Below are 288358 nucleotides of genomic sequence, written 5' to 3' on the forward strand. Positions count from 1 at the left end.
ATTTTTAGTTATACTTAGAGGAAGGAATAAGGAAAAGTGTGGCTACTCCATCTTCCCAGAAGCTGAAGTCTAATAGCTTCTTTTTATATAACACATTTTTAGAACACAGCACATTGTACATTTCTAGAGCAGATTTCCCACAGAGCGAATTAAGAGGGTTATGGGATTTCTGTGATATGTGAACATACAGAAGAACAAGGGAGAAATAGGCTTTGCCATCATGAAAGACAGGAAGGCAGAAAGGAAACAGTTGTCTCTAAAATAATAATCTAGTCACTCTTGTGCACTAGCAGAAGAGAGCCAGTGACCTAGTATAGTGTGCAGAAGTACCTGGCTGAGACTCCAACAAAAGCTTCAATTCCTCAGCCTGTCATTCCCAGTGTTGTGCTTTTATTCTGTGAGCATTGACGCTTTCTTTTAATACCTCAGTCAGACATGCATGAGAAGCATAACAGGGGCCTTGCTATCCCACATGATCAGATTTTTTTACCCCCAAACCAAACTGTTTAGTTTGCTTGGCTCTGGAAACCCCCAACCCTAATTCTACTTGTGGCCTAGTCGTGACAATTTTCTTGGTCTCAACAATTCCCAACATTGTGCCATTTTGTCTTTGGCAGTTCCCTGTTACGTTCTAATTGGAGATCAGGCAGATTAGCCTCCTTCCAAGGAAAAGCAAGACGCTCTTAGTCTCCCAGGGAAGGTCTTGTGACTCCAGAAAACCTAAGCTTATGCTCTGAATCCCAGTTACACTCAATAACTAGAGAAGAAAACTTAAGAATATAGGTACAAAGATGTCATGGGTCCCAGGCCCCAAATCTGATGAATAGTACTTAATTCCAAGTCCCATTGTTAATAAGGAAGAATATCAAATGTGTCCCAGCACTCAGGGGAAGTCTTTGGAATAAAGCCAACTGGGTTCACCTTCAAGGAGGGACAGAAAACCTTGGCTGAGGAAATGAGACAGGATTGATATTCTTAGTTTTCAATAGCTCCTCTTAAAAAATAAATCTTCAGTAAGATGTGATCAGTTACCATCTGAAAAAGATCTCTGAGCTGCAACAAGAGAGCAAAGCTTTGTAAAAATGGATCATAGAATAAGCATGGAGGACCCTTTAAAACTGCAAAGAGGAAGAGTGTGGAAAGGAGGTGGAGGAGAAACTGTTTAGCTCATATTTTAACCACAGTCTGCCAAATTTGTCTCCTTAAAGATCTCATTTGGTAAGTTTGAGAAGGCAGTAAAGAGCAGGGTGCCAAGACAGGGAGGAAGTGGTGGCACACACTTGTGGTCCTAGCTACTCAGGAGGCTGAGGTGGGAGGATTACTTGAGCCCAGATTGAGGCTGCAGTGAGCCACGATTGCACCACTGCACTCCAGCCTAGTTGAGAGAGAGCAAGAGCCTGTCTCAAAAAATAAAGAAAGAAATAAAGACAGGGGCAAGGAGAGGGGAAAAGGAAAGTGCCTGGGATCAGACTGCTTGGCTTCCAACAGGAGTTCTGCTAACCAAGTGTCAGGGCTTCTGGATTCTTTATAACCTGCCTCTCAATCTCCTAATTCTATGTTCTCTATCCAAATAGAAGTTCTATTAACTAAGGGAATAGTTGTCTGAATAAAGACTTTGGAATTAAACCTCATAAAGGATTCCCTATTTACTTAGAAATCTCTGCTAAGAAAGATTATTCAACTTCTTGATCTCAAGATTTTTATCTCTCTTGTTTTTCTCTGAATATTGATCATTTTCGTTTGGTCTGGAGTCATGAAAATGTTTAAATCACATGACACAACATTAAGATTTTCAGAGAAAATGGAAAAAAAAGATCTCTTTAAAAGGCAAAGCCTCTATGCTCTCAAACTTGCTGAAAATTCAATCCTTCATGTATTTAACTAAATAAGGAACTTTTCTCAGGATACAAATTGTAAATGTAGGAGATAAAAGACTATAGAAAAGTGTATGATAGGTTTTTTTAATTAGTAAAATTTACTTTTAGAGCAATTTTAGATTCACAGCAAAACTGAGTGGAAAGTACAGAATTTCTGTACACTCCCTTTCCCCACACACTAACAACCCCCGCATTAGCAACATCCGCCACCAGAGTGACTTTTGAATGGATACTCTCATTGTCCCATGCTTCATACCTTTCCTCTCTGTGGGCACTGCAAAGTGTTCATGGGTGTCCTATTCTTGCCCCATCCATGTCAGATACCTGTATTTGAGAACTCTCAGATCTCAGGTCTGAACATCTGAGAGTCACAGTGGGAGGCCAGGGGATGGGAACCACATTTTTATTGTTTCTATTACTTTTTAAGCTTCCAGTAATACTTTCCAGACATCCCAAGAGATTGCCTCCACTTCCTTGGAGTCTCACAGCATCCTGACAGCCACGCAGGAGGTGTTCCGGGTCATCCATGCCTCCTTCTTGTAGAGATGAGTGAACTGAGGCTGAAAGATGGGGAGGGGTTTGCACCAGGTCATGGAGTTGTGGAACCAGGGCTAGAACCCAGTTTTCTTTGACTGCCTGTCCAGCACCTTCTCACTGTGTCATATATCACATAAGCATAGCAGTTGAGGGCAGGAACAGGGCTGTGCTAAGGGCTCTTCAGTTCTCCTACTCCCTCCTCTCAGCCTCCCCTGCTCTGACCATATTGGTTTTAATTTCTCAGAGGTTTTAATCTCTCAGTTCAGCCTAAAGGCTGAAGGTCAGTATCAGGTTCAGTATTGGAAGACCCTCCAGCCCTCTACCCAACCAATGGTAACCTCTGCCTCCTGCTGTCCGATCTCTGTTAACTACTTGCTCCCCAGGGTCCCTCTCCAGCTCTTTCTACTTTGGTTCCTGGCTCAGATGGAGGGGCCCAGAACAAAAAGGGTGAGGCACTGCAGCCTATTAGCTGAGCCTCCTGAGACTCAGCTTCTGGGTCTGATCCCAACACTCAGGTCAATAGTTTGTGGCTATTATGAGTGAAGTGGAGAGTTCTCCATCTTTATCTTGTGGGCTCTGAATGATGGTTGTACTGTTATAGATGTGCATGACTCCAGAATTTTCCCAGAGTACAAGGACCCTAGCTCTGCCTGACACATGGATGTTGAGCCTCCACATTCCCCTCCTCTCCACATTACCCAGGTGAATGCCTCAAGGCACAGTGGAATCCCAGCCTCTGAGCAAGAAATAGAAACTCTGAAGACAGTAAAGCCTGGAACTCTTCTCCGGCTTGCTTTATCAAGCACTGCACATTTGTCTGTCCCTTCAGTTTCAATTTCTTTTTTTTTTCCACTTATTATAAAGGACATTGCAGAGGATGCAGATGAAGAGACACATAGGGTGAGTTACGAAGGAAGGGGTGCAGAATTTCCATGCCCTCCCTGGGCATGCCGCCCTTCAGGAACCTCCACATGTTCAGCTATCCAGAAGCTCACTGAACTTTCTCTTCTTGGGTTTTTATGGAAGCTTCATGACGTCAGCATTCTTTCCTCCAGGGTATAGGGTGGACCCTCTCATGGGAGGGTCTTAAGACCCACAATCAGAAAAGTAGGGGGACATTAGAGGAAAAGGAGGGCAGGAAAAGGTCAGAGGCCTGCCCCTGAGGCCTGACAAACCCAACATTATAACAAAAGATTGCAACAAGGACGATGGGAGTTGTGAGTCAGGAACTGTGGATAAAAACCAATACATATCACAACACCACAGCCTCCCCACACTGATTTTGTGTTTTTTGTTTTTTTGTTTTAATTTGAATAGTTTTTGGGGAACAGGTGGTGTTTAGTTGCATAGATAAGTTATTTGGTGGTGATTTCTGAGATTTTGGTGTATCCATCACCAGAGAAGTGTACACTGTACCCAATGTGTAGTCTTTTATTCCTCATCCCCCTCCCACCCTTCCCCCGAGTCTCCAAAGTCCAATTTATCATTCTTATGCCTTTATGTCCTCATAGCTTAGTTCCCACTTATAAGGGAGAACATACAATGTTTGGTTTTCCATTCCTGAGTTACTTCACTTAGAATAATGGTCTCCAACTCCATCCAGGTTGCTGTGAATGCCATTATTTTGTTCCTTTTCATGGTTGAGTAGTATTCCATGGTGTATATATACCACATTTTCTTTATCCACTCGTTGGTCAACGGTCATTTGGGCTGGTTCCATATTTTTGCGACTGCAAATTGTGCTGCCATAAACATGTGTGTGAAATATATACTACACACAATCATTAATAATTAATCCAGTTCTTCAGATTGTATGAATGTCTCCCAGGATGAGGCCACTCAGGTTTGCAGGCTTCCTCTCAATCGTGTCAGCTTCCAAAAGCAAAAGTGGCCATGGTAAATATAAAGCTTCACTCTTTCAGGCAGCTGGGAAAATTGAGCTAAGAGACAATATCATCTCTTGCTCTGAGACTATTTTGCCTTGTTAATATAAAATTAAATTTTCCTCAGTGACCCATTTATTCATGTCTTTACTCTCAGCTACGATTTCTCCTTCTCTCCTGTAACACCCAAACTTTTTGCCTTTGGAAGGGACACTAGAATCACCACTGTGCTGGTGTAGATTGTAGGGAGCAATACAAATCTATCAAGTAGCTCCTCCTCAGTTCATTCCCATTCAGACAGGGTAAGGTTACATAGGTGCAGAACTAATAAGCTATTTACCACCAGGCAATATAGCTGCATTCACTCCTAACCCCAATATTGCTAGAGGGAGTGAAGGCACAACCTACCCCCATTACGCCCTTAGGAATTTTGACATAAAGTTTAAAAACATAGTTACAGTTTTTTGCTTATAAACCAACGCTGCTGTGGCAACTTGCAGTTGCAGCCCTGGTCTTAGGACCTCAGCATCAGGTAGAGGGGAAAAACTAATTTTTTTTCGAGGTGACAAGGAAGAAAGAAAAAATTATAGTCACTATACCAATGTACTCCTCCCTTGGCAAGAATTGCAACATCATACCAGCATCGTCCCCACTTCCTCTTCCCCAGGTCAACCAGAAAAACAGAGAAAAAAAATCTAGCAGCAACACTCTAGTCCCATTCATGTTGAGTGCGAGCACCCACTTGTGAAGGTGTGTAAGCCAGCCCTTCATGCTTTTATTTCCCCTTGTTTTAGACAATCAATGTTTCAAGTGCCCATTCTACTTTTCTATCAAACTATCACTCCAACATGGATAACTGTCTGCTCATTGTTAGACTTTATGGGCTGTACAGTGAGTTCCTCAGTCTGAAGATACGATAGCCATCCAGACAGTCAAGCAATATCTTCTGTTCTGGTTCTTTTTATGGCACTCTGAGCATTTTCATCTTTCATTGAATAAAACTTACTCCAGAGTCAGTGTCTATTCCTGTCAAGACTCATCTGTAGCCCCACAAGGCTACTAGCATCAGTCTTACTTGCCCACCATGTTCAGGGACTTCCCACCAGAGAATGTGCCTCATAGCCATCAGCAGTCTCTGTCACTCTTGCTGAGAAACAGAATAGTTCTTCCTGGCATTTTGTGCCCGAGAGGTTGCAAAAGGAACATGAATAGATTCAGCCCATCTCTGCACTGCTGTAGTACCCACTCATTTCATGGACCCGGGCAGCCACCTCAAGGGAAAACATGGGGATATCTGCTTGTCGATTCCAGTCACCTTCTGAACCTGAAAGTTCGTTCTTCTTATGGGCATTGACTTGTTCTACATTAATGCACCCCTCACATCTCCATAGGGCTTGCTCCATAAGGGCATCCTTTTAATAGGCCAGGTTTCCGTTGCCCTCTTCCATGAGTATGGCCAAGCTATTGGTAACTGCCAATGAGTCAGTAAAAACTCAAATTCAGGGGCTTCTACCACATTCAATTTGCCCATCACTGTTGGAAAAGCAGCATGCAATTTAGCCCACCAAGCAGATCTGTTTCTACTTTTTTGTCAAAGTAGCGACCCTTCAGACAGGATGGTGTCCATTTACCTTTGAATTACCATTCGCAAACCAAGCAGCTCTTCGTTGGTCAACTGAGAGTGGTTTATTGGGCACTGTAGAATCCAGCAGTTTTTTACACACTTTCAGAGTCAGTCCTAGGGGAAAAGAAACTCCCTGCTGGAGGGTATCTCCTTCTTGCATTCCCTAAGTAGCAAGATCCTCCACAAACCATTTCCATTTTATTATGGAACTCCTCTGGGCACTGCCATCCCCATTAGAATGTTTCTCTGACATCACTCAAGATGGTACGGGTATTTCAGGTGCCATAGGATAGCTTCAGCTAACGTTTCATAGCAAGGCAGTAAATGCTTCTCATGTGGAAATTCTCTAGTCCAGTCTCTCAGTAGGTGTTGCTGGGAAGAGCTCAGAGGCTTTTGCCATAAGCTCCAGGAAATGCTCCACAGAGGGTTATCAAGTGGAGAATTTGTCCCCACCAGCATTCTACGTTCTGCTATGCATTGTGAACGCTTGGGCAATCCCACTGGTTCCCATTAAACAGACCTTACGGTGGCTTTTACCCAGTCCACCAGGCTGGCTATTCTCTCAGGAATAACCTCCTGTGTGTCTACACCACATATTCATCTGCAATTGTTCAATGGTGGTCTGATCCCAGCCCAGCCACATGGGCTGCTTGAAGGGCAGATTTACATGCCTTTCGTTTTATGGTACCTGGTATGGGAAACATTCCCCAATCAGATACAATGTTCATTCCCACAACACAATCAGGTAAAAGAGATGCAACCACTTCGCATGAAGTGTATTCAAATATACCAACTTTCTTTCTTTTTTTTTTCCTTTTTTTTTTTTTTTTTTTTGAGATGGAGTCTTGCTCTGTCGCCCAGGCTGGAGTGCAGTGGCGCGATCTAGGCTCACTGCAAGTTCCGCCTCCCGGGTTCATGCTATTCCCCTGCCTCAGCCTCTAGAGTAGCTGGGACTACAGGCGCCCGCCACCACGCCTAGCTAATTTTTTGTATTTTTAGTAGAGACAGGGTTTCACCGTGTTAGCCAGGATGGTCTCGATCTCCTGACCTCGTGATCTGCCTGCCTCAGCCTCCCAAAGTGCTGGGATTACAGGCTTGAGCCACCATGCCCGGCCGACTCATATATACCAACTTTCATAATCCTGTCAACCCTTACATTTTTATATCCTAGTTTCAGGAACATCTTTTCTCCACGCCCAGACCAATTTACCCTCTCTTGTGCAAAAGGCTTTGAGTCCTAAGCTAACGGGGACTCAAAGGGCTGAGCCAAAGGACCCTGGCCCTTTTGTCCATCTTTCTTGATTGGTGGGCCTGACTATTGCCCTAGGCAGTTTCAAATCAGATTTTTCATTATAATCTCTGTCTTCCAGCTTTTAAAATTTCTCCAAACTGGGAGAAATACACCAAGGTGGTTTGGGGCCCTTTAAAGATGGTGGACAAGATGGGGGTCCCTTTGGTCCACCCAACTTTCAATGTGTTCTAAGTCCTTTGTTCTAACCCATCAATTTCCATTTTATTCATTTCATTTCTGAATAACCATCTAGAGATCTTTATCTAGGATGAGTCCCATGACTCTCCCTTTCTTTTTCTTCTTAGTTTTACCCCATCACTACTTTCTTTATTCACCTTATTTCTTAATAACTGTTTAAAAATTTCCACCTTCCTGGATGAGTTTTTGACTCTCCTTTTTGCCTTTCCCAATTCTCTTGTTAATTAACTTAGTGTTTTTCTTAGCATCTGTAAGACTTGGCAAGCTGAGGCAGCAAATTTGACAAGGCTTCTTGAACTGTTGTTCAGTTCTGCAGGACTCACATCACATGGAGTACCCATGTAGAAGGGGCCCCCTTAACCACAGCATTTACCATGACTTGGGTAATAGACATATTCAGCAGGTGAATATTCCCATCATCACAAAGCCAGTCCCACATGGCTTGCATACAAAGCATATCAGCTGCTTCATCTGGGGTGTTCTACTTGGAATTTCTAGGTGGTGTTGGATAACCCCTCCCTCAGATTAAACAGACCTAAGGTGGCTTTTATCCTGTCCACCAGGCTGGCTGTTCTCTCAAGAATAACCTCCTGTGTGTCTGCATCATATATTCATCTGCAATTGTTTAATGGTGAGCTGTGGGTCTGGCATTAACCGAAACACACTCTTCCACTCTGCAGCATTTAAAACCGAAAATACTGCCCCTACGTTAGTCACTCTCATAATCCATTTTATTATAGCAAAGATTCCACAGGAAGCTAATGTTACCAATCTACAAAACAATTCCTTCATACTGTGTCCTCTGGTTTCAATAGTTACTTGGTTTTGCCCTTCTCTCACATTGACTGCCTTCTTGGTAACCACAGGTCTTAGAGGTACTTTCTGTTGTTCCTGCATAATTCTGCCCTTGGGGGGCATCTTTGAGGCTGGTGGCCTAAGCCCAGATTGAAATCCAACACAGCATTCTCTTTTAATTTCATTTTAGCTGTTACAGATAACAATAACCAAGAGATTGAAGATTTCACTTTTTCATTATTAGTTTGTATTTCCTTATACATCTAGTGAACCAACTCCTGGGAAGTTGGACCATCTCTAAATTCCACTGCTAACTTTTACCTTTAGCAACTGATCTCAACACATTGCAGCTTCATACCATTTTTACCAGAAAGGGGCCTGGATCCAGACCCCAAGAGAGGGTTCTTGGATCTCGCACAAGAAAGAAATCAAGGCGAATCCATAAAGTGAAAGCGAGTTTATTAGAGAAGCAAAGAAATAAAAGAATGGCTACTCGATTGGCAGAGCAGTGGCATGGGCTTCTCAACTAAAGATACTTATAGTTGTTTCTTGATTATATGCTAAAAAAGAGGTAGATTATTCATGAGTTTTCTGGGAAAGGAATGGGCAATCCCTGGAACTGAGGGTTTCTCCTCCTTTTAAACCATATAGGGAAACTTCCTGATGTTGCTGTGGCATTTGTAAGATGTCATGGCACTGGCGGGAGTGTCTTTTGGCATGCTATTGTATTATAACTAGTGAAAAATGGTGTAATAAGCAGTGAGGACAACCAGAGATCACTTTCATTGCTATCTTGGTTTTGGTGGGTTTTGGCTGGCTTCTTTACAACAACCCATTTTATCAGCAAGGTCTTTGTGACTTGTATCTTGTGCTGACCTCCTATGTCATTCTGTGACTAAGAATGCCTAACCTACTGGGAATGCAGCCCAGTAGGTCTCAGTCTTTTTTTACCAGCCTCTATACAATATGGAGTTGCTATGGTTCAAACACCTCTGACATATTTCTCCCCTCCCTTTTACAAGAGAACCCTTAATCCTAAGAGTTATGGAGAGATGAAGATTCATTTTCTGTAACTTCTTCAGGCTGAATGGGGCAATGATATTCCTGTCTAATTATTAGGGTCTCTTGTATTCAGGGTAGAGAGGAACTCATTCAGAAAGCATCAGTATGTCAAGGGGCACTCATAACTCTTGAGCTCTGGCAGAAAGTAATATCAGGAAAATTAATGTGTTCAATTTAAGAGAACATTGATTAAGCTTATCCTGCATTCCTACATATAGAGTACAATAACAATATATTCCACAAGAGTAAAGCTAAATAAGTAATACTATCCCAAGTAAACTAAATAAGAAGGCTTTCCATGAACTGGGCAATTGTTGAAACCAAGCTAATATGGAGTCACTAGATGATTCCAATACCTGCCCAGAATTAGAATACTAATCCAGATTTTTACATTACCCATCTGTCTTGTTTCTTCTGAGCAGCAGCCAGAGATCACTTGTTGGTTCACAAGAATAAGCGGGGTTAGTCTGAATTGCAGGGAAAAAAAAAACCTCAAAAACAACTGACGAGACTAGAATCTAATAACGGCACACCACAGTTTTTGGAACATAATTTTTCTCTCTCCAGTCTCCCATTTTTACTAAAGACAAATCATGGTAAGACCGATATGCTTTTTTCTCACTCATACGTGGGAATTGATCAATGAGAACGCTTGGACACAGGGTGGGGAACATCACACACCGGGGCCTGTTGTGGGGCAGGGGGAGGGAGGAGGGATAGCATTAGGAGATATACCTAATGTAAATGACGAGTTAATGGGTGCAGCACACCAATATGGCACATGTATAAATATGTAACGAACCTGCACGTTGTGCACATGTACCCTAGAACTTAAAGTATATTAAAAAAGACCTATATGCTTTATTATGCTTGGCCTGATTATCTGTATACAGTACAGCAAAAATAATTATTTTTCACATAGGCGTTTTCAGTTGGCTTTGATGGAACTCTGTTTCATAAGGAATCTCAGAAAAGACTTTTTTTTTAAAGCTAAGCCCAGTCATGGGTTTGTACCCTCAAATACCTATGAGTTGGGTAACTTCCTCTCCTCTTGAAGTCCCAAGATAACCTGGGGTTCCTGGGCCTGTCGGAAAGTGACATTCTTTACCTATCACACGTCAGGAACCCTGTACAGGGACTGTGTAGACAAGGTATGAGGCCAGTTTTCCCAAGGGACTTTTATTGGCTCTGTAAGTCAAGTTACACTCCTTAAAGGAAAACACATAATTCCAGTTAAAGCCTTGGTAAAATAACGAGTTTCTCCAATTGCATCCTGTTGCAAAAGAAAACATTCTTATTGCACTTATGCAAATAATTATATTTCCATAAGTTAAGGATATTCACAAATAGTCTTCAAATTCTGGAAAAATCAGGTAGAGAGAAACAAATATGCTCCAAATTTTGCTCATGGGAGTATACTTTATTCAATTGCTAAAAGCTGCCAATAGCTCAAAAGTTCTCTTGACTCTGAAAAACAAAACCAAGGATCTACAATATTTTAAGCAAAAAGTTAAAAAAAAAATACTTCAGCCTTCTACATGTTCAGTCCATGAATATTCATGAACATTCCAGCTCTCCATGAAAGTCCTGGAAGTTTTTCCTCTATTCTAATGTCACAGTCTCCAAAGTTATCAGAAACCTGCATTCAAGAGCACCTGTCAAAGTCCTATAGCTGACTATAAACTATCTTTTGAAGAGAATCCAAACAAGACAATAACTGTCTGTGGATGACAAAAAGTCCTAGGACAGCCATTATTAAAACCACAACTGACTAGAAATTTTGGTTACTTCTGTGGCATAAAACAGTTTTATGTAACAATGATAATTATTAATAACATAGACTAAGTCCTATCAGAATTATAGGAGTTTCCCATAATTTTGGAACACATAGCAGTAACATATTTATGCAATACAACTCAAAGAAAGCCAAACACCATTTCATATTTAACAATGCTTCCTGTATGATTTTTATACCAAATAAGCCAAATGTCATTTTTGGACAGTGACCCCCTAATATCTAAAAGATTAATTGCATCAGAAAAAGTCACAATTTACAATTTGATTTTGGAAAGTTTCTCAAATATCAAATCCTAGGTTACCAAAAGTCACTCATTTAGCTAAAATGGGAGCTCAAAAAAAAATTTTTTTTTGAGTTGGAGTTTCACTCTTGTTGCCCAGGCTGGAGTGCAGTGGCACGATCTCGGCTCACTGCAACCTCCGCCTCCCAGGTTCAAGTGATTCTCCTGCCTCAGCCTCTTGAGTAGCTGGGATTACAGGTGTCTGCCACCATGCCTGGCTAATTTTTGTATTTTTAGTAGAGACAGGTTTCACCATGTTGGCCAGGTTGGTCTTGAACTCCTGATGTCAGGTGATCTGCCTGCCTCGGCCTCCCAAAGTGCTGGGATTACAGGCCTGAGCCACTGCGCCGGGCCACAAAAATTTTTAAAAGACAAAAACGTTTACTCATCAATAGAGGGAAAACTTAACTTTCCAAACAATCTGTCTCTTTCTTTTTTTCTACAGTTTATTCAAAAGGGTAGACAAAAAACTTTCTTTTTTTAAAATATTACATGAAAATCTTGTTCAAGAGAGAGAGCCAAATTTACCCTTGCCTTAGTGCACTATTGATGTCAAACCTAATTCTTAATAAAACCTTATAAACAAATCTATCCAATCTTAATCATTATGACCATAACACTAAGATTCTTATAAACCTTTTCTAATCCTTTACAATTTTTGTGACAGAGCAGACTAGTGTTGTAAGAAAAAACCTGTTGTGCTTTTATTCCAATGTTCAATTTATGAAAAAACTAAATAATACTCCTTTAACTTTTAGCTAATATGTTCATATACAGAATTTCTTTTACAAGATTAATTTTTCACAAACATTCCACAACTTGCCCAAATCTTCAGCTTTTTCCTATCTAACTTAAAACAATCCTTTAACCTTTTAATCTAGGCAAAAAATCCACATTCCCATGGTTTCTTATATAATCTTTACCAAAAACACATTTCACTTTCCTTACACAACTTGCATGTAAAACTGTTTTTATTTCCCAAAGATTACTTAAGTTATGTGAACTAAAAGGCATTACACTTCTTACTTTTCTGACGAAATGTTTGGTTTAAGCACTTATTATTTTTTAAGCCAATTAATTAGAGCTCCTGTATATATAAACATCACATGCACAACACAGATAAATAGAAGAAGATCTACTAGTTGTAAGATTTTTCATTTGCCCGTGTTTCTTAATTGAATTACTGGCTTCAGGGTGGAACAGGGACAGGAAAACAGGCAGTTTCTACAGCCTAATAAGCAGGCACAGCTGGAAGGCAAAACAGATTCCCCTAAAATTAAGGGTCCCATTTTATACCAGATCCTGGATCCCCAAAATGAGAAACACTATGGAAAAAGACAGTACAGTGATTTTACTGTGCATTTCATTGCAAAGCAATCTAAAGCCAATCAGTCCATTCTGTGATTAGCCCATCCCTCATAGGAGTCTTATCTCTGGGTGTGTGGGGGCTGGGGAGACACATCTGCATACCTTCCAGGTGGCCAAGAGCATACTTCTCCAATCCAAACACCAAAGAGTCAAGTATTCGCCCATAACTGCCATTAGCCTTTCCTAAAAGTATATTTCCTACCTAGTTATTATACACAAAGTAGTTTTTGATACCCAAGAGTCAAAACATCAGATAACACAATGTAATGCAAAACAGAACAGAGCCTAAGATTTTGAGAGAGATCTATCCACTTTCAATTACTGATTTCTCTGAGGAAAACAGAGGTTTTTCCCAGTGCTGGATCTGGGGCATCTCCTCTGTTTTTCCCAAGGAGTCCCAGGCTGTTAGAACTTGAATATCCACTTTCAATTAAGTGGACTTTTCACCATAGCACTCTTTTTTTTTTTAAAGTCCTTTTAAATCTCTTACTACCACCTTTAGCCATGCCAAACTGCCAATATTTCTGGCTTTTGAACTTTACCAAAAATAATCTCACAGGTGAAACCCATAAGCCTTAACTATTAAGCTACAACATTGGGAAGTTTCCATTGCACTTCCCAGAAGGAGTCTAGAGCAACCAATTTTGAGTTTGCAAAGGCATAAATTTTGGGAATAACTATGACATGAACCCCCAAATTCCTGCTCCCTGGATGGCAGAGACCAAGAGAAAGTACTGCCACATGGTTACAAGGTCAAGCTCCCAAGGACATTTTTCAACATGTGGTCTCTGGGCAAGATGAAAGAGTGAACAGTTAACCTAACAGAAAAGTTAGAAAAGAGAAAGAAGAGAAAGAGAAACACAATTAGGAAACAGCTGTCCTGGGGTTGTCATAAGAACCAACTCAGATCAAGTATATGAAACTTCTTCAAAAACTACTTCTTGAAATGACACAAATGTATCGCATGTAGTACAGAGGCAACTAGAATTTAAAAATAGGGCTGGCCCTGGAAAGTGATACCGTAAATTAGTGAATAATGAATCAAACACAATGACGGAATAAGGGAGAAAGCCTGGATAGGAGAGGCATGCTTGCCTCAATAGCATGCCTAAAGAAGGAATCGTAGGACAATGGTAAGTTTTATCAGAAATGAAAATTAGAGAAAGGCCACTTTGGGAGGAAAGTGTTGACTGTGCCCTGCTGAGCTCTGCCACAGGGAGGGAGGGGTCTGACCTTTGTAGCCTAGCTGTTTAGTGCTTGTGGCAAAAATATCCACATGGGGGTGACAAAGACTCTCTGTGACCAAACAGTCAAGCTCCCCTGAGCCTTCTTTTTATCTAGGCATTGTCCTTGAACCCTGTCTTTGGCCTGCCTAGTCCAGCTTTAGCAAGAATTCTGCTAAGTTAGTTCAGAGAGAATACCCCACCCTCTGTATTGGATCAAGTTTCTCCTCCCTTATCTTTGACATATAAGTCCTTGACCTGCATTCAGCAAGAATCCCATTAAGCCAGTTTACAAGAATCCCCTCTACCCCGATGTCTCCTCCTAGTGATTTTTCATCATGGACTCCCTCACCCTGCCCACTGGATTCACTGAATCCCTGAATTCAAAGTTGAGCCTGATTGCTCCTCTATTGCCGTAATCTTGACACCTATTACAATGCAAATCTGAACAAGTTTCTACACTTTCCCTGCTTCCCACTACCCCCCAGAACCCTGAGATCCTGCTTCTGCCTCCCACTCTGTATTCAGGCTCAAGTTCACTGATAATGTAGGCTCAATCTTTTTTTTTTTTTTTTTTTTTTGAGGCAGAGTCTCGCTCCCGCTCTTCGCCCAGGCTGGAGTATGATGGCATGATCTCGGCTCACTGCAACCTCTGCCTCCTGGGTTCAAGTGATTCTCCTGCCTCAATCTCTTGAGTAGCTGGGATTACAGGCACCCACCACCATGCCTGGCTAATTTTTGTATTTTTAGTAGAGATGGGGTTTCTCCATGCTGGCCAGGCTGGTCTCAAACTCCTGACCTCAGGTGATCCACCTGCCTTGGCCTTCCAAAGTGCTGGGATTACAGGTGTGAGCCACTGTGCCTGGCCAGGTTCAATCTTCATAAGCACCCTGTGATCTCTGTTTCTGAGCTTTAAAAATAATATCTTTTCCTTGTCTGACAAACATTGTTTTCCTTCTAATTAATATCTTCACCTCTCCCAGGCCCTGCCAGACTTTTAAAATCCAGGTTATATGCCCTTCTTCTGTGATTCCATGGTACCCTGTACCTCTGCTATCCCTGTGCCTATCAATCGATATAATTCATTTTGTCTGTATAATTAACTTTCCCAAATTTTTATTATTAGATCATAAATCAGGAAGAGAAGGTATTTATTTTTATTGTACTGCTGTCACATTGTTTCACATATGGAAAATGTCTAAAACATTGGGAATTACAATTGAACTTGAGATTTGGGTGGGGACACAGATTGAAACCATATCAGACATCTATAAGGGCTTCAATTTTATAGCTGATAGTTTTCTTCATAGAGTCACAGGCAGGGTTACTAAATGTTAAGGATAAATTGAATTAGGTCATTGAACTGGACTACAATCTATTTTGAAGCTGTCTGTTTAGAATCATGCTAGGTTTGCAGTTCTGTTTAAATTCTGTCTTACCTAAGCAAGACAGAACACATAATTTATAATATAAAATAAGGCAGCTCCTGACCAGCTGTTATGTATTTTTACAGAAGAGCTGGCAAATGTAAGCATAAATTGCAGTAAGATATGCAAAATAAGGACTGGATGGCAAGTGGGGGGATGGGTTAGAAGTGCAATAGCCTATGAGAGACACTTCCCTAGAGATATTTCCCATCTTAGTATGTGAAATGTTTATAGGTAGATCCTAATAAGCATAATTTTTCTTAATGGAACTTGGTTCTTAGATTCCATCATGCATCATTTTAAAAAATCAAAGTGGAATCGTCTCAAGATTAAAACAAGTATATTAATTCAACAAGGCTTATTTCATTGTATAGAAAAATATACTGTAGTTCCAGCTACTCAGAAGGCTGCGGCAGGAGGACTGAGACCAGGAGCTGGAAGCTGTAGTGCACTGTGATCAGGCCTGTGAATAGACACTGCACTCCAGCTGGGCAACATGGTAAGACCCTTTCTCTAAAAATGATACATACATATACATATACATGTATACACACACACACCCCAGTATATATATTTTATAATCTGTTGTATTTTCACTTTTTTCTTTTATTATGACTTTCTTAACTAGAGATTTTACATTTCAAGGAAGGAATGGCATGATGAAATCAATAGGATCTGGCTGGTCTTTCTGTTTCTTCATTGTTACCAGATCCTAAATCTTTCCCCTTATCTGGCTCAGGATTCAGGTGTACAGCAGATAATTCCATTCCCATCAAGGTACTGACTGAAGTTAAAAAAAAAAAAAAGTCACCCCTGAAAGCCCACCTGCCTCACATTATGAATTCCTCACTGTTAAACAATACTCCCCATTGTCTTTGCTTCATTCATAGCTCACAGTGTCAAACCTGTTGGAGCCTGGAAGCAGCTGCCCAAACTCACTTAGAAAGAATGAAGAGAAATAAGAAAAAGCGAAAACTGAAGTTAGGAGGAGACTCAACGTATCAAAGTATCGTTCTGTGTTTTTGAGTGTAAGAATACTCAATATTTTTATGGGTGTGAATTTACTTTCTGTTAAAAAATGATAAAACCTACCGTTTATTAGGTACTTTCTCTACATGCTAGAACCCAATATACACATTCAGTTAGGTACTTTCTCTACATGATAGAACTTAATATACAAATTCAGTATACACTGAATATACACATATATACCCAGTTTGATTCTGGACCTCAGCTCTTCAACAAAGCTGAGGTCCAGAATCAAACCGGGATCCCCTCCATTTCTAAAGCCCAAGTTCTTTCATCTAAGATATGCTGCCTCAGAGAAAGCAAAGCCCCAAAGACAATCTCATTTGAGATTTTATCAGCTTGTTTATTTAGTTAAAAAAAGAAAAGGAAGAGGAAAAAAGGAACGCATGTATGAAATGAGTCTGTCCAGGGTATCCAAAGATCACGAGGGGCCAATGTTTGCCATTGGAGGGGCTGTTGCTTCCTCTCCGCCTCCACGCTTCCCTGCGCTGCACCTCTAGGTGAAACTTCAGCGTGCCGCGCGGTGGTGCGAAGGTGAGGGCAGCGCGCAGAGGAAGTAAACGGGGACTACAGGGGACCAGAGACGTGAGATAGTCCTTAAAATACATATCTAATCTGTCCTCGTCATTTTCCACTGCCACCACCCTATTCAACTACTCGGTGATAACCCTGTAATTCTCCAGTCTCCAATCTGTCCTCCCCAAACCCTTCTCCGCAACTCCTCAAGAGGATCATCGGGTGGAGTCCTTCCCCCTTCTGAACCTTCCGTGGCTGCTCACTACTCCGAGGACCAAGTTAAACATCCTTTAGGTTATTTAGCTGCACGTCCTGGCCCCTACTCTGTACACTAGCTTCTACATCTGGCCGTGTACCCACCTGTTCACTGTGCTCCAGCTACCTGGCCCTTTCCTCCTTCAGCTTCTTTGCACAACTTGTCTGTTTTGGCTCCTGCTTTAATCTCAGCTTTGATGCCACTTAGGCCTTTCCTAGCTGATTCCCGCCCTCACCCCTGTTACCCGCCATCTAATTACAGCTCTCTAAATGTGCTTCAACAGCACCTTTCATGTCACTGATTGCAATTTGCATTGAATACTTGCCTGATTATTTTTGTCTGCAAGTGCCACATGGGTTTAGCCCTGCTCCTGACAAGCACACTGCTGAACTGAGTAACTTTTGAATGAATGAATGAATGAGTGAATAAATCAGTGAAGGTCCTACTTGGCACTGTCATCATCCTATCATCAAAATATTTCGAGTCCCTCGGTGTTGCTATCCCTGGCATGCCCATCCCCGCGGGCTGGCAAAACCCTGGAGGGGGCAGCCTCCCAAGGCACCGCCGCGGGCTCAGCCCATCTAGGAATGACTCCCGCACCACGCGGCGAGGGGCGGGTCCGGCGGCGAGGTGTCCTGCTGCCTAGCAGGTTCACGTGTACTGGTGCAGGTGGGGAGGAAGGCAAGGAAGGAGCGCAGCAGGGCGCGCCAGATACGTGGAGGGGAGCGCGGGCGGCGCCTCGCTCGCCTCCGGCTTCGCCGTCGGTCACTGCCTGGGAACGCGACTTCCTCCTCTAGGGGCCGACGTGCGGGGCGGGGCGGGGCCGGGCGGGAGACGCCCCCGCAGGGCTGGGCTGAAAGCCGCCCCAATGGGATTCGGTGCGGGGCAGCGACTGCGCCCCGTCCCGGCGCCGCGCTCGTCCGCAGAGGAGGCGGCCCGGCCCGGGCAGCTGCGGCTCGGGATCCGTCGAGGGGAGGCCGAGCTTGCCAAGCTGGCGCCCAGCGGGGTCATGGTGCCCGGCGCCCGCGGCGGCGGCGCACTGGCGCGGGCTGCCGGGCGGGGCCTCCTGGCTTTGCTGCTCGCGGTCTCCGCCCCGCTCCGGCTGCAGGCGGAGGAGCTGGGTGAGTGGAGCGCGTCCGGCTGGCGGCGGGACCCGAGGCGCCAGGGGCGGGCTGAGGGCTGCGGGGCGGGCCGGGCCGGGCCGAGGGCTACGGGGCGGGCCGGGCCTGGGGGGACGGAGCGCGGGAGGAAGTCGGGCTCGCCGCCTGCCATCCGCGGAGTCCGGCTCTACCCGCGGGGCTGGGGGTGAAGTAGGTTACTGCATTCCTTGTCGCTCCCCCACCAAACTCCTTCCTTCCCCCAAAACCAGAGAATTAACCTGGCGTCTCTGCACTTTCTCTCCGCCGCCCCCCAGCCCATTTCACTTAGTTTCCAGACTTCCTGACTCTGCTGGCCCCGTGAGAAGTGACCTGACCCCGAGGGTCGCCTTAGGGGACAGCCGTGTGCAGGGCCAGTTCTTTCCAGCTGCCTTTTGACAAAGCCGCTCCTCGGCCGGCGCTGGGCCCTGCCCTCCCTGCCGTCGCTCCTCCCGCGCGGAATTGGAATCCCGGCGTGTGCGTTCGGGGCTCGTGCGGAATGGCCGGGGCACGTTTGCCGAGGTTGGCCTTGGACGCTGGCGAGCAGGCGGTGCTGCCACCTCCTCTCGAGTGTCCTGCTGGCGCCGCAAGTTGGAATCGTGTGGCTTCCTGTGTATTTGAGCCGGTAGACTCTCAACCAGGCTGCTTTTTCTCTGGAGCTGGTCTTTGACTTGGAGTTAGACCTAATTAACCCACAACCGAGTTTACCCTCTGCCTGTCCAGCATATTAAAGCAGCAACCCCCTTTACCAGCCCTGGGTGTCCCTATTTCATTCGTCCTCATTAATTAGTGCTTTTTTTTTTTTAATAGCAAGGGCCAGCTTTCTGCCGAGTTGTTTCAGTGTTTCCTCTCCTCCCTTGCTCCTGGCCGTATATGCCTGAGCTTATTTAATGGCGCTGAGTCTATCCGGAGTACTTTGACAGCTCCCCCAACCACCATGCTTTCTGGTGAAACAAGAATCAAAACTAAAACCAATGCCGGCATTTTTTTCACTGAACTATGCCTCCATTCTGAAACATTGATACTCGAGATGGTGGTGGTGGTTCCTAAGTTTATATTACATACCAGTTTGTTTAAAAAAACAAAATCCCCAAAACCCTAAAGTGATTTTGTCTGGTACTGTAGCACAATACTAGGCAGATTGTAAAATTGTAATAAATACGTAAGATTTTGTTAAATGCGTAGGACTTTTATAATGGATGTTTTAAATATTTTTATTTTTTTCTCAACTCACAGTTTGAAGGTGCACCTTTAATACTATACGTCTGTGAGAATCAGTCCAGCAGTATGTTCCTGTACTAATCTGGCCAAAGCTGTCACTTATCTTTCCCAATAAAGATTTAGATTTTGTATGGTCATCCAGGCTGTTAACTGGGCACTTTGTGAGAGCGGTTCTCTAGGAACAAGTGTGATTGCTTAGATTCTTTTTAAAAACCTATTATCATTATTGTTATTTTTGAGACAGTGTCTCACTCTGTCGCCCAGGCTGCAGTGCAGTGGCACGATCTCAGCTCACTGCAGCCTCAACCTCCTGGGCTCAAGCAATCCTCCCACCTCAGCCTCCTGAGTAGCTGACACTACAGGTGCATCCCACCACACCTGGCTAATTTTTGTATATTTTGTAGAGACAGGGTTTAGCCATATTACGCAGGCTGGTTTTGAACTCCTGAGCTCAAGTGATCCACCCACCCCGGCCTCCCAAGGTGCTGGGACTACAGGCATGTGTGGTTGCTTAGATTCTTACTGGGCTTCAAATCTTTATAATTTTATAATGTTAGGGTTGTGATAAAATGCTACCATCTGTGTTATAGGCAATTTCGTATTAGACTTTTATTTATTGTGTGGTTTTAGGAAACAAATGGTATAACTTAACCTGAATGTTTATAAGCCTAATCAATACAATTAATTAATTTTTTGTGTGTCAGAGTCTGGTGACCCCATAAAGCTATACTGGGTCCTTTGTAGGGCAACTGCTTGCCTATCTGGTGTTTTTCTTGAATTAAAGTTTTAAAAAAGTGTCCACCCCTCCCGTTGTTTGCAGCCAGCCAGGTCCAGGCATTGGGGTTTAGTGGCCAGAGCTGGGATTATTTCGGCTCCTTATGCCCTGTTCTTCTGGATCCGTTTAACTAAAGGTACATATTTACATAGATTGTTTCACATAATTTTGACCTTTCATAATAAGACATTAAGTTGATCATTAGTTTTTATTCCACTTGTATAAATTCGTAGGTTTGGATTTAGTCCAAATTTATTACCTTGATATACATTTTTGTAGAATAAAATACCCTTCATTTGTGTAATGAATTTGTGCAACCTAAAACTCCCTGCTTCTCTCTCCACCACAAGATTTGCAAATGGTTATTAGCTAAAGTATTCCCTTGTGATTTAAGTGAAGAATCAAAATGAGCGCTTGATCTCTGAGGAAACTTCCAAGTGTAGATTCAAATCTTGCATACTTAAGAATTGCTTCAAAACCCTCTGCCCAACTCTTAATTTGTTATTTAGAAGGTCTGCTGTTAAATCATCTGTCATTTATTTTGGGTTAGACATAGGATCAGCTGATAGATGATGTTTTAGGTGAGTGGCTTTTTTAAAAATCAGCACAAATTTATTCTGTCACCTTCTGTACCAGTGTGTGCACTCACCCTTCTGTTGTCTCATCTGGACAGCTAGCCTTGTAGACTGTAAGATCCTGAGGGCAGAGACTGGGACTATATAGTCTTTGTCTTCCTAGTATCTGACAAAGGTGCTCAGTGTTCCTTGAGTTGAACTGAACAATCTCTTTGTGTTTAGGATATATTTTCAAATGACTTCCTAACTAATGGAAACCAAGTAATAAAGAGCCTACTGACATTCTTTATAAAGGTGTACATCTGCTGCTTCTACTAATTAATTTTGTTTATCAAGCCCAGCTCTCTTGGCATGCTTATTTCTATATGTAAGGATGCCTTTTAAATGAAAATACAGCAGAAAGAAGGGAACATGCCAGCAGAACAATATGTACAATATCTTTTGGCTCTAGTAGATATAATTTGTAACACTCAGAAACAGTGAGTTATATATTAATATTTCAGAGAAGAAAGAGGTTATGTTAAAAAATTCATTAAACAAATCAAATGGTATGTTTAAAGCAGAATTTGAACTCTGAATAATGTCCCAAACTGTTTTTATTAACTTTTCATGTTACAATTTGAACCCTTTAACCTTGTGGAACTGACACAGACTTGAAAATCATTTTAAAAAACCACAGCTTGGAAATTAGTAAGGCATCTGACATTTATGAGGAATTATGTCTTATTTTTAAGATACATGGGGGCATGAATTTAATTGCAGCATTTAGCAAAGGTTTTAGTTGTGTTAAAGCAGGGAAAAAAAGTTTGTTCTGGGAAATATACCCCATAGTGTTTACACCTATTTCTACATGTGTCTTAAAGCATAAAGTCAACTCTGTACGTATTAGAGCAATTAGTTGTTTTTCTTTATTAAAACAAATCAATAAATGTTAGCTATCTTAGTATTCATTACTGTTTATTACTATTGATTTGACAAATATTGAGGACTCTTTGTTCTGTCTCCTCCACTGCCTCTCTGACTTCATTCCCTGAAATGCTCCCCCATACTCAGGCCTCTCTAGCTGTTTGGTTTTTTTGCTATTTCTCCAAAATGACAAGCACTGTTCTACCTCAGAACCTTTGCACATGCTGTTCTCTGCCTGGAATAGTCTTGCCCCAAATATCCACAAAGCTTGCTCCTCCTTCAGTGTTTGTTTAGATGTTGTCCTCTCAGGGAGAACTTTCCTAAGCACTTGAAACCCTCTCTTCATTCCCAGAACTCCATATTCCCCTTCTTAGCTTTCAGTTTTCTCTAGAGCAGGGATCCCTAAGCCCTGGGCTGCAGACTGGTACCTGTCACTGGCCCGTTAGGAGCCGGGCCACACAGCAGGATGTGAGCAACAGGTAATGGAGCATTACCGCCTGAGTTCGCCTCCTGTCAGATCAGCCGGGCATTAGATTCTCATTGGAGCTTGAACTCTATTGTGAACTGCATGTTTGAGGCATCTAGATTGCCACGCTCCTTATGAGAATCTAATGCCTGATGATCTGAGGTGCAGCAGTTTCATCTAGAAACCATCCCCCTCCAACCCAGCCCCATACACGGAAAAATTGTCCTTCACGAAACCCGTCCCTGTTGCCAAAAAGGTTGGTGACCACTGCTCTGGAGCACTTACCCTCTTCCAACAAAGTGTATAATTTACACTTTAAATTGACTGCCTTCCTCCTACTAGATTATAAGGTCTATGAGTTTTGTGCCTTGAACAGTGGCCATATTGGGAGCTCAATAGGGGATGGGTGCTTAGTGAGGATGGGGTGAGAAGGCAGTGAAAACACAATTCCTGCCCTGTAAGACTCAACCTCACTCTAGTTACGAAATCAAAACTGGCCAGAGGTGGCTCACACCTGTAATCCCAGCACTTTGGGTGGTTGAGGCAGGCGGATCACTTGAGCTCAGGAGTTTGAGACAGCCTGAGCAACATAGCGAAATCCCATCTCTAGCGAAAATACAATAAAACTAGCCAGGTGTCGTGGTGTCCTGTGGTCTCGGCTACTCGGGATGCTGAGGTGGGAGGATCTCTTGAGCCTGGGAGACAGTGGTTGCAGTGAGCTGAGATTGAGCCACTGTACTCCAGCCTGGGCAACAGAGCAAGACCCAGTCTCAAATAAAAAAAGAAAAGAAATTAAAACCTGGACACGGCAAAGTAATGAAATTGTATGTCTAATCCAATGTTGAATGTAAAAGTCTGAAAGTACGTATGTAAAATAGAGAAATTCATTCTGGCATATTAGAAATTTGGCATTGAGGGTGAAGGGAAAAATACAGCCAGAATTTCAGATTTTTTTTTTTTTCATTAGACTGAGGAGTAGTTTTGCCTTTTTCCAAACTGAGGAGTCATGTGGATGTTATCTTCCAGATGTTTATTGTCTGCTTTGTATGTTAAAAAAAATAGTTGTTTGCCTTACTGGGTGAGGGAGACTTAGTTTATGGGAAAAATAAAGCAAACGCATGTGATGACTTCTTACCCGATGTGGAAATAGAGTCGTGACTGTGAGCGCTGGTATGCTGAATCTAGAACCAACTGTCAAACTTGCCTTTCAATGGGAGTTGAAGAGGAGGGGTTTTGTGGGATTGTGGGGTAAGCATTGGAGGATTCCCTAAGATCCATGAAAGCAGAGATGAATCTCAGCCTCTTCTTTCACCGCTAGCACCCAGTACGGTGCCTGGCACATAGCAGGCTCCGGGTAACTACTAGTTCCTGAGTCAGCGCATGAATGCTGTGGTTGAGGTTTGAAAAAATTGAAAGGAGGATAATATTCATGTTATTTTAAACAGAAATTGTATATATGACTATTGTGGAGCGTTAGGAAACACTGTGCAGGTATTTAAGAAAATAACTAGGCCGGGCAGGGCGGCTGACTCCTGTAATCCCAGTACTTTGGGAGGCTGAGGTGGACAGATCACTTGAGTCCAGGAGTTCCAGACCAGCCTGGGCAACATGGCGAAACCCCCGACTCTACAAAAAATACAAAAATTTGCCGGGCGTGGTGGCACATGCCTGTAATCCCAGCTACTAGGGAAGCTGAGGTGGGAGGATCCCTTGAGCCCAGGAGGCAGCTGTTGCAGTGAGCTGTGATGCTGCCACCGTACTCCAGCCTGGGCAACAGAGTGAGACCTTGTCTCAAAAAGAAAATAACTAAATTCAACTCTGAAAAGAACCGGGAATCTCTGAGACCCTTTTACAGGCAACAGCAGGAAAACTGCCATGAGTGAGGGGCCGGCAGTCTTGAGCAAATGATCCACTGATTTAGACCGGGGGTCCCCTATGGTCTGCTAATGCTTATACATTTAGGGTATCAGGGGCCTACTTCACCTCAAACATCATTTGGGGACAGTGTCTAGGCATTTGTGACATCAGCACTGTGTTAAGCCATATTGTCGTGTATGACTTTACTGTTTACTGCCATTTCTACTTGATTTATTAATCTCGTTATTAGCTATTTCCTTAGGAGCTACATGCTGTGTAATAATATACCCAATATTTGCAGAAATGCCTTGTGTCTTGTATATAATTATATATGATTGTATTAGTCTGTTCTGTGTTGCTGTAAGGGAATATCTGAGGCTGGGAAATTTATAAAGAAGATAGGTGTATTTGGCTCAAGTTTCTGCAGGCTGTACAGGCATAGCATAAGCGTCTGCTCAGCCTCTGGTGAGGGCCTCAGGAAGCTTGCGGTCATGACAGAAGGTGAAGGAGAAGCATGTGCATCACATAGTGAGAGACAGAGCAAGAGACATGCTCTTAACCATCCAGCTCTTGTGTGAAGTAGTAGCAAGAACTCACTTATCACCAAGGGGATGGTGCCAAGCCATTCATGAGGGATCTGTCCCTATGATCCAATACCTCTCACCAGGCCCCACCTCCAGCATTGGGGATCATATTCCAACATGAGATCTGGAGGGGACAAAACATCCAAACCATATCAACAATAATTTTAGGCTAGGTAGATTTTTTTGTAGGAAAAGCTGCAAAGGATAATACTGAAATGAGGTAACAGCTTAAGTAGCTCTGTGTTACCCCCATACCACCCCCCTTTTAAAAATAGAGCTGTGCTTGAGCTTTTTTAAAAAACAAAAAAGAGGCCGGGCGCCGTGGCTCATGCCTGTAATCCCAGCACTTTGGGAGGCCGAGGCGGGTGGATCACAAGGTCAGGAGATCAAGACCATCATGGTCTAACTCGGTGAAACCCCGTCTCTACTAAAAATACAAAAAATTAGCCGGGCGTGGTGGCGGGTGCCTGTGGTCCCAGCTACTTGGGAGGCTGAGGCAGGAGAATGGCGTGAACCCGGGAGGCGGAGCTTGCAGTGAGCGGAGATCACGCCCCTGCACTCCAGCCTGGGTGACAGAGCGAGACTCCGTCTCAAAAAAAAAGAATAAATTTCTCTTAGGTTGGAGCTTTCTTCCCTACTTTCCCAATGATCTTCCCTAATGCTTACAACAGAAGCAGAACAGTTGTGAAACAAAGTAGGGTGTCCATAAATAACATTGTCCTGATATATCATAATCATGGAAAATGCTACACATAGAACCATTGAGGACATGTTTTAGTTCTATATATTTTTATGTAAATGCACACACACACACACACACACACACACACACCCCTATAGCAAATACATGTGTGTACACACACATTTACTATTGTTTTTATTAAATATTGTGTAGACACAAAATTATAGACTATAAATAAAGGTATAAAGAACAACAATAAAACTAATACCTGGGTTCCCCCCTCTGCTCCCTAGTCTGTGTATGCTTTTATATTCTGATTTTTTAAATCTGTGTTTCATTGAAAGTTTTTTATTACTTGGAAAAATTCCATATTTATATTTATTTTAGAATTTGCCTTGAAGTAAACCAAAAACTTATTTCTAAGTCATTTATTGCTACTGAGAAATATCTAATAGGAAAGTGGAATTTTTGTCCAGGCCAACTTATAATTGATGTGTCTCGTCAATGTTTTTGTTTTATATTATTCAAATTACTCTCTCTTACTAATGGAGTCAAATAATTTGCCTATACATACTTTATTTGAGAAAAGTACATAAGTTTAAACATACTAAGTATCAGAAAGGTAAGGTGTATTTTTTTAATCCTTCTTTGGTGAGATTCTTAATTTGTATTGAATGGATCAGGCTTGTTCATTATTAGACTATTTGGAGTTTATTGAGACCCAAGTTAGTTTTTATAGTCAGCATCTTCAAACTCAAATTATAACCGCTGTTGTGGCCTTCTTATTCAGTGTTCAACATATTTACATTTACTGAAAAAGAATAGTCTTTGTTTTCTTTCTTCACAAAATTAAAATCCTTGCAAACTAATAATATGTATAGCTCCATTTTTGCATTTGAGCATGTTTAGTGATTGTGCTTAAAGGTTGAGTGTAAATGATTTTTAAGAAGCACGGTATTCTTGAAAAACAAAGGAAAGAAAAACTTTATTTCACTATTATTTCTGACAAAAAACAAGACAAAAGGATATTAAAAGTGTGATGTCCAGTTAAATTTGAATTACCAAGGCATAAAATTTCCTACAGGGAAAATAGATAAACATCTATGTGTTTGTTGCCTAACTTTTAAATGGCTGAGTGGATTTAATTCAGCCTTTTTATTGCTTTTCACAAAAGCAAGTTTACCTCATATTAAAATGTGGTTGATTTCAGCCCAAAAGAGAAAACTGTAGAGGCTTAATGACCCATGGGACCACTGGAACATGAGATTCATATATTTGAATTGCTTCCATTCTGAGGATTTTAGAATGGAGGCTGCTTATTTTGAGAATAAAATGAACCAAGGTTTGCCCCCATTCCGCCCACCATTTTTTTGGGATCCCTGGAAAGCTCCTGCTTTGCCAAGAGACTAAAATAGGAGATGGCCTATTGCAGACAGAAAAATGGCCCTGTACCTACTGTCACTGCCAGCTCAGAAGGGTCTACAAGTCTTTTGAGACTTCAAAATCTATTAATAAACTAAAAATTTATTAAGGATTTCTTGACTTTTTTCCTATTTCATTTGAATCTCTAAATATTTTCTTGCATAGCCACAATGTTATGAGCACACCTAAGAAAACTAATAGTTTTTCTTTAATATCATCTAATACTCAAGTCATATTCAAATTTCCCAAGCTATCCTAAACATGTCTTCTAACCTTTGGTTTGTACAAAGATCCAAACAAGGTCTACATATTAGTTATTATGTCTCTTTAGTCACTTTTAATCTATCACTGACCCCCACCCACATACTTTTTCTTTTCCTGCGAGGAAACCAGGTTCAGTTGTTCTGTGACACAGCTCACGTCCTAAAGTGTACTCACCGCTTCAGAGTAGTTTATCTTTTACTTGGTGCGCTATACCTGTATTTCTGTATAAGCCCGAAATTTGACCTAAAGACTCGATTAGATTCAGACTAAGTGTTTTTGGTAAAAGTACTCAAAGGTGCTATGTACTTCTAATTGTATCACAATAGGACGCATATGTTATTATTGTTGTGATTATTGCTCCACTTTTAGTGATGCTCAGAATCACCAGTGACTTTAGGAAGTGATACATCGATCTCTCCATTATAAAACTGCCGTCTCTCTATGAGTTACAAGTAATCTTTGGAATGTTAGTTTCTGACTCAGTAAAAGTATTTCCCTGTCAACAATTCACTGTATGGTTTAAGCATCCAATCACTGTTGTTGCTTGTCCAGTCTGATTTTTCATATAGACAAATTTTAAACCTCTATCTTCATATGTATTTTGAATCGTTGTATGTTTTTTACATCGAATTTAATCCCAACAATTCTGAGAGCTATTGAGGGAACTGAGATTCAGAGAAATAATTATTTACCCAAGACACATTTACTTTGTGTGCCCAAAGTGGGAACCAGGCACGTATCTTACAATTCTAAATGCCTTGAAATGGTTTCCTGCCCTTTGTCTCCAAGGATACCCATCATATGTTCCTATCCAGGGGAGAAAAAGTTAGAAAAGAAGTCATAGGGGAACACAGTTTGAGGGAGTTACTTATGCAATTAAGCCTGAAATTCATAGTCTTTGGTTTATATTTGAGGTGATCACATTTGCCATAGAAATATTAAGATTTTTTAAAGTCCTTACTGGTAGCTAACCATTGCTTTTATAGCATTGCAATACATCCAGCAGTGCAGAATATGGAATGTGCAAAAGCAGTAAAGTTTTCAGGACTGGACTATGATATGAGTTTTATGAGGTTTATTTTTTCTCTCAACTCTCATGTTTCATACCTTATTAGATGTATGATAAGACACCATATGTCTCCCCAGTGAGATTTGCTATTTTCTTGTCAGTAAACATTGATTGCTTGTTCCGTGGATATGGTGCATAAACCTACGCTTGCACAAAGCTTCCCATCCTATTTCTTTGTTTATTTTCCACAGTATGCTCAAGTAATTCCTGAATTGACACTTTTATCCAGGTTTCAGAAATGCCATTTTGGCTTAACTATAGATCGTGGAACTTATTGTTGCCTGTCCTAGACTTATAAATGAAATCTGGAGTGAAAATAAGTATCAGATACAGATGTGTTCCAATTTTAGGAATAGATACTAAAATTAAACCATACAAAATTTTTATCTTGAGGATTTTCTTTCACTTTAAAAAATATTCATGGCAATATCCCTCTTAATAAGGAGGGCTTTTTCAGTCTGTTGCTACTCAGAATATATCTTACAGGATCCAACAGAACAGTCACTAATAAGAGCTTTTTGGAAATGTAGAATTTCCAGGCCCTGCATTTTGACAAGATCCCCAGGTGATTAGTTTGCATACTGAAGTGTGAGAAGTAGCACTTTAATACACTGACACCTTCTTTTACAAAGCATCTTTCAGGAGCTAAGCAAAGTGAACAACCTTTGTTGGAAGTAAAATAGGCACCTCTCATTAGACCTTTCCCTTAATAGTCTAGTAAAGAGTACTTCGATAATTTAAAAAAGGGGATGATAGAACTTCTCATATCATAATTTTTACAAAAAAACTCCTAATTAAACATGACTTTTTTCTCATGTTAATTTTGAGACAAAAAGAGTATGACTACAAAAAACTAAATATCAGTTATGCTGCTCAGCAGTAATGTGAGATTGGGCAATGTCTTAAATATCGCTACCTCAGTTTTGTCACCTCTAAGATGGGTGACTTAGGCAGTAGTGGCACTAGAGCACATGATTCCATTCCATCGTCTTTGAGGTCAGACTAGCTTCAGGTTAGGGTCTGATCCCAGCCCAGCCACATGGGCTGAGTTATGCTGCATCTCAGAGCCTTGACTCCTTCACACACAGAATAGAGATAATAGGAGGGATGTGTGGTGAAGAAAGGGTTTTGTGGGCTTCAGTTTTGTTGTATAGGAGATGTCCTATCTTATAAGCTACTGGGTATACACTTTGATGTTTGTGAAATTACTCTTTGTATGTGTGTATCTGTATATATATGTGTGTGTGTATATATGTGAAATAATTTGTAATCAATTTTTAAAAACTATCATTATCAGATATGGTTGTCATGAAGGCTAAATAAGGTAATATGAAGTCCTTAGAACACTGTATCTGCTACTTTTTACAATGAATGTTTGGTAAATGCTAGTTTTTAGTAAGGGCCCTTTCATAATTTTATTTTTTTCCTTTCCCAATAACTTTTTGGCTCTCAATTTTTAAAAAACTATTATCTGTGAAAGTGAAAGCTCACATCTATGTGCAAAGGAGAAGTGTTTACAGTTTTAATTTATAAAACTCAGTTTAACTTTGTCTTTACTTGGTAATATTGGATTTTTCTGGACTCCAGAGAGAAAAGTCAATATCAATATTACACTTTATCTGAATATTGGCAGTATGCATATTTAACATGAAACCAAGGTGAGAAAGCTAGCATGTTCCAGCGGCAGGAAAGATTTCTTGACTTATCTTCAGCTGAAGCAGTGGCAGCTTGGATATTACATCAACATCCTGACATTATTAACAAAGGTCAGCAGCCTCTTTTCTCTGACTTCCTTATTCTAAGCATCTATTCAACAGAGATAAAACAGTTGTCTTAGAATTGTTTCGCTGTACAAACAAGTTTTTTTTTTTTCTTAAAAGTCTTCTTTGAAATTAAGAAACTTCTCTTAACCAATGTGTCCAGTTTGTTGTAGATGCCCACAAAGGACTTGTAACTTAATAACAACAGTGAGAAAAGTCTTGCTTTTGAATCAAGTCACATAATATAACTTCAGTATCATTTTTAGAACTCCAGAGGCCAAAGTCCACTTCTCCACGTAAGATCTTCAATCCCAGAAGCCCTATCATGGGATCTCTCTGTGTGTCCCACTTGTGAGAGTCTAACCCAGGAGTTCACCAGTATGTCTCACAGAGCACTACTCCCAGGAGATGCCCCAAGAGGAAAGAGTTTTCTGGGAAATACTGTAAACTGCAACACGCATCAGAGCTTCACTATACACTGTAAGGGCTTTGAGATGTTCTGTGGTAAAGAAAAAGGTGGAATTCTGCAAGCTTACTGACCTTGCAGCTCTTTTGAGGAGGGTGAGGGCATAACCCCCTGGTAAACCACCCAGACTAGTACCACAGTATCTACTTCAGGACATGCTGACATAGCAGTAAGTGGGCATTAGATAAATACTGGGAAATGCATTCTAATTAGACTTTCTCAGCCGATTAAAGCACACACACACAGCCTTATTCATCTTCACCACACCCAGTTATGGTTGGTAATTTTACAGATGAGGAAAATTGATATACACTAAATGGGGGATTTCTTAGGATCATACAGCCAATGGGTGATGGAATTTGGACAAAGTCAGCTAATTCAAAGCAATATTTTTGATACTTTAATAATGTGTAGAATTTTAAGATAAAAATAGTAGCAGTTAACATATTGAATTTTTACTATATGGTTGCCTCTGTGCTTGATACTTTGTTTTTATTAGCATTCTCCCTTTTAATGCTCATGAAATTGGGCACTATTGTTGTCTTTAGATTATGGATGATGGAATTCAGTTTTACCTTAGAGAGGTAAAAAGACTCACCCAAGGCCACAAAGCCAGTGTTAGGCAGGGCTGTGCCAGAATCCAGGTTGTAACCATTATGCTCTGTCACCTCCCAAGTATATGGAAATAATTTATGAATTAGGAAATGATAGGTGTGTCAACTCTCCTCCCCCACATCCACAAGCCTTCTAATAATCTTTTGCTTTTCAGCAGAAGTCTCAAGACTGGAGAGTGACCAAAAACTGCAGTGTTCACTGATTTTATGTATAGCACATTAAAGAATAGCATTGGCTAGATTTTGAGATTTTTTTCCTTTGGCAGCAAATTATGAATCTTTTAAATATCTTAACATGGTAATTATTGATGTCTTTGGACACTGATGGAAGTAATCCCACATTATATAGGGAATCATAGAGGAATCGTAGATAGGATCTCTTTAAATGATTTGATTCATTTTCATACATTCAGACTGATTTATTTTAAGTGACACTTTTAGCTGATAGGAATGTTGAAAGTTTCCACAGAGAGACTTTTGACATATTCCTTGTGTTTCCTTTTATTTTACTTTCAAATGTTTCATCTGCTGAGTCAACAGCATTATCATCCTTATTAGATCACTAGTCATATCATTAGCATCTATTTTATATGTGGTGAGAATAAAGTTGAAAGAGATTGTCAGTTTTATAAAACATGGTCATGTGTTTCTAGTCGATAGCTGTAACTTCTTTCAGCATAGTATTATTATCCATATTCCTTTCAGAAAAACTGAAGATTTTGAATAATTATTTTGTTTTATCATTACAAGTTCTGTTTTGCCTTTGTTCATTCTCACATAGCAACTGAGGCCCTTTTGCTCCTGTTTTTCTTTTGCTTCTGGCGGCCTACAAGGTAAAAAGCTAAGCACAATTGAAGAAGAGCAAAGTTTCTAAGAGAGTAAGGCTGAGAATGGAATTAATGATATCTTGGAAAATCTGTTTGCCCTACCATCAGACAAAACTCTGTAATAATTGCAAGCTCTCCTTTGTGGTTGAAAAGATTGTAGTCATCAAGAGCTCACTTGATCTTAGACATGGGAAGAAATTTTCTCACACCCACACATGGATGATTGTATATGTGTTGAGACCTGTTGTAACTTGAATATTAGAAGAGCAAGGATACAACTAATGAAATCATGTTTTTAGAAATGGTTTTACTTTTGTGATATTTTAGAGCACTCTTTCCCAAGTTGCAGGTTAGGACCCATTAATAGGTAATGAAATCACTTCAGTAGGCACAACCAGTATGCTTTGACAAAAACAAAAATGAAACTGAATAGAATAGGAAATAATCACAGTGCATTACATGTAATAAAATAGTGGTATCATTTAACTTTTGTTCATTGTTTATGCATGTGTATGCATATGTGATTACTTGAGGTGTGATAAAAAAATCTGTGTTCTAACTCTAGGCCATAATAATAATTTTAAAAAAGCTTGAGGTTTCTGTCTTACTCTAAGGACTAGTTAATAATCAATCTAAAAAGTATATGTGATTAGCCGGGCTTGGTGGTACATGCCTGTAATCCCAGCTAATCGGGATGCTGAGGCAGGAGAATTGCTTGAACCTGGGAGGCGGAGGTCAGTAAGCCGAGACTGCGCCACTGCACTCCAGCCTGGGCGACAGAGCAAGACTCCGTCTCAAAAAAAATTTAAAAAAAGTATATTTGCACTGTTCAATTTACTCCACCCAAATCATTTTCCAACAAGTGCAATTCAGTTACAAGTTTTCTTTTAAAGTCTAATCATACTTTCTAGTATTGCAGAACTTAGTCCATACCAGGTATATCTTATTTTGCTTTTCTTTTAGTGGAACATGATTTCTTATCAAAGGGAAATAGTCTTTTAAGGAAGTTATTGTTTTCCTTTTGTAGTGGATGGAATTAAAGTAGACTAAATAAAGGATTGGCTTGTGTATACAAGCATCTAGGATTTGTTCTAAGCTTATTTAGAAAGTAGCTTGTATATCGACAACTCTTGAATAGCTGATGTTAAAAGCTAAAAGGTAGAGACCTATCCATTAATTTCAGGCATTTGGAGAATAGATACTGAGTCCATATCTCTGTAACTCTGTCAAGTTAGTCTCAAGAATTTACTTGTTAATATATCTTTCTTCTCTTGACTGGACTTCTTGAAGTGAGAACTACAGTATACTAAGTTCCTAGTTGTTTGTTTCCTGAATTTTTAATGACAGTCCGTGACTTCTTCCTATCTGTATTATGAGGCTAATGTTGAAAGTAGCCTTTAGTGTTACAAAGAATGTTAGGTGAATTTGGTAGTTTTAATTATATTATTTTTCTCCTTTATATGTATTCATATTATAGAATATTTAGAGGAAAAATGTATAAATAAAATGAAAATCACTTGTAAACTTATACCATAGAAGTAAACACTTTAAATATTACACATCTATGTGTGTACAATATATTCTGTATTAAAGTGTTTTCATGTTAAATATTCTTCTAAAACATGAGTAACTTCCTTAACATCACATTGCTTGGAGATATCAGTTTGGCTGTTCATTTCTAATTTAGATTGTTTCCAAATGTTCAGAATTAAAATCTGTATACTTAAATTCTGTACATAGATCACTTTGGGAGTTCTGAAATATTCATGAATACTTGCACCTTTTTCCAGAATCTAAACTTCATACATCTAGTTTTGTTCTTGTAAATTGTTTTGAGGAAGTGGTGGTCAGTGTCACAAACCAGCTGTGGCTCCAAACAGACACCAGGATTTAGGCCCATTACAGAGAGACCACCCTGGAAATATTCTACAGTTGAGAGGAGCTTTCAGTCTAGAAGAGGAGGAAATGATACTTAGTTTAGTCATCATGTGCTTTGGCAAGAAATTACAGTCGAAAGGAAGGAACAGATAAACATTGTGTGGTGTAGCCACTTTGAAGAGTGGTCAAATTCCCTGTGGCAAAACTTCCTCCTCCCCTCTTCATTCCCCATTCCCCCTATTTTGATGTTAGATAGGTGGCACTTTACTGTGTCACTCCCGGCCTATCCTCCCCACAACACTACTTGGAGTTTAATCATAAGATCGTGGTTTTATTTTTTTCCCTTAAAGATGGATCTTTATTTCTTTTAATTTTTAATATTCTTAGAACTGTGAGCCCTCATCATCCATCTATAGCAACCATCAACATTTCTCCGTATTTTTTCATTTATTCTGCATCACCTCTTTTTTGCCAGGTATTTTAAGGCAAATCCCAGACCTTATGTCATTTCAGCCCTGCATATGTCAGTAGGCATCCCTCAAAAAAATGGCATTTTCTTATGTAGCCTCAATGCCATTATCTCACCTAATAAAATTATAATTATCTGAAATTATTTAATATCTCAATTATCTATTTAAAAGATTTTATAAGGTTGGTTTTTCAAATCAGGATTCAAGCAAGTCTCACTTAATTGCTATGGCACATAAGTGTCTTTTAAATCTAAAATAAACACTTTTTTGTGTGTGCCTCTTCATTTAATTCATTGCTGAAGAAACTGGGTCAACTGTATTTCATAGAGAGCTTTTTTTTGCAGATCTGTTTAATGCTTTAATTAAAAGAATTTTAGGCTAGGTGCAGTGGTGCACACCTGTAATCCCAGCATTTGGGAGGCCAAGGCGGGAAGATCGCTTGAGCCTAGGAGTTCCAGACCAGCCTGGGCGACATAGTGTGGCCCCCATCTCTACCAAAAAAAAAAAAAAAAATCTGCCAGGTGTGGTGGTGTGTGCCTGTAGTTCCAGCTACTTGGGAGGCTGACGTGGGAAGATTGCTTGAGCCTCAGAGGTCGAGGGTGCAGTGAGCTGTGATTGTGCCACTGTATTCCAGCCTGGGTGATGGAATGAGACCGTCTCAAAAAGAAAAAGAAAAAAAAAAGAGAAAAAGCATACAGGATAACAAAATGCAAAGAGTATAAAAAAGTATAAAATAGAAAAAGTAAAAGCCTCCTCACTTCCATCCCCAGCCAGGCAAACTTGATTGACATTATTTTTTCAATTATTTAATTAACCTTTTTATTTTCAGATCATTGTAGATCACATGCAATTGGAAGAACTAATACAGAGAGATATTGTATACATTTTACCTAGTTTCCCTCAATTATAACATCTTTGCAAACTACAATACCATATCACAACCAGGATACTGACATTGATACCTAAGACAAAGAAGATAAACTGATAGATTTTTAAGTAACTTTTGTCTTCTTTGTCAGTGATTGTCAATTAGAGAGAGTCAGGCTATGAGAGGTAGGCTACCTGAGTGTCAGAATGAGGTAATAAGAATAATGCTTCTCCTCATCTCTACTAAAAATACAAAATTAGCTGGGTGTGGTAGCGCATGCCTGTAATCGCAGCTACTCAGGAGGCTGAGGCAGGACAATCGCTTGAACCTGGGAGGCGGAGGTTGCGGTGAGCTGAGATCGCACCACTGCACTCCAGCCTAGGCAACAAAAGCGAAAGTCCGTCTCAAAAATAAATAAATAATACTTGTCTATTGGTTTTCATGTGTACGCATCTGCCTTCTTCAACACATGACATTGTAGGCATTTTCTCTCCCTAGCAGTTTTTCATTTTACCCTTTGGCATCTTTCTACTTAATCCTTTGAAATCACCCAAACTGTGGAAGCACAAGAGAGTGAAAATTCCTGATGTAGTTAATACCCATGGAATAAACTTATTATATTAGTCTTGCCACAGAAAACTCCATAAATAGTCTACTTCCATAGGTTAGAGTGATACTAGAACTTCTGATGACAGTTCGCTTTTTAATAAATTAGGACTCAGCACTTCCTTTGCGATTCAGGTTCTTTGGCAGAACAAAGACTCATGGGGTTTTGTTCTGATAGTTAATGGAAGAGAGAAATTTTCCCAAGGAGGTAGAGATCCCCAGGCAAAGTAACGATGGGAATGTTGACGATTTGAACTTGCCTGCATTGTGCCAGCATTGCTGGGTGAAAGAAGTTTCCTCTTAGGCCTTACAGTGGAAGTGGTCGGAAAGAAATACAATTACAGGGCTGAATAAAAGTGATACCCTGGCCGGGTGCGGTGGCTCACGCCTGTAATCCCAGCACTTTGGGAGGCCGAGGTGGGTGGATCATGAGGTCAGGAGATCGAGACCATCCTGGCTAACACGGTGAAACCCCGTCTCTACTAAAAATACAAAAAAATTAGCCGTACGTAAATGCACCTGTCGTCCCACCTACTCGGGAGGCTGAGGCAGGAGAATCGCTTGAACCCAGGAGGCAGAGGCTGCAGTAAGCCAAGATCCTGCCACTGCACTCCAGCCTGGGCGACAGAGTGAGACTTCGTCTCAAAAAAAACAGTGACACCCTAAGATTTTCTTTTGCTGACACATGTCACTTTAAAAAAATAAAATTTAGAATATGATAGTCACATGTAGGTTGACTCATATAATTGCTCCTTATTTCATATTTAACTGTTTTCTGAAAAAAAAAAAGTTTTTCTCTTCCTCTTTTATGAAAGGAGAATTTCATAGTCCTAAGAAAAGTGACATTTAAATATTTGATCAGGAGATTTTTTGGTGGCTTGGAGAGGTTGTGTTGTGTTTATATTGAGATGCATATTTGTTTGTACTAATTACCCTAGGATTGCTTTATGAGGGTGCTCAAAATAAATGCTTACAAAGGTAGGGCAGGTAACAGAAATGAGTAACAAGGACCTGGTGAAGAACTAGGGTGTTTGGCTCCTTTCAAGGGACAGCCACTGTGTCACTAGCCCTGTGAGAATGCCTGATCATGTGGTTGTCACGTCTTTCAGTTGTCATTGTTGTTGTTGTTGTTGTTGAGACGGAATCTCACTCTTGCCCAGGCTGGAGTTCAGTGGCATGATCTCAGCTCACTGCAACCTCTGCCTCCTGGGTTCAAGCGATTCTCCTGCCTCAGCTTCCCGAGTAGCTGAGATTACAGGCTCGCGCTACCATGCCCAGCTAATTTTTGTATTTTTAGTAGACACAGGGTTTCACCATGTTGGTCAGGCTGGTCTCGAACTCCTGACTTCAGGTGATCCGCTGCCTTGGCCTCCCAAAATGCTGGAATTACAGGCATGAGCCACCACTCCCAGTTTGTCCTTCAGTTTTAAAGAGAAACTATAAATTGGATATTTTATTAAAGCCCTTTAAAGCCGACAAATAATTCAGATTTCAAATCAAAGCCCCGTGCACTGTGTGCTCCTGCACACTATGCTTCTCTCTTGTATCATTTTCATTTAATTCTTGGCAATTTTGTGTTTACCAACTGCCAGGGAGCCCAAGGAATTTAGCCGTCACCTCAAACTTAACCAAACTTACAACCTTTGGGCCCAAACCTGCTCCCTCTCTGGACTCTTTTTGCTGTCTATATTGGCCTCTGTGTTGCAATCATTTCTGGACTGAACAAGGCCTTGGTGTTTTTTCTCCTTTGTTCTTCTCACCATAGTTCCCCCAAACCTGAGTCTGTTGATTTTGTCTCAAGAATTTGCCTGTTTTCTGTTCCCTTCCTTCCTGTTCCAGCTACCCCCATTGCTAGCCTGCCTACTGCTCCTCTGATCCAGATTCTGTCCCCATTCTAGTTCCTGTAGCGTTGTCCAGCCAGGTTGATCATCTTTTTCTAATACCTGTTTCGTTATCTTCCTACTCAAAAAATTCTATGTGTCTTTGTTGCCTACCATGTAAATTTCACTAATTCTGCCTAGATCTCAGGGCTTCATAGTAGTTTTATCTTGGCTGTCTAAAGTTCCCCCCGGCACTTCTTAACCCATTGGTCCATTAAAGCCAACTCTATTTCCCCAATTCAGCCCTCTGTCAGGGGCTGCCAGGAATCTCGTGGGAGTTTCTGGATAATGGGTAGATCCTTTCCCTAGGCCTTGGCTGTTGAGATGATGTAGATTCTGGAGTTTTCAAATCTTTTTCTTTTTTCTTTTTATTTTTTAATAAACCTCTATTACCATTTGGCCCCAACACCTCAAGGCAAGAAGGAAGTGGAATAAAGGAAGACTCCTGAATCCACCTCTAACTGGGGAAGAGGCTGGGAGGGAAGAGGGCTGCTTTGAGGTCCTCAGATTCACAGTATACCCAAGGTGAGGCTTCTCCATCAGAGACTTTGGGATGGAGAGGCCTTCTTTTACTACCTTTGAGAGTTCCTTCTTCAACAGCTTTCTGCTTCTCTCCCTCCAGCTGAGACCAGAAATTTTTGCTTCATTTATGTGAAGCTGTGCTAACCACAGACATTTTGCAATCTGAATGCAGTGTATGCTCATTCTCCTTGCAGCCCACCCAGTTGTGCATGTCCTTGGATAGTTGTGTGATTGACTAAGTCACTTCAATCAACTAGAGCAACTTGTAGGTTAATAGGTGAACTTCCCTATTCAGAAAAGTCTTCAGATAATTTCTTGTTTTGATGAAATGCTGGTAATTCGCTGCAACATTCTTTCTTGCCTCTCTCCTTTGCATTTTGTTTAGACCCCTGATGTATATATAACACATAGCACCTAGAATTATAGTTATTTGAATGTGTGACTATTTGCCATTTTACTCTGAGTTCTATGAGACAGCAAGTGCTGCTTTTGTGTTTCCAGCTTTTAATACCATGTCTGGTTATGAAAAGCACTCAACATAGTAGATCCTTGACATTTTCTGATTGTACATCCCAAGTCTATGAGGAACTTTAGAATCTGTGAGTGTCATTAACTAAGACATACATTTCAAATGATTATTAGGCTCAGTCCCCAGCTAAATGACTTGTAGCTAAACAAAGTTACATCAGCTTAAGCCTCAGATTCTAACAGGAGCATTTTCTGTACATTATCTCATTTAATCAGCACAACCACCTTCTAAAGTGAGTAATATTTTTTCTCCATTGTGAATTATTACATGACATTTGGCTTGGCAAATGCATGCAAGGCCTGCTGAGCAAGTTTGGACGGGTGGAGAGATAGATGATTAGAAAAAATAATGATTAAATGATTTGTTTCCTAAGGGCTTTCCGTTCTAATGTGTGAAATGTTTTGATCAACAAGAAGATAAAACTGGAAAACAAGAGATGAAATAACCTGAAACAATAGATATTGTTTAATAATTCAGTCTTCTTTTTTTGTTTTTTGGTTTTCCTTCTGCCCAAAAACAATAAAATACATAACTTGGAGATTGTATTGGACTCTCAATCCTCAGTAAGAATTAATGACCCCTTCTTCTTTTATTCCCCCCTTCTTTTTCTTTACCAGGTGATGGCTGTGGACACCTAGTGACTTATCAGGATAGTGGCACAATGACATCTAAGAATTATCCCGGGACCTACCCCAATCACACTGTTTGCGAAAAGACAATTACAGTACCAAAGGGGAAAAGACTGATTCTGAGGTTGGGAGATTTGGATATCGAATCCCAGACCTGTGCTTCTGACTATCTTCTCTTCACCAGCTCTTCAGATCAATATGGTAAGAAAAGAGAACTAGGTTTCTCTGAGCATCAAAATTTTTGATATTTGCAGAGAAGGGCAAGTGGTGTGTTAATTAACGCTATATCATGAGAAGATTAGAAGAGAAACTTGCTTCTGTAAATTCTTGGGGGTAACTTAGAAGGATACATTTGCTTCATAAGCTGAAACAGCAAAAGACATCTAAGGAGATGTGAGCCTTGTGTGTGTGTCTCAGAACCTTTGTTAGAGTTTCAGTGCTGCTAGGAAGAGAATTAGAGATACGTGACATTTGGTAAACCATCTATACAGTTCATTATTCATTTGACAAATATTTATTGAATAGAACAGTGACCATGTTTCAGGTACTCTGTCAGGAACTGGGATGTAACAGTGAAAAAACAAAGTTCCTCTATGAAACTTGCATCTGTGGGGAGAGGAAGGCAGAAAATAAGCAAATGCATCTGTAGTATGAGAGATGGTGAGAAAGAAAAGGAATAATGAAAACGAAGGCATCCAAAGGTGATGTAGAGCCTGCGTTTGAGTGTTTTTGTGCCACTTCAAATGGGATGGTAGGGAGGCATCATCAGTAAGTGGACATTTGAGCAGAGACCCAAAACGAGGTAAGGGAATGGACTGTTCCGTTACGACTGAGGTCAGAATTTTCTGGGGAAGAAAACAGCAAGTGCAAAGGTCAGTTTCCTAAATAGCCTTTGAAATTTAGTGTTTTGTGCTTTGAGATGTGCTGTTAGCGCACTGCAACCTGAAATCACAGTAACAATGACCCTTTGATCCTAAGCCCAAGGAAATAGCTCAGGTTGGACAATTTGAAAACGATAACAAAATCTTACATACATTCTTTTGAGTATAGAGATTTTCTGAAATTCTCTGTGCACACAACTTTTAAAATGATATAGGTTTTAGGTAAAATCCTGTCTGCCTGGTAGCTCTACTGATAATTTCTCAAACACACACAGCTTTCTCACCTGTCTTGACCTTTGCACCCAGAGTTGCTTCCTCATTCCTGCTGCCTCTTCCCACAGTTTAGAAGCCCAGATCAGCCCTGAGACGATTCAGAAATCTAAACTAGCTCCCATGGGATAAAAAGATCTAAGATTGTTTTTTAATCCCTAGGAGCATTGATTGTTTTTTAATCCCTAGGAGCATTGTCTATTTAATGATGGTTGAGTTCCTCCGACAAAGTCAAGATGGTAGTTTCCATATAATTGTTGGTAACTTTTTAACTGTAGTTTGACTCAAATGGGCAGGATGACACTTCCAGGGATGCTGAAGGCCCCTGGGAACATTTATTGTTCCATTACCTCTGGTAATCTAATGTGTATTAACTTATGGAGGCATTTGTCAGGGAGTCCCTCATTAGCCAGGAGATTTCTCTCAGATTCTGAGGAGGGGGTAAGTGTCAGAGCTGCAGTGTGAAAAGTGATGCAAAGTGCTGCAGGGCCGGAAGCAGCTTTTCCACACGGGTCTCTTGGGGGAAGCATCTGCCTTGCCTGGAAGATGAGCATTTCATTCCACCTGCTGACATAACAGTGGAGGAATCATTTTGTTGCATAAGACTCTGTCACGTCAGAGGCTGAAGTGACAGCAACTAAGGGAAGCAAATCTTCCCAAAGCAGGATGTGGAGAATGGATGTGGCTTTCCCACACCAGGGAGTTTCCTCCATCATCTTTGAGGTATATTCATAAATATACACAAAGGCAGAAAAGGTCAGGGGCGGTGGCTTATGCCTGTAATCCTAACACTGGGAGGCCTAGGAGGAATGATCGCTTGAGCTCAGGAGTTCAAGCGATACAGCCTGGGCAACACAGTGAGACCCCCATCTCTACATTGTAAGAGAAAAAAGGCAGAAAAGAATGGAATTAGCTACGTATCTCAAGCTAGCTTGCAAGGTGATCATGGTCTGCCTCAGGGTGTTATCCTCCCCATTTCTAGGTTCTTGAGCTTTCAAGCTTAGATGCATCACTAGAAGATGAATAATGAGTTGCAATTCATTCGCAGCAATAAAGCCAATTAATTTTTCTCCTTGAATTTTTTTCTGTATAAATTGAACGTTTGTCTTTTGAAAATAAAATGTATGCTCATCTGTATTATTATTATCATTCATTATTATAGAAATAAACATATTCAGTGCCTATTGTATGCCAGGCACCTGCTTGGCTCTTACATATATTTTCTAGAATCCCCTAATCCACCTTCCAAGGTAAATATTATCAATGCCTTTCCACAGGTGGGGAAACCGAGGCACAGTGTGATTAGGTGAACATGCCCAAGATCCCAAGAGTGTACAATTAGGGGTGAAAGAGAGATTTATATCTGTGTCTCTGTGGCTGCAAGACACCTACTCCCACTGCTGTTGTCTCCTGGTTTCACCATCACCAAAAAAACCACATTGCACTATCATCCTTCCCAGGTGGACTGGCCCATTATTACATTATACAGCAATTTCGTCTAAAACACAAGAAGTAGGTAGTATTTTTGATTGAGGATGTGCTTAAGATAAACTATGTAGTGATGCTCAGAATTTGTGTTGTGGCTACTTTAAAGATTTCCTTTGACCAAAAACACTAACCAGACCTATATTTTAACTTAGTTAAATAAACCCCTGGTCTGTTTGAACATCCTCCAGGAATGCAGAAGGAGGAGGAGACAGAAGTGCTTTGTCTTTCAGTGGCTGGCGCTCAGAGAGTGGACATTCCTGTGCAGCTGTTGCCCAGCTTCCTGGAAGGGTGGAAGGGTGGGAGGCACCTCTGCAAGCTGATGTGGCCACAGGATCTGGCATGGCTGCAGAGGCAAGGCCCTAGTGCCCTTGCAGTGTCCCAAGGATCCAGAGCTATATTGCCTGAACCAGTAAAAGAAGGGAATGTCTGCTGAAATTCAGCAGGGAGAGAATGCATGTTCTGGAATACCACATTTAATTCCAAAATATGGTGGCTTCTAATGATTCTGTGTGTGGCTGAAACAGAAGAATCGTTTTAGTTTATCCTGCCCGATATTTTTTATTAACCAACTAATTGTTAAAACCCACTGCCAAAGGATTTTAAAACTTAAAACTATCAGAATTTGAATGTGGAGTTAATGTTTTGAAAAAGAATAATGTTTTCTGGCATTAATGTTTGCAGTGTCTGCCAAGAGTGGACATACTTGGAATGTGATTACATTAACCATTGTGAATATGCTAAAGTTGTATAGTGTTCATCATTATGCAGTTAATTTTTAATGGTTCCCCACCATGTCAATTTTGTTTTAAATATTTGGTTTATATACTTTGGGTATTTTGGTAATTCACATTCTTGCTAACAAAAATGCATTGTAAACAAGTGTAAACACCCACAACAACTTTCACAGTAATCCAGCAAAATATGCACTTGATCTCACTGTTTCCTAATACAGACAAAATGGGATTATTCTTCTTCTGTTTGTCATATATTATAATTACGGCTGATCTTTCAGATTCAAGAATCCATTAGAAGAATGTACTTGTATGCCTGTGGCTGAATTAAGACACTGAGATATGTGTGCTATTAATATTATCCTGGCCAAAACAAAACAAAAAATCTTTAAGAAGTATCATACTTTTCTTAGTAGATATCATTTTCACTATAGCTAAGGGAATTCTAGGTTTTTGTTTAACAGACCAAAGTAACTGAGACTCCCTTTGAAAAAATGCTAATATCCCTTTTCCAGTCTGTGATCCAATTCAGGATCATAAAGCAGTTACTTGTCCTGACTTCTCAGTCTTCCTTCATCTTTTGAGAATACTGACCAGTTATTTTACAGAATGTCTGTCAGTTGAGTTGGTTTGATGTTTCCTTGTGATTGAATTCAGATTATATATTCTGGGCAGACATAATACTACTACTTTTTAAAGTAATCTTTAAAAGGCTTGCTTATAACAGTTTCTAACATTAGAAATTATGAGGTCATGTGTCCCTTCAAGAATGAGAACTAAATCTGCATTACATTTCTTTGCTTCCCTCTTGACTGTTTGATTAAATGACTCTTCTTTTTTTCTATCAAAACTGCATTGATTTTTAGGTTATTTCAAGCTGAAGTGTCTTCCTGGAGCAGTTCTTTGTTCTTCAAAGAGGCCCATGTAATATGAAACTTTGAAAGGACTCAAATATAAGGTGTTGCCTTTTTGTAGAAGACAATTTTGGAGAAATTTGGACACATAAGATAATAGAAAGTTGATTAAGGTAGCCTACCCAGGCTGTTCTAGGATTGAACACACTTTGAAACCTGGAATTTGGAGATTCAGACAAGTGGTTTATTAAATAACATCTCTTTAAATTTAAACATATTGTGTAAGACATTTAAGATGACTGCCTTGGTCCTGTTCTCAGTTCCCCCCTCCCTCATTTTACATATATGTGGTAAAATAACAGGAGGTTAGTTATATAAAACACTGAAATATCTTACACTCTGAGGAAAAATAGCTGCTGATTCAGGCATTGTGTCACACTAATATACACAAATTTAAAATATTAAATATATAATGTTGTATTTATTTATAACACTGAAGAGGGAAGACTTTGCATTCATACTAAAGATACTACTCTTAACTTTACAGCTCTTTAGTGACCATGTAACCTTGACTTGCCCTCTGGGTAAATTCCATTTCCAGTCTTGCTGACCAGAATGGACTTAGAGATTTGAATTTACTCAGAGGTTTGTTTTTGCCCCCACTGCCTGTAGGGACCTCAGAGGAGGTCATTTCTGTTTTCCTGATCTTTCAATAAGGTTGGGTCCGAGTTTTCCCTTGAAAGGTGACCTCCACACTGGATGGAGTTTGGGGTGGGTCCGGGACTGCCTGAAGAGCTGTTGGAGCAGTCTTGGTAGGAACCAGACGCTGGCCAGTCTTCATAGGCATCTCAGGGTCTCAAAGGAGGTTGTTCTGATGGAGACTTCTAGACGTTACCACCTGGATCAGTGTAGATCAATAAAACCAGGCTGGCCTTGAAAATGGATTGAAATTTTTGTTGCTGCATAGATATTACACGTGTGTTTAAGAGCACAAACTCTGTAATTAGACTCCCTTGCCTCAAATTCCTGCCTACTCACAAGTGTGAGCCACCGCGCCTGGCCCTGACTGCTTATTTCTAAATTGGTTGACCTTGAGCAAATTATTTAAACTTTCTGTGTCTCTATTCCCTCATATTTAAAATGGGCAGGCCAGGTGCGACATCTCATACCTGTAATCTCAGCAGTTTGCGAGGCTGAGGTGGATGAATCACTTGAGCTTAGGAATTTGAGACTAGGTTGGACAACATGGCAACCCCCCATCTCTACAAAAAATACAAAGATTAGCTGGGCATGGTGATACATGCCCGTAGTCCCAGCTACTTGGGAGGTTGAGGCAAGAGGATCACTTGAATTCAGATGGTCAAGGCTACAGTGAGCCATGTCGTGCCACAACACTCCAACCTGAGTGACAGACGGAGACACTGTCTCAAAATAAAATAAAACAAAATGGGCAAAATAATAGTATCTACCACATATAGGTGACTGGCACACTTATATATGACTTTAAAGGATGACACCTGGTACATAGTAAGCACTTAGTCAACGTTAGCCATTATTTTTCCTCCTCCTTCCCTATCCTCTGCCCCTCTACTTTACTCTTCCCCTCCCTCTTCCCAGCCGCCTCTTCTTCTTCCTCCTCCTGAGTTGTCTTGCCTACTGTTAATATTGTTTGTCTAAGATGTGCCCTTGTTCCCCTCGTAATACCCTGAGCACTCTCTGTTCACCAGGCAGAGGCTGAGCTCCAGCAGCACACCCTACCCTACTCCTCCTGGTGGATTCCTGGTAATCCAAGAGTTTGCCCAAATCATGCCAAGCTGGTGGCAAGGGTTCACTGAACCAGAACTAGCTCCATATACAGGTTTTCCCAGCCTCATGAGATGAACAGAGAACACATATTCTCCAAGCCACAGTATATTCAATTTGGTTGTTTTATTTACTTCACTGCCACTGCCAGTCTACGTCTTTGCATCTTTTTCTCCTTGAAGAACCTCTTGATTTTTCTCCTCTCTCTTTTCACCAGTCTCAGTTCCTTCCAGGCCATCTAATGTTGTGTAATTAAAAATAGTTGCAATAATTTCTTTCCTTAGTTCAAAAATTGTTAATTGTGCCCCACTTCTACAGAAACTTGCTAGCTTAGCGTTGATGCATCATCTTGCTTTCTTCTTCACTCTCACTTCTAGCCTCATCTCTGAGTCCTTCATCTCCATGCCATTTCCCAAATGCATCATACGGTTTCATGGCCTAGTACATTTTTACAGTCGTTGATGTTATTCCTTCCATGTCCCCCTCTTTTTCTTCTTTTCCTGCTTTTTCTGTCCCTTCTAACACACACAGACACAGACACACACACAGACACAGACACACACACACACACACACACGTAAAAGTAAACCCTTCAAGTTTCAAATTCAGGGCTGCCTACCCTAGAACCTTCTCTGATGTTCATCAGTTTGTCCCTTTTCTGTGCTCATGTTCTCTTTCTAAAGTTTCAGTAGAGCATCAGTTTCGGGTTGGGATAATTATTTTAGCTTCTCTGTCAGATACGGGATGCCCTGAGCCAGGAATTACGTTTTATTCATGCTCTTTTATTCACCTAATATTTAGCATCGTCTTACAATTGCAGATGTTCAGTCAGTGTTTTAGGACTGAGATTATAAGTAGCTTGATTTTGGCAAACATATTAAAAAATCTGGATTTTTACAAAAGAGAAATTGGAGTGTCATTATTCACACTGTAGGGAAATTTACACTAAGATTCCTCTATAAACATTCCCTCTGCATTTAAAGAAAGCTTTGGTTTACATAAAATTTTAAAACTATGCTTATTATGTGGAAAAGACCATGTAATAATGTGGAAGGTGCCTGTGAGTGAGCATTCAACTATGTGCGATGCACTGGGCTTAGTAAACCTTAGCGTTACTACCTCATTTAACCCTTATAACAGCCCTGTGAGATAGGTCCTGTTACCAACCTTTACACCTAAGGAAACTGAAGCTCAAAGAAGGCCAACTAACATGCTTGTAAGATCACTTAGCGGGACCTGGGATTCAAGTCTGGGCATTTGAGGCCCTGCTCAAATGCCCAGAGGCCCTACTCTTTAGCTCTGCACCATCCGATTCAGTGTTTGTGTTGAAAGCCATCTGTTCCTGTGGCTTGTGCATAAGAAGACCTGAGGTGTAGTTCTTGTTCGTCACTTGCTGGAAGAAATGGAAACTTCTCCAGGCCTCTCCACAGGAGTATCCGGAGAATAAAGTGGGAGTCTGAGAAATCACTTACGTAGAGTTCCAGTATAAGTTGAAAGTTCAAAAAATGTTTTTTAGTCAAAATGCTAAGAGGAGGCATGGTGGCCAGTGATAGAAAGAAACTCTTTACTATAGGATCCTAATGGAAGTTAAATTGGTTGTGTTCTGCATAATGATTTGCACCAGGAAGTTCAAAAATTGTTCTCCTACGTTTTCTGTACCTCCACTTCCAATCACAATATTTTTTTAAGCATTGTCAGTGACTTAGAAGCACAATCATGTGAAGTCAACTGTTAATGTTTATGTTACACTAGGAATGAGAGAAATAGGAATAGTTGGAAATAATGCGAAGTGGTTAGACTCATAATCACAACAGGTTTCTGCATGTCATTTTTTAGAATGATACATATCTGACATATTGCAATAAGATCTAATAATTACAACTTATCTGTTGAAGTTTTTTAAATCCCAAAGAGGGGAAAGCGCAAGATTGACAGTCTCTGTTTTACAAATGGTTTATATGTCTCTCAGACATATTATGAAGTAGAAGGAAAAATTTTTATGGCTTTTAAAGATAAAACAAATAGACTTCAAGGAAATTTCCAGCTCACAGAGAGCTGTTTTGGGCTGCAGACACCCTAGAAGTGCGTCCTCCTCTATGGTTGAGGCTACTTTGGTGGAAATTATTGAGAAGGACTGCTTTTTCTTTGTTTGTTTTATTTTGCCTTTTATGCCAAGATAGAATTCAGAAAGAATCTTGAACATATAAAACGTTATATCAGCCAGAATGCTGTACTCTAGGTATTTTTTTTAACACAACCATAAGCCTCAAGGAGAAAAAGCTATTGGGTTCCTCCTCCTCTTTCCCCATAAATACTTCCCTGGAGACTCACTGTGATTCAGTTTCAGTAATTGCCATCTTTCATTGGGAGAGAAGTAATGGCTTAAGTGGGTTGTGAACTCCCAGCGTTGACACACTTCTTGACCTGGGTCCTGTAGCCCCAAGGAAAGCCACACCTTTGTCTAAGAATCCGCCTGCTTCATTTATCATCTGTCACTGATTTTTGTGTGGGAATGAGAGACCAAAATTCTCCAGGGATACCACTTACTGTTACGTGACTATGGTTTTAATGGCACAGTCCAGGAATATCCCTTTTTTATGCTAATTTCTCTCCTTTTCAAAGAAAATGGCCTTGAAAATTCTGTAATGTTGTACAATGACCCTACTGCAATTAGCAAGCAAGGACAAATCTGCGATTTGACTGCATCAAAAACAAATTGAAAATGGACACAAATCTAATGGTGTTTGCAGCTTCAGCATTTCTGGAGATTGTTTTATCAGCATACCTCTGAGCACAGATCTGGGCCACGAGAAGTACCACTCGCCTGGCAGCCAAATATTCCATGTGGCTGTCTCCACCCACATGTACTCCCAGGGAGGGTCACTTAGGTCAATCAGGCATGTTCTTATCTGTCATAAGAAAGAATTGTGTGCTTCAGATGATGCTCCAGAAGGTTAATGAGGGTTTTTTGGAGGTTTTATGTTGTTGTTGTTGTCGATTTATGACAGACCTTTCAGGAGTTAGGTTTTTATTTGATCTCTCAGTGGTTTTTCCCACTGACAGTATGGTAGTTAAAAAAAAAATCAGAAATAATACTACTAAGGGAAAGAGGTTTCTTTGTTTCTCTAATGACATGCATACTATTTTTCAAACATGTCCCTTCTATATATAAAACAATAACTTAGTTTTATTAGTTTTAAGATCAAAACCTTATATCCATCTGAAGTGACTTGGAACAAACAGTTTTTAACCAAACCATCATTGCCTTGTAATGCCCAGAGTCTTGGGCACACAGTCCAGGAGAATAGAGAAGTACTATACATTGCTGTACAGATTGTCAGATTGCCAGAGAATCAAGAGGATTTCAGACTTGGCTTGTAGCAGACAGTTTATTCTTCCTTATAGGACAGCTTTCTTTTATTCACACATGGAAAGATAAAGGGTTTCCCTTGCAGCTGCTAATGAAATAGTAGCCCGAAACAGGGAATGTGCTGAGAGGAACTGACCTACTGTGCTCAAAGAAGGCAACTCCTACAGTTCCTGGCCCTTTATTCCCTTTGTCCAAGGAATCAGCCCATTGTCTGCTGGAGTCTCATGTCTGGTGCCAAATGCCACAGTGCTGTTCCATTTGGTATCTCTGATAGCTCTTCCCACAATATAGGGCCGCCAGTTACATTCCACAAAAGATAAAAGTTTTTCTTTTTTCCTGATTTTTCTGCCTACTTGATTAACTGCTGCACTCCAGTGTGATGGGAATTTGTGACTGCAAAGTAAGATGGAACCTGCCTTGCAGACAGGGATAGATAGAAGTGAGAGAATAGTAGGAAGTTAGGTGGCAAGTCCAAGTGCTATAAAACACGTAGCACTGCTGGTTCTGAAGCAAACATCCATGCAAAACTGTGCATCCTATTTTTAGGAAGGGGTTGGATTTCAGTCTGACTGAATTGAAGTATTTTTGCCAATCTAAGAACACTGCCTGAGCCCAAGAATATAACCACAATCAAAGTTAGAAGTCACCGCGCTCTCATGTGGGTTTCCAGTGAAATTGTCTTTGTAAACATTTAAATATAGGTGTAGATCCTTTTTAAAAGTCAGGAGACCTTTGGAGAGTACCAACAGTGAAGTATATCACGTGGGCAGGGGTGAGTGGAGAAAGATTTTCTTTCATAAGACAAGAGATTATCCTTAAAGGAGTCTGGCGGAGCACTGAGGACATTGCTTAGGACAGACTCCCAGGGTCTTTCCGTGGTTTCCCATTAATTATTTTTCCCTCTCAATGCTATCATATTTTTCCATTTTTCTTTCTTGCCTTTTAACTCTAGGAATGTAATTATTAACTTCTAGTCTATGAAAGGAATTTTCGTCTGTCAGACCTTGAGACAGGCAATAATTTGGATGTTTTGCCATAGGCAATACTACAGCCAGTATTCAACTCTTATCCCCCACCCTGAATTAAAACTCATTCTTGCTATTCTGATGTTTGTGATTATGATGAAATGATCAAAATAACTCTTCAGACCAGGCGCTGTGGCCCATGTTTGTAATCCCAGCACTTTGAGGAGGCTGAGATGGGAGGATTGCTTAAAGCCAGGAGCTTGAGACCAACCTGGGCAATGTAGTGAGACCTCATCTCTACAAAAAAAATCAAAAAATTAGCTGGACATGGTGGCACACACCTGTAATCCAGCTTCTTGGAAGGCTGAGGTGGAAGGATTGTTTGAGCCCAGGAGGAGCCGTGATCACGCCACTGCACTCCAACATGGGTGACAGAGAAAGACCCTGTCTCAAAAAAAAAAAAAAAAATCCTCTCAATGATGATATTTATATAGAGAGGGTATCTCCTACCCCTCTAGTTACAATTTTGCAGCACAGTAATAAAAATATGAAAGGGATTGATGTCTGTGTGGTAAGGGTAATTAAAGGGGCATGTGTTTACATTTTCCTTCTTTGATCTGCTTCCAGAAATAGTTACATGCCTATCATAACTGGGAGGATGAAACCAAATTAGAGTTTTACTATATTTACATGTTTTTGGTCTAGGAAATCATATATATTGCACAACAACTTAGTATGATGGTATACACTCTCATTTGTGTAAAATATGTATACTTTTTGCAACTTTTCCTTTCAACTGTTTCATAAAATCTAAAAAAAAAAATCTAAGCAAGTTCTCACTGATAATCAATTTAGACTTGCTTACCTTACAGTTTGTGGGTTTTTTTTTTTTTTTTTGAGACGGAGTCTTGTTCTATCACCCAGGCTGAAATGCAGTGGTGGGATCGTGGCTCACTGCAACCTCCACCCCCCAGGTTCAAGCAATTCTCCTGTCTCAGCCTCCCAAGTAGCTGGGATTACAGGCACCCACCACCATGCTCGGCTAATTTTTTTTGTATTTTTAGTAAAGATGGGGTTTCACCATGTTGACCAGGCTAGTCTCGAACTCCTGACCTCCTGACTCCGCTCACCTTGGCCTCCCACAGTGCTGGGATTACAGGCGTGAGCCACCGTGCCTGGCCACCTACAGTTTTCATTAGAACTCATTGGAATGCTATAGAAATTTAAGGAGAGATTACTATCATCATCACCATTTGGGGAGGGGTGTATTACTGGGTTAATATAAAAAAATGTGATTTGAAAATATTCTAACTTATTAAAAGCAACAAGTTACTAGTTACTTCACAATATTCATCCTTAGGTTTACAAAGCAAGTGTCTTCACCCCTCTTATCTGTGCAAAGAACAGAGGAATTTCAAACATATCTAAAACAAACAGAATAAGTTGGAAAAGGCAAGTACAGCAATCTGACTCACCTTAACTTTGCAAAAATGCTTATCATTCTACTTATTTAGTCTGAATTGCCTATCTGCTGTGCTTGTGAGCAAGAGTAAAGTTTATAAAAATCCATATTATTCATTACAGAAATTTTTTTCTTGTTTCTTTACACTTCTCTTCCTGACTTCTCCATAGTATTTAAAAGTGACACGATTAAAAATATTTTATGAATCTCTTAGTTGGATTTGGCTTTTAGAAACTGTTGTAAAAAGAGCATTTCAATTCAATTCAAACTGTTTGTGGGAGGCTGTCACCTGCCAGGTACTATGCAGTCTGTTGGAGATAAAGGGATGGATATAAAAGTTCCTTGCACTATGGAACACAGTCTGAAGAGAAAATAGGTATTACTTATTTTTTAATATATTCATTTTTAACAAGCACTTATATAGCTCTTACTATGTGCTGAGTACTATTCTAAGTAATTTGAAAGTATTGGTCGGGCGCGGTGGCTCACACCTGTAATCCCAGCACTTTCGGAGGCTGAGGCGGGCAGATCACGAGGTCCGGAGATCGAGACTATACTGGCTAACACAGTGAAACCCCATCTCTACTAAAAAAAAAAAAATACAAAAAATTAGCCAGGCGTGGTGGTGGGTGCCTGTAGTCCCAGCTACTCAGGAGGCTGAGACAGGAGAATGGTGTGAACCCAGGAGATGGAGCTTGTAGTGAGCCGAGATCATGCCACTGCACTCCAGCCTGGGGACAGAGCGAGACTCCATCTCAAAAAAAAAAAAAAGAAAGTATTAACTCATGTAAGTAATTACGTATGATGAGTGTTTCTAAAGAGGGAAGTGAACATCTTTTATTTAGATTTCACCATAATTTAGTGATAGGAAATGCTAGAAATTTGGCATGTGAGGGTAAGCATATAGCATTTCTTTCTTATTCTATCACATCTTCAGTATGTGAAACTTGAAACAGAGAGAAATTGGATCCTTTATACCAGAAGGGCAATGCTTAGTTGGGTCACGATCTTCTGACTCTTTAGCATGTGTATTGGTCCATTTTCATGCTGCTGATAAGGACATACCTGAGACTGGGCAATTTACAAAAGGTTTAATTGGACTTACAGTTCCACGTAGCTGGGGAAGCCTCAAATCATGGTGGAAGGCAAAAGGCACGTCTCACCTGGTGGCAGACAGGAGAAAAGAGCTTGTGCAGGGGAACTCCTTTTTTTAAAACCATCAGATCTCATGAGACTTATTCACTATCATGGGAACAGCATGGGAAAGACCTTCCTCCATGATTTAGTTACCTCCCACCGGGTCCCTCCCACAACACGTGGGAATTCAAGATGAGATTTGGGTGGGGACACCCAAACCATTATCATTTCGACCCTGGCCCCTCCCAAGTCTCATGTCCTCATATTTCAAAATCAATCATGCCTTCCCAACAGTCCCCCAAAGTCTTAACTCATTTCAGCATTAACTTAAAAGTCCACAGTCCAAATCTCATCTGAGACAAGGCAAGTCCCTTCTGCCTATGAGCCTGTAAAATCAAAAGCAAGTTAATTACTTCCTAGATACAATGTGGGTACTGGCATTGGGTAAATACAGCCATTCCAAATGGGGAGAAATTAGCCAAACAAAGGGGCTCAGGCCCCATGAAAGTCTGAAATCCAGTGGGGCAGTCAAATCTTAAAGCTCCAAAATGATCTCCTTTGACTCCATGTCTCACATGCAGGTCATGCTGATGCAAGAGGTGAGTTCCCATGCTTGGGCAGCTCCACCCCTGTGGCTTTGCAGGGTACAGCCTCCCTCCCCACTGCTTCCACAGGCTGGTGTTGAGTGTCTGTCGCTTTTTCAGGTGCAATGGATCTACCATTCTGGGGTCTGGTGGCCCCCTTCTCACAGCTACACTGGATGGTACCCCAGTAGGTACTCTGTGTGGGGGCTCTGACCCCACATTTCCCTTCTGCACTACCCAAGCAGAGGTTCTCTATGAGGGCCTCTGCAGCAAACATCTGCCTGGGCATCCAGACATTTCCATACGTCTTCTGAAATCTAGGTGGAGGTTCCCAAACCCCAATTCTTGACTTCCATGCACCTGCAGGCTCAACACCACATGGAAGCTGCCAAAGCTTGGGGCTTGCACCCTCTGAAGTCCTGGCCCGAGTTCTACGTTGTCCCCTTCCAGCCATAGCTGGAGCAGCTGGGACACAAGACACCAAGTTCCTAGGCTGCACACAGCACAGGGATGCTAGTCCTGGCCCAGGAAACCACTTTTTCCTCCTAGGCCTCTGGGTCTGTGATGGGAAGGGTTGCCTTGAAGACCTCTGACATGCCCTGGAGACATTTTCCACATTGTCTTGGGGATTAACATTCAGTTCTTCATTACTTATGTAAATTTCTGCAGCTGGCTTGAATTTCTCCTCAGAAAATGGGATTTTCTTTTCTATCGCACTGTCAGGCTGCAAATTTTCTGAACTTTTATGCTCTGCTTCCCTTATAAAACTGAATGCCTTTAACAGTACCCAAGTTACCTCGTGAATGCTTTCCTATTTAGAAATGTTTTCCACGTGATACCCTAAATCATCTCTCTCAAGTTCAAAGTTCCACAAATCTCTAAGGCAAGGGCAAAATGCCACCAGTCTCTTTGCTCAAACATAACAAGAGTCACCTTTGCTCCAGTTCCCAACCAGTTCTTCATTTCCATCTGAGACCACCTCAGCGTGGACATTATTGTCCATATCGCTATCAGCATTTTGGGCAAAACCATTCAACAAACCTCTAGGAAGTTCCAAACTTTCCCACATTTTCCTGTCTTCTTAGCCCTCCAAACTGTTCCAACCTCTGCCTGTTACCCAGTTCCAAAGTCACTTCCACATCTTCGGGTATCTTTTCAGCAGCACCCCACTCTACTGGCACCAACTTAACTGTATTAGTCCGTTTTCATGCTGCTGATAAGGACATACCTGAGACTGGGCAATTTACAAGAGAAAGGTTTAATTGGACTTACAGTCCCACATGGCTAGGAAAGCCTCAAATCATGGTAGAAGGCAAAAGACATGTCTCATATGGTGGCAGACAAAAGAAATGAGCTCGTGCAGGGGAACTCCTTTTTTAAAAAACCATCAGATCTCATGAGACTTATTCACTGTCATGAGAACAGCACGGGAAACACCTTCCCCCATGATTCAGTTACCTCCCACCAGGTCCCTCCCACAACACATGGGAATTCAAGATGAGATTTAGGTGGGGACACAGCAAAACCATATCAAGCAGTTTTGTCCCTATTGGTTCTGGTTAATATAACCCGGTTTTATTCGTATTGACTTGGAGCAGTCTTTTTCTTTTATTCTTCTTCCTTCATCATGATTGTTGTTGCCGCTGACTATTTCCATACTGTTTTTGAGAAAAGTTAATAAATAATACCTCTCTTCAAAATTTGCTTGCTAATCTCTATTTCATAGAGATTGTCTTGCGTATGTTACTTTCGAAATGACAAGTTAAAAGCTAAACTTCAGTTTGAGTAGTCTTAGGAAGAGTTTTCGTTATTTTAAGCTCCAAATGTAATTTTGCCCTTTGAAAGTTCATTGAGATCCCTATTGCTTTTCAAGCAACTTATTTTGGAAACAATGTTATACCCTTAATTGTATAATTTTGTACTATAATATTTCAAAATGCTTTAGAAATTATTCTGCTTTTATGTACATTTTATAAATCAAAATGAATTTTGGGGATTAACCAGAAGTTACTGTAAAGGAAAATCAGTGTGTATGCTGCATGTGAATGCTGCATGTGAATAAAATTCTTACCATGCTTTGCAAAGTCTTTTAACTTTAAAACTTCCCCGAAAAAATGATTTTTTTAGTTTATTTGAGCAAATTTAGGAGGCCCCTAGAATAACATTTTTGTAATAAAATTTTCTTTACTACCTAATGTGTTTGACCTTTGTCTTCTTTTTACAAAAAACAAAACCTATCTCTTGGGTTGCTCACAGTTAACTAGTTCCAGCCTATTGCTTGTCTAGAGTAAGCCACTTTCCCCCTTGGCTTAGTTCACAATCAGTCAGAAATTATCAGTCTGAGCGTCAAGCTAAATTTCAGTTGGTAAAGATTATAATCATACATATGTATTGTCTAGTAAATTTGGCCTTTCAAGGAAAAAAATGCCATATACCAGTCATTTGTGCTGGTATAAATTTTGAAATGTGCCACAAGTGTGCTTTGTTTTTAGGTCCATACTGTGGAAGTATGACTGTTCCCAAAGAACTCTTGTTGAACACAAGTGAAGTAACCGTCCGCTTTGAGAGTGGATCCCACATTTCTGGCCGGGGTTTTTTGCTGACCTATGCGAGCAGCGACCATCCAGGTATAACGGAAGAATCAACACAAATCTCTAAATGTTATCTGTCTAAGAATTCCTCTTGCCACTTATCCCCATCCCTGGACATAATTGTGGACTCAGATGCAGAATTAAGATATGAGGGAGAAGAGGAACATGGTATCTTTGTAAATGGTTAGGTCTGAACTGAATCATATTGCAGCACAGGTGTGTCCAATCTTTTGGCTTCCCTGGGCCACATTAGAAGAAGAATTGTCTTGGGGCCACACATAAAATACACTAACAATAGCTGATGAGCTAAAAAAAATTTGCAAAAAATTTTTATAATTATGTTTTACGAAACTTTAGGAATTTGTGTTGGGCTGCATCCAAGGCCATCCTGGGCTGCATGTGGCCCAAGGGGCATGGGTTGGACAAGCTTATTAGCATGTTAGATTGATCAGTTGACTTATATGGGATAGGATTCATCTCATTTTTCCTAAAAACCTTGGATAACACACTTTTGTGTTCCCCTCCTGACCCTTCGAAGTCTTCACTATTCTCTGGAGCCCTCCCCCATCCTCCTCCCTAGCTCAGGGGCAACGCTTTTCACCAGTGAGCCCCTCCGCAACACACGCCAGTACACCAGCACGGGAGGCATGCACAGTGTGTGTAGGATGAGGAAGTCAGTGTCACACAGTGTAATAACTTTAAAGCTGAAAACTTGTATGGGAGAGAAGGGAAGGGAAACACGAACACTGATGAGAGAGAGAAGCACGGGCTCCTGTCCTGGGCTCTTGTGCTTCAGAGTAATTCTGTGCAGCCCATACCAAATCTGCCTATGGTCATAGAGGTTTCTGCTGTCAGTCCTCTCTGGCAGAAAAGCTCTGGGAGTGAGGTGCGCCATTCATTTTCCTCTTAGCCAATCAGCTCTGACTAATCACAGCAGATGCCTGCATTGCCAGTGTTCACCATATATTGCTCCCAAAGAACTATTACAGTAAGTGTGGAATATTTTGGAAACCATACTATGTTGATCTAAATGCATCAAGGTCCACTGTATCTTAGCCTCTATTGCTGAATATTAGTTTGGTTCTGTAAATTACTCCAGAGAGCACCTTCTTTTTTAAAATGCTTTGTCCTGGTTGATGAAAGCTTATATGCTGTAGGTTTTCTTGGTAAAGATGTGCTTCTCTGTCACCAGATGCCACTGGCTAAATTGTTGAATTAAAATGTTTGTGGGAACCTTCTCTGTGAACTGTGTTGGGCTTTTGAAATTATTTTCTTCCTGCCAGGGGACATTATACACATGGTCTTCATAGGCATATAGTGGATAGCAACTAAAGAGTATTGTTTTTTTCTGTTAACTACAGATTCTGCTATCATTTACTAGGTGATTGTGTTGAAAAACTGTCATTGGTGGCAGAAAAAAGAAACGAAAGGAACTCATTAAATACTGGAGACAGTGATTCTCAGTGTTTATTTTTAAAAGGAAAATTCTGATAACTACATAGTGAATAAATGCTTTTTAAAAACTCTTTTATTTTAAAAGAAAGCTTTGCAGCATGAGTGTCCTAGTTTTTATTCATTCTATTAATTGCAATTATCTTTATTTATGACAGATTTAATAACATGTTTGGAACGAGCTAGCCATTATTTGAAGACAGAATACAGGTAAGTATAGGTATCCTAACTGTGTTGCAGTCGTGTATTGCTGAACATTTTGTTTTCTTTCACGTTAAACCAGATACGTTTGTACTTAAAGCTCTTTTTACCATTCATGTTGTAACTAATGAGGAATATTTGAAATAGTTTGTTATATAGCAGGAAGTCAGCAAACCTTTTCTGTCAAGGGGTAGATAATAAATATTTCAGGTTTTCCAGGCCATACAATCTCTGTTGCATTTATTCATATAATCTCTGTTGCTGTTGTAGCAAAAAAGCAACCATAGACACCATGTATACACTAACAGACATGCTGTGTTTCAATAAAACTGTATTTACCAAAACATCAGTAGGGCGGATTTGGCTCACAGGCCATAGTTTGCTGACCCCTGAGTTCCACTATAGGGCCAATGAATCATTACCGAGTCTAGACTGTATTTTTTTTCCTGGCTGGTATTTGGGAGTGACCTTTAAAATTCTTTCATTTGGGAGGAGGTGCATTTTGTCTTTACCACTAGAGAAAAACCTACTGCAAATAAGATGAAAATTTTCAACCCAGCTTTAGCTGGAAAAACTACTTAGTCACTTTGATGTACATTTGCTCATCTATCAAGTAAAACAGTCTAAAGCAGAATTTCTTAGCCTTGGCACTATTGATATTTTGGTCAGATAATTCTTTATATTGCAGGGCTGTCCTGTGCGTCGTTAGATACTTAGCAGCATCCCTGGCCTCTATGTCCTAGATGTCAGTTGTGATAACCAAGAATGTCTCCAGACATTGCCAAATGTCTCATGGTGGGCAGAATCGCCCCCAGTGGAGAGCCACTAGTCTAGAGATCATTGTCAACAACACTAACAAAAACTATGACTGTTTTTTTTTTTCTCTTTTTATGAAAGAGTGTCTTGCTCTTTTGCCCAGGCTGGAGTGCAGTGGTATAATTATAGCTCACTACAGCCTCAAACTCCAGGGCTCAAAGTATGCTCCTGCCTCAGCCTCCCAAGTAGCTGGGACGACAGGTGTGCACCATCATACCTGGCTAATTTTTAAATTTTTTTAGAAATGGGTGTCTTTCTATATTGTCCAAGCTGATCTCTAACTTCTGGACTCAGCTTCCCAAAGTGCTGGGATTACAAGTGTGAATCATGGCACCCAGCTATGACTCTCTAGAGTGCTTTCCTAGTGCTCGATATAGCTGTCTGCACTTAGCACAGAGTAAGTAGCTCTTGTGACCATTTCAACATGTCTGCAAGGAAGGTTCTGTTACATCCTAAAAACCAAAGTACAAACCAATTAAGACTTGCTGAGGGCTACACACCTCGTAAGTGTAGCCTGGGAGTCAGACTTAAGAGCCTGTGGTCCTATCTCAGACATTTGGACATTCTAATGAATGAGATTATTTTATGTGCAGAAACAACTCTAGTGTTAACTAATATTATGTCTAATAGGGGGAAAAATGAAAATGAGTGATAATTAAATATTGGTTTTAAAGTTACTGTTCATCCAATATACACATATGCCAGTATTATCTATTATAGCTATACCTCTACAGTCCCAGTTGGTGATAGGGCCTCTGGACATCAAATGGTCATTTCCTGTTCTCCTAAAGAAAGGGAATATATCCAAGCTTACAGGGTGGCATTATGGTGCCAGATTATCTCAGCTTTAGCCCAGCCATTTTGTAGTGTTTAGATTAAAGATAAGGCCTGGTGACTGATACAGGTCCACAAGCCCTCATCCATAATTATGAAGTATAGAAAGTTTTGAAAGCCTTTTGTAACTCATTTGGTGGTGATTCTTGATTAATGTGACCTTAAATTCGTTTGACAGCAAAATTGGACTAGATTAACATGTCTTTACATATGTTATTTAATATGATTATTAAGGCATTTGACACAAGTATTTTAATGTTTTTTATTAATGTGTGCAGACCCCACCAGCGTATTACATCATATACATCATTAGAACTGTTTTACTTTTCTAGAATCCAAGAAATTCTGAATTCTGAAATACAGCTGATTCTAAGGGAATTGGCTCTAGGGAATTGTTACCCTGTAATGGGAATTCCCATTATTTTTATTTCTTAATTCCGCGAGTACTGCTGCAATGCAGGGACTCCAAAAGGTCAATGGGAAAAAATTATGGAATATTTATTTGGATAGTTTTGATAATTAGTTGTTACATATATAATTTGCCAAGGCAGCAGGAGGACACTGAGAGGAAATGAAATAAAAACAACTTCTATTCTGGAATCTGTTTGGGCTGGTACACTCTTTTTAAACAAACCAAGTAAACATTATGTAAAGTGGTGTCTATATAGAAGTAAGGGCACATGGCATGCATCTTCAAAGCTGACAACATTTTTATAATACTTTGGCTTCCTTTTTGTGTGTTTTTTATAGATGTTTATAGCTGTCTTCATATCTTGTTGATATGTTGACACTTGAAGGGACTAGAGATGAAGAAACAATCTAAGAGAGATTATATGCAATATCAGGGTCCCACTGCTAGCTAGGTAGTGCTGGAGCCTGTGTCACTCTGCTCCTAACACTGACACCCTTCAGCTGCACCACATACTATGACATGTTTCTGGAAAGTTTCTTGAAAAATGACTGTTAAGTAAATTGAATCCTAATTTTTTTTTTTTTTTTGAGACGGAGTTTTGCTCTTGGTCCCCAGGCTGGAGTACAGTGGCGCAATCTGGTCTCACTGCAAACTCCGCCTCCCAGGTTCAAGTGATTCCCTCCTGCCTCAGCCTCCCAAGCAGCTGGGATTACAGGCGTCTGCCACCACACCGGGCTAATTTTTTTGTATTTTTAGTAGAGATGGGGTTTCACCATGTTGGCCAGTCTGATCTCAAACTCCAGACCTCAGGTTATCCACCCGCCTTGGCCTCCCAAAGTGCTGAGATTACAGGCGTGAGCCACTGTGTCCGGCCTTGGAATCCTAATTTTAAAATATATCCTTTTTTTCTGATTGCAAAAGTATTTCATAACTAATGTAGGCCAGACCATCTAATACGGTAGCCACTAGCCACGGGTACCTAATGAGCACTTGAACTGTGGTGAGTGCAAATTGAGGGGTGTTGTATAAAATGCACCCCAGATTTTGGAAGTTAAATCAAAAAAAGAGAAAATATCTTATTGGTATTTATTTCTGTTTATTACATTTAGAAATGATAAAATTTGAACATGCTGGATTAAATAGAATATATTATTAATTTTGCATATTTCTTTTTACTTTTTAAAAATGTGACTACTCGAATATTTAAATTTGTATATGTGGCTCCCATTATATTTCTATCAGACAGTGCTAATATTATGGCAATATTACAGTATGTATAACACGGAAAGTGAAAGTTCCTCACAATCCTACTCCCAGAGAGAATCTAGGGATATTCTTCTTTGTCTTTTTTATCCATAGAAAACAAAATTGTTACATATTTTAAACATTTCTTATAGAAACAAGATTATACTATATATAATGTTTAGAAATGTTCCTGTTTCTGAAAAATATTTATTGGAAGTCTTAGAATCAAGTAAAGTGCATTAGGGAAGCTCATTGTTTAATAGACTTTATGGTGAATCCTTATATAAAACTAATAATTATTGTATAAAAGTTGCCTTCAGATGAACATTATAGATCAATCTGTATTTTCACAAATCAGGTTTCTAATTTGCCATTAAAGCAAGATATTATATGGAGGGCAGAAAATACTTTAAAAATTTAAGTACAGTTTAATTTTTTTGGTTGTGTAATTTAATAAAATATAAATTATTTATTTTTCTTTTTCCAGCAAATTCTGCCCAGCTGGTTGTAGAGACGTAGCAGGAGACATTTCTGGGAATATGGTAGATGGATATAGAGATGTAAGTAATTGAGGGTAATGGCAGAGAATGAATTAAAAGGAGTAAGTGCTTTACTCTGCCTAAATTAATTACTGAGTAAAGTCAAATGAGATATAAAACTCTAGATAGATGCATGAGTCTCTCTCCTCTGAGAATAAATGAAATAAGTATAAAAACCAAGGTTACCCATGCATTCATTCCTATTAGCATTTCCAGCTAAGCTTACTATAAATGAAATGAAAAAACTTTGCCATCTCAGAGTATTATTCCATCCACTTTTTGTAAGAGGTTATAGATTTGCATCCTTTTTGTTATGGTTTATTTCTTTAACATTCCAACTGGTTCCTGTAATAGAGCAAAGGACATGAATATTCGTATCATAGAATAGTGACATTGTGTCTGGGGCCAGTGAAGCCATCCACCCTGCTCTTATTCGCCTTTCTCTTTGCAAACCAAGTTCTTATGTCCAGTAAGACTACCTGGGTTATGTAGTAATACATTGTTCCTGCATGTTGTATCTCAGATACATAATCCTCCACTTGTTTCTATTTACAGAAATCTAGTATCTGATTTTTTAAAAATTTACATTGCTATTTGAAGTAGTTGGGTTTATAGCCTAGCTTTTGGAAAGTGCCTGAGTTATTAGAAATCTATAGCAAAAACCTATTGTTGTGAAACTGTTCTTAAAGTTATTAACGTGTATTTTTATGCCTGTGGGAAAATAACCTTTATCTACTTGTTCTAGGTGATTGATAAATCCTCTGTGGCATAGGGAAAAAGTTTGACTGTGATTTTCTCTTTTAGCACATTCTGATTCTGGGAACAGCAGATTTTGTTATTTTGCCTTTCGTTCCCCTTTTCTGTTTTTTTATTTACAAGATTGACACTGGATACTCATTTGACCTATAAATTGACTCTTAAAATGTTTTACACTATTTCAGTTTGAAGATTTACTTGGCTCAGGCAATTCTTAAATGACTACAGGGAATTAAGAGAAATAAAAAGTTGACATTTTTTCCCAGCAATAGAAAGTTTTTATTTATCATTTTCCTGTTCTATGCAAGAAATGTAAGAATTATGTACAATAAGAGAAATAGCATAGTTTTTTCTTAATGTAGATATTTATCTTACCTCCTCCTGACAGAGCTATATTTTTTAGCATAACAGGTAAATGGTTTCCTGCATGGTAGATGGGAGTACATGATCCCTAAGTGCTGGCAAACAGGTTTCCTATTTGACCCACTAACTGATTTTGCACTATTTGCTTTTAGAATGATTTTATCTGCAAGGAAATTTTGTGTTTTGAAAGCTACTCTCTTCAAAGAACTCGGATTAGTGCCTTTTTTGTGTATGTCAATGTCATGGATGTATTAGATATTTATTGCTGCATAATAATATTACCATAAACTTAGAGGCTTAAAGTGGCACATATTTATTATCTCATTTTCTGTGGGTTAGGAGACTGGACATGGTTTAGCTGGGTTCTCTGCTTCAGGGTCTTATAAAGGTGCAACAAAGGTGTCAGCTGGGGCTGCAATCTCATTGGAGGCTCAGCTGGGGAAGGATCTGCTTCTAAGCTCATGTGGTGTTGACAGCATTCAGTTACTTGTGTGTTATTGGATTGAGGGCCTCGGTTTCTTCCTGGATTTTGGCTGGAGGCCATCCTCAGTTCTTGCCATGTGGACCTTCCCAACGTGGCCACTTGCATCCTCAAAGCAAACAAGGGAGAGTCTTTGAGCAAAGGGATCTCCTAGCAAGATAGATTACACTCTTATATAATGTTATCATGGGAGTGGTATCCCATCACTTTTGCCGTATTCTTATAGACTTAGAAGAAAATCTCAGCCCCCACCCACACTCAGGGGGATTCAGAGGGATTCCACAAGAGGGGATACAGGGAGCAGGGATCATGGGGGTTATCTTAGAGTCTGCCTCCACAGTGCCTTCATCTTGGGAAATGCGTTCAGTTGTAGCAAGTCTTTTCAGAAGAATCTTTGCAAAACCAAAGCATATCCTATAGGTCAGGATAACAGAATATGTAAAATAAATAACTAGAGGAGCTGTTGAAGAAGGAGGTACCCTGTCTCAGGGAAGAATATGTTGTCTTACAGAGCTATTATAGAAAAGGCATTGGTTTATTCTGTGTTGCTCCAAAAGGCAGAACTGGGATCAGTGGATAAAAGTTACAGGGATGCCAATTTCAGCTGCATATAAGGAATAATTGAACAATGCAAAATGGGATAGGCTGTCTCGAGAAACAGTGATTTCCTAGTCACTGAAAATGTCAGGTGTAGATGTTAAAACCATTTGTCAGGGATAGACTGTCTTTGTGTGGGAAAGGTGCTGTAGAGTGGAGATGGGGGTGGTCTGTCAGGAGGTGTGAGGGGGGAACTTTAAAGTCCTTTTTGAATTTTTGAGATTCTGTAATTCTGTCTCCTACTGACAAATTAAGGCATCCAAATTGGTGTATGTTTCCAATGCCAGTGAAGGAATATGGGCTTCTCTTAAGATCTGCCTCACCTGCCCCCAGAACAGTTTTTCTCTTGGCACCTTCTCCCCAGCCTGCTAACTAAACCATCTGTTTTTAAGCAGAACATATCACTTAATTAATTTGTTTCAGCAATTCTCCTCTCCCCAAAATGTTCAAGAAGTACTGTAAAATAGAGACAGTAAACATGTAGTGCGCTGCAGTTTAGGAGGAGAAGGGGAGAAACTGGGCCTCTTGTACACACCCAGAAAAAGCCAGAAGGAATACATTATAATGGCAAGTGATTATCTCTGGGTAATGACAATATGAGTGATTTTTTTTCATTATTTCCAGCATTTCTATAAAGAATGCACATTTTGTGAAGAAAACATTATTGACATGGTAATTAGGAGGACTGTAACAGCACAGAAATAATTCATATGATGGAAAGGGGAATATATTTGATAATTTAACATTTTGCTATCATTCCACCAACATTTTTAAGCATGTGTTTTATTCTACCTTACTGGTTTTGGTTCATGTTTTATTAAATGCAACCTAAAATGTTTACTTTTTTGTTACACTTCCTTTTAAAACATTGCCAACACTGTTTTAGTACAAGTTGATTTTTCCTAAAGGAAGAGTTAAGAAAATTCTGGGATGATTTGATAGTTGCTTGAAAGTTGTTTAGCCTTAGTTCACACTAATCTGTTTGGCCATCATTTATGGCTTAGTGAACTTCAGAAATGTTTATTGTAGATAATGCCATCCACCTGCAATTGCCTGAGGCATGAAGGTATTCTCTTCAGCTGGCCATTGCATTCCCTTTCCTAAAGAATTATTACATTTACATTATTCTGTTTAAGTATATTTTGTTTAAGATAATTTACTAATTAAAACCATTTGTCAGGGATAGCCGAACCTCTTAGAATCAAGTAAAATGCATTAGGGAAGCTCGTTGTTTTTTGTTTGTTTTTTGAGACAGAGTCTCGTTCTGTCACCCAGGCTGGAGTGCAGTGGTGTGATCTTGGCTCACTGCAAGCTCCACTTCCTGGGTTCACGCCATTCTCCTGCCTCAGCCTCATGAGTAGCTGGGACTACAGACGCCTGCCACCATGCCCGGCTAATTTTTTGTATTTTTAGTAGAGACGGGGTTTCACTGTGTTAGCCAGGATGGTCTCGACCTCCTGACCTTGTATCCACCTGCCTTGGCCTCCCAAAGTGCTGGGATTACAGGTGTGAGCCACTGTGCCCAGCCAGGAAGCTCATTGTTTAATAGACTTTATGGTGAATCCTTATATGAAACAAATAATTATTGTGTAAAAGTTGCCTTCAGATGAACATTGTAGATCAATCTATATTTTCACAAATCAGGTTTCTAATTTGCCGTTAAAGCAAGATATTATACGGAGGACAGAAAGTATTTAAGTACAGTTTAGTATTTTTGGTTGTGTAATTTAATAAAATATAAATTATTTATTTTTCTTTTTCCAGCAAATTCTGCCCAGCTGGTTGTAGAGACGTTCTGCTCTACAGAGCAGAATGTACATAGGCTAGGTACATATGCTAGGTAATATGTACCCATGTACATGGGTTAAGTAATATGGCTTTCCAATATTTACATTTCAGTGAGACTTAGACTTCAAAATAGCTAGAAAATAAAAGTATAAATTGTACCATCTGTTCAAAAGGGAATTTTCAAAAATCAGGTTCAATAAATGTGAATTTTAAAAATCAGTACCAAAAAAGTGACAAATAAACATCAATTTCCTTTAAGTTGGATGGATGAGGGAGTGACTATTTTAAAGAAAATAATCCTGGAAAATGCTGGTAATTTTATCATAATAATATGATAGTGAGACTTGATGGCTAGTCTTTTGGAGATGTATCCTATAGCCTACAATTAATATTAAAAGAAATGGCAAAACCCACAATTACTTTTGCATCAACCTATTATGGAAAGCCATAGCTGCAATTAAATAAAAATTTTATAAAAAAGGTATTCACCATTGAATTCCTTCAATACTGGGTACTGTGAGAAACGAGAATATTTGTTGGCCAATGATGCTGTTAGATCCTGTTGCTCGTTGGCCTGTGAACCTGTCATCTTACAGCCAAGGAGGCCCTGGGACATGCCAAGTCCAGTGAGAGCTCTCAATAGGCAGGGTTCCTAGTATGAAGACCGGGGATCCCAAGGACAGTGGGAATAGCTGCTCAGCAGACCACTGAACTGATCTGGTTTTCATTCTGGGGTTTAGCGAGGGAGACAGGCCTGCATGGGTCCTATAATATAAACGGTGTACTGGGTACCCTTTAGAATCACAAGGTGACAGACCTTCAGAAAAGACACTAGACCAGCAGTCCCGAACCTTTTTGGCAACAGGGACCACTTTTGTGAAAGACAGTTTTTCCACAGACGGGGTGGGGGATGGTTTCAGGATGAAAGTGTTCCACCTCAGATCACCAGGAATTAGATTCTCATAAGGAGCACACAGCCTAGATTCCTCACATGCGCAGTTGTCAGTAGGATTTGCACCCCTGTGAGAATCTAATGCCTTTGCTGATCTGACAAGAGGTAGAGCTCAGGCGGTAATGTGTGCTTGCCCACTCCTCACCTCCTGCTGTGTGGCCCGGTTCCTAACAGGCCACTGACCAGTACCAGTCCACAGCCTGGGGGCTTGGGGACCCATGCACTAGACAACATCCAGTCCAGGCTTGTCATTGTCCAGAGGAATGGGAAGCCAGGTCAAGAGCAGTGGAATGACTTGCATATACTTTGTGGAGTTAGAGGCAAAGCCAGGATGACAAGATAAATTGCTAAATTTAAATTCAGGACTTTTCCTCTTCAACTGGCTCCTCTGTTTTGTTTGGACCCAGGAGTCCAAACTGATGATAAGAAAGCTTTTTAATGAAAGAAAATTCAGGAACAATATACAGAAAATTCAGGAAAGATGAAAAAGCAACCTGCATTCTTATTAAAGAGTACGATCTTTACGATCTTTTTCTCTTCTAATTTTAATTCTTTTTTTCCTCCAAGATTAGGGAGGGTAGTATTTGCATCTGTTTCAGTATTCTCATTTTTTTTCTTTCTGTGGTGAAATCTTTCCTCTCTTTTGTTAGGATAGCAGTTATTGCAAAACTGACTCACTTTGCCAAACCTAATCTAGTTTGGGAAATATGAACTCTCTAAATTGAATATCACAAAATTCTCAACTTTATTGCAACTATATTGCAAAATATGATTTGTCTCATTAGTCCTTATACTGTTGTAACTTAAGTCTAAGGGAACTTTTCCATTGTAAATAAGGTAAGCAGCATTGTCATTAACAAAAAGAGAAATTCTTGAGTCCAGTTACTGAGATAAATTTCATGAGCTGCCTTTCTATGTTGGCATTAATAGTCATGAAGAAGTGGAGCATAGCTAAGGTTTATTTAGGAAATTATGTTTCTTATCCCCTCACTCCTGGGTCTGAGTGCCTTAACACTCTTCCACAGAGGTCTACACTTGGGGACCCACAGGCCTGGGCACCCCATAGAAAGTTCTAGTCGTTTCTGTAGCGCCACTTCCTGACAGAGCCGATTCCAATCCCACAACCGCCTGTAAATCAGAGCCAGTCTGCTGTTCCTGCTGCATCTGTCAGAACAGCCAGCAGCCTGCTGAGACCTCACACTGAACATCGCAGGGCTGAGCTGGCACTGGCTTTTTGATGCCTCCTGAGGGGATTCAGGAAGTGAGATGGAGGCTGTCAGCCCTGAGTTGCTCATCATCCCTCTAGGAACTTCGTTAAGCTTTCTGTTCCATTTAATGTTCTGTGGCTGTCATTACCATTGTGGTTTTGGTACCTTGATAAATCTCTAATTTAAAAATGAACATGTGGAATTGAAAGTTCAGCTTCTTAAATGATAACTTGGCATGTGTGTCTAATAGCCTAAGTATAAGAAACTGGATCTGTTATCGATTTCTGCTTAACAAGCCACTCCAAAACTTAGTGGCTTAAAGTAGCAGCCATTTTATTTACTGATGAGTTTGAGGGTGAGCAATTTGCCTCCACCCACACTGGATTGGATTAGTAAGCTCCCTTAGCCTGGAATCACTCTTGTGGCTGCCATCATATGGCAGGTTAACTGGGGCTCAAGAGTCTAAGGTGGCTTCACTCACATGTGTAGCAGTTAGCTAGGCCCTGTTATCTGCAGCAGAACAAAGCAAGTCACATGGTCCAGAGTCAGTGAGGGAGGTGACAACTCCAGGGCATGGCCATTGGAAGGCTTTATTCATTGGGGCCACTACTATAAATTACCACAGAAACAAAATAGAAAACTCCAACTATATTTTAACTGTGTTCTTTTAAGTTCTGCATAATGATGTTGCTGTGTTTCAGACCTCTTTATTGTGCAAAGCTGCCATCCATGCAGGAATAATTGCTGATGAACTAGGTGGCCAGATCAGTGTGCTTCAGCGCAAAGGGATCAGTCGATATGAAGGGATTCTGGCCAATGGTGTTCTTTCGAGGGAGTAAGTATTTTTTTTCAGTATCGTTTGTTCTGAGTAGAAGGTAACCCTGAAGGATAATTAACCAGCTCACAACTTTGAAAAGACAGCAGGGATGTGATAGCAAGGGTTTGTCAACTGGAAAAATATGCATGAGTGCTTAGAGCAGCATTTCTGGTCTCTGCATGGATGATAAATGTAGCAATCAGAAAGCTCACTGGTTATGCTGACATGTAAATTAAAATGGCACACTCTGAAGCCCTGGGGCAGAGGAGTGTTTTTACTCTCAGGTGCTTTTGTGGGAGAAAATAAAGGCTTAATCCTTTTTGGGTTTTTACAGCTTCTATAAGTTACTGGTTGTCTCCAATGTTATCATCATCTGAAACCCTTACAGAACCACTGAGCTCCCTAGAACACTCCTAGAGACAGTTGTTTAGTGATGAGTTTGGGAAGTGAAGAAAGATGGCCTTTGTTAACACTGTTTAAAAAGATGGCCTTTGTTAACGTTATATTCTTCGTTTGTTTTTATCCTGTGCTCTTTTAGCTTCATGAGAAAAAAAATGTGTTAAGTGCTTTAAATGGTTCAACTTAATCTTTTCATATTTTCAGATTTCCTCAGCCATTAGAAGGTGTAAAACTAGAGCTGTGTAGAACTCAGTGTCAGCCTACCCTGTGGTCCAGACGTCCACACATATAAACAGGCAGTTCAGAATGGCCAAGTGGGAGACACTCCTGGAGTGGAAACCTAGTGAGAGAAAAGTGCTCCTTGAGCCACTGTATTTCTCTCTCTCATTCTCTCCTTCTGCCTTCTGCAACTGTTTTTTGGACAGGTTTTCATATGGCCTGGGTTCCAAGAATAAGGCACAAGACAGAGGTTTTAGGCGTTTTGGGATCCAGAAGTGGGGGAAAAAATGTCAGGACCTATATATTCTATCACTCATTAATCTGTATGACATTCTCCCCCTGCCCTTGCTATTTTGTCCTAGCCCCCTCTTGCATCAGAAGGAACATGGTCGTATTTTGCTGTTCCATTTTCACAATGGATGATGGGCCATCTTATCTTGGATAGGTTCTCAAGTTAGTCGGCATAGATATGGTGACTCTGATGTTATTTTGATAATTGTTTAGTAGTATTTTCCTTCCCCCTCCTACTTTTTATTTAAGTGTATTTTAGTTAGCAATGTCATAGGTCAAATAGGTATCCTGACCACAAGTTATAACATTGCTTTTATTGGAAAATGTGTCTTAAGTTCTGAAGAACCGACTTACGAACTCACATATAAACTTTGGGACTAACACCCATTTTATGATTGAGGTTGTTGGCCCATGTTCATAGGCAGTGGCATTTAGAAGCAGTAACTGAAGTTAAGGGAGATTACAGGGTTAGAGTCAAGACTGAGGAGCAATGTTAGAGAGGGGTGGTGGTGGCCATCAGCACACCATGCTCACGGCCAGGAGGCTGGCTGGTGGGTGTCTGTGGAGAAAAGGCAGAGCCTCTCACTGGCAATTCTGAGTTCAGGGGTCGGGGTGAGAGTAACTAGAGAAGATGTTCCAACATAACTCTTTCACAAGCAATGCAAGTAGTACTGTACGTAATCCACAAAAGACTTCCATCCACCAAGGACAGCAGTGCATGCCGTGCACTTGGACATGCAGGCTTACCTCATGATATTTGTGTTCTCTGCCTACCATAACCCTCCCATTTACTTTCCCCTTCTGGATAGATTTTTAGCTATGAGAGGACACAAAGTATTCTTTTCATATTGCCTGAACATTCAAAGACAAATTAGTCTCTAAATTTGTGCCAAGGTTTAAGATCCAAAGGTTTAGTAACAGTATGCTATTAGAAATTAAAATCTTCACTCAATAAAATTATACATATATACACACACATATATATAACATTTTTCACATAAATATTTGCCACATACTTTTCAGAACATTAAATTTTATTTTAAAGTTTACATCCTGATTTATAGTAAAAGTGATCACTTATGCACAGTAAACCTTTAAATGCCAACTTGAACTTGACTTTTGAGAATGTATTCCTTTTTATGTTTTTTGATGGTTTCTTCTGTTGATACGAGGGTGCTACTTCAGGAAGATAACAGGCTCTAGCCTGAATTTGTCAGGTGCTACCACCTCCAAACAGGGACAAAGAACTTCCCTTTGGCTCTCAATCTGTTTTTTGGAATCGTTTGTCTGTATTTGTATATCTTTGAATGCCCCTTTTGTAGGAAAACAGGATAACAAAAAGTTTAACTTGGATTTTATCTTACTTTTGAACAAACATTATTAAAACTATTTAATAAATTAGACTTTACGTTCTCAGTTAACTTCTGCTACATCAACTGGACTTAATACATACATATATAATATATTTTATATAATTTGAAAAGTATATATTATATATTTTATATAATTTGACGTTAAACTTCCATGCAAAAAGTAGAGTACACAAATGTAAACCATTAGTGAATTAGAAAGGGTTTTGCTTCATATTCCATATAATTATTTGTACTAATTGTCTCATTTTTATTTTGGGGGGAGTAGATAGAAAGTTCAGAATTATATCAAGATCTCTTATTTCTAGATCTGTGATTTTGCACTGAGCAAATAGTTAACTGTATGTTCACACAGCCTCTTCCACTCATTTAGATTTGAAATCTTCAGGGAGCAGTTGTTTTCATCTGTGTTGTTTTACTCCTGGGGAAACACTGTACATGCGGTCATTGAACTTATGTTCCCACACATGATTGTTTGGCATTCAGGAAAAACCAGAGAAGGAAGTATTGCAGCTGAGGAAGAAGGAGTCCCTAAAGTAAATATCCAGGGGTCTTCTGGGATTCATCTCCGGTCAGGTCATTTCCTTGATTTGAAGAGACCAGAATGGTATCAGGAAGAGAGACTGACCTCATACAGAGGACGATGGTGCTAACCATCAGAAGTGAAAACCTTCTTTCTGTTTCCATCAGATTAATCTTGATTGCTTCTGTAGCCCTCTGGGAAGCCTCCTTATTCCTGTAATCTGATTGAATTCATTCACTCTAATGTGTGAATGCTTCAGAACCCTAACCTCCCTAGGGTGTTTTTAGTTTTAAAAGAGTAGGCTTATTAACCTATAGAATTCTTTAAGTGGTCTGTATTTAATTCGTTCAATGGAATGAAATGGAAAAACATTTTCCAGTTGATAACGGAGGAAAGCCAGGCAGAGAGCTGTTAGAAGTAGAGCTTTTCCTGGTTTCTTCTCAGGATTAACTCCAAAGGTATCCTTTCCATACTTTTTGGTCAACAACAAAATTAATGTTTCATGGCAAGTGAGCTTAGTTTCTTAGGGTCGCCGCAGCATTATTTAGGCTTATTTGAGCCACATTTCAAATGTAACAGCGTAGGAACGTTAGAGAAAATGGAAAAAGAGACAAAAGAGAGGCTCCACATAAATCTTAATACAATTTTAATATGATTAGCGCCTTTCTTTAAGTGTCAGGAGAGTTCTCATCCAAGCTTTTTTGCTAACTGTGAACTTAGGCAAGTCCCAGGACCCAAGTGGGTCTGAGTTTTCTCATGTAAGTAATGATTGGTGCCTGCATTATATTCAGTGCAGAGATTATAGAAGAACCTAGATGTGGAATACCAGGGTTTATGGAGTCTGCCAAGCATAGACAATGTGAAAGAGAAAATCTATTCTAGAGAGTTTTACTACCCATTACTTCTAAAAAGAGCTTTTGATGGGAAGGTACTTAGACTCTTGGCCAGAGTACTTTGGGGTTCTTTGTGGATTTCATGTTTTAGTACTCTCTGTGTCCATTATTCCCATCTATAATTCAGAATTAAACATTTAAAATAATAAGCAGCACTCTGAGATTGTAAAATAGTTGTAAAAAGTTGGACACAACAGGGGCATCTACCTTTTGGTGTTTACCTCTAGTATCTAATACTGTGCACATAAAGCTAATGTTGAGGCCCCCAGATTTTCCATTCGTTCTCTGTATTTTTCATACCACTGACTTTGTGAGGGATTATTTTAAAGGTTGATCTGGTCTTCAAAGGTAGATAAGGACATTCCTGTGGCCTTAGGAATGTCTTCTGCACTGAAGGAGACAACTGCAGAATGAGGCTGATGCAATCATTTCTCCTGTGATAGTGATAGAAGCGGCAGTAAGGCCAGCTCACTGACATGCTGTGTGTTTTCTCCAGCTGTACCTTGTCATCCAGAAGCAGGAGCTGGTTCAAGACTTGGTGCTGGTTGCTACAGTAGGTAGGAGTGTGGCCGTGGAGAGAGAGACAGGGCAGAGACTGTCCCCAGAGTAACACTGCTGAAACATCCTCAGTGAGAGTCACGAGATCTGTGGGGAAGGCAGATGGAAATGAGTGGGACACTTTAAGGTGACTGCTGAAACAAAGGGAGATTTCAGGGCAGTAATCCTTTCTGTCTTCATCATCTTGCAATAATTAATTGAGATGTAAGGTTATTCCTGAGGCTGTATATCTACACATTCCTTTCCAATAAATTCAGCATGGTGGAAATAGCACAGGATTCTGATTCAAAAGCAGCATCTCAGAGTCCTAGCCCCTTTCCTAGCCCCTTGTCACTTATATGAATTTAGGAAAGTTGCTTACCTTCCGTGGGCCTAAGTTTCCTGTTCTATAAAATACCAGTGATGAAGATAATAGCAGTAGGTTTGCAGGGGTGTTGTGAGGATCATGTAAGGAAGCACAGGTGGGAAAGTTCTGTGAGCCCTGGGATGTAGCTATATTAGTCACTAAGATGTAGGTGAGCAACTTACCTTCTCATGTTTGTCTTTATTGTTTCAGTGGTTCCCTGTCAGACAAGCGATTTCTGTTTACCTCCAATGGTAAGGATCATGCTTTCCTTAAGAATTTGATATTTTCGGTGGCTCACGCCTATAATCCCAGCACTTTGGGAGGCCGAGGCAGGCGGATCATGAGGTCAGGAGATCGAGACCATCCTGGCTAACACAGTGAAACCCCGTCTCTACTAAAAATACAAAAAATTAGCCGGGCCTGGTGGGGGGCGCCTGTAGTCCCAGCTTCTCGGGAGGCTGAGGCAGGAGAATGGCGTGAACCCGGGAGGCGGAGCTTGCAGTGAGCTGAGATTGCGCCACTGCACTCCAGCCTGGGTAACAGAGCGAGACTCCATCTCAAAAAAAAAAAAAAGAATTTGATATTTTAAAAGTCTTCAGTAGTAGTTTATTCCTCCATACCCTTCAGATTATGTAGTTTAAAAGGTTGTTTTTTTTTTTTTTCCTTTTTTCTCAGGTTACATAGCACCTTTTTTTTTTTTTTTTTTTTTTTTTTTTAAGGAGGCAGAGTCTCATTATGTTGCCCAGGCTGATCTCAAACTCCTGGGCTTAAGCGATCCTCTTACTTCAGCCACCCTCACCAAATCTTCTTGACTTAACCATCCACAGGACAATAAGCCTAATTAACATTAAGCAGAAAATATGTTTCTTTATAATCTAAACTCTCAAACTTTTGCCAAAAAGAATAAAAAGTGAAATATTTATTTTAAAATAAATCCCTTTATCTTAGATTTTAAGAGAAAAAGCTTTCAAATATTGCAATTGGTTTGTTATTATTTTGAATAAAGTTACTGAAAATGAGTATATAAAATAAAGGCTTTTGAGCTTCTCCATCATGGAATGTATTCTATGTAAATATTCTCCCTTAGCATAAACCGTTTCAAGGAAAACACTACAAATATTTCTTCTTTGCCTTTATTGCTGCCTTCACATTGGTATATTGGGCATGGTATAGTTAAGGTCCTTTGGATGAATATTGGGTACAACTTACTGATGTTCAGACGACTTAGACACATCTGCTTTTCAAGTATGTGGAAAAAATGGGGTTCCCATCTGATTCTAAATCTTTTAAAGTGAGAAGGAACACATCATTTTAAACCTTTAACACAGATTGCATTTTGTTGAAATCAGGATGAATATAGAAGGTTAGAAAATAAAATCTACAGTGGGGACGAAGAGGTGTCACTTATAAAGGATGTGACTTGGAGGTCTATTAAAAAGAAAAGCAATAACAGTTTCAAGGCATGGTAGTACAAATGAGTGAAATGCAAGTCTGGACCGTTTAAAAGCTGGTAATTAAACACTTTATTCCATATCAGAATAAAAGTCAACTAGTTGAATATTTCTAGGTGAGATGTGGTACTACTTTTTTTTTTGCTGTTATTTTATGTCTGTATCTAAAATATCTTACTGCACTCTTTTTTCAGGTTGCAGCAGATCCTTGAGTTTTGAACCTGACGGGCAAATCAGAGCTTCTTCCTCATGGCAGTCGGTCAATGAGAGTGGAGACCAAGTTCACTGGTCTCCTGGCCAAGCCCGACTTCAGGACCAAGGCCCATCATGGGCTTCGGGCGACAGTAGCAACAACCACAAACCACGAGAGTGGCTGGAGATCGATTTGGGGGAGAAAAAGAAAATAACAGGTGCAGAAAATAACACAAGTGCCAAGTGCAGGAGTAGTTTCATGACTGTAAATGACTCGTAGTTGAAAATACGCTTATTGTTTACATAGGTGCTTCTCTACCTACCTCCAAGTTCTTGAAATATTTGAAAATGTAACAAATCTTTACATTCTTTCTGTGAAAAGAATCTGTATGCAAGTTGTAAATATGGATATATGGATTAGAGAGATAATTCTTCAATGGTGAAATCTTTATATGGTGTATTGTCAGTGTGAAAACATTAATCTGTGAAGAGATTTTTAAATGCAACTAATATAAGTTGGCCTGTGAGATGATCTGAGGTTTCAAATGAGGGAGAAAAAAATGAAACTTGAAATTATAATAGATGTTATATTTAACAAACTTTTAAAAATAGCCTGTAAATATTATTTTCTTACAAGGAATTAGGACCACAGGATCTACACAGTCGAACTTCAACTTTTATGTTAAGAGTTTTGTGATGAACTTCAAAAACAATAATTCTAAGTGGAAGACCTATAAAGGAATTGTGAATAATGAAGAAAAGGTAAGAGGTAACCCTAGAGGCAAGAGAACTGAGTAGGAGAACAGGCCTCTATATATTTTCATCAATGTGTTTACATTAAATATCTCATTAATAAAAGACAGTGAGGCCAAGCATGGTGGTTCATGCCTGTAATCCCCAAGCTTTGGGAAGCCAAGGCAGGAGGATCATTTGAGACCATCCTGGGCAACATAGCAAGACCCCACCACTACAAAAAAAAATTTTTAATTACCCAAATGTGGTGGTGCACACTTGTAGTCCTAGATACTTGGAAGGCTGAGGCAGGAAGATCACTTGAGCCCAGGAGTTCAAGGTTACAGTGAATTATGGTTGTGCTATTGTACTACAGCCTGGGCAACAGAGTAAAATCCTGTCTCTAAAATAAAATAAAACTTTTAAAAAGATGATGATGGGCTGGTCGCGCTGGCTCACGCATATAATCTCAGCACTTTGGGAGGCTAAGGCAGGCGGATCACCCGAGGTCAGGAGTTCAAGACCAGCCTGGCCAACATAGTGAAACCCCATCTCTACTAAAAATACAAAAATTAGCCAGGCGTGGTGGCTGGTGCCTATAATCCCAGCTACTTGGGAGGCTGAGGCAGGAGAATCATTTGAACCTGGGAGGCGGAGGTTGTAGTGAGCCGAGATTGCACCATTGCACTCCAGCCTGGGCGACAAGAGCGAGATTCCATCTCAAAAAAAAGAAAAAGAAAAAAAGAAAGATGGGGCTTTCTTGGCATCCAAATCCAAGAATAAGAAATGTGTCAATAAAAACCTTGAGAGATCTTTGTGATTTAATTCTTTTCTACTTCAGGAATGAAATACTTGTGATTTTCTTGGGAAGTGAAAATTGGCCATTTAAAATGGCTGCTTCAGTATAAGTATGGTAGATGTTTGAGTTGGACATTTGTCTTGGGATCCTGTTAGTGACAATGAGAATTCGGAAGGAAATGGCAAAAGTGAGAGAGCTGAAGCCTTGTGCTCTTGAGGTTGCTTGTCTATAGCACCAGTTGAATGTAGGAATATTAAGGTCAAATAATACAACAAGGCAATTTTAGCTTCTTTATCCAAAATGAAATTTAAATCAGTAAACAGTTGAGCAGCACCACCTTAGTTAGATAAATTGGCCCTTGTTTGCAAAGCCTCGTATCTTCAATATCAAGAGTGTCTAGAAAAATGCAACCGACATAGAATCCTTGCCTTGGTTTCATATAACCAGGTATAAGTGGGATGATAAACACCTAAAAACTCACTAATAGAATCTTAAGGTAAACATAATTTCCTTCTATAGGTGTTTCAGGGTAACTCTAACTTTCGGGACCCAGTGCAAAACAATTTCATCCCTCCCATCGTGGCCAGATATGTGCGGGTTGTCCCCCAGACATGGCACCAGAGGATAGCCTTGAAGGTGGAGCTCATTGGTTGCCAGATTACACAAGGTAGGGCTCAGGGCAAGCCAGTGAGTTACTCAAGTTTGGTCATATTTTTTTTCGCCTATCATTGTTACTCATGTGGTTTTCCCGACATCCCTCCTCTCTCAGGTAATGATTCATTGGTGTGGCGCAAGACAAGTCAAAGCACCAGTGTTTCAACTAAGAAAGAAGATGAGACAATCACAAGGCCCATCCCCTCGGAAGAAACATCCACAGGTAGAGCCGTGATTGTCTGTGGTTTCATAAGGAGCATAACTGGTAACCCACCCAATATCAGTAACTTCAACAAAATTTCTTTTTCTCTGTCATATAAACATTGGAGGTGGATGATCCAGTGGTATTGGCACATATGTAAAATGATGTATGTTTACAGCTTTTCATTGCAGTATTATAAATAGAAAAAGATTAGGAATGAACTTATGTGCCCTTCAAACACTAGGTACATATTTTGTGGAAAAATAAAACATTAGCACATCCATGCAGTGGAACACTCTGCAGCCATACAAAAAAAAAATGGAAATATAGAAATTGGTAATATAGAAAGCTGTCTGAGATATAGTGGCAACTTAAAAAAAATAAGCAAAATATAGAACTATCTAAGTAGCACGCCACCCTTTCTGCAAAAAGGAGAAACAAAGAATAAATATTCATTCCAGTATCTCTAGAAAAATTTCAAGAAAACATAATGCGGCTTTCTGTGAAGGAGGAACAGAGGTAGGAGGGACACATTCCATTCCATACTTTTGTATACGGTTTGCATTTTGAACATATAAGTATATAATCTATTCAAATAACATTAAAAGTACATTTTTTCAGAATATAAAATAATTTGCATATCAATTTTATAAGAATTTGGAAAGATTAGAAAAACACAAATAAGAAAACAAAAATTAGTCATAAATCAGTATCCGTAGATAATCACCAAATCTCACTGTTTCTAGTCAACTATATTTATGTTTCTAACTTTAAGACAAAAATGGTAGCATATCATATTATTCTGTTCTGTAGCATATATTTTTCATTTAACATTGTATTATGAGCATTTTCCAATGTTATTGGAAGGTTGAAAACCCCAATTATTAATGTCTTTATAGTATTTTTTCACATGGATAAACCATTATTTACTTGACCATTCCCCTGCTGTTGGATGCTTTAAGTTATTTGATTTTCCCCAAATTTTCACTCTTAAAAATAACACCGCTACCGGGCACATTGGCTCATGCCTGTAATCCTAGCACTTTGGGAGGCCGAGGCGGGCGGATTGCCTGAGCTCAGGAGTCCGAGACCAGCCCGGGCAACATGGTGAAACCCCGTCTCTAATAAAATACAAAAAATTAGCTGGGCGTGGCAGCATGCGCCTGTAGTCCCAGCTACTCGGGAGGCTGAGGCAGGAGAATTGCTTGAACCCAGAAGGCGAAGGTTGCCCAAGCCGAGATCACACCACTGCACTCCAGCCTGGGTGACAGAGCGAGACTCCATCTCTTAAAAAAAAAAAAAAAGAAAAAGAAGTAATAATAACACTTCTGTTACTTATACACAAATTTGGTTTTCATCTAAATCCCTTTTCCCCTTCTTCATGAATTGCATTTTTCCACTCTTAAGCATCCCTTTATTTTCTTCCCAGGGATCACAGAAGAGAAAGATGAAGAGCAAATATTTTTCCTTTACTTTGTGTATTTTCTACAAACTTGGGGCCTGCCTTGGTGGCTGTCAAAGTGTCCTTTTTTTAGAGCAGAAAGAGTTGCAGGAAAACATGATGTGGTGTTTCATGCAACATAGTGGAAATGCAGTTTTAGGTCATCAGGCTGCACTTCCTCTCAGTCCGCAGCCCCAGAGCTCTGTAACGAGGATCCCAGTTTTCCAGACTATTGTTATGGTACAGGTCCAAACCCGCCTGCCATCTGGGGAAATGTGTTGCTTGAGCCAAAGTAGGAGCTCCACACTGTGCTTAAATCATTTACCTGTCTAAATAGTTCTCACCTGAGGGGTGGGGGAGGGGTTAAACTCTCCCCTCATTTCAGATTTTTGGAGTTTAATATGGGCCAAGCAACAAGCCCAGTGTGCCTGTTAGTCCCTGAGGAACATTGGAAACTGTCTCTGGGGGGCTGGGGGAGAAATTTTACTTTCCCAAACTTTAGCCAGGATTTTGAATCCTTTCTTTTTGCTTTCCAATATCAGTAAATGCCTAACATGTATTCATTTTCCCCCTATATTAAATGCTTAAAGACTTTTCAATTCCATGTTCAGTTTTAAATCATGAAAAGTGGTTGTTGGTCATTTATGTTGTAACGTGATGGCTTTCCGTCTTCTTTAGGAATAAACATTACAACGGTGGCTATTCCATTGGTGCTCCTTGTTGTCCTGGTGTTTGCTGGAATGGGGATCTTTGCAGCCTTTAGAAAGTATGGTGACTTTACATGTTTAAATTTCTTCTCTAATTATGCGAACAATAAAAAACCAAAAAGTTTATTCTTCAGAAATGCATATGTACAAAAGCAGCATGGCTTCTTTCAAAATAAAATGTTAACTTATATTTTACAAACAAGTTAGATAAAAGTAGAAATGATCGAGTATTACTTTATTAATCTTTTTTTATAGACAGGGTCTCCCTGTGTCTCCCAGGCTGGAGTGCAGTGGTGAGATTGCTCAAACTCCTGGGCTCAAGCAAACCCCCTGCCTCAACCTCCTGAGTAGTTAGGATTACAAGCATGTGCCACCATGCCCAGCTAATTTTTTTATGTTTTGTAGAGATGGGATCTTGCTTTCTCACCCAGGCTGGTCTCAAACTTCTGGTCTCATTTGATCCTCCCAAAGCACTGGGATTATAGGCATGAGCCACCGCACCCCACCATGTATTACTTTATAAGCAGTTCTTGTCATTTAGAGACCTTTGGTAAAGACTTAACCTTTGAGTATTGTTGAAGTATCCTGAAATTGATATATTGCTTTAGAAGTATCTGTGCTTCTCCTCCCTGAAGAGTAAAAGGAATATTAAATAGGCTGCTTGGGGTATCACCAAGCTGCCCCGTAACTCAGCCTCCCCAAGCCTGTTTCCTTATGTATAAAATATAGTTTACCCAGATGAATTCTGAATCTCTTCCAGAACCCTGAGATCCATGTTTATTTTGACAAATGTTAGATGTTGGATCTAAACAAAAAATGGAAAGTATTCTGAAGTTTTCTCTTCTTATATTTTAAGCAACTTCAGAATCTATAATGTGTATATTAGTACAAATAGAATGAAGAATAGTTTCTGCCATCATGAGAGAAGGTACAAAAGTCTCTGGTTCAGGTAGATATTCATAAGTTAAAGCATGCCTTAGTGTAATGTGCTTGTATGAAATGCTTCTAAAGACACCCACAGTTTTGGACTGGAGTATAGTAGAGATGAAGTGAGACCATGTGGTCATGAGGAATTGCTTCAGGATGACTGCATGAGCTAGTGATAAACTTAATAAGGCACTGATTTCTAATATGCAAAATAAGATTAGTATATATTCTTCTAGTGAAATCTTGTGACCTTTCTTATAAATGAGATAAATTTATAGATAATTCTACATATTTGTATGATTTTCTAAAGCACATGGCAGCTGCCATCTCATTTAATTCTCACATCAACCCTATGAGGTAAGTACTATTATGATCCTTATGTTATATAGGGAGAGAGAGGCAGATACATTGGCTTATAAATATTCAGTAGGACTTTTTGTCTTGATAGGAAGAAGAAGAAAGGAAGTCCGTATGGATCAGCAGAGGCTCAGAAAACAGGTTGGTTGAAAACTCTATCTACAATTTTATCTGTCTTTGAGGAAGGGACAGGATCTGCTGATTGAAAGCATAAGGAGGCCAGTGGCCCACATTTATTTGGTTAAAAGACATAAGCCCTGTAGCCTTTAAAGTAGCATATCTATAAGGAAGAAATTTATTGTGTTCTGTCTCTTTATTTTAATGGCCACTTTACTTTTGTTCAATGTCATCCCCTATCATTTGTCAACATCCTTTTTTCTTGGCCACTGGAGTTTAGGCCACGACACTGTCTGCCATCAAGGAGGTATGACAAAAGCCTTATCAGTGAACTGAAGTAGGCCCGTGTTGTTAGCATCTGCAGGCCTGTGCTGTACTTTCCACCCTGAGAAAGTGAGAAAAAGACCAGGCAGGGCTGGTGTGCAGGTTTCAGATAATCCTGCACACCAGCCCCGTCTGGTCTTTTTCTCACTTTCCCAGACACAGGTGCCCAAGCAATGAGTTAGCCATGGTCCAGAGAGAGAGGGCAGTGGGGCAGGACCCCTGAGAAAGCTCAGGGACCATTTGAGACTCCACCTCCCCAGGGTCTAAACACCAGCTGCAGTGTCTCCTCTGCCTCACAGATGCCATGCCAGTGCAGATTGTCGGAGACCATACCCAGATGATCTCACAAAGGGAGAATCTGGGACCTGATGAGGGCAAAATACCTTTTAAAGGCACAGCGGAAAGCATGGTTAGAGTAGTGTTTGCTGTTGTGGTTAATGACCTTGGCATGCTGTTCTTAGCACACACACCTGAGGAGGACATTGATCACTGTCAGCTGTCAGGAGGCAGCCTGACCTCTGACTCATCAAGGAACATGTTCTGGAGGACGCGCATTACATTTCTGACATATTCATTTGGTTTATGTTACCTTTATTCCAGACTGTTGGAAGCAGATTAAATATCCCTTTGCCAGACATCAGTCAGCTGAGTTTACCATCAGCTATGATAATGAGAAGGAGATGACACAAAAGTTAGATCTCATCACAAGTGATATGGCAGGTAAGTGTCATATTTCTAGGACTGTGCTATTAGATTGGAGGTGCTGCTTGTGGGGGAGGGAGACAGGAGAGAAATAAGGCAAAATCCTTTTCTATTTAGATAGGGTCCAGTAAATCTGAAATGTGTTTTTTCTGCATTCTGCACAGAATTACAAACTGACACTGAGATATTACTTAAAAGCCCTATTCAGCCAGTCTTTTCACCTGCAGGGGATATAGTGACATCCATAGTGATAGCCCTGATGTACTACTTGTATCTGGAAGCCCTGAATCTATTTTTGTTACCAAAGCTTTGATTAAGGCACTGGTACAGAGGGGCTGAAAGGAGGAATTAAATACAGTTCCTGCCCTGAGGAAGGTGAGATAGGAAATAAAGGAACTCTCTCAGTATGAGAAGGGCCTCAGTGTCCCTGACAAGCCACATCAAGAGTCGAGCTTCCCAAACCATCTATGGGGAAATGCTTTTTGTTTCTTTTTTTAAAATTTCTACTCCATCATGAATGAATACACTGTAAAATGCAATATAAAATACTAGTAATAAGGAAATTTTAAAGATACAAAATACAAAGCTCTAATTTTTTATTATTAGATTCAACAGACATAAAATTAAGAGTAATAAAGAGTAACTAAGAGTAGTTTCTTGACACTTAGTCTCAATTTCTGCACCTGTCTCTATGGCACTGCTAAAAACAGCTCTCAGATACATAGGACTCTGTGGGGCATGCTCTGAGTAGCACTGCGCTCTGGCTTCTCCCTCCTCACGTGCAGCCTGAGGACCTGCAGTATAGGCATCACCTGGGGGCTTGTTAGAAAGGGAGGCCATAGAACTAGAAGCTCCCAGGTGACGCCTGTGCACATCAGTGACTGGGAGTTGTCAGCCTAAGGGTTGGTTGAGTCACTTTGTGGACAAGGAGAGCATCCTCTGCAACCAAAATCCATCCTCTTGTTCCTTGGAAGTGACATGAAGGGAGAACCTAATTTCTGTTGTCTTATGCCTTTCATTCTCCTTCAGCTTCTAATTCAGTCTCTCCTCCCTCCTCCCTGAATGATCCTCAGGCTCCTTAAATGTGCAATGACCCGGGTTCTGTCTCACCCCCACTCACCACAGTCTCTCCCCTAAACAGTCCCACACCCTCCCCAACTTCCAGCAGTGCCCTTCCCTGCATGTTTGTCCATGCTGCTTCTCACACCCAGACTTCCCTCTCAGTCCCCAGTCCATAATTCTCAGCAGCCTGCTGGACACCTCCACCTGCAGATGTCACCCGTTCCTCAGCAACCACAATCGAATCCATTGTTCCTAACCCTCACCACAGATGCTCTGTGCATTCCTTGTCTAATGGCTTCTCGACTGCACATCCCAGCCTCAAAGAGTCCTTGCCTCCCGGCTTTCCTCACACCCCACCTCTCATTGGTAACAAATTCCTGATTCCTGTCCCAAAGGGTCACTTTTCCTCTTTCCTAGTTTGTGACTTCTATGTGCATTTCTCTTTGCTTTTTTACCTCTCACTTTTTGATCTTTTCCTCTTGGGTCAACCTCCACAGTTACCTCTGAAAGTGCCAGTCTTTCGTTTCCCATAGAATTAAACCAGACTTCCTAGCAAGACAATCAATGCTTTTCCATGCTCTAACGCGTGGCTAACAGCATATACTCAGGATGTGCGTTCGAATCCTACTCCATCGCCCCATTGTGTGACCTAGGAAAAGTTAGTCTCTCTCTGCCTTGGTTTCCCATTTGTAAAATGGAGTAACAGTTCCTACCTCGGGATTTTTTTGAAGATTATTAACATCTTGCTATTGGAATAGCGCCTGGCAAAGAGTAGGAGCTCTATAAATGGGAGCTCCTGGCATCATCCTCACTGTCACCACTAGGCCCTGACCTGTTGCTTTGGTCCTCATATCCTATTAAACAAACTACTCTGTGTCCCTCATACTCTGGCCATATCAACTCTATTTTCGAGGCTGTTTTTTTCTCCATTTCCACACTGTGTGACTTCCACCTCCATAGCTTCTCCAGAGCCAGTTTCAGAGCCACTTCCTCCCTGAAGTATGTCCCCATGCCCCAGGACGTCGTCGTCGCCCCCATCTCTGAGAAGACCCTGCGAAGCTTCCTGAGCAGGCGGTGCGGTTGTGTACTGCCTGCGGGTGGCTTCTGTGGCTTTCACATCAGGGTTTTCCGCAGTGCCTGGGACACCTGAGGGCACCCGGGGGGAAAGTCAGTCACCACGACCTGAAGCAGAGTATCCCCGTCTGCCACTGACAGGCCGGCCCGTGTGTGGTGCCCGCTAGCTGCCATCTGTCTTGTGGTTTCAGATTACCAGCAGCCCCTCATGATTGGCACCGGGACAGTCACGAGGAAGGGCTCCACCTTCCGGCCCATGGACACGGATGCCGAGGAGGCAGGGGTGAGCACCGATGCCGGCGGCCACTATGACTGCCCGCAGCGGGCCGGCCGCCACGAGTACGCGCTGCCCCTGGCGCCCCCGGAGCCCGAGTACGCCACGCCCATCGTGGAGCGGCACGTGCTGCGCGCCCACACGTTCTCTGCGCAGAGCGGCTACCGCGTCCCAGGGCCCCAGCCCGGCCACAAACACTCCCTCTCCTCGGGCGGCTTCTCCCCCGTAGCGGGTGTGGGCGCCCAGGACGGAGACTATCAAAGGCCACACAGCGCACAGCCTGCGGACAGGGGCTACGACCGGCCCAAAGCTGTCAGCGCCCTCGCCACCGAAAGCGGGCACCCTGACTCTCAGAAGCCCCCAACGCATCCCGGGACGAGTGACAGCTATTCTGCCCCCAGAGACTGCCTCACACCCCTCAACCAGACGGCCATGACTGCCCTTTTGTGAACACAATGTGAAAGAAGCCTGCTGTGGTACTGAGCGTCGGGCTGTCACAAGGCACTGGAAGAAGGGAGCCTGCTGGTCCAGAGTGTGCGTGTGTATCGGTGTGTGTGTACACTTGCATGTGTGTGTGTGATCCAGTAGGATCCTAGAGACAACCTGTCATACTGTTTACAAAATTGTGCAGCTGGTTTCGTGCTGACCCTTAGGGTGCGTCTGTTGGGTTTTGTTGGGCTAGAAAAATGAAAATTTTCAGATGGCGTTTTCATTCCTCTGACTGATATTGAGCTGCTTTGGTGTTAAAGGTGTAATGTGTACAGAGTTGTATTTAACAATAATAAAAGTAACTTAAGTTTGCTCTATCAGATTTTAGTTCTGCACAGAGGTTAAGTGGGAAAATGCAGCTGTTGCAAAATGTATATAAATAGTATGTTCATTTTTTTCAGTATATTATCTGATACTGTGTTAGCAGCAGGTCTGCTTAAACCTAGTCTTGTTGTTATTGAGTCATTTCCTCTCCTTTGATAACTAGAACTGAAAGCATTTTTAACATTCTTCTCCTGGAAGAAATGAATTACTTGAAGCATGAAAAGCACACCAGGGTGGTTGTTTATTTAGCAATTATGACTGTAGATTTAAAAACAAGCAAAGAAACAACACCTCAGCAGCTGCCCGTTTCCTTAGTCTCCACTTCAGAGGGGGATGCGAAGAGGTCGGCCCAGCTCCGGTGACCATGAAGGTGGCACAGGAATTACAGTGTGAATGGCTGTGTCAGATGTTTTCGTACCTCAGATTAAAAATATTGCTGAGGTCAGACGCCACAATTTTCATGACTTTCTTCAGAAGTAGCACATTTTCGTGACTTCCGCTGTCCTCTGAAAAACAAAGTTATTTGGAACATGTTCATGCAAAAGTGATTCTGACCAAGTCTAAATCGAGCTTTTCTACTGACATGAAACTGTTGGAAACTGATCTCATTTTATAAGAAATGATTTTCCCCTCAAGGAGGCGTCTGTAATTCCAGAACAGTCCAGACATCAGCTGTACCTCATGCTCAGTAGTTTTTATTTGAGTTTCTTTTGTGAGTTAACTATGGGAGATTTAACCTCTTTTGCCAAAGAGGGAAGTGTGTGTGTTTTTTTAATAGAAAATATGGACCAAAAATTTTTTTCCCTGAAGAATGTATTATAACCCTATTTGTGTGGTTATTACATCCTGTGAAATGTATATATGTTAAAATAATGGGGGTGCTGGAAGGTCATGGCAGACTAGCTGCTGGTTAGTGTGGAGGGGAAATGGTTTACTTTGTAGAGTTTACATGGTTTTATGCGCACACTAATTGTAATAAACTATGCCAAACCAAACTGCCCCTGACTCTCACTAGTCAGCCCTGCTCGCTGGGGTGTTAGAGGCACTCAAGGTTCAGCTTCTGTAAAAAGGCAGGTGCCACAGTGGAAAGAGAAAGAGCTTGGTGCCAGATTAGGCCAGACCCCAATCTACCACAGAAGAGAAGTCTGGCTGCTTCTATAATGATGAGACTCGGTTTCCTCATGTTTGAAAATGGTGTTGTCGTGCTTTCTTCCTCCAAAACTTACTGATAAAAATTAGTTGGAACATTTATCAAAGTGTTGTCTATAGTAGGTCCTTTTTTCTAATGTAAGCCTTCAGTGGGCTGTTTACAGAATTTTAATATTGGAATATTAGACCATAAGCATAGGCCTAGATCTACAGCCCTTCTTTACAATAGAGCTGTCTTCATCTATCACAGTTCTTCTGCGGCACTAGTGATCTAATCATGACCAGTGGGAGAACAGGACTTTTTTTTTTGGATCATCACTTCCTCAGGGTAGACTCTGTAGAACAGGTTGGGTGAGTGGAAAGGTCTGATAAACCCTACACAGCTAAACCTAAACTAGAGGATAAGGGCAGAAAAATTTTACATCTTTCTTTTTTGGTGTTTTGCAATATCAGCATATATGATAAGGCGTGAATGAGACAATTCTAATTGTCTGACTTATGTTATCAAATCCTACTGGGAGGCAAAGATTGTATTCTGCCACTTCTTAAATTTGCGGTTGAAACACATTTGCTATGACAAGCAAGACTACACTTACACAGGCTCCTGAAGCTTTGCTCTGGGTTTTATTATTGTTATTTAAATGTTCATTAACGTTTACAGTCAGCCTAGAAAATAGAAAGGATGTGAGAGATTGTTTTGTGTTTATTTTATACTGCTTTGGATTCTTAACATGAAATCACATTTGTAGGCACAACTGTATATACCATGAATAGCTATGAGACCTTTCCCCACTCTGACCAGTCACAGCAGTCCAAGTGTGGCCACCGGGTTGACCTCACTATTCCTAAAATGCTTATCTTGCATTCATGCACGTACCAAATAGTTATTGAGGTTCTGAGAGCAGTGTTTACCCTGTACTTTCTTGAGTTGAAAGAGAATGCCTAGTCTCTCCCCCAGATCTGAGAGCAGTTGAATCCCTCCAATGAGAAGCTAGGGTGAATACAAACACCCCAACCTGCAAGTATTTCCTGCCCAAAACACAGCCCATGCAGTCACCCCATGCCACATTGCACACCCACCCACACTGCTGTGTTCACATCCCACTACAGATCCCCTGTCTCCCACTGATCTTGCTCCCAGCCTCTCCTTGTTCTGGGATAAATTCCCCTAGGGGCTTTAAAGGTTTTTATTTTGTCTTTGGTATTCTGCAATTTTACTACTATGTATTGAGCTATGAATTTGTTTCTGTTCACATTGCTCAGGACTTGTGCCTCTTGAATCTTAGCATTTATCAACTATGAAAATGATCAGCCCTTTTTTTTGGTTGTTTTCTTTATTTTCTCCTGGAAATCCTATTGGATGCTCATTAGAGCTTCTCATCCTATCTTTGATTCTGATACCTGAGTATTTCCATTTATTTATTTATTTATTTATTTATTTATTTTTAGACAGAGTCTGGCTCTGTCACCCAGGCTGGACTGCAGTGGCACTGTCTCAGCTCACTGCAAACTCCGCCTCCCAGGTTCATGCCATTCTGCTGCCTCAGCCTCCCGAGTAGCTAGGACTACAGGCGCCCACCACGAGGCCCAGCTAATTTTTTGTATTTTTAGTAGAGACGGGGTTTCACCGTGTTAGCCAGGATCGTCTGGATCTCCTGACCTCGTGATCCGCCATCCTCGGCCTCCCAAAGTGCTGGGATTACAGGCGTGAGCCACCGCGCCCGGCTTCCCTTTATTTCTTAAGACATTAGCTAGGCCTTGTGAAGAATTCTGATTTATTTGGTCTGACATTCCTAGGAATTCATAATAGACAGGTTTTCTTCTTATTTAGTCCGCCGTCTTGCTGGAATGATGCCTCCCCAACAGGTACAAGAAAGCATATTTATTAAAATATCAGGCCAGGCACGGTGTATCACACATCCCAGCACTTTAAGAGTCTGAGGCAGGTTGATAGCTTGAGCCCAGAAGTTTGGGGCCAACCTGGGCAATGTAGTGAGACCTCCTCTCTACAAAAAAAAAATTAAATTAGCCAGTTGTAGTGGTGCAAGCCTGTAGTCCTAGTTACTGGGGAGGCGGGAGGATCACTTGAGCCCAGACGGTGGAGGTTGCAGTAAGCCAAGATCACGCCACGGCACTCCAGCCTGGGCAACAGAGCAAGACCATGTTTTTGTTGTTGTTGTTGTTTTTTAAAAAGAGAAAATAGCACAGGTTTAGAACCATACAGAACTTGGGTTTAACTGGAGATTTAATCTTTGTAACTATGTGATTACAGGCATATTACTGGTGCTTTCTAAATCTACTTCTTTATTCCCAGAATGGAAATTATTATAAAAGGGCTGTTGTGCAGACTATATTATAGTGTTTTGTATACATTAGATGATCGATCAATATTAGCTCATTTTCTCTCTGCCCAATCTGAAGTCATCCAACACCATTTGCCTTAGAGTCCTTTTTATTTTTCAAGAGGAGGCTGCCTGTCCTCCCAACAAATGCACTTAACTGTGGCACACACCCTCCTCCCAACAGACTACTTCCACATCCTTTTTTACTTTTTCACCACCATTCAAAGCTCTCCCTTTTTTTCTCACCTAGCTCTACCACCTTTTTCTTTTTGCTGTGACACCTAATATCTTCCAGGCCACTTTTTTCCATTCATTGAGGACATTCACCTAATTCTAGGTCTTCTTCATTCCTCCTTTGTAATCATGCTAGAGAATGAAGTGCCCAACATGGTCATTTTTATGGTTTCTTGACTTCCACTCTAGTAACCTGCTTTCCATTTAAACCACTCCCACACATGTCCACATTCTTGTCATCAGCAAGAACCCCAGCACTGTAAACCTAATCTCCAGCAATTCTCTATCAGCTCAAAACCCCCTGAGTTCTTCAGCTTTCCACCTACTTAGTCACTGATCTCATTTAGATACCAAACCCCTAGATCCCATCATTTTCCTCTAGTTGTTAATCCTTTTGGGTTGCATTTCCTTCCCTATCCATCATCGAACTGGTTTGTCTCAGCATTTTCACTCCATTTTCTTTCCAGGAGCCCCGAACCATGAGACCCCAACAACATAATTCCCCTTGAGAATACCATCTCTCCATCTTCATCACAGCAGCAGGGGAACATTGCAGAACTATTCACACTGTGGCTGTTACAAAAGCTCGGTTTCCAGTTTACTGGGGGCCCATCACTCCTCAACGCTTTTATTTATCTTTGATCCCTTTTTCCGTACCCCTTAGCAATTATTCCAAAGCAGTGCCACTTTTCACACTCTCCCTTACTCTGATCTTGCCACTTCCTTCACCTAAAAATAAAAGTCGTTAAAATCAGAACTAACTTCCTGCTGATTCCTCTTCTCACAAAACCTGTATCCACTTCATTCCTTTCCTCCTTCCTTCCTGTGTCAATGGAAAAAGTGTTAGAAACCTTCATCTGTGATCTTAAATCCCACTGCCTTCCCCTTATCTCTTTGCTCCTATTATCCCTTTTTCCTTTATCTTCTTCTTCCTTTCATTGGAGGTCTCCCCCTCAGCCTTTAAACTTCCTCAAATCTCTCCCAAGTATAAAGAATTCTCCCTTAATATACTAAGCCCTTCTAATTACCTATTGTCTTTCTTCGAACAGTGATCTCTTCTTGGAATTTTTGTCTGCCTTATTTCCATTCATTCTTTTTCTAATGTAGTTTTTAGTCAGTTATATAGGTACACAAAACGTAGTATCCCTTTCCATTTGTTCAAGCCCCTTTTGCATCCTTTCAGGGGATTTTAAAGGGTGCTCACATAAGTACTGCACATTTTTTGTTTAATTTGTACTTAGGTGTTTTTTTTGTTGTTGCTGCCATTGTAAATTGTCCCCACCTCCTCTTTTATGTATCAAGAACTAGTATGGCCTAGTGGTAAAAAGCATGGATTCTGGGGCTTAGACTCCCTGGGCTCAAATTCTGCCTTAGTTGTGACCAAGAAGGACTTACTTTCTATGACTCCATTTCCTTATTTCTAAATGGAGATAATAATGGTATATACCTTATAGGGTTGTGGTGAAGATTACAAGGATTAATGTACATAAAACCCTTACAACAGTGTCTGACCCATGATAAGTGCCACGTGGTGTTAGCTATTATATGCAGCCTTCCTGTTCGATTTCTGTGACTAATTTGTATGCTGCTCCTTTACTAAATGTCCTTATTATTCCTAGTAGCTTTTAGTTGATTCTCTTAGGTTTTTCTGGAATTTGATCACGTTTGCAAATAGTGCTAGTGCTATCTCCTTTCCAATATTTATGTGTACATTTAATTCTATTGGCAATACTTCCAGTACCATATTAAATACTTCTAGTAGCTCCCACCTTAGCATGATGCTGGCTTTTAGGCAGAGATAGATTTATTATGTTGAGGTAAACTTTATTATGTTAAGAAAGCATCTATTTATTCCTTTTTTTCCCCCTCACAAGGAATGTGCTTAATTTTGAGCAAAGTCTTTTCAGCATCTATGGAAAATATGATTTTCCTCCATAGGACTCCTCCCTAGAGCCAGTCAGATGATTAATTACATAATTAGATGTCCCAATGTTAAACATCTGGTTATAGATATGAATCCATTACTGTATTAAATTTGCATGGATAGGATTTTACTTAGGATTTTTACATTAATATTCATTTGTGGGCCAGGTGCAGTGGCTCATGCCTGTAATCCCAGCACTTTGGGAGGCTGAGGCGGGCGGATCATGAGGTCAAGAGATCGAGACTGTCCTGGCCAACATGGTGAAACCCTGTCTCTACTAAAAATATAAAAATTGGCCGGGAGTGGTGGCTTGTGCCTGTAGTCCCAGCTACTCGGCAGGCTGAGGCAGGAGAATCGCTTGAACCTGGGAGGCGGAGGTTGCAGTGAGCCGAGATCGAGTCACTGCACTCCAGCCTGGCAACAGAGCGAGACTCAGTTGCAAAAAAAAAAAAAAAATCTTTTGTGAATCAGGGCTTTTCTTTCTTTGTGGCAATCTTGATCAGATATTATTAGCTTGACAGAAACAATTTAGAATTTTTCTTCCCTTTTTTGGTTCTCTTGCTAGGCATTAGAATTAGCTGTTGTTTGAACGTTTAGTAGCATTGCCCTGTGAAATCATGTATTTTGGTAATTTGTGGGGAGAGCACTTTGACAATTCCTTCAATTTTTCCTATGGAAATTGGTTTGTTTAGATTTTAAAACTTCCTTGGGAACAGTTTTGGTAAATTACATTTTCCTAGAAAAGTTTTCAAATTTATTCCTATAGAATTGAACAAAGTAGTCCATTATTATCCTTTTAGTTTTCTCTTTTATGGGTATTTCTCTCTTATTTCTTGTTTTGTATATTTGCATTTACTCCCTTTTTTCATGACTAGTTTAGTCAGCAGTTTGCCTTTTTCCTCTGAAAAATCAGGGTTTTTTTTTGTAGTTCTCCTGTTTCAGAAGCCAACAACCCATTTGTTACTGCCTTAGGCAGAGGTTAAAAATGCCCTCAACCATGGTGAACATGACAGTAGAGGGCACCTAGTGAGCATGACACATCCTCAAATGTCACAAAAGGACACAAATATCCTTGTTGCAGTATTGCTTCCTAAAGAATATGGGGACAGTATGCACACAAGCAAGAAATAACTTATTCCGTATTTGGTGGGGGCAGGGGAATGCTATAGTCTTGACGATCTAGAATTCTACTATGTAACTCTAGGAGTTCTCTCATTCTATAGTCACTCCACTACAGCCAAACAGTTTCTTGTGAAATTCAAACCCAGCACAATCATCATTTTTAGAAATCAAAACTGTATCAAGCCAAGGGTCCATCAAACCGTGCACCTTTTAAGAAAACTTTAGAAAAATTCTACTGCAGTTGGCAAGCATGGAAAAAATAAAAATAATTGTTGGAATAGGAGGACTGAAAGCTGACAATTTTATCTATATTTCCCCTTTCCTTCTTTGTGGCCTATTAAAGTAGAATTAAGAGAGGGATTTGAGTCTTGGCTCAGACACTTAACTAGCTGTGTGACCCTGGAAAAATCAGCCTTCAATTTATTGATCTTCACAGGAGTATTTTATTTGATGAGTTTCAAAAAGCCTTACACCGCTAATAAAAGTAAAATTAATAATGCATCTGGAATCTGCTGCCCCCTGCTGGCAATTTACCAAATTGCAAATTCTACCTTTCCAACGCATAGACTCCAAGTTTTAGTGTCGGCCTATATTTTATCTAATTTTCCTTGTTATAGTCCATTACCTATCTTCCTTTTTTAAAATATATTTTTATCTTTATAGGTTTAGGGGGTAGAAGTGCAGGTTTTGTACATGCATATATTGCGTAGTGGTGGAGTTTGGGCTTTTAGTGTAACCATCACCTGAATACTGAACATTATACCCAATAGGTAATTTTTCAACCCTCACCCACCTCCCACCTTCCTATCTTCTGTAGTCTCCAACGTCTATTATTCCACTCTATATATGTCCATGTGTACCCTTTATTTAGCTCCCACTTATAAGTGAGAACATGTGGTAGTAAACTTTGTTTCTGAGTTAGTTCACTTAAGATAATGGTCTTCAGTTCCATCCATGTTGCTGCAAGACATGATTTCATTCCTTTTTTCATGGCTGAATAGTATTCAATGGTATATATTTACCACATTTTCTTTATCCAGTCATCCATTGATGGACACTTAGGTTGATTCCATACATATCTTTGCTATTGTGAATAGTGCTGTGATAAACATACGAGTGCCAGTATCTTTTCAATATAATTTCTTTCTTTCTTTGGGTATATGCCCAGTAGTGGGGTTGCTGGATCAAATGGTAGTTCTATTTTTAGTTCTTTGAGAAATCTCTATACTGTTTTCCGTAAAGGTTGTACTAATTTACATTCCCACCAACGGTGTAAGTGCTCCCTTTACTCTGTAGCCTCCCCAACATCTGTTTCTTGACTTTTTAATAATGGCCATTCTGATTGGTGTAAGATGATATCTCATTGTGGTTTTAATTTGCATTTCTCTGATTAGTGATGTTGAACTTTTTTTTTCATGTTTATCATCCACTTGTATGTTTTCTTTTGAAAAATCTCTGTTTTTTGCTCACTTTTTATCTTCTTACTTAGACGCCAGAGGTATTTCTTTTACAACCAAATGCCCTCTTAAAACTTTAAATCAAGCTTGTTGTTCAAATCTTCCTTCTTTCCTAATTTGCCTGAAAGTTTTGTTGCAATCTCCCACTATGATGATAGATTTAACATTGTAGTAAATTGGTTCTTTAAGAATTTAAGTAACCTTTATCCCTAATGGTTTTTTTCTTAAAGTCTGTTTTTAAAAAATATAACTGTATCCATGTTCTTTTGGAGAAAATATGCCCAGTGTATATTCTTTCTCCTTTCACTTTCAAATTTTTTATGTCCTTATGTTTTAGGTATGTTCCTTTTAAACAACATATTGCTGGATTTTTTCCAATTTAAATAAAATGTTTTCTAATTTCAGTTCTTTCTTTTAATAAGTTTACACCCTGATCAAGCACTCTCAAAAGTCAATTCCAGACTGGGCACGGTGGCCAGTCTAATCCCAGCACTTTGGGAGGCGGATGGATCACCTGAGGTCAGAAAGTTCAAGACCAGCCTGGCCAACATGGTGAAACCCCGTCTCTACTAAAAATACAAAAATTAGCCAGGCGTGGTGGCACGCACCTGTAATCCCAGCTACTTGTGAGGCTGAGGCAGAGGAATCACTTAAACCCAGGAGATGGAAGTTGCAGTGAGCCAAGATTGCACCATTGCACTCCAGCCTGGGCAACAAGAGTGAAACTCCGTCTCAAAAAAAATAAAAATAAAAAATATAAAATTCAGTTCTAGGAGTACTCCTTTGGTTTTTGCCAGAATGTGCTAGCTAATTCTTACACTTTTTGTGTAGTTTCTTTTCTCCTTTATCAGGCCCAGCACATCTCCCATCCTGGCTTTACTAGGATTTAGCCCTAGTTACAGGCCTGGCAGCAGACTAGGTAGGGGCAGGTATTGCCTTAGGGATGTGGTTAGTAGCAGCCTCTGTAACATCTTGGAGCATAGACAAGGTACAAGGTCTTATTAGAGAAGCGTGGGCTTCTTCTTAAGACCAACAGTCCAGTAGAGATTGCAAAGTCTCTCAGGTGCAGCCATCCAGATCTCCCCATGGTTCTAGGTTTTCCTCACCAGGGCCTTGACTTTCACAAAATAGAAGAGGTTTCGCTGAACATTCAAGTGTCTGAAACTCAGCAACTCTTAACACTTAGGTGTTCAGCCTGAAGCTCAGCTGTTTCAATCCCTCCATTGTAGGAGGTAAGGCCTCCTTGGGAGCTGCCCCCCTCCATCCATTTCTGTAGGTCATTAATACAATCCTGCTGTAACCGGCCAACTCTGCTATTCTTGTAGATGTTGTTCTCCCACATTTTTCAAATGTCTGCATCACTGACCCTCCTGGAGAGTTCCCCTCTCCATAAGCTGGATTTTTTCCAATTTAATAATTTTTTCCAATTTAAATAAAATGTTTTCCAATTTCAGTCCCAAGTCTCCAAAACTCTCCCCAAGTTGAGTGGTTTGCTAGGACTCATCAGACTAAGCAAAGCTTTATTCACAATTATGATTTATTACAGAGAATATAAAGCAAAATGAGGAAAGGGAAAAGGCATATGGGCACAGTCCCAAGAAAATCAGGTACAAGCTCCAAGATTCATTTCCCAATGGAGTCACACAGGACATGCTTAATTCCTCTAGCAATAATGTGTAACAATACATCAAGTGTTGTCCACCTAGGAAGCTTGCCTGACTGAACCTAGGAGTCAAGGTTTTAGGGAAGTCAGTGTAGGTACCCTCTGCCTAGCATGTACCAAAATTCTAGATTCCCAGAGGAAAGTAAGTGTTCAACAAAAATCCTACTGTTTGTACAAACACTTCAGGCACAGTAAACCGCACTTACCAGCAAGGGGATAATGGGAATACTCCTGATATCCAAATTGCTGGACGCTAGCCAAGGTCCAACCTTGCAAGCAGACCTAAAGACAACAGGTTCAGGCCTGTTCTGTTAACTCTTTTCTGCACACCATTTGTGAAATAGCCACTGAGCCATGATTTTGTGCCAACGACTAGATAAACTATACTCACCAACCAGATGTCACTGTCTTTACCCTTTGGGTGGGTTCCTAATGCCCATCTTATTACCTGTTTCCTCAAATCTCACTCATGGTCACTTGTGTTAATCTAGCCTCTCTAAGAAGCAGACGCCAACACCAAAAAGGGATCTGCTGTGCAACAGATTTATTAACGGCAATGCCAGTGAGGAAAAATAGGTAGGAAGCTGGAGTTGATTGGAGGCTGGAAGGCAATGAGATCACAATGGAGTTAAGACCCAAGGTGAATGAAAGGAGGAAGGAAGGTTGGGTGAAAGCAACTTGGACTACAATGTAATCCTAAGGGAGTTTGGCAAGACCATCGTGGAGTGCTCCAGCTAAAGTTGAGGAGTCATCATATAATATCCCTGTCATAATCAGTCACTGACTGGCAGCAGCATGGAGGAGCATAGCCTCACCATGTACACAGGGATGGATTTCAGACCACAGCAGCTGGACCTTCAGTAAGCTATGCTCCCTCCTGCACGAGAACTGACAGATGCATTCTCATGGCTGCTGCCGTGGTGATTATAGCTCTCAAATCACACCTGAAAAAGGTTCATTATTGAACAAATATTCAGCACCAACAGTGCACGGTAATTTGCAATACTTTTAAAGTGTTTCTTTAAGGTTAGTTATAAAACCACCTAAAATAAAATACTGATTAACAATGAAAATACAAGTTCTCTTTAAAATTTCATAAACTGACCAAAAAAAAATTCATAAATTGACCAATATCCTATGGGGTTGTATTCTGGGGAAAAGACTTCTTTTCAAATCACTTGGTGAATTGGGAGCTTAAATCAACACACGGAAAGCATATATGTATTAGCACTAAATCAAGGTTAGTCAGTGACAAAAATGTATTTCTAATGTTCATAACATTTCTAAATGTTCATAACTCAAGTAATTCATTTACAAGTATTTTCCAAAAATTATTTTACATATAACTTAGGAACTTCTAAATCATATATACTTAGATGTCAAAATGGAAGAATACCCTTTTAAATAGTATCTTAAAAACAGGATTGATTTTCTAACTTTCATCAATGTTTTCCTCATAGATAACAACAGCTGGCAATATTTATAACACAAAATTAAGCCAAGTCCTTTGCACAGACTTTATGACATGTTGGTACAAATAATAGAACTACTAGAAATAAATAACAAGCCAAAATATTTAACGTCAAGGAAACAAAATGTTTATTTAAAAAAATGAGATCAATATCATTTTAATGTAGAAGATGCCATCTTTATTTACAGGCTAATAAAAAAATATTAAACTCAACTAGATATAATACATTATCATAAATGCAATAGATTTGAGGCCAACCATAAGTGTAAGACTGGATAGATGGAATAGGGATTACATAATCAGGATGTCAAATACTGTGCATCTTACACATGAATCACATGAAACCTTTTTGTTTCTAAACATGAAAACAGCATAAGTCCACTGCAGTGGGGAAAAAAACAGCACCACAGACAAGCTGTGCTAACTTTCGATAGCTGTTGACTTGTAATTATCAAGACTCACAAAATTTTCGTCTTTCTCAAATTTATTTTAACAATAGTCTCACCACCAAAATGTTGCTTTTCCATCATATTCATAACAGAGATACTGTAGAAGAGAATTTTAGAGGTTAAGTGTAAATATATACACGCACACATACAACCCTCACATTTTATTAAAACGTTTTCTCAACCATTCTGTTTGTGTATACATGTGTGTATTTCTCCTTCTGTCCCCTTCTCGATGAAATGGCTTTGCAACAGTTCCCTCCTTACTTGTTTGGTTTTGTCCTAGAAGTTTCAGGGACATATGAATTTCTTTCCTATAAATGTGAAAATATTAAAATTGGTTCTCAGTCCTTTGGAACTAATAACTAATTCTTAGTTCATCCCCAAAAACCATACATTCTAAAATGAACTTTTAACTAGTTACTTTCTAACACCGGACAGGAAGCTCACAGTAGCATCTGAGCAACGGTGCTCTCCCGTAGGCTTATAAACCACAGTGAAGCAGGAATGAAAAGGAAACTGACCTGTGGAGTTTTAAACTACCTGGAAACTTTTCATTCTATTTATCAGTCCTTAAAAGGAATTTATATCATGACAATCTCACACAATTCTTCAAATTACACAGTGACCTCATAAAAATTCCAACTTGAAGTTTTAAAAAACCACCTCTTCATACACTTATTCGGTAGTTCTTGAAAATCAAAGGGTTATAGCTTACATTTCCTAAGGATTCAGTCATAGCAGATAAAGGATGTTCTCTGAAAAAAATGCCATGGCCATTCCATCCCAGGCTGTGTTTTAAGAAGATAAGAATAACATGGTTTCATGTCACAGCAAAAAGGTTTTCGGGTCTGCTACAATGGACAATTTTTTTGACTAAATAAATACGGTGGCTAAAATCCAGTTTGCAGATCTCATGTCATGCATGGAAGGTATGTGTTTGGCATAGGGGATTCATAAAGAAAAAACAAGTTGTTTTTTTTCTTTTAAGAGGCCTACCCTGTCAAGAGCAAACAATAACATGTAACTTGCTTATTCATTTGTACAATTAAATACTAGCTTTTGCTCAGAGACAATGCTATAAAGTATTTTAATGTCAGTAACAATATACACTACGAAGTGCACTTCCATTACAAATTAACATGGTGATATACAGATGAACACCACCACCCAAAACAAACCATAAATGAGCAACAGTTAAAACATTAAATTTATAAATAGCAAAACCACAAAATAAAGTATATACATTTTATAGATTTACCCTTGAACAAATATATAGTGTATCTGGGAAAGCCAAAAAAAATGTGTTTTATCACATAACATCTGAATACCAGAAATGAAGATACTGATAATATTCTAAAAGCCTTGTAGGCTTTCTCCCACTTAATATTCCTTTAACTGTACGTCCTTTAAAACAGTGATATTAGCAAAGCTATCACCTCTTTAATGCAATGTTGTGACTTTGCCTAGCAGGTTACAATGACCTGCAGAATATTAAATCAGAGAGGAGGCACTCCATGTTTAATCATGGGACAACAGACCTAACAAATTTATAAACCTGCATATGAAGAGAGCTTTAGTCAAACATAAACTGACATGAAAACCCAACCAAAACAATTACTGTATCAAAATGTCTTTATCTCATCTTGCCCACCTTTTAGATGACTGGAAATCATTTACTTAGAAAGAAAACTGCCGTTTGATTTGAATGTACTGTGTTTCATGACATAGTAATAAATCTGAACTTTTACTACCAGAAAAATTTGTCTTTAAGTGCCAGGACTATCACAAGACAAACTTTATGAACAACTCAAAATGTATAAAACTGTCTTTTGTGGACCCCAGAAAACAAGCATTTGAGGCTCAACATGAATGGGTAAATGCTCCAGTACTGCGCACACAGATCAACATAATTGAGAACAGATGTTTTACACTCATCTGCATTTCTTTTAAAAAACAAAAAAAGTAAAATGTTTAGTAACTTTTGAGAATCTATTTCTAGTGCAGCATTGATTGATAAAAGACTGCTTAAAGAAAACTATTTTGTACTGCATTGAATAAAGCTGAAATGCAAACTCATTACAATAAATGATCATTAATAATTGGTTTAGATTTTAGGATGCACAATAAATTTTTTTAAGTCTAAAGCCTTTCAGTTACAAAAATTAAGTCAAGCCTATATTTCTACAATTCATTGAGTCAAGCTCTGTCTTCTGAAATACCACAGTTAACATTCTAGAATATAAAATATGAATTCACTTACTCTCTGTATTTTAAAGGGTACTCCTTATAAAATTCCAGTTAGCACTGTCCTCCTACTAAAGGGAAAAGGAACCAAGTAAAACAGTAGGGTTTCATTTGGTACTTAAGAGCCCAGTAATACCCCTTTGGGAAACACATGCTTTGGTGCTTACAAGTTCAAGAAAATCAAAATTGCTTTACATGCAATAGCTAATTATGGTCTACCACAGAAAACAGGGTGTTTTATGCATTGAGAATTGTTCACATGAAGCCCTGAGGTACCCGCCTTTCATTTAGGCAACAAACAGCCTCCCCTGATTTTGTAGTCTTTGTCACCATCTTCCCCAGTGCCCCAAATTCAGAATAGTCTGATTAACAATCTTGTCTGGAGATATGGTCAATTTAATAAGATTTTTTATGATACAGAGTGTGCAGATCATCTAATTTTGAAGCACCGTCATCTAGCGGAGTTTCACTTGCAGTGCCCAGGTCTCCATTTTCATGTGTGTCAGTTACTGCCTTCTTATTAAATCCTGAAAGAAAGGAGAAAAAAAAAGCAGACACTTTCTGGTTTAAAAAGTTGGTTTTGGTCAGGTGCAGTGGCTCATACCTGTAATCCCAGCACTTTGAGAGGCCAAGGTGGGTGGATAACCTGAGGTTAGGGGTTCGAGACCAGCCTGGACAATGTGGTGAAACCCCGTCTCTATTAAAAATACAAAAATTCGCCGGGCATGGTGGCACATGCCTGTAATCCCAGCTATTTGGGAGACTGAGGAAGGAGAATCACTTGAAGCCAGGAAGTGGAGGTTGCAGTGAGCTGAGATCGTACCACCGCACTCTAGCCTGGGTGACAGAGTGAAACTCTGTCTCGATTAAAAAAATTAAAAAAAAAAAAAAAGTTAGTTGTATAAGTTTATTGAGTGAAAAACAAAGGAATGCCCAAGTAATTAACATTAGTAATCTGAGGCAAAAATAATGCCTTATATTAATCAAATCAGTAATTCCTAACAGGGGAATTCTTCCCTCTTATGGCAGGTATCAAATATTGTACAGATTTAAAAATACTATATTGGGCTTATGTAAAAATTGTATTAAGTTTCCTATCAAGTTTTCCTTTCCTTTTTTTTTTTTCTTTTTTTTTTCTGAGACAGGGTCTCACTCTATTGCCCAGGCTGGATTGCAGTGGCATGATTACGGCTCACTGCTGCCTTGACCTCCTAGGCTCAAGCAATCCTTCCACCTCAGCCTCCTGAGTAGCTGGAGCTACAAGCATGTGCCACCATGTCCAGCTATATTTTAAAAATTTTTTTGAAGAGACAGGGTTCACTATGTTGCCCAGGTTGGTAACTCCTGGCCTCAAGCGATCCTCCTGCCTTGGCCTCCCAAAGTGCTTGAATTACAGGCATGAGCCACCATCAAGCTGTCTGTAAGACTTAGAAGTAATACATATAATTGTAAAATTCAGTCAATTCTACTTATATAAATATCTACTGAACTGTGAATTATATTTTTATTTTTCATTGTTGCTTTCATATTACATTAACTTCAGTTAACTGAGGCATATACTAGTTAATTGCTTAAAATGTAATTTGTTGGCAAGATGATGTCTAGCTAAAACTTAAAACGAATTCTGATCATCTATAAAATAAATAATAGGCTTATAAATAAATAAGTGTTGACTATATCACCTATTTAGGTGATATATATATCTATAAAGTATAGACGTGTGAAACAATAACCAATAGATACATTTTTTTAAGTGAGTCAGTTAAAAGATATATACACACAAATTTTTAGTTGAGTCACATTTTAAGTGTCTGCAATTTGCATATGTGACAGAGAAGACTTCTAGCCTCAGTTACAAAAAAAAGGAAGAGACAGGCTTTCTAATCCCGACAGAAAACAGCAAGTGTGAAATACAATGAAACCATATGGAGAGCAGCCCAACAATTAAGGTTTTGACATACTGCCACAATAGTTTTGCTCAAGATGCACAGTGAAAACAGTAACTGCTACTGCTATCTTTGTGCAGACAGTTTACAACACACAAGTTTATCAAAAGTGCAACAGTTTATCAGTTCACCATAAAACTCCATGCCAGGAGTTCAACATTTTGGTCTCAGGAGGCCTTTATACTAAGCATTGAGGACTCCAAGAAGCTTCTGTTTATGTGGATTATAGCTACTGATGTTTCCCATATTAGTAGGTAAAATTGAAAAATCTAAAAAAAAATTCATTTCTTTGTTAAAAATGACAATAAATCCAGAAGGTTAATATAAATAACATTTGTCTAATGACAAATAACTCTATGTTCCAAACAAAAAAATTCTAGTTAGAAGAGTAGCATTATTTTACAATTTTACAAATCTCTTCAATGGCTTTGTAGATGATAGCTGTATTTTCATATATCTGCTTCCATTCAATCTATTACAAGTATATGAAGAAAGTTCAGCCTCACACAGATATGTAGTTGCTAAATGGAAGAGTATTTTAACAGCCTTTTCAGATAACTGTCAGTATTGTTCTCTGATATTATACAAAAATTTGACAATGTGGAATTTGAAACCTTATCAGTGAACTTTTCACACTCTGTTATATTAAAATCCATTTGCCTATCTTGCATTTTGAATGGATCTTTTCCCATGCAAAATTTTATAACTTCATTTACTGGTGATTTGAAAAATATTGGACCATGAAGTTATGTAGCAATTCCAAAAGTTGACACATTTCACTTTACTGTATCAAAAAATCACATTCATTAATATCATCATCAATCTCATCAGAAAAGCTTAAGTGTTAGGAAGCTGTCAAGCTCATGGTGATCAACGTATGTTTTACAAAGTTCTAACTTTCACTTGAGAGCTCACATTTTATCACTGGCAATAAATATTATCAGTTGTCTTTCCTGAAGTGATGGACTTTGTTCATTTTTAAGAAAATGGCTTCCAAATAGTCCGAAAATCCATACTTTGTTAGTCATTCATTCAAGTAAAAATTGTCTTCCATGAAGAAAAATGGCTAGTTCAGTCACTTATGTACTTTCCCTTGAAACCAGCATCTTTGTTCAGTGTGCAGAGTAAGTGCTTTATGCATACTTCCCATCTCATCACAAAGAATATTAAAAAGACAGGTACTCAAAGGTCAATATTTAAAAATTAACTGTTACTGCCATTTCATCAAAGATATTTTTAAGCAAAATTGGTATCTTCTTCTTTTACTATGAATGGATGGCAAGGAAGAAAACAATGATTACTAGTACAGTTACTAGTATTAGCAACACTGCCTTGATTAGTGCTAAGGCACCAGCAGTTTTACCCCAATTGCTTTTGCATCAACCAGATACCATCAGTGCAAATATCAACATAGCAAAAAAAGACAAATGATGTCTTAGTATTATTATGAAAAGCTTTGACCTCATGAACTCTGCTAAAATATCTCAGAGACCCTCAGAGATCCACAGATCACAATTTGAGGACCACTGCTCTATGTAAAAGGAAGTGCTAGAGTTTTTCCTTAAAATATGTCTAAATGATAGCAAAGGAACTAAACCAAACATCCCCAAGATAATATAAGTTGATTCTAATAGCAATCATAAGGTGACAGTATACTTCATACTTATTCATAATTAGCTTAAAATTCATTGTGAGAGATGAATTTGCATCAAGACAGACAGACAATGTAGTCTACAAGATAGATCTACTCAAAATAGTATATTGGTCTTTGTTTCAGAGTCTAGAAAAAATTTTATTTATTTTTCAAGGATCACTTGCAGTAGAGTAACTGGTAATGTACTTGTCTTAACAGTCCAAGATGAATATAGAAGAACATATATGGTAAATAAACTGTTAGCATAGTATACAATAAAACAATAAACAAGGGAAAGCTCTTCATTCCTTTGATTTCCTCACAAAACAGTTTTACTGAAGAAATTCTGAGGCCTTCACATTTTAAACATTTAATAATAATGAATATGTTAATAATAATTTTTAGAGTGATTTTTACCTTGTAATACTTTGATTTCCCCACTTGTGTCTTTGCAACTAGCACCAGGGTTACCACCTCCTTCTAACTCATCAAGGTACAAACGGTAACGATGTCCACTCTCATCTTCATACTCTACGTTTTCATCATCAGAATCCACTTCAGGAGCCACATAAACTACTTCAAATTCAATCTCTCCTCTCTAAAACAGGAAATGAAAATGAGAAAGTCAAGTTATTGTAATTGTAATTTAAAAAGGATTTCCAAATTCTTTGTGGGAAGGCTTAGGGGTAGAGAGATCTAAGAGATAGCTGATTTCCAGAAAATAAATAATAAAATTCTAGAATCTAAAGAGGTAGTGAGGCCATCATGTCTGATCAGCCTCGTGAATCCTCTCTACAGTTCCTTTAAACATTATAGTAGCTCTTTCTACTGACCATAGTCTTTTTGCTAATAGATCTAAAATTTAAGAGGATGCTTAATTATTAAATTTATAGAATTTTGGAACAAGTATTCAGTTTTAAAGTTATTTGCTACTTTGTACTGCACACAGCAATTCAGCAAATACATCTAAATAGTCAGATATTAAATAAGGATATCATACAAACCTTTCCTTAACTAATTCAAGAAACCCCTAGAAAATGATTTTTGTACACTGCCATAAGGACATCATATAAATCTTTTCTTAACTAATTCAAGAAACTCCTACAAAATGATTTTTTGTTTCTTATTCAATAGGTCTTGAGTAAGAACTTACACTGAGTACCAGACACAGACATAGTGTTAATCAAGGTATTCTGTCTCGTACTAATAGTAATTACTATATTTATATATTTACTATAAATTATAGCCTTCAATCCCCAGAATAATCCTATTATAGTCTCTTTTACATGAACGAGAAAGCTGAGTGAGTCCTGCAGAAAGCAGATAACTTTCCCTACATAATGAACAAGAATAAAGAAAAACAAAAGTTTGACTCTGAAGTCCTTAATCTTTATATTATGCTAGACTAACTGTGTAATATTTGTACTGTCATTCTTTAACAATGAAACATTCAAGTAAAAAGTTACAGATCATGCCAGGCACAGTGGCTTACACCTGTAATCCCAGCACTTTGGGAGGCTGAGGCAGGTGGATCGCTTGAGCTCAGGAATTCTAGACCAGCCTGGGCAACATGGCAAAACCCATCTCTACAAAAAAAAAAAAAAAAAAAAAAATTAGCTGGCCATGGTGGCAGGCATCTGTAGTCTTAGCTACTCAGGGGGCTGAGGTCGGAGGATCTGTTTGAGCCTGGGAGGTTGAGGCTGCAGTGGTCCGTAATTGTGCCACTGCACTCCAGCCTGGGTGACAAAGTGAGATCCTGGCTCCAAAAAAGAAAAAAATGTTACAGATCGTTTTATGTTAAAAGAAAAATTTCCAAGCTATAATTGTCATTTAATAAGAGACTCCAACCACTACATATAAGTGTGGTGTTGGCAATTCTGAAAACTATGGCTTGCCTTTGCTCAAAAGAAAACACGGCATTTTTGACTGCTACTCACTAAGTTAGTCTCTTTGGTGCTCTTCTTTCCCAGCAGTTTAAGGTTATACCTCAGAATTTTAATATGTGCTTAGTTAGCATTTCCTTAAAACTTATGGCTGCCCATTGATAGCTCCTTCACCAGTTATCCCACTCTTTTGCTACTGGATGACAGTCAAGATGGATTGATAAAACACTAACTTAAGAGAATAGCGTAGCATTCTTAGATCTCTCTTGTCAGCTAATGCTTTAAAAATACCATTTTGCAGAAAGAGACAGATGATGCAGTGGTCTTCAGCAAAGTTTTAGATGACAGAATTAGATCTGTGAGTAGCTGTCATGGAGACACAGATTTCAGGCTTAATATGAGAAAAAGCTTTCTAAAAATCAGTACTGTATTACAATGGAATGGACTGGTTGATATCAGCAAGTCTTCCCTGTAATGTAATTATTGAAGTAGTGATGTTGCAAAGATTTATGCATCATATAGAATTGAACCAATGAACAATATTCACTTTCAACTCTGAGATGCAATTCTACAGAGGCATACCACACTGATAATCCAAGAAACATCTCAATGTACTACCAATGCCTCTAATTCCCTCAACTCTATTCTTGAAAGAAATAAAATAAAACAACATTTTAAGTACAACTGTATGACAAATATGACTCCTGAGTATGAATCTCAATTCTATAATTTATTTGCTTGGCAACTTTGAGTAAATCCTTTCATCGCTAAGAACTTTAGTTTACTCATTTTAAGAGAGTTGGGCTAGATAGTTTCTATGTGTGATTTCAATTTTAATATTCCATGACTAAAATCAATCTACTTCTAGCACTGTCTTTTCTGTAATACCTTATATATAGTGTTCTAGGCATTAAGGATGTTGTTTTTTCAGTCTCAGGTCCTGTTCTGAGTACTTTATATGTATTAACATACTTAATCCTCACAGCTTTCTTTCAATCCCTCCCACACAGGTGAGGACACTGAGGGACAGAGGACTTAAGTAACTTGCTCAAAGTTATGAAGTAAACAAAATGGAATGGTCCATTTTCAGTAAATCTGACTGAATGTCAGCTATAAAAGCATTAAATCAAAGGAAACAAGAACTATGTGTAAACACTTTACTACTTTAGAAACTTCGTAGGGAAGTATACAGTGTTCAATAGATTCATAACCAATTGATAGATCCAGTTCTAATTACATGAAGGGAATTTACCTGCTGAGAAAGAATAGTTACAGCTTCTTTATGCTTTGTGTCCCTTAGGTTAACTCCGTTGACTGCCAAAATAGCATCCCCAACGTGCAGCCCTCCGCATCTATCAGCAGGTTGCCCCGGATGGATCTCAGAGATGAGGATTGGAACACCATGTTCTTTCCCACCCTAACAACAACAAAGGGCAGTAAATTAAAGTACTCTTTGTAAGGTACAGTTACCGATTAATCTAGAGATAAAATATTTTCTTAAAAATATATTTCATTAAACACCTATGCTGTCTCTATAAATGCTGGGTAAAATTTTATTTGCTACTTAAGTAATGGTAAAAATTATCAGAGTATTGAACAGAAATTGGCTAAATTCTTAAATTAAAAAAAACTTATGTGTTAGTACTCCATAGCACCATTACATTTTATCAAGTCTAAATCACTACGAATGACAAGACCAATTATTTTAGGTGCCACAAAAATAATTTTAAGATTATAAGATAAATTTCAATTTCAGAGAAGTTAAAATATGAAAATATATGCAATGTAGAATTGAAAAAATGCAGTATTTGGTACCTATCACTCTCTAGCTTATATCATTGTTGCGTGTGTGTAGGGGTGTGTGTGTGTGTCTTATTTGTCCTGCTAAAATGTATGCTCTTTGAAGGCAGCACATAAAAAAAAAAAAGGTAAGTATTCAAGAAATATAGATTAGATGAGCTTTTTATTATAAGAAACATTTCTACATTAAGCAATACTAAAAAAACAAATGATCTTGCTCAGTGCCTAAGTATTACCAAATGAAAATTAAAGCCACCTTATTCATTAAAGCACTGAGATGACAACAAAATGACTCCTAAAGGCATCGAATTTAAAAAAAAGAATATATAACATTTGGACCCAAGAGCCAGTGAAATCTGACAGCTAATAAATGAGGCAAGAGAAAGATACACGTACTCCGAGAGAGAACAATACAATCTGAAGCCATTTAACATAGAAGAAAACAGCCACGTCTATTCCCAAGGGCTCCTAGAGGCATCACAGTATATGGCACAGAACTATTAAGTGAATCATAATAAAAATGTTAAACTATGCTTACTAAAGGTACACTTAATAGTTGCTAGGAATATTTATTTCTTAAAAAAATATTTACACAAAAGCAAACATTTATCCCCATGGGGATAAATTTTAGTTATTTAAAAAATATATCCAGAATATTCTGTTCCCCAGTGATGTCCAACAAAGGAGCATGATTATACTAGATAACTGTAGAAAATGATACTGGAAGTACTACTTCTTACTGTAATTGAAATGCCAAGGCCTTCATGATCTTCCTTAAGGAGGAGAACTTTTCTAATTGGACCAACACCTTGGCTTTTCTTTAGGGAATCTTGATCCTTATTGGGAGGAAAAAAGAAGAAAAAGTAGTATCATTTAAATAGCATACCAAATAGAGTAAACTCATACTATATAACTTGCTTTTAGAAATCTGTATTAACTTCCTGGAATGGATAAACAGTATAGGGTTAAGAAAGTAACAGATAAAATGGAAAAATGAAAATAGCTATTCTGTTGATGCAAAATTTATAGATGATATTCTCACCCTTTTGCCAATAATGTTTAAAATATTGATACATCTCTTTTTAAATTGTAGGGCATTATAAAAGAAATGATTTCCAGGAATTAATTGAGGAACAAATATCCTCAAAAAATAAAAGTGTCTATCTTCACTGGATATCTTTAAGATATACATTCATTTTAGCTGAGTTGTAGAGTTGAAAAACAAATTTCCAATTGGACCATTAATTACTTATACATTCCTTGGTGCTCTGGAGTCTACCTCTTAAATAAAGGGCCTTGATCCACTAATAATCTTTTCTCTGGTACCCTTACTCTTTCTGTCTCTACTAAGCTGTTTTCCTACTCAGCAGATAAATGAATCACAAGCCTCTTCCAGTTTTAAAATACTGATCATGTGCAAATGCAAAACAAAACAAAAAACCTTTCAATCCTTCACTATCTTCCTTAGCAACTACCATCCTCCCCCTTTCCTTAACCTCTACACGAAGTTCATCCTCATCATATCTACTTCCTTGCCACTCACATTCAGTCCTCTGGTCTCTGTAATTAGAGTTTTGCCCCTACATGCACAACTGGAATTTTCTTTTCTGTGGTCACCAGTAATCAATATTGTTACACACAATTAACACTTTTTGTCACTATCCTACTTCAAACTTGCAGAAAGTTGATACTGTTCATCAACCCCTCCTTGAAACCCACTCTCTCTGTTAGTTTTTATTACACTACTTTCCTAGATGGCCTGTATCTGACAGCTCCATCCCAGGCTCCTTCCTTTAGTGATCCTTTTCCTTCTCCCACTCCATAAGTTTCTATCCTTGGCCTCCTATTCTTTTTACTACATATATACTTTATATATACATATATACTTGGAACAGGCTTAATGAGTTCCAAGGTTTCAAGTATAATAGAAGGATAGTTTCCCTAATATTTCTTCAAAACAGATTTCTCTTCTGAAATCCAGAGTCATATGTCCAGTTGGATGTATCTTGGATACCCCATTGTCACCTCAAACACTACTTGTCTAAAACTGATCTCATCATCTTTTCCCCAAATCCTTCCTTTTCTTCTATTTCCCTTCCCAGTGAATGCCAGATCTCACTCAGTTGCTCAAACTAAAAGCCCAGACTCTTCTTTTTCACTATTTAACCAAAAGCAGTTAGTCACCAATCAAGCCCTCCTGATTATAATCCTCTCAAATCTATCCTTCTTCTCAAATGCCACTTCTCCTGACCTCATCACTTTCTCCTTGGATGACCATAGTATCTTTCTAATATATCTCCTTGACTCCAACTTGGTCCTCTTCACTATACCAAAATAACTATTAAAAAATGTAAATTTTATGAAGTCTGCCATTTTATTTAAAACTTCCATGATTATCAGGTTAAAGTTAAAATTCCTCTATTTAGTATAAAATAATTTCTATAATCCAGCCACTACCTAAAACCCCAACCTCATATTTAGCTAATTTAACAAGCATGCTTTTATCACTCAGACACATCTGATACAAACTACTTTGTCTTCCTCCTAACCGCTCCATTTCCCAAATCTACTGGACCTAGAAGTTAATGGGAACCACCAGTGCCCTAGAAAACAATGGCATAAGTGCTTATCGCTATCCCCACTTCTCTTCCACCAACTCTATTTACATACCAATTCTTCTTACAAAAATCTTTGCAGAGCCAACAAACTATTTTACTATTTAAGGCCATACATTATCTGGTACTAAGATATGTGAACCCTTGGGAGACATGCTTTCATATATTAAGGTCTATATTATCAAGCAGCTGTTATGATAAAATTCAATAAAGATTTATCCAGATAGAAGCTTTTATATAATGGTGGCTACAGAAGCAGACAACTGGCTACAGATCTCAAATTCTATCTTAATCCAAGACCAAACAGGTGTAAATGTTAGTTCAGAATCTACATTTGGATTCAGTTACTAAAAGTTCCCTTAAAGAACTACCCCAAAATATCTGCCAAATTATCAATATGACCACACACTCTAAGCTAAGATTAAAACAAATTCAAGCATGCCCAATCATGATCCAGGAAAAACTGGAAATATGATCCAACATTATAGCAATATGCATTTGCTAACAATGGCTCACTGTCTGCAGCACTCTCAGGGCATTAGTAAGTCTGTGAAGAGCTACTAAAATTTCTATGGGTGTTGAAACTTCATCTACTTTGAATAAGTTGAATCCCATTTTCACTTTTAAATAAAGGTTTCAAACAATACTAGAATAAAGGAAAGAATGGAAAGCAACTGTGATTAAAGAAAGAAAGAAGAGGCTGGGTGGGAAGCAGCAGCAAAGCAAACATACATGGCCTGGTGGTGCTTGCATTGGTCGTTTCAAGTCATTACGTCCTCTGCAGGCTCGGATCACAGTTTTGTGACGATGCAAATGTATTTCAGCTTCTAATTGGTTCCAAAGCTTATCATGAGCAGGTCCCTTCATATCTCGTCCTAGCAATTGTATCTGTTGGACCCTTCATATTGGGAAAAGAGTACATTGATTTTTCATTATATTCACTACAGTGAGAATTCAGGAAAATTAGTGAACATAAGTAGCTTTTGCATGAATCTCAAATTAGTGATAAAACTAATACTCACGAACTTCTTGATGTCTCTCAGATATAAAAAAAATATGAAAACTCTGAAAAGAACAGGTATCCTCAAGGGAAAAACCAGTAAAAAAAATTTTTAAAGGAATTAATGTGAACTCCTTTAGTCATATACTTAATTCAAATAAATCTAAAAAAAAATTTATGAGATTAATGTCAATCTATGTCTTGCATGCAAAGTCACTGAACTCAGATACTATTAAATGTTAGCTTTTAGATGAGATAAATGGACAAAAATATTTCTTCTAATTAGAGTTTCTTTTCACAAAATGATTACTTTAAATGTGGTTAAAAGTTACTAGAACCAGCCAGGGCAACAAGGCAAAACCTTAACAATTAACCAGGCATGGTGGCATGCCTGTGGTCTCAGCTACTTGGAAGGCTGAGGTGGGAGGATCACTTGAGCCTGAAAGGTGGACGCTGCAGTGAGCCAACGTTGCACCACTGCACTCCATCCTGAGCGACAGAGTGAGACCCCATCTCACAAAATTTAAAAAAAAAAAAAAGTTACTAGAAAATTTGTACTTCAAGATGATATAAATTATTTTTTCTTTGTTCCATGTTTTTAATGTGACATTAAAAGAATATGCACAAAATGATTTAGTACTAATAAGTCACCAAAGTTTGTTAATAATTTACTTAATAAATACAGCAGAATTCTGTGTATGATTATGATAAAATCATTGTCATTAACTAAATACCAACACGTTTTTTTGAAGGGCAAGAAAGACTGGGTTTCAGTGATCATAAAAAGAATTCCTTATGGAAGTTCTGCTATGCATGTGAATATCGGCTGTACTGGTCTCAAGGCACAAAATAGTTGAAAAGTGCTGCTCTACAGAGTTGTTAGCATTTCACAGTAAGATACTATCAGTGTTTGTGTGTGTAAACTAAACATATTTAGTATGGATAACTAGATCTGCGATACATAATGCTGTCAGTATTAATTTAACAACAGTAAGTTAAAACCAACTGTAAAATAATTCTGAGGAAAAAGATTAATGCTTCATTTACCATAAGAAAAAAGAGTAGGCCAGGTGCGGTGGCTCACACCTGTAATCCCAGCACTTTGGGAGGCCAAGGTGGATGGATCACAAGGTCAGGAGTTTGAGACCAGCCTGGCCAACATGGTGAAACCCCATCTCTACTAAAAATACAAAATTTAGCTGGCCGTGGTGGCAGGCACCTGTAATCCCAGCTACTCAGGAGGCTGAGGTAGGAGAATCGCTTGAACCCAGGAGGCAGAGGTTGCAGTGAGCAGAGATCATGCCACTGCACTCCAGCCTGGGCAACAGAGCAAGACTCCATCTCAAAAAAATAAAAAATAAAAAAAGAAAGAAGTAAGAGTCAACCTCATTAAATATCCAATTTGTCACTTAAGAGTACAATAATACCCATTTTTTACACACCTTCCTGCCAGTTCCTTATCCAAGTACTTGGCAGCTAGTCTCGCCCCATATACTTCAGCCTGGAGAACAGCTATATGTCTACGAAGGGCTTCATTCTCTTTTCTCAACAATTTCACTTCAGCTTCAAGTTGTGCTTCTTTCATTTTTTCTTTTTTGTTTGCCTCAAGCTCTCTTTCCTATGTAATTTTTAAAAGCATATAATTTAATGAAAATAAAAACTCTTTAGCACTAGACCATGTTCCTGAAAATGCACAAAAGCCTACAGTTCAACAATGTATCATCTCTATAAAATGGAACACAAAGATCTGGATGTAGTTCTTTTGAACTAGTACCATAACATCTTGGAACTACTTCTAGATAAAATAATTGCACGCCATGGGTTACCCTGATATGGAGTATAGTAAGAAAAGTAGTCTACTCTAAGCTCATGTTATCACATATTAGTAAAAGTGGCTTCAATGGATAGTTGAATCTGCTATTTACTTCTAAAACCCTTTTGAGAGTTAAATAAGGACCCCAATAGACATTTTAACTGTTATTTATAGATCAAAAAAACCACGTAAACACTGAAAACTTGCATTTATCCTGAGCAGAACTGCTTTTACAGAATCCACAAATCCTATGAAAACATGGTTACATTTGTTCACAATATGTGGAAGACATTATTCCCTATACCCCCTTTGTCCCTTTTGTGAGGACGTAAATAAAAACCTACCTTAGCACCAGAGAAATTGTTTCTCTTGAGGAAATGATGAATAGTATTGTTTCTATTGTATGGGCACTGATTATTTTACATAATTATTTCCCTTTTTATTCTGGATATTGAGAAGCTAAGAAACAAATTTAAGCAAATTTTCAGCAATTCATGGAATATATTTTGGTACTAATTTAATGTGCCTCCTTTGGTCTACTGTTTTGAACAACATCAAAATAGATATATTTGAATACTAGTCAATAAATACGATAATCCTAAAAAAAATATATTTACATATACACACACACATACAAGCTAAAATTAATGACAACTACTAAATGCTAGATATATTTATCACTTCTTTGATTAAAAATATTTGTTATATATATGACAAACAGATGAAAGATTAGCAGACTCAATTTCTGGGAAAAAAAAGATTAGAACGTAATTTCTAGATACTGGTTTTAAAGGATTCGAAAAACTCAATCTAGAATCCTCCTTTTAACATAATTTTGGAATTATTAAACTCTTATTTCAGAACCTATGTCCTAAAAGGGCAAGTATCTGTTTCAAAAGAAACCAGTTTGGAGATACAAACAAAAATCTTTCTTATGACATGTTAAAGTTGATGCAACTTTTGAAAGAGCACTCCTAGACCAAGATTTCTTTGGCTTATGGGCTAAATAAACTTTATGTTGATGATTACCTACTTTCAATTACTTTAATGAGCTATTTATACTACATTAATGAAATGTGGGAGACATACTAAGCTACCACTCACTGGGGTTTTAATGATTCAAATCCCTAATGAATCTGACAAACTCTTGGGCCCGAAATTAACAGAGGTAAGCAAGAATAAGATGAAGGAAACTGAAGTTAACCATTTCTAGATTTCCAGAAAAAAATTTTCTTGGTTCTTAGTTAACCTGTTTGTTACTAGGTAACACCCAAGATGTTCATTTTACATTTAGATACCAAAGATTATATCTTCAAAAGAGGTAAAGCCATAAGACAAATTGGAACTTGATTAGGTTGGGGTAATGAGAAAAATATTAAAAATGTATTGTTATTTTCTAAAATAACTTCTGCTAAAGCATTTCAAAATTCAATTGTTTCAAAGGCCATACGATTATTCTCAAGACTCTTGAAAAGTTGTAACGCAGTAGATGAAGAAGAAACCAACATGCACATTCTTTTCTGGAAATAATTTCAAACAGAAACTTAAGGGGGTTAAAAACTAAGCCTGCTTGATATATCTTCAATACCCTGAAGTGGGAAAACCAATTGCTCTTTGAAGTAGAGGTATGAGCAAGCTACAAGGCTCAAAAATTGTCAAAAATTGACAGGCTCTGCAAATAATGGCTATAAATCACTAACAAAAGAAAAATGTTTAACAACATGCAGTGAGAAAAGAGCAATGGGCCATCCACTGAACTTTTCAGGTACTGGAACATTAAAAAATTGCCATTATTAATGCTATTTTCAAATACAATGAGTGACAACATATAATATGCAAATAAAACACTAAGAACACTTCAGCGTGACATATTAAAGCAAAACAGAAACAATATACTTACCAGCTCCTCCACAGAGGGGCCAGACTTCAGATATAAGAAAAAAGTTTTATAATTAGAAAAAGATCAAACAAATGATTTTATTTAGTGGTATAGTCATTATAAGGAAAAATCCCACATGTTGGATATCATTTGGGTAAAGTTCATTAGAACAAATATATTTGCAATCTATAAACAATAGTAACTGTAATAGCATTAGATTAAAACTTTTTGTTTTATCAAAATTAGTCAACATAACTGGTACAGTGTTCTTTTCATCATACTCTTTCAAATTCTAATGTTAAAACTTCAGGTAAATTCTTTTCTAGAGAAAATTTAGATTGTTTCTGAATGTTAATGTCAAATAGCTCGAAGAAGCAGTTATGAGCTTTTATTTCAGTTAAATAAAACCCTTCTAACACAGATTCACAGAGTTAGAAAACTTAAGAGTTTAACTTAAAATTATTTTCATGAATTTTAACACATCAGTACTAGGAACTAATTAACCAAATGAAATTAACTGAAAACAAATAAAACTTATAAATGTATTACTCTCATTATATCATCAACATCATTTCATGTCCTGCCTCTGCCAAGCAATAGCTGTCTTATTTATTGCTGTGTCCCATATAGGAACAAAATATCTGCTATCTCTTACACACTCAAAACATATGTGGTACACAGTGGCAGGAAAAATGCTTACAATATATTAAGAGCAAAAGAAAAGAATGTGCTACTGGTTGGTACCCAATTCCATTTCTTACTTCTTCCTTATTAACAGACTCCAGTTTTACTGGAAGTGGCCATATGGCCAATAGGAGACTGACATGCAGCTGGGGATGGTCAATGAAATGCTGGCAAAAATTACTGAGAAAGATTTAATAATAAGTTCTTTAAAGAAGGCTAACATCATGGAGAAGCATCTTTTTGCCCTTTCCTTAGATTAATCCTTCTTCCTGCCTGAAATGCAGACATGAAGAAATCCTGAGGATGGAAACCATAAGCTAAAAATGGCAGAGCACAGTGATGGAAGGAATCTGGATCTCTAATATTTGTGGAGCTGCCGTATCAACTCTAGACTGCCGGTCTCAGATTTCATTTCAGAGAAAAATAAGTACTGTTCAAGAATAATCCCAATGTTACTTGGGATTTCTGTTATATGCAACTGAATTTAATCCAACTGATACAGTAGGGCAAAAAAAAATCTTATATGTTATAATCACAAATATCTTTTAAACATATTTATACATATATTTTAAATAGGAAAAATTCTATCAGTTGATTGTTGATATCACTGATTATCTATAGGTGATGAGATTGTAGATTATCATAATGATCATAAACTTTATATTTCTTATATTTTCTAAATTTCCCACAATAAGCACATATATTTTATAATTTAAAAGTCTCATTCAAAATTGTCCTGTACACCCTGTAAAATACATGCAAGGGCATGTCACTCTCTAAACTACTTACCAATTTTGCCTTAATGGTACCAGAGTCAGCACTTTGACCAGTTTTAGCATGAAGCTGCAGCTGAATAGAGTGCAGCTGTAAAAGCTGATCATGTACTTCTTTCTCCAAAACAACTTTCTCTGCTTGGGTTTCTGTCAGTTCAGATTTCAGATCCACCAACTGTGCCTTATAAAGAAAACAATAGAAGAAATTAAGGATGCTTAATTTTCTTTCTTTTGACTAATAATTGTTATTCAAGAATGACAACAGAGAGACTACCTTTGAAATAAATACACAAACATTAGAATAATATTATCCAAGATACAAGACATCCATCTAAACTGACAGAAAATCAATAGTATAAGTCAGATATTTCGGTAGCAAGAGAAATCCACTATAAGCTGTATCTTCTAATAACACAGAATGCTACTTCCATTTTACTTTGCTTACTTTAAGAAACCTTTTTACTGTTTCACCTTTATCTTCAAAGCTTATGAAAACACAAAACTATGAGGTGGTTCACCATGTGGTAGAGACAATGTGTGCTGTGGTGGATCACTAACATTAACAGTATTAGAGAAGATGTCAGTAAGTGAGTTGTGTTCTGTCTTCAATCCAACGAATACTAGCCCAAATCATCCCAATCATTATCTAGTAAAGTTATTTTAGGTGCTAAGGTATCAACTTCTGAGACTATGGTAAGCCTAAAGATCAGAGTTAACTGTAAGTCTTCAGCTTTAGCATAGCAGAGCAACTCATCAGGACCACTTACCAATTCAGTCTGAAGTTTTCATTTTTGTACAATTGATACATTGTTTTACAATTGTGCACAGGATGTGTCCCTTGTGTTTTTGGTTTTCCCAGCTAGCCAGTAGATTAAAGATCAAGACATGCCTTTGTTTCCTATTCAACTCAACATAATTTTGCTAAGCATCTAAGGGCCCAGAACTATGCCAGCACAATGAGAAAAAAAATTGTAGATAATATTTTTAAAAATCATAGATCATAATTTATGCCCTTGACAAGCTTTCATATCAACTGGGTTGATAAATACACATGTGGACCAACTAAAATAATGTGGCAAGTTATATACAGAGAGAGAACTGACCCAGTCCCAAGGAATTCAAACTAAAGGAAGGCTTAAAGAAGGGAAGTAAGAAAAAGATTCATACTGAAAGTGAGTTTAGAAGGGCTTTGAAGGAAAACAACAACATGGACAAAATAGAAGCAGTAATGAAATATAGACATGGGAAGACTAGCAAAGGCAAAGTGGCAGAGAGACTAAAAGCCTCTCTGAGCATAGATAGGGATCAGATAATTGGGATATGTCTCTATATCCCAACTGCACCAACCAGTGCCTAGTGCATAAAAGATGCTCAAATTTAAGTATCTGTAAAGTTGAAATAAATTCTAATACTAGCCCTGTGATTCTCAATAAAACATTCTGTCTCAAGTTCCCTCAGTTTAAAACAGTGATAATATCCATGGCTTTGACTATTCTCATAAGATTATTAATCTTATATACAAAAGAACTTATTAGACTAGGAAAATGTTATTATCGAGGAGACTAAACTACCTCAAGGGATGGTATACTGACAGACTGGATATGACCCGATAGGAGAAATGAAGCTGAATACAATGAATGGCTTTGGATGATAAACTAAAACTGATATTCAATCTAACAGGAAATCATTCTATGCCCTAAGTGACATTTTTTGTTTTTATTTTTAATAACACCTTTATTGAGATATAATTCAATATCATAAAATTCACTCTTTTAAAGTAAATAATATAGTGGTTTTTAGTATATTCATGAAGTTGTACAACCATAGTTACTACATAATTTTGAAGCATTTTCTCTCAATGGCATTTTAGCAACACTATTAAGGAAATGAAGACAAGGACACAGTAGCAACGTCCTATTTGTAGCTTATCAAATGACATGTTATCATGGTAACTTTGTAAATGAAAATAAAGGATTTTACAATGCTGAAAAGAAATCGTTAGCAATACTTAGTTACAGTGTATCTAGTACAGTGGATGTGCAATGGAAGATTAGGTCAAGAATAATGCAAGTATTTCCAGTTTTGAGAATAATGAAGCCATTGATGGAAACAGTAAGATTAGGATGACAGCTTATATAGACATGAGAGAAAGAAAAAGATAAATTTAAGTTTTAGGCATGCTGATTTTGTGTCAACCATGATATAATCAACAGGAAATATTCCACAGAATGTAGGAAATAAAGAAAATAAATAAGTGAAAAGGTAGGATCTGGATTAACACTAGGAGCACAGAGATGTGAATTCATATCCTATGAGTTACAGGGAGAACAGAGTATCAAGGTCTGGGATGGCCCAAGAGGTAGAAGAAAAGAAGTAGCATGCTATAAATTAACCAAGATGTGGCATAATATAAATAGTGGGCTGCCTCTTGCTTTTTTACTTCCTGGAGATCACTCCCTATTAATAAAACTTCTTCATTCCTTTTTTTTAAATAACTTTTTAATTCATATATAAACATATCAGGGAAGTACACAAGTAACACATTACAAAAAATACCTATTTAACTATCACTCAGATCTTGAAAAAAAAAAAAAGGGCAGTGCTAGCACCCCAGGATCCTTCTTTTGACCCGCTCCAATCACTACCTCCACCTTCATCCACAAAGGTAACCATCAGAGTATACACTGACTTCTAACACCATAAATAGTTTTGCCTATTTTTGAATGTTTGAGTATGCTTATAAGATTTGTTCATAGCTTGTTTTGCATAGCTGCACTTCATTTTCAGCAATATTGTATTCACTAAATAAATATATAACATTACTATTTTTCATTCATTCTACTTTCCCTCAACTTAATTCTACTTCTCATTCTATTTCATTCTACTTTGGATGGGCATTTGTGTTGTTTTGAATTTCTGACTATTAAAATGATGTTGCTATGAATCTATCTTTTGATACATATTGCATATATTTCTCTTGAGTATATATCTAGGAGGGAAGCTTCTGGGTTACAGAGTATGTACGTTAGACTTCAGGAGAAAAGGTCACTTTTCCAAGTGATTGTAGCAACTGACATACCCACCATGTATAAGAACTTTGAGAGCATCATATCCTTGCCTTCACTTGGCATTGTCAGTATTTTTCATTTTAGCAATTCTGGTAGGGATGCAGTGGTATATTGTTGTGGTTTTAATTAAAATTTCCTCATTGCTAATAAGGTTTAACTGCCTTTTCATATGTTTATTGACCATTTGAATACCCTCTTTTGTGAAGTACCTGTGTTAGTCTCTTGCCTATTTTTCTAGAGAGTTGTCCATATTTTTCTTGGTGGTTTGTAAGTTCTCTCTCTCTCTCTCACTCTCTCCCTCCCTCCCTCTGCCTCCCCCCCTACACACACACACACACACACACACACACACACACACATTGATAGAGGCAGGAGGCAGAGAAATTCTAGGCAGATGGGGGTGTGTCCTCGGCAAAACCCCATCTTCAAGCCTAAAAGCTGAAGCCCAAAGTGAGAACTTCCATCCCTGTGTGCCCACTCTCTCCCGACTGGTTCTTTCTGAAAAAGGTCTTTTTACCAATCAAATGTTGTTTTTTCTAAAACTACCTATGGCCTGCCCTGCCCCCCATCCTGTGCCAGTAAAGACCCCAGACTCAGCCAGTAGAGAGGAGAAGCAGCTGGACTTCGGGCACAGGCATCATGACTTCAGAGATGGTAGCTGGACATCGGAGAGAGGCAACTTGACTTCAGGGGAGAGTGACATGCCCTTCCCATCCCCTTTCCAGCTCCCCTCTCTGCTGAGAGCCACTTTCATCACTCAATAAAATTCTCTGCATTCACCATCCTTCAATTCATGGATGAAGGATGGTCAATGCAGAGAATTTTATTGAGTGAATGAAAGTGGCTCTCAGCATGAATTCACATTACCTCATTCTTCGTGGGCACCAGACAAGAATTCGGGACCCACCAAGTGCAGGTACCCAAAAAGGCTATCACACTGGCCCTCTGCCCTTACTGGTGGAGGGCAGCTGCCCCCAAAAAGGCAAAAGGTGCAGTGAGCTGATAATACACTTCTGTCCAGCAGAGCTAAGAGAACCTTGTAACATGCCCTCTGGAGCCTTGGGATCGCAGGCACCCAGACCTGGATGCTGCCACAGGGCCTGCATGGAGTTTGCTCCTGCAGGTACTAAAGCAGCTGGCCAGTTCCTACACCTGCTTGCCTACACACTCCCTCCCATGAGGGGTGGAGTGCAGCAGACCCAAGTGAACCAAGTTTGCTCCTGCCAGTGCCAAAGCAGCCAGCCAGTTCTCATACTCGTTTGCTCGTGTGCTCCCACCTGCCAGGAGTTGAGCAGGGTGGGCTGAGTAAACAGGGCACCCCTGTCGTGAGTACCATGAAGGTGTCAAGAAAATATCCTGCATCAATATGAACTCCTTTATTGGGTGTGAGTTACAAATACCTTCTCCCATCCTGTGGCTTCTTTTCACTTTATAAATGTGTATTTCAATGAACAGAGTGCTTAATTTTAATGCAGCTCATTACGTTAATAGTTTCCTCCCCAACACTAAATGCTTTTTTGGCATGAGTTCTACCTTATCTGGTATCAAGTTTGCAACTCCTGTCTCATTTTGTTTGCAATTTACTCAGTATAATTTTGTCTGATCTTTTGTTTTTAGCCTTTCATCCTATTTGTCATGTTATATTTGTATATAACATAATACACATGTAAAGTCGTCATCGCTCTCTTTGGTGGCTTTAAAAATGTACCTTTTTTTAATCTTCTGGAAGCTCTGTATCTTTGCTCTAATGATTACTGTGACATTATATCCTAATTTCCTCTTTTGACTGTATTTTAAGGTATTATCTTTAAGGTATTATCCCTTCTATGAGAACTCATGAAATTAGCTAGTTGACATCTCACTTCCCTCACTCTTCTCAAACATTTAACAAAGTGTTATCCTTCTATTCCCAGCTAATAACTATGAGTGATCATCAAGCTTATTTCACATTTTCAGAATACTCTTCTCCCATTTTGAGAATTGAAAACAAAATCTATATTGCAGCACATATAGCATTCAATATTATTCCATCATCTTTAACTCCAATAGTCTTTGTTCTGCTATTAAATATATTCTATTCTCAGTACCAGACCTTTAATCAAAGCTACTCCAATGATTTCAGCTCATTCCCAGGAATAGATTTATCAGAAAGGTTTCTTTGGATTAGTGGGAAAACAACCACAACCTCAAAGTGTTTTTCCTATTCTCTCATTCCACAATAATCATCACAGAAACTTCTGTGACCAAATGTGGGGGATTTCACCCCACCAACAAACAAGCAATCAATTTTGCAGCAGACATCAGTTGGGTGTCCTCCAATTCAATTTTGACACTATCTACCTGGAGATACTGTCAGATCCCACAGATTGAGGGCTCTGTCCTACAAGACTGCCCCATTCTTTTCAGACACTAGTTGCAAGTCTATGCTTCCAGAACTTCTGACTGAATGGCTTCAAGTTGGGGTTCCCACATTTCCCTTTTTAGGTTCAATTAGTTTGCTGCAGCAGCTCACAGAACTCATGGAAGCACATTTACCATTTTATTATGAAGGATGTTACAAAGGATACTGATAAAGAGATGCACAGAATAAGGACTGGGGTAAGGGACACAGAGCCTCCATGCCTTCCCTGGGGGCACCAGCCTCCATGAACTTCCATGTGTTCATCTATCCAGAAGCTCTCCTAACCCTGTCCTTTTAGGTTTTTATGGAGGCTTCACTACACAGGTGATATAGTTTGGATGCCCGTCCCCTCCAAATCTCATGTTGAAATGTGATTCCCAATGTTAGAGATGGGGCCTGGTGAGAAGTGACTGGATGGATCATGGGGCAAATTCCTCATGAATGGTTTAGCACCATCCCCTTGGTGGTAACTGAATTCTCACTCAGTTCATACGAGATCTGGTTGTTGGAAAGTCTGTGACCTCCCCCACCTTACTCTTGCTTCTTTACTTGCATGTGATCCATCTGCTCCTGCCTTCGCCTTCCACTATGACTGTAGGCTCACTGAGGACCTCACCAGAAGATGCTGGCATCATGCTGCCTGTACAGCCTGCAGAACTGTGAGTCAACTAAAATTTTTATAAATTATCCCCATTTGATATTTCTTTATAGTGACACAAAAACAAATTAACATAAGAGGCATAACTGGTTTAAATACTGGCTACTGGTGATCAACTTAATTCTAAGCCTCCTTCACTCTCTGGAGGTCAGGCACCAAAATCAAAGTAATTTTTTTATTCACAGTTTCCTATTAATCCACTTGCCTAAACTTTAATCCTCTACCTGTATTATTTTCTAAGAATACACAACAACTACACAATTTTCATTTTAAATATAAGCAGGTTTTTATTTTTTTAACTGTCTTATGGATAAATACTCCAATTATTTTACCTTAAGCACCCCTCAAAAGCCTCATGTTTTGAAGGAGGAGCAAACTAAGCCAAGAAATTTGTGAACATCAAGTTGCACAGCATGAAAATTGGATGCAGCTCAATCATTACTTTTAGCATGCCATAGAGCTCTTTTGATAAAGTTTTAGAAGGTCCAAGCTAACAACCTAAAACATCTTTATTTTACACATGAAGAAACTGAGACCTAAGAGATTATGTGAGATGCCCCAAATTACAAATTGCATGGTATTAAAACTCAGACCTCCTCCTGACATCCTTTGTAATTCTGGCAATAATAGAAAAAATGGGGAAGATGTAGTCCATGAGCTCCAAATGACAGCATATTCCCCAAATATCAGAACTAGACAAAGCTTTAACTAAACAGCAGATTCTGAACCCCATACACACACCCCATACCCATACACATGCACAAAGACAGGCACTGGTACTTGTGAGCATACACAGGTATGAATACACAGACACACCTGTAGGCATGCAAACAGGAACAGATGCAGGTACAGATATGCAAGCAAACAAAGCACACATTCCCCAAGTTGTTTAGGAATTATGAAGAAAATAGTTGACTCCACATGGCAATTTAACTATAATGAACTATAGCACAAAAAGCTGCTGATAAAGGTGTAAATATTATGTCACATCTACCTATAATTGCTTCTACACCTTTTGTTTTAAAGTTTGTGTACAAAAAGTAATCACTTCACCTTTTAAATATCTGTATTCTCTTTATGTTTTAAAATGTTAATTTAGGATGAAAGTACAGATTGGAATGTAAATCTCTAGCAATTATACCATTTAGTGTCAATATCCCAAATTTATCATAGACATCCATCTACTTTTCAAAAGGCTTTAAACCTCATATAGTCAAAAAAACAAAAATGTAAAAAATAAAAATCATATAGAGATGGCAGGATAACACTATAAAAAATACTAATGTATTAGTTATTGAGTACTATATTAAATTTAATATAGTAAATTGAGCTTCCAATTAATAAGAGAATCTTTACAGATTATGCAAATCCCCTTTTCTCATTAGAGGAGGCAATTCCATTTTATCTGGCAAAACTGTCTTTTTTCCTGGAACTAAACTTTTAAAAGAATGCATCACAGAGATTCTTTTTTTTTTTTTTTTTTTTTTTGAGATGGAGTCTCGCTGTGTCACCCAAGCTGGAGTGCAGTGGCGTGATCTTGGCTCACTGCAAGCTCCACCTCCCAGGTTCACGCCATTCTCTTGCCTCAGCCTCCCAAGTTAGCTGGGACTACAGGTGCCCACCACCACTCCCAGCTAATTTTTTGTATTTTTAGTAGAGACGGGGTTTCACTGTGTTAGCCAGGATGGTCTCGATCTCCTGACCTCGTGATCCGCCCGCCTCAGCCTCCCAAAGTGCTAGGAACAGAGATTCTTACATAAAAGATCCTAAGCTACCTGACAGACAACAGAGGCAGAACCATTCTTCATAAGACCTTTTCTCTTGTGACAAAAGTCAAGAAGAAAATGTAACTAATGAAAGCCATTTTGATCCATTCCTTTTCTTGTACACCTTCAAAATATCATTTAACTCATTCACTTTATTATAAAAAATCTCCCTCTATTTTTTCTTTCTTCTATGTGCCTGAGGTGGTCAAAATCACAGAAATCTAATGAGTCTTACTCTAAAACACAAGACTATGACCAAACAGAAAATATATTCAAAGGTCAAATTGAAAATCTCTGCCATCCCTCAAGATAGGAAATAATACTCCTCCTTACTTCAGGTCAGCTCTTGAAGCAGTTATCTGGTCTATGAAAGTTCTGTGAGAAAGCTGTATCTGTTCACTCTATTTTTTTTCCATCCAACCATAATGACCACTAAGTTCATCTGCCATTAGTTCTCCCCCAAAAAATAACATTCTACAGTCTAGACAAGCAAATGTAATCCTCATAATATACTCTGAGAGACGCACTTTTTATCCAGATATGACAACTGAAGTACATAGAGGTTAGGTAACTTCACCATGGTCATTAAAAAGCCAGTAAACCAGGCATACATAACTACTAGAGAAGCTAAGGCAGGAGGATCACTTGAGCCCAGAGTTTGAGGCCAGTCTGGGCAACACAGCAAAACCCCCATTTCTTAAAAAAACCAACCCCCCAAACAGTAATAAATAAATAAATAAATTTATATATATATATAAAACTACAAATTGTAATGAGCTGTATGAAAGAAACTAAGAGAATTAGCAGAGTGGAAGTGTATGGCTATTCTTCTGGGAAGAGTTTTGATTATTACTAAAGCAGCAGGTCCCAAGGTCTATGGGACATTTTCAGGGGATCTGAAAGGTCAAAACTATTTTCATTATAATAAAACATTATTTGTCTTTTTCACTATGTTGACATACTGAAGGTACAAAAGTAATGATGAGTAAAATGTTGGGATTTTAGTACAAGTCAATGCAGTGGCACCAAGCTCCATCAGTAGTCATTGTAGTCTTTGCTGCTATGCACTTGTAGTTTTTGTCACTGTTGATGTTTTGTTTTACTTTTTTTTTTTTGAGACAAGGTCTCACTGTGTTGTCCAAGCTGGGCTGCAGTGGCATGATCACAGCTCACTGGGGACTTGGAACTCCTGAGTAGAAATAATCCTCCCACCTCAGCCTCCTGGGTAGCTAGGACTACATAAGCACATGGTCATTTTTAAATTTTTTTGTATTTTTTGTATTTATTTAAAAATAGGTCTCACTATGTTGCTCAGGCTAGTCTTGAACTCCTAGTCTAAAGTGATGCTCTCACCTTGGCCTCTGTATTAGTCTTCACTGCTATAAAGAAATACCTGGGACTGGGTAATTTATAAATATTATTATTATAAACAAAAGAGGTTTAAATGCCTCACGGTTCCACAAGCTGTACAGAAAGCATGGCTGGGGAGGCCTCAGCAAACTTTTTTTTTTTGAGACATTGTCTCACTCTGTCACCCAGGCCAGGCTGGAGTGTAGTGGCATGATCTTGGCTCACTGCAACCTCCACGTCCCAGGTTCAAGAGATTCTCCTGCCTCAGCCTCCTGAGTAGCTGGGATTACCACTGCCCGCCACCACGCCCAGCTAATTTTTGTATTTTTAGTAGAGATGGGGTTTCACCATGTTGGCCAGACTGGTTTTGAACTCCTGACCTCAAGTGATCTGCCCGCCTCAGCCTCCCAAAGTGCAAGGATTACAGGCGTGAGTTATCCTCTATTAAGCCAGGAATTTAAAGGTTTGAAAAAATATAAAACAATGCTATTCTTCTAAAACATTTTTTGGTTTTAGAAAATATAATTACATTTTAATTTAAAATCATTTATATTAACATGTAATGAGTTTATTGTAGTTATTTTTAAATGATGTAATAAAGTTTTCTCAGTTTAATTTCTAATACAATAAATTCTACATTTATACTTTTTTTATATTTTATATTTTTATATATTTATACATATAACCCACATTAAAAAAAAAAAGAGCTCTTTGGGGTTCTCAAAATTTGTAAGAATGCAAAGGACTCCAGAAACCAAAAAGTCTGAGAACCTTGACTTAGACCTTCTGAAAAAAGGCTCATGTGGCTCCACCATATAGAGTAGGGGTAGGCAATCTTTTGGCTTCCCTGGGCCACACTGGGAGAATTGTCTTGGGCCACGCACAAAATACACTAACACTAATGATAGCTGTGAGCTAAAATTAAAAAGAAAAAACAAATCACGCAAAAAAATCTCATAATGTTTTAAGAAAGTGTACGAATTTGTGTTGGGCTGCATCCAAAGCTGTTCTGGGCCACATGCAGCCCACAGGCTGCGGGTTAGACAAGCTTGAGATAGAGTAAGAGGAAAGAATGGTAAGATACATCATAGGAGGGATACCCAAATGTCAGATCATGCAGAGCCTGTCTGCCAAAATTAAGAGCTTGAATTTTATTCAAAAAGCAATTGATGAATTTATGTTTTCTTATTTTTTATTTATTTATTTTGTTGAGATGGAGTTTCACTCTTGTTGCCCAGGCTGGAGTGCAATGGTGCAATCTCGGCTCACTGCAACCTCCACCTCCCGGGTTCAAGTGATTCTCCTGCCTCAGCCTCCCCAGGAGCTGGGATTACAGGCATGTACCACCATTCCTGGCAAATATTTTATTTTTAGTAGAGATGGGGTTTCACCATGTTGGTCAGGCTGGTCTTGAACTCTTGACCTCAGGTGATAACGCCCACCTCAGCTTCCCAAAGTGTTGGGATTACAGGCGTGAGCCACTGCGCCCAGCCCTAATGTTTTTTTTTTAAAAGGCAGCTATGTGTAATATGAGAGACAACATGAATGAACTGAGTTGGGGGATGTGAAATGGAAACCAGTTGATAAATCTGACAAGTAATTTGCCGTAAACCTCAAATGAAGATCCAATCAATAAAAAATGTTTCCATTTTAATTTCAAAGCACTCAGTTGCTCCATGATCAAACTGGAGATGGGGTGGGGAGGAGAATCAACCTACTCAATATTTTAGGAATATCACAAGTACTAAATCCATACTCAATATTCTTATTTCATGATGTTTAAAGTTATTTTCAATCAGTTTCAATTTTTTCCCAAAATAAGATACCATGAAATATTAACTCACAAATTATATGCTTGTGAATTACATACCAGAGGAATAAATGAACCTGAAGATCAGTCTTTCAGCAATGGAGCAGGCACTGTATACATGAATATAGAGTCAACAAGACAGATACCATCCTAGCTCTCATGAAGCTTATATTACAGAATGATTGTGGGTAATCTTTGAAGATTTATAGCAGAACACCAGATGCGTTTCAAAAAATTCATTCATTCAAATAAACATTGAGTACTCACTGTGTACCACAATCTGGGGACAAAAAGATGAATAAGACATGGATTCTAGAAGTTTTCTATTAGGAAAAGATAAGAATGTATTTCCAGGCTGGGCATGGTGGCTCACAACTTAATCCCAGCACTTTGGGAGCCCAAGGCGGGTGGATTGCTTGAGCTTAGGAGATCGAGACCAGCCTGGGCAACATAGTGAGACCCTGTCTCTACAAAAATTACCAAGAATTAGCTGGGCGTGGTGGTATATGGCTGTAGTCCCAGCTACTCAGGAGGCTGAGGTCAGAGGATCACTTGAGCCCGGGAGGTCGAGGCTGCAGTAAGCCATGATCGTGTCACTACACTCCAGCCTGGGCAACAGAGTGGGACCCTGTCTCAAAAAAAAAAAAAAAAAAAAAAGATAAAAAGATTACATTTCCAATTGTGATGCAACGTGTGGTAAGCACTATTTGAAAGACGTGTGATGTACCAATTCAAAAAGAGGTAAGGGGAGGTAGTCAGAAAGAAGTTCTCTGAGCTTTGAATGGAGATCTGCTAATACAGGGAGTGGAAAGGGAAAGGTGAGATATGAAAACACCTGACAGGTGAAACAGGGAATAACTAGATCAAAATGATTGGTATTTAACACATCAGTTCCAAATTTTGTTTTGTTTTGTTTTGTTTTGTTTTGTTTTTTGAGAAGGAGTCTCACGCCGTTGCCCAGGCTGGAGTGCAGTGGCATGATCCCAGCTCAATGCAACCTCCACCTCCCAGGTTCAAGCGATTCTCCTGCCTCAGCCTCCCGAGTAGCTGGGATTACAGGCATGCGCCACCACACCCAGCTAATTTTGTATATTTAGTAGAGATGGGGTTTCCCCATGTTAGCCAGGCTGATCTCAAACTCCTGACCTCAGGTGATCTGCCCACCTCAGTCTCCCAAAGTGCTGGGATTACAGGCGTGAACCACCACACCCGGCCCCAAATGTCCAATTTTAAAAAGGGGCCAAATACCAATTCTGTAATCCTTATATAAACCAATCTGATATCTATACCAAAGGAAGTACTCAGCAATGTGGTTTGGGAGCATGGAAGCAAAGAATACAAAAAACAAACAAAAAGCTCCTAGAAACCAAAATAAGTTCACAAAAAGATAATGCTGCCTTCTAAATCAGCTTCACAAAGCATTTGATGGTTCAAACTATTTCCCCTAAAACATGGTTCTGACCTTCAAACAGCTTACATTCTAGAGGTAGAAAGATGTGGTAAACGCTAATTATAGTACAATGTAACAAATCTAAAAGTACAAATAAGTTCAAGGGCTTAGGGCAGCCTCTGCCTATAAAGAGCAGAGAGGAGTGGAGTAAGGAAAGCCCTCTCTGAGACAATGACGTAAGTGGAGTCTTGAAAGATGAGTGTGTGTTTGATACTGTAGACAAAGGGTATAGAGAAGGCATTATACACCAAAGCCTATGTGAAAGTACAGGTGCCATAAAAGAGCAAGGCCTATTTACAGAACTGCAAATAGATCAGTTTTATTGAGGCAAAAGCAGCTAAGAAGGGGTGATAAGAGATAAGGAGAGACAGACAGGCACACTGATCACCGGGCCAAAGAATTTGAATTTTAGAGAGATACAGAAAGAAGAATGACAGAATTAGGTTTGTCTTTTTAAATACAAACCACTAGTATGAATCACTCTAGAATGATCAGGCAACCAAAGGATGGTTTGGAAGGAATAATGATTAGGAGACTATGTTAGGAACACCCGAGAAGAATAAGGACCTTAATTATGCAAAATATCCTAATCTTATCTCATTATCTTTCCCAGACCTGCTCCTCCTTTTCCTGTATTCCTTACTTCAGTAAATAGTAATGTATAAACTTCCTAGGGCTGTTACAAAAAATTAGCACAAGGCTGGGCACGGTGGCTCACGCCTGTAATCCCAGCACTTTGGGAGGCCAAGGCGGGAGGATCACTTGAAGTCAGGAGTTCGAGACGAACCTGGCCAACATGGTGAAACCTTGTCTCTACTAAAAATATAAAAATTAGCCGGGCATGGTGGCTGGCGCCTGCAATCCCAGCTGCTCAGGAGGCTGAGGCAGGAGAATTGCTTGAACCCAGGAGGCAGAGGTTGCAGTGAGCCGAGATTGTGCCACTGCACTCCAGCATGGGCAACAGAGTGAGACTCTGTCAAAAAAAAAAAATTACCACAAACGTGGTGGCTTAAAACAACAACATAAGTTTATTCTTTCACATTTCAGGATGCCCCAAGTTTGAAATAAGGTATGACAGGGCTGGCTCTTTCTGGAGATCCTGTGCCTCTCTCCCAGCTTTTGGTGCTGTTGGCAATCACTGGCATCCCTTGGCTTGTAGATACATCACTCCAATCTCTGCTTCTATCATCACATAGCCTTCTTCTCTGTGTCTGTGTGTGGCCTTTTCTGTCTCCTATCAGCACACTTTCATTGGATTTAGGGCCCCCTCTAATCCACTATAATCTTACCTCCATCTTTACATAATTACACCTGCAAAGACCCTCTTTCTAAATAAGGTCACATTCTGAGGTTTTGGGGGTGGATATGAATTTTGGAGGGATACGATTCAACCCACTACAGATACTGATCAATCATTTCCCAAACAGAAATGCAGTGTTATCCTTAACCCTTTCTCTTATCTCCTGCATCTACATAATTATCAAATCCTGTCAATTCTCCTTCCTTAGTCTTCAATTTATCTCCTTTTCATCAGCCCCATTACCACTTTCACTTCAATAACACACTTGTCTGTATAACAAACTCCTTTGCTATAACATTGAATAAACCTAGTTATTACTCTCATTACTGTGCCTGTACCTAAACAGATATGCATTGCTAGAGAAAATCACACAACAGTACAGACCGGTTGCACCATAATTTATGATAACTAACCCCAAGCCATTCCTCAACAATGCCTGGCAGTCCTGTTTCTCTGGCCAATTGGCTCTCCCACTCTTCCATTACTATCTCAAACCTCTTCTACTAGCCTCATGCTCTTACTCTCACCTACTTTTAGCAACTGACGTGGGCTCCTATTTTACAGAAAAAAAAAAGCCATCAGACAGAAACTTCCACAACCTCCTACTGTCTGCTCCCATTCTCTCCCTCTTCTAAGTAGCTGTTATTACAAAATCTTACTAATATTAACTACCCCACTCTTTTTCTATATTTGGCTTTTCTCTCAAGTAGATGCTTCTCACAGACTTATGTTTTATTTGTTTTTATTTAAAAACAAAATGAAAACAAAACCTCCCTTGTACCCTACAATCTCACTTCTTGCTATCTATTCAGCCACACTCACTCTTTCTGTCTGCTTCTCTCTCCACCTCCTCCATCCCCCATCAGACATAATGTGTTTGTGCAGAGACTGATTTCTCTAGCTCCGTAGCCTCAGGCCTCTTACTTAATCCCTGTAAAGTTGGAGTAACTATACTAATAAACCTGTTTCCAGGACTGTTGTGAGAATTGGATGAATCAGTCTATGTAAAAGACTCAGAAGAGAGGTTGGCCCATGGTAACTGATCAATAAAGTTGGCAATATTGTTATTGCTAATAATATAACACATTCATCTATCTATTCAGGCAACCAGCTGCACAAGATTGTCACTTGGATTTATCCTGAACTCCCTCATCCCTCTGTTCCAATCCATCTCTAGGTTTTTTTTATTTTTACCTCTCCAGTTTCTCTTGTTCTGAATACCTTCTCCTACCTCTATTATCTTACTCCACACTATCATAATCTCACATAAACAGAAACCTTCTAAACAATTTTCTGCATTCATTCATGTCATTCTCTGCAATTTTCTCCATACCATAGTCAGAGTGAACTATTCTAACTTCATATCTGAGGCTACGAACTGGTTTAAAAGACTTCCCACGATTATGATAAAGCCCCAAATATTTTTGCATGGCCATAAAGTCATGTAGAAATAGTCCCTCTCTGTCTGTTCAAACTTATCTTGTGCCTTGCTTCTTTTGCCCTCTTCTCTTGTTACACATACCAACTATCTCTCGAATCTTCAAATGCACTATGCGCTTGCCCACCACAGGTGCTTTTCACTTCCCATTCCCTCTACGGCAATGTTGAATGGCATTCCTATTTCTCTTAGCTTAATTCATTCCTATTTACACATAATTCCTTTATGTCTTAGCTCAATAACTTCCTCAGGGAAGCCTTCTCTGACATCCCAAAATAGGGTCTCATTTACTCTTATGTACCTTTCATAGTATTCATCAAAGTTGCAATTTCTCATTTACATGATTATTCTCCCAACAAATTCCTCCAATATAATCCAAACTCCATAAAAGCCATGACTACATCCCTTTTTTGCTCTCCATTGTATCCTAAGTGCCCAATACAGCATCTGGCACATAATTCGTGTTCATAAGTGCGTACTGGATCAATATTAAACTTAAGCTTCAATGTTGCAAAACAGCCTATTTAAAAACAGGACAGATTTAAAGCAGCAAAGGGACAAGCATATCACCAGTTCATTATCAATGTGGCTCTAGATCAAAGTTAAAAGTTTCTCTACTGTTGGCTATGAATAATAAATCACTTCAAAGAGATACTAACAGAGCAATTGCTGAGGGAAAGGAGGATGTGAAAGAAGGTGTATTGTTGTGCTGTTACTTTAAAAAAGGAGTAACAGGCAGAACACTCTTTCAAGGCAGAGGTGAATTTTTTAAAGTATTGGTTCACAATCTTTATTCTATTCCAACACACCTACTACTGCTAGTATTACTATTCCTACTGTAAACCTAAAAGGAAAAGGCTGAGGCACAAAATATACTTTAGTTTACCTGAGCCAAAATGAGGACAGCTACTCAACACATATTTCCCAGATGCCTGGGGAGTGCTCTGGCACCTGAGTTACAAGCAGATTTTAAAGGGAAAAAGGAACAAGGCAGATACAAAGTTGCTTGATAAGAATTCTCATTGGTTTACAATCACTGATTAGTGACTGGCTATTCATTGTTGCACTATAAGGTATGACTTATGGTGTCCAGCATATGGTATTTTATGGCTACTTGGCGTCAGTTAGTCTAAATCCTACATAGAAGGTGGCTTCCAGAGATAACTGCTTAGGTCAAAAGGGAGTGCCATAACTGCGGTTTCATTCCAATGCCTCTCTAGGCCTCACAATGGAAAGGAACTCAGTTGTGTTTTGTTTTGTTTGTTTGGGTTTTGTTTTGTTTTTTCAATAGGTTTCTGGGGAACAGGTGGGGTTTGGTTATGTGAATAAGTTATTTAGTGGTGATTTCTGAGATTCTGGTGCACCCATCACCTGAGCAGTGTACACTGTATCCAATGTGTCATCTTTTATCCCTCATCCCCTTCCCACCCTTTACTCCAGATCCCCAAAGTCCATTGTATCATTCATATGCCTTTGCATCCTCCTAGCTTAGCTCCCATGTATGAGTGAGAACATACATTTTGTTTTCCACTCCTGAGTTACTTCATTTAGATAATGGTCTCCAATCAATTCCACCCAGGTTGCTGCAAGTGCCACTATTTCATTCCTTTTTATGGCTGAGTAATATTCCAGGTGTCTGTATATATACACACCACATTTTTTTAATCCACTTATTGATTGATGGGTATTTGGGCTGGTTCCATATTTTTGCAATTATGAGTTGTGCTAGTATAAACATGTTTGCAAGTATCTTTTTCATATAATGACTTCTTTTCCTCTGGGTAAATACCCAGGAGTGGGGTTGCTGGATCAAATGGTAGATCTACTTTTAGTTCTTTGAGGAATCTCCACACTGTTTTTCATAGTGGTTGGTGGTTTACATTCCCACCAACAGTGTAAAAGTGTTCCCTTTTCACCACATCCGTGCCAACATCTATTTTTTTTTATTTTTTTGATTATAGCCATTCTTGCAGGAGTAAGGTAGTATTGCATTGTGGTTTTGATTTGCATTCCTCTGATCATTAGTGTTGTTGAGCATTTTTTCATGTTTGTTGGCCATTTGTGTATCTTCTTTAGAGAATTATCTATTCATGTCCCTAGCCCTCTTTTTGATGGGATTGTTTGTTTTTTTCTTGATTTGTTTTGAGTTCCTTGTAGAGTCTGGATATTAGTCCTTTGTCGGATGTACAGTTGTGAAGATTTTCTCCCACTCTGTGGGTTGTCTGTTTACTCTGATTATTTCTTTTGCTGTGCACAAAGTTTTTAGTTTAATTAAGTCCCATCTATTTATCTTTGTTTTTGTTGTGTTTGCTTTTGGGTTCTTAGTCATGAAGTCTTTGCCTAAGCCAATATCTAAAAGGGTTTTTCCAATGTTATCTTCTAGAATTTTTATGGTTTCAGGTCTTAGATTTAAGTCTTTGATCCATCTTGAGTTGATTTTTATATACGGTAAGAGAGGAGGATCCAGTTTCATTTTTCTACATGTGGCTTGCCAATTGTCCCAGCACCATTTGTTGAATAGGGTGTCCTTTCCTCACTTTATGTTTTTGTTTGCTTTGTCAAAGATCAGTTGACTGTAAGTATTTGGCTTTATTTCTGGGTTCTCTATTCTGTTGCATTTGTCTATATGTCTGTTTTTATACCAGTATCATGCTGTTTTGGTGACTTTGGCCTTATAGTATAAAGTCAGGTAACCTAATGCCTCCAGGTTTGTTCTTTTTGCTTAGTCTTGCTTTGGCTATGTGGGCTTTTTTTGGTTCCATATGAATTTTAGGATTGTTTTTTCTAGTTCTGTGAAGAATGATGGTGGTATTTTGATGGGAATTGCATTGCATTTGTAGATTGCTTTTGGTGGTATGGTCATTTTCACAATATTGATTCTACCCATTCATGAGCATGGGATGTGTTTCCATTTGTTTGTATCACCTATGATTTCTTTCAGCAGTGTTTTATAGTTTTCTTTGTATAGGTCTTTCATCTCCTTGGTTAAGTATATTCCAAAATATTTTAATTTTTTTGCAAGTCTTATAAAAGTGGCTGATTCTTGATTTGATTCTCAGTTTGGTCACTGTTGGTATATAGGAGGGCTACTCACTTGTGTACATTAATTTTGTATCCTGAAATTTTGCTGAATTCATTTACCAGTTCTAGGAGCTTTATGGATGAATCCTTAGGGCTTTGTAGGTATACTATCATGTCATCAGCAAACAGCAACAGTCTGACTTCCTCTTTAACCATTTGGATGTCCTTTATTTCTTTCTCTTGTCTGATTGCTCTGGCTAGGACTTCTAGTACTACATTGAATAGAAGTGGTGAAGGGGGGCACATTCTTCAGATAAAAAGTTTCTCTTTTTTCTTCCACAGTGCCACTACTATTCCAATCAATGCCTATGATTCTAGCATAGCCATGATCAAGTGGCTCATGACAGCAAAAACTCACAAGCATGTGGAAAGTGTGAGAGATGTGAGCAATTTGAAATGGCACCACCTCAAAATACACTGATATTCTCTGCTATTCCATTCTCCTCAGATATGACTCTTCCCAAATATTGCTATGGCAAAAAGCAGTCACATGGATATCATTTGTATTTAATTTTAAGATGTAATCTATGTTCTCAAAAAACTAAAAATAGAACATATACACTAGGGATATATGCCCCCTAAAAAGGAAATCAGTATCTTGAACAATATGTGCACTCCCATGTTTATTGCAACACTATTCACAATAGCCAAGATACGGAAGCAATCTATATTTCCACAACAGATGAAAAGATTAAAAAAAAAAAAGTGGTATATATACACAAAGGAATACTACTTAGCCATAAAAAAGAATGAAATCCTGCATTGAAGACCACATGGATGAGCTTGGAGGACATTAAGTAAAAATAAGCAAGGCACAGAAAGATACATAATGCATGTTCTCACTCAAATGTAGAAGCTAAAAAAATTGATTTACCAGGCATGGTGGCCCATACCTGTAATACCAGCATTTCGAGAGGTTGAGGCAGGAGGATCTCTTGAGCCCATGAGTTCAAGACCAGCCTAAGCAACATAGTAAAACCCCATCTCTACTAAAAAAAAAAAAAAATAAAATAGAAAAATTAGCTGAGTATAGTAGCTCATGCCTGTAGTCCAAGCTACTTGGGAGGCTGAAGCAGAGGGATCAACTGAGCTGGGAGTTGGAGGCCACAGTGAGCTATGATTGCACCACTGCACTCCAGCCTGGGTAACAGAGTGAGGCCCTGTCTCAAAAAAAGAAAAAAAAAAGTTGACCTCATAGAAGTAGAGAATACAACAGTGGTTACTGTTAAGTTGGGAAGGGTGAGGCGGGTAGGAAGATGTTGGTTAACACAGCGGTCACCAATGTTTTTGGCATCAGGGACTGGTTTTGTGGAAGACAATTTTTCCACAGGACAGCGTGGGGATGGTTTCAACAAAAGACATTAGACTCTCACAAGAAGCTGGCAACCCAGATACCTCGCATGTGCAGTTCACAACAGGAACAGGATTTGTGCTACTATGAGAATCTATATGAGAATCTAGTGCCACCACTGATTTGACAGGAGCCAGAGGTCAGGCTGTAATGCTCTCTTGCCCACTGCTCACCTCCTGCTGTTCAGCCAGTTCCTAAGAAGCCACGGACCAGTACTGGTCCACAGCCCGGGGTAACAAAATTATGGCTAAATAAGAGGAAAAAGTTCTAGTATTCTATAGCACCATAAGATGATTACAGTTAATAGTAGCTTAATGTATATTTTCAAACAGCTAGAAGAGCAGGTTTTGAATTGTTTCTAACATGAATAATGTTTGAGGTGACAGATATGCTAATTACCCTAATTTCATCATTATTATGTGTATCCAAATACCACACTGTGCCCCCTAAAAAGATGCGACTATTATGTCAATTAAAAATAAAAAAGAATAGCCCTAATAGCCTATTCAAGTAAAAAAGTAACCTATGATTTTTTTGCAGCAAAATTTAATATTTTAATAATAAATATAGTGTTTAATGTTAACTACATTATAAATTACCCAAATTGGAGGTATCTGTTTCTTCATTATATAAAAATATTTTATTACAGTAATATGATTAAAGGTATTAACCTCTGAAACCACTGAATGTCACGTTTGTCATATTAAACCATAAGTGGTTTCAAATATGTCTTAATGTCCATATAATTAAAACAATAGAACAAATTCAATCCTTTTCCTAAAAAGTAAAAAAGGGCAAGAAAATATGGAAATTGTTTCAAGCTTTCAAACAATATATGGAGCAACCACTGAAATTCTGTAGATGGAACAGCAGCAAGTCTACTTTGAAAGGCACTGCTGACAATGAACTTCTTTCCACAGCAATACACAATTGATTCCATAAAAACGGCAGAAGCTGCTAAACGTGTACAGATTAACATCAAAGACAAACAAGTTGACTGTAACTGAAAAAACACAAACAAATGAACAAACAAACCAAAATCATTAGGATTTTTCCCCTCCCCATTTTCCTATGATCTTTAAATCAACAGTTTCAAGCATAAAAAATATGCTCACATTGTGATATGCTAGCATTTCCTATTTTGAGAAACAATGCAACCTCCTAAACCAGGACATAAAGTCAGAATGTGTGATTTTAATTTCTGAAAAAAGAACATGCATAATTTATTACAATTCTGAATACTCATCTAAAATATTTAAAGACAAAAAAAATGGAGCACAGCCTCCTACTGAGAAAATTATCCTTCCTCCCAATTTCAATTTTTATATCTGACATCAAATCCCTGTTTAAAGTTTCCTTAGGTCATTTTAAAAATAAATAAAATATTGTTTCATTTTTAAAAAGTTGTTAATGCCCAGTTGATACTGCAGTTGTAAATGATATGAAATTTCTCGTGTGATGTTTTAGTCCACTTTCTGTTTCTTATAACAGAATACCAGAAACTAGGTAATTTATAAAGAAAAGGAATGTATTTCTTACAGTTATGGAGACAGAGAAGTCCAAGGTCGAGGGGCCAGATCTCGAGAAGTCGAGAGCCTTCTTGCTGGCAGGGGATCTGTGCAGAGTATGGAGGCAGCATAGGGTGTCACATGGCAAGGAGGCTGAGCATGCTAACATGCTTACTCAGGTCTTTCTTCCTCTTCTTATAAACCACCAGTTCTACACTCCTATGATAACTCATTCATCCATTTATCCAATAACAAATCAATCTATAAGTGGATTAATCCATTCATAAGAACAGAGTACTCATGATCCAGTCTCCTCTTAAAGGCCCCACATTGGAGATTCAATACTGTCACATTGAGGATTAAGTTTCCCATACACGAAATTTGGGGGACACATTCGAATTATACCATGTGGTAAAGGCTACTCTTGATCTTTGTTGTTTAAAGCTAGAGAACTAATGGCCAGGCACAGTAGCTCATGTCTGTAATCAAAGCACTTTGGGAGGCCAAGGCAGGAGGATCACCTGAGGCCAGGAATTCAAGACCAAACTGGGCAACAAAGCACTCCATCTCTTTTTTGAAAAAAATATAATAAGATAAAATAAGATGAAATAAAGTTAAAGTACTATTTCTAGAAAACATTAAATGCAATTTCACTATCTGAGAAAAATAGCTTTCTTGTGGAAATTACTACCAATAAAGAAATCAAGAGATGTTTTCATTTACCTACAGTAAGAAGTGATTACCTTCATATTAGCACTTTCTAATCTTTTCAAAAAGGATAGAAGAAATTAACAGTTCTCGCAGTGGAGAAGAGCCACAATTCTTGGATATGTAAATCTATGTTAATCAAAGATTAATTATGCCACATATTTCATGGCTAATAGGAGAGAAAGAATGCTGACCACTAGGCAAGGAGAGGATGTTTAACTGACATTCATATTGATATAGATATAATGGGCACTGTCAATGACAACGAGTAATGATGATTTCTTAGGAAAGCATGTTCAGAGTTTTGCACATCACTGATTATCCCATTTTTATCTATTACACTTTTTGAAAAGAAAGACCCATTCTCTTAAATTGCCTAGTTAGAAAGTACTCTTTATGCAATAATGTTAATCTATCTTGATTTCTAAATATTTTAATAATGTCCTTTTTAAATTTTCTGCACAATATGATATTTTTGTTTTTTTGAACCACAGCCACTCCACCCTCACCCACACCCAGGATCAGAGATTAAAGCAAATGATTCTTTACACTCTCTCAAAAATAAATCCAGACTTTGGAAAATTACACAGTAATGTACAAGCATATAAAAACTCAAGGTCAGAAGTAATTTCAATAATTGCAGGGAGCTCTCTGGAGGTATCTGCCTGTAATTTAACAACCAACTATGGATGTAAACCGAGACAGTGATACTATCGTTATGCACCACGAAATTTTCCTAAGAGCTTTGATCAGATTCCCCTAAATAGTTTATGCATGTCTCTGTATGCAATCATAGGCGCTGACCTGGAATAATTAAAATGAAAATAATCAGTGCTGTATCTGTCTTAACATATACAAATTCGGTTTATCAATGTGAAAGCAGATCTGCAAAACTCAGTTGTCAAAAGGTGGCCTACGGTATTTTCATGACAGAGAATCTTTGTTAGGTTTGTTAATGTAACATGTGCAATGGAGGCTGGTGTATGTAATTAGTTTCCTCCTCAGAGAGATACTAGGAAGGTGGACGACAGTACCCCGGGAACTCACACGTCGGTCTAGGGCCCTTTTTGTCCCCCACCCTCACCTCACTCCTCAGACATGCACTCTCCCATCACATTTGAAGCCCCGGTGGGCAGTTTTCTAGGGTCGTTTCACTGGAGCGTTAAATGGCATCTGACGCCACCGGGCAGCCTGGGGTTGGATGCCATAGCCGCCAGCACCCACGGCTCACCTCCAGCTTGTGGTTGATTTGAGACACAGACTGGGCTTTGTGGCAAAGCTGTGCAAAGCAGGAGCTCAGGCTGGTCATCTTCTGTCGCCCCTCATAAGTGATGTCCGCTTGGTCTGGATCGATCTCTCCCAGGAGCAGATCCACATCCACAAAAGCTTTGTCGAACTCCTTCTCCAGCACCTCCAGCCACCGGAACATGGATACCCCGCCAGGGGCCCCCACGGAGCAGGAGGCGCCCCCTGGGCCCCCTCCGGCTGCTGCTGGGCATGGACCGCCCGCCGACATGGCGCCGTCAAGGGCCTCTCCCGACTGCTGAAGACCCTCGCCGCCCCCCGCGCACGAAGGGAACTGCTGGGACTGAGGGGACCCCCGCGCGCGCGGGCACACTCCGTCACCTCCCTTCACCTCGCGCCGTTAACGCCAGCAGCACAGTCACAGAACCGCAGGAGTAACGAGGCTGAAGCTGAGGCGGCAACGGCGGCGACACACGGAAGACTCAGTCAGTCCCACCTCCCAGCCTGCCCCCGCTGCGCATGCGTAGCGAAGAGCTGGGCGGACGCAGCCACGAGGGACAAAATAGGCGGGGACAGGATGCGATCTTGGCCTATGAAAGGCCTCAGCTTGGGAGCGGCCTGTCAGCGGCCATATTAACAACTGGCAAACTACGGCTTGAATCCCTGAGAAACGGAGGCGCGTGGTTTCTGCACCCTGGTTGGAAAGGCCCGAGGATGAGAAAGGTGTCCACGTCGCAGAAAGGAAGGATTTCCGCCGGTTTGACTTAACAGTTGGCGGGAGCCGTTCCAAAATCCTCCCAGAAAGTTGCTGCGGTGGCATCTAGGGTCAGGGAGGGGAGAGCAAGGAAGGGCGGTGTGAGCATGCGCAATAGCCACGTTTTTACCTTCTCGATTCCAGTTCCTGGATAGGATGGAGTGGGTGTACACACTGGCTGTTCTTGGTAAACCAGACCCCAAATTCCAGGTGTGGACTGCCTAAAGCTGCGCATTGAAGCGGCTGACCAGATTTTGCGGAATTAATAGAAGACTTTTTGTCTTGTGATTAAGAGTCAGGTAGACCTGGATTCAATTCTTACCCTCTGTCACATACTACCTGTGTCGCCTTTCATGTATTAACCTCGAAACCAAGTTTCCAAATTTTACTTAACTCAGTTGTAAGGTAAAACGCTTAGCGTCACTTCTTGGCACACGGTATTCCTCTTAATACACCATAGGTCACACATTTCAAAAGCAACTACAGTAGTGCTTCACTTAAGATGGGGATATGTTCTTAGGAATGTGTCCTTAGGTTAATCATCCCTTAGGGAACATCCTAGAGTGTATTTAAACACAAACCTAGATAGTATAGCCTACTACACACCCAGGCTATATGATGTAGCCTATTGCTCTTAGGCTGTAAACCTGTACAGCATGTTGCCATTCTGGATACGGTAGGCGATTATAACACAGTGGTAACTATTTGTGTACTTAAACATATCTAAACATAGAAAAGGTACAGTCATATACTCTTATAGGATCACCATAGTTTATGCGATCCATTCATTGCTGAAGCCTTGTTATTTGGCACATAACTGTACTTTAAAAGGTGTATTTATTTGAAAACTGGTAGTGTCCTCACACGTGACATTTCAGAAAATCAAAATTGTGAATTCATATATTTACAAATATATTGAATGCAGAGCTCTGTTGCGACATTGAAGACACAAAAATGAATGAGACATGACCCTTACTCAAGATAGGCTAGTGAGGCTACTACCCCTCAACTATAACTTTAACTTGAATTTTTCAGTGCCTTTAAAAGTATCCAGCAACTCCTCTCTTTACATTCTGCCTACTTCCAGTTCAAGGGTAGACAGTCCTAGAAAGGGAAAGAGAAACCTGTGTGATTAGAGTAGGCTGGTGGAAACTCCTGCATTACCTAGAAGCATATTTAGCTGAGTGCAGTCTGCTGTTATCTGTTCTTGGGGCAGACCCTTACGGTTAATCACAACCCAAAGCCTGCATTGTGTGCCCTTCGCTGATGCAAGGCAACTGAGGAGCAAGAAATCACAATTTTATTATTGCAGTCTTTGTACTGCATGGCAGACTGGTTAGCATGAAGCAATAAAGTCCTTTGGCTTGAGCAAACTTAGCTAATCAAAATGGATCATGAGATCCTGACCTTAGACTTAAGTAGGGACCTTCATACAGGTTTTAGTACACAATAAATAATGTAAAACTAAAATTTACATCTTTCCCCATTCCCTTCCAAAATTAGCTTTATTTTCATCTACAATATTTGCAAAAACATTGCTACAGCTATCAAGCTCCCAGCCACTTTATCTACACATAATACAGTTAGCAATGCATTTTCAGGAACGCGAAGTAAATAATTTAAAATTAGCAGGGCAGGGGGAGAATACATCGAACCACAATTATAATAGCTTTCAATTATTGAGTCCTTACTATGTGTTAGGCATTATGCTATTTTCTTTAATTCTTTGATCCTTACAAAATCCTATGAGGTAGGTATGATCACGTCTTTTATTGTTGTTGTTGAGACAGGATCTTGCTCTGTCGCCCATGCTGCAGTGCAGTGGCACGATCACAGCTCACTGCAGCCTCACTTTGTTGACCAGGCTGGTCTGGAACTCCTGGACTCAAACAATCCTCCTGCTTAGGCCTCCAAAAGTGCTGGGATTACAGGTGTGAGCCACCACACCCAGTAATCACTTTTTAACAGCTAAAGTCACAGACAGCTTAAGTGTCTTGGTAAGGTCACAAAACTAGAAAGAGATTGAGGTAGTATATCAATCTAGGTGTCTTTTTCTCCTAAGTTGTTGCTGTTAACCATGTAATACAGAAGAATGAAGGAATCTATTTCTTCTTGTAAAAGTTAGCAGTATAATAAACTAGCAAGTAAGTTCCAAAAGTTCTTTTTAATTTCTTCCTAGTTAGAAACCATATACAAATCTATTAACATATAAGAACCATTACCAAAAATTGTAATAACTCATTTTCTATTACTTGTAACTCTAATTTATATGAACCACACTTGAGTATAAATTTCATTTCTTTAAAAAATCAACTTCCAGCTACATTGTGTGGGTGCAGCTGAGTGACATTTTAAGTGTTTATATGTTTCCAGTGCTCTAATGGTTTGTGGGTACCCCCATTTTCGAGATTGCAGAACCCAGCTTCGTATCTATTACCTTTACAACTTCAACAAGTCATAGACTCATCTGTGTCTCAGACGAGTTTCATGTCATGTTGTCCCTTCTCATTACTGTAGTATGTAGACATAATCTTTTGCCCACCTGGATTGAGGTTATGCAAATCTGCAAGTCACAGCAGAACATGGATGTGAAAAGGAGGGCTTATCATCGGGGCTTGATGTTCAAGTGCTGCCATCTGTTGTCGGTGTACTCTATCTACACTTACTGCCTTATCCTTACCTACTCTGGAATTGGAGATTGCATGTAATGTCAATACTTGAGCGATTTGTTTTTCCACAGATATTAAAGTCTTGATACTTCTATTTGCAGTTGGATTGGCAGAAGCTTCCAATAACTGTTTTATGAATCATGCTTATGTGATTTTTAAAAAATATAACTTAAATGTGACACTCTTGTTTTAGGAACTTATCCCTACAGAGTTTTGTCACAAGGCATTACTAAAAATAAATTGGTTGGAGACTGAGGAAATTGGGGAAAGAGAGATGATGCTAAGGGTTTCTTTGATAGGTACTGGTAATTAACTGCGGGGTCAGTGTATAGTTTAAATATTTATGGAGCATCATTGATTGCAAGGGCACTGTAATAAAAGGGTGTATAAGACCCACCTTGGACTGGAGAGGGAGATTATCACTTATTGAACTCTACTGTGTTCCAGGCCCTGTACCTAACTTCACGTGTTTCATTTAGTTTCCAGTAACCCTACCAAGAGAAGGGGTTAAGTATATGCTGTTAGTGGCTATAACAAGTTGTATGTATGGTGAATGAAGAAAGTAAAAATCCACTAGCATTTTATTTAATCAATGTAGGAAAGGTTTGGAGTGTTGTATTCATACATATTATTTATATTTATTGAATTTATTATTCATATTACCAACAGTTTTGAAAATTTCAGATACATATGCTAAAGAAGTAAGTTTAGGAATCCAAAGGGATTTATTAGCCTTATTCTCCTGATTATTTCCCTTATATAAACAAAGGGATCTGGGTGTGGCGGTGTGCACCTGTAGTCACAACTACTTGAGAGGCTGAGGTGGGAGGATTTCTTGAATCTAGGAGTTTGAGACCCTCCTGGGCAACATAATGAGATCATGTCTCAAAAACAAACAAAAAACAGGACAACTGTTTGCTCTCTTGTTTTTAAAACTTGAGAATTTTGGTACAGTGATTTAGAATTAGCTCAGACACCTCCTCTTCCAGGAAGCCTTCCTTCTTTCTCCTCATATGATGCTATGGGCTCCATCCCCAATTAGTTTCCTGTAAATATCTTTTACCGCATTTATCATATTATTTTGGAGCTTGTTAGACTGTGAGTTCCTTGGCAACAATAACTGTATCTTACTTATCTTTGTATCCCAGGTCCTAACACAGGACCTAGAATGTGGTAGGAATGCTATAACTATTTGTGTGATAACTTCAATAATTAAGGTATTCGATCATTCTACCTAGGAAACTAACAGTCACTTCACTTTTCAAGACATACTTGTGATACATGCTAGAGAGCATAGCTAAATATTAATATATTTTTATATTGCCTCAGAGATTAGGATATCTATAAATTACATATTAGTCTTTCTTTTCCAAACCTAAAGTTTTATTTTACAATGATCTGGCTTATTTGACTAATAAATCCATTATAATTTAGGCTTCAAGGATTCTTTTGCTTATTCCATTGTTAAAATTTACTAGATACTATGTTTTGTATAGTATATTCAACCTAAAACCAAAACATAATAAATTTTACACTATCAAAGACAGACTATAACTGCTTTTCCCCTTTTCCCCGATGTACATTCTTCATCTACCACTTCCCACAGCTCCAGGTTTGCTTCAGCCTTGTCTGAAACCACCATTTATCAACAGTAGTATCAGAGTTTCCTACTCATGTTTTCTTCTTCTTTTGTCCACTGTGAAGTCACTGTTTATTTCTCAAGTGTCAGACTGTATGGATCAAACATAGACTTTCCTTCATCACCTTCTGTTTTTTTTTTTATAAATTAGTCTACTAAGGGCCTCCGAAACAGTTGTATTCCAAATACCCTTCAACAATAATTATTTTTTCGAGTTTTGACTGAAAAGTATAAGTTATCTAATTAGAAATTTCAGCTGGGTGCCATGGCTCATGCCTGTAATCCCAGCACTTTGGGAGGTCGAGGCAGGCAGATCACCTGAGGTCAGGAGTTCGAGACCACCCTAGGCAACGTGGTGAAACCCCGTCTCTACTAAAAATACAAAAGTGAGCCAGGCGTGGTGGCACTCACCTGTAATCCCAGCTACTCAGGAGGCTGAGGCATGAGAATCACTTGAACCTGGGAGGCAGAGGTTGCAGGGAGCCGAGATTGCACCATTGCACTCCAGCCTGGGCAATGAGAGCGAAACTCCGTCTCAAAAAAAAGAAAAAAAAAAGGAAAAAGAAAAAGAAACTAAAAGTCAGAAAAGTGTAGTGAAACTATTACACAAAAAGCTCTATCACAACAATTGCTGGAGATAGTATTTGTTTTGTCCCCAGATGATTGTAACTCACTCAGAATTTGTTTGGCTTTTGTGGCCATGGTGAGCAGAGGGAGTTAGGATGAAAAGACTTCTATAGTGAAAATTTGTCACTACATGTGGGATACTCTCCATATTTGAGCTCCCTTCCTCTAGGGAATTTCCCATTTTATGTTACTTGGTGAGAGAGAGAATTCTTCTTCCATAATAAGCTGAAAATGTCAGATGATCACTTTCCTGACTCTGTGACAGGTAGAGCACAGGGCTGTGACCTAGACTCAGCTAACTAGAATTATCCACCTGAAATTTTTAACATGGAGATAGTGAGGCAGGATTGGGAGCATTCCTTTTGGTAGGGATTGGAGAGGGAGTGAAGATAGCAGTTTCAGCAGCAGCCATGCTAGTGTTGGTGTTGTGCTAGATTCAGGTTTGTGGTAGAGGCTGGTGCACTCGTGTTCTGTAGTGGCAGCAGGAATGGTGTCCTCACTCAACTGAGGTGCAATTTTGCAATTTTGCTTGTGATTCTGACTATGCAGCCTTCCTTTATTCTTGGCCATTTCCAATTCACATTCTCCAGGCATTCTTATACTTCATTGTGCTACCCAATTTTCTTTCAGTAATTCTTTTTCTGCTTTAATTGGCCAGAATTTGTTTCTGTTGCTTGCAATCCATAACTTAAACTGATACGCCAACTATCATTTGTTGAGATCCTACTTTTTGCCCATCAACTTGATAAACTTTAGTTTGCTTCATCTATTCCTTTCTCTAAAGTGGAAATTATTTCCCCCATTTTATCTTGTAGAAGAACAAACATGAGGCTTAGAGAAGTTAAGTAGTAGAAGAATTTAATTTTCTGTGTTACTTTCAACGTATGCTCTTTATGCAACGTGCTTCAGAAGGAGAAAATATATTTAAAAAGAATCATATACATAATTTGTTTAATCTTTAAAATGTCTTTTATCAGAGACAGGGGTTTTCAATTTTTTTTTTTTTTTTTTTTTTTTTTTTTTTGAGACGGAGTCTCACTGTCCTCCAGGCTGGAGTGCAGTGGCGCCATCTCGGCTCACTGCAAGCTCCGCCTCCCGGGTTCACGCCATTCTCCTGCCTCAGCCTCCCGAGTAGCTGGGACTACAGGCGCCCGCCAACACGCCCGGCTAATTTTTCGCATTTTTAGTAGAGACGGGGTTTCACAGTGTTAGCCGGGATGGTCTCGATCTCCTGACCTCGTGATCCGCCTGCCTCGGCGTCCCAAAGTGCTGGGATTACAGGCGTGAGCCACCGCGCCCGGCCAGGGGTTTTCATTTTTTAGAAGTCTTCTGTTTAGCTCCTGGCCAATCGGTTTTATTGCAGGAATAATGAGCTGATGCTTGTAATTCCAGATCAGGGAAAATTTGAGTTAGTTCGTTTCCTTTTTGGAATTCAGTTTCCTGTGTACAATGGAAAAATGTGGTGTTGATTAGATTATCTCTAAAGTTCCTTCCAGTGCTGACATCCTATGAAAGTAATAAAAATGATCCACACATCAAAAACAAAGTTAAATACTCCTTTTTTTTTTTTTTTTTTTTTGAGACTGAGTCTCACTGTGTCACCCAGGCTGGAGTGTAGTGGCACAATCTCGACTCACTGCAACTTCTGCCTCCCGGGTTCAAGCGATTCTCCTTGCCTCAGCCTCCTGAGTAGCTGGGATTACAGGTGTGCGCCACCAGGCTCGGCTAATTGTATTTTTAGCAGAGACAGGGCTTCGCCATGTTGGCCAGACTGGTCTCAAAATCCTGATGGCAGGTAATCTGCCTGCCTCGGCCTCCCCAAGTGCTGGGATTACAGGCGTGAGTACCTGGCGCTGCCAAATTCTCCTCCTAACTACAACAGAAGTTTCCGCATATTTATTTATCCTGGTATGATATGCCTTCTATGGTCATTACTCTCAAAATACTACATGCAAGATATTAGGTAACTTCAGAGTTTAGGCCAATTATTTCTTGCCCTTTGCTTTTAATAAATCAGGGAAGGCCAGTATCCATCTCATAGAGGTACACATTTGTTATGTACAGCAGCATTTTTAATGACGGCACTATGGACAGTTTGGACTCCATAATTCTTCATTGTGGGGGCTATCCTGTGCATTGTAGCCCCCACAGTGAAGCAGCATCCCTGGCCATTACCCACTAGAGGCCGATAACACTGCCCCTCTCCCCCGTATTTTGATGATAATCAAAAATAATGTTTCCAGTGGAGAACATGGTGGCACCCCTGTAGTCTCAGTTGCTCTGAAGGAGTGAAGTTGGGGAGGTGGAGGTTGCAGTGAGACAAGATTACATCACTGCATTGCAGCCTGGGTAACACAGAGTCTATCTCAAATAAAACAAAATAGAAAAGTTTCCAGAGAGAGAGGGAAAATAAGGATAAAGAAAGCAAGAGAGGGATATCCCAGCTACTTGGGAGGCTGAAGCATGAGAATGGCTTGAACCAGGGAGGCAGAGGTTGCAGTGAGCCAAGATTGTGTCACTGCACTCCAGTCTGGGCAAATAGAGTGAGACTCCATCTCAAAAAAAGAAAACTAAAAAAAATAAAATGAGAGGGAGTATCCAGCCTAGAGAATCTGAACAAACAATCTACTCCAATCCAAATTCAAATACAAAGCATATTTCTTGAGATTGCTATCTTTCTTGTGTTGAAAGACTAAAGCTAGATTCTGAGCTCTATTTTGAACACAGTTGCTGGGTGTGTCGTTGAGTTGCCATACTTGAGAGGCACCCTTGTTCCTTCACTTGGTTCCCTCTTACCCAAAGGAGTCAAGTAATAACAATCATGTAAGGTGTTGTTAAAATCTTTGGAAAAAAGTACTGCATGCTTCACACTTAGCCTTAAGCTCCAGAGATAAAAACACGAGAGCTTTATACTTGTGGTCCTTAGTCAATGTGTGAAAACTCCAAAAGTCGGCAGAAAGTGAACTAGAAGCTGAGCAATGGTGGCAGCTCCTGTATTCCTCCTAGCATAATAAAGATGAGACAGGCTTGCCATCTCTAGAAGAGGAACAACAAAACATGTATGTCCTTCAAGCATAAAGGCTGTACCTTTGTTTTATATTTTCTCTGCAGTCTGTAAGTATCAACAAGACTTTGCCTGCTATCAAAAAAAAAAAAATTGACTTTTCAGCTTAACCTAAATAAATAGGTATGTTCTGGGAAAAGACAGATCTTTTATTCTTCAAAACATTCTGAAGCTTTTTATGATCAAAGTTATTTACATTTATAATGCTAAAATCAAAAAACAACTTAAAACTCCACTAGTTAGAAAGTAGTTAAATTATAGACAGTACTTTTGATGGACTATTATTTAGACATTTAAGTTTTTATTTATAGAAACTGAAATAATATGCAAAAATATAATAGTGAAAAGAATAAAATGTAAAGTTATGAGTATGTTTACAAACATGAGAAAATAAAACTTCACAGTGTAAAATATTATAAATAATGCTAGAATTGCAGTAAAGGTATAGAAATGCCATGAAAAAGAAGAAAAAAATTATATAGTGTAATTTCAAGGCTCAAAGAAAAAGGAATCCTATGGTCACCAACAAAGGATGAAGAATGGAACTCATCACTGTGCTGCATAACAGAAAAATTTGCTGTTATCAATGGCAGATGAGAGGACAGGATTTTGCAGGCATTTTATTTCAAGTAACTGGATATGTATTTACCTTTATAGTAATGCAGAAACATGTGCAATAAGTATTACTCTTTGTCTTTTCAAAGCCTAAGCATAGAAAAGAAGAAACTGGAAATGTGATGTTTGACTTTGGGATGTGACTCAAGGTGACAATTCTTCCCTCCTTGCTGTTTTTTTTTTTTTTTTTTTTTTTTTTTTTCCAAATTTTCTTTCATTGAGCATTACTTTGATTGCTAGAAATTCTAAAAATCAAAAAGAAATTCTATTACTCAACAAAAGAAACAACAAAGTGTTCTGAAAGTCAGAATAGTTACCAAAATCTCTTTACCATTCCTTATCTGTGATAGTTAAAGAAAACAGAGGAAAAACAATTATTAAAAAGAATACAAGTCTTTGGAGAAAAGCACACAGAAATCCTTACTCTGGAAATAAAATAAATTGATTATTTGATCAAAGAAACTTTTAGCTTCCGTGAAAGGAAAATATCCTGGGCCCCCAAAATCACTAAACTAAAGGTAAAAGCCAAGCTGAGAACTACTTAGGGCAAACCTGCCTCCCATTCTATTCAAAGTCACCCCTCTGCTCACTAAGATAAATGCCTATCTGATTGCCTCCTTCGGAGAGGATAATCAGAAACTCAAAAGAATGCAACCATTTGTCTCTTATCTACCTATGACCTGGAAGCCCCCTCCCTGCTTCAAGTTGTCCCACCTTTCCAGACCAAACCAATGTTCATCTTACATATGTCGATTGATGGCTCATATCTTCCTAAAATGTATAAAACCAAACTGTGCTCTAACCACCTTAGGCACATGTCATCAGGACCTCCTGAGGCTGCGTCATGGGCGTGTGTCCTCAACCTTGGCAAAATAAACTTTCTAAATTAACTGAGACCTGTCTCAGAATTTGGGGGTTCACATTTTGGTAACCAAGGAGGGATTCTGAGTGTAGGTGTCCCTCACCTTTGACAAATCTCCTATGGGTGCTTGGTACCAGCTTCAGCAATCTTTATGACTCAAACCAATAGAACAATTTGCTGAGGCCTGGAAGCATCCCCTCCAGAGAATCCCTGATCTCCCAAAATTTGGTTGAGAACTAGTTTATTTTGCTGTACAACTTTTTTTTTTTTTTGGAGTTTTACTTGTTTCCAACACAAGGAAGGCAAGTTTTTCTGCTTCCACTACGATGGTAGGCAGTGTTATATATAAAGTTTTGGTGCCGCAAAAGAAATAGCACTCGAATGTAAAATTTTCGTTTAATTCTCAGCAAGGCAAGGTACTTCTATAGAAGGGTGCACCCTTACAGTTGGAGCAATGGTGAGCGCACACCTGGACAAGGGAGGGGAAGGGGTTCTTATCCCTGATGCACGTGGCCCCTGCTGTTGTGTCGTTCCCCTATTGGCTAGGGTTAGACAGCACTGGCTAAGCTAATTCTGATTGGCTGGCTAATTTAAAGAGAATGAGGGAGTGAGTGCTTTGGTGGGAGTCAGGGCAGAGCTGGTAGCAGGTAATTGGAATGAGTTAGGGTGGAGCAGGTGATTGGAATGAGTTAGGGTGGAGCAGGTGATCAAAATGAGTCAGGGTGGAGTAGGTAATCGAAAAATGTTGCTTTACAAGGAAGTTAAATTTAAAAGTAGAAGGCAAAGAATTGAACATACTGACATATTAATTATTTGAAAAGAAATTTAGAACTCATATCTAACAGCAGGTAACTCCTTTGGGGAGTTTGAGCTTGCTTCCAACGGGAAGAAGAAGTTTTCTTTCCCTGCTTCTAGGAAGGTAGAGAGCAGTCTTCAGCTTGAGACCCAATCCTAGATAAGTAAGTGAATTGTGGTTTGTCTTGGCTAAAGTTAAGATTAACAACCAGCTGGTCTTAATTTCTCCTTACCATTAGAGCGCTCAGTAACTATATAAGTTGTGTGATCATTTGTTTTGCTTAACTTTTTTATTTGCTGCTGTTTGTTTCTATTTTTGTTGTTGTTTTGGTCTTTTTACCACTGGGTTTGATCAGCTCTATCTGACCTGATTAAATCTGAAGGAAGTTCCAAATTACAGGGAACGAGGCCTCTGAAGTGGCTAAATTCCTACCAAAAAAAAAAAAAAAAAATGGTGGTGTGGTCGGGGGGGAAAAATGGCCAGCAAAAGGGGAAAAAAAAGAGGAAAGATTTTTCATTTTGACTACGAAGGGGCTTTATTTACATAACAAGGCCACCTTTTACTAGCCAGATCAAGCTGAAAGAGCAATGGCTATACTTCTGAAATTGCAGCAATTTTTCCTAGTTGAAATACGGTAATGACATTTTAAAAGATTTTTTTAAAGCAACTCAGTGGTTAAAAGTCAGCTTAATTAAAAGCTAACATCCAAGATGTGTGTGTGTGTGTGTGTGTGCATATGTGTGTGCCCGTATTTAAAAGGCCTTCATGTTTTTGTTTTTGTTTTTCTCCTAAAACCATGTCTCTTTTTGAGCAAAAGTTGTTTTTTTCTTCCTCAGTTGACTGAATTCTGTTTTCTTCATTTACTTCTGCTGTCTCTCCTTTCTCTTGCACCCTCTGCTGCATAAGGGACTTAAAATAGTTTATAATAGCCTGGGGCTCCTTAAAGAAAATGAAGGCACCAGACTCCCTTTTGGGGAGAAACCTGTTTTTCCTTATGGGGAATCTATTTAATTACAGGGATATATTCTCCTCCAGGGGCGGTCTCCAGTCCTCTCTCAGGAGGGATCGCGCTCTTCTGCCTCATTGCAGTGGCTTCAGGGATGAGAAATTGAGACCCACCCAGTGTGACAAATAAACCTGGACTCTCAGCAACGCAGAGAAAAAAAAAGAAACTGGCCAGCAACCTAGCCACATATGTCTCAGTTCTTAAACTGCTTAATTTTATATTGTGTTAACTGCTTTTTTATTTTTGACTAAAATCATTACCACAAGAGAAGTTACTCTTGGGTTTTAAAGGAAGAGTGTGGTTTAGACACTTAAAAGTGTCTTTAAAAATTTTTTTTCAAGTGTAAAAGCATCACATGGTCTAACCTCACAATAATTTTCCCTTTTTGAAGATTTACAATTCAGTATGGGCTCTGCCCAGAGCTTGGAGATCCATAGATAGTCCCTATTTAAATAAGATTGGTCTCCTTATACAATCCTATGATAGATTTCTATAATTTTATGTTTGATTTTGCATCCACCTTTAATCTTCCTACAGCACCACCAAACTTACTCTTTCTGTACCTTATGATGTAAATTTTGCTATTTGAATTTCACTTGAGTTTTTTACTTTAACATGCAAATTTAAGGCTATTTAACTGACTACTGCCTAGGGTTGTGAAACAGGTTATCAAGAATACAAAAGTCTCAGATAGGGAAAAATAAAAGGTTTTTATAAATCTATAAAATGTACTTCTATCGGCATGCCTAATACATTTAGGTATTTATGCATTGCCAACACAATATTTCACTACTGATATAAAAGAGGTCTAATTAATTGGCTTAAGAAAATAAAAACACTTGAATCAGATCCTTTATCAGGAAAAAAGAAAAGACTAGTCAAATGCTTTCTTATTTACATAAGCAAAATCTTTAGTAAATAAGCTAGCTTTAAAATTATTGGTAAAGTAATATTAGAAATGTCTGAAGAATTGCCAGCATACATATTTGTTGCATTTATTAATCAAGCAATTTCATACTTATCCCTGCCAAATACTACAAGGTGTCAAAATTGGGCATAGAGGTTACGAAACTATAAACCCGGCCCAAGACAGAATGATCTTTGCTTGTGTAATTTTTAATAAATAAGACATTGATATTGGTTTAATAAAGATAGCTACATCTTGAATTTAGTAAGATTACCATAACTTCTAATCTTGCAGCTTTAGCTGGTCTAGTCCACAGATGTAAAAAGTAAAGCAGAGGTTCCTCTTCAAAGACTTTCCTCCCCATTTAATTAGGAATAAATAGTAACTTCTCTTAGAAGCAAAATTTATTCAAAGACCTGTGCTAACATTCTTAAATATCTGCTAGCTGTGATAAAGAAATCAATGCACTTTATGCTCTTAGCTCCCACAATTTAGCCTAAATATTTGCCCTGACATACTTATACTGGTCCAAGCAAGCATTAGGTCATAGCATATTCCTCTTCCTTATTTGAAGCTGTTTTTACCTTTCTCAGCATTCCACAAGTTACTTCTTCCTTCCTTTGTTCCCCTCTACCTTTGCCTCTTTTAAAAAGTTCTAAGTTGCTAACCAGTCGGGACAAATACAGAATGTAAGGTCCCATTCCAGCCAGTGGAAACTGGACACAGCAGTAGGATGGACATGTCAGGTTATAAATAACCCTGTCTCCTTTGTTCGGTGTGCTCTCATGGCAAAACTGCTGGTGAGTGTATCATTTCTACAGAAAGTATAAAAATGGCCTTGCTGAGTAAATTAAATTTATGTTCAAGTGCTATTTCTTTATGGCACTGGGGAACAAGCATTTCAAACAATTCGGTGGCAATCCATATGGGGATGTATTCTTCTCCAGGGGCGGTCTCCAGTCCTCTCTCCTGAGGGAGTGTGCTCTTCTGCCTCACTGCGGTGGCCTCAGGGATGAGAAATTGAGACCCACCCAGTGTGACGAATAAACTCGGACTCTCAGCAACGCAGAGAAAAGAAAAGAAAGAAACTGGCCAGCAAGGTAGCCACATACCGTGGTGACAACTCCATGCACAGACCAAGGAAGGAGAAGCCGCAGGGGCCAGTAAAGTATTTCCTTGGTGGTCGGGACTAAGGAAAAAGCCACAGGACTGTAAAGCATTCCTTGGTTAGGACATACCAAGGAGAGAGAAACCACAGGGGCGGTAAGCATTCCTTAGTTGGGACTAGGGAAAGAAAGCCGCAGCAGGGCCGTGAAGTATTCCTTAGTCGGGATGTCTTGCAGGTTAAAAAGAGGTGAGAAATACCCATGGGGGCGGGGCTTGAACCTCAGAAAGAGGTGAGAAATCCCCATGGGGGGGCTGAACTTCAGAAACAGGTGAGAAATCCCCATGAGGTGGGCAGGATGGGGGAGTTAAACCTCAGAAAAAAGTGAGAAATCCCCATGGTGGGGGGCGCTGAACCTCAGAAACAGGTGAGGAATCCCAATGTGGGGGGTTGAACCTCAGAAAGAGGTGAGAAAGCCACGTGGAGGGGTTGAACCTCAGAAAGAGGTGAGAAATCCCCATGAGGGGGGGTTGAACCTCAGAAAGAGGTGAGAAATCCCCATGAGGGGGGATGGAACCTCAGAAAGAGGTGAGAAGTCCCCATGAGGGGGGGTTGAACCTCAGAAGGAGGTGAGACATCCCCATGGCAGGGAGTTGAGCCTCAGAAAGAGGTCAGAAGTCCCCATGAGGGGGAGTTGAGCCTCAGAAAGAGGTGAGAAATCGCCATGGTGGGGGTTGAACCTCAGAAAGAGGTGAGAAATCCCCATGGGGGGGGTTGAACCTCAGAAAGAGGTGAGAAATCCCCATGACGGGCATTTGAAACTCAGAAAGACGTGAGAAATCCCCACGAGGGGGTTTGAGCCTCAGAAAGAGGTGAGAAATCCCCACGGGGGGGGGGGGGGGGTTGAGCCTCAGAAAGAGGTGAGAAATCCCCATGGGGGGGTGTTGAGCCTCAGAAAGAGGTGAGAAATCCCCATGGGGGGTGGGGGTTGAGCCTCAGAAAGAGGTGAGAAATCCCCATGAGGGGCTTTGAACCTCAGAAAGAGGTGAGAAATCCCCATGGGAAGGGGGGGTTGAAGCTCAGAAAGAGGTGAGAAATCCCCATGAGGGGCTTTGAACCTCAGAAAGAGGTGAGAAATCCCCACGAGAGGGTTTGAACCTTAGAAAGAGGTGAGAAATCCCCATGGGGGGGGTTGAACATAAGAAAGAGGTGAGAAATCCCCATGAGTGGGGTTGAACCTCACACAAACCTCCCGTAGTAAGAAAAATATTCAGAACCCCCTTTTCTTTCCCTTTAGGGGAAGAAACAGTAGCTCCACTCCCGCTGGTCCCTCCCCTAGGGGAAGGGGAAAGAGAGGGGAAAACAGCAGCACAGGTCACTGGCAAAGACAAAGGAAAGACCAGCAGAGAGGAAAAAGAAACTAGGAGAGGAATTCAGAGAGAAAGAAAGCAAAAACAGCAAGCACAGCACCAAACAGCAAGGCAGGCATGCCAAGAGTTAGGTCCCACTCCCCAGCCTGGCTCTATGTGAAAAAGAGGGCAGGGACCAGTGCCAGGGGGAGAGCAGAGGAGGTGAAAGGGGCATAATTCTTGCAATTTGTGGCAGGCATCTGCCAAGCCTCTGGGCTGGTGACTGCCCGGGGCCCGGACTGCAGCTGCGCAAATCCCACCCACCCCGAGAAACTAAGTAAGAAGAAAGGAAAAAAGCAAAAAGGGGAATTGGGAGAAAAAAAAATAGGAGAAATAGATGGCAGCATGTGCACAGGGGTGGGGCCCATGCTGTGGCCTGGCCCCGCTGGTGGCAGGAGTGGGAGAACTCGGGAGGGGAAAGGGAAACGGGATGACACAGAGAGAGAGGAAAATAGAGTGCAAATGATAGAGAAATCAAGGGAAAGAGTAAGAAAGAGAGAAACTGGAGGAGACAGAAATCAAAGGAAGACACAGAGGGTGAAACTAGGAAAAGAAATAATGTAAAAGGAAGGCAGAAAGTTAAGACATGTTGAAGATTGTCTGTGAAAGTCATAAGAAATGCTATAAAAGGGAATTTATGCAAGAAATATTGTATAATTTAAATAATTAGGCCTCTTGGATGTAAAATTATTTTTAAAAACCCAGATTATGTACAAGGTATGTAAGAAAGATAAAATATACTTTTAATAACAGGATTATAAGGAGGCATAAGAATATGGATTTTTACCTACATTAAAAGGTTTAAAAAATTTTGTTTTAAAGGTTTAAACAAGTTTTAAAATGTTAATTGTAAAGGAAATTCTTTGTGTAAACATATTGGCTAAAGCTAAAGGGGTATCATCCAGTTTTTCTGTGAACTGGACATTAACATAAAAGCACAGTAAATTTTTCTTAAAGCACTAACCTGCTCTTTAACAAAAATTATAAAAAGTTAAAAAGAGTCTATAAAAGTCTTACCTTATAGTCAGACATTAAAAGTGGAAATAATGACAATAAGATTTTATAAAAATTAAGTTTCACATTAATAGCACATTAATATAAAGGTAAAATTTAACTTATCTGGTATAAAATCATACAAAAAACATTGTCAAATATAAAGTGGTGTTTAGCTTTCCTTCTTTCTTTTTTTTTTTTTTTGAGACAGAATCTTACTCTGTCGTCCAGACTGGAGTGCAGTGGTGTGATCTCGGCTCACTGCAAGCTCCACCTCCTGGGTTCCCACCATTCTCCTGCCTTAGCCTCCTGAGTAGCTGGAACTACAGGTGCCTGCCACCATGCCTGGCTTTTTTTTTTTTTTTTTTTTTTTTATTAGAGATGGGGTTTCACTGTGTTAGCCAGTATGGTCTTGATATCCTGACCTCGTGATCCGCCCGCCTCAGCCTCCCAAAGTGCTGGGATTACAGGTGTGGGCCACCGCACCCAGCCTGGTGTTTAGCTTTCTTAAGTCCCAAAAGGCAGCCAGGTAAGTCACAAGGCCCCTCAACCCCAAGGCCACAGTGTGCAGGGGCGGTGAAGGCCACAAGAAGGCCAAGACATTAAAAGGGAGCAGGGCTGCAGCATGCCCTGGGTGGTGCTGAGCAGGAATGGAGTGGGAGGCATCACCATGGGGCCTCAAGCCCCAGGATATGCAGCAGAAATTATATACTTAATTTATCTTCCACTTTCCCTTCCCTTGGAACTAAAAGTCTTTTAGTACAGGTACCACCCCTAGAAATCCAGCACACAAGCACCAGCCTGAAAACCAAGTCCTTATCAAAACATAGAAAAACCTCAAGCCACCCTGGGAAGAACCCTATTTTATGCTGTTAACCACTGAGACTGCCGTCCACACAGCCAAGAGAAAAATGGACCCAACATACTCAAGTCAAGAAAACATCCTCCTCTCAGAATCATGCATTACTGTACTAGGATCAGGCCCTAAGTTAAAGAAAGCTTAACTTTCATATACCTTCTATATTGCTTCCTTTCCTTTCCTTATTCTGTCACTAGTTCCTTTGTTATTAATATAACTAAGTCTGACACACCTTAGACCATTGCCTTTAATGCTTGCTCTGTCATACCTTGTGGAAATGTAAAAGATCAATAACAGCTAGCCTTTTTACACAAATATTTATGTCCCAGCCCTCTAATTGACACAGTTTCCCCTAGCACTCATTGTTGTAATGACCTAAAGCCAAGATGCTGATTTTCTGCTCCTACGGCCTGGCAACCTTGTAGTAAATGGGACTCCATCCTTTAAACTACTCAGGAGCAAAGTTGGACTTCCACGAAAAAGATTTGTGCAGATCTAAAACCCCTCATCTATTTCACTAAAACGGCTACCCCTTGTGACTGTCAGCCGTATCAGTGTAACCCTGTCCTTCTCTGTATCACCACCTCTACCTTAACTAACTCTAGACCTGCCCTTAGTCACTTCTATGGTATGGGGATTGACATAAATGGAAAAGACCCCCTAGGTATTTTTAAAATATGCATTATTCCCCCATCTTCCCTTCTTCAGTAGCCTCAGTTCTAGATCCCACACCGGGTGCTCCTACATCTAATAAAACTAGGGTGCCTATTGTAAAAATAATAGAGCTAAGAGAGACCTTAGCCATCAAGACAAAATATCAAGATGCAAATGCCTGGTTGGAATGGATTAAATACTCTGTTCACACTTTAAATAAAAGCGATTATTACGCTTGTACGCATGGTAGGCCAGAGGCCCAGATTATCCCCTTTCCACTCAGATGGTCTCCTCGTCAACCAGATATGGACTGTATGGTGGGTCTTTTTCAGAATCCCACTGCTTGGGATAATCCATCATGCTGAGCTCTCTCTGCAATTTCCTGAAATTCAACACCCTGCAGGTCAGCCCCTGAGGGCAATCCAGCTTCCACCTCTAAATGCCAAGTTTACTTCATGCATCTCATGGGAGGGGGAAAATTTGGTGTTCCTTGGAAGCATAAAAGGATGCAAGGAGCTCAAGCCTTTCCAAGAGCTTGCCCATCCATCCATGCTTAGCCATCCCCAAGCAAATGTATGGTGGTACTGTGGAGGACCTTTACTGGACACCTTGCCAAATAATTGGAGGAGTACTTGGGCTCTAATCCAATTGGCTATCCCCTTCACCCTGGCATTTCATCAATCTGAAAAGGTAAAAACAAAACACTGCAGGCCAAAGGAAACTCCTTATGAATCCTTTAATCCTCAGGTTTACATGAATGCTATTAAGGTCCTGTGAGAATGCCAAATAAGTTTAAAGCACAAAATCAAATAGCTGCAGAATTTAAATCCACGTTGTTCCGGTAGGTAAATAAAAAAAAATTAGACTACATAAACTATATCTATTACAATCAGCAATGATTCATAAATTACACTGGGGATGCCATCAAAGAGATAGCTAAGCAATTAGGACCTAGAAATCAGATGGCCTAGAAAAATAGAATAGCTTTAAATATAACATTAGCAAAAAAAGTTGTTTGTGTCATAATTAAAACTCAATGTTGTACCTTTGTTCCTAATAATACTGCCCCGACGGAACTATGACAAAAGCGCTACAAGGATTAACAGCCCTATCTGATAAACTTGCCAAAAAGTCTAAAATAAATAACCCTTTTTCTAAAATGATGAAACATTGGTTCAGTGGATAAAATAAAATTTTAACATCAATTCTCACCTTGTTTGTTCTTGTTATTGGTGTACTTATTCTTGTAGGCTGTTATATTATTCACTGCCTTCAAAGTTTTATACAAAAACTTGTCTCTACCACTCTTACAGAGTTAACTCCTAACTCTCCTCCACCCTATTTGGAAAAATTACTTCTCTTAGAAGGACAAACAAAGCAATTAAGTCAAAACATATTAAAGAAGTTTGAAGAGGAATTATAAAATAAAAAGGGGGAATTGTAAAAAGTAAATAGAGGTTCCTCTTCAAAGACTTTCCTCCCCATTTAATTAGGAATAAATAGTAACTTCTCGGTTAGACGCAAAATGTATTCAAAGACCTGTGCTAACATTCTTAAATATCTGCTAGCCATGATAAAGAAATCAATACACTTTATGTTCTTAGCTCCCACAATTTAGCCTAAATATTTGCCCTAGCATGCTTATACTGGTCCAAGCAAGCATTAGGTCACAGCCTATTCCTCTTCCTTATTTGAAGGTGTTTTTACCTTTCTCAGTATTCCACAAGTTACTTCCTCCTTCCTTTGTTCTCATCTACCTTTACTTCTTTTAAAAAGTTCTAAGTTGCTAGCCAATCAGGACAAATACAGAATGTAAGGTCCCGTTCTAGCCAGTGGAAACTGGACAGAGTGGTAGGGTGGACACGTCAGGTTATAAATAACCCTGTCTCCTTTGTTCCTTGTGCTGTCTTGGCAAAACTGCTAGCGAGTGTATCCTTTCTACAGAAAGTATAAAAATGGCCTTGCTGAGTAAATTAAATTTATGTTCAAGTGCTATTTCTTTACAGCACCGGGGAACAAGCATTTCAAACAATTGTAAGGTTTGTTTTGGGAAAAAACTGTTATTGTGTTTGTTTCAAAGCTGAACTGTAAACTAAGTTTCTCCTGTTAAAGCGAACTAAATATGGCCTGAGAAGGGACTCTGTACTTCTATATATGAGGCCATGTGGACGAACTGCAACCTAGTTTAATAGGTAGACAATATTGAAAACCTAACTTAGGAGTATGTGCCTGTAACAATAGCTGAGTCTTAGCCAGTCCCAGTAGCCATACTTCAACAATTCATACAGTGCTGAGTATTCAAACTGTGTTCAAATAAGGCAAATGCCAACCTGTAACCAATCCAGCCATTCTGTACCTCACTTCTGATTTCTGTATGTCATTTCCCATTTTTGTCTATAAATCTTCCACCATGTTGCTGTGCTGGAGTCTCTAAATCTGCTGTGATTCTGGGGGCTGCCTGATCCATGAATCTCTCATTGCTCAATTAAACTCCTTTAAATTTATTTTGGCTGAAGTTTTTCTGTTATCAGACGGTATCAGAAGTGGGATCCAAAGTAGAGCTTCTAGCAAGCCCTAGGAGCATTGAGTGAACAAACAAGGTACCTGCAGGACCCACTTTTGTCCATTAATCTCTCAGAGCAGCTGGGGATGATGGGTAAGCTCCCTCTCTCTCAGATTTCAGAGCTCCATGGATTTGTGCTTTTTGCCCTCTGAGTTTCTTCAAGCAACTTTCTGATCCAAACTGGGTTTAAGTCACAACAGAATCTGGGCTGGGTCCAGGAATGGATTTGATCCAGGAATTAACTGGCTTGGATTAAGTTAGAGGCTCCATATATCTGACTTGGTCAGAAAGGAACTGGTATTAAGCAGTAATATTGCAGGGGTTATAAAATTTGGCTTTTGAAAATTCATGGGGATTTTTGTGTTCTACCCCTTTGTTTCCTTTTGCTTGCATGCTTAGGAAAAATCATTGGCTAAGTCAATCAAGAGAACCTGAGATTAAAGCCAATATTTTAGGTAAAAATGGGATCCTTAATTTCTGGAAAACTGAGTTCTTTCTAGCTTATACATTATGCCCAGAAGGCAGTGAAGTCTTACAGAAACGGCAAAATCTTACTAAAGGTAACTTACTGTAGAACATTCCAAATGAACAACAATTCATTGAAGTACATTTGAAAATGAGGGCTCTCAGTAAAGTCCCTTTTGGCTAAGAATGGGTTTGGCACTATGGCATGTTAACCGCTATTCCCTTTGGATTAATCTGTCTTACACTTTTTTCTGACAGATATGGGTGACAGGATAAGGCATTTACAGGACCATGGGATATGGGGAGCTTTTTCCTCCCCAAAAGGGGAAACTTGAGACCTGATGGGACTGCTGGAAAAGATCCCTTTGCTACTGACAAGTGGCTGCCTGAACTTTTCAGTGTCACTGCAGTGGGTAGGTCTTTATCTGGCCTCCTTGAGCTATTCACCTTCCCCACCCTGCCACAGGCAATACTTTTCTCTCTCTACTTTTCCTTTCCTATCTTTTCTGTTACACAGGGCAACCATCTTGCCCAGAAACCACGTGTTGAAATTCCTAGTCAGAGGTTGGATTAAAGATGATGGGGGTCTCATCTGAGGGCAAATTTAAGCCTTGACAGTTTGATATTGGGAGTTAAGCAGAGTGGCTAATGTCTACGTTTCATCACACATATTTTGCTCTGGGCAGAACAAAAAAAAGATAATTTTCCTTTTTTATGCGGCTTGGCCCCTAGGTTGATGGTGCAGCAAGCTAGGTCACTAGGGCTGCTTAGGGAAGCCTAGTATGCTGGCAAAAGTGTTAGAATTCCTAGGTAGTCAGATTTCTGGCTTTTCTCCCTCTTTTTCTCTGTGCAAACTGGTTAAATGAGGGGTAAAAAGATACTGCTTATCTCCTCTGTAAAGTTTTGATTAATATGAAAAAATTCTGAGGCTGGTCTTAAGCTGTAGTGAATCTGGTGTGCTTTGTGTGTCTTTCTCTATTGTTCTGTAATAAAGAGTGGTACCTTAGGATAAAATGCGTGCCTAAAACCCCATAAGCCTGATGTTCAAGATGGCCCAGCAAAATGTTCAGTTATGTACTTGGGAGATTGAACTTGTAACCATGTGGCCGTGCTTTCTCTTTTCACAATGGTGGCCTGAGTTCAGGGTTCAATCCCTAGCTTAGGGGATGAGCCTTTCTGGTTGATATTTGGGTGAACTTGGCCATTTTTTGATTCTCTTCCCCTCCACCAGTTGTCTTGAATTTTCCTTTCTCAAAGCACCTGTGAGGTTACTTTTGGTAAAGTTTAAAAGCCAGAAATATCAGCTGTTTGGCCTGGCTAAAGTTAGGTAATAAGAAATTTTAAAAGGATTTTGTTAAAGAGTGCTATGGTTAAAAGTCAGCTTAATTAAAAGTGAATATTGAAGCTCTAAGAGCCTGGGACTCCTTGGGAAAAACAGAAGACACCAGAGACCCTTTCCTGGCCCTGTTCTTTCAAGGACTCCACCCTAAAGCCAGTAATCCAATTAAGAAACTTTAAAACTGGCAAATGAAAAGTCTTACAACTGCTGTAGTAATCTTCTTCTGTCTGTGTAGTTATATATGTGTTGTGTGTGTAATGTTTATATATAAGAGCTCTAATTAACTGGCTTAAATCAAAGTGCTTATATAAAATATTTGGAAGAAAAAAACTGTAATGACTTTTAGTTCATGTAACTTTAGTAATCTTTGGGAAATAAACACAGCTTTAAAGATTATTAATAAAATAAATACATTTAGTCTAAATCATGCAGGTCAGATATTAGGTTTGCTTAATGCTTTAAGGCCATAAACTGCTTTGACTTTTGGAAATTACTCAATTTCTTTTGGAGGCATTAAATTCTAAATAAGGCCTGGGGATATGTGATATTAGCCTTACCCCCTAGCTATGCAAAGACAGTTATAAAGAAAAATGTTTTATATAAGAAATAATATTGTATGGTAAATTCATGTCCTAAAGTAAAATGATGGTTGTTTAAAAGGAGGGATGTTTAGGACAAGTCAGAAAGTCCAAGTATGTCATAGATGTTCTATTTAAGTTGCAAAGGGATTTGTAAAGGAAAATTTATGCACCAAAAGTGAAAGTTGCTAAGAATTACCATTATAACATGTAATTAAGACTACTAAAAAAATAGGTTTACATGCAAGGTGTGTGAGGAGAATGAAATGTGTTTTTGGTAAGAGACTAGAAGAAGGCAGGGAATGTACAATTTTGTCTAGAGAGTTAAAGGACTATTTTAAATTAAATAAGATAAAGCTAAAGGTCTAAATGAGTTTTGGAAGGTTTGTAAAAATGAACCTTGTAAAAGAAATGATATGTGTGAACATATTAACTAAATTTAAAGGAGCACTATGCGGTTTTTCCATAAATTGAACATTGAATAAAAGCAAAACATGGTTTTCTTAAAGCACTAATCTGCTGTTTAACAAAAATTTGTAAAGAGTTATAAAAGGTTCATAAAAATCTTGCCTTATGGTCAAACTGATTAAGCTTGGATAGATTTATCTATGACCTTTTATTAAAAATTGGTGCTGATATTAATAGCAACTAATGCAAGGGTGAAATTTGGCCTTCTCACTTGAACAAGATTTTCATGTAATATTAAAAGATAATAAAAAATATTTGTTTGCCTTTTCTTTTTTTTTTTTGAGATGGAGTCTCGCTCTGTCACCCAGGTTGGAGTGCAGTAGCGTGATCTCGGCTCACTGCAAGCTCTGCCTCCCAGGTTCACGCCATTCTCCTGCCTCAGCCTCCCAAGTAGCTGGGACTACAGGCACCTGACACCATGCCCAGCTAATTTTTTGTATTTTTATTGGAGAAGGGGTTTCACCGTGTTAGCCAGGATGGTCTCGGTCTCCTGACCTTGTGATCTGCCCGCCTCGGCCTCCCAGAGTGCTGGGATTACAGGTTGTTTGCCTTTTAAATACACTAACAAAAAAAGAAAAAGAAGAAAAAGAAGGGAAAGACAAAGACAGATTGTTTGGAAAGCTAAGTCTTCCCTCCATTAATGACTAAAGGTTTTGACTTCTTAAAAAATTTTGAGTCATCATTTTGGCTAAATGAATAACTTGGGGTGACCTGGAATTCTAGTTAATAATATCAAGTGTTTTAAACCTTTAACATATTTAATAGGCTTCCCAAAATCAAATTTTAGCTTCAAAATAGTCTTCTTTGGGTTCTGTTTTTTTGTAGCCTGATGCTAACGTTTTCTTAAAGATCTCAAGGACATGTTTTCTTCTAGCATAATATTCTGTGCAGTACAGAAGGTCTTTTCTTTTCCTTTTAGTAACTGGCCTAACGAATTTTACATTTTACCAAAATAATTCCTATGCTATGATTATTGAGTTAGGTTTGCTTAGGAAAAACTGAGATTTAAAAAAAATTAATTAAGGTTATTAGATTCTTGAATCTTCCTGTCATCTCAGACCTGGTAGAAGATGCCAATCAAAATTAACTGCATTAAAGCCTCATCTTTAATTAACTGCATTAAAGCCTCAAAATTATCTGCGTTCCTGAAACACAGGGTCAGAAATTAAAGTTATTCAACTCCTCAAGGCCCAGGGACAATCATGGAAGAGGGGGGCATGTGAGATTGTAAGGGCCAATTTTGAGAGATAAAATAAGTTATTTCTCTATAAACTAATCATTAATGTCAAAGGCACACTGATGCAAGACCAGCATATGAGCCCCCATGTCAGATTAACAAGGTTTTCATAAAACATTAGATGACTCCTTAATAAAGGTTACAAAGGTTATAAAGACTTATGGAAGTTATAAATTAAAATCAAGATGAAATTTTATAGATTGTTTATAAAATTTTGGAAAACAAATTTAATTGGCTTCATGCTGTTTTATTAGGGCTTATTGTTTGGAAAATTAGTCTCTCTCAAAGAATGAATGTTTTTGCCTTTTTTTTAAAAAAATCCTTGAGTTATCACTTTGGTTAAATGAATGACTTATTTTACAATGACCTGTAATCCTATTTTGTAATATCGAGTGTTTTAAACCTTTGGTAATTGACAAACTTTCCAAAATCAAATTATAAATTTTGTATCTTTCTGACCTAATTAATCCTTTAAGATGTTATTAATAAGTTCCCTAAACTCCAAAAATAACATATTTCATTTATTTGGTATAAAAATTACACAGGAAGCATTGTCAAATATAAAATGGTGTTTGATTTTCTTTGGGTTGTATTTGATGACATATTTGGCTTATTTGGTATAAAAATTATACAGGAAGCATTGTCAAATATAAAATGGTGTTTGATTTTCTTTGGGCTGTATTTGTATAACTATGTTATTCGTATGTATTCTAAAATTATGAGAATTTCTATAATTTTGATGTGACTTAATGTATGTTATCAGTAATAATTATAATTGTTATGTTAAATTATTGTGTGCCACAAGAGGTAACAAATTTCCTTGTCAATTGTGTCTTTGAGTATGGCTGCCCTGAAACTTTTTGCCATCCATGGACAATTACTGTCTTGTTTTGGTCCTCTTTAGAAGATGGTTTTATAGTCCTCTATAAACTCTAACAGGTGCTCTTGAATGCAGGTTTCTGATAACTTTCAAGATTGTGACATCAGAATAGAGGAAAACTTTCAGGACCCATGGAGAGCTGAAATGTTCATGAATATCAAGCAGAATAGGAATTAACTTCATGGACTAAACTAGTAGAAGGCTGAAGTAATCTTTTTAAGTTTTGCTTAAAACATTGGTGATCCTTTGTTTTGCTTTTCAGAGTCAACAACTTGTAAGCTATTTACAAATTTTAACAATTGAATAAAGTATACTCCTATGAACAAAATTTGGAGCATATTTTTTTCTCTCTACCTTATTTCTACAGAATATGGAAACTATTTGTGAGGATTCTTATCTTGTGACAATACAATTAGTAGCATAAGTGCAATAAGAATCTGTTTTCATTTGTAACAGGACACAGTTGGAGAACTGGTTATTTTACCAAGGCTTTTACTGGAATGGTGTGTTTTCCATTTAGGAATCAAACTTATTGAGCCAATAAAACTCCTTGGAAAAACTGTCTGCTTACCTTTGTCTACACAGTTCCTGTACAGGGTTCCTGACCTGTGGTAAGTAAGGAATGTACTTTCTGACAAGTCCAGGACCCCAGGTTTATCTTGGAACCTCAAGAGGAGAGGAATTCACCCAACTCATAGGTATTTAATGGTATAAATACATGACTGGGCTTGGCTTATTCCTTCTATGGAATAAAGTTCCATCAAGACCAATTTAAGAGCCTATGTAGGCCAGGCATGGTGGCTCATGCCCTTAACCCCAGCACTTTGGGAGGGTGAGGTGGGTGGATCACTTGAGGTCAGGAGTTTAACACCAGCCTGGCCAACATGGTGAAACCCTGTCTTTACTAAAAATACAAAAAAAAATTAGCCAGGTGTAATCCCAGCTACTTAGGAAGCTGAGGCAGGAGAATCACTTGAACCCAGGAAATGGAGGCTGTGGTGAGCCAAGATCACACCACTGCACTCCAGCCTGGGTGACAGTGTGAGACTGCATTTCAAAAGAAAAAAAAGTTATGTACAAATTAATTATTCTTGCTGCACTGTATACAAATAATTAGGCCAAATATAATAAAGCAAATTAGTCCTACTATGGTTTCTCTTTAGTAAAAATGGGAAACGGGAGAGAGAAAAATTAGGTTCCAAAAACTGTAGTACACCTGTTGTTAGATTCTAGTCTTGCCTAATGCTTTTCAATTTTTATTATTTTCTACAGTTTGGATCAAATTCTAATTTTTCTTGGCTAGAAGACTTTAAAATAATGTTTTCATTTTTTTACCTTTTTTCCCATTTTTCCTAATTCAGAGTCACTGACAACTAAGCTGTGCTTTCATAAAGCCCTGCAAACTGAAGCTAGACAGCTTAAACTTCAGAAGAAAATAACAGCTGCCTTAATATTTGTAGGCCCCTTCCAGATGGAAGGCCCCTTCCAGATGGAAAATTCTATGGCTCTCTAATTTTCCCTTTACTATTCACTGCTTCTCCCTCAAAGATCCAAATCCTAAGACAAAGAAATGCCTCTCTGTGAGCCAGGTGCAGAGAGGCAGCAGGTGAGTGTACCTTACCTTCAAACAGAGACACCATCCCTTTAATTTGGTTAAGAAATGTTCATATGAGTGTCCCATAAACACATAGAGTTTTGAATATGTGGCATGGTATTTAGATCCTGGCTCAATAAACACAGTTGTCTTGTCTCCATCTGTTTGCTTTCCTCTTCTAACCCTGTAGTGTCTAACACCAGATAGCAAGTCTGACACCATTAAGTGTAAATGTTCAAGCAAGACACCTGGTTAAAGGGTAAGCTACTTAAATATTTGCTCTGAGGACTTGACATGCTTATTGAGCAGAAGGTGAACTAATCCTAGTAATGATTATACAATGGTACTTTGTAGCCAATAAGATAAAATTATGCCCCTTATTAAATTCAGTTATTGGATGAGTCAATTTGTCATTGGTTTAGTTTCACTGAATAGCAGCATTGCCACTTCCCTGACTTTAAGCTAGGTAATTATTTCTTGGAAGGACTGTTCACAACAGAAACGTAATAAAAGACAGGATTGTTTTGTTAAGGAAAAGGAAAGCTCTTTTTGTTGATGAAAGTTCTGACCAATGATACTTCTCTTTTAAAAATACTTAGGTCTTAAGTGACCATGTCTCACTTGCATAGGTTTTAAGTGACCATATCTCACTTGCATTTGGTAAATACAATGTACATTCTATTTATTGGGTTTGAATTTACAGAATCATTCAATATCTTCCAAAACTTCGGTAGAGTGTTGGGTTGCATACTCAATTCCTGCCATCCTCATTCTCAATGAATAGCTGGCCTCCCATTTTATTGACAAATCATGACAAAACTTGATCTCCCTCAGTCCCTGCTCACTGTGTACAAATTTGTCTCCATCCACTTTTGCAAACTCTTTTCTCCGGAGAGGACATGTCTCTCCTTGTATTCAAGGCCCTTGATTCTATCCTTCACACTTCTCTCCAGACCTTGCTCTCTAACTTTCTGCACCCCCATATATTCAGCTGCTCTTTCTTTACTAGCTGCTCTTTACCTGCCTTGGCCTCCAGAGTGCTGGGATTACAGGCTTGAGCTATTACACCTGACTTAATTTATCTATTTTTCTTTTGTCACTCATGCATTTGGTGTCATATCTAAGCCAGCTTTACCTAATCCAAGTTCATGAAAATGTAATGCCTATATTTTATTCTAAGATTTTTACAGTTTTAGTTTGTACATTTAGGTCTATGATCCATTTTGAGTTAATTTTTGGGTATGGCATAAGAAAGGAATTCAGCTTTATTCTTTTGTTCCCCTCTGTCCTGTTCTGTTGCTATTCACTAACTTGGACTTCAGTCTCAAGCCATGATGAACTGCTTAACTGTGTTGAGTGAAAGACACAACGAATAGCTGATTACATGTGATACCAAATGGACAATATGCTAGGTGACCCAAGTCATTTCTATTTAGAGGATTGTAGTTTTGGTTCGTACTTTGTGTCCACATGTGTAAAAAATCATTAAGTTTACTTCACTATTGCCATTCAAATGGATAAGCCAAAGTGATATATTCTCTTCAGAGGTAGAAGACAAATGGGAATGTAGTTATGGTAGCAGTCAGTTAAAATGATAGTACTTTACATCTTTTGTGGAAGACAAGAAGCTTCTTCAAATTCTTCCTAAGAAATACATAAACAATACATAAACTGAATGGGGGGATAATGGGTTATTTTATATTCTCTCTACATTTTCCAGAATTTAAAAATTGTTTGTAGAGAAAAAATGTTGTTTGATGATCAGGAAAAAAATCCAACATTGTTTTACAAACTCATTCCTGGCTTGTTTCACACAGGTCTGAAACCATCGCTTTGTGTGTATGTCAGTTTCGTTGTACATTGGATCTATCAGGAGCCAGAAAAGGGTGTGTTCCCTTTACTACTTGGAGCAGGGTCTGCCTAGGATTGAAACCAGAAACAAAGCCTTTCCTGGAGAAGCTAGCAGGAGCTATCCTGTGCTCTACTTCATTTTACTGGCCTTGCTTTTTAAGCAATATTGGAAAAGCTGCCAGTAGCCCCAAGGTTAGCTCTAGGGCAAAAGCATCTCTTTCCACATATCTTGTGTGAAGCCCTGCTTAAGCCATGGAAATGGAAAAATGGGTCTGGCATAATTTTTTTCCCTTTGTCAGCTCTGCAAACCCAACTGAAAAGTTGAAAGTCAGCAGGAGTCTTCCTCATTGTTATGTGGCACCATAATTCTATTTTCTTCAGCTAAAGGATGTTATAGCTGTAAGGCTAAAAATATATGCACTGGGGTAAGATAAACCTGGGTTAGTAGCCCAACTTTTCCACTAGAAAAGGATATACTTGGACAGGTTATTCCACTTTCTTGAGCCTTAGTTTCCCTCTCTGAAAATGGAATAATTATGCTTATACATAGGGCTTTGTAAAAATTAAATATAGTAAATATTTCTAAAATTGTAGCCATTTTAATTAATAATTAAATGTAATCTCTATTGACCCTGACCAAAAAAAAAAAGAAGAAAATGCTTTCTATGCTTAATAATAGTGATTTAAGAATATGAAGTCTATTTAGCTCAGTCTGTATACTTCATAAATAGAAATCAAGACAAATTGAAGCTTTGACACCATCCCTTGTCCATTCCCAAAATAAATTGCCCATTCTGATCCATGTCATCTCTGAGACTTACTGCATAGTTAGTAATCATTTTTTGTTTATTGTCACTCAGATATAAGTTGAAATATAATACCCAGTTCTTTTTGGCGGATCTCAACAGTCCAAGACATAAAGATATATGTCTAGAGACATTTCTGACTTTATATAAAAGATAAGCCTACAAAAAGGCATTTCAGAATGAAGTGTAAAGAACACTGAGTCTTCAGCAGGTTATTTAACTTCTTGGGCCTGAAATTCTTTATTCCTGAAATGGGAGATTTAGATTAGTTAATCCCTAAAATCTCTGCTTTTTTAAAGCTCTGTGATTTGTGTCTAGATCTTGAGCCTCTTTTGAAAAACATTAATTACAGGCCAAATGCAATAGAAAATGCTTTAGAAAATGGTGTAGCTAAGGAAGAAAGGGGTTTGCAGTTCAATAGACCTTGCTGAAATTCTGAATTCTTTCACATTCTAGTTCTCCTAGTCTCCTCATCTAGAAGCCAGTGTTGATAATAGTAAAGTTGCTGGGTTATTAGGGGATTGGTGATATATAAAAAAGCACGTGGCACTCTTAGATACTCAATTAATGCAAGAATAAAATCTCTATCATTATTGGGACTAGGACTATTCAATATAACTGATAAATCATTAAGAAAATATAAAATGTTAGCAGCAATATGTAACCCAAGGCAACTGCCGAAACCATTATGATTAAAAATATTCATTTATGGAAATTTTAACTGGAGAGTCTCCTAATGGAGTAACATATTAGAGATGTTTAAAAATACACGATAATTCACATCACATATCCTCCAAGAATATAAGTACCTATAATAAATATATGATACAAAATAAACTCACTTTGAAGGTGTTAATCATGTACTGGTATGTACTGGTATTATAAAAGTGCTCAACTGCATAATTAAGTCAAATATTTAAAAACTGTGGATAGTAAGACACGTGAAATTGTATACTGAAAATTGCAGCTTCATTGAATTCTAAGGCAGATTGAAAATTTTTTGAAGATTTATCAACCCGAAGAAAACATGGAACAATTCCTTTTTCTGCTTAAACATAACCTTACTCGTAGCACCAAATAAAGATCATTACATCATTCAGAAAAAGACATGGGTATTAAGCTCAGAGGTTGACAGGCATGTAGAGAGACAGGAGAATTTACAAAACACGAAGAAAGTATATCAGTTTTGGGAAATATCTAAATTCTAGAGGAAGGGTGGCATTAGGTCTGGAATATATGCATGAATGAACTCTTTGCTCTGCAGAGACGGAGGGAGATAACATGTATACATTTGTCTCTTTATGAAGTTTTTTCATTGGTGAAGTGAAAATTGGGTATAGAAAACAGGTAGGCTCATTTTCCAAAATACAATATAGTTGAAAGTGTTTTCAGTTAAGTGCATCCTAGTGATAACAGACTGGGACACTTACATTTTTGTAATTTTTAATGCCTTTTTAAAACGTGTGATTCATAATGTTAAACAATGCAAAATGTAGCTAGTGAAAATCCTTTGTAATCTTACCCTCTAGATTTAGAAACTACTAACAATTTGGTGAAAGATTTCCAGATTGTTTCAATTTATGGCTAATATGAGATGATACAACAAAGAACATCCTAGTGCATGAATCATTTTGCAATTTGTTAAGTATCTCTGCCTATAAGTAAATTTGCTGGGTCAGAGAATATGCAGTAAAAGTTGGCCAATAATATGTCTCTATCAATGATGTGTGAAAGTGCTTAGAATATTTTTCATACCTTACACTGATGTTATCAATCATAAATAAAAATATTCAGGATCTGAGTTTCAACCGTTTTCCAAGATATAATTTAAAATAGAATCTGAAGGAAAATCTGAAGTATTATTAGTATTGTAATGACAGTGTACCTGGTATTTCTTAAACAATATTCATTTATTGCTTTTTCTTCCCCTTCCCTGCCTCCACATTTTTTGTAGCTGTCTGACTTCACCTGAATGTAGGCTTTAGAAGATTCTATTCTGCTGGCCAGTGGAACAGAGTCAGTAGAAAATGACACCCTCAAAACTCTGAGTACTTTGAAGACCTTAGAACTCTGGAAAAATAAGTTGAGTCCCTAGTGCTCTCCCAGCCAGTCTTGAAGTGTTAAAACTAAATGATAACTCAATAAATGTCCTACATGGATCAGATTTTGAAGGACTTAAGAAATTAAAATTCCTCAAACTTAAAAACAACCTGATCTCTTCCCTCTCTCCCAGCACTTTCTCCTCCCTTGTCAGTTTGCAAAGTTTGATGTTGGATGGTAACAACGTGGAGGCCATAGCTGGACCCCTGATACTTCCCCATCTGACACATATGAGCCTGGAGAATAATAAGCTACATCTTATACAATAGCTTCTTCACTCTTCTATAGTCTTTGCAATTTCTCAGTTTCAGTGGTAACTTTCTGACTAAAGTTCCTATCAATCTACCCAAATCCTTGCTATCTTTAAAGATGGAAAGAAACCACCTCAGAATAGTAAGGTTTTGAGACACAAGACACTTGGAGAATCTTTCCCATCTTTACCTGTCAGAAAACTTACTCTCTTCCATCAATGGGGCACAGTTCCTTACCAATTTAACTGCTCTTGAGCTGTCCCAAAACCAGCTCCAAATATTGCCCTTCAGACTACCAGTAAAGCTACAAAAACTTGATTGTAGCAATAATCTGATTCAGAGAGTAACAGCACAAGACTTCCAGGACCTCCAAGACTTGAAACATTTGATTCTGGACAACAACAATGCGAGTTTCTTCGAAGCTGGAGCCCTGCAGAGGTGTTCTCAGCTCTCCAACCTGGCGCTGGAGCAGAATCTGCTGTTGTCCATACCCCTAAGGTGAGTGAGTGTTTTCATTTATTGTAGCTACCATAAAAATTTTCTGAAGATTTGGACAATTCAGCACATTATATAAGCAAGAGACTTAGAGCAAACGTGAATTATCTGATCAAGGCTACACAAGGATTCAGGGATACAAGTTTTAAACAGAGGTGTGGAATCTCCAGCCCTCAAACTCACTACTGCACTAACTTTATCTATCTTGTCTATGGGACAATGTGACCAGAACTGGTTCCTTCCAGTGAGTTCTTGGTCTCGCTGGCTTCAAGAATAAAGCCGCAGACCCTCACAGTGAGCGTTACAGCTCTTAAAGATGGTGCGTCTGGAGTTTGTTCCTTCAGATGTTCAGATGTGTCCGGAGTTTCTTCCTTCTTGTGGGTTCGTGGTCTTGCTGACTTCAAGAGTGAAGCTGCAGACCTTCGCAGTGAGTGTTACAGCTCATAAAAGTAGCGTGGACCCAAAGAGTGAGCAGCAGCAAGATTTACTGCAAGCGAAAGAACAAAGCTTCCACAGCAAGGAAAGAGACGCAACCGGGTTGCTGCTGCTGGCTAAGGTGGCCAGCTTTTATTTCCTTATTTGGTCCCACCCACGTCCTGCTGATTGGTCCATTTTACAAAGTGCTGATTGGTCCATTTTACAGAGTGCTGATTGGTGCACTTACAAACCTTTAGCTAGACACAGAGTGCTAATTGGTGCGTTTTTACAGAGTGCTGATTGGTGCATTTACAAACCTTTAGCTAGACACAGAGTTTTGACTGGTGGGTTTACAATCCTTTAGCTAGACAGAAAAGTTCTCCAAGTCCCCACCAGACCCAGAAGCCCAGCCAGCTTCACCTTTCAACAAGACACCAACAGGTGATATCTCTATTAGCAAACATAATATGAAGACACTGTAAAGATTGTGTCTCAGTTTCATACTGTGTATTGCCTGGATAATCAACAGTCAGTAGGCCTGAGCTTAGCTATTAGCAAAACAAGGACACCAGGAAAAAATAAGGGGGAAAATATAGTAAGATATTTATAATTTAAAATGCATTGAAGTAGTAGTTATTGGGGGAAAATTAAAACTTTACAATGTAATATTGTATTTATTTTGAATTACTTGTTGGGGAGCCTCATATTCTTTTCAGTGCTGTGACCTTTAAAGAGCTTAAGCTGGCTTTGGTTATTTCTCTGTGTGTCTGTCTGTATGAGTGGGTGAGTCCACCAGGTTGGTCTTACCTTCTGGTTTTGGTTATCTCTTCAGTTTTCTCTCTCTCTCTCTGTCTCCCTCTCTCTCTCTCTCTCTCTCTCTCTCTCACACACACACACACACACACAAGCACGCCCTCACACTCAGACAATTTCTGTTCCTGAATATCCCTCTGTTTATACCCAACCTGCTGCACCTGTTCCCCCTAACTACTCATAATTTATAATTAATGCAACATGTGTTTGTATTAGTTGATCCTATTTCTTTAAACTTTATTTTATGTTCCACATTTTAAAGTAGATAAATTTTTAAAATGTAGGATGAATCACTATTATTCTCTTTAAAATGATACTATGTTTGTCTACCAGTGGATTCTTTTTTTCCTTTCAGCACTTTATTGAAAAAATAAAAGGCTTCTTGCCCTGGCTATTAGCATTATCAAATTTCTCATAATTAATATACTAACTTGTGGTTTCTGTAGAATCCTGTGGTATTCTATTTACCTAATTTTATTGTGTTTTATAATATATATATTTTTAAGACAGGGTCTCACTCTGTCACCCAGGCTGGAGTGCAGTGGGGTGATGATGGTTCACTGCAGCCTCAACCTCCTGAGTTAACGCAGCCCTCTCCCCTCAGCCTCCTGAGTAGTTGAGACTACAGGCATACACCATGTCTGGCTAATTAAAATAATTTTTTTTTAGAGATGAGTTCTTGCTACTGCCCAGGCTGGTCTCAAACTCCTGGGAGCAAGTGATCCTCCCACCTCAGCCTCTCAAAGTGCTGGGATTATAGGCATGAGCCCCTAATTATAGTCCCAGCCTATAATAAGTTTTTATCAATAAAAAAGGGAAAATTATCTTTGATATGTAGAGATGTTCTTTTTTCTAGTTGAAAAGGGGATTTTTAAATTATATAGTATGGTAACTGTACTCAGTGTAAAACATCAAAAAGTGATGTTTCCAAGAGAAATCAGTATTTCAAAATATATATTGAAGGTGATTTCAAAGTAAGTGATTTCTTTTACTGCATAAGCATAAATATACAATTGCTTTAATTTAATCAATATCTTTTGAGCACTTACCATGTGCCAGGTATTTTACCAGACACTTGGGATACATCAATGTAATAAAAGAGATAAAACTTCCTATTGTATACAGTTTAAAATCTAGCAGGGGAAGACTGATAACAAACATAATACATAAGTAAAATATATGATATTCAAACTATATTAGCTATTATAGCTTACAACAAAAAAAGGCATGATTATCAGGTTCAAGAGTGTAGTGGGTGAGGTGGCTGGTTGCAATTTTAAATAAGGTAAGAAAGGTAACCCTCATGAAAACATAACTTTTGAGCAAAGACTGGAAGAAGGTGAGGGATTTAGCTGCGAAGCTATTTGGGAGAAAGTTTTCTAGACAGGAGAACAGCCAATTCAAAGGCCCTAAGGCGAAAACACACTTGTGGTGTCTCAAGATTCTACTACTTTTTATTTAAATAACTTCTTGACTATGTTACAAGCCTTATTATTTATTTATTTATTTATTTATTTATTTATTTATTTATTTATTTATTTATTTTGAGATGGAGTCTCGCTCTGTCGCCCAGGCTGGAGTGCAGTGGCTCGATCTCGGCTGGCTGCAAGTTCCGCCTCCTGCGTTCACACCATTCTCCTGCCTCAGCCTCCCGAGTAGCTGGGACTACAGGCGCCTGCCACCACACCTGGCTAATTTTGTTTTTGTATTTTTAGTAGATACAGGGTTTCACCGTGTTAGCCAGGATGGTTTCCATCTCCTGACCTCGTGATCCTCCCGCCTTGGCCTTCCAAAGTGCAGGAATTATAGGCGTAAGCCACCGCGCCTGGCCACAAGCCTTATTTTTTAATTACTGACTGCCCCAACTCCAAGGGAAAAAAAATAGTGTATAAAATAAAAACTCATACAACAGGTTAGACAGTAACTATATAATGTAATAGATGTGACAGCAGGCTATGACAGCCATGGGCAATATTGTGAACTTGGTGGGTTTTTCTACTCAAGTGACTTTTAGAAAGAATTTTGTTGAGTAATCCTGCTAAGTTTTAAGAGTGGAAAAAGTAGCTTAATTATTTACTCTTGTCAGAGTATTTGTGTTTTAACAAGTGACTACAGAAAGCACATTGTTTTACCCAACGGAATGTATAGTGGAATTGCAAGCATGAGCTAGCCATAGGTCTCAAATCTGGCTTCACATTAGAATTATATGGAGAAATATTTTTAAAAAGCATACTTATACCTAGGCCTCACTTCAAACCAATTAAATCAGATGCCCCTGGACTCAGGCATCACTACTTTTGAAAACCTCCCCAGATGAATTTAATGTGCAGCTAGGATCAAGAGCTACTTTGCAAGGACAATGGGGCCAGTAACATGAGGTAGGAGTGGGCTTTTCCTGTGATGCTTAAATTAAGCAACACAACTGTCTGCTCTGTCAAAGTACTTGGACAGCTGTGATAGCAAAGTTCTTTGCTTTGAAATACCCCTATCAACACTGCCTCCACTCCTCAGCTCTTTTTTGTTTTGATTGAGAAGTGGGAAAGACCCAGTAAGTTTTCCCTGTGGTTTTCCTCTCACTAAAAGTTAAAACATGGTTGAGCACAGTAGTTCATGCCTGTAATCCCAGCACTTTGGGAGGCTGAGGCAGGCAGATCACTTCAGTCCAGGAGTTCAAAACTAGCCTGGGCAACATAGTGAGATCCCATCTCTACAAAAGTTTTTAAAAAAATTAGTTGGATGTGGTGGTGCATGCCTGTGGTCCCAGCTACACAGGAGGCTGAGGTAGGAGAATTGCTTGAGCCCTGGAGGTTGAGGCTGCAGTGAGCCATGATTGTGCCTCTGCACTCCAGCCTGGGTGAAAAAGCAAGACCCTGTCTCAAAAAACAAACAAAAAAAAAGTTAAAACTTGAAACATCATAATATCTATTCCTTATATTTTAATTTAAAAATTTTTACTTATGGCCTTTAAACATTACAACTTTTAAAAATTTGCATACTTCTTCTTCATACACAGTATCTATAATATACAATTCAGTTTTCTACAAGTAAACTATTAACACAGGCAACCTGCTTCTATCACCAACGATATTTCGGCATATCTTTTCTTTTGCCTACCATCCTCCATTCTACATTTCATCAAGAAAATAGTAGTATATGGTTTTAGGTACACATATATTCAAAGACCTACTACATTTGCCTCATTACACTAATTGAGATAGAAAATAATACCTAACATTTATTAATTGCTTACTAAAATCAGCAGTGAACTTAGAAACATACAATAATTCTGTGAAGGTAGGTACACTGGTTTACCTAATAATTTACAGACTAGGGTGTTATGGCTTAGAGGTATTCAGAAACTTCATAGTCATATTCATAGTTTAAATTCATAGTCAGAATTTAAACACAGTAGTTTTAACTCCAGAGCCAGGGAAGTTTAGCCACTGCATAGTCCTGCCTCTAGGATTTACTCTACTGTCAATAAAATAACTATACTACTTCAAATGCCCAGGAACTGGACTTCAATTGTTGCTGCTTCATATTTCATCAATTGCAGCTTAGTGAATAAATATAAATTAATTATCTCTTTTTATCCACTCTTCAGATAATTGAAATCTAGAATGGCTTCTTACAACCTAATGCACATAGCATTTTATCTTACACCCAACTGCTATCTACTGCAAAATGGGCTGTGACCCTTTTTACTCTAAAAAGCAATAGCTACCCAAAGAACATGATAGCATTTCTAGAAAACTGTTTATTTTAAAATCAGAGCTACTTTAAAATATAAGTCAGACTTATAAAGACAAATTATATCAAAGCAATAAGTGGCTGTCAGAAAGTCACAAAACCAGGATAAATAGTGATTTCTCTTACAATGTCATTTTGGTGATGACTTCCATACAAACAAGACAGGAAAAAAAAAAGGCAAGCTAAGAACAGGCACAATTTTTGGATACATATCCAAGAACTGGATAATTGTATTTGTTTCCTAGAAAACTTGACTTGCTCATTTTCATTCTCTTAACATTGGTTATGGGACTTCTGTGTACTGAATGGTTCATCTGTAGGGTGGAAAATTAGGATCTTTAAGAAGCAAAATGACTTACCTAAAACCACACAGTGGTAAACAGAATGGCTTAAGTTAGAACACAAGTCTTAATACATTGGGACTTTTTGACACCTGTTTACTCTAGTGGATCTTTCCCAGTTAGGCTTCATTGTCTTCTGCAATGGGAACAAAGTCTTGCTTACTACTACACAATCCAACAATAATCTATTTTTCCTTGGCAGGGGGGAACCTATACATAAGAGATTTTCTGTATACCACTTAGAAATTCACCTTAGATAAGCTGATGTGTGCACAAAATTATATTTTCTTGGACATTAACTTTGAATTGAATTTAATTATCAAACTGTTAGAAGGCATAAAGTGATTTTCCCTGGTAAATTAACCTACTTTATTAGGTAAAATTTATTCTATCTAGGAAGAAGACACTTTAAATGATTGAGTATTTTTACTCAAAAAGCGTAAATACTTATGTGTACATACTACTGTATAGGATATGATTACAAATATAAAATGACAAATTTAGTTTAAAAAAGAAAACCTCGAAGGCAAAATGTAGGCTAAGTGCTAAAAACCCAAAATACTGACCTTTTGGGATAAAATACATGTAATAACAATACTATAACAAGCAAAAGATAATATTGGCATAGAATATGGCTAAACCTATTTGTTTTCTCTTTTTGATATAACACTTCTATAACTGGGACTGCCACAATAAACTACACTGAATACTAAAATTCATGAATATATATCCAGTATGTTCACTTTGTATGAAAATAGCATTCAGGTGGTATTTCAATTTGAAGGGCTTTTTTTCCCTATTAAACTTTCAGATGTTTTGTATTTCATAAAAAGGAAAGCACTTACTACAAAGTTTCTGTGTAGGAAAAAGATTTTCACGTTCACCATTGTGATTGTTTCCTATTTTTAAATCAACAGGCATGAGCATGACATTTTTCAAATTGACATTCACAGTTTTAAAAAACCTGTATTTTCTTCCTGATTATAAAGCAATAGCTGTTCAAGTTTGAAAACTTAATATGCTGAAAAATTAAAAAATCATCCAGAATTGTTCAACCAGAGCCTTTGTCTAGACAAAAGCACATAATTTGTTTTTACATATTTGGGATCATTCAATTTTGTATTCTACTTTTTCCACTTAACATAATGTTTTTTTTCTCTCTCTCTTCTCCTTTTCTGTTTTTTTTCCCAAGTATCACTATGGACCCATGGATTTTAATTTATTTGGTATGTTTTGATCACTTACAGTTGCTAGTCTCTTTTGGTGCCCAAATTGTCACAAATATGGCTAGTGGGAGCCCCTCCAAGGTAGTTCCTCTGTTCATGAGACATGACTCCATTAATCTTTTTTTTTTTTTTTTTTAGTTGTGGTAAAATACACATAAGGTAAAATTTATCATCTTTAAGTGTACATTTCAGTGATGTTAAGTGTGGTCACATTCTTGTGCAACCAACCTACAGAAGTTTTCATCTTACAAAACTACAACTCTATACCTATTACAAAACTCTCCGTATTCCCCTCCTTCTAGCCCCTGACAACCACCATTCTACTTTCTAACTTTAGGTTTCTATGAATGTGACTATTCTAGATATTTCACATAAGTGGACTCATATAGTATTTGTCTTTGTGATTGGCTTCTTTCATGTAGCATAATATAATATCCTCAAGGTTTATGTATGCTGTAGCATGTGTCAAAATTTCCTTCCTTTTTAAGGGTGAATAATACTCCATTGTATGTATAGACCACATTTGGTTTATTTATTTGTCTATAAATGGACACTTGGGTTGCTTATACCTTTGGCTATTGTGAAGAATGCTGCTATGAACATGGAGGTACAAATATCTCTTCAAGACTTTAAGTTCTTTTGGATATATAGCCAGAAGTGGAATTGCTAAACTATATGCTAATTCTATTTTTAGTTTTTTAAAAATAAAAAATTATTATTTTCACAGCAGCTGCACCATTTTACATTCCCACCAACAGTGCAAAAGGCTTCTAATTTCCCCACATCCTTGCCAATACTTTTTATTTCCATTATTTTGACAGTAGTCATCCCAATGGGTGTTCCATTAATCCTTAAAAATTTTATCACATTCTGGCTGAGAAACTCTGCGGGTTTTTTTTCCCTAGACACAGAATCAGTCATTTCTCCAAGAAGCTCTGGTTCTTTCCAGTAAAGATTGGAATTCAGCAGCTAAGATCTGTGTGCTTGGTGTGCTCATGTCATTGGGGTAGCATTGCTACTAGAATATAATATTGTTTCTAGGTCCTTTCAGCAAACAAGAGCTAGAAAATATATTTTTTAAAATTATGAATTCACATTGACATTTTCAATTCATATTTAACATCAGAGAGGGTTTTCTTTATTTTATTTTATATTTTTATCTTTTTCTCTTACAATGAAAGTATAGTTTCCTAATGACATGAATATATTTACTTATTTGTTTTGCCAGATAATATTCATAAAAAATTTCAAAATTTCATTATTAAAATTAGTATTAACAATAAACATACTAAGAGAAATTTCGAGATCTTTTTGTCCTTGGAATCTAAGGCTTAAATATATCCACTAAGGTTGTTCAGTCAGAGTACTTTTTCTTTTCTCTGTACGACTATGTTACAAATATAAACATTGGATTAATTAATTAGATATGCTTGTTCCTGTTTGTTTTCAGTTTTAGGACTTGATTTTGTTTTTGTGAACATGTAAAACATTAACATGGTTGAAAAGTTAAAATCACATGGAACCAACCACTCCCTATATGTAACCATTTTTATTGATTTCTGGTTTATCATTCTCCTTCAGTTGCCCCAAATAAGTAAACGTGTATATGTAATTCTTATTTCTCCTTTTCTTACACAAAAACTAGTGTACTATATATACTGCTCTGTTTCTTGCTTTTTTTCTCTTTAACAATACTTTCTGGAAATCACTTCATGGTAATTCATAGAGACCAGCCTCTTTTTTTATTATTTTATTTTTTTTAAGGCTGCATAGTAGTTCTTTACTAATGTACTGGGTTGCTTCCAATCTTTTGCTGTTATAAATAATATCATAATAAATGCCACACATACTGTTTATATTTGTAAAGTCATATCTTCAGGGTGTATTCCTAGAAGTGAGATTGCTGGTCTAAAGGATAAATATGTATTTTTTTTGTTAGGTTTTGCTAAATTTTTCTCCATACGGGCTGTGCCATTTTAGACTCCCATGAGCAATATATGAGAATATCTGTTTCTTCACAGCTTTGTTCGCAGACCAGATTGCTAAAGCTTAGAATTTTTACCAATCTGTTAAGTGTTAAGTGGCATCTCTGTGTAGCTTTAATTTAATTTCTCTGTTCTGCATAAAGTTGAAGAGTTGGGGGCCCTTTGCTTTGCTTTTTATGTGAACTTCCATTTGTTTTTTGCCCATTTTTCTGTTTTATTTTATAATCTTTTCTTCTCAATTTTAAGGGCTTTTTGTATATTAAGGAGATTCTTTGTTTGATATAAAGTGCAGACATCATGCTTATCCCCAGTTTATCATTTGTCTTTTGACTTTGCCTGTCTTTTGCTATACACAATTTCTTTTAAAATTCTTTTTAATGTTGATGCTTTATCAATTTTTTATAGCTTCTAGATTTTTTTAGTCATAGTTACAAAAGCTTTTTCGTATAACTGTTATTTAAAAAATTATTTTAAAACATCAGGCCAGGTGCGGTGACTCACACCTGTAATCCCAGCACTTTGGGAGGCTGAGGTCGGTGGATTGTTTGAGTCCAGGAGTTCCAGACTAGCCTGGGCCACATGATGAAACCCTGTCTCTACCAAAAATAGAAAAAATTAGCCAGGTGTGGTGGTGTGTGCCTGTGGTCCCAGCTACTCAGGAGGCTGAGGTGGGAGGATCACTTGAGCTGGTGAGCCAGAGGTTGCAGTGAGCCGAGATCTCACCACTGCACTCCAGCCTGGGCCACAGAGACAGACCCTGTATTAAAAAAAAAAAATCAAAACCCATGATTTTTGTAACCACATAATAGTCCATCATCTCAGAATTTAAAATCATTGAGCATTAGTCTTTTTTTTGCTGTTATAAATATCAAATATGTGACAAACATCTTTGTCAATATTTACTTTTTCTATTATTTCCTAGGTCAAAAGGCATGATATTAATTAAATTTGATACATATTACTAAATTGTTTCCTAAACGGTACCAATTTACACTTCTACCAACAGTATTTACTATACCTACAGCAGCAGTGTTTTAAAATTAAAGCCATGTTTTAATTTGCTATATTAAAATATTGCGTTTTTTCATTTGCCTTTTATATTCATGAAGAGCAACACTTTTTCATACTTTTATTTGACATTTTTACTGCTTCTGTAAATTATTGATTAATGGCCTTTGCCACCTTAGAAATGGGGAACTTAGTGTTTTTCTTATCAATTTGTTTGAGTGATCTCATTTCACAAGAAAAAAAACTAAAGATTTTATGAATAGGAGCCAGAAAAATCAGAGGGTTAGAACATAAGATCTATGAGAAAAAGTTAAAGATCCATAGACTAACACTGAGATTTGTGCTTATAATTAATTTTCTCAAATAAATCTTGTTTCCTAGCTTGAGAAGAGACAGAGCTGTACGAAAAGGCAATGCTGCTCAGTTACTGTTGCCCTGACAGTTGTGGAATGATGGGCATGGCCTCCTCTCACATCCTGTTTCCATGCTTTGCAGGCTCCCAGGGACCTTAACCAGGCTGGACCTAAAAAGCAATGTCATCCAGAATATTGCTGAACGGGAGATCAAGGACCTCAAGCAGCTTCATGTTCTAAACCTGAGGAACAATAAGATCTCTGCCTTAGACCTAAAAGCCTTAGAGGGTCTGCCTCACCTCAGGCACCTGTACCTGGATGGAAATCCCTGGAATTGCACCTTCAGTCTCTTAAAAGCGAGAGAAGTCCTGATGGCCAAGGGCACAGATGTAAGGGGAGGACAATGTGCAGCACCAACTGAACAGCATGGGGAGAGCTGGATGTCTTCCAAGGAGATCATGAGGCAATGTAAGCATCACTTTCATCTGACCGAGAAAAGTAAAGAGACCAAAAAGAAATCAAAACCTGAAGACCCCTCCAGCATCAGAATCAACATGGATGATGGATGATTATAACTATGAAACAGATTAAGTATGAACTTTGCTCACAGTTTAGAAAGTGTTTCTTAATGTTCAATCTCTTAAGTAGAAATGTGCTATACACTTAGATATGCAAGACTCTCTTTTGTAGTGGTTCTCATTTTTGTTTGAAGAATGTCTTAAGAATGAGGGTTAAGATGAGATGGGGGAAGAAAACAGAAAAGAACAATGGTAAGAAGATGTAAGATTCCTTCCATTTTAAACGTAATTTGTGTGGCTAGCAAGATGGCTGAATAGGAAGAGCTCCAGTCTGCAGCTCCCAGAGAGATCAATATAGAAGGTGGGTGATTTCTGCATTTCCAACCAAGGTACCTGGCTTATCTCATTGGGACTGGTTAGACACTGGATGTAGCCCACAGAGGACAAGCCAAAGGAGGGTGGGGCATCACCTCACCAAGGAAGTACAAAGGGTTAGGGAAATCCCTCCCCAAGCCAAGGGAAGCCATGAGGGACTGTGCCATGAAAGACAGTGCATTCTGGCCCAGATGTTATGCTCTTCCCACAGTCTTCGCAACCTGCAGACCGGGAGATTCCCTCAGGAATCCCTACACCACCAGGGCCCTGGGGTTCAAGCACAAAACTGGGCAGCTGTTTGGACAGACACTGAGCTAGCTGCAGGAGTTTCTTTTTTTTTTTTTCATACACCAGTGGCTCCTGGAACTCCAGTGAGACAGAACCATTTGCTTCCCTGGAAAGGGGGCTGAAGCCAGGGAGCCAAGTGGTCTAGCTCAGCTGATCCCACCCCTACAAAACCCAGCAAGCTAAGATTCACTGGCTTGAAATTATCACTTGCTGGCACAGCAGTCTGAAATCGACCTGGGACACTGGACCTTGGTTGGGGGAGGGGCGTCCCCCATTACTGAGGCTTGAGAAGGTGGTTTTCACCTCACGGTGTAAACAAAGCTGCCAGGGAAATTCAAAGTGGCAAAGTTGCTGTAGCCAGACTGCCTCTCTAGATTCCTCCTCTCTGGGGAGGGGATCTCTGAAAGAAAGGCAGCAGCCCCAGTCAGGGACTTATAGATAAAACTCACATCTCCCTGGGACAAAGCATGTGGGGGAAGAGGCAGCTATGGGTGCAGCTTCAGCAGACTAAAACGTTCCTGCCTGCCATCTCTGAAGAGAGCAGCAGATCTCCCAGCACAGTGCTCAAGTTCTGCTATGGGACAGACTGTCTCCCCAAGTGGGTCCCTGACCCCATGCTTCCTGACTGGGAGACACCTCCCAGCAGGGAGAGCTCTGGCCGGCATCTGGCGGGTGCCCCTCTGGGATGAAGCTACCAGAGGAAGGAACAGCCAGCAATCTTTGCTGTTCTGCAGTCCCTGCTGGTGATACCCAGGCAAACAGCGTCTGGAGTGGACCTCTAGCAAACTCCAGCAGACCTGCAGCAGAGAAGCCTGACCATTAGAAGGAAAACTAACAAACAAAAAGGAATAGCATCAACATCAACAAAAAGGAGGTACACAAAAACCCTATCAGAATGTCAACAACATCAAAGAACAAAGGTAGATAAATCCATGAAGATGAAGAAAAACCAGTGCAAAAAGCCTGCAAACTCCAAAAACCAGAATGCCTCTTCTCCTCCAAAGGATCCCAACTCCTTGCCAACAAGGAAACAAAACTGGATGGAGAATGAGTTGGATGGATTGACAGAAGTAAGCCTCAGAAGGTGGGTAATAACAAACTCCTCCAAGCTAAAGGAGCATGTTCTAACCGAATGCAAGGAAGCTAAGAACCTTGAAAAAAGGTTAGAGGAATTGCTAATTAGAATAACCAGCTTAGAGAAGAACATAAATGACCTGATGGAGCTGAAAACACAGCACAAGAACTTCATGAAGCATACACAGTATCAATAGCTGAATCGATCAAGTGGAAGAAAGAATATCAGAGATTGAAGATCAACTTAATGAAATGAAGCATGAAGACAACATTAGAGAAAAAAGAATGAAAAGGAATGAACAAAATCTTCAAGAAATATGGGACTATGTGAAAAGACCAAACCTACAATTGATTGATATACATGAAAGTGATGGGGAGAATGGAACCAAGTTGGAAAACACACTTCAGCATATTATCTAGGAGAACTACCCAAACCTAGCAAGACAGGTCAACATTCAAATTCAGGAAACATAAAGAACACCACTAAGATACTCCTTGAGAAGAGCAACCCCAAGACACAGAATCATCAGATTCACCAAGGTTGAAATGAAGGAAAAAATGTTAAGGGCAGCCAGAGATAAAAATAGGGTTACCTACAAAGGGAAGCCCATCAGACTAAGAGTGGATCTCTCTGCAGAAACCCTACAAGTCAGAAAAGGGTGAAGACCAATATTCAACATCGTTAAAGAATTTTCAACCCAGAATTTCATATCCAGCCAAACTAAGCTTCATAAGTGAAGGAGAAATAAAATCCTTTACAGACAAGCAAATCCTGAGGGATTTTGTCACCACTAGGCCTACCTTACAAGAGCTCCTGAAGGAAGCACTAAATATTGAAAGGAACAACCAGTACCAGCCACTGCAAAAACATACCAAATTGTAAAGACCATCAACACTATGAAGAAACTGGATCAAAAATGGGGAAAATAACCAGCTAGCATCATAATGTCATGATCAAATTCACACATAATAATATTATCCTCAAATGGAGATGGGCTAAATGCCCCAATTAAAAGGCACAGACTGGCAAACTGGATAAAGAGTCAAGACCTATCAGTGTGCTGTATTCCGGAGACCCATCTCACATGCAAAGACACACATAGGCTCAAAATAAAGGGATGGAGGAATATTCACCAAGCAAATGGAAACAACAACAACAACAAAAAGCAGAGGTTGCAATGCCAGTCTCTGAGAAAAGAGACTTTTAACCAACAAAGATCAAAAAAGACAAGGGCATTACATAATGGTAAATGGATCAATGCACCCAATACAGGAGCACACAGATTCATAAAGCAAGTTCTTAGAGACCTACAAAGAGACTTAGACTCCTATACAATAATAGTGGGAGACTTTAACACACCACTGTCAATATTAGATAGCTCAACAACACAGAAAATTAACAAGGATATTCAGGACTTGAACTCAGCTCTGGACCAAGTGGACCTAATAGACATCTGCTGAACTCTCCACCCCAAATCAATGCGAAAATATACATTCTCCTCAGCACCACATTGCACTTATTCTAAAATTGACCACATAATTGGAAGTAAAACATTCCTCAGCAAATGCAAATGAACAGAAATCATAACAAACAGTCCCTCAGACTACAGTGCAATCAAATTAGAACTCAGGAGTAAGAAACTCACTCAAAACTGCAGAACTACATGGAAACTGAAAAACTTGGTCCTGAATGACTACTGGTAAATAATGAAATTAAGGCAGAAATAAATAAGTTCTTTGAAACCAATCAGAACAAAGACACAACGTACCAGAATCTCTGGGACACAGATAAAGAAGTGTTTAAAGGAAAATTTATAGCACTAATGCCCACAGGAGAAAGCAGGAAAGATCTAAAATTGACACCCTACAATTAAAAGAACTACAGAAGCAAGAGCAAACAAAATCAAAAGCTAGCAGAAGAGAAGACATAACTAAGATCAGAGCAGAACTGAAGGAGATAGAGACACAAAAAACTCTTCAAAAAATCAATGAATCCAGGGGCTGGTTTTTTGAAAAGATTAACAAACTAGACCGCTAGCCAGACTAATAAAGAAGAAAAGAGAGAAGAATCAAATAGATACGATAAAAAATGATAAAGGGGATATCACCAATGATCCCAAAGAAATACAAACTACCATCAGAAAATACTATAAACACCTCTACACAAATACTCTAGAAAATCTAGAAGAAATTGATACATTTCTGGACACATACACCCTCCCAAGTCTAAACTGGAAGAAGTCAAATCCTTGAATAGATCAATAACAAGTTTGGAAATTGAGGCAGTAGTTAATAGCTTACCAACCAAAAAAGCCCAGGAACAGACAGATTTACAGCCAAATTTTACCAGAGATACAAAGAGGAGCTGATACCATTCCTTCTGAAACTATTCCAAACAACAGAAAAAGCGGGACTCCTCCCTAACTCATTTTATGAGGCCAGCATCATCCTGATACCATAACCTGGCAGAAACACAACAAAAGAAAATTTCAGCCAATATCCCTGATGAACATCGATGCAAAAATTCTCAATAAAATACTGGCAAACCGAATGCAGCAGCACATCAAAAAGCTTATCCACCACAATCAAGTCAGCTTCATCCCTGGGACGCAAGACTGGTTCAACATATGCAAATCAATAAATGTAATCCATCACAAAAACAGAACCAATGACAAAAACCATGTTTATCTCAATAGATGCAGAAAAGGTCTTCGATAAAATTCAACATCCCTTCATGCTAAAAACTCTCAATAAAGTAGGTATTGATGGAATGTATCTCAAAATAATAAGAGCTATTTATGACAAACCACAGTGAATATCATACTGAATGGACAAAAATTGGAAGCATTCCCTTTGAAAACCTGCACAAGACAAGGATGTCCTTTCTCACCACTCCTATTCAACATAGTATTGGAAGTTCTGGCCAGCACAATCAGGCAAGAGAAAGAAATGAAGGGTATTCAAATAGGAAGAGAGGAAGTCAAATTGTCTCTGTTTGCAGATGACATGATTGTGTATTTAGAAAACCCCATCATCTCAGTCCAAAATCTCCTTAAACTGATAAAAGAAATTCAGCAAAGTCTGAGGATATAAAATCAATGTGCAAAAATCACAAGCATCCCTACACACTAATAATAGACAAACAGAGAACCAAATCATGAGCGAACTCCCATTCACAATTGCTACAAAGAGAATAAAATACCTAGGAATACATCTTACAAGGGATGTGATGGACCTCTTCAAGGAGGACCACAAACCACTGCTCAAGGAAATAAGACAGGACACAAACAAATGGAAAAACATTCCATGCTCATGGATAGGAAGAATCAATATCATAAAAATGGCCATACTGCCCAAAGTAATTTACAGATTCAATGCTATCCCCATCAGGCTACCATTCACTTTCTTCACAGAATTAGAAAAAACTACTTTAAATTTCATGTGGAATGAAAAAAGAGCCCGTATAGCCAAGACAATCCTAAGTAAAAAGAACAAAGCTGGAGGCAGCATGCTACCTGACTTCAAACTATACTACAAGGTTCCAGTAACAAAAACAGCATGGTACTGGTACTCAAAACAGTTATACAGAATAATGGAAGAGAACAGAGGCCTCAGAAATACCACCACACATCTACAACCATCTGATCTTTGACAAACCTGACAAAAACAAGCAATGGGGAAAGAATTCCCTATTTAATAAATGGTGTTGGGAAAATTGGCCAGCCATATACAGAAAACTGAAACTGGACCCCTTCCTTACAACTTATACAAAAATTAACTGAAGATGGATTAAAGACTTAAACTTAAGACTTAAAACCATAAAAACCTTAGAAGAAAACCTAGGCACAACCCTTCAGAACACAGGTATAGGCAAAGACTTCATGTCTAAAACATCAAAAGCAATGGAAACAAAAGCCAAAATTGACAAATAGGGTATAATTAAACTAACGAACTTCTGCCCAGCAAAATAAACTTCATCAGAGAACAGGCAATCTACAGAATGGGAGAACATTTTTGCAATCTATCCATTTCACAAAGGGCTAATATCCAGAATCTACAAAGAACTTAAACAAATTTATCAGAAAAAAAGGAAACAGCCCTGTCAAAAAGTGGGCAAAGGATATGAACAGACACTTCTCAAAAGAAGACATTTATGCGGCCAATAATCATATGAAAAAAAAGCTCATCATCACTGGTCATTAGAGAAATGCACATCAAAACCGCCATGAGGTACTATCTCATGCCAGTTAGAATGGTGATCATTAAAAAGGAAACAACAGATGCTGGAGAGGATGTGGAGAAATAGGAACACTTTTACACTGTTGCTGTGAGTGTAAATTAATTCAACCTTTGTGGAAGACAGTGTGGCAATTCCTGAAGGATCTAGAATCAGAAATACCATTTGACCTAGCAATCCCATTACTGGGTATATACCCAAAGGATTATAAATCATTCTACTATAAAGACACATGCACACAAATATTTATTGCAGCACTATTCACAATATCGGAGACTTGGAACCAACCCAAATGCCCATCAATGATAGACTAGATAAAGAAAATGTGGCACATGTACACCATGGGATACTATGCAGCCGTAAAAAAGGATGAGTTCATGTCCTTCACAGGGACATGGGTAAAGCTGGAAACCATCATTTTCAGCAAACTAACACAGGAACAGAAAACCAAACACCACATGTTCTCACTCATAAGTGGGAACTGAACAATGAGAACACATGGACACAGGGAGGGGGACATTACACACTGGGGCCTATCGATGGGTGGGGGGCAAGGGAAGGGATAGTATTAGGAGAAATATCTAATGTAGGTGATGGGTTGATGGGTGCAGTAAATCACCATGGCACATGTATACCTATGTAACCTGCACGTTCTGCACATGTATCCCAGAACTTAAAGTATAATACAAAATAAATATATCAAAATAAATTATGAAAAAAAGAGAAAAAAAGTAATTTGTGCTTGATAGTGAAACCTAGGTGTATTAGTGAGGGTTCTCTAAAGGGACAGGACTAATAGGATATATGTATATATAAAGAGGAGTTTATTAAGGATTATTGACTCACAGGATCACAAGGTAAAGTCCCATGATAGGCTGTCTGCAAGCTGATGAGCAAGGAAGCCAGTCTGAGCCCCAAAACCTCAAAAGTAGGGAAGCCGACAGTGCAGCCTTCAGTCTATGGCCAAAGTCCTGAGAGCCCCTGGCAAACCACTAGTGTAAGTCCAAGAGTCCAAAAGCTGAAGAGCCTGGAGTTCTGACGTTCAAGGGCAGGAAGCGTCCAGCACAGGAGAAAGATGAAGGCTGGAAGACTCAGCAAGTCTGCGCTTTCCACTTTCCTCTGCCTGCTTTATTCTAGCTGTGCTGGCAGCTGACTAGATGGTGCCCACCCAGATTGAAGTTAGGTCTGCCTCTCCCAGTCCACTGACTCAAATGTTAATTTCCTTTGGCAACACCCTCACAGACACACCCAGGAACAATACTTTGCATCCCTCAATCCAATCAAGTTGATGTTTAATATTAACCATCACACTTGGCAAATCATAATGCTAAATAGAATCATCATATGGATAACTTCCTGGAAATAGAGTAGCTGATTTTATCAAATATGAAAAATAATTTTTGTATGTGATGCTGGTGCTATTGGCATACACTACAGGCTTTTGGTTGCAAGCAATAAAAACAGACTAACTGACTTAAGCATGAAAGAAGTTATTGAAAGGACTTGGGATAGCTCACAGAATCAAAGGAAAAGATGAGGATCTTGAAAGGACAGGGATCAAAGCTGCTCCAGGGCCCCAGGCAGAAATACATCATGGAAGAGACCCTCAGTTTCTTCAGGGCTCTCCTCTTGGCAGAATGCAGCGCCTCCGACTATTTTCATTGTTAGCTCCCTCCTCTCAACATTCATATCCTCAGAGGGGAAGATTAATGGGCTTAGTTTGAGTCACGTTTGCCAGGCTAAGGAACAGTAGGTCTTGTTTGACAGTCTTACCCAGACCAAAATGAAACCAGAAAGGGAAATGCAAACAGGCACCTTCAATCCTACAGATACCCCTACAATGGCCTTCCTGAAGAGTTGTGCTCCGAGTTCTATGCAGTTCTCACTGAGGTGACCACAATCCCCATCCTGCCTTTCTTTTGATTAAATATATGCTTTTGAGAGTTGCCTGTTTGGGAATGGCCAAAGAATAATTTTGTTCTGTGAATCCACTTGTGAATACAGTCTATTTGCAAATAAATCTGAAACTCTATCCAAATTAGCTCCTATAAGATTTATCTGTTGCAGTACTTTACATTTTTCTGTTAAAATATCCCCAGTGAGAAAGTAAATAATAGAGAATGAATGGATAAGCAAAGATGTCCACCAGAAGCCAAACCTTTTTTCAGAATGTCATGTTTTAACTTACCATTTTATTCACATTTTGCAGTACTTACTTTATATTTTCCTCTCTCAAAATCTTTATAAAATTGACCCTCTTGGTGGGGCGTGGTGGCTCAGGCCGGTAATCCCAGCATTTTGGGAGGCCGAGGCGGGCGAATCACGAGGTCAGGAGATCGAGACCACAGTGAAACCCCATCTCTACTAAAAATACAAAAAATTAGCTGGGTGTGGTGGCTGGTACCTGTAGTCATAGCTACTTAGGAGGCTGAGGCAGGAGAATGGTGTGAACCCAGGAGGCGGAGCTTGCAGTGAGCCGAGATCGCCCCACTGCACTCCAGCCTGGGCAATAGAGCGAGACTCTGTCTCAAAAAACAAAACAAAACAAAAAACAAACAAAAAAATTGACCCTCTTGCAGAAAAGCCCTATTTGTATTGGGGTTTTTCTTTCTCCTTGGCACACTGACATGTATCCCAAGTATATAAAGCACAGAAGTATAGAAATAAGGGAACTCTTACATGATTTTTCTTACTATTGTGTGGGACTTCAACTCTTATGTGCTAGACCTACAGTTCTTTCTAAGGAAGACTAATAATGCATGATGAGTAATAATTTATACCCACTGACATTGCCTGGATATTTATCATTAGAATTCCCGAGCTGTGAGGGCCTTGAGAAGGAATCTAGCCTTTTACAGATAAAGGAGCTCAGGCTCATAGGGGTGAAGTAACTGTCATATTCACACCTACAGGAAGAGGCAGAGCTAGAACTTGATTGTACCTGAGTTTTCTTACTTCCATCCAGCACTCTTCTGACTACAGCATTTGCAGCAATATAAGATTCACTCAGTACATTCTACTCACAAACAGTATCTAGAATAGTCATATGTCCAATAAAGTATCTGCAGTCATCTGTTCTGGTGGCCATAACTAAATGCCATAGACTGGGTGCTTAAACAACAAATTAATTTTGTCACAGTTCTGGAGGTTGGAATTCCAAGATTAAGGTGCTGTCAGGGTTGGTTTCCGGTGAGGCCTCCCCTCCCAGTCTCTTATCTGTGCACGCAGGGAAAAAGAGAGAGCATGCAGTGCATTTTGGTTTCTCTTCTTCTTATAAGGACACCCAGATTAGGGCCTCACCCTTATAACATTATTTAGCTTTATTTACCCTCCTAAAGGCCCCATCTCCATGTACATTCACACTGGGGGTTAGGGCTTCAACATATGGATTTTGGAGGGACCCAATTTACTTAATAATATAATTTATCTATATCTATCTATCCATCCATCCATTCATCTGTTCTTCATTGAGTTGATTAATTACTTCACTAGAAAAGAGAACAAAAGATGGGGAGAAGGATAAAGTAGAAAAGGATAAGCAAATTTTTTAAAGCCTAATTATCACCCACTTATACTTAAGTAGAATATTTTTTTCTAATTAGATAATTACCTATCAATCTTGGAAAGCAGCTGGAGACCAGGATTGGGATGCAGGGCTGGTGACATTTAGAAGGAAGAATGAAATACAGAATATGAGATGTTGTACCAAGGCCCTGGATGGTAGGTGTAGGTTGAGTGTCACTTGAGTTGGAGAAGGGAGAGTCATTTTGGGCATTGAGAAAAGGGACTACTTGGGGGTAGATAGGTAAAGGGAAGATAAACTTCCAAAGACTAGTTTTTCTTGATACCTTTCAGTGTTTGTTTCTTCATCTGTAAATTAAGGATTATAGTAATATCTCCTAGAGTTAATTTTCTTGAATAAAACTTATATAAAAAAGGACATTTTTTTCTATCTGCTCCCCATAATTTGCAAATCTGCTCCTCTCTCCCAATGGAGACATTGCTCAATATCCCAGATGCCAATCATATGGTCACATGTAAGTGGTACCCCCCAGGGTTATGCAGTGGACAGCATGTGTCTATGCTGAAGTCCCTTGTCTTTTCTCCATGGACCCCAAACATTGCAAATTACAGTTGCTTAGCCCTGCCAAGAGTCAGAACTGAGCCATTGCCTGGTCATATACCTCCTATGGGCTGCTCCCTTGGTAATACAAATTCTGGTTAGAGCCTTTAAGTTGGCCCCTGTAAGGGCTTGCTTGTTCTTAGATGGATTAATCTCCCATTCAGCCTTGGGTTAGTGGGTGACAATGTCATCCCAGTTTGGAACCTAAGAAGCAAGAGCTGAAATAAATGAAAAGGAGCTAGTGCTTTTTTCTGGCATACATACAGTCTCACTGGAAATTACTGCTTTGATCAGAGCTGATATTTTCACTAAACAGCTTTCTTAGTATCTACTCAGAATTGCTCAAAATATCAAGTTTAAAGGGTTTCTTTGGACACTTTAAAAATTTCTGCTATGCAGCATATACGACAGCAGGAAATGCTGTAGACTTATCTACCTCTGATGTGGGCTTTCTGCTAATGCCTTTGCAAAGGGGCTCAAAAGTCTTCTCCAAATCTGCTTGGTTGCACCTGTGAGTCTCCTCCCTTACTTCAGAGAGAGGATGTTCATGGATGTCTTAGCTGTAGAAGGGTAAGTTAACTTCAAGGCTGATGGTCAGAAAACTCTCCTTCCTTACACGGAATTGTTTTTTCTCTATAGGTGTTTCCTATCTCCCCTCAGCAAATAATGCTCTGGTGTTGAGGCTACAGCTGAAGAGTCTGGTCTTATTATAAAATAGCCATTAACGTAGGGGAAAGGAGGTTAGAAGGGTCTGATGGCATTTAGCTCTTTCATGATTTTTATCTGTAGGTTATATGAGTTTCACCAACACTAAGAAACTGAATAATAACAATTTTTTTTTGAGACGGAGTCTTGCACTGTTGTCCAAGCTGGAGTGCAGTGGTGCGATCTCGTCTCACTGCAATCTCCGCCTCCTGGATTCAAGTGATTCTCTAGACTCAGCCTCCCAGTTAGCTAGTATTACAGGTGCTCACCACCATGCCCAGCTAATTTTTTGTATTTTTAGTAGAGATGGGGTTTCACCACATTGGCCAGGCTGGTCTCAAACTCTTGACCTAGTGATTTGCCTTCCTCCACCTCCCAAAGTGCTGGGATTACAGAATAATAATTTTCTAAAGCTCTCTTCATCATGCATCATGGCTCAGTTATGTCACCCATCATTTAGTTAATTTGATATTTTGCTCTTAGCTAAATTTGCTTAGCCAAATATGCACACAAATGAAATAACTGCCGTCTTTACAAGTCACCCAGAAACTCAATGTTTTTGCATCACATACCATAATTGATGGGGAATTAAATTGGATTCTTGCTGGCATATCAGTCTGAAGCCCCAGGGAATGGTAAAAGTGCCCATGTTTGTGAGAATAAACCTTGTGGAACTGGTGTCATTCCAGTTAATAAAAATGGATTATCTTAATGGTTTGATTCAGGGGTCTTACTAGCATAGTCTCAGCCCTAGGATTGCCTTCATTCTAGGTGGTATCTGTTTTTGACAGGACAGAGGTGGTGTAATGGATTTCCCCATCTTTTTCTAAAACAAGATATTGTTTTAACATTCTCTATGGGTTTCCACAAAACACGGTTTTTAAGAATCCAATATAAAGGATTTTATTTAATACCTATTTTCAACATTCAAAACAGTCACTGACAATTGCCTTCAGAGTGGGAGTGTTCTTAACCCAATCAATCTCCATATTAGAAAAACACTTAGTATATAGTCCTTTTGCTCAATCTATTCTCTTCCACACCACACAACCCCACAACTGCCACAACCTCCCTCACCCTGGATTAAATCACTGTTATTCAGGCCTATAGTACTAATTTTTTACTTAGAATTTATCAACCACTTTTTTTTCCCCTCAATTCCCAATGTCACTGAAAATTGTCTGAATAGGCAATAAATTTCTGTGTATTGTATGAAAAGTAGCTCATGATTCACCTGGAAATGTAATGAAATTCCAAACTGGGATCCCTGTGTTGGTTATGTGTTTTTTGTTTTATTTTTTGTTTGTTCGTTCATTTTTAAGAGACAGGATCTTGCTCTGTCACCCAGGCTAGAGTGCAGTGGCATGATCTTGGCTCACTGCAGCCTTGAACTCCTGGGTGTCAGGCCTCTGAGCCCAAGCTAAGCCATCATATCCCCTGTGACCTGCACGTATACATCCAGATGGCCTGAAGCAAGTGAAGATCCACAAAAGAAGTGAAAATAGCCTTAACTGATGACATTCCACCATTGCTATTTGTTTCTGCCCCACCCTAACTGATCAATGTACTTTGTAATCTCCCCCACCCTTAAGAAGGTTCTCTGTGGCTGGGCGTGGTGGCTCACGCCTGTAATCCCAGCACTTTGGGAGGCCGAGGCAGGCAGATCATGAGGTCAGGAGATCAGGACCATCCTGGCTAACACGGTGAAACCCCATCTCTACTAAAAATGCGAAAAATTAGCCAGGCGTGGTGGCGGGCGCCTGTAGTCCCAGCTACTCGGGAGGCTGAGGCAGGAGAATGGCATGAACCTGGGAGGTGGAGCTTGCAGTGAGCCAAGATCGTGCCACTGCACTCCAGCCTGGGCGACAGAGCGAGACTCCATCTCAAAAAAAAAAAAAAAAAAGAAGGTTCTTTGTAATTCTCCCAACCCTTGAGAATGTACTTTGCGAGATCCACCCCCTGCCTGCAAAACATTGCTCCTAACTCCACTGCCTATCCCAAAACCTGTAAGAACTAATGATAATCCCACCACCCTTTGCTGACTCTCTTTTTGGACTCAGCCCACATGCACCCAGGTGAAATAAATAGCCTTGTTGCTCACACAAAGCCTGTTTGGTGGTCTCTTCACATGGATGTGTGAGACACTGGGTTTAAACTATTCTCCTGATTCAGTCTCCCAAGTAGCTGGGATTACAAACTCTCAGCACCTTACCCAGCCAATTTATTTTTATTTTTATTTTTTTGTAGAAATAGGAGCTTGCTAGGTTGCCTAGGCTGGTCCTGAACTTTTGGCCTTAAGAGATCCTCCCACCTCAGTCTCACAAAGTGCTGGGATTACAGGTGTGAGCCACCGTGCTCAGCCTATTTTCAATTGTAATTAATCCCAACCGATAATTTTACAAAGATTACTTCCTCCAAATGTTGTATTGACTCACACTCAAACTCTTAACAGCAGCGTTGTGGGTCCCTTTTTATGGGCAGTCATCAGCATCTATGCGCAGTCTTTACTTTTTGCCAATCCGATGGGTGAAAATAATGGTATCTCATTAATTCATTTTTTACTTTCCTGACAACTAGTAAGATAAAAAGGTTTTTATATATTTGTTAGCCTTTGCATCTCCTCTTCTGTTAATTACCTATTCATATACTTTGACCATTAAGCAATCGAGCTCTTCATCTTTTCTAAAAATAAATTTGTAAGGTTTATTTTTATGGTAGGGATATTATCTTTATTTTGTCAGATATATTACTAGCATTTTATCCCAAAATATTTTCCAAAATGGCTTGCATTATGATGTCTTTCATCTTACAGAAAAAGTTATCCTGGCTGGGCGAGGTGGCTCACACCTGTAATCCCAGCACTTTGGGAGGCCAAAGCGTGTGGATCACCTGAGGTCAGGAGTTCAAGACCAGCCTGCCCAACATTGTGAAACCCCCTCTCTACTAAAAATACAAAAAATTAGTCGGGTGTGGTAGCGAGTGTCTCACATGTCCGTGTGAAGAGATCACCAAACAGGCTTTCTGTGAGCAACATGGCTGTTTATTTCACCTGAGTGCAGGCGGGCTGAGTCCGAAAAAGGAGTCAGCAAAGGGTGGTGGGATTATCATTGGTTCTTATAGGTTTTGGGATAGGCAGTGGAGTTAAGAGCAATGTTTTGGGGGCAGGCGGTGGATCTCACAAAGTACATTCTCAAGGGTGGGGAGAATTACAAAGAAACTTCTTAAGGGTCGGAGAGATTATAAAGAACATTGATCAGTTAGGGTAGGGCAGAAACAAATCACAATGGTGGAATGTCATCAGTTAAGGATATTTTCACTTCTGTGGATCTTCAGTTGCTTCAGGCCATCTGGATGTATACGCGCAGGTCACTGGGGATATGATGGCTTAGCTTGGGCTCAGAGGCCTGACATTCTTGTCTTCTTATATTAATAAGAAAAATAAAACAAAATAGTGGTAAAGTGTTGGGGTGGTGAAAATTTTTGGGGGTGGTATGGAGAGATAATGGGCGATGTTTCTCTGGGCTGCTTCGAGCGGGATTGGGGTGGCGTGGGAACCTACAGTGGAAGAGAGTTAACTGAAGAAGGATTTTGGGGTAAGGGGTGACATTGTGGGGCTGTTAGGAGCATTTGTAGTATAGAATTATTGGTGATGGCCTGGATGCGGTTTTGTATGAATTGAGAAACTAAATGAAAGACACAAGGTCTGAATAAGAGAAGGAGAAAAACAAGTATTAAAGGACTAAGAACTGGGGGGACTCAGGACATCTAATTAGAGAGTCCAAGGGCGTCCAAGGGGGGTTAGCGTAATTACTTGCTTGGTTGGCAAGTTTTTGGGGTCTATCCTTGAGTTTTTTAATGTTGTCATATACCAGGCCAGATTGATTTATGTAAAACCAACACCCTTCATTTAAAAATATACAGAGTCCCCCCCCCCTTTTTTTTAAGCAGTGAGTAAGTCAGGGCCTTGGTGATTTTGGAGGAAAGAGAAATGCAAAGCCAGCAACTGTTTGTTAAAGAAGGATTAGAAATGGCTAGGAGAGAGTGAGATTGATAGTGTGGTGGAGATAGCTGGGGAGAGGTAGAGGATGGCATAAGAACGGGAATGAGAATAAGAGTAAATATAAAAGTAAAGAACAGGACTTCATCAGGGTGCAAGTACTAGAGGGTACCTTGCCACTGAAGATCTTCTATCCACATAAAGAGAGACTTAAGGGTGGCAGTTGAGGTAAAACCAGGCGCCATTAAATACCAAGAGCCTGAGAAACTGCTTGGGTGATTTGACTAATAAAGGCTGGTCTGTTATTAGACTGTATAGAGGTGGGAAGGCCAAACTGAGGAATTATATCTGACAGAAGGGAAGAAATGACTGCAGTGGCCTTCTCAGACCCTGTGGGAAAGGCCTCTTCCCATCCAGTGAAAGTGTCTACCCAGACCAAGAGTTATTTTAGTTTTCTGACTCGGGGCATGTGAGTAAAGTCAATTTGCCAGTGCTGGGCAGGGGCAAATCCCCGAGCTTGACCCGAGCTTGATGTGTAGGGAAGGGAGGGGGCCTGAACAATCCCTGAGGGGTAGTAGAATAGCAGATGGAACACTGAGAGGTGATTTCTTTGAGGATAGATTTCCAGGATGGAAAGGAAATGAGAGGTTCTAAGAGACAGGCTAGCGGCTTGTAACCTACATGGAAGAGGTTATGAAATGATGACAGAATAGAATGGATCTGTGAGGTTGGAAGGAGATATTTCCCTTGGTTAAGAACCATTTGCCTTGTGTGGAAAGAGATTGATAGGTGGAAGTTTCAGCAGGGGAGTAGGTGGGAGTGACCGATGAGAAGGAGAAAAACTGGCCATGAGGGACAGAAGTTGGAATTCTAGCTGCTTCATTAGCTACCTTATCAGCATAAGCATTGCCCTGAGCGATGGGTTCTGATGCCTTTTGGTGGCCCTTGCAGTATATGACTCCAGCTTCTTTTGCAAGTAAAGCAGCCTTGAGAAGAGCTTTTATTAAAGAGGCATTAATGATGGAGGACCCTTGCGTAGTAAGGAAACCTCTTTCAGCCCATATAACAGCATGGTGGTGCAGGATATGGGGTCAGTATAAATATTGACGTGTAGTCCCTTTGCAAGAGTGAGGGCCCGAGTTAAGGCAATGAGTTCGGCTTGCTGAGAGGTAGTGGAGGCGGGCAGAGCAGTATCCTCAATGATAGATGTGGAAGATACTATAGCATAGCCTGCCTTTGCTGATTAGTGGCAATTAGGCCTGGTGGAACTGCCATCAATATACCAAGTGTGATCAGGGTGAGGAACAGAAAAGAAGGAAATATGGGGAAACGGAGTGAATGCCAACTGTATCAGAGAGATACAGTCATGGGGGTCAGGTGTGGTATCAGGAATAATGTGGGAGGCCAGATTGAAGTCCGGGCCAGGAACAGTGGTAACTGTGGGAGACTCAGCAAAGAGTGAATACAGCTGAAGGAGCTGGGGAACAGAAAATATATGCATCAGGTGTGAGGAAGAAAATAGATTTTGGAAGTTATGAGAGCTGTAGACAGTGAGTTGAGCATAGTTTGTGATTTTGAGGGCCTCTAAAAGTATTAGGGCAGTGGCAGCTGCTGCATGGAGACATGATAGCCAGCCTAAAACAATAAGGTCAAGTTGTTTGGACAAAAAGGCTACAGGGCGTGGTCCCAGTCCTTGTGTAAGAATTCCGACTGCACAGCCCTGCACTTCGGCTGTGTGTAATGAAAAGGGTTAGGATGAGTCAGGGAGAGCTAGTGTGGGGGCAGTCTCTAAAGCTGTCTTCAAGGAATGGAAAGAGGAGTGGGGAAAGGATTTAGGATCTATGGGGTCAGCTAGGTTTCCTTTTGTGAGTTTATATAATGGTTTTGTTAGGATGGCAAAACCAGGTATCCAAAGGCGAAAGTATCCAACCATGCCTAGGAAGGAAAGGAGTTGTTGTTTTGTAGAAGGTGTTGGGGTTTGAGAGATCAGTCGGACACAATCTGCAGGGAGAGCCCGTGTGTTTTCATGAAGAATTATGCCAAGGTAGGTAACAGATGGAGAAGAAATTTGAGCTTTGGAGGGGGATACTGGATATCCTTTGGAGAATAAATGTTGAAGGAGCAGGAGGGTGTCTTGTTGAGAAGATTCAAAGGAGGGGCTACAAAGTAGAAGGTCATCAAATATATTGAATAAGGTGAGAAGCAGAGAGGTGGAAAGAAAGTAAATCATGGGAAAGAGTTTGGATGAAGTAATGAGGGCTGTCCCTGAAGCCTTGCGGCAGCACAGCCCAGGTAAGCTGCTGGGACTGATGGGTGTCAGGGTCAGTCCAGGTAAAAGCAAAGAGAGGCTGGGATGAGAGGTGCAGGGGAATAGTGAAAAAAGCATCTTTAAGATCAAGAACGGAAGAGTGAGTTGTGGAAGAAGGCATTGAGGACAAAAGAGTGTAAGGGTTGGGCACTACAAGGTGGATACACAAAACAATTTGGTTGATAAGGCGCAGATCCTGAACTAACCTGTAAGACTTGTCTGGTTTTTGGACAGGTAAAATGGGGGAATTGTAAGGAGAGTTTATAGGTTTTAGAAGCCCATGCTGTAACAGGCAAGTGATAACAGGCTTTAATCCTTTTAAAGTGTGCTGTGGGATGGGATATTGGCGTTGAGCGGGGTAAGGGTGATTGGGTTTTAATGAGATGGTAAGGGGTGCATGATCGGTCGCCAAGGAGGGAGTAGAGGTGTCCTATACTTGTGGATTTAAGGTGGGGAGATACAAGGAGAGGATGTGAAGGAGGCTTTGAAATGGGGGAAAAGGTGGCAATGAGGTATGGCTGTAGCCCAGGAATAGTGAGAGGAGCAGATAATTTAGTTAAAATGTCTCAACCTAATAAGGGAGTTGGGCAGATGGGGATAACTAAAAAGGAGTGTATAAAAGAATATTGTCCAAGTTGGCACCAGAGTTGGGGAGTTTTAAGAGGTTTAGAAGCCTGGCCGTCAATACTCACAACAGTTATGGAGGCAAGGGAAACAGGCCCTTGAAAATAAGGTAATGTGGAGTGAGTAGCCTCCGTATTGATTAAGAAGGGGATGGACTTACCCTTCACTGTGAGAGTTACCCGAAGCTCAGCGTCCGTGATGGTCCAAGGGGCTTCCGAGGCGATCAGGCAGTGTCAGTCTTCAGCTGCTAAGCCGAGGAGATCTGGGAAGGAGTCGATCAGAGCCTTGGGCCAGTTGGACAGTCCAATTTCTAGTGGGGTCCTGCACAGATGGGACATGGCTTAGGAGGAATCCCGGGCTGTGGGCATTCCATGGCCCAGTGGCCAGATTTCCGGCACTTGAAGTAAGATCCTGGAGGGGGATGTTCTGGAGGAACCCCTGGCAGCTGCGGTTCAGGTGTTTGGAGTTCTTGTGGCTGGAGATGTGGCTGGGGCTTGTCTCACAGTGGAGGCAAGGAACTGTAACTCAGAAATACATTGCTACTTTACTGCCTCTACTCTGTTACTGTACACCTGGAAGGCGAGGTTAATTAAGTCCTGTTGTGGGGTTTGAGGGCCAGAATCTAATTTTTGGAGCTTTTTCTAACGTTGGGAGCAGATTGGGTAATAAAATGCATATTGAGACTAAGACGGCCTTCTGACCTTTCAGGGTCTAGGGCTGTAAAGCGTCTCAGGGTTGCTGCCAAACGGGCCATGAACTGGGCTGGGTTTTTATATTTGATGAAAAAGAGCCTAAATGCTAACTGATTTGGGAGAGGTTGGATAAAGAAAAAGGAGCATTAACCTAGACTATGCCTTTAGCTCTAGCCACCTTTTTAAGAGGAAATTGCTGGGCAGGTGGGGGAGGGCTAGTTATGGAACGAAACTGTAAGCCGGACCAGGTGTGAGGAGGGGAGGTGATAAAAGGATTATAGGGTCGGGGAGCAGAGGCTGAGGAAGAATTGGGACCTGGCTCGGCCTGGTGAGGAGCAGCCTGGGGAGAAGGGGAGAGGTCAGATGAGTCCGTAGAAAAGAAGGATTCAAAGGACTCAGAGCTTGGAGTGGAGACTGAAGGAACAGACAGGAGAGAAAGAAGAAAGATTTGGGATGAGTCTCACTGGGAGCAGAGACTAGGGAGGGACCAATGTGTAAAATAATGCCTGGATGTCAGGCACTTCCGACCATTTGCCCATTTTTCAACAAAAATTATCTAGATCTTGCAGGATAGACAAATCCAAAGTGTCATTCTCTGGCCACTTGGAACTATTGTCGAGTTTGTATTGGGGTCAAGCAGTATTGCAGAAGAAAATAAGACACTTAGATTTTAGGTCAGGTGAGAGTTGAAGAGGTTTTAAGTTCTTGAGAACACAGACTAAGGGAGAAGAAGGAGGAATGGAGGGTGGAAGGTTGCCCATAGTGAAGGAGGCAAGTTTAAAGAGAAGGGTAGAGACATGGAGAAGGGGGGTGGAGAGCAGCCCTGGGCTGCAACGTGGGTGAGCAGCCAAAGCAGGTGTCCCCACAATTGACTTGTCACCAAGGGAACGTGGGTGAATGATCAAGGTAGGCATCCCCGTGGAGATCAGACACCAATGGAACATGAGTGAATAATCAGAGAGGCATCCCGCAATGATTAAACACCATGGGAAGGCTGCCTTCCCGAGTCCGTGACTGGCGCCAGAGTTTTGGGTCCACGGATAAAATGTGTCTCCTTTGTCTCTACCAGAAAATGAAAGGAATTGAAATTAAGAGAAGGGAGAGATTGAAGGGTGGCGCCAAGATTGAAAGGAGAAAGAGGTTGAGGGATAGTGAGAGAGGTTGGAGAAGAGAGTAAAAAGAGGCTGCTTACCTGATTTAAAATCGGTGAGATGTTCCTTGGGCTGGTTGGTCTGAGGACCTGAGGTCGTAGGTGGATCTCTTCACGGAGTGAGGGTGAGGACAGGGGACTGGTCTCCAAAAGGAGTCCCACTGACCCGGGTCTTTGGCACCAAATGTTTCATGTGTCCGTGTGAAGAGATCACCAAACAGGCTTTCTGTGAGCAACATGGCTGTTTATTTCAACTGGGTGCTGGTGGGCTGAGTCTGAAAAAGGAGTCAGCAAAGGGTGGTGGGATTATCATTGGTTCTTATAGGTTTTGGGATAGGTGGTGGAGTTAAGAGCAATGTTTTGGGGGCAGGGGTGGATCTCACAAAGTACATTCTCAAGGGTGGGGAGAATTACAAAGAAACTTCTTAAGGGTGGGGGAGATTATAAAGAACATTGATCAGTTAGGGTGAGACAGAAACAAATCACAATGGTGGAATGTCATCAGTTAAGCTATTTTCACTTCTGTGGATCTTCAGTTGCTTCAGGCCATCTGGATGTATACGTGCAGGTCACTGGGGATATGATGGCTTAGCTTGGGCTCAGAGGCCTGACAGCGTGTGCCTGTAATCCCAGCTACTTGGGAGGCTGAGGCAGGAGAATCGCTTGAACCTGGGTGGTGGAGGTTGCAGTGAGCTGAGATCGCACCACTGCACTCCAGCCTGGGCAACAAGAGTGAAACTCCATCTCAAAGAAAAAAAAAAAGTTATCCTGTAGCAGGATGAGCCACAGACAAAACTCTTCAGACACCGAGTTAAAGAAGGGGGTGTTTATTCAGCTGGTAGCATTGGCAAGACTTCTGTCTCAACAGCCGAGCTCCCAGAGTGAGCAATTACTGTCCCTTATAAGGGCTCACAACTCTAAGGGGGTCCACGTGAGAGGGTTGTGATCGATTGAGCAAGCAGCGGGTATGTGACTGGGGGCTGCATGCACCAGTAATCAGATCGGAACAGAATAGGACAGGGATTTTCACAATGCTTTTCCATACAATGTCTGGAATCTATAGATAACATAACCAGTTAGGGGTCGATCTTTAACTACCAGGCCCAGGGCGCAGTGCTGGGCTGTCTGCCTATGGATTTCATTTCTGCCTTTTAGTTTTTACTTCTTCTTTCTTTGGAGGCAAAAATTGGGCATAAGACAATATGAGGGGTGGTCTCCTCCCTTAATCCTTCAGATAATCAAATTAGTCAATCTTTTATACATAGAGCACATACTATAAATACATAGATACATACAGTAAAATATATTTGTGTGTTTATATACATTTAGTGTGTATTTATGTGTGTTTATGTAGATCTGAGTTTCTAACCTATCTCATTTGCCTTTTCTCTGAATAACTTCTTTTAACATTCTTTGTAAGGCAAACCTACTAGAAACAAACACCCTCAATTTTTGTCTGTCTGAGAAAGTTTTCTTTTTCCTTCACTTTTGAAGTATAATTTTGCAGGGTACAGAGTTCTAGGTTGGTGTAATATATATATATATATACACTAAATGTATATACATGCACATATGTATCAATGTGTATATATAAGAATATATGTATATATGTGACCAATGTTTCAGTATTCTATGTCACTTAGAAGTTATTGATGCAACTTATATCAATTAGTCAATTAACTAACCTGATTTCATATTATTCCAGGTCTTAAAGTTAATTAAAGATTTTGGAAATTCTATTTAAGATGATACATTACAGATCATAATTAATGTTGATATAAAAAGTTTCTCAGAATTTATATAGTTCTAAACTGTTGAGTTTATAATTTTATATTTTTCCTAATTTAAAACATTATATGGGAGTAAATGTATCTGATCAGTAACTCAGTGCAAAAATTCAGGAAGTTTATACTGACTAGTTTCTTTATGTGAAGATAAATCCAGGGAATGAACTTAGAAATTTTTTTAAAAACCCAAACTATCAAGCCAGTGTGATTTACCTAAGGATTTTGGATTGTTAAATAAAAATGCTTGTGACCTAGTAGTTTTTGTCAAAAAGGGATTTCACCCCCTAAAAAACTAGCACATATTAATAGTTTCTTATTATCTGGGAGTTCTAGGGATATTAGATGTATATAATACTTTTTAGCCTCTAAAGCTAATAAGAATAAAGTTCCTTTTACTGAAGAGACTTTATAATCTAAATCAGGTGTTGGCAAACTTTTTATGGGTACAACCCAATATATATATATTTTAGACTTTGTAGGCCTTGAGTTCTCTGTTGTTACTACTCAACTCTGCCATAAACTGCTGTATTCATAAATGAATGGATGTGGCTGTGTTCCAATAAAACTTTACAAAAACAAGTACCTTACAACCACATTACCAATAGTAGATATACAGCAGTTCCTTTTACCCAGCACATCATGTCTGGCTATCAACAAAAAATTGCAAGGCATGCTAACATGCAAAAAATACAGTTTGAAAAAGAGCATGAATCAGAATCAGACCGAGATATAGCACAGATGTTGAAATTATCAGACCAGGAATTTAAAACAACTGTGATTAATATCCTAAGGACTCTAATGGAGAAAGTAGACAGCATGCAAAAATAGATAGGCAATGTAAGCAGAGATGGAAATTCTAAGAAAGAGTCAAAAAGAAATGTTAGAGATCAAAATTACTGTAACAGAAATGAAGAATACCTTTGATGGGCTCATTAGTAGACTGCGCACAGTTGAGGAAAAATATCTCTGAGCTTGAGGGTATACCACTAGAAATTCCAAAACAGAAAAGCAAAGACAGAAAAGATTAAGGAGAAAAATAAACAGGATATCTAAGAACTGTTGGGACAACTAAAAATTGTGTAACTATGTTAAGTGGAGATTCCAGAAAAAGAAGAAAGAGAAAAAGAAAAAAAAACATTTGAAGCAGTAACAACTGAGAATTTCCCCCAAAGTAACATCAGATACCAAACTTCAGGGTCAGGAAGCTCATAGAATACCAAGCAGGATAAATGCCCCCAAAACTACACCTAGGCATATCATATTCAAACTTCAAAAAGTCAAAGATAAGGAAAAAGTCTTGAAAGAAGTCGGAGAGAAAAAACACCTATGAAGGAGGAAATATAAGAATTACATCCAGCTTCTCAGAAACTATGCAAACAAGAAAAGAGTAAAGTGAAATATATTAGTGTTGAAAGAAAAAAACCCCACCAATCTAGAACTCTGTAGCCTGCAAAATTATACTTCAAAAGTGAAGGAAAAAGAAAACTTTCTCAGACAAAAATTGAGGGTGTTTGTTGCCCGCAGATTTGCTTTATAAGAAATGTTAAAAAGAAGTTCTTCAGAGAGAAGGCAAATGAGATAGGTTAGAAGCTCAGATCTAAATAAAGCAACAAAGAGCAATAAAGAATAAATAAGTGAAGGTAAAATAAATGAATTTATTTTTCTAATTCTTAATTGATCTAACAGATAACAGTGTGTTCAGAATGGTAACTTCAACAATGTATTCAATTATGTGAACATATATATTTGATTATGTATGCATAGATATTATATATGTATGCATATGTATAAGTGAAATGAATGATAGGAATTATAAAAGGAAATTGGAAGAAGGAATTAGGATTATTTTGTTATTATAAGGTACTTGTACTACCCATGAAGAAGTATAGTGTTATTTGAAAGTGGACTTGGATTATTTATAAATATATATTGCAAAGTCTAGGGCAACCACTAAAAACAGTAAAAAAAAAAAAAAGAGGTATGACTGGTATGCTAAGAGAGTATATGGAATCATATAAAAGGCTCAATTTAAACCATAAGAGACAGAAAAAAAGTGGAAGACACAAATAGAAACAAAAAACAAGTACAGCAAATAGAAAAAAGTAACAAATACAGTAAATATTAATTCAGCTATATCAATAATCACTTTAAACATTAATGGTCTAAATATACTAATTAAAAATCAGATAATTTGTTCCTCATTTGGGTCAGTTAAAAAAAAAACAGAGATTGTCAAAGTGAATCTAAAAACAAGATCCAACGATATGCTTTCCATAAGACCCCCACTTTAAATGTAAATATACATAAATTAAAAGTAAAAAGATGGATAAAGATATACCAGGCTAACACTAACCAAAAGAAAGCAAGAGTAGCTATATTAATTTCAGACAGAGGAGACTTCTGAGCAAGGAAACTTGTCAGTAATAAAGAGAAGCACTGTATAATGATAAGGTCAATTCTTCAAGAAGATAGAAAAATCCTTATTATGTATGTTATGTACCTAACAAAGGAATTGTTTTGTTGTTTCAGGAGAGGAGAGGGAAGAACAAAGGGTACTTTGTCTTGCAACTTGGACACCAGCTTAGCCACAGTAGAATAGAGCATTAGGCAGACTCATGAGGCTCCATTCCAGGCCCTAGCTCCCAGATGACATTTCTAGATATACCCTGGGCCAGAGGGAACCTGCTTCCTAGAAGGAAAGGATACAGTGCTGGCAGAATTTATTACCTGTTGACTAAAGAGACCTTGGGGCCTGAGTCAATTAAATTTATGTCCTTTATAAACTACCCAGTCTCAGGCATGTCTTTATTAGCAGTGTGAGAACAGACTAAGAGAGTAAATTGGCACTGAGAGTGGGATGCTGCTGTAAAGATACCCAAAAATGTGAAACCGACTTTGGAACTGGGTAACAGACAGAGGATGGAACAGTTTGGAGGGCTCAGAAGAGGACAGGAAGATGTGGGAAAATTTGGAACTTCCTAGAGGCTTGTTGAATGGCTTTGACCCAAATGCTGACAGTGACATGGATAATAAAGTCCAGGCTGAGGTGGTCTCAAATGGAGATGAGGAGTTTGTTGGGAGCTGGACATGTGGCATTTTGCCCCTGCCCTAGAGATCTGTGGAACTATGAACTTGGGAAACACGATTTAGGGTATCTGGTAGAAGAAATTTCTAAGTGGCAAAGTGTTCAAGAGGAAGCTGAGCCTGAAAGTTCGAAACGTTTGCAGCCCGACAATGCAGTAGAAAAGAAAAACCCATTTTCTGGGGAGAAATTCAAGCTGGCTGCAGAAATTTGCATAAGTAACGAGAAGCCAAATGCTAATGACCCAGACAAGGTGTCGGGGTGGAAGTGTCTCCAGGGCATGTCAGAGAACTTCACAGCAGCCCCTCCCATCACAGGCCAGGAGGCTTAGGAGGGAAAAATAATTTCCTAGTCCTGGTCCAGGTCCAGGGCCCCTCTGCTGTGTGCAACCTCTGGACTTGGTGCTCCATGTCCCAGCCATTCCAGCCCATGGCTAAAAGGGGCCAAGGTAAGAGGCTGTTACTTCAGAGGGTACAAGCCCCAAGCCTTGGGAGCTTCCACGTGGTGTTGGTACTGCAGTGTGCAGAAAACAAGAATTGAGGTTTGGGGACCTCAGCCTAGATTTTAGAGGATGTATGGAAATGCCTGAAAGTCCAGGCAGAGGTGTGCTGCAGGGGCAGGGCCCTTATGTAGAACCTTTGCTAGGGCAGTGTGAAAGGGAAATGTGGGGTTGGAGCCCCCATACAGAGTTCCCACTGGGCACTGCCTGGTGGATATGTGAGAAGAGGGCCATTGTCCTCCAGACCACAGAATGGTAGATCCACTGACAGCTTGCACCAGGCATCTGGAAAAGCTGCAGATACTCAACACCAGTCCATGAAAGCAGCCAGGAGCAGGCCTGTACCCTGCAAAGCCACAGAGGCGGAGCTGCCCAAGGCCATGGGAGCCAACCTCTTGCATCAGTATGGCCTGGATATGAAACATGGAGTCAAAGGTGATCATTTTGGAACTTTAAGGTTTAACAACTGTTCTATTAGATTTCGGTCTTGCATAGGGCCTGTAGCCCCTTTGTTTTGGCCAATTTCTCCCATTTGGAATGGGTGTAGGTACCCATTGCCTGTACCCCTACTGTATCTAGAAGTAATTAACTTGTTTTTGATCTTACAGGCTCATAGGCGGAAGGGGCCTTGTCTCAGATGAGACTTGGGGCTGTGGACTTTTGAGTTAATGCTGAAATGAGTTAAGACTTTGGGAGACTATTGGGAAGGCATGATTGGTTTTCAAATGTGAGGACATGAGACTTGAGAGGGGCTGGGGTGGAATGATATGGTTTGGCTGTGTACCCACCCAAATCTCACCTTATACTGTAATAATCCTCATGTGTCAAGAGCAGGGCTAGGTAAAAATAATTAGATTATGGGAATGATTTCCCCCATAATGTTCTTTTGGTAGTGATTAAGTCTCACAACATCTGTGTTTATAAATGGGAGTTCCCCAGCGCAAGCTCTCTTGCCTGCCACCATTTAAGACGTGACTTTGCTCCTCATTCACCTTGTGCCATGATTATGAGGCTTCCCCAGCCATGTGGAACTGTGAGTCAACTAAACCACTTTCCTTTATAAATTACCTGGTCTCAGGTATGTCTTTATTAGCAGTGTGAGAACAGACTTATACAACTACCAAAGGCACAAAAAATGTGAAAAAAAATTGGTAAGTTTGATTCTATTAAAATTTAAACTTCTGTTCTGCAAAAGATACTGCCAAGAGAATGAGAAGACCAGCCACAGACTGGGAGAAAATACTTGCAAAAGACATATCTGATAAAGGACTATTATCCAAAATGTACAAAGAACTCTTAAAACTCAACAATGAGAAAACAAACGACCTCATTTTAAAATGGGGTTTTAACAGAAATGAACAGACACCTCAACAAAGAAGATGGACAGATGGCAAATAAGCATACAGAAAGATACCAACATCATAAATCATTAGGGAATTGCAAATTCAAACAATGAAATACTGCTATACGCCTATTAGAACAGCCAAAATTCAAAACACTACAACTGAAATCCAAAACACTAACAACACAAAATGCTGGCAAGGATGTGGAACAATATGAACTCATTTGTTGCTGGTGGAAATGCAAAATAGTATAGACACTTTGGAAGACATTTTGGCAGTTTCTTGCAAAACTGAACACACTCTCGCTGTATGATTCAGCAATTGTGGTCCTTGGTATTTTTTTTCTTTTTTTTTCAGAGATGGGGTCTCACTCTGTCACCGAGGCAGGAATCCAGTGGTGTGATCTCAGCTCACTGCAACCTCAACCTCCCGGGCTCAAGCAATCCTCCCACCTCAGCCTCCCAAGTAGCTGGGACCACAGGCACATGCCACCATGCCCAGCTAATTTTTTGTATTTTTGGTAGAGTCAGGTTTTCACCATGTTGCCCAGGCTGGTCTCAAATTCCTGAGCTCAAGCGCTCAGTCTGCTTTGGCCTCCCAAAGTGCTGGGATTATAGGAGTCAGCCATGCCTGGCCTTCTCCTTGGTACTTATCCAAATAAGTTGAAAACCTATATCTACACAAAACCTGCACATTGATATTTATAGCAGTTTTATTTATAATTGCTAAAACTTGGAAGCCACCAAGTTGTCCTTCAGTAGGTGAACAGATAAATTCTGTGGTACATCAGCAATGGAATGTGGTACATCCAGCAATGGGATATTATTCAGCACTAAAAAGAAATGAGGTATGAAATCATGAAAAGACATGGACAAGCTTAAATGCATATTAGTAAGTGACATAAGGCAATAAGAAAAGGCTACATACTGTGTGATTCCAACTGTGTAACATTCTGGAAAAGGTAAAACTATGGAGACAGTAAAAGTAGCAGTGGTCGTAAGGATTAAGATAATGTAAAGCATTTTGTAAACTGAAAAGTAAATGAAATACCATCCCCATAGTGTTTTGGGCTTAAGAGTCTGAGGCTGGATAACTCTTTCTGTATTTTCCTGTGCTTCATAAAATTTTGGGGTGGAAGGTTAAATGGTATTTAAGAAATCCAAACATTATATTCAGAACCCCTAAGTTCCTAAATGTGCCACATTTACTGCTTTTTTGAAATGACAAAAGAAGAAAATCTTTAGAAGAGAGAGAACTCCATAAACTTAAGATTCCAAGTATGTCCAGAGCAAGACATCCAGTGTGGCTTTCCTGTTATTCCAGAATTGTGGCTGAGAACAAAAGGCACTGAGTCCACCTCCTTCTAAGAACAGTGAAGCAGCCTGAAGTTGACAGCAACCACCAGATGCAAAGCAGGTTCACTGTGCACTGGTTACCGGTTCAGCCCACTGCATTTTGGACTGCACTTTTCCTATATCCAGTGTCCAGTGACGCAGAACACTCACACACAAGTTACACGAAGTGGGTTTATTACTTACAGACAGGCAGCAAGGGACAACAGAAGCATGTCATAATGACCATATCTCCCAAGGCCGAGGAAAACTTCTTAGGGAGGATGGCGTCTCATCTGCTCGTGCACTGCTTGCACCGCAACTAAGGGACCCCAGAAAGCAGTCTGCTCTCAGTTTTTACTACAGGGCAATGGGATGTGCTGGGCTAGTACTAGTTGAAGGACATCCTATTTCTAGAAGAGACTGGAACAGAGCCTGGGCTGTTCTGGTCAGTTCCTCCTTGTCTATAGTATATTGCATTCCAACACATTCTACAGTTATTCTCGAGAACTACAAGTGAGAAAAGGGGAAGAACTGTGTTGGTTCAAGGCCCCCAGAGAACTGTTCTGTATGAGACCCTCCATCCCTAGCCTACTGACAGCTGACAGAGAAGAAAAGTGGGTACCGCCGCCCCACCACTCTTTAGGAGGCTGAACATCCTGGGAGCTAGGGGACCTGCTACTAGGAGGAAACTCTAGGAGGAAAGCAAGCAAATGTCTGGGGAGAGACGCCAGGATCTGCATGTGAGTGTGTCAGATGGACATGTGGCTAGAATCCTTTTGCTTAAGTTTGCAATTCAAAGAAATACAGGGGCCGGACGCAGTGGCTCACGCCTGTAATCCCAGCACTTTGGGAGGCCAAGGCGGGCGGATCACCTGAGGTCAGGAGTTCAAGACCAACATGGTGAAACCCCGCCTCTACTAAAAACACACAAAAAATTAGCCGGGCGTAGTGGCGGGCACCTGTAGTCCCAGCTATTCGGGAGGCTGAGGCAGGAGAACGGCGTGAACCCGGGAGGCGGAGCCTGCAGTGAGCTGAGATCGCACCACTGCCCTCCAGCCTGGGCGACTGAGCGAGACTCCGTTTCAAAAAAAAAGGAAAAAAGAAATACAGAAGATAGAGCCTGTTTGTGCCTGCACACCTGAGAGCAGGCCACGGGAACATGAGATTGATGTCTTTAATCTTGTCAGAACGGATAGACATTGGGGCAAAGAAATGAGTACGGTAGAGAAATGTGGCAACATAGTCGGCATGGGGGGTGGGGTGGGGTCTGCAGAATACGTGGCCAAATCTCAATGGGACACTGGTGTCTAGGGAGCTTCCTTAACAAGCATCATGTAGCTGCATAAACTACAGCAATGGGCAGTGAGGAAGAAGACTGTAGGCTTCCCTGATCATGGCCTTTCGCCTCTCCTTCTTTGTCCATCATCAGAGGAGCTACCGCAGAGGAGACCTGGAGAGAAAGAAGTGTGTGAAGGGTGTGCCTGGTGCCCAGCCCTCAGTTCTTCAGGCTGCACTGCCAAAGGGAGGAAAATTGCACTGCGAAAGGGAGATGGACATGAGATTCAACTTTTAAAGTAAAGTTAAATGAGTCTTAGAAACCAAAATGAGACTAGTTGAAAAAGTGACAATGTTAGAAAAATTAAGTCACATAGCCAAGACGTGAACAGATGTTTCCCAGGGGGAAAAAGAGGCTTTAGCGAACAAAGAATAGGTAGGTATTACAAAAACGCAACTGTTTACACACACACACGTGTGTAAATATGTGTGTATACGTGTGTATGTGTACAGTTGCATTTTTGTAATACCTCCCTAATCTTTATATATATACTTATATAAATATAAATGCAAATAATATAAATATTATTGTTGCACACACACATATATATGATGATAGAGGATGTAGCATGTAGGATAAACCTTGAGAAATGGGTTGGAATGTCGGCAATACCAAGTCGGGAATCAGGAATTCAGGAGAAGAGCTTGAACAAAAAGGGCAAAGACAGTACAGACTTACCGCGGGGAAGTACAAAACCATTCTAGAGGACCACGTCGAAGTCCACATGGACAGAAACATTAGGGTGTTAAAGGGGATGATAAGGCTTGGATGGGCAGTTTGCTTCAAATAGTGGCGGTCATTGAAGTCAGGCACAATTTCTATTTTTTTTCCCCACTGTAAACCTAACCCACGGCGGTTGGTCAAAGTCTTGCCGAATAAAAAAAAAAAAAAAAAAAAAGAATTAAGTGACTGGACTGCCAAGCTGTAGAGCCTCTATTAAGCAATGTACAGCCAGGAAAGGATACCTTAGATGAGAATGACATGGGTAGAGGGGTGTTTCAGGAACATGGCTAAAGAGCCTCGCTCCCAGCCTCAGCCGGGAGGCTGAATAAAGGACAGTAGCAGGATCACTCCAGCCTTTGAGGACACTTTTGGAAACCCTGGTGGATTCCCAGCATCAACACTTACTGAGGGCTGCTTTCCATCCCTAGGTTCTTTCCGGCATTTGTAATTTCCAATCCACTTAGGACACTTCTACTCCTCAGAAACCGTTTCTGTCGGGGCCGTGAGAGGAGACAGTATAAGACTTCCTGGACCCAAGGGACGCCGGGTCCCCTGGAAGCGCCCATCGCATTGAAGACCACGTGTGCCTTGCTGGGGTCCCATTCAGACAAGTCCCGGGTCGTTCGCTCATCGCCCTCCACGCGACCAGGGGGCGCCCGCGGTATCGGCCCGGCTAGTTCGCAGGCGTGCGCCTTCCCTCACTGCGCCGGAACGGGCCACGTTCTCGGACCCAGAAGCCGCGTCAGAATTCCACGCTGGCCAATCGGAACTGTCCATGTACTACTGGGGGCGGGGCTGCCAAGGGAGGAGGAAGATGGCGGCGGGGGCGAGGTGAGGTGTTGGCAGTGGAAAGGGGTTCGGGCTCGGGGGGCGGGGGGACGCGGAGCGATGGCCCGCGCCGGCCGCAGGGGCGGATAAAAAGCCGTCGCGCTGCGGGAGTGGGCGGGAGGGAGAGGGGGTGTCTGAGGGCCACAAGAGTATGACGGGGCTGTACGAGCTGGTGTGGCGGGTGCTGCACGCGCTGCTCTGTCTGCACCGCACGCTCACCTCCTGGCTCCGCGTTCGGTTCGGCACCTGGAACTGGATCTGGCGGCGCTGCTGCCGCGCCGCCTCTGCCGCGGTCCTAGCGCCGCTCGGCTTCACGCTCCGCAAGCCCCCGGCAGTCGGCAGGAACCGCCGTCACCACCGGCACCCGCGCGGGGGGTCGTGCCTGGCAGCCGCACACCACCGGATGCGCTGGCGCGCGGACGGTCGTTCCTTGGAGAAGCTGCCTGTGCATATGGGCCTGGTGATCACCGAGGTGGAGCAGGAACCCAGCTTCTCGGACATCGCGAGCCTCGTGGTGTGGTGTATGGCCGTGGGCATCTCCTACATTAGCGTCTACGACCACCAAGGTGAGGCCCGGTGCGGTGGTGGGGGGTGGCCGAGGCGTCTTGGACCGCTAGACCGCTGGTCTGGCGGGTGGTGCCCATGGCACGAGTTGCCGCGGCCTCTCTGCAAATCACAGCGCTAGCGCTTTCGAGGAAGGGAGATCAGCTTTATTGAACACCTACTAATTCTCTGGATTTGACTCAGTAGCTTTTTAACATTTTAAAAATATCCCTTGGCCGGGCGCGGTGGCTCATGCCTGTAATCCCAGCACTTTGGGAGGCCGAGGCGGACGGATCACCTGAGGTCGGGAGTTCGAGACCAGCCTGACTAACATGGAGAAACCCCGTTTCTACTAAAAATACAAGTTTAGTCGGGCGTGGTGGCATATGCCTGTAATCCCAGCTACTAGGGAGGCTGAGGCAGGAGAATCGCTGGAACCCGGGAGGCGGAGGTTGTGGTGAGCCGAGATCGCGCCACTGCACTCCAGCCTGGGCAACAAGAGCGAAACTCTGTCTCAAATAAGTAAATAAATAAATAAAAATAAATAAAAAATCTCTTATTCGTTATAATACTGCAGTAATGTAGATGGTATTTGTATACCCTTGCCAAGGTTTAAAAACATTAACTGATTTGCCCAAGGCCACAAGATCGTAATGGGGCCACAAAGATCGGAATGAGGATATTGGAATTTTAGCCATTCTGTGCTTTTTCACAATCTTTGCCTTTGGTTACACCACACTGTTTCTTTAAGAGAGCTTCCAGGCGCTGTTCTTAAGTCGCAGTGAGGCTATAGAGGACTTAGGCATGGGCTGTGTGATAGGTACTGCAAATGGGAGCGGTGGGGGTCAGGTGGTATTTGAACTGGGTTTATGAAAAATATGTGAGAGATTGGATAGGCAGAAAAGAAAATGGTCCCTTTCTGTCTTGGAAGGCTGGGATGGTTTGTGATCCTTCATCATCAGTGCCCAACACAGTACTTGATAGAATTGTCCTCTCATATGTTTTGATTGAGGGAATGAATTTCACCATAGGGAGTTTTTGTAAGTACAAAAATTCAGTACTTATTGGGTAGCTACAAACCTAAAGCACTGTGCTAGGCATATTCCTTGGAATCTTGCATTTAATTCCATGGACTCTCAGGCTTGTTAGGAGGTAGGCACACACTCACATATTTGACATGGTTAATAACAAGAAGTGTTGAGAGTAAAATTACTATTGTGAGAAGAGAGGAGAGAAATTGTGAATGAAGGAACTTGAGAAGTTCATGCAGTGGAGGTGGGATTTAAGCAGGACCTTGAAGAATAGGTAGGAGATAAGTTGAGGAATACTCAGGTTTGGGATGTCAGGTTTGATTTTCAATCAGATCTTGAAAGCATTGGAATTTCTTTAAAGATGTGAGAAGAATGATTTAAGAGTATTGGTATGAAGGGAAGAAAACAAAAGTTTTATTCTCTGTTCAATAAATTACCTGTGTGCTCTAGAGAGGCATACATCTTTGTCAGATTGGTAAATTTAAGTGCAGGGTTTTGTCAGAAAGGGAAGGCATAGGCCAGACAGTAACGCTTACAGGCTGATCTCTGATTGCCCTATCATCTTTCCTGCAGCCCGCAAGGAACATGATGACGCAGTAGCCTGTCATCACCAAATGATGATTTGCCCTATAGGGTAAAGTTTGATATATTCAGAGACTGACATTTATGGAACTTGCTAAAGAACTCAGCAGACCAATAGAAATCATGAGACTGTTAGGAGATGACACAATCCATGCCTAAACCAATGCAACCAGTTTTGCTTGGGGAAAAAAATAGGTGAAGCAAAAGTGGACATAAAGGCATTAAGCAACGTGGTGGATTGATGTACAGCCAGGTGATTCTTTTAAAGCAAGTATCTTTATCTTCCAGTAGGGAAGGAAAATGTATAGCTAAATTGTTTGACTTGATGACCGTGCCTACTAGTACAGACTATAATGTTGCCACATTTCCTTGTTTCTGCAAGTCCTGTGTTTAAATTGCTGATGTGATTCAGAAGTATCCTGTGTCATAGTTGCTAAAAGAAAAATGATTAGTAATTAAAAGGAAGAAGTAAGCTAAGCCAAGTTTTGGCTGAGAACTGAAAGGCACCTTAAGGAGCATTTTCAGTGAAAGGGCTTACAGGATTTTGTATCTTAACTGTAAAATCAGTTTTTTTGTTTGTTTTTTTTAAAAGAATAAGAAATATTCCTGAAATAAGAGACCTTCAATTAGTCCATTCTTGGTTTTGATTCGTTCATACATTCATTTACAGGTGACAGTTGGGGTCTGTTAAGTACCAGATACTCTTCCAGACATGGGAATGCAGCAGTGTACTCATGGAACTTAGATTTCAGTGGGAGTCTGACAAATAATATACGTGGGTAAATATGTGGTAATGTAAGTGCAATGAGGAAAAGTAAAGCAGAGAAGGGAAGATAGGAATGTTGAAAGTCAGTGGTGTAGGAAGGGGTACAGTTTTAAATAGGGAGGCCAAGGAGAGGCTCTTTGAATATAGACTTGAAAATATAGGCCATGTGGATATGTAAGAATCACTCAGAGGGAGTATAGACATGTAAGCTTTATTTAGTGTTTCTTTTTCAGTGGTTTTTTTTTTTTTTTTTTTTTGAGACGGAGTCTCGCTCTGTCACCCAGGCTGGAGTGCAGTGGTGTAATCTAGGCTCACTGCAACCTCCGTCTCCCAGATTCAAGTTCTCCTGTCTCAGCCTCCCCAAGTAGCTGGGACTACAGGTGATGCGCGCCACCCCGCCCTGCTAATTTTTGTATTTTCAGTAGAGACAGGGTTTTGCCATATTGGCCAGGCTGGTCTCAAACTCCTGACCTCAGGTGATCTGCCTGCCTCAGCCTCCCAAAGTGCTGGGATTACAGGTGTGAGCCACTGCGCCCGGCCATATTCAGTGTTTCTAAATAAATGTCTATTTAAGCTTATTTCTAGATAGATATTTAACTATGAAAAATCCTATTGACATACTCGTAAATGCCACTGGGATACAAGAAGTACAAGAAATGGTGTCTCTTAAAGAGTTTCCACTCAAGTAAGGATGTCCATTAAAAATTAACACAAGCTAATATAGAAATGCTAAGTGAATGGCAGATACTTTAAGGAGCGAAAAATGGAAAATTTCCCGGGTTACCTCCATATTTGTCTGGTAAGGAAGGGAGCAACACCTGAGCTGGACCTAGTCAAAAAGATAGAATTGGGATTGGCGTGAACAGTGTTCTCTGTGTGTGTGAATGGGGATTTCCCTAATGGCAGCATTCTCATTAGACTAGGTTCAGTAATAGCATTGAGTAGAGTGTTGGGAGCAGTGAATTTATGTAATGAACAGTTGGGAAATGAGGTAGGATGAAGGCTTGGACAGCTATTCTGGTTACCTACTGCTTTGTAGAAATCTACCCAAAGCATAGTGTTTTAAAACAACAATTTATATATTGACTTAGTTCAGTTGGGCAGTTTTTCCTTTGGGTCACTCATAGCTTTCATTCAGATAGAGTCTGGGACCCAAAGGTTTCTCCTTATGTCTGGTGCCTGGTTTTTGATGGCTGAAATAGATGGGGCAGGTTGGTCATCTGGCTTCACATGGTCTGGAGGTTGACTTCAGGGTAACCAGTTAACTAACTTCCCCCAGAACAAATGTTTCCAGAGACTTGGCCAAAGGCTGAAGCTGAAAGATGTCTTAGGACCTAACCTAGGAAATCATGCAGTGTTATTTTTGCTATGTTCTCTTGGTCAGAGAAGTCTCACATCTGTTCTGCATCAAGAAAGTGGAGAAATGGACTTCACCTCTCAATGAGAAAATGGCTTGTGTAGAAAGGTTGGGTGAGGATTTGAAGGGAGATGGACGGGCAGCCACTTTGAAGACAAGCTTACCACCTTACATTTTATTCTGTCCTACACCCCTTTGCTCTCAAATTTGTACTTAAATTCGTTCTAATTATGGTTGGATCTAGATAACAACATTTAATCCTTAGACTAAAAGATCTATTATATTGACCTTAATTTGACTGCCAGCAAACTGATCTTTTTGTTTTTCACTACCTGCAATATTTCTTGATTATAATAGAGTCTGCAAGTAATTCTTTCATCTTTCAAAAATTCAGGTTGTTCTCTCAGGACAGTGATCAGGAATTTTTTGAGTTCAGAATTCTAGCGAGATTTGGCTGTTCTGTCTATATGATTATAATTTAAGAAATGACCATAACTGGGATGGTACAAGAACCAGGGGTTGGGGTAAATGGATTTTATTGTTCTAGCCTTAGCAGTGTTGTTTGCCTGTGTCTCACATGCAGGTACACTTGGCTCCAAGTTATCTGGATATGTATTGTTATCTTAAGTGATGGAACTTGTTCTTATTTCCTGGCTTTATTGTGCCTTGCTGGGAACCTTGCTGTTGATTGGTATTTTTCAAAACCTGTCTGTGGACCATCTGTGAATTAGTCATTGGGGATGCTTATAAAAAATGCAGATTCAACACACTTAGTAATCAAACTTAATGAGGGAACTGGGACCTGGGCGTCTCTGTTTTTATCAAGCTACCTGTATGATACTTCTGCACACTGAAGTTTAACCCTAACACAGATCAAAGGATACTCTGCTACTTGCCTTACATTAGATTATTTATATTTCATGTTCCTTTTCATGATTGAGGATAATTTGGGGTAAGCCTTAGGATTATTTGCTGTAAATTGGAATGATCCAGAATAAGGCATTGCCTTCTGTGTGAGAATTCAACAGTAAGACAACAAATTTTTTTTGTGTGCTGCTCTTTCTAGTGCTATTTCCTTAGTTTATTTAAATCGAAGCTAGGTTGCTTTTGAAATGGTTTTTGGGTACAGGTTTCTCACAGTAACATTTTAAAAGTCTGCCCAGTGTATCCTATCTTTTCAACCTGTTTCTCAATGCTTTGCATACCTTTTGCTATGTCTGTATTTAGGTATTTAATGTTCCAGTTTCCTGGAACTCCCTCTTCTCCTTTTTCTGGCAAATGGCTGTATGCCTACCAAGAGGCTATTGTTCATCTTTTCCGAGTCAATCCTAAATATCACCTTGTATATTTTTGCCTTTCTTGACTATTCACTCCGTTCCCTATCTTACTATATCTCTGAATCTCCTCAGAACTTCAAACATCTCTAAAGGTACTTCTGTTCTCTGCTTTGTGTAGTCATATTTGTATGTATATGTGCATAAACTTTCTTACTAGATTATAAGCTCCACAGATGCTATCCATCCTTCTCATTTTTGCTTTTCTTACAGAGTGTATCTTGGTGTTATGCATGTAATGAATAGTTAATATGTGTTCCTTGAATTCAAAGAAGGGCCGCATTTCCTGTAGATAAGAATAATGAACTGAGTTGCACTCTCTGCTTCCCAACACAATACCCAGAAGCCTTAAAGTAATGGAGGAAAATGAACATAGTTTACCCTAGTTTACTTAGTTGGCACAGTGACACAGATGCTATTGAGAAGTATGATTTTCTTAAGTTTATTCTCCTTATGTTGAAATACAGAGGTGCCGGAAATGTTGAAAGTCTAAATATAAATGTGATTACATTTGACATACTGAATAGTACAACCTAGTGTTTATCTTCCCTCATGTGGAAACTCATGTAAGGGAGCATTCTATTCTTAATCTCTACCTTTGTGTAGTTGACTTTTTGTACAGTTTCACATTTATCTTAACATCCTGAAATGTCCTCTTCACCTTTTTCTGGCAAAGGGCTAGCTACCTGTCAAAAGACTGTTGATTCTTTTCTTTTTTGACATGGAGTCTGGCTCTGTCGCCCAGGCTGGAGTGCAGTGGTGCGATCTCGGCTCACTGCGACCTCTGCCTCCGGGGTTCAAGCTATTCTCCTGCCTCAGCCTCCTGAGTAACTGGGATTACAGGCATATGCCACCATGCCCACCTAATTTTTTGTATTTTTAGTAGAGATGGGGTTTCACCATGTTGGCCAGGCTGGTCTTGAACTCCTGGCCTCAAGATCCACCTGCCTCAGCCTCCCAAAGTGCTGGGATTACAGGTGTGAGCCACCGTGCCCAGCTTGTTGATTCTTGTAAGTTCATCCTAACTATCATCTCTGAAGTAGCCTCTCTCGACTGTTCCATCCCCAGTCTTACTCTGTCTTTGAAAAATTCTATCCTGCTTTTGTTAACTTTTTAAATGACTTTATTCTCTATGTACCCTTTTGTTTAACTATAGTACTGGATCTGTGTATTAAAGTAAACCTTTGCTGAGTGTGGTGGCTCATGCCTGTAATCCCAGCAGTTTAGGAGGCTGACATGGGAGGATTGCTTGAGCCCAGGAGTTTAAGACCAGCCTGGGGAATATAGTGAGACCCGCATCTCTGAAAAATAAAAATAGAAAATGAGCTAGACATGGTGTGTGCCTGTAGTCCCAACTACTCAGGAGGCTGAGGTGGGAGGATTACTTGAGTCCTGGAGGTTGGGGCTACAGTGAACCATGGTTGCACCACTGTACTCTAGCCGGGGTGAGACCCTGCCTCAATCAATCAATCAATAAATCAAACCTGTATCTTAAGCGTAATAATTATCCTTTGTTGAACTTTTAGTCTGTACTGGATACTATAGAAAAGTGCCTTAAGTCATTAGCAGTTTTACAGATAAACTGAGATTTAAAAAGCCAGGTTCCAAATCTAGTAAGGAGCAGATCTAGAATTTGAACCAGATTTTTATTCTAGAGCTTTTGTGCTTAACCGTTACATTATTTTGATTTCCACTGGTAAAAGAATGTGACGACAGTAGTCACTTTTAGTACTGTTTCTGATTCTTTTGGGTCATCTTCAAGCTTTGGTAAACAGGCACTTATCTACAGGTTATAGAAATTATTTGTAAAAGATATTTAAAGACTAATAGAGATTTCTTCATCCCACTAGTGTACATGTTCATCCTTTGAGTTATAGGACACATTTTTTAAAAAACCAGCTAAAAATTTAATGTTATGGTGCTCCAGCTTTGTGTTGAGCTGTTAGTTTGTCAGGTGAGCAGATTCTGTAAATATATTCTCATTTTAAAAATGTCCAACAAGATGCCGAAAAAACCCACATGGATTGTTCATTTTACATATCTCTTGTGCTGACAAGCTAGGACTTAAATCTAGCCCTCATTTTGTTATATACTTTGTCACCATTACACATACCTGTTCTCTTACTACAGCACTGCAGTATAATTTTCTACAGTATAATTGTTGTTCTGTGAGGTGTCCTGAAGGGCTCTCTCCTGAAATAAAATAGCTTAATGGCCTATGTATTTTGTTATGATTTATTTTCTTATGACTACTTCAGTCATGTAAAATTTTAATGGTAGATTTTTTTCATTTTAAATAATTGCTCCATAAATATATGTTTTCTTCTCTGAAGATTGCTCTCTAGTCGTTTTATAATTGAGTTGTTAGAGGTAACTTAGGTGACTAGTTTAAAAAGAAAAAGAGGTAGGCCAATTTTTAGAACAGGCATTTATTTATAAATAGAGATTACTTTAATTCCATAACCAGTGAAGTGCTTAATAATGAGGAGAGATTGTTTCAATGCTTATCTCATTTTTTTCTCTTGTTTGTTCTTGTAAGTACTTGCTATTATTTCTTAAAAAGTCTGTTTCTGTAGAAGGGAATAAATAATCACAGTAAAAATTCCAGTTTCAGATTTAAAAGAGATAGTAAATGTATTTTAAAAGTCTCATTTTATAGACTTGATTATACATTTCACATACCTTTTAAAATAATCAGTATTTGAGGAATGCAGATAAGATTTGCTGATGGAATACTTGTCTAATTAAACTCCTTGTGACTTGGTTCCCTTAATTTAAAAAAAGTATGCATGTCATGACTTTATTATTCAGTTAATGTGTAAGACTGAATACAGTATGTAACCTAGTAGGTAGATTAGGCAAATTAACTTCTACTCTACTCTGTTTTCTTCTAATCCATATGTGTGGCTTCTCCTCTGTTGTACTTCCAAATGTTGTGGTGTCCTAGAGTTTGGAGCTGTATGTATGCCTTTGTCTTTCTGTTACTCACTTTGTTGCAACTACTCAACTCTGCTAGTGTAGTCAAAAATGGCCATAAGCAAATGTGGCTGTTTTCCATAGCAGTAGTTTGCTGACCCCTGTCCTGCAGATAATCTCCCCAATCCCATGGATTTAAATGTCACGTGTGTGCTGACACACAGGTTTGGGCTGGAAATACAGTCCTGATATCTCCCATAATTCCAGACTTCTATATCTAACTCCTTGTCTAAAATAATTTATTAGGTCAATCCTATGCCTTGTATGTCTAAAACAGTACTTTTTGAGACCTAATCCTTGTTTTAGTCTCCATTGCAGCCATCCAAGTTTAAATTACCATTGTTCTTTCACCTGGATTACTGTAGTAGCCTCCTAATTGATCTCCATTTTTCTATCCTGGTCCCTGTATAATCCATTCTTCACCTACCAGCGAGGTGATCTTTTTTTGATGGCATCATTTGGACTGAATAAAACCCTCCAACAGCTTCTCGTTGTAGTTGGAATGCTTTCGAAATTCATTACCAAGGCCCACAGGCCCCTTCATGTTACGGCCACTGCTGACATTTCTGGTGTCCATATGATACTCTACTTTCCTCGAATGTGATGAGAAACCTGACTGCTGAGAGAATATGCAATAGAGTGATTCCTATAATAGCAATCACCTGGGGAAGTATTGATTTTTATATTTTAAGAACTGAAAAAAACAGCAAAAAACTTTTTGTTTAATACAGTTGTTAAAATAATCATGAGACTAGCACCAAGGAAGGATACATATTACACAAGTAAAAAAAGCAGGATACAAATTGCATAATCATATACACTAGGATTACATATGCATGTGGACAAAGACTAGAAAATATTGAGAAGTCGAAATAGTTGTGTTACAATGGTAAGGTTAGGGACATTCCAGTAGTTATGGGGAAGGTTAGGGAACATTCCCTTATTATCTAAACATTGAACATCTTATTTTTTAAGACTAGAATTTAAAACAAATGTTTCTTAGAATCTAAAATGAAGTCTTCATTTGGCCCCCAAAATGCATACCTGCTGTTTATTAAGAAATAACAAAAGCATGGTAGTCTTTCTGAGGTATAACTTTGCTAGAATAATATTCTTCTTTCACGGAAGTTGAAGATTTTGTGGTTTTACTTTTATTTTTTTCAACTTTTATTGTAGATTCAAAGGATATGTGTGCAGTTTCCTTACTTTGGAAATTGAAGATTTTCTCGTGTGTGTTTTGTCATAATGGCTATTTGATATATCTTTTCTTTCTTTCTTTTTTTTTTTAGAGACAGGGTCTTACTTTGTTGCCCAGGCTGGAGTGCAGTGGTGCGATCATAGTTAACTGCAGCCTTGAACTCCTGGGCAGCCTCCTGAGTAGGTTGTACTACAGGCACAAGCCACCATGCCTGGCTAATTCTTTTATAAAGACAGGGTCTTGCTACATTGCTCAGGCTGGTGTCAAATTCCTGACCTCAAGTGATCCTCCCATCTCAGCCTCCCAAAGTGTTTGGGATTATAGGCATGAGCCACCATGCCCAGCCCATTTAACTTTTTTCTTTATATTTCATATAGTTTACATTTGGGAAATTGAGAGTACGTGAAATATAATTTTAAAGCAACAAAACATAAAGTAAAAATCTTTAAGTCATTATTGCAAAAACTTATTTTAGATTCCCAAGTCACTCCTAAAGAATTCAAATATCTGTTTGCCCTGTGAAACCTCCTTAAAAGCCTTTTTAAAAAGAGCTCTGGAGTCAGGAGAATCACTTGAACCCAGGAGGTGGAGGTTGCAGTGAGCCGAGATCGCGCCATTGCACTCCAGCCTGGGTGAGAGAGTGATACTCCGTCTCATTAAAAAAAAAAAAAAGGGCTGGGCGCCGTGGCTCACGCCTGTAATCCCAGCACTTTGGGAGGCTGAGGCGGGCGGATCATGAGATCAGGAGATCGAGACCATCCTGGCTAACACGGTGAAACCCCGTCTCTACTAAAAATACAAAAAATTAGCCGGGCGTGGTGGTGGGCGCCTATAGTCCCAGCTACTCGAGAGGCTGAGGCAGGAGAATGGCGTGAACCCAGGAGAAGAGCTTGCAGTGAGCCGAGATCGCGCCACTGCACTCCAGCCTGGGCAACAGAGCAAGATTCCGTCTAAAAAAAAAAAGCTCTAGTCCTAGTTTTTTCGAAAAATACTACTCATTTATTAAAAGATAGGTTGTATTTATTTTATAAAATTCAACTTTTTTGGAGGAATTCAAAATTTAGTTGTATAGTGGAGTTTAGTATTGTTCCTTTATCAGAGTTAGAAATAGTAACTGAACTGAATAATTTGAGGGATACCTGGATTTCAGGCCAAATTCTTAGATGCTTGGCCAAAGACAATTGCTTGACCTTTATGGATCTTTTTCCTCACCTGTAAAAGGTTGGAATAAAGTGATTCTTGAGGTGCAATACTATATAATTCTGTAAAATACTGTTTTCTTAAAAATTTGAGTATTTTCAAGTGTTTTCCCTTAATCAGTTATTTCTGAATGAATATGGCCTTAGCTTCCTTTTACATAAAATAACTTTTGTAATAGTTTCTTTATCATTTTGGCTTTAGTTTGGATCCTAGAAGGGAAACAGGATGAATTATAATATGAGAAAAAGAATCTGTACATATACTATGATATTACTAGAGGAATTGCCTGTTTTAGTCAAAGCCAACCTTATGTCTTGTATTTCTTGTGTATCATGTGAAGTGTGTATGTGTGTGTGTGTGTGTGTGTGTGTGTGTGTGTGTGTGTGTGTGTGTAGACATTGAATCCTGAAGAAAACTGTAAGCTGATAATATTGCTTGTGAATAAGTATGATCAGATTTCTGGGTGGGGGTCAAGTTATGAGTTATTAGGAATCATCTTGCCCATAGTGTCTTATCTACACTCTTAGCAATTCTCAGAAACCATACCTTTAAATTTTACTTCTGCATCCAAATCAGCCAAGAAAGATTCTGTTCCAATAACTGTATGAAAGTCTTTATAAGAGACATTTTGTAACTGTGTCTCTCTGTAATATTCTTTCCTTTTAGTGGAACTTCTGCCTGTGTGCAATAAGGAAGTGTCTGCTTTTATTGTGGGATGTTCCTGGAAACTTAAGAAAAATTCCATTCAGTGACATGTTCCTTTATGTTTCATTATTGTTAAGCAGCACTTTGTACATTGGTAATTCAGTTGATTAAATAAACATTGAACTGCTATATGGAAAATATGGGAAAAGAGATGAGTAAGACACATTCACAAATAAGACTACAGTTGAGGGGAGGGTGGAGAGATTTAAGCTATAATAAAAAGTAGAATATTCGTTTATTAACAAGTTTAAATGAGTGTATGTGGAGGGGTTGAGAGTGAGGGTAAGTCAGAGGAGGAATGGGGCACATCTGGCTGGGGAATTGGGAAAGGCCTCTTGAAGGTAAATGACATTTCAGCTGGCCTGTGAAGAATTAGGAGAATTTAACAGGCATGGGCTTGGGGAAGTGGCATAAAGGATGGAGGTTGGAGTCACTCCATGTGTTTTTGAGGAACATAGGCAATTCTAATTTGTGGGGATAAAGTATTACTGGGAAATGGAAAACTTCATTTGATTTCTGTTCAACAAGCATGGAAGCATAGGCTGGAATGTTAATGTTGGGCTGAGCAGTTCGTTCTTAATACACTAGGCATTTTAGGAAACATTTAAGATACTGAAGTTGGAATGTGCCAGGATTGAATAAGCTGGTGGTGAAGCTAGCAGTACTTAATAGAAGGGGGCAGGAACACCCACAGAAGTTGCTTATAATATTATAAGGAAGTAGGCTGGGCCGGTTGCTCATGCCTGTAATCCCAATACTTTTTGAGGCCCGAGGAGGAAGGATCACTTGAGGGCCAGGAGTTAGAGACCAGCCTGGTCAACAAAGCAAAACCCTGTCTCTACAAAAATAAAAAATAAAAAAATTAGCTGGGCACAGTGATATGCACCTGTAGTCCCAGCTACTCAGGAGGCTGAGGCAGGGGAATCACAAGCCTAGAGGCTGGAGGCTGCAGTCAGCTATGATAGCCCCACTGCACTCAGCCTGGATGACAGGGTGAGACCCTGTTTCTTAAAAATATGTGTGTGTATATATAATAAAGAACAGCACAATGGCTTGGAGCAGTGTGGGCAATGGACAGAAAGGAATATGGATATAGGAAACATTGCTGTAAAAGAGTATATGGGCTTAGCATAATTAGTAGGGCTTTGGGGGTTGATAATGGGAGAGTAGAGAGAATGCCTGGGTGACTGGGCAGATACTGATGGCTTTTTTAGAAATAGAGCGTCAAGAAGGAGGACTTTTTTTTTTTTTAAATTATAAACCACTTTATAGCAATTACAATTTTAAATCACCTGCTGTCCTACTACCCCTATACATTTACTGTTCTCATTTTGCTTGTCCTCTTCCAGTCTTGTTCTTAAGTGCAAGTAAGTTATACACTTAAAGTCCTGCTCCTTTTAATTTATTTTCTACCCTTGATGTCATATAAGTGTTCCGAGAGCTAGCTTTATTAGATAAGCCGCCAAGGTTTGGCTTTGTTCACTCTCGGATGCCTACAGAACTTCAAGGTAGAGTTAGATGTTTGAATGAACTAGAAATGTTAGGAACCAAATGATCCTGTTTCTACTTAAAATTTTAATGTTTTGTTCATCATGGATAGTTTGGCATTTTAATTTTTAAAGATACTGCATTGTTATTCATTATCTTAATTACTGAGTTTTTTTGGCACCCCCTTAAATTTTTGCACCCCAAATTTTACCTCACTTATTTTTGTCTGGGCTTTCTTTGTTTTCAAGACTGGTGAGTGACTAGAATCAGAAAAGAAGGACCACATGGACAGAAAGAGAGGGCTGAGACGGGAACCCTGAGGAATAATCTTTATTTAGGGTGAAAAGAAGAAGAGGATTCAGTGGAAAGTGAGAATGGGCCATTCAAGGAGCCAGGTTACGTGTTGAATCAGGAAGAGAACATTGAGACAAGTTGGGATAAAGATAGAATTTTGAGAAGGAAGCATGGTGGTCATTAATGGTAATGCTTCAGAGAAGCTGAGGAGGGAAGAATTAAGATTGAGGAGAGGTAGTGAATATTCTGGTGATAAGGTTGTCATCCATTGCTTTGAAGAGGGCAAGAGTTCCTGAAAAGATTTACCATTTTAATCTGGAGGCTAAGGTAAATATGAACAAACTGGTGAGAACTGAAGGCTAGGTTTTTAAAAAGAGTATCAAAGGAGGGGATTGGTGTGATGTGAATAGACAAAGCAGGCTTTCCTAGTATTACCCGACACTATTAAAATGAATAAATCTTAGTTTTTATGGGAAAGGGAGTCATTTACCATTTGATTTTTAATAAACTTGTATGTTCTGGCTGGAGTGTTATGGAGATTTTACATTTTTTTTTGTTTTGTTTTTTGTTTTTTTTTGTCTGTTTTAAAGAAAGAGTCTTTCTCTGTTGCTCAAGTGGAGTGTAGTGGCATGATCATAGCTCACTGCAGCCTTGAACTCCTGGACTCAAGCGATCCTCCCACCTCGGCCTCCTGAATAGCTGGGACTAAGAGCGTGTGCCACCACGTCCAGCTAATTAAAAAACATTTTTTTTGTAGAGACAAGGTCTTGCTATGTTGCCCAGGCTAGCCTCTAGTTCCTGGCCTCAAGTGTTCCTCCTGCCTTGGCCTCCCAAAGTGCTGGGATTACAGGTGAGAGCCACTGGCACCCAGCCCATTGTTAAATTAAGAAATTTTTGAAGTTTATATGACTTCCACAATTTATACATATAATACAGACCAAAGTGTGGTCTAACTTGTATAGATAGTTGGAAATCTTGTAAAATTTATAAGCTGGCATCATATATTTTATATGCTGTTTTGGAATATATGCTTTTTATATACATGTGAATTTTATGATTGATATGGGGATATAATGATTATATCCTACACTTCTGCATTACTCCACAGGTATTACTGTTCTAAAGATTGCCATTCAAATAGCTCCTGATATTAATCACCTTCCTTTAAAAATTTTGCTAATATTTAGTGATATATTTTTTGCTTAATCTTGTTCTAGATATGGCTGTTTCAAAATGTTCACTTTTATATTTCCACGCTTAGAGTCTTATGATTGTGGGCTTTCATAATTATTGTGGGCATTCATACGTAGTGCCATCTTAGCCTTCTACTTTTCTCTATATATACCTAATTATATTTGAAATCTTACTAATCGTTATTCTTGTGTATATGGCTGTCCCACGTTAAGGAGGCTGACTCCCAAGTGTATATATATCTATGTCTCAGTTTCTGAGCTCCCATATTCTTTCAGCAGACATTTATTTATTGTTTGCTCTGTGCCAGGCACTGTGGTTGGCCCTGGTGAGCAAAACAGATAAGATCCCTACTCACATTGGTGCTTATATGACCTCTTTTGAACTCCTTCTGTGTCATCTCTCTTAATCACTTCTATAGTAATCCTCACCTAAATTTTCTATCATCGGCTGTCTAAAACCGAACTCATCCTTTCCTTCAAACAAGTTCTCTTTGTGGAATTTTCAACTTTTAAAAATGTTATCGGCTGGGTGTGGTGGCTCACACCTGTAATCCCAGCACTTTGGGAGGCCGAGGTGGGCGGATCACGAGGTCCGGAGGTCAAGACCATCCTGGCTAACACGGTGAAACCCCATCTCTCCTAAAAAAATACAAAAAATTAGCCGGGCATGGTGGCGCATGCCTGTAGTCCCAGCTACTCAGGAGAATCGCATGAACCCAGGAGGCGGAGGTTGCAGTGAGCCGAGATCATGCCTCTGCACTCCAGTCTGAGTGACAGAGTGAGAGTCTGTCTCAAAAAAAAAAAAAAAAAAAAAAGATTATCATTTTCTGCTACCTAGGATAAAAGCCATGGAATTTTCTACATTCACTTCTAAGTCAGTCATGTACCATATTCTCTCAATTCTTCCTTTGTGGTAAATCCTTTTTCCCCTCATCGCCTCGACAAATTATGTATGGACTAATACAGTAGTCTGCTGCTTGCCCTTCTATATGCTGTTGCCAGATTAATTCTTCTAAATATGCACATTTTTATGTATTTCCATATTGCTCAGAAATTGTTGCTTATCCATTTGATAGGCAGAATGAGATAAAAACTAGGACTATCCTCTTACCAATTTTTTCATATCCTTTGCATCAGCAGCATTGGTCTGTTTTTTTAACATTCCGAACTCATGCTTTTTCTTAAGCATTTTTTCCCACCTGATATCTTCTCTAGTTTTTTCTGGTTTAACCTTCAGAGTTCATCTCAGCTCAAATCTTATTTTATAAAGCCTTCCTCACCAAAGGAGACTTTTGTAACTACTGTTACACATATACTTCTGGCTTGGCATTTGTATACAGTATATTCAGCAGGTTCTGTGCCATAGATATAGATATATATATATATATATATATATATATAGTTCAAAATATATATTCAAAAGTGATATAATTTTGATTGTTTAATTATATATTGATTTAATATATTTATATTATATATATTTAATATTTATTGATTTATATATTTAATTATATATTGATTGATATAATTTTAATTGATTGTTCAGAATACTCACCAGAATTTGCAAATAGTAATGACAAAGATGATCAAGGTAAGCATGAGTGTATAATTGAACATGTAACATATGAAGATGTGTGTTTTGTGTTTCATGGCAATTTCTGTTACTCTGTCATTTATTCATCACGTTGCTCTGTTACTCTTTAATGTCAACATCTTTAATCATCAGATTTAGACTTTCCCATCTTAATCTTGGTAAAAAGTGAATACATGGTAAGGATTTTATTAAACCAGGCAAATTTTTAAACTAGTTCCACAGAGAATCCATAGAATGGACACATTTGTAGGGATATTGAAATGAATATATAAATAGAGGTACAACTGGTTGTTCTATGGGGTGAGGAAAGAAATTGAATCTTTGCTGGACAAGAAAGTTGGAAATTCTACAAAGAGAACTGGTTTGATGGAAAAGATTTAAGCAGCTTTATATGTATATATTTATTATATATATGTGTATATATTAGCCTGTGTTCTCTCTCCCAGTTATTTTGTTAAACTACTTTAAAGTCATGCCTGACTGAGAGTGCAGAGTAGGAACATTTGATAAAGATTAAAAAGGCAATGGCTACTAGAAAGCTGCCTCTGCAAATTGTCAAAGACTTGTTCCTTTTTTTTTAGTCAGAGCTCTTACTAGTTTTACATTAAATGTATGTCACATAGTTCCTTTGTCTTTCTCATCTTTCTCAATAACATGACAGTAGTTAACAGTGTTAACTTTTCCCTGCATAGAGGACCATACATTGTTCTTTGTATTTTATTTCTGTGCTTTGTTTTAAATTTACTAAATTGTTTTTCTGTTCTCTTTTTACGTAATCCTTATTACTTCCTCTTATGATTTAAAAAACTAATCAAATTGAGGCAAGATTATTTAATACAAGTAGTAAATCTGCAGAAAAGGTACATTAGACTGTGAGTGAGGAACATAACAGGCTCTAGACCACTGCTGCAGTTTATAATTTCTTGGAGAAGAACCTTAAAGAGTTTAGGCCTCAGTTTCTGAATCCATAAAGATTTTAAGTAAGTGATCTCTTAAAATTCCTAAGTCTAAATTTCTGTCATATTCACATGCCACTACTTAAGTAGTTACCTCTGTTCTTTTTTTTGCTGGAAGCCAGACTCTTGTATTAACAAAGTTTTGTTGTCATGTTTTCCTTTTAGATTCTAGTTTAGGACTAGTCATTACAGCTTTGTTTGACATTCGTTTAGTTCTGGATCTAGTGTTGTTTTCATAGCAAGCATTCACTTGAAGAGGAAAAATTAACCTAGTTGTGTTTTACTTGCCTTTTTCTTTTTTAAAGGTATTTTCAAAAGAAATAATTCCAGATTGATGGATGAAATTTTAAAACAACAGCAAGAACTTCTGGGCCTAGATTGTTCAAAATACTCACCAGAATTTGCAAATAGTAATGACAAAGATGATCAAGGTAAGCATGAGTGTATAATTGAACATGTAACATATGAAGATGTGTGTTTTGTGTTTCATGGCAATTTCTGTTACTCTGTCATTTATTCATTCACGTTGCTCTGTTACTCTTTATTGTCAACATCTTTAATCATCAGATTTAGACTTTCTCGTCTTAATCTTGGTAAAAAGTGAACACATGATAAGGATTTTATTTAACCAGGCAAATTTTTTAACTGGTTCCACAGAGAATCCATAGAATGGACACATTTGTAGAGATATTGAAATGAATATATAAATAGAGGTACAACTGGTTGTTCTATGGAGTGAGGAAAGAAATTGAATCTTTGCTGGACAAGAAAGAATTTGCATGTCTATAGATAAGAATTTTGCAGTGTTATCTGAGAATCCCATCAATTGTAAGATAGCTCCTATAAAAGTAGAATTGATAAAGGTATGTATGCTATAGGCAATGCATATTCCACTCTAACAGTTTTTTCTTAGTCTTTATTTTTTCTTTTATTCTGTGTTACTGCTAACGATATCGCAATTATACAGGAAATTTTAGATGCGTGAAAATTTGTTAGCTAGCCTATAAAGTTTCTGTTTTCTAGAGGATGTAGTCACAATGTATAGTCATTCTGAACACTTTGAAAAGAAGGCAGTGTATAAATATATACATGGATGTGATTTGGGATATATGGATCCTTTCAGAGGAGAATAGCTAAGTATGTTTTGATATTGAAATTGAAGGGCTTAAAAAATTCTTGTTTACTGTAAGAACTGTATGTTTATTTTGGTTTAACCTTGTATTTCTTAAAACTGCTTTTGAAATATACCTGGAAGAGAGTGTTTTTAAAATACATTGTTTGTTTTTTCTTCCAGTTTTAAATTGCCATTTGGCAGTGAAGGTGCTGTCTCCGGAAGATGGAAAAGCAGATATTGTAAGAGCTGCTCAGGACTTTTGCCAGTTAGTAGCCCAGAAGCAAAAGAGACCCACAGATTTGGATGTAGATACGTTAGCCAGTTTACTTAGTAAGTTTTTTTATATATATATACATATATATGTATATGTATGTGTGTGTGTTTAGTTTTGTCACACGAGGATACAGTATGAAAGAAAATATTTTTGTTTCTTTCACACCATAAAGCCTGATTCTTTTGTTGTTAATACCTGTTAAATTTCTGAAATTTAAAGACCTATGTAAAAATGGTTTCGAGACAATGAAATTTGTAGCCACTCACTCGCATGAGGATTTAATGGTAAAGGAGATGACCTTTGAGGATCTTTTTTGTAGTGATGAATATTCTTGAAAATAGGACTTCTGCTTGTTAGCCTTCCTCTCCCTCTTCCCCTTTCTTTTTAGTTTGAACTTTCCCTTAACTTTGAACTTAATCTTTTTATGAGGTGATCCCAGGAATATAATCTTACTGTTACCATGATTCCTTTTTAATTATTCTTTCTATTATGCTATACCAAATATACAACTGTATTTGTCATGTTATACCAAATATAACTTTTTTTCTTCAGCTGTTTAAATAAGCCTTTGGTTTGCATATTCTGTCTAGAGAATTCCCTCTAGGACCTTTTTGCCATAATGTCATGGTTCTTCTTGCTTACTAGCATTAGCCTTGATCCTTTTGAAGAAAGACAATCTCTCTAGTAAATTCATGTTCATTAATAGCTTCTATAGGCATACAGTTTTAGACATTCATTCATTTTTTATTACTTAGACTATCCATTTACTTATTAATCGTGCATTTTCAGGCTGGATGGGGTGGCTCACACTTGTAATCCCAGCACTTTGGGAGGCTGAGGCAGGTGGATCGCTTGAGCGCAGGAGTTTGAGACCAACCTGCGCAACATAGCAAAACCCCATCTCTACAAAAAATAAAAAATTAGCCAGGCATGGTGGCTCACGCCTGTGGTCCCAGCTACTCAGAAGGCTGAAGCAGGAGTATAGTTTGAGTTCAAGAGGCAGAGGTTGCAGTGAGCCAAGATCGCATCAGTACACTCTAGCCTGGGTGACGGAGTGAGACCCTGTCTCAAAAAAAAAAAAAAAAAAAAAAAAAAAAGAAAAAGAAATGCATTTTCTATCTTAACTTATTTACTTAACTCTCCATTCTTTGTTTCTTCCACTTTGACATGTGTCCGTCACAGAGCAAAGTCCATCTCCCACTTCTTGGTTTCGCTAACTTCCTACTTTTGTTGACTACTTGCTTCTTACCCTACCCTGTCATTGCCTAATTATATTCAGGCTCAGTGAGTAGTAGACCATTATGGGGCCTCTCTGCTCAGATGTTACTGGGATGTTGACTGTTTCCTGCACCCTATGAGACCCTAATAAGAGAGTAATTTCATAAGGACATTCTAAAAGTTGATGGAGATCCAAAGATGACCTTCAGGTAGTCCATGGGAAAGCGCTAATGTTTATTAAGCCCAGTTGTTGCCTTCAGGCATTGTAAGCTTAGGATAAATGAAAATGTACACAATTCTTAACTTATTAATTTGACAGAGGCAAGCATTCTGAATACCATCACCATCAAAAGTTCCTTTGTGACTGCATTTAGTCCCCACTCCTGCCCCCTAAACCAGCAACCACTGGTCTGGTTTCTGACTATACTTTCGCTTTTTCTATAAATTTTATATAAAAGGAGTCATACAATATATAGTCTTTTATGTCTTGCTTTGTTTACTTACCATATTTTTGAGGTTCATCTATGTAAAATGCATTAGTTATTCATTGTTTTTTATTGGTGAGTAGTATTTTCTAGATATACCACGTTTTGCTTATGCATTCATCGGTTAATGCACATGTGGTTTGTTTCCAGTTTTTGAATAATGCTGTATGACTGTTTGTGTACAAGTTTTTGTGTGGATGTTTGTGTGTTTTCAAGAATTCAGAAAGTCAGAATTCTATCAGATAAATTTAACAAAGAGAGTGAAATAATTAAAAAGAATCAAGCAGAAATTCTGGAGTTGAAAATGCAGTTGACATACTGAAAATGCATCAGAGTCTCTTAATAGCAGAATTGATCAAGCAGAAGAAAGTTACAAGCTTGAAGATAAGCTATTTACAAATACAGAGAGGAGACAAAAGAATGAAACACACCTACAAAATCTAGGAAAAAGCCTCTTGAGGGCAAATCTGAGTTATTGGCCTTAAAGAGGAGATACAGAGAGAGAACGAGATGGGTTACAAAGTTTATTTAAACCTAGAGAACTTCCCAAACCTAGAGAAAAATATCAGCATTCAACTACAGGAAGATTATAGAACACCAAGCAGATTTAACCGAAAGATGACTACTTCAAGGCATTTAATAATCAAACTATGAAAGGTCAAGGATTTAAAAAAAAAATGGATCCTAAAAGCAACAAGAGAAAAGAAACAACATACAATAGAGGTTCAACATATCTGGCAGCAGACTTTTCAGTAGAAACCTTACAGGCTGGGAGAGAGTGGCATAACATATTTTAAAAAGTGGTGAAAGAAAGAAACTTTTACCCTAGAATAATAGTATGCCCAGTGAAAATATCCTTCAAACACGAAGAAGAAATAGACTTTCCCAGACAAACAAAAGCTAAGAGATTTTATCAGCACCACACTTTCCCTGCAAGAAATGCTAAGGGGAATTGTTTAATCAGAAAGGAAAAGATGTTAATGAGCAATAAATCATCTGAAGGTACAACTCTCACTGGTAATAGTAAGTACACAGAATGTTACAGAACTGTAACTGTGGTGTATAAAACTGTCAAGTAAAAAGACTAAAAGATGACCCAGTCAATAATAATAACTAAAACAACTTTTCAAGACATAGACAGTACAATAAGATACAAATAAAAACAACAGAAAGTTTTAAAATGGGGAGATGAATGTAAAGTATACAGTTTTTATTAGTTTTCATTTTGTTTATTTGTTTATGCAAGCAGTGTGGTAATCAGCTTAAAATAATGGGTTATGACAGATAGTATTTGCAAGCCTCATGGTAACCTCCAATCAAAAAACATACAAGAGATACACAAAAAAATAAAAAGCAAGAAATTAAGTCATACCACCAGAGAAAATCACCTTTCCTAAAAGGAGGACAGGAAGGAAGTAAAGAAGGAAGAGAAGACCACAAAACAACCAGAAAACAAATAACAAAATGGCAGGAGTAAGTCCTTATCGATAATAACATTGAATGTAAGTAGACTAAACTCTTCAAAAGACATACAGTGGGCGGATGGATAAAAAATAAGACCCAATGATCTGTTGCCTACCAGAAACACACTTCACCTATAAAGACACACAGACTGAAAATAAAGGGATGGAAAAAGATATTTTATGCCAACGGAAACCCAAAAAGAGCAGGAGTTACTATACTTATATCAGACAAAAGATATTTCAAGACAAAAACTCTAAGAAGAGACCAAGAAGTCCACTATCTAGTGATAAAGGGGTCATTTTAGCAAGAGGATATGACAGTTGTAAATACATATGCACCCAACATTGGAGAACCCAGATATATAAAGCCAATATTAATAGAGCTAAAGAAAGAGAGAGAGAGAGACCCCAATACAATAATAGCTGGAGACTTCAACACCCCACTTTCAACACTAGACAGATAGAGACAGAAAATCAACAAGAAACATTGAACTTAATCTGCACTGTAGACCAAATGGATCTAATAGATATTTACAAAACATTTTATCCAATGGCTGCAGAATATACATTCTCCTTGTCAGCACATGAAACATTCGCAAGAAGAGACCATATGTTGGGCCACAAAACAAGTCTAAAACATTCACAAACATTGAAATAATATCAAGCATCTTCTCTGACCACAATGGAATAAAACTAGAAATCAATAAGAGGAATTTTGGAAACTATACAAACACCTGGAAACTAATCAGTATGCTCCTGGATTACCAGTGGGTCAATGAAAAAATTAAGAAGGAAATTGAAAAATTTACTGAAACAAGTGGTAATAAAAATACAACATACCAAAACCTATGGGATGCAGCAAAGCAGTACTAACAGGAAAGTTTAAAAGATCAGAGCAGAAATGAATGAATTTGAAATGAAAAAGTCTATACAAAAGATAAAAAATTTGGTGGTGTTTTAGAAAAGATAAAATTGAGAAATCTTTAGTTAGACCAAGGAAAAAAACCAGAAGACCCAAATAAATAAAATCAGAGATGGAAAGGAGATACTGCAACTGATGCTACAGAAATTCAAAGGATCATTAGTGGCTGCTATGAGTAACTATATGCCAATAAATTGGAAAATCTAGAAGAAATAGATAAATTCCTAGACCTACAACCCACCAAGATTGAACCATGAAGAAATCCAAATCCTGAAGAGACCAATAATAAGTGATGAGGTTGAAGCTGAAGTAATGAAAAGTCTTAGAGCAGTGGAAAGCTCATGACTTGATGGCTTCATTGCTGGATTCTACCAAACATTTAAAGAAGAACTAATACCAATTCTACTCAAACTATTCTGCACAATAGAAAGGAGGGAATGCTTACAGATTCATTTTGTGAAGCTAGTATTACCATGTTACCCAAACCAGACAAAGACACATCAAAAAAAGAAAATTACAAGCCAGTACCACTGATAAATGTTCATGAAGAAATCCTCCACAAAATAATGGCAAACCAAATTCAACAATATATTAAAAAGACGATGACCAAGTGGGATTTATCCCAGGGATGCAAGGATGGTTGAACATACACAAATCAATGAATATGATATATTGACAGTATGAAAGATAAAAATCATGATCATTTCAATTGATACTGAAGAAGCATTTGATAAAATTAAACACTTGCATGATAAAAACCCTAAAAAATCTGGGTATAGAAGGAACACGCTACAACATAATAAAAGCCATATATGATGGACCCATAGCTACTATCTTTCTGAATGGGGAAAAACTGAAAGCCTTTCCTCCAATAACTGGAACACAAGGATGCCACTTTCACCACTGTTATTTAGCATAGCACTGGCGGTCCTAGCTAGAGCAATTAGACCAGAAAAAGAAGGAAAAGGCATCCAGATTGGAAAGGAAGAAGTCCTTCTTTGCAGATGATCTGATCTCAAATTTGGAAAGACCTAAAGATTCCACCGGACAACAATTAGAACAGATAAACACATTCAGTAAAGTTGCAGGATACAAAACCAATGTACAAAAATCAGGAGCATTTCTATATGTCAATAGTGAACAATCTGAAAAAGAAACCAAGAAAGTAATCACATTTATAATAGATACAAATAAAATTAAATATCTAGGAATTAACCAAAGAAGTGAAAGATCTCTACAATGAATACTATGAAACATTGATGAGAGAAATTAAGGAGGACAGCCAAAAAATGTAAGCCTATTTCCTGTTCATGGATTGGAAGAAGAATCAATATTGTTAAAACGTCCATAGTACCCAAAGCAATCTGCAGTCAATGCAAAATATCAATGCAGTCTATCAAAATATCAGTGACATTCTTCACAGAACTAGAAAAAACAATCCGAAAATTTATATGGAATCACAAAAAGACCCAGAATAGCCAAAGCTATTCTAAGCAAAAAGAACAAAACTGGAGGAATCACGTTACCTGACTTCCAGTTATACTACAGAGCTATACTTATAGTTACCAAAACAGCATGGTACTGGCATAAAAACAGACACAGAGAATAGACAATCTAGAGACAATCTAGAGACAAATGCATACATCTCCAGTGAACTCATTTTTTGACAAAGGTGCCCAGAACATACAATGGGAAAAACCAGTATCTTCAGTAAATGGTACAGGGAAAACTGGATATCCGCATGGAAAATAATGAAACTAGAACCCTATCTCTTGCCATATACAAAAATCAAATCAAAATGCATAAAAGACTTAAATCTAAGATCTCAAACTAAGCAACTACTACAGGAAAACACTGGGGAAGCTCTCTAGGACATTGAACTGGGCCAAACCCTACAAGCACAGGCAACCAGAGCAAAAATGAACAAATGAGATCACATCAAGTTAAAAAGCTCCTGCACAGCAAAGGAAACAATCAGCAAAGTGAAAAGACAACACAGAATGGGAGAAAATATTTGCAAACTACTCATCTGACAAGGGATTAATAACTAGAATACATAAGGAGCTTAAGCAAATCTACAGGAAAAAGATCTAATCTGATTTTTTAAATAGGCAAAAGATCTGAATAGATATTTCTCAAAAGAATACATACAGATAGCAAATAGGTATATGCAAAGATGCTCAATATCACTGATCATTGGAGAAATACAAATTAGACCTACAATAACATATTATTGTAAAATGGCTTTTTTCTAAACAGGTAATAACAAATGCTAACGAGGATGTGGAGAAAGGGAATCCTTGTACACTGTTGGTGGGAATGTAATTGGTACAACCAGTGTGGAGAACAGTTTGGAGGTTTCTCTAAAAACTAAACATTGAGCTACCACATGATCCAGTAATCCCACTGCTAGGTACATACCAAAAAGAAAAGAATATGAACTCCTATGTTTATTGCAGCACTGTTCACAATAGCCAAGATTTGGAAGCAACTGAAGTGTCCATCAGCAGATGAATCGATAAAGAAAATGTACATATGGACCACAGAGTAGTATTCAGCCATAAAAAGAACAAGATCCTGTCATTTGCAGCAACACGGATGAAACTGGAGGCCATTATGTTAAATGAAATAAGCCTGTCACAGAAAGACAAACATCACATGTTCTCACCTGTGGGAGCTAAAAATTAAAACAATTGAACTCATGGAGATAGAGAGTAGAGGATGGTTGCTAGAGGCTGGGAAAGATAATGGGGGAGTGAGCCAGCAGGGAAGTGAGGCTGGCTACTGTGTACAAAAAAAAAAATTGAATAAGATTTTTTTTTTTTTCAAAGTTGTTGTGTCTATTCAGGGTCCTTTGCATTTTTCTACAAATTTTGGGATTGGCTTTCTAATTTAAAAAAACTCTGCTGGGGTTTTGATATGGATTGAATTGAATCTATAGCTCAATTTGGGGAAAGTTGCCTTCTTAACAATATTGAGTCTTCCAGTTCATGATCATAGTATATTTCTCCATTTATTTGGGTTCTAATTTTCTTTTTTTTTTTTTTTTTGAGATGGAGTCTCGCTCTGTCGCCCAGGCTGGAGTGCAGTGGTGTGATCTCAGCTCACTGCAGACTCTGCCTCCCGGGTTTACGCCATTCTCCTGCCTCAGCCTCCCGAGTAGCTGGGACTACAGGCGCCCGCCACCGCGCCTGGCTAATTTTTTGCATTTTTAGTAGAGATGAGGTTTCACTGTGTTAGCCAGGATGGTCCCGATCTCCTGACCTCGTGATCCACCTGCCTCGGCCTCCCAAAGTGCTGGGATTACAGGCGTGAGCCACCACGCCCGGCCGGGTTCTAATTTTCTTAAATAATATTTTGCAGTTTCGGGGTATAGAATTTCTACTTCTTTTGTTAAATTTACTCCTAGGTATTCTTTTTGATGCTGTTGTTAATGGAATTATGTTCTTAATTTTCAGGTTGTTTGTTAATACTTAGAAATACACTTGTTTCTTAATATTGATTTTATATCCTGCAACCTTCCTAAGATACAAGTTCACCTAATCTAGTAGCTCTTTTTGTAGAGACTTAGGATTTTCTAAATACACGATCATGTTGTCTATAAATAAAGATTACTCCTGCTGTCTCTGCTCAGGTTTTTTTTTATTTAATTTTTTAGTCTGGCTTATGTCTACATAGCTTAGTGGTAAGCCAATGATTTCCACATTGGTTATGCTTAGATACCTTAAATTTGTAAGGCTTCCATGATTTCTGGTATTGGAAACTGAATTTAAAGTTGCCACCAGTTCTCAAGTTTCCTTGGCTTTTGATTTTCACTGGACTTTCTTCCTGCCCTGTCCCCTACCCTGCTTCCCCTCCTAGTATGTATGTTATTTCCCAGTCGGCCATGGATATGTGAGAGTTTATCTGAGCCCTTATTTCCTGGATCTCACTGTTAAATTTCTTGCCATTGTATTAACTGGGGCTACAACCTCAGGCAAGTAAAGCTGTGGGTTTTCCTATTTGTTCTCTTTTGAATTTCCCACCTTTAACTGTCAAACCATGGATTTTCATTGTTCCTTTTCCTTCTTGCCTACACCCTCCAGTTCCAGATTGAGTCCGTATCTTTTGGCAGCAAGTAGCAAATCATCTAATTTTTGCTGTCAGAGCTATACTGGTAAAATGTAAGTTCTCTCCAGTTGATTGGGGTGGGCATTGGGAGCAGTCCCAGGCAAGAAGGCCATAGACCTTTGCCATTCTTACTGAAAGCTCTAGCTTTTTTTTTGTTGTTTTCTTTAAGAATAATTGTCCGCCTTTGGTCAGTATCTAGTGTTCTTGAATGGTTGGTTTTGTCCAATTTAACATGTTTTTTATAGAGAAGATTTGCCACCCTCTTTACATCACTATTGGTTTGGAGTTCCTTCTTGTCATTTTTTATGGAAGATAATTTATTGCTTCTTAGGTAATACAGGAATGTGTGTTCCTCTGCTTGGCCCATTCACTCTACCAGTATGGACTTTTAGAAGGACTTTGTTATGGAAATAATTTTTTCAATAGTACTGCTGGACAGGACTGCCTGATCCAGTTTCCTTATTTGACAAATGAAGGAATTTAGCACTGGAGAGGTTGTATAACAGACAAGTTAGTGGCAGAATTGAGGATGTTAACAACTATTGGAACCTTAGTCTCTTGGATTATAGTATCTTTTTTCTGTACTCTTCAAATTTTATTTTTAAGCTATTGAAATACCCTTGTCCTTTTTTTCCCCAAGTCAGGTCTCATATGGAAACCAGTTCATGAAAGAGATAAAAATTGACCTTGTCCTTGTTGAGGCAGATGCTTGGTCTCCTTTTCCTCTCTGAGGCTGCTCTGGCTCTGGGGACCAAGGAAGACATTTGTGATGTATGGCTAGGAGTTGGTCTTTTTGGGTTCATAGCTGTAAAATGAGGTGCATGAGGGAAGGAAGGAGAATAGATATTTTAAAATTTCCTTTTCGTCTCTGAAGTTATTCAATTCTGTGGCCAGAATCAAGCAGTCACACCTTTAGAACTGTAGTAACTTTCCCAGGATTCCAAGAGAACACCTACATTGAGTCTTAAAAGATACATGTGATTTTGGGGGCACCTATTGGGTATAGTGTGGGAGGTGGGTTACCCTTTCTTATCAGGTAATCAATCAAGTTAAACAGACTTTTGAGAAAACTTCCACATTTGGAATGAGCATAGATATTAAAGTATGTATTACAGAGTTGGGGGTGGGGCATGGAGACATACAGATAAAACTTCTGAAGAAAACAGGTAGTTTAAAGAACCAATTTGATTAATACATTTTGCCCATGATCTGTGTGTTTCTGTGTGTGTGTGTGTGCACATGCAGTGCATGTTAAGTTCATGTGTATTTATTTATTTCCAAGGTTCAAATGGTTGTCCTGATCCTGATTTAGTATTGAAGTTCGGTCCTGTGGACAGCACATTAGGCTTTCTTCCCTGGCACATCAGATTGACTGAGATTGTGTAAGTAATTAAAAGCGTACTGACTTTGTTTAGATTCAGCAAGTGTTTCTTGAGTTCAGCACTGTACTAGATCTGGTGGGGATTTCCAAAGAATTATAATACTGGATCCTTTACCTCAGTTATTTCACAGTACCACTGGTAAAATAAAGTCATACATAAATGAGTTAGACACAAGAGAGTGTATAGTTGTGCAGATGTTTGGTATTGCCACTGATTACCTTAGGAGATCAGGAGTGAGAGATAACTGTAAAGGGTGTGGCTTGATCCGCAGATACATAAAATGGGTAGTTTTCTTATTTAGAGAAAAGGCGAGAAGGGGGGAAAAAGAAAACCTGGGGTGTGTTTTAAAGAAATAAGGAACTAGCCACACCAGAGCAGACAGTGTTAGGCAGTAGTATGAGATGAAATCAAATAGTTCAGAGGTGTCAAGGCTCAGAAATCTTTAAATGCCAGCATAGGAATGTGTGTAGTGGTAGGCAGGCAATAGGAAACGTGTTGAGCCTGTGTATTATGTGGGAATGGTGATTTTGGAAGATTTGTTTAGCAGCTTATGCACTAGAGTGGATTGAATTTGGGAAGGGATGAGATTAAAAAGACAAGTGAAGAGGCCATAACTATAATTTAAGGGAGAATACATTGAAGAGAATGAAATTGCTTATTTAGAACAGTTTAGGCAAACTTTTTTTGTAAAGGGCCAGATAGTAAATATTTTAGGCTTTTCAGGCCGTACAGTCACTTGCAACTGCTCCTCTCTATTGCATCTATGCAACTCTGCTGCTATAGCTAAACAACCATGGATGATATGTAAACAAGCATTGTGACCGTGTTCTGATAAAACTTTGTTTACAAAAACAAGTATCAGGCTCCTGGGCTGTATTTGCTGACCCCTAATTTAGAATAAAGGAGAGACATAGTAGCCTTAAAATATATGTAAATGCTGGGTCTTGGAGAATACTACAAATTCTCTCTCTCATGACAGGTATTTACCATGTATAATTGCAGGCATAGCACTTTACTAATTGCGATAAAATTAGAGATGAAATGACTCCTAAGTTTTTAAGCTTAAGTGACTAAGTGATTATGATATTATTGAGAGGAAACCAGAAAGTGAAGGGAATATTCATTTTTGAAGGGAAGATGCAGATGATTTTGAGGCCATAGTCTATTTGGATGGATACACTTAGTGTAGAACAGATAAAGATGTAGAATTGATGCTTGAGTGAGAAGTCAAGGCTAAAGATACATGTTTGGGGATCATCATAACCTGGGAAGTAGTTGAACCTGTGAGAATATAGAGTATCTCTCCAAGATGTATGAAGGGGTCTTTTAAGCTTGTGGGCAGGAGGGACAAAGTATGAAAAAGAGAAGAGAACGTGTAGCATGTTAGAGTTGGAAAGGACTCTAAATCATCTGGTCCCACCTTCTCATTTTATAGATAAGGAAAATAGGGAAGAGAGACATTGTTCAAGCTTGTCACAAAGTGAATTAGAACCCAGATCTCCAGACTCAGAGTTTCTTTATGGTGGGAGTATGTTTCTCTTACCTGGTTTTCTCCAAGGGTTTTCAAGTCATTTCAGGTTGTCTCCAAGTATGGCAGCAGTGATGCTGTGTACAGTTGGGAGTGGTTTGGAGGGAAGAACAGAAGGATTTTGGTTTGAATCTTGACTATACAGCTCTATAACTTGACTTTGGCAAGTTATTTAAACTCTCTATATTTGTACAAAGGGCATGTTAATGTGGAGTTGAGAATTTAAATCTGATAATGGACAAGATATGAAGCACGTAACAGGCTCTTCCTTTGACCTATGTACATGTCTATGATAGCTATATCACATTATACTGAGGTTTGCTTTGTATTTGTGTACCCTCTACGAGACTGAGCACTGTGATGGCAGGGAAAATGTTAATCATAATACAGAGAAGGGAAGGGTGGGGTTCTGACAGAACAGACTGAGAAATAGCAACAGAGCTTCTGAGGCATTGAGGAGTAGTGGCACTATATTGAAGAGTCGTAGGAGATGAGGTTGATTGAAGGGGTAAGATGAGGAAGACTTAGGGAAGTTGAGAGTTTGAGGACATTTGAAGCAAGCTTTAGCAAGAATAATGCATTAAATTTGTTCTTTGAGCATATTATTTCAGAGGTGTGAATAAGACTTAAGGTTGATAGCAGAGATTATTAAGAGATGATGAGGAATTAGAAGTGGATGACTTATTGCAGAATTTCTGGCAGTCTGAGGAAGGATAAAGAAAAGTATAGCTAAAGACAGGCAGGAGTCCTTTCAAGGTAGGTTTGTTCACTCTTTTTTTGTGGTGCATGTGACTGTAGGACTCTGACTGTGACTCTTCTATTCTGACCAGGTGTTTGACCCTGATACTATTTGGAATTCCCACATTATAAAGCTACATAAATTACAGATGTTTTTCATGTTACTTATTTAAAATTAATAGTTACTTCTAATACATAAAAGGGAACCCTCTGATTGTGTATTCAGTCTATCTTTAAAGTGCTTATTTTCACACTGTAATTGCCCTTGAGTAATTGGAAATGGTGGAGGTAAGTGTTGATTTCTAGGTTGCTCACAACATGGCTACAATATTTCATCATGTTTGGATGCTGTGTGGCTCTGCCCAACATTAAGCATGGCTTTCCTAAACTAAGTAATATTGGCTTTACTCTGACCAAGGAGAAATTCTTTAATGGATTTAAATGAGATCCTTTATACATAGATCTCTAGCTTTGCATTAATCTGAGCTTACGCTTTAACAAGTTATGAATCTCTCATTACTAGTTGCTTTTCTTGTGGAAAAAGAGGCATATTAATTTTTTAGTTGATGATGACATTGTGTGTCCTTGTCATCTCATTGTCCACAATGAGCTGAACAATCTTAGTAGAATTGTTTGGCATATTCTGCTTATAATTTACCCTCAGAGCAGAGGGAATAGCTATCTTCAATGAACACTCGTCAATAAACAGTGAGTGCCACTACCCCTCGGTGCCTCAGAGGCTCTCTGCTATTTCCCAGTCAGTTCTGTCAGGGCCCCACCCTTTCAGTCTACATATTATGATTAAGACATTTTCCGTGCCTGTCATGGTGCTGTCTGGTGGAGGATAATTTGGTGTATTCTATTCTTAACTTCTTTTTGGTCCTTATCTTCTGGTTCCCCCCTACATTACAGTGTATATCTAATTGCTTTTCTCCCCCCGTGTTTTCTTTTCAGCTCTTTGCCTTCCCACCTAAACATCAGTTATGAGGACTTTTTCTCTGCCCTTCGTCAATATGCAGCCTGTGAACAGCGTCTGGGAAAGTAGTGGTCATTGGTTGCATAATTTGATTTGAGGCTTGTGGAGGAAAGGAACCAAGTGACTCTGATGTTTACAAAGCACCTATGAAACCCTGTACACACCTAGTTCATAATCCTCATAATTTATCAACAAACACAAAAAAGTGTCTTACTTGAGAGTGAGTGTGTGTGTGTGCGTGTGCACGTGCACACATGTGCACGTTTGTATGTATGGAAATAAACTTATAAATGGGGACGTATTGGAGAAGGAAATACATAGACCTACAACTTTGAGCAAATAGCAGTGATGTTTTAGGAACTGAAATGTCACACTTAAAGTCTTCAGCCCAGCTACTTCCCTATTTTTGTGGGGAGAAGAGGGCCTGATTAGAACTGTTCTGGTTGTGTTTGGCGGGAGGGGAATAATTTTTGTTCAGTCCTTCTTAGTGACCAAACTTTAATTTTTAAGAATAATATATTGACTTACTGAACTGAAGCATTCTGAGTTGAAAGGAGCTCCAGAGGAGTGGAGTTCTGTGTTGCTCACATGTTAAAATCTTGCTCACCTTCAGAGCAGAGGGAATACCTATCTTCAGATATCCGTCCATTTTCATCTCTTAATTGTAGTCAAAAGTATGACTTGAGAGTGTTGCTCTGGTATTCTGGGTTCTGAAGTCTGGTATTCTGGTATTCTGGGTTCAAAAGTATGACTTGAGAGTGTTGCTCTGGTATTCTGAGAGTTGCTCTGTATTCTGGGTTCTGAAGATTATTTGAAAAATAACTCCTACTACATTGAAATGCAGACTTAAAAATTTAAACATTGGATTAGGCAGTCAAAAAAACCAAGCAAGCATAAAAGGTCAATAAGTTGTAATCTTGATAGTAAAGGTGGAAAACTTATTATAAATGGAAAGAAAGTTTTATTTCCTTTTTTGTTTGATGGGCAGTATGCCATATTATACCCAAAGTTCTTTTAAAAAATATTTCCATCAACCATTTTTATTTAAAATAAACATTTGAGGGAAGTTACCAAGGCAGCTTTTTTCCTCAAAAGTAACCTGTTCCTCTTTGGAATAGCACATTTTAGGGGCATGGTTAATACCTGAGATTTTTACTCAGTAAATCCTGATGGTTACTGTGTGTAAAATATCTTTAAGTAGGATTGAAGGCCTCTGTGGGGGAATAAAATATTACCAAAGTCTATAAAAATAAATTTTACATGTTCTCTTTTATGACAGAGAGCAGCACTGGTTCTGTTATTTTTAAAATGAATAATTGATTTCTTGATAGGTGTTTAATATTTCTTCCCTCACTGCTGATTCTTAGATAGAAACCATTCTTTATATTTGATAGACTGCTTTCAGAAAACCCTTATCAACAAGTGTACAATACTTATCTAAAACTATACATTTAGAATGGAGCAGTTTAATACTAGATCTCAGAAGTTTTGAAAAATAGCAAAGAAGACTGGATTTGGAAAGCATGGTCTACAATTGGTTGTTAAATTCTGAAGCTATGAAGAATAAATGTTTCAACTTTGGATTATGAAACCCCATTTATGATTTTTTAAATACACTTGAAATAAAAATGATTAAACTAAATTTTGGTCCAGTGACATTACTTTGCACTGCATAATCCATTATACGTTGTACGACTTTTTTTTTTTGTTTTAATTTATTACTGAGAGTTTTGTGTGAAGCTACAGCATATCTAACCAGAGAATTTCTGATTCCTTATACTGTGATTATATTATATTGAGGCATTTGTAGTGCAGCTGAAGACTGAATTTATGCCTTTTGTAAACATGATAGGTATAAATGTCTTATAAACATTCTGGAGTATGTATAGCTTTAATGAATGAAATTTAATGGACCTGATTAAAATGAAGGGATTTAATCGTTGTTAAAGTTAAGTTAGTCAAATAAATTACCTACTGGAATATAGCCCAAGCCAGTAAAGGTTTAATATTTGCATTTTCGTGCTTTTATTTTCTCCTTCCATTCATAAGTATATACTTGAAAGTACATCTGTAGCCTATGATTTGAGTCTCTTGAAGTTCTAGGAAGAGGCAAACTACAAACTACTAGGATTCTGATTTCAGATGTAGTCATTCCAGAACCTTCTCTTTATGAGTTCACCTGCTAGTACAATCTCCACAACTTGAATGGCATTGGTTGTTCTGTAATTCCTGCCAAAAGCATCACAAGTTGTACATCATCAAGGCTCCCTTTGCACTCCCAAGAAGAACTGGTAATTTTAAACAAAAGTATGTGTCTTTATTTGTATTGGAAAATACTGTCTTTAAATTGTTTCTTGTTGACACTCCCCACAATGGAAAAATTACCGAATTAAACCTGTTTTATGGATGGCAGCTTGGAGCATAGCAAGAAGTTGGAGGATTTGAATTCCATTCCCAGTTCTCATTGTGTTTTGTTTCTTAAAACTATAATAATCGGTTACTGTTATAAAGTTTAAAAGGTGGTTTTAATGTGAATAGCAAATTCTGGTATATCGTGACTAACGCTTAAGAATGCCTGTCTTTGAGAGGAAGGTGTTATAATATTAATGAACAGTGCCAAATACACTGTGCATATCTGCAATTTAATCTTTGAATGTATGTTACTGGATTAGCTCCCTCCTCCTGTGTGATGGTACCATGCATAGAGTCAATCAAATCCTTGTGATGTTTTGTATGGACTTTGACAATATGTAAATAATGTGTAAAGCCAGTTTTTATGATTAAGGAATCAAATTTATTGAATTTTATTATTGAAAGTTGAAACTTAACATGTATGAACAAAAACCAATAAAAGAATATACTCTTTTCATTGACTATAGTATTATGTGAATGCTACATTTGTTCTGAACACTTAGGGGCTGCAAAAATGTAATAAGAAATGCATATGACTAGATAGCAATAGTGTTTTTTTTAGATGGTATGCTCTTGATTGAAATATATTCTCACTTTTACCAGGTTAAACATTTGGAATCTTATAATGTTACTTGCTTTTTGATAGATAATAGTGAAATAAATTCAGCTTTGCCATTGCTGGAGTTGTCAAAATTCCACAGTAATTAAAATTTGAATTTTTACCGAATATGAAATTTCCAAATTAAAAACGTATATGTGTACTCTTTTAAAAAGGAATTTGATAGTTCTTGTCAAATGAGAAAATTTAAAGGTAAGAGTTATGGTTTGTCTTATGCTGCATAGACTATTCACCTCCTAACTTGAAGGTCTAATCATAAGACAATTGTTTTTTTGTGCATAGTTTTCATCTAAAATTAAGTTTACCAAAGGCAAATAACTGCTTACTAGGAACTTCCTTTAGCAAAAATTACTATAAAGTTCAGGACAGTTTGAAATAAAACCCAGGAAACAAGATTAATGTGAGCAGTTCTCCAAGATCCTAACTGGTGGGACATAAACTATGATGCAATGGATAGGAAAAGGTAGTGCAAAAAGAATTTCTTAAGGTTTAAAAAATACACTTTTCATTATAGGAAAAAGAAGATTCAGAGAAACAAAGGAATGTAACCTTATTGATTACATTTTTGGTGATCACCGAGAATTTTTTGTACTATATTTTAAAAAATGTATTCTACTGTAACAAGTTAATAAAGAGATTTTTTAAAAAACTATAAACTAGAAATTGAGAGTCTTGCATTCTCTTTTGTATTTGATTATTGTGTCTGGATATAAATTACAATAGCACATGAAAATAAAATGTTTTAAAAAATTATAGTCCACATTCAGTTATTCTTAATATTTAATGTTGGCCCAAATTCTTCAAATAATTTTATGCTCATCTCTCCCTCATCTAGTGATTCAAGGACTGTTAAGTGAATTTTAGCATGACGTATCCAGATGATTGCAACAAATAAAATGTACTCTGAGGTCAAACTATTAGCAATATCTGCTATTGACTGTTCATAGTCCCCTTCATTAGTATTAGTAATTTAAGTTGCTGTTACAAGGACAAGAAAAACATCTGGCTTGGAAAAGGCAATCCTGGAAAAAAAGAAAAATTCAGAATATGGATAAATGCTAACAGCATAGTTCTGTCCTTGTATAGAGTAATGTTTCCATTCCGATAAAGATTTATTTCAATTGCTATATCTTATGGATTTGGTTCTATGAGTGCTTTATTTTAATAAATGTGTATTTTTCAGTGTTAATTTATCAGTAACAGCTATACTTAATAAGTGCCTTAAATTTCTTTCTTCTTTTTTTTAGAGATGAGATCTCACTGTATTGCCCAGGCTAGGCTTGAATTCGGTCTCAAGCGATCGTCCCACTTCAGCTTCATGAGTAGCTGGGCTGACAGGTTGTGTGCCACCATGCCAGGCAAATTTTTTATTTTACGTGAAATAGAAGTAGATATAGGTAATGATAATAGTAAGCAACTGTTATCACCATGTATTTTACTTAGATTTCAGACAATTAGAAAATAGGACATTCAGAAAAATGTGGAAGCTACTTACCTGGGGATGTTTGACATGGCATTCATTTTTCTAGTGCAGTGGTTCTCACCTGGAGTGATTTTGCCCCCCAGTGGACATTTGACAACTGGAGACATTTTTGTCACAACTCAGGAGGTATACTAGTGGTATCAAGTGGGATGAGGCCAAGGATGCTGCTAAACATGCTGCAATACACAGGACAGCCCTTGCATCAAAGAATTAGCCTCAAATGTCAGTAGTGCCAAGTCTCAGAATCTTTGGTCTAGTGTGATTTCTATAATTTTGTCACTTAATTTGTGGGAAGGTGGGGTGGTACTGGATGTTGCCTAAAATTTATTCTATAGGTTAATTTTTTAAAACATCAGATTTATTTAGAATTCATTCTAGATCCTAAATTATATGTGCATATTTTAATTGTATGAAATTATATATTAACATTTGCCCACTCATTAATTATATTCATTATATTCACATTTATCTTTGACATTTGACTACCAGTTTTCCAAAGTCTGTTGGTTTGTTATCTTAAGTTTATTTGAAAGAAAATGTGTTCTTTGACAGATAGTAATGTTTTATCCATATACAAAGTTATGAGAAATCTCATGCTTCAGATAACCCATTGTATAAACATTAAATTAGCAGTTTCTCCCATTCATTCTGTAGGTAATTGTGATTTCCACAGTTTAATGAGACAGGGTCTCACTCTGTCACCCAGGCTGGAGTGCAGTGGTGCAATCTCTGACCCCCAGGCTCCCACCTCAGCCTCCTGAGTAGCTGGGACCACAGGTGCACATTATCGGGGGAACCCGCCCCTGATAATTCTTCGTGGGTTCTTTTCTATTTTCCCTAAGTGCTGGCTGGTCTGAGAAATAAAGGGAAAGAGTACAAAAGAGAGAAATTTTAAAGCTGGGTGTCCAGGAGAGACATCACATGTCGACAGGTTCTGTGATGCCCCCCAAGCCGCAAAACCAGCAAGTTTTTATTAGTGATTTTCAAAAGGGGAGGGAGTGTACGAATAGGGTGTGGGTCACAGAGGTTACCATGCTTCACAAGGTAATAAAATATCACAAGGCAAATAGAGGCAGGGCGAGATCACAGGACTAGGGTGAAATTAAAATTGCTAATGAAGTTTTGGGCACCCATTGTCATTGATAACATCTTATCAGGAGACAGGGTTTGAGAGTAGACAACCGATCTGACCAAAATTTATTAGGCGGGAATTTCCTCATCCTAATAAGCCTGGATACGCTATGGGAGACTGGGGCTTATTTCATCCCTTATCTACAACTGTAAAAGACATGTCCCTAGAGTGGCCATTTTAGAGGCCTATCCGTAGGAACGCATTCTCTTTCTCAGGGATGTTCCTTGCTGAGAAAAAGAATTCAGCGATATTTCTCCTATTTGCTTTTGAAAGAAGAGAAATATGGCTCTGTTCCGCCTGGCTCTCAGGCAGCCAGACCTAATGGTTATCTCCCTTGTTCCCTGAACATGGCTGTTATCCTGTTCTTTTTTCAAGGTGCCCAGATTTCATATTGTTTAAACAATTTGTGCAGTTAATGCAATCACCACAGGGTCCTGAGGTGACATACACCCTCAGTTTACGAAGATGACAGGATTAAGAGATTAAAGACAGGCACAGGAAATCACAAGGGTATTGATTGGGGAAGTGATAAATGTCCGTGAAATCTTCACAATTTATGTTCAGAGATTGCAGTAAAGATAGGCATAAGAAATTATAAAATATTAATTTGGGGAACTAATAAATGTCCATGAAATCTTCACAACTTATGTTCTTCTGCCATGGCTTCAGCCGGTCCCTCCATTCGGGGTCCCTGACTTCCCGCAAGACAACACCATGCCTGGCTTTTTTTTTTTTTTTTTTTGTGGTTTTGGAAGAGACAGGGTCTCGCCATGTTGCCCAGGCTGGTCTCAAACTCTTGAGCTCAAGCAATCTGCCTGCCTCAGCTTCCCAAAGTGTTGGGATTACTAGGCGTGAGTCACTGCGCCAGGCCAAAAAAATGATCTTTAAAATGTGTGTTTGTAACACAACTATGGCTTGTTTTTGAGGTCACATCTCCAAGAACAGACTAAATCACTGTTAAATTTCTTTACCTATTGTTTTTAAATAATTCATCTTGTGGTCTTTTTTTAGCTTTCTGAAAGCACAACATTGAGGTGGTTTCAACCTTCTGTGATTTCCACAAATAAGTAATTAGAGTGTTTTTTATAAAGGAATTTTGCTTGCCCTGGAGATCAATGACTTTTCTAGGGGATAATAAGAGGGAAATAAACCTGCTATTGTTCAGGTACATATGAGATGTAAATGTATATGAGAAACTAGTCCTCATAACTGTCATTGACTGGAGTGTGCAGGGCACACCAAATGTAAAGAATCCAGGAGATTAATAGGAAAGTACAGAAAATCTCCAGGCAAATGATTTCATTAAATATTAATTTATGAGTTACTTGGAAGCTGAAAGCTATCTATACATGAGTATGCAGAATATCAAATTGGTTGCAAATCCAAACTCTATCAGATGTACTGTAAGGTATCAGATGCCTATTAGATGTTAAGACCAGCTACAATGCTCATAGCATATCAGTTGGTGATGCCTTTAATTATTTTAAAGGAAATAATCAGTTTCCCTACTGCCTACTCTTCTGAGCACTGGAAGAAAAAAAGCAAAGTTAACAAAATGAGCCTGTGTGCTTCAGAATTTGGACTTTTGTCAATTAAAAGGAGAAATAAGTATTACACATAAAACAGCACTACTTAGTTTCTAAACTGGTGATTATGTCCAAGAATTCTCTATTTTAAAAAAATCTAATGTCCAAAAAGATGAACTTAGCTCTTGGTAGTTAAGCATGCTGCAAGGAGGCCTTCTCTAACTCTTGTCAATGTCATTTTTTCCTACCCCCAAATTCCCTGCCCTGTGTGAAGAAAAAAAAAAGTTTATTCCTTTTACTCCTTATCACAAGTAATAAGTAAGTTCACTCCTTATCACAAGCAAGCCTCACATTGTACCTCTGATACCATTTCTTCCTCTTTTCAGGATTTTTTTTTCCCTTCCAGTCTCTGTGCTATATTCTTCCCCTCAGCTACAGGTATTTTAGGTTTTTAACCTTTCTAATTCTTCGAGTCATGGCATCTCTCCTTTTCCTGCCACTGTTAAACGTCTTGAAAGCCTTTACCTATCTCCTTGTTACCTCAAAATTCCTGATCCTCTTACCCTGCTCCCATATTACTTATCACTTTCTAACATATATTTTATTTACTTATTAAGCTTAATTTTTAATAGCCTGCCTCTTACTAGAATGTGAGCTCAAAGTCAGGGCAGGAATTAAAAAAAAATGGATTGAATTGACACATAAAACTTAGGTATTTGTATTGAATACAACATGATGTTTTGATACATGTGTACATGTAGAATGGCAAATTGAGCTAACTAATGTGCATTAACTCACTTTTTTTGTGATAAGAACATTTATTATCTATTCTTAGTGATTTTCAAGATGACAATACATTCTTATGAACTATAGTCACCATGTTGTACGATAGATCTCATAAACCTATTTGTCCTGTTTAACTGAAATTTTGTATTCTTTGACCAACAGCTCCCTAATTGCCTCCACCCACTTCCCCACACCCAGCCCCCGATAACTACCGTTCTACTCTCTACTTCTTATGAGTTCAACTTTTTTAGATTCGACATATAAGTGAGATCATTTGGGATTTGTCTTTCTTTGCTTGGCTGGTTTCATTTAACATGATGTCCTTTAGGTTGATTCATGTTGTTCCAAATACCGGGATTTTTGTCTTTTTAAAGGCAGGATGGTATTGCATTATGTATATATACCACATTTTCTTTATCTGTTCATCCATTGAACACTTAGGTTGATTCCATGTCTTGGCTATTGTGAATAATGTCGCAATTAACATGGGAATGCATATATCTCTGACATACTGATTTCATTTCATTTGGATAAATACCCAGCAGTGGGATTGCTGGATCATGGTAGTTATATTTTTAATTTTTTGTTTTTGGAGACAGAATCTCACTCTGTTGCCCAGGCTGGAGTGCAGTGGCATGATCTCAGCTCACTGCAACCTCCGCCTCCTGGGTTCAAGCAATTCTCCTGCTTCAGCCTCCCAAGTAGCTGGGATTACAGGCACCCACCACCATGCCTGGCTAATTTTTTGTAGAGATGGGGTTTTGAAATGTTGGCCAGGCTGGTCTTGAACTCCTGACCTTGGCCTCCCAAAATGCTGGGATTACAGGTGTGAGCCACCATGCCCAGCCCTATTTTTAATTTTTTGAGGAACCCTCACTGTTTTCTATACTAATTTACCTTCCCTCAACAGTGTAAAAAAATTCTGTTTTCTCCACATCCCCCTCCCAACACTTTTATTTTTTTTGATACGATCCATTCTAACAGGTGTGAGGTGGTATCTCATCGTGATTGTAATTTGCATTTCCCTGATGACTAGTGATGTTGACCATTTTTTCATGTACCTGTTGGCCATTTGTATGTCTTTTAAGAAATATCTATTCAGGTCTTTTGCCCACTTAAAATCCAGTTATTTGTTTTCTTGCTATTGAGATATTTGAGTTCTTTATATATTCTGGATATTAACCATTTATTAGATATATGGTTTGCAGATATTTTCTCCCATTTCATAGGTTGTCTCTTCAACTCTTGATTCTATGGCTGTGCAGAAGCTTTTTAGTTTGATGTAATCTTATTTGTTTTTGCTTTTGTTGCCTATGCTTTTGGAATCATATATAAAAAAATCATTGCCCAAACGAATGCCATGAAGAGCTTTTCCCTTATGTTTTTCTCCTAATAGTTTTACAGTTTCAGGTCTTATGTTTAAGTCTTCAATCCATTTTGAATTGATTTTTGTGTATGGTGGGAGATGAGGATCTAATACTGTACATGTGGATATCCAGTTTTCCCAGCACCATTTATTAAAGATTGTTCCTTCTCCATTGTGTGTCCTTGACACTTTTGTCTAAAATTAACCAACCATAAGTGTATGGATTTATTTCTGGGCTCTTTGTTCTGTTCCATTGGCCTATGTGTCTGTTTTTATGCTGGTACCATGCTGTTTTGATCACTATATATAACTTTGTAGTATATTTTGAAGTTGGTAATGTTATGTCTCCAACTTTGTTCTTTTTGCTCAAAATTGCATTGGCTTTTCACAGTCTTTGTGGTTCCATATGGATTTTAGGATTTTTTTTCTATTTCTGTGAAAAATGTCATTGCATTGAATCTGTAGATCACTGGGTAGTGTGGACATTTTAACAATATTCTTCCAATTCATGAACATGGGATAGCTTTTAGTTTATTTGTGTCATCTTCAATTTCTTTTATCAGTGTTGTATAGTTTTCACTTTACAGGTTGCCTCACCTCTTTGGTTAAATTTATTCCTAAGTATTTTTTTTAGTATTGTAAATGGGATTTTTTTTTAATTAAAATTTTGCATTGGTGTTCTTAACTGAGGTAGGTCTAAAATTTTCTGTCCTTTGCAGTATAATTCAGGTTTGGAATCAATGTTATGTTTTCTTTATAAAAATTAATGGAAAGTTTTTTCCTCTTTTGGAAGTGTTTAAATAGCATTGGGAGTATTCGGTTCTTGAAGATTTGGTAGAATTCCCCTCTGAAACCATCTAGGACCGGTGCTAGTTAGGTTAGTTTTTGATAAGTTTTTACATTTCAATTTTTACTTTCTATCTTGTCAGATTTGATAGATATTTTCTGAGGAAATATCTGTTTCATCTAGGTTTTCAAATTTATTTGGGAAGATGTGTATTAAGCAGTCTCTCATTTTTTAAAATATAGCATTTGTGTCAAAGTCATTTTTCCCTCTTTATTTCCTGTTTTGTGTATTTGTGTTCTTCCTGTCATCTCTTCCCTCCCCACTTTGACTGGTTAACTAGTGACCATTTATTTTGTTGATGAATGTTTTAAGAGTCAGATTATTTAGTCTGTTGTTTCATTTCTAAATAATTATTTGTACCTTGTCTTTATTGCATTTCCTCTTTCAGCTGTTACTATTTTTATAGCTTTTGAAATGAGTATTGAATTTAGTACATTGATTCTTTAATTTTTATTGATATAAGTATATAGACTCTAAATTTTCCACTATTCACTGCCTTAATTTTATACTATACATTCTAATATATTATGTTTTAATTATGATTTTTTAAAAAGAAATTTGGCAATTTTTTTTCACTCTGATCTGAGCTGTTTGTTTAATGGATAATTTTTTTTTTTAATTTCCAGGGTGAAATGACATTTTTGGTTTTAAACAATTTCTAACTTTTAGTTTTACTATATTGTGACTGAAGAATGTTGGTTGTATTCTATTTTTGAATTTTTGTGATATATAGTACATTTATTTGAATGTTTCACATTGTTTGACAGAAAGATAAGATTCTCTAGCATCAGGGTATATTTTGGATATATATAATATTGACATTATTAGTTCTGTTTTTAGGCCTTTTATATACTTAATGTATACTTTTTTCACTTGTCTTGGACTGATAGTGATCTCTTAGTATATTTCTGTTCATTTCTTCTTGCATCTTCTGTAGTTTCTGCGTTATGAAGGTGGCTGCTGTTATTTGGTATGTAGATATTCAAAATGATTATATCTTCATTATGATTATATCTTAATTATGGTTATAATACTATAAAGTATCTTTATTTGTCTTGTTTACTGCTTCGAGTCCTGAATTCTACTTTATCAGATATAAAGCTCACAACCTTGCTTTACTTTTTTTTGCAATTGCCTACTCTACTTTTCCTATTCCTTTACTTTTTGGCCTTTTTTGGAAACAAGGCAATGGGTTAGGCCTGTCTACATTTATTGATACAACTTACTAGTGAGTCTGTGCAGTAGAGAAAGTCAGCCTGAGACTTCCAAATTCATGTTAGAGCTACCACTTATTACAAATCTCTAGCAATGCTAAATATTTTACTTTATAAACACATTTTACAATACTGATGATCTTGTCTAACCTTCATTTTCTTAAATTTCATAAGTAAGAAATATTTGCCAGCTTTATCAAAAGAATATGACCACCCCAAGTTAATATTTTTAAAAATGTAGTTTTAAAATTGCTTAAGAGAAAATACATTTTTGAGTAGGAATATTATGCTTTTATTATACAAGCAAGCTCAAATGGTCAGGCAGTACATTGATCAAGTCTGCTAGAACAGCATTCACTGGGAGAAAACTACCAAAGACAAGTAATATCCAGGGGATGCCATTGTCCATCCCCTCTAGAAAATGCATAGAGATTTTAGCAGGGATTGGTATTCTATTCAGAAAGAATACTTAGATTGTTGGCCTTCTAACCTGCATGACTAGGAAGGCACTGGCATCCTGCTGGTTGATCAGGGACTAGGGGGATCCTGGCCCTATCCTAATAGCTCAGGCTTTGTGATTAGGGTGTGTGTGTGAAGGGATGGGGGTTGTTTTTTTTCCTCCCTTGTTGTAATCAGGGGCCTGGTTCCAAGTGATGTAGCAATCTGGTAGTAGGATTCACCTGCCTCTTTCCTGGCATGACCAAGACACTGAAGTCCAAGATTTGGGGTTAACTGAGAATGATTGCCTTAAGTGCTAGGCATAGTCAGTTTCTATGTAGCTTTGCAAATTCCAACTCCCTCTCTGGGAAACTAGACTCAGGCAAGTTAATAATTAACTTTGAATTTCTATTACAGAAACATCATTATGTTAGTTAATTTTTTATCTCAGAAGCAATTTATGTTTATATAAAGTACCTTACATTTTTGATATGGTTTCCATCAGTAGGTAACTGTATCATGATTTCAGTCTGGTCAGTTGTGAGAAAGTTATTTTTGATTTTGTCATTTAAATTTGGATGTTGTTACTATGGGAAAATGGAAAAGTACAACTTCTCTTTAAAAAGTAGTAAGTGGTTTGGATATGAAGGTTGCTTCCCTTGAGGGGAAAATATGTTAGTGCAAATAATTTTCTGCACACGACATGCTTCTACAAAGTTGTTACACGTCGTTTTTATTGTACTTCAATTTTTCTAACATGGCAGCAGGTAAAGCATTTTTAATATATCATTAAGCTATAAACTGATTCACAATAGGAAATAAGACAGGAATAAACTTTAGTTGGGGTCTGGGATGGATGGATTTTTAACTCAGTTTTTCATATATTTGAAAGTAAAATATAGATAACTGAAAAAAGAGAAACATTGATTATACTCTTTCTATGTTTTATGCCTCCTAAGTTTTCAATAATTTGTAGTATTCTAGTAAAGGAACACCTATATAGCATACTTCATATTGAAAAAGCCAGGATTCTATATTTCATCCATGTAGTATATATTTTATTCTACTTACATAAAATTTATATAGTTTTTTGAATTTTAAGTATTTGATATGGATTTTATATTTTTTTGGACAGGTAAAAACATCAAATATGTTTGGTATTTTCATTGGCATTTCCTTTTTCTTTTTTTATTGCACCATTTTCCACACCCATAACAATGACATGCTTATGGTGGATGCTTGACGAATATTAGATAAATAAATGACTGCAGTATGTCCTCCCTGAGGCAACCTTAATCCTTATTCGAATGTGTCTGCTGGAATCAAATTTGTGATCTCCTAGAAAGAATGAATTATCTGCAATTCGGCATGACGTGATGTAACTGTTAATTTTATATGTCAACTTGACTGGGCCACAGGGTGCCCAGATACATGGTCAAATGTTATCCTGGGTGTGTCTGTGAGGGTGTTTTTGGAAGATGAACATTTGAATGGACAGACTGAGAAAGCAGACTGACCTTCCTAATGTTCATGGGTCTCATCCAGTCAGCTGAAAGTCATAGAGTAAAAAGGCTGATCCTCCAGGTGAGTAAGAGGGAGCTCCTCCTGCTTGACTACCTTGATCTGGGACATTGGTTTTTTTTCTGCCTTGAACTTGAACTGAAACATTGGCTCTTCCTGGGTCTTAAGGCTGCAGGCCTTCAGACTGGAACTTACACCATTGCTCTCCTGTCTCCAGCTTGCCAACAGCAGATCTTAAGACTCCATAATCATGTGAACAAATTCCTTATTATCAATCAGTCTCTTTCCCTCAGCCATCCCCCACAGCCTATTCATTTTGTTTCTTTGGAAAACCCTGGAAATACCTGGCTACCATTCTGTTTTCAAAAATAATTAAAAGTATTAATGCTCATCATTTCCTTGAAACTAATCTCTCTTTAAACCAGTCTTATTTTACTGGGTACTTTAGTAATATACAGGAATAGATTATGATGGTATAGTAGGTTCAGTAATGGCCATCCAGACATCAAGTCCTAATCCCTAGAATTTGTAAATGTTACCTTATTGGAAAAGGGGTCTTTGCAGATCTAATTAAGGGTCTTGAGGAAAGGGGATTACTCTGGATTATCTGGGAAGGCCTTAAGTACCATCACAAATAGTCTTAAAAGAGACAAAGGGAGATAACATGAACACACAGAGGAGAAGACATACAGATGAGGAGGAGGCGGTGTGACCATGAGGCAGAGATTGGAGTGATATAGCCACAAGCCAAAGAATACCTAATACTGTCAGTAGCTGGAAGAAGCAAGAAACAGATTCTCCCCTAGAGTCTTAGGAAGGAATGTGGCCCTGTTCACAACTTGATTCAAAGTTCAGCCCTCCAGAACTTCAAGAGAATAAATTTTTGTGCTTTAAGCCACTAATTTGTGATGATTTGTTACAACAGCCACAGGAAAGTAATACGGATGGAAAAAGCTACAGTTACTCAGGTGATCATTAAAAATGCTATTGTAATAGAAAATAGTGGGGGAGGAGCCAAGATGGCCAAATAGTAACAGCTCCGGTCTACAGCTCCCAGTGTGAGCGACGCGGAAGACGGGTGATTTCTGCATTTCCATCTGAGGTACCGGGTTCATCTCACTAGGGAGTGTCAGAGAGTAGGCGCAGGACAGTGGGTGCAGCGCACCATGCGCGAGCCGAAGCAGGGTGAGGCATTGCCTCACTTGGGAAGTGCAAGGGGTGAGGGAGTTCCCTTTCCTAGTCAAAGAAAGGGGTGACAGATGGCACCTGGAAAATCGGGTCACTCCCACCCTATTACTGTGCTTTTCCGATGGGCTTAAAAAACGGCGCAGCAGGAGATTATATCCCGCACCTGGCTCGGAGGGTCCTATGGCCACGGAGTCTCCCTGATTGCTAGCACAGCAGTCTGAGATCAAACTGCAAGGCGGCAGCGAGGCTGGGGGAGGGGCGCCCGACATTGCCCAGTCTTGCTTAGGTTAACAAAGCAGCCGGGAAAGTTGAACTGGGTGGAGCCCACCACAGCTCAAGGAGGCCTGCCTGCCTCTGTAGGCTCCACCTCTGGGGGAAGGGCACAGACAAACAAAAAGACAGCAGTAACCTCTGCAGACTTAAATGTCCCTGTCTGACAGCTTTGAAGAGAGCAGTGGTTCTCCCAGCGCGCAGCTGGAGATCTGAGAACGGGCAGACTGTCTCTTCATGTGGGTCCCTGACACCTGACCCCTGAGCAGCCTAACTGGGAGGTACCCCCCAGTAAGGGCAGACTGACACCTCACACGGCCGGGTACTCCTCTGAGACAAAACTTCCAGAGGAACGATCAGACAGCAGCATTCGCGGTTCACGAAAATCTGCTGTTCTGCAGCCACCGCTGCTGACACCCAGGCAAACAGGGTCTGGAGTGGACCTCTAGCAAACTCCAACAGACCTGCAGCTGAGGGTCCTGTCTGTTAGAAGGAAGACTAACAAACAGAAAGGACATCCACACCAAAAACCCATCTGTACATCACCATCATCAAAGACCAAAAGTAGATCAAACCACAAAGATGGGGAAAAAACAGAGCAGAAAAACTGGAAACTCTAAAAAGCAGAGCGCCTCTCCTCCTCCAAAGGAACGCAGTTCCTCACCAGCAACGGAACAAAGCTGGACGGAGAATGACTTTGATGAGTTGAGAGAAGAAGACTTCAGATGATCAAACTACTCCGAGCTACAAGAGGAAATTCAAACCAAAGGCAAAGAAGTTAAAAACTTTGAAAAAAATTTAGACGAATGTATAACTAGAATAACCAATACAGAGAAGTGCTTAAAGGAGCTGATGGAGCTGAAAGCCAAGGCTCGAGAACTACGTGAAGAATGCAGAAGCCTCAGGAGCCGATGCGATCAACTGGAAGAAAGGGTATCAGCAATGGAAGATGAAATGAATGAAATGAAGCAAGAAGGGAAGTTTAGAGAAAAAAGAATAAAAAGAAACAAAGCCTCCAAGAAATATGGGACTATGTGAAAAGACCAAATCTACGTCTGATTGGTGTACCTGAAAGTGATGCGGAGAATGGAACCAAGTTGGAAAACACTCTGCAGGATATTATCCAGGAGAACTTCCCCAATCTAGCAAGGCAGGCCGACGTTCAGATTCAGGAGATACAGAGAACGCCACAAAGATACTCCTCGAGAAGAGCAACTCCAAGACACATAATTGTCAGATTCACCAAAGTTGAAATGAAGGAAAAAATGTTAAGGGCAGCCAGAGAGAAAGGTCGGGTTACCCACAAAGGGAAGCCCATCAGACTAACAGCTGATCTCTCAGCAGAAACTCTACAAGCCAGAAGAGAGTGGGGACCAATATTCAACATTCTTAAAGAAAAGAATTTTCAACCCAGAATTTCATATCCAGCCAAAGTAAGCTTCATAAGTGAAGGAGAAATAAAATACTTTACAGACAAGCAAATGCTGAGAGATTTTGTCACCACCAGGCCTGCCCTAAAACAGCTCCTGAAGGAAGCACTAAACATGGAAAGGAACAACCGGTACCAGCCATTGCAAAATCATGCCAAATTGTAAAGACCATCGAGGCTAGGAAGAAACTGCATCAACTAATGAGCAAAATAACCAGCTAACATCATAATGACAGGATCAAATTCACACATAACAATATTAACTTCAAATGTAAATGGACTAAATGCCTGAATTAAAAGACACAGACTGGCAAATTGGATAAAGAGTCAAGACTCATCAGTGTGCTGTATTCAGGAAACCCATCTCACATGCAGAGACACACATAGGCTCAAAATAAAAGGATGGAGGAAGATCTACCAAGCAAATGGAAAACAACAAAAGGCAGGGGTTGCAATCCTAGTCTCTGATGAAACAGACTTTAAACCAACAAAGATCAAATGAGACAAGGCCATTACATAATGGTAAAGGGATCAATTCAACAAGAAGAGCTAACTATCCTAAATATATATGCACCCAATACAGGAGCACCAAGATTCATAAAGCAAGTCCTGAGTGACCTACAAAGAGACTTAGACTCCCAAACAATAGTAGGGAGACTTTAACACCCCACTGTCAACATTAGACAGATCAACGAGACAGAAAGTTAACAAGGATACCCAGGAATTGAACTCAGCTCTGCACCAAGCGGACCTAATAGACATCTACAGAACTCTCCACCCCAAATCGACAGAATATACATTTTTTTCAGCACCACACCACACCTATTCCAAAATTGACCACATATTTGGAAGTAAAGCTCTCCTCAGCAAGTGTAAAAGAACAGAAATTATAACAAACTGTCTCTCAGACCACAGTGCAATCAAACTAGAACTCAGGATTAAGGAACTCACTCAAAACTGCTCAACTACATGGAAACTGAACAACCTGCTCCTGAATGACTACTGGGTACATAACGAAATGAAGGCAGAAATAAAGTTGTTCTTTGAAACCAACGAGAACAAAGACACAGCATACCAGAATCTCTGGGACACATTCAAAGCAGTGTGTAGAGGGAAATTTATAGCACTAAATGCCCACAAGAGAAAGTAGGAAAGATCCAAAATTGACACCCTAACATCACAATTAAAAGAACTAGAAAAGCAAGAGCAAACACATTCAAAAGCTAGCAGAAGGCAAGAAATAACTAAAATCAGAGCAGAACTGAAGGAAATAGAGACACAAAAAACCCTTCAAAAAATTAATGAATCCAGGAGCTGGTTTTTTGAAAGGATCAACAAAATTGATAGACCGCTAGCAAGACTAATAAAGAAGAAAAGAGAGAAGAATCAAATAGATGCAATAAAAAATGATAAAGGGGATATCACCACCGATCCCACAGAAATACAAACTACCATCAGAGAATACTAAAAACACCTCTATGCAAATAAACTAGAAAATCTAGAAGAAATGGATAAATTCCTCGACACATACACCCTCCCAAGACTAAACCAGGAAGAAGTTGACTCTCTGAGTAGACCAATAACAAGCTCTGAAATTGTGGCAATAATCAATAGCTTACCAACCAAAAAGAGTCCAGGATCAGATGGATTCACAGCCGAATTCTACCAGAGGTACAAGGAGGAACTGGTACCATTCCTTCTGAAACTATTCCAATCAATAGAAAAAGAGGGAATCCTCCCTAACTCATTTTATGAAGCCAGCATCATCCTGATAACAAAGCCTGGCAGAGACACAACAAAAAAAGAGAATTTTAGACCAATATCCCTGATGAACATCTATGCAAAAATCCTCAGTGAAATACTGGCAAACTGAATCTAGCAGCACATCAAAAAGCTTATATACCATGATCAAGTGGGCTTCATCCCTGGGATGCAAGGCTGGTTCAATATACGCAAATCAATAAATGCAATCCAGCATATAAACAGAACCAAAGACAAAAACCACATGATTATCTCAATAGATGCAGAAAAGGCCTTTGACAAAATTCAACAACCCTTCATACTAAAAACTCTCAATAAATTAGGTACTGATGGGACGTATCTCAAAATAATAAGAGCTATCTATGACAAACCCACAGCCAATATCATACTGAATGGGCAAAAACTGGAAGCATTCCCTTTGAAAACTGGCACAAGACAGGGATGCCCTCTCTCACCACTCCTACTCAACACAGTGTTGGAAGTTCTGGCCAGGGCAACTAGGCAGGAGAAGGAAATAAAGGGTATTCAATTAGGGAAAGAAGAAGTCAAATTGTCCCTGTTTGCAGATAACAAGATTGTATATCTAGAAAACCCCATTGTCTCAGCCCAAAATCTCCTGAAGCTGATAGGCAACTTCAGCAAAGTCTCAGGATACAAAATCAATGTACAAAAATCACAAGCATTCTTATACACCAACAACAGACAAACAGAGAGCCAAATCTTGAGTGAACTCCCATTCACAATTGCTTCAAAGAGAATAAAATACCTAGGAATCCAACTTACAAGGGATGTGAAGGACCTCTTCAAGGAGAACTACAAACCACTGCTCAATGAAATAAAAGAGGAGACAAACAAACGGAAGAACATTCCATGCTCATGAGTAGGAAGAATCAATATCGTGAAAATGGCCATACTGCCCAAGGTAATTTACAGATTCAATGCCATCCCCATCAAGCTACCAATGACTTTCTTCACAGAATTGGAAAAAACTACTTTAAAGTTCATATGGAACCAAAAAAGAGCCCGCATCACCAAGTCAATCCTAAGCCAAAAGAACAAAGCTGGAGGCATCACCCTACCTGACTTCAAACTATACTACAAGGCTACAGTAACCAAAACAGCATGGTACTGGTACCAAAACAGAGATATAGATCAATGGAACAGAACAGAGCCCTCAGAAATAACGCCGCATGTCTACAACTATCTGATCTTTGACAAACCTGAGAAAAACAAGCAATGGGGAAAGGATTCCCTATTTAATAAATGGTGCTGGGAATACTGGCTAGCCATATGTAGAAAGCTGAAACTGGATCCCTTCCTTACACCTTACACAAAAATTAATTCAAGATGGATTAAAGACTTAAACGTTAGACCTAAAACCAGAAAAACCCTAGAAGAAAACCTAGGCATTACCATTCAGGACATAGGCATGTGCAAGGACTTCATGTCTAAAACACCAAAAGCAATGGCAACAAAAGCCAGAATTGACAAATGGGATCTAATTAAACTAAAGAGCTTCTTCACTGCAAAAGAAACTACCATCAGAGTGAACAGGCAACCTATAAAATGGGAGAAAATTTTCGCAAACTACTCATCTGAAAAAGGGCTAATATCCAGAATCTACAATGAACTCAAACAAATTTACAAGAAAAAAACAACCCCATCAAAAAGTGGGCAAAGGACATGAACAGACACTTCTCAAAAGAAGACATTTATGCAGCCAAAAAACACATGAAAAAATGCTCACCATCACTGGCCATCAGAGAAATGCAAATCAAAACCACAATGAGATACCATCTCATACCAGTTAGAATGGCAATCATTAAAAAGTCAGGAAACAACAGGTGCTGGAGAGGATGTGGAGAAGTAGGAACACTTTTACACTGTTGGTGGGACTGTAAACTAGTTCAAGCATTGTGGAAGTCAGTGTGGCGATTCCTCAGGGATCTAGAACTAGAAATACCATTTGACCCAGCCATCTCATTACTGGGTATATACCCAAAGGACTATAAATCATGCTGCTATAAAGACACATGCACACGTATGTTTATTGTGGCACTATTCACAATAGCAAAGACTTGGAACCAACCCAAATGTCCAACAATGATAGACTGGATTAAGAAAATATGGCACATATACACCATGGAATACTATGCAGCCATAAAAAATGATGAGTTCATGTCCTTTGTAGGGACATGGATGAAATTGGAAATCATCATTCTCAGCATACTATCGCAAGGACAAAAAACCAAACAGCGCATATTCTCACTCATAGGTGGGAATTGAACAATGAGAACACATGGACACAGGAAGGGGAACATCACACTCTGGGGACTGTTGTGGCGTGGGTGGAGGGGGAAGGGATAGCATTATGAGATATACCTAATGCTAAATGATGAGTTAATGGGTGCAGCACACCAGCATGGCACATGTATACATATGTAACTAACTCGCACATTGTGCACATGTACCCTAAAACTTAAAGTATAATAATAACAAAATAAAAAATAAAAAAAAGAAAATAATCTGACTGGTTAGTGTGTGTGTTTGTGTGTGTGTTTGTGTGTGTGTGTGAAAAATGTGCAAATAACCATTATGATTTACTATGTAATTATTTAAATTTTACAAACTGTTGCTATTTGTCTGCATACTCTAAATTGTTTCAAATTATTGTGCTGTACAGACTTTTTGAGGCTCAATTTGGATTTCTAAGATAAATGAGGTAAGGATTGCCCTCAAATATTACTGAACTACAGTCACTTGGTAAGACTTACTTTTTGGACAACTAGTCATAAGGTGGATACCAGTCTGATGTTAATATGTCTAACAATTTAAAAGTGTAGTGGACAATCAGTGTTTGGGTGGCTGTCCACCCTCCAAATATTCCCTCCTGTTTGGTATAGTCCACCACTGGCATAATCTTCATGGAAGATAGGATACTACCCCTACATATAGTAGCTAAAATGTTTTTCTTTTCCTCTTCCCTCTCCTGGAGCCAGGAGTTGGTCATGGGATCAGGGCTCAGTTAATTAAACACTCCCACCCAGAACTTTGCATCTCTGGTGACTAACGTATCCATAGGAGGAGTTCGGCAGGATTCATGGTGGCAGGGGCAGCTATTTCTGCTCTTCAGCGCTGCCTTTGTTGGCACATATTCCAAGTTTGGTTTGCCAGCATCCCATCAATAATGTGAGCTCTCAACATCCTTCCGATAAATTCCCTTGTTACTTGAAAGAACCAGTGTTGGTTTCTGTTACTTTCAGTTGAAAGGCTTATAAAAGCTATAATGGTTCTTGGTATCCATCTTAGTTCATGATGGTTTTTTAGCAGTTCAAGGTTTATTAATCCAACAGAATTTCTGACTCAGAGATGGTAAAAGTGAAACATCCTGTATAGCCTTAAACTTATAGGTGTTGATTATCTTTTCAAGCTATACCAGATTGTAAAAAGTAATTGAAACATGTAAGCAGCTTTGTCACAAGCTAGCTAGTGTCTTTGCATCATTATAACACCAAAGGTAACAAATTCTGCTTGAAATTTAAGATAAAATGATATAATATTTTTTGTTGCATGAATAATATGACATATATAGGAAATTATATAATAGATAAACTTATTATTGAAGCTTTACTTCATGCCAGACATTAAGCATTTAGACATTTATTTAATCCTCATAACAATCTTATGAGGAAGGTACCATTAAAATTCCCATTTTGCAGATAAGGAAATGGGGGCATTTGCAAAATCAAAAATAAAAGGCAGCCGATACTTTGTTACTCTGTAGTGCTTTTAACTTCATCATTATTAGTAAGTCAGTCCTGTAAGACTCTGCCTTCTAAAGTGCAGCCAGGTCCAGACAGCTCAGCCACTGCAAGCTTCATGTATCCTTTATCTGCTGCTTAAGTATGGATCTCAAAATAGCACCACATACAGATGGTGCAGCTGGCCTAGCAGATGTAGAGTGAAGCTATCTGCAAAATTTTGCAAATGAATCTGTAGCTTAATATGTTACAGATATATAAAAATAATAAGAGTGCACTATTTTAATGTATAATTTTTTTAAGGAACACCTTCCTCATCTAGAGAATCATTTGGGATTATTTAAGGCAATGTCAATTTTATAGCTTAGCTGGAAACCATAAGGAGAATCTCAATACAGAAGTGTACACCAAAAATGACTTTTAAAGAAGTCAGTATGGGTTAGGTTTCATAATCAAGCTGGCAGAAATAGCTTTTTAGGCATTTCTGCCCTAGTACCATCCTTTGACCTAGTGATATTTTACCTCTTTGCTGCGGCAGGCTAAAGGCATCATACAGGTAGAAAGGATTGTCTGAAGCACAATTCTGTGTTTCTGGGATTCTCCTGTTTCTTCAGTATTATATGTATCTGCCTTGATCTCCTTTGTTCTTTGATTTTCTGTTCATTCTCATATTGCCTCTTACCCCCTTCTCCTGGCCCCAGCTTTCCCTTGGCAGCTTATCCCATTAGGTGTCTTTCAGCTATCTAGTGCTGCATAATGGAGTACCCCAAAGTTTACTGGCTTAAAACAACAACTGTTTTTATTATTTCTCACTATTCTGTGAGTCAGGAATTCAAAGAGGGAAGAGCAGAGATGACTAATGTCTGCCCCGTATCATGTCTATTAGAATGTCCAAAATGGTTTCCTCACTTCCATGTCTGGTACCTGCACTAACTAGTCTCTAATGGTAGGAGCTGGCTTGAGTGATTCTGCTGAGGTCATATATTTAGGGTCTTTGGTCTTACTCTTGACTGGGTTCCTCAATTCTTCATGCAATCTAATGACCTCTCCCTCTCCACGTGGTGTCTCCATAGGGCTTCTATATGTGGTGTCAACAATGGGGTAACCAGACTTCTTATGTAGCAGCTCAGGACTTTCAAGAGTACAAAAGCAGAAGCTGCCAGGGCTTCTGCCTTATTCTGTTGGTCAAAAGAGGTCACTGGGCCAGGTGAAATTCAAGGGGAGGAGACTATAAAAGGACAACTTTGAGAGTCACCAAAGAACCAGGGTACCACATTGTGTAATTGCAGCATCACAACCATGTTTGTGTTCAAACATTGTGTGCATGTACATGATGGACATTTGATAAAAGCATTTTCTCCATTCTCCTTGCATTAGGCTAGATCCTTATTTCAGTCACCCATACACAGATGTAAAAACAATTATCTTGCATATCATGGTTATTACTGCTTCTCTGGGTTAGGTCAGATTTGTAATAATTTTGGTCAGGGTTTAACACAGAATTTTGAGAGCAGTGAGTTATGCCTTATCTTCAAAATAAAGGTAAGACCAGAACGAAGTGATAATACATTTCTGAATAAAAGAATTGGGAGAGCCTATGGGTTGATTCTTTTTTTATTTTATTTTATTTTTGAGACGGAGTTTTGCTCTTGTTGCCCAGGCTGGATTGCAATGGTGCGATCTTAGCTCACTGCAACCTCTGCCTCCCGGGTTCAAGCGATTCTCCTGCCTCAGCCTCCCGCGTAGCTGAGATTACAGGGATGTGCCACCATGCCTGGCTAATTTTGTATTTTTAGTAGAGACGGGGTTTCTTTATGTTGGTCAGGCTGGTCTCGAACTCCCGACTTCAGGTGATCTGTCCGCCTTGGCCTCCCGAAGTGCTGGGATTAGAGGCATGAGCCACCACGCCCGGCCGGGTTGATTCTTTTAAAATCAACATTCTTGAGATATAACATGTAATATAATTTAAGGTATAACTAACCTAAATATAATCCATGAATCTTGTGTTTTTTTCTCTGAGTTTTGACAATTTCATATACTTGTGTAAACATTATTCAAAACAAGACATAAATCATTTCTATCACCTCAGAAGGTGTTTTCATGCCCCTTTCCGGGTGGCTCCTTCTCACACCTAGAAGCAATCTTTGCTCTCATTTCAACTACCACTGATTAGCTTTTCTAGTTCTTGAATTTAATGTAAATGGTATACACTATGCAACCTCTTGTGTTTGGATTTGTTCTCTTATGATGTTTTTGAAATTCTTCTGTTAAGGTCAGTGTATTCATAGTTTATACCCTTTACTAATGAGTTTTCAATTGTATGGCTATAGCAAACTTTGTTTTTCCATGTGCCTGTTTCCACAGGCATTTTGGTAACTTCCAGTTTTAGGCTACTTTAAATAAATTTTTGCATAAAAGCTTGCTGGGATATTGATAAGAATTGCATTAACTCTGCAGATCAATTTGGAGAAAATAAAAGTCATCAATTTTGAGTCTTTCAATCAACATAGAATGGTTTGTATCTCTAGGGTTTCATTTTTCTCAGCTATGTTTTGTGTTTTGTACTGTATCAGTTTCCATATTTCTCATGTTTATTTTTAGATACTTATTGTTTCTTGATATCCTGTCACATGGCTAATTTCACTTATTAGTTGAGTAGTCATTTTTTAGATGTCATAGTTTCTTTGAATGCAATCATGCCACTTGTAACTAAGCATCATTTAGCTTCTTCCTCTCCTGTCTTCATGCTGCTTATTTCTTTTCTCTTGTCTTGTCTTTCTTTCTAGCTAGGACTTCCAGTACAATGTTGGAGATAGTACATATCCTTGCCCTTTTGCCAAGGATAAGGGAAATATTGTAATACTTCACCATTAAAATATGATGTTGGCTGTTTATCAGATTGACAAGGTTACCCTCTGTTTCTTGTTTCCTGTGAGTTTTTATTTTTAAAATCATGAATGGGTATTGTCTTTTATCAAATTTCTGTTTTCTCTATCTGTGGAAATGATTTTATGACTTTTCTTCTTTACTATTGTAATGTGATGAATTACAGTGATTTTTTTTAACTGTTAAACCAATCTTATATTCCTAGGATAAACTCCACTTGTTTGTGATGTGTTATAGTTTTAATTGCTGGATTTGGCTTGCTAATTTTTGTTACGGAGTTTTAAAATATTTGTTCAGGAGGTATACTTGTCTGTGCTTCTATTGCACCGTATTTACTTCTAGTAGGAAGGTTATGCTGCCTTGTTTCATAAAACAAGTTGGAAAGTGTTTCTGTAAAAGAGTAATAACTCTTTTATAAAACAGTTTAAGATGGGCATTATTTCTTCCTTAAATGTCTGATGGCATTCATTGGTGAAGCCATCTGGACCTCGAGTTTTCTTTGTGGTAATGGTTTTGATTACAAATTCCATTTCTTTCATGGATATAGGTTTACTAAGGATATTTGCTTTCTCTTGAATGAGCTTTGGCAGCTTGTGTTTTTTGCCTTGCTTGTTGGATTTTGTTGGCATAAAGTTGTTTATAATACCCATTATCATTCTTCTAATATCTATCAGATCATAGTGATATCCTCTTTTATTTGTGAAACTGATAATTTATGTTTTCTTGTTCTGTAATCTTTGGCCCTTGTGTTAGTTAGAAATGTGTGGCTCAATTTCCTAATGTTTGGGAATTTTCTGGGTATTGTATTGTTATTCATTTCTAATTTCATACTTGTGTGGTCAGAGAATTACTCTATCATTTTTATTATTGGAAATTCATTGAGACTTTTTTTCTGGCTTGACACATGGTGTATCTTGGTGTATGTTCCATGTGGACTTAAACAGAATGGATATTCTGCAGTTGTTGGATATTATGTTCTATAAATGACAGGTCCAGTAGTATTATTTAAATCTATGTGTTTGTTGATTTTTGTCTCTGCTTTCTTTAAGTAGTGAGAGAAGGGCATTAAAATTTCCAGCTACAATTGTGTATTTGTTGATTTCTTTAGTTTTGACAATTTTGACTCATGCATTTTTAGGTTCTGTTATGAGGTGATTACATACATAGTATTGTCATATCTTCTTAATAATTGTCCATTTTATCATTACCAAATATCCCACTTTATAGTAATACTTCTTGTCTCAAAGTCTGCTTGGTCTGATATAACACAGTCACAAACACTTTCTTATGCTTAATGTTTGCATAGTATAGCTTCTTGCACATTTTACAACTTTATATTTAATGTGTTTCTTTGCTATATTTTTTGGTATTGCTTATTTATCAAATCTAATAAACTGCCTTTTAACTGGAATGTTTAGTCCATTTTTACTTGATATGGTTGAGTTTAATTCTACCATCTTGCTACTTTAAAAAATTATTTATTTTTTGTTTACCTCTTTCTCCATTCTTGCCATCTTAGGTATTTTCAATATTCAGTTGCTTTTCTCCTCTATTATATTGTCAGGTATTTTATAGTTAAATCATTTTATTCAGAAAGAAACTAAAATTTATTTTTATTTTGAATGACTTTATTTTTTAAAGCAGCTTTAGGTTCACAGCAAAAATGAGCAGAAAGAACAGAAAGTTCCTGTGTTAGTCTGTTTTGCATTGCTATAAAAGAATACCTGAGGCTAAGAAATTTGGAAAGAAGAGAGGTTTATTTAGCTCATGATTCTGTAGGCTATACAAGAAGTGTAGTGTCAGTATCTGCTTCTGGTGAGGCATTAGGAAGCTTACAATCATGGCAGAAGGCAAAGGAGAAGCCAGTGGGTGACATGTTGAGAGAGGGAGCAAGAAAGAGAGGGAGGAGGTGCCAGGCTCTTTTTAAACAACTGGATCTAATGTTAACTCATTACCACAGGGAGGACACTTAGTCATTGATGAGTCATTTACTGTCACCATACTTTTGTCTTTTCTAAAATGTCATGTAGTTGGAATCACGTAGTATGTAGACTTTTCAGATTGGCTTCTTTTACTTAATAATATGCATTTATGTGTCCTCCATGTCTTTTCATGGCTTCATAGCTAAGGTGTTTTTTTTTTAGCACTGGATAATTGGATAATATTCTGCAATATTATCCACCCCCATGACCCAAGCATCTCCCACTGGGCCCACCTCCAACATTGGAGGTCACATTTTAATATAAGATTTGGAGGGGACAGAACATCCAAACCTTATCAGTTCCCCTTTACCCCCATTCTTCCTCACACACATAATCTCCCCAATATCAACATCCCACACCAAAGTGGTACATTTATTACAATCATGGAACCTACAGTGACACAACATTTACACCCAAAGTCCATAGTTTAGTTTTCCCTCTTGGTGATACACATTCTATGGATTTTGACAAATGTATAATGACATGTATCCACCAGTATAATATCATACAGAGTATTTTCACTGCCTAAAAATCACCTATGCTTCACTTAGTGATTCTGTTCTTCTCCTTTTTTTTTTTTTTAGACGGAGTCTCACTCCAGGCTTGAGTGCAGTGGGGCGATCTCAGCTCACTGCAACCTCTGCCTCCCGGGTTCAAGCAATTCTCCTGCCTCAGCCTCTCGAGTAGCTGGGACTACAGGCACGTGCCAGCATGCCCAGCTAATTTTTAATAGAGACGAAGTTTGACCATGTTGGCCAGGAGGTCTTGATCTCTTAATCTCATGATCCACCCGCTGCGGCCTCCCAAAGTGTTGGAATTACAGGCGTGAGCCACTGCACCCAGCCTCTTTCTCCATTTTACTGTTTCTATACTTTTGTCTTTTCCAAAATGTCATATAGTTGGAATCATGCAGTATGTAGTCTTTTCAGATTGGCTTCTTTTATTTAGTAATATGCATTTATGTTTCCTCCATGTCTTTTCATGGCTTCATAGCTAACTTTTGTTTAGCACTGGATAATTGGATAATATTCTGTTGTCTGAATATACCACGGTTTATTTATTTATTCACCTACCATCTTAGGTGGCTAGGGCTGCCATTAACAAAATAAGACAAGCTGCATGGCTTAAACAACAGAAATTTATTTTCTCAAAGTTAAGGAGGCTGGAAGTTCGAGATCAAGGTCCAGCAGGTCTTGTTTCTGGTGAGGACTTTCTTCTTGGTTTGCAGATAGCCACCTTCTCACTGCATCCTCACTGGCCTTTTCTCTGAGTTCATGTGGAGTGGCCAGGGAGAGATCTCTTCTTCTTATAAAGCCACCAATTGTGTTGGACCTCATTTAACCTTAGTTACCTCCTAAAGGCTCAATCTCCAAATACAGTCACATTTGGGATTAGGGCTTTAATATGTGAATTTGGAGAGGGGAGTAGAAACAATTCAATCCATAGAATCTATTGAAGGGCATCTTGGTTGCTTCCAAGTTTTGGCAATGCCATAAACACCTGTATGCAAGATTTCTGTGGACATAGATTTTCAGCTCCTTTGGGTAAATACCACTGAGTGTGACTGCTGGATTATGTGGTAAGAGTATGTTTAAGAAACTGCCAAACTGTCTTCCAAAGTGACTGTACAATTTTGCATTCTCACCAGCAATGAAAGTTCCTGTTGTACCACATCTTCACCAGCATTATTATCAGTGTTCTGGATTTTGGCCATTCTAATAGTTGTGTAGTGGTATCTCATTTTTTAATTTGAATTTCTGTAATGATATGTGATGTGGAGCATCTTTTCCTTTGCTTATTTGCCATCTGTCTTTATTATCTTTGGTGAGAAGTCCGTTCGGGACTTTCGCCCATTTTTTTAATTGGGAAATTGTGTTTTAATGCAAGATTTAATTTTATAGACTAGTAAAGTTTTAAAACAACCTGTGAATCTAGACATTAAAAAGCATTGGAACAATTTGTGAAATTTATAAATACAGTCCTTAAATAATTAAGTCAGGGGGGATCTCACCTCTCTGGACATTTATGGAGTCTTATTTACTGCATAAAGGCATTGCATATGTATGTGGAGGTGAAGAGCAGGATCAGCTATATAATTTGCAAGGCCCAGTGCAAAATGAAAATTCAGAGCCCCTTGTTAAAAAAGTTATTAATAATTTCAAACCACTCAGTGCCTCTTCAGACTTTACAGAGAGCAATCCTCCCTCTAGAAATTACTTTATGGCTGTATAATTTGTGTAGTTGTACAAGGTTCCCATGCTTAGAAAGGCCTCACATTTTGTTTAATCCTTAAACATTATGGTTTCTAGCTACAGTTTCTAGCTGCAATTCTACAACAGAGGCAAGTTATTTTTTTTCAGATCTCAGTTTGCTCATTTCTTAGAATTGATCTATACTAGTAGTTTTCAAACCTGTTATTTTAAAGCAGTAGAACCCCCTTTACATCAAAATTTTTACTTGGAGTCTGCTGTGGTCTGAATATTTTTGTCTCCCCAAGATTTATGTTAACCGTAATCTCCAATGTGATACTGTAAGGAGGCGGAACTTTTGGGAGGTGATTTGGTCACCAGGGTGGGACCCTCATGAATGGGATTAGTGCCCTTACAGGGGCTGAAGAAACCATAATTTTTCCACCATGTGAGGATGTAGTAAAGTAGAAAGTGGATCCTCACCAGACACAAAATCTGCCATGACCTAGATCCTTCCCAGTCTCGAGTTCTATAAGAAGTAAATTTCTGTTGTTTAAGCCACCCAATTTAAGAAATTTTGTTATAGCAGCCTCGATGGACTGAATACAGGATGGAATGATTACAGTCCTAAATATAAAACAGATAAAAGAGAAAGTATCTAATTAAAATCGCCTCTCTAATAGAAGGAGCCCATGAAATTCCACAGAATAATTTGATAACACTCCATTGCGATCAAGTTTGCCAACTACAGCCCTCAGGTCAGAAGCCCTCAGCTGCTAGCTGTTTTTGTACATAAGTTATTGGAACATAGCCACGCTCATTTGTTTACATGTCATTTCTGGCTGCTTCTGCTCTACAGAGTTAGAGTTGAGTAGTCTTGACAGAGTCCACATGGCTGGCAAAGCCTAAAATATTTACTTTCAGGTCCTTAACAGAAAAAGTTTACCACTTCTTGATCTAGATTATTTATGCTGATGACACTGGGAGGATGGCAAGAACAAGACAAGGCACAAGGGTTCCCAGGCTTGGAGAATGGGCAGGCTAACAAGGCAGGAAGTTAGATATCAGCTAACAATCAAGCGACCAATGTGGAACTGGTATGTATCACATGGATCCAGACCCTGAAATAAGATAGAAACCTAATTACCAAGACAGAGATACAAGGCTGAAATGAGAAAAGCAGCAAGTTTGCCCACATGCCAACTTAACTGAAGTATGGATTAGTCCTGAGATTTCTCCCCACAGTGGTTTAGCTTCCAGAGCCCTGCACGGAAATAGAGTTGGAGAATAAAGAAGTACTGGGACAGGGAACTGGTGGGTCCTCATCAAAGTACTATAACTTTGATGAGATGAGAAGATAATGGCCCCTGGAAGGGTACGAGAGTGCAAACATAAAACACTCATGTCAGTAATAAATCAAATATAGAGAATAAATAGGCCAGGTGTGGTGACTCTTGCCTGTAATTCCAGCACTTTGGGAAGCCGAGGTGGGCAGATCACCTGAGGTCAGGAGTTTGAGACCAGCCTGGCCATGGCAAAACCCGTCTCTACTAAAAATACAAAACTTAGCCAGGTGTGATGGCACACCTGTAATCCGAGCTACTCGGGAGACTGAGGCAGGAGAATCACTTGAACCTGGGAGATGGAGGTTGTAGTGAGCTGCGATCATGCCACTGCACTCCAGCCTGGGCAACAGAGCGGGACTCTGTCTCAAAGATAGATAGATAGATAGATAGATAGATAGATAGATAGATAGATAGATAGATAAAGTAGGAAAAACCCAGAGAGAACAGAGTAATAACTAAAACAAAATAGACTGTTTCCTAAACATCTTTGATAGGTACCATAAAAATGAATGAGATTACATACATGTACAAGGCAGTCTTTGACTTCAAGGATTATACATAGAAGTCAAAATACAATACACTGGAATATAATCCTGTGTATTTGAGGCTCCCTGTGGTAGTTTTAAAGTAGAGATCCCAAGGTACTTCCCCAGACCTACTGAATCAGAGTCTCTGTGACTGGGACTTGGGGAAAGTAATGGGCTGAACTGTGTATTGTGTCCTCCCAAAATTCCCATGTTGAAGCTCTCAACTCTAGTACCTCAGAATGTGACTGTATGTGAACATGGGGGTCTTTAAAGAAGTGATTAAGTTAAAACGAGGCTGTTAGGGTGTGCCTGAATCCAGTCTGACTATTGTCCTTGTCAGAAGAGGAAATATGGACACACAGAGAGACACCAGGGGTGCACATGCCCAGTGGGATGACCATGTGAGGGCAGAGCAAGGTGGCCACCTACAAGCCAAGGAAAGAAGCGTCAGAAGAAACAAAATCTGTTGAAACTTTAATCCTGGATTTCTAGCCTCCAGAACTGTGAGAAAATAAATTTCTGTTGTTTAAGCCATCCAGTCTCTGGTATTATTATGGTGGCCCTACCACATGAATAGATCATGTGTGATATTTGAATATCTACACAGGTAATTCCGACACTCACACTGAGTTGACAACCACTTGGTTAGAGCTAAGATGCAGACCCAGGAGGAAGATAAGGAAAAGGTACTGAAGAATGGATAGAGGAAATGTTGCCTTATAAATATAAAAGAGATGAGCTTTGTGTTGTCTGTGAGGTTCCCCATGCCTGTTACTTTGGTTGTCAGTCCTGAAGCAGCTGGGGTTGTGCTGTCCACATAAAACTCTTCATTTGCCAGGTGGCTCATGCCTGTAATCCCAACACTTTGGGAGGCTGAGGTGGGCGGATCACCTGAGGTCAGGAGTTCGAGACCAGCCTGGCCAACATGGTGAAACCTCGTCTCTACTAAAAATACAAAAATTAGCCAGGCTCGCTGGCAGGTAATCCTGTAATCCCAGCTACTCAGGAGACTGAGGCAGGAGAATCACTTGAACCTGGGAGGCAGAGGTTGCAGTGAGCCGAGACCGCACCATTGCACTCCAGCCTAGGCAACAAGAGCGAGTCTTCATCTAAAAAAAAAAAAAAAAAAAAAAAAAAAAAGCTCTTTATTTACCATCTTAGTGCTGCTTCTGTTGTTTTGAGTTGAATCAGGTCAGTCTTCATCTTGTTCTTGGGAAGTTTTGCCCCCAGTCAATGGGAAGCTAGCACGTTTTCCTATCATGTACTCTTAGTTGCCTCCCTCTCCTGTTATCATGTTGGAAACTGTGCAAGAGACAGAAGCCAAGAACTAAGGCTTTTCTTACCACTAAACAAACTGTTTTTAAACTAGGCAAAATAAGGGCCATTTCTTCGGGGGTGGAGTCATCTCGTTGCTATTTATGGCTTCTTGTTATAAATCCAATTTCTCAAAAAGAGTTCCAGCATTAGCAGATTTTAATGAAGTAGTTATTAAGCATATTTGGCTCTGATGAACGCAAATTTATTTCCTAATGATCTTTGTCTGACTGAAAATAGCAAGTCTTGAATATGTTAGTCTGTGCAGGGCATATTAATGTTTTCTTAATTTTTCCCAGTGATACTGAATCAAAATGGCTTTTGGCAAATCAGTCAACTGAAGCAGTAGGTAAGGACACCGAACTCCTGTCTCTTATTACTTAACATGATATATATTCAACTAAAATTACAGTATCCCATTTTCTTAGTGCTTTGAATGGAAAAGTTCCAGAAAGTAACCATTTGATTTAAAACTCCTAGCACTTTTTAAAACAAGGTATCATCTCCTTTTAAAGGTTAGAGTTCAGGGAGAAACATCAGCAAGATATCAGAGTAGGAGATGCCAGCCTTCATCCTCCCACAAAAAAAATAATAATTAGACAGCTATCCACAAGTGAAAATAGCTCTAGAGAGCTCAGGCATCAATTTGAAAAGCTGCAGCAACACAGCAAAGCCAAAAAAAAAAAAAAAAAAAACCACCCAGAATAATTGCACAAAAGGCATAGGAACAACAGTTTCATTTTGCCTGCACCATCTCATCTCCTGAGGCTGTCACTCCTCAGTGCTAAGAGGGAACTACCCAGTGCACAAGTTGTCCTTACAGGGAAAAGAAGAGCGGAATGAATGACCAACTTCCCCAGTCTTTTGGGGGCATTGCTCTAAGGATCTGCTTTGGTTTCACCTCACCCAGATCTCTGGGGACACCAACATAGCTGAGACATCTGGAGAGGACTAAAAACTTAACATGACATATATTCAACTAAAAAACAAAGAAGGCTGGAGGCTATCACTGTCAGCCATATGGTGGATGCTATTGAGACCGCCCCCATGGCTTGATCCTCAACTCTCACCACTGAGGACCTCAACAGCAGCTCTTGTGGTGTTTCACAGCATCCCCCCACCGCCGCCACCAGCCAGCTCCACCGAGGACCCCCTGGTGTTCAACATTGTGGATCCAAGCAGTCTGCTCCACAGGGGATGCCAAAAGCTTTTGCCTTTGAGATCTACAGATTTTTGTCTTTGCAGACTCCAGCTGTCTGAGCTGCCACCTTTTTCTCCCCTTCCCAGAGCTTTCTTTCCACCATGGGTGCCCCATCCCCACACATAGCATGGCCACTGCATGCACATGCTTGCAGATGGCTTGGGTTCCTGCATCAAGCCATGACATGCAATGTTGTATGTATGCCCACGGGTGATCCTGCAGGCATGTGTGTTTACATAGCTGACACTGACCCCACTGCCAGCTTTCACTACTATTCAGTCACCTGCAGCTAGCCATCAGCTCTGGTCCCCACAGCAGTGTACATGCACCAGCTAGCCCCAACTCCCTCACCACCAGGCACATATCTTCAGCTATTCCTTGCAGTCGAGCTCATGCATACTGGCAGGCCCAACCCCTGCAGCCACACTGGCATGTACAGCTGGTCCCTGCAGCCACACATGTGTAAACTTCAAGCCCCGGTGTCCACCACTGTTAGCCCTTGTCCCTTGCTACTGAAGCCAGAGGCACTGCTGAGGACCCTAACAGCTTTTTTACTCACTGTAGATCCCCTGCAGTTCTTATCAATAAGGGTTTTCTGCTGCTGACGTCATGGACAGCTTTCTGAGCTGATAAGACTCTACACCACCCCCACACAAGACCCAAAGCTACTTTATGCTCCCACATTTGATATCTGGTGACACAGTATGCTCCAGGGCCCCCTCACCCCACTGATAAACATCTTTTCTTACCACAGCCAGTCAATTAAATCTGGAAAAGGTCTTCCAAGGCACAGATACCTGCCTGTTTACCTATATATCAAACCTGCACAAACAAGGATCACAAGGAACCAGGGAAACAAGACACCAACCAAGTAACAAATAATTGTTCTAAAGAAGCTCAGCAGGTTACAAGAGAACATAGATAAATGATGTAATGAAATCAGGAAAACAATATGAGAACAAAATGAGATATTCAAAAAAGAGATAGAAAACAGAAAAAGAGAGAACCAAACAGAAATTTTGAAGCTGAAGAATACAGTGACTGAAATAGAGAACGTAATAGAAAGTTTCAATAGCAGACTCAATCAAGCCAAAGAATCAGAACTTGAAGACATGTCATTTTAAATTATCAAGGCATAAAAGAAAAAGTGAAAAAGAATAAAAGGGAATGAAGAAAGCCTATGAGATTTTTGAGACCCCATCAAAACAGCTAACATTTGCATTACGGAATCTTTAGAAGGAGAAGACAGAGAGGGAAAAGGACAGGAAACTATTTAAAGAAATAATGGCTGAAAATTTTCCAAGTTTGGGAAGAGATATGGAAATCCAAGCACATGAAGCTCAATGGTGGTCCCCAAAGACTTCATTGGCACATATTTTAATCAAACTATCAAAAGCAAAGACAAAAGAGAGAAATTTGAAAGCAACAAGAGAAAAGAGGCTCACCAAACCAAGAAAATTTCTATGAGGCCATCAGCAGAAACCTTGCAGGCCAGGAGAACATGGAATGATATATTCAGAGTGCTGGAAAGAACCCCTGCCAAACAATAATAGTTTACCTGGCAAAGCTATTCTTCATAAATGAAGGATAGATAAAAATTTCCTCAGAGAAACAAAAGTTGAGGGAGCTCGTCATCATTAGACCTGCCTTAAACGAAATGCTAAAGAGAGTTCTTCAACCTGAAATGAAATAATGCTAATTAGTAATGTAAAAACATATGAAAATATAAAACTTGCTTGGAAAGATAATTAGGTAGTCAAATTCAGAATACTCCAGTGCTGTAATAATGGTGTGTAAATCACTTATAACTCTAGTACAAAGATAAAAAGTCAAGGCATTAAAAACTATATCTATAATAATTTATTAATGGGTTCATAATATAAGAAGTTATAAATTAAAAACATAAAATTGGGCAGAGCTTTTATAGTGATCAAAGTTGTTATTAGATTAAAATAGCCTATTGTAACTATCAGATATTTTATGTAAGCCTAACAGTAACCACAAAAAAGTACCTATATTAGATACACAAAAGATAAAGAGAAAGAAATCAAAGCATACCACTACATAAAATAAATAAATCACAAAGATAACAGACGAGGAAGAAAGAAACAAAGAACCTACCAAACAGTCAGAAAACAATTAACAAAATGGCAATAATAAGTTCTTACCTCTCAATAATTATGTTAAATGTAAATGGACTACATTCTCTATTCAAAAGACATAGAGTGGCCGAATAGATTACATGCGCGCGAGCGCACACACACACACACACACACACACACACAACCCATCTATATGCTGCCTACAAAAGACTGACTTCAGCTTTAAAGACACACATAGATTGAAAGGAAATAAATGAAAGAAAGACTTTCCATGCAAATAGAAACTAGAAAAGAGCAGGGGTAGCTATACCTATATCATACAAAATAGACTTTAAGTCAAAAACTGTAAAAGAAACAGTCATTATATAATGATAAATGAGTCAATTTATCAAGAGGATATATCAATTGTAAATATATAGGCACATAGCATTGGAACACCTTAATATATAAAACACATATGAACAGCTCTACAGAGAGAGTTAGACCACAAAAAAATAGTAGAGAAAAGTAATACTCCACTTTCAACCATGGATCAGTTGTCCAGACAGAAAATCAGTAACATTGGACTTGAACACTATAGACAAATATACCTAACAGACATAAACAGAATATTCCACTCAACATGGTAGAATATTTTCCTCAATTGCACATGGAACATTTTCCAGAAAGGATCACATGCTAGGCCACAAAACAAGTCTTTACAAATTTAAGAAGATTGGATTTATATCATGTATCTTTTCTGACCACAATGGTACAAAACAAGAAATCAACAACATGAAGAAATTTAAAAATTCACAATATGTGGAAATTAAACAACACATCCTGAACAACAAATGAGTCAAAGAAGAACTCAAAAGGAAAATTAAAAAAAATCTTGAGACAAATGAAAATGGAAACACAACAGACCAAAACTTATGGGATACAGAAAAAGGCATTCTAAGAAGAAAGTTTATAGCAACAAGGACCTACATTAAGAAAAAAGGAAGATGTGCTGGCCTGGTGGCTCACACATGTAATCTCAGTGCTGTGGAAGGCCAAGATGGGAAGATTGCTTGAGGCCAGGAGTTTGAGATCAGCCTGGGCAACATAGTGAGACTCCACCTCTACAAAAAATAAATTAGACAGGTGTGGTAGCATGTACTTGTAGTCCTAGCTACTGGAGAGGCTGAGGTGGGAGCATCACTTGAGCCCAGGGTTTCAAGGCTGCTACGAGCCATGATCATGCCATTGCATTCCAGCCTGGGAAAGAGGACAGCAAGTCCCTGTCTCTCAAAAAAAAAATTTTTAAAGAAGGATAAAAGAAAGATGTTGAACATAAGGAAACAGAATAAAACTAAACGAAGCCCAAAGTTTAAAAAGGAAGAATAAAATAAAGGATAATTAAAATCAGAGTAGAAATAAATAAAACATAGACTAGAAAAACAATAGAAAAATAATCAGTGAAACTGGGTTGGTTTGTTAGAACGGTAAACAAAATTGACAAACCTTTAGCTAGACTAACAAAAAAAAATAGAGCATACTCAAATGCAATTAGAAAGAAAAGAGGAAACAACTGATATCACACAAAGAAAGGATCATAAGAGACTACTATGAATAATTACATTCCAACAAATTGGATAAACTAGAAGAAATGGATGAATTCCTAGAAACATACAACCTACTAAGACTTAAGAAATAGAAAAATCTGAACTGAACAATAATAGGAAGATTTAATCAGCAATCAAGTCTTCCAACAAATAAAAGTCCAGGACCAAATGCTTTCACTGGTGAATTCTACTAAAATTTTAAAGAAAAATTAATGGAAATCCTTCTTAAAGTCTTCCAAAAGTTGAAGAGGAAATAATATTTTTAAACTCATTTTATGAGGCAAACATTATCCTGATACCAAAGCTGACAGGGACATTACTGAAAAATAAAATTATAGGCCAATATCCCGATGGACAAAAATGCATAAACCCTCAAGAAAATACAAAAACCTTAATTCCACAGCACATTCAAATGATAATACACCATGATCAAGTGGTATTTATCTGTGGTATGCAACAATGGTTCAACATATGCAAGTCAAATGTGATACACCAAATTAACAAAATGAATAAAAAAAGATACGATTATTTCAATAGATACAACAAAATTATCTGATAAAATTCAATATTTTTTCATGATAAGAACTTCCAACAAATTAGATATAGAAGAGATGTATTTTAACAAAATAAAGGCCATATGTGACAAGTCTGCAGCTAATGTCATACTCAATCGTGGAAAATTGAAAGCTTTTACTCTAAGATCAAGAAAAAAACAAGGATGCCCCCGCTCACCACTTCCATTCAACACAATATTGTAAGTTCTAGTCAGAGCCATTAGGCCAGAAAAAGAAAGGGCATCCAAATCAGAAAAGATATAAAACTGTATGTGTTTACAGATGACATGATCTTATATGTAGAAATCTCTAAAGATTCTATGAAAAACTATGAGAACTGCTACAGAAATTCAGTAAAGTTGCAAGACAGAAAATCAACATACAAAAATCAGTTTTATTTCTACACATTAACAATGAGCTAGCTGAAAAAGATATTAAGAAACAATCTTATTTACAACAGCATAAAAAAAGAAAACTTAGAAATAAATTTAACCAATGAGGTGAAAGATCTGTACACTAAAAATTATAAAACACTGATTAAAAAATGAAGAAGACATAAATATATGGAAAGATATTATTTGTTCATGGAGCAGAAGAATTAATATTCCAAAAATATCCACACTACACAAAGTGATCTACAGATTCAGTGCAATCACAATCAAAATTCCAGTGATATTTTTTATAGAAATAGAGAAAATAATCCTAAAATTTATACAGAACCACAAAATATCCTGAATAGCCAAAGAAATCTTGAGCAAGAACCACAATGCTGGAGGCAGCACACTTCTTGATTTTAAATTATATTACAAAGGAATAGAAATCAAAATAATATGATACCAGTATAAAAACAGACATATAGACCAATAGAACAAAATTAGCCCCAGAATAAACCCACACATATATAGTCAACTGATTTTTGATAAAGGTGCCAAGAACACACAATGGGGAAAAGATAGTCTGTCCAAAGAATGACGTGGGGAAACTGGATATTCACATGCAAAAAATTGAAATTGGATCCTTATCTTACTTCATGCACAAAAATCAACTCAAAATGGATTAAAGATTTAAACATAAATACTGGAACCATAAAACTCTTAGAAGAAACAAAGGGGAAAACTATGACACACATCGTAGCAATAAATTTTTGGATTTGACATCATATGCACAGGCAGCAGAGGTGAAAAAGTTAAAAATGGATTACAGAAAACTAAATACTTCTGCATAGCAAAGAAAATAATCTACAACATATAAAGGAAACCTATGGAACAGGAAAAAATATTTGTAAACCATATGACTGATAAGGAGTTTATATTCAAAATATATAAGAAATTCATGCAGGTGGCTGGCAAGATGGCTGAATACGAACAGCTCCAGTCTGCAGCACCCAGCAAGTTCAATGCAGAAGGCAGGTGATTTCTGCATTTCCAACGGAGGTACCTGGCTCATCTCATTTGGACTGGTTAGACACTGAGAGTAGCCCACGGAGGGTGAGCTGAAGCAGGGTGGGGAGTCATCTCACCTGGGAAGTACAAGGGGTTGGGGAACTCCCTCCTCTAGCCAAAGGAAGCAGTGATGGACTGTGCCATGAGGGACAGTGCACTCTGGCTCAGATACCACGCTTTTCCCATGGTCTTCACAACCCACAAACCAGGAGATTCCCTCAGGTGCCTACACTACCAGCGCCCTGGGTTTCAAGCAAAAAACTGGGCGGCCGTTTGGGCAGACACGAAGCTAGCTGCAGGAGTTTTTGTTTCATACCCCAGTGGCACCTGGAATGCCAGTGAGACAGAACCGTTTACTCCCCTGGAAAGAGGGCTAAAGCCAGGGAGCCAAGTGGTCTAGTTCAGTGGACCCCACCCCCAAAGAGCCCAGCAAGCTAAGATCCACTGGCTTAAAATTCTCGCTGCCATGCCTCCTGACTGGGAAACACCTCCCAGCAGGGGTCGAGAGACACCTCATACAGGAGAGCTCTGGCTGGCATCTGGCAAGTGCCCCTCAGGGACAAAGCTTCCAGAGGAAGGTACAGGCAGCAATCTTTGCTGTTCTGCAGCCTCTGCTGGTGATACCCAGGCAAACAGGGTCTGGAGTGGACCTCCAGGAAACTCCTGCAGCAGAGGAGCCTGACTTTTTGAAGGAAAAGTAACAGATAGGAAGGAGTAGCATCAATACCAACAAAAAGGATGTGCACACAGAAACCCCATCCGAAGGTTACCAACATCAAAGACCATAGGTAGATAAGACCACGAAGATAAGGAAAAACCAATGCCAAAAGGCTGAAAATTCCAAAAACCAGAATGCCTCTTCTCCTCCAAAGGATCCCAACTCCTCACCAGCAAGGGAACAAAACTGGATGGAGAATGAGTTTGATGAATTGACAGAAGTAGGCCTCAGAAGGTGGGTAAAAACAAACTCCTCTGAGCTAAAGGAGCATGTTCTAACCCAATGCAAGGAAGCTAATAATCTTGAAAAAAGGTTAGAGGAATTGCTAACTAGAATAACCAGTTTAGAGAAGAACATAAATGACCTGATGGAGCTGAAAAGCACAGCACAAGAACTTAGTGAAGCATACACAAGTATCAATAGCTGATCAAGCGGAAGAAAGGATATCAGAGATTGAAGATCAACTTAATGAAATAAAGCATGAAGACAAGATTAGAGAAAAAAGAATGAAAAGGAATGAACAAAGCCTACAAGAAATATGGAACTTGTAAAAAGACCAAACCTACGTTTGATTGGTGTACCTGAAAGTGACGGGGAGAATGGAACCAAGTTGGAAAACACTCTGCAGGATATTATCCAGGAGAACTTCCCCAACCTAGCAAGGCAGGCCAACATTCAAATTCAGGAAATACAGAGAACACCACAAAGATACTCCTCAAGGAGAGCAACCCCAAGACACATAATCGTCAGATTCACCAAGGTTGAATGAAGGAAAAAATATTAAGGGCAGCCAGAGAGAAAGGTCAAGTTACCCAGAAAGGGAACCCATTAGACTAAGAGTGGATCCCTCTGCAGAAACCCTACAAGCCAGAAAAGAGTGGGGACCAATATTCAACATTCTTAAAGAAAATAATTTTCAACCCAGAATTTCATATCCAGCCAAACTAAGCTTCATAAGCAAAGGAGAAATAAAATCCTTTACAGACAAGCAAACGCTGAGAGATTTTGTCACCACCAGGCCTGCCTTACAAGAGCTCCTGAAGGAAGCACTAAATATGGAAAGGAACAACCAGTACCAGCCACTACAAAAACATACTAAATTCTAAAGACCATTGACACTATGAAGAAACTGCATCAACTAACATGCAAAGTAACCAGCTAGCATCATGATGACGGGATCAAATTCACACATAACAATATTAACCTTAAATGTAATGGGATAAATGCCCCAGTTAAAAGACACAGACTGGCAAATTGGATAAAGAGTCAAGACCCATCAGTGTTCTGTATTCAGGAGACACATCTGACATGCAAAGACACACATAGGCTCAAAATAAAGGGATGGAGGAATATTTGCCAAGCAAATGGAAAGCAAAACAAAGCAGGGGTTGCAATCCTAGTCTCTGACAAAACAGACGTTAAACCAAAAAAAGAGCAAAAAAGACCACGAAGGACATGACATAATGGTAAAAGGACCAATGCAACAAGAAGAGCTAACTATCCTAAATATATATGCACCTAATACAGGAGCATCCAGATTCATAGAGCAAGTTCTTAGAGACCTACAGAAAGACTTAGTCTCCCACACAATAATAGTGGCAGACTTTAACACTACATTGTTCATATTAGACAGATCAATGAGACAGAAAATTAACAAGGATATTCAGGACTTGAACTCAGCTCTGGACCAACAAGACCTAATAGACATCTACAGAACGCTTCACCCCAAATCAAAATATACATTCTTCTCAACACCTCATCACACTTATTCTAAAACTGATGACATAATTGGAAGTAAAACACTCCTCAGCAAATGCAAAAGAACGGAAATCATAACAGTCTCTCAGACCACAGTGCAAGCAAATTAGAACTCAGGATTAAGAAACTCTCAAAACCACACAACTACATGGAAACTGAACAACCTGCTCTTGAATGACTACTAGGTAAATAACATAATTAAGGCAGAAATAAATAAGTTCTTTGAAACCAATGAGAACGAAGACACAACATACCAGAATCTCTGGGACATATTTAAAGCAGTGTGTAAAGGGAAATTTATAGCACTAAATGCCCACATGAGGAAGTGAGAAAGATCTAAAATTGACACCCTAATATCACAATTAAAAGAACTAGAGAAGCAAGAGCAAACAAATTCAAAAACTATCAGAAGACAAGAAATAACTAAGATCAGAGCAGAACTAAAGGAGATACAGACATGAAAAATCCTTAAAAAAAATCAATGAATTCAGGAGCTGGTTTTTTGAAAAGACTGACAAAGTAGATAGACCACTAGCCAGACTAATAAAGAAGAAAAGAAAGAAGAATCAAATAGACACAATAGAAAATGATAAGGAGGCTATCACCACTGATCCCACAGAAATACAAACTTCCATCAGACAATACTATAAATACCCCTACACTAATATACTAGAAAATCTAGAAGAAATGGATGAGTTCCTGGACATGTAAACCCTCCCAAGTCTAAACCAGGAAGAAGTCGAATCCTTGAATAGGCCAATAACAAGTTCTGAAATGGAGGCAGTAATTATTAGCTTAACACCAAAAAAAGCCCCAGAACAGATGGATTCACAGCCGAATTCTACCCAAGGTACAAAGAGGAGCTGGTACCATTCCTTCAGAAACTATTCCAAACAATAGAAAAAGAGAGACTCCTCCCTAACCCATTTTATGAGGCCAGCATCATCCTGATACCAAACCTGGCAGAGACAGAACAAAAGAAAGAAAATTTCAGACCAATATCCCTGATGAACATTGATGTGATAATCCTCAATAAAATACTGGCAAACAGAATCCAGCAACACATCAAAAAGCTTATCCACCATGATCAAGTTGGCTTCATCCCTGGGATGCAAGGCTGGTTCAACATACACAAATCAATAAAGGTAATCCATCACATAAACAGAACCAATGACAAAAACCACATGCTTATCTCAGTAGAGGCAGAAAAGGCCTTCAATAAAATTCAACACCCCTTCATGATAAAAACTCTCAATAAACTATTGATGGAACATATCTCAAAATAATAAGAGCTATTTATGACAAACCCACAGCCAGTATCACACTGAATGGGCAAAAGCTGGAAGTATTCCCTTTGAAAACTGGCACAAGACAAGGATGACCTCTCTCACCACTCCTATTCAATATAGTATTGGAAGTTCTGGCCAGGGCAATCAGGCAAGAGAAGGAAATAAAGCGTATTCAAATAGGAAGAGAGGCAGTCCAATTGTCTCTGTTTGCAGATGACATGACTGTATATTTGCAAGAGATGTGAAGGACCTCTTCAAGGAGAACTACAAACCCCACCACTCAAGGAAATAAGAGAGGACACAAACAAATGGAAAAACATTCCATGCTCATGGATAGGAAGAATCAATATCATGAAAATGGCCATACTGTCCAAAGTAATTTATAGATTCAATGCTATTCCCATCAGCTAGCACTCACTTTCTTCACATATTAGAAAAAAACTTTTCTTGGCCCATATAGCCAAGACAATCCTAAGCAAAAAGAACAAAGCTGGAGGCATCATGCTACCTGACTTCAAACTATACTACAAGGCTACAGCAACCAAAACAGCATGGTACTGGTACCAAAAAAGATATATAGACCAATGGAACAGAACAGAGTCCTAAGAAATAACACCACACATCTACAACCATTTGATCTTTGACAAACCTGACAAAAACAAGCAATGGGGAAAGGATAATAAATGGTGTTGGAAAAACTGGCTAGCCATATGCAGAAAACTGAAACTGGACCCCTTCCTTACACCTTATACAAAAATTAACTCAAGATGGATTAAAGCCTCTCCCTCTCCCTCTCCCCACGGTCTCCCTCTCCCTCTCTCTCCATGGTCTCCCTCTGATGCCGAGCCGAAGCTGGACTGTACTGCTGCCATCTCGGCTCACTGCAACCTCCCTGCCTGATTCTCCTGCCTCAGCCTGCTGAGTGCCTGGGATTGCAGGCGCACACTGCCACGCCTGACTGGTTTTTGTATTTTTTTGGTGGAGACGGGGTTTCGCTGTGTTGGCCGGGCTGGTCTCCAGCTCCTAACCATGAGTGATCTGCCAGCCTCGGCCTCCCGAGGTGCCGGGATTGCAGACGGAGTCTCGTTCACTCATTGCTCAATGTTGCCCAGGCTGGAGTGCAGTGGCGTGATCTCGGCTCGCTACAACCTCCACCTCCCAGCCGCCTGCCTTGGCCTCCCAAAGTGCCGAGATTAAAGCCTCGGCCCGGCCGCCACCCCGTCTGGGAAGTGAGGAGCGTCTCTGCCTGGACGCCCATCGTCTGGGATGTGAGGAGCCCCTCTGCCTGGCTGCCCAGTCTGGGAAGTGAGGAACGCCTCTTTCCGGCCGCCATCCTGTCTAGGAAGTGAGGAGGGTCTCTGCCCGGCCGCCCATCGTCTGAGATGTGGGGAGCGCCTCTGCCCCGCCGCCCCATCTGGGATGTGAGGAGCGCCTCTGCCCAGCAGCCGCCCCATCTGAGAAGTGAGGAGCCCCTCCGCCCAGCAGCCGCCCCGTCTGGGAAGTGAAGAGCCCTTCTGCCCAGCCGCCACCCTGTCTGGGAGGTGTACCCAACAGCTCATTGAGAATAGGCCATGATGATGATGGCGGTTTTGTCGAATAGAAAAGAGGGAAATGTGGGGAAAAGATAGAAAAATCAGATTGTTGCTGTGTCTGTGTAGAAAGAAGTAGACATAGGAGACTCCATTTTGTTCTGTACTAAGAAAAATTCTTCTGCCTTGGGATGCTGTTAATCTATAACCTTACCCCCAACCCCGTGCTCTCTGAAACATGTGCTGTGTCCACTCAGGGTTAAATGGATTAAGGGCAGTGCAAGATGTGCTTTGTTAAACAGATGCTTGAAGGCAGCATGCTCGTTAAGAGTCATCACCACTCCCTAATCTCAAGTACCCAGGGACACAAACACTGCGGAAGACCACAGGGTCCTCTGCCTAGGAAAACCAGAGACCCTTGTTCACTTGTTTATCTGCTGACCTTCCCTCCACTATTGTCCTATGACCCTGCCAAATCCCTCTCCGCGAGAAACACCCAAGAATGATCAATAAATACTAAAAAAAAAAAAAAAAAAAAAAAAAAAGATGGATTAAAGACTTAAACGTAAGACCTAAATCCATAAAAACCCCAGAAGAAAACTTAGGCAATACCATTAGGACATAGGCATGGGCAAAGACTTCATGACCAAAACACCAAAAGCAATGGCAACAAAAGCCAAAATCGACAAATGGGATCTAATTAAACTAAAGAGCTTCTGCACAGCAAAAAAAAAACCTATCATCAGAGTGAACAGGCAACCTACACAATGGGAGAAAATTTTTGCAGTTTATCCATCTGGCAAAGGGCTAATATCCAGAATCTCCAAAGAACTTAAACAAATTTACAAGAAAAAAACAACCCCATCAAAAAGTGGGTGAAGGATATGAACAGACATGTCTCAAAAGAAGGCATTTATGTGGCCAACAATGATAAGAACAAAAGTTCATCATCACTGGTCATTGGAAAAATGCAAATCAAAACCACAACGATAGTACCATCTCACGCCAGTTTGAATGGTGATCATTAAAAAGTCAGGAAACAACAGATGCTGGAGAGGATGTAGAGAAATAGGAATGGTTTTACACCATTGGTGGGAGTGTAAATTAGTTCAACCATTGTGAAAGACAGTGTGGCGATTCCTCAAGGATCTAGAACCAGATATACCATTTGACATAGCAGTCCCATTACTGGGTATATACCCAAAGGATTAGAAATCATTCTACTATAAAGACACATGCACACGTATGTTTATTGCGCACAGTTGACAATAGCAAAGACTTGGAACTAGGCCGGGCGCGGTGGCTCATGCCTGTAATCCCAGCACTTTGGGAGGCCGAGGCAGCCGGATCACGAGGTCAGGAGATCAAGACCATCCTGGCTAACATGGTGAAACCCCGTCTCTACTAAAAATACAAAAAAATTAGCCAGGTGTGGTGGCGGGCGCCTGTAGTCCCAGCTACTCAGGAGGCTGAGACAGGAGAATGGCGTGAACCTGGGAGGCGGAGCTTGCAGTGAACTGAGATTGCACCACTGCACTCCAGCCTGGGTGACAGAATGAGACTCCGTCTCAAAAAAAAAAAAAAAAAAGACTTGGAACTAACCCAAATGCCCATCAATGATAGACTGGATAAAGAAAATATGGCACATATACACCATGGAATACTATGCAGCCATAAAGAAGGATGAGTTCATGTCCTTTGTAGGGACATGGATGCAGCTGTAAACCATCATTCTGAGCAAACTATCACAAGGACAGAAAACCAAACACTACATGTTCTCACTCATAGGTGGGAATTGAACAATGAGAACACATGGACACAAGGAGTGGAACATCACACACTGG

The 288358-nt window shown here is 39.1% G+C and overlaps 3 protein-coding genes, 1 long non-coding RNA gene and 1 pseudogene across 14 annotated transcripts, besides 18 other annotated features; 3 read left to right on the forward strand and 2 right to left on the reverse strand.

Moving 5' to 3' along the window:
• Positions 13534-13583: a silencer, noted in NCBI's record as "silent region_17498". NCBI's record gives its function as "represses an Ori minimal core promoter by ATAC-STARR-seq in GM12878 lymphoblastoid cells {active_cell/tissue: GM12878}" and the evidence as "EXISTENCE:reporter gene assay evidence [ECO:0000049][PMID:35858748]".
• Positions 17942-18521: a silencer, noted in NCBI's record as "silent region_17499". NCBI's record gives its function as "represses an Ori minimal core promoter by ATAC-STARR-seq in GM12878 lymphoblastoid cells {active_cell/tissue: GM12878}" and the evidence as "EXISTENCE:reporter gene assay evidence [ECO:0000049][PMID:35858748]".
• Positions 18066-105250, forward strand: DCBLD1 (discoidin, CUB and LCCL domain containing 1). 10 transcript variants are annotated; one of them, XM_047418676.1, is made up of 16 exons: positions 18066-18285; positions 20342-20432; positions 39159-39371; positions 55208-55342; positions 56917-56968; positions 60754-60826; positions 67652-67785; positions 72577-72617; positions 74012-74227; positions 74647-74771; positions 76060-76207; positions 76310-76417; positions 78516-78603; positions 79920-79969; positions 80870-80989; positions 82994-85189. In XM_047418676.1, exons 3-16 carry the CDS (start codon positions 39203-39205, stop codon positions 83029-83031), a joined length of 1497 nt encoding a protein of 498 aa, XP_047274632.1. In that variant the 5' UTR covers positions 18066-18285; positions 20342-20432; positions 39159-39202; the 3' UTR covers positions 83032-85189. The 10 variants fall into 10 exon arrangements, 9 of the variants coding, with proteins under 9 accessions (XP_047274632.1, XP_011534073.1, NP_775945.1 ...); XM_011535771.2 differs by having other exon boundaries at positions 83299-85189; NM_173674.3 differs by lacking the exons at positions 20342-20432; positions 82994-85189 and adding an exon at positions 105012-105250.
• Positions 18882-18961: an enhancer, noted in NCBI's record as "active region_25001". NCBI's record gives its function as "activates an Ori minimal core promoter by ATAC-STARR-seq in GM12878 lymphoblastoid cells {active_cell/tissue: GM12878}" and the evidence as "EXISTENCE:reporter gene assay evidence [ECO:0000049][PMID:35858748]".
• Positions 18972-19021: an enhancer, noted in NCBI's record as "active region_25002". NCBI's record gives its function as "activates an Ori minimal core promoter by ATAC-STARR-seq in GM12878 lymphoblastoid cells {active_cell/tissue: GM12878}" and the evidence as "EXISTENCE:reporter gene assay evidence [ECO:0000049][PMID:35858748]".
• Positions 19052-19101: an enhancer, noted in NCBI's record as "active region_25003". NCBI's record gives its function as "activates an Ori minimal core promoter by ATAC-STARR-seq in GM12878 lymphoblastoid cells {active_cell/tissue: GM12878}" and the evidence as "EXISTENCE:reporter gene assay evidence [ECO:0000049][PMID:35858748]".
• Positions 82923-83012: an enhancer, noted in NCBI's record as "active region_25004". NCBI's record gives its function as "activates an Ori minimal core promoter by ATAC-STARR-seq in GM12878 lymphoblastoid cells {active_cell/tissue: GM12878}" and the evidence as "EXISTENCE:reporter gene assay evidence [ECO:0000049][PMID:35858748]".
• Positions 83563-83622: an enhancer, noted in NCBI's record as "active region_25005". NCBI's record gives its function as "activates an Ori minimal core promoter by ATAC-STARR-seq in GM12878 lymphoblastoid cells {active_cell/tissue: GM12878}" and the evidence as "EXISTENCE:reporter gene assay evidence [ECO:0000049][PMID:35858748]".
• Positions 83633-83682: an enhancer, noted in NCBI's record as "active region_25006". NCBI's record gives its function as "activates an Ori minimal core promoter by ATAC-STARR-seq in GM12878 lymphoblastoid cells {active_cell/tissue: GM12878}" and the evidence as "EXISTENCE:reporter gene assay evidence [ECO:0000049][PMID:35858748]".
• Positions 93670-93719: an enhancer, noted in NCBI's record as "active region_25007". NCBI's record gives its function as "activates an Ori minimal core promoter by ATAC-STARR-seq in GM12878 lymphoblastoid cells {active_cell/tissue: GM12878}" and the evidence as "EXISTENCE:reporter gene assay evidence [ECO:0000049][PMID:35858748]".
• Positions 95661-137903, reverse strand: GOPC (golgi associated PDZ and coiled-coil motif containing). 2 transcript variants are annotated; one of them, NM_020399.4, is made up of 9 exons: positions 137396-137903; positions 114292-114456; positions 112840-112863; positions 110569-110744; positions 108859-109024; positions 106252-106347; positions 104964-105128; positions 102246-102426; positions 95661-98776 (listed from the first exon to the last, which is right to left on the reverse strand). In NM_020399.4, exons 1-9 carry the CDS (start codon positions 137678-137680, stop codon positions 98646-98648), a joined length of 1389 nt encoding a protein of 462 aa, NP_065132.1. In that variant the 5' UTR covers positions 137681-137903; the 3' UTR covers positions 95661-98645. The 2 variants fall into 2 exon arrangements, with proteins under 2 accessions (NP_065132.1, NP_001017408.1); NM_001017408.3 differs by lacking the exon at positions 112840-112863.
• Positions 130498-130792: an enhancer, noted in NCBI's record as "tiled region #12404; K562 Activating DNase matched - State 5:Enh". NCBI's record gives its function as "activates a minimal TATA promoter and a strong SV40 promoter by Sharpr-MPRA in K562 cells {active_cell/tissue: K562}" and the evidence as "EXISTENCE:reporter gene assay evidence [ECO:0000049][PMID:27701403]".
• Positions 137785-137874: an enhancer, noted in NCBI's record as "active region_25008". NCBI's record gives its function as "activates an Ori minimal core promoter by ATAC-STARR-seq in GM12878 lymphoblastoid cells {active_cell/tissue: GM12878}" and the evidence as "EXISTENCE:reporter gene assay evidence [ECO:0000049][PMID:35858748]".
• Positions 138005-138294: an enhancer, noted in NCBI's record as "active region_25009". NCBI's record gives its function as "activates an Ori minimal core promoter by ATAC-STARR-seq in GM12878 lymphoblastoid cells {active_cell/tissue: GM12878}" and the evidence as "EXISTENCE:reporter gene assay evidence [ECO:0000049][PMID:35858748]".
• Positions 138320-180479, forward strand: NEPNP (nephrocan, pseudogene; annotated as a pseudogene).
• Positions 150993-151733: an enhancer, noted in NCBI's record as "H3K27ac hESC enhancer chr6:117936764-117937504 (GRCh37/hg19 assembly coordinates)". NCBI's record gives its function as "activates a minimal SCP1, AML or CMV promoter by ChIP-STARR-seq in naive and primed H9 embryonic stem cells {active_cell/tissue: H9 hESC(naive and primed)}" and the evidence as "EXISTENCE:reporter gene assay evidence [ECO:0000049][PMID:30033119]".
• Positions 151438-151732: a silencer, noted in NCBI's record as "tiled region #8561; K562 Repressive non-DNase unmatched - State 23:Low". NCBI's record gives its function as "represses a minimal TATA promoter and a strong SV40 promoter by Sharpr-MPRA in K562 cells {active_cell/tissue: K562}" and the evidence as "EXISTENCE:reporter gene assay evidence [ECO:0000049][PMID:27701403]".
• Positions 151762-152371: an enhancer, noted in NCBI's record as "active region_25010". NCBI's record gives its function as "activates an Ori minimal core promoter by ATAC-STARR-seq in GM12878 lymphoblastoid cells {active_cell/tissue: GM12878}" and the evidence as "EXISTENCE:reporter gene assay evidence [ECO:0000049][PMID:35858748]".
• Positions 152392-152471: an enhancer, noted in NCBI's record as "active region_25011". NCBI's record gives its function as "activates an Ori minimal core promoter by ATAC-STARR-seq in GM12878 lymphoblastoid cells {active_cell/tissue: GM12878}" and the evidence as "EXISTENCE:reporter gene assay evidence [ECO:0000049][PMID:35858748]".
• Positions 208205-210676, reverse strand: LOC101927919 (uncharacterized). Its single transcript, NR_110854.1, has 3 exons — positions 210489-210676; positions 210039-210227; positions 208205-209474 (listed from the first exon to the last, which is right to left on the reverse strand). It is a non-coding gene; the product is annotated as an uncharacterized LOC101927919 (long non-coding RNA).
• NUS1 (NUS1 dehydrodolichyl diphosphate synthase subunit) lies at positions 210861-246119 on the forward strand. The gene is made up of 5 exons (NM_138459.5): positions 210861-211477; positions 228434-228559; positions 229423-229572; positions 238997-239096; positions 242317-246119. Exons 1-5 carry the CDS (start codon positions 211063-211065, stop codon positions 242405-242407), a joined length of 882 nt encoding a protein of 293 aa, NP_612468.1. The 5' UTR covers positions 210861-211062; the 3' UTR covers positions 242408-246119.
• Positions 222385-222585: a silencer, noted in NCBI's record as "peak6055 fragment used in MPRA reporter construct". NCBI's record gives its function as "represses an SCP1 promoter by STARR-seq MPRAs in K562 erythroleukemia cells {active_cell/tissue: K562}" and the evidence as "EXISTENCE:reporter gene assay evidence [ECO:0000049][PMID:32103011]".
• Positions 274215-274415: a silencer, noted in NCBI's record as "peak6057 fragment used in MPRA reporter construct". NCBI's record gives its function as "represses an SCP1 promoter by STARR-seq MPRAs in K562 erythroleukemia cells {active_cell/tissue: K562}" and the evidence as "EXISTENCE:reporter gene assay evidence [ECO:0000049][PMID:32103011]".

Source organism: Homo sapiens, chromosome 6, assembly GCF_000001405.40.
Source record: "Homo sapiens chromosome 6, GRCh38.p14 Primary Assembly".
NCBI lineage: Eukaryota > Metazoa > Chordata > Mammalia > Primates > Hominidae > Homo > Homo sapiens.

What these genes read in the sequence shown, in the direction of transcription:
- DCBLD1 (NM_001366458.2), top strand. Translation starts at nt 18,174, where the DNA reads ATGGTGCCCGGCGCCCGCGGCGGCGGCGCACTGGCGCGGGCTGCCGGG. An exon ending in CAGCTCTTCAGATCAATATG is followed by an intron (nt 39,372 to 55,207) that starts GTAAGAAAAGAG and finishes CTTTGTTTTTAG; the next exon opens with GTCCATACTGTGGAAGTATG. An exon ending in TGGTAGATGGATATAGAGAT is followed by an intron (nt 60,827 to 67,651) that starts GTAAGTAATTGA and finishes GCTGTGTTTCAG; the next exon opens with ACCTCTTTATTGTGCAAAGC.
- GOPC (NM_020399.4), bottom strand. Translation starts at nt 137,680, where the DNA reads ATGTCGGCGGGCGGTCCATGCCCAGCAGCAGCCGGAGGGGGCCCAGGG. An exon ending in AAATCAACCACAAGCTGGAG is followed by an intron (nt 114,457 to 137,395) that starts GTGAGCCGTGGG and finishes TTTCTTTATAAG; the next exon opens with GCACAGTTGGTGGATCTGAA. An exon ending in GATAAGGAACTGGCAGGAAG is followed by an intron (nt 109,025 to 110,568) that starts GTGTGTAAAAAA and finishes CCCAATATGAAG; the next exon opens with GGTCCAACAGATACAATTGC.
- NUS1 (NM_138459.5), top strand. Translation starts at nt 211,063, where the DNA reads ATGACGGGGCTGTACGAGCTGGTGTGGCGGGTGCTGCACGCGCTGCTC. An exon ending in TAGCGTCTACGACCACCAAG is followed by an intron (nt 211,478 to 228,433) that starts GTGAGGCCCGGT and finishes TCTTTTTTAAAG; the next exon opens with GTATTTTCAAAAGAAATAAT. An exon ending in TAATGACAAAGATGATCAAG is followed by an intron (nt 228,560 to 229,422) that starts GTAAGCATGAGT and finishes TTTTTCTTCCAG; the next exon opens with TTTTAAATTGCCATTTGGCA.